This window comes from Onychomys torridus, chromosome 14 (genome assembly GCF_903995425.1).
Source record: "Onychomys torridus chromosome 14, mOncTor1.1, whole genome shotgun sequence".
NCBI classification, from domain to species: Eukaryota; Metazoa; Chordata; class Mammalia; order Rodentia; family Cricetidae; genus Onychomys; species Onychomys torridus.
Genome location: NC_050456.1, coordinates 79316244 through 79603775, shown reverse-complemented (window position 1 = coordinate 79603775; position 287532 = coordinate 79316244). Strand labels below are relative to the sequence as shown.

The 287532-nt window shown below is 48.7% G+C and overlaps 6 protein-coding genes across 11 annotated transcripts; 2 read left to right on the top strand and 4 right to left on the bottom strand.

The window, feature by feature from the left end:
• Positions 1-30271: 30271 nt before the first annotated feature.
• On the bottom strand, positions 30272-68576 carry Kif26a (kinesin family member 26A). Of its 2 annotated transcripts, none has more exons than XM_036206046.1 (16): positions 68406-68576; positions 65734-65976; positions 54673-55098; positions 48590-48780; positions 43137-43326; positions 38806-39018; positions 38255-38348; positions 37711-37973; positions 37428-37611; positions 37114-37276; positions 36693-36855; positions 33223-36136; positions 32333-32538; positions 32208-32228; positions 31755-31905; positions 30272-31532 (listed from the first exon to the last, which is right to left on the bottom strand). In XM_036206046.1, the coding sequence occupies exons 1-16, from the start codon at positions 68541-68543 to the stop codon at positions 31351-31353; spliced, it is 5742 nt and encodes a 1913-aa protein (XP_036061939.1). In that variant the 5' UTR covers positions 68544-68576; the 3' UTR covers positions 30272-31350. The 2 variants fall into 2 exon arrangements, with proteins under 2 accessions (XP_036061939.1, XP_036061940.1); XM_036206047.1 differs by lacking the exon at positions 68406-68576 and adding an exon at positions 66291-66489.
• Positions 68577-74558: 5982 nt separating this feature from the next.
• On the bottom strand, positions 74559-75503 carry LOC118595304 (spidroin-1-like). Its single transcript, XM_036205659.1, has one exon. The coding sequence runs from the start codon at positions 75501-75503 to the stop codon at positions 74559-74561; it is 945 nt and encodes a 314-aa protein (XP_036061552.1).
• Positions 75504-85185: 9682 nt separating this feature from the next.
• On the bottom strand, positions 85186-108432 carry Aspg (asparaginase). Of its 4 annotated transcripts, none has more exons than XM_036206531.1 (15): positions 108164-108432; positions 102089-102197; positions 100964-101075; positions 99411-99536; positions 97843-97926; positions 96989-97115; positions 93157-93269; positions 92192-92374; positions 91952-92065; positions 91261-91383; positions 90093-90188; positions 89697-89860; positions 88118-88204; positions 86299-86398; positions 85186-85719 (listed from the first exon to the last, which is right to left on the bottom strand). In XM_036206531.1, exons 1-15 carry the CDS (start codon positions 108243-108245, stop codon positions 85528-85530), a joined length of 1812 nt encoding a protein of 603 aa, XP_036062424.1. In that variant the 5' UTR covers positions 108246-108432; the 3' UTR covers positions 85186-85527. The 4 variants fall into 4 exon arrangements, with proteins under 4 accessions (XP_036062424.1, XP_036062427.1, XP_036062425.1 ...); XM_036206532.1 differs by having other exon boundaries at positions 85652-85852; XM_036206533.1 differs by lacking the exons at positions 85186-85719; positions 86299-86398 and adding an exon at positions 88741-88810 and having other exon boundaries at positions 88151-88204; positions 108164-108312.
• A 53430-nt stretch (positions 108433-161862) lies between these two features.
• Positions 161863-270949, bottom strand: Tdrd9 (tudor domain containing 9). Its single transcript, XM_036206111.1, has 36 exons — positions 270667-270949; positions 252172-252278; positions 242810-242907; positions 240962-241183; positions 240354-240476; positions 234832-234912; positions 231376-231540; positions 225940-226043; positions 221976-222040; positions 216476-216530; positions 216242-216326; positions 215260-215317; positions 212289-212393; positions 210139-210236; positions 208741-208872; positions 207585-207750; positions 207445-207508; positions 207308-207371; positions 206973-207017; positions 206179-206232; positions 199281-199397; positions 197726-197833; positions 195847-195947; positions 194421-194594; positions 192274-192385; positions 191606-191818; positions 190876-190965; positions 189416-189676; positions 183513-183668; positions 182424-182494; positions 180521-180630; positions 179689-179785; positions 176203-176341; positions 172825-172943; positions 163447-163519; positions 161863-162718 (listed from the first exon to the last, which is right to left on the bottom strand). Exons 1-36 carry the CDS (start codon positions 270891-270893, stop codon positions 162617-162619), a joined length of 4161 nt encoding a protein of 1386 aa, XP_036062004.1. The 5' UTR covers positions 270894-270949; the 3' UTR covers positions 161863-162616.
• Rd3l (retinal degeneration 3 like) lies at positions 259986-262091 on the top strand. Of its 2 annotated transcripts, none has more exons than XM_036206114.1 (4): positions 259986-260165; positions 260313-260456; positions 260831-261139; positions 261447-262091. In XM_036206114.1, the coding sequence occupies exons 3-4, from the start codon at positions 260838-260840 to the stop codon at positions 261739-261741; spliced, it is 597 nt and encodes a 198-aa protein (XP_036062007.1). In that variant the 5' UTR covers positions 259986-260165; positions 260313-260456; positions 260831-260837; the 3' UTR covers positions 261742-262091. The 2 variants fall into 2 exon arrangements, with proteins under 2 accessions (XP_036062007.1, XP_036062005.1); XM_036206112.1 differs by having other exon boundaries at positions 260310-260456.
• A 6082-nt stretch (positions 270950-277031) lies between the features above and the next one.
• On the top strand, positions 277032-281579 carry Atp5mpl (ATP synthase membrane subunit 6.8PL). Its single transcript, XM_036206162.1, has 4 exons — positions 277032-277136; positions 279705-279828; positions 280626-280649; positions 281405-281579. Exons 2-4 carry the CDS (start codon positions 279705-279707, stop codon positions 281437-281439), a joined length of 183 nt encoding a protein of 60 aa, XP_036062055.1. The 5' UTR covers positions 277032-277136; the 3' UTR covers positions 281440-281579.
• Positions 281580-287532: the final 5953 nt, after the last annotated feature.

Sequence of the window (287532 nt, the reverse complement as noted above, 5' to 3'; positions counted from 1 at the left end):
TCACACCTGCTGTACTGCTGTGTGATGCTATATACATGCTGCCCCACTCATGGGGCAGCTGTGTGCTAGCTGGATCAGCTCATATATTGGCCTTAGGAGACGTGGGGAGCCTCCCAATCAGAAGTCTTCAGACCTGGGCCCATCTCCTCCCAGTCCTCCTGATATCCTCACCTCCCAAGGAATGCTGTCCATTTAATAGCTAAGGAGAAAGCTAGGGTGCAAGAAAGAAGAAGCAAAGAAATCTGTCCAGAGAAGAAACAGTGGCAGTTGCTTTATGATATACCTGGGGAGAATCTGTTGACACCTCAGACAGAGATCATACCCTCTTCCCGCTCTGTTCTGGGTTACCCAACAGTGGTGTGCTCACCTCCCCTATATTGCCCAGGACAGACCTGCCCAGCAGAGCTTCGGGCCAACAGGACAAGTGATGAGGGTCCAAGCTGAAAAGCAGCTTCACACTTCTCTCACACTATGTCTGAAATGGTATCACCACGGGGTAAGTGGCATGGTGAGGCCCCATGACCAGAAAGGAACCCTCTCAGCCCACTGTATGGGTTTCTGTCACCGGTGTCCCCATATATTACGAGGGATGAACCTGAGACTGGTCCAGGTGGCTTGTCTTGCCTTTTGAGCCAACATACATCCCCAGTAGCTGCGGGGGGGGGGGGGCACACACATCCCCAAACTCCATCAGGAGAGGCCAGTTCAGTATGTCCAGAGGGAGGTCACTGTCTTGAAGTGCAAGGTCAGGTCCTCAGATGTGCCAATCTGAGTGATTTTATCTGTGACTTCCCAGGCCGTCCCACCGCAGGGACCATAAGCCACCAGGGCCAGGCGCCTGGAGCCTGCCCCTGCATTGCGGCTGTACTGAGATTGTTGAGAATGGGACGCAGATGCAGGCTGGGACACAAGCAGAGAGCTTGGGGGCTCCCCCAGCCCTGCTGCCTCCTTCTACAGGGCTGTAATGAGAGGCCCTGGGGACCCAAAGCACCCACCCGCTGATCCCCCAACAAAGATGAGGCTGAATGTGTCCTTCTAATCCACATCCCTGTCCCTCAGGGGGTGCCCAGGTGCCTGGGCCCGGCCGGGCCTCACTAACGGACTCTAATTGGAAGGTCTGCATGGGGCGGGTCCCCAGAAGCTCTCCCCAAGGTGCTGAGGGCTGGAGCGCAGGTGGAAGAGAGGAGCGTTTGAGGGGGCCTCACTCCTACCCTGGAGTGTGGGATGCTCAGAGTCTGGGATCCTGCATCCACCTCACCCTTAAGGCCCTGCCTTCTATGCCAAAAATGAGGACCACCGTCACCACAGAGCCCGTGACAGGAGGGTCAGGAGCCAATGGACTGAGCTTTGCCTGCCCCACCCCTGCCCCGCCCTGCCCCTGCACCAAGGAGGGTCTGTTGGGGTGTGTACTGTTTTCCTGTCTCATGGCTGTGACAACATACCAGATAAAATCAACATAAGCAGGGATTTGGACTCATGCTTAGATGGGTTAAAAGCTATCACTACCCAGAAAACATGGTGCCCGGAGGGAGCGTGAGGCACCCAGTCAGGGCACACTGTTTGTTTGTTTTTTTTTTTTTTTTTTTTTTTTCATGAGGAAGCAGAGAGATGCACGTCACTGCTCAGCTCGCTGCTGCTTCCTTCCATTCCGTCTGGGACTCCAGCCCATGGTGCTGCCCACTACGTGCTTCTCTCTTCCTTGGCTAACCTTTTCTGGAGATGCCATCAAGGATACCCAGAGGTGTGCCTTATTAATGCCCTAGGTGTTTCTTAATCCAGTCAAGCTGGTGGTCAGAATTAATCATCACAGTGGGGCGGGAGGAGGGTGTGTGTGCAGCAATTCAGTGCCATGGAGAATCCAGCTTTGGTCCCCTTTCTGGCCTGCAGCGTACCTGGCCTACCACCTGGGGAGGGGATACTGCCTATGTTCCCACAAAATCCTGCGCTCCACTTTGGGGAAGCACAGAGGACATGTTGAAGGACACCTGAGAGGAGAGGCCCTCTCTTGACCCTAATACCTCACTTCAGCCCCATTCTGTCAGAAACCTGGAATGCTAGGGCTTTCCTTTCCCATAGGGTCCAGTGTTCTCGCTATAAAGGCCCTGGTCCATCTCTTCTCCTGGACCCATTCCTCTCTGCTGGTATTTGTACCCTGAGTCTCTCCCAGCCCTACACCCCAGAAGCCAGAGCTAACATTCTAAAGTGAGTCTGAGCAAACCACAGAAGACCACCCCAAATCCTTCACTCCCTCCCACACCCCCAGCTGGGATCTCCCGCCTGCCGTACTGCTGGCCACACTGCAGAGTGTACCCCTCCCAGCCCCAAGGGAGCCACCCCTACCAGATCCATGGAGAGCAGAGCTCCTCTAAGCAGGTAGCCGGCACACACATGTACACATGGGTTCAGATACCTGCTCACCAGAGCAAAGAAGGGACAGAGCCCTGGCAGGGTGCTCAGGGCAGCTCCCTCACTGAAGCCCTGGACAATTCCTCCAGGGTCTCTACACGGACCAATGGCTGATCACTTAGTGTCCCAACAGGGGGTTCAATGGACAGTATCCCTGCAATGCTCCAAGAAAGATGTCCACAGAGGTCTTTTATGGTCTCAGGGCTGCCAGGGAAAGGCTGGGCAGAATGGGAGCACTGACCCTTAAGTGTGCCAGTTGCTAACCTGGGCAGCCTTGCACAGTGAGACAAAGGTAACACACTCCCCTTTGCAGGCATAATTTAGCCTCCATTAATGTTCAAGACAACTGACAAATTAAATCTCTTTTAAATTTAATCTGTCTCTAATAGTTAGCAGAAGAAAGGGGGAGTCCTACACGGTCTTTGAATATTTAAACCTCCATGTAAAAAACTCAACCCCCAGGAGCATGGTGCATGGAGGAACTAATATTATCGCAGGGAAGGAGGGCTCAAGGCCACTTGCTTCTTCAATGCAAATGCCCTGTTTTTATCTGTGGCTTACAGGCTTGTCACAAATAGGATTAAAAAACCATTCCATGAAATGGAAGCAAACAGGACTTAATGGAAAAACCAAAAGATGGTCCAAGACCCATTTGCTTTAATGGCTTTTCTGGCCAGGAGGCTCTGCTGAATGACCTCCCAAGATACACCCCCAGGACACTTGCCCCCCTCCCCAGACACAAGCTACAAGAGCAAAGGGACCCCGATAAGAGGGCACACTGAGGTGAGAGAAGAAGGTCTAGCTGCCAATTACACAATTGATCCATCAGTAAAATTCACTTACTGGCTTTGCTGGGAGCTTGATTACCGTCAACAACTTAATCCTTCACTCTGGAAGTCCATCCTGGGTCCAGGGGGACAGCACTCCAGTGTGGGCGCAGGAATGACCCAGCTGGGCACACTTGAGCAACCAGATGGGATGTGGACACTGCTACAGGCCAGCCACACAACCAGGACACAGGGGCCATCGCTGGTGACATCCAATGACCCCGGCTGGTCTACTGGTCCTGGTCTCTGGCCCTAACTGAATCTGCCTCATTCTACCACAGCCATGCTAGCCATGCCCTGGCTCCTAGCTTGCTCTCAGGCCTCAGTTCCCATAGTGTATGTGTGTGTGGAGGGGTACTTTCACCAAGGGGTCACAGCCACCCCATCCCATGCCTTGCAGAACTCCTGCTTGCCCCTGGCCAGCAATGTTCCTAAGGTCCTCTTTTTCTCAAGCCCTGGCCAGCTCAGCAGACCCCCAAAAGCCTCCTCAGCCAGCCTCTTTCTCTTCAGCAATCTCAGGTTCTCAGATGTACTCCTACCCTCCCTACACACTCAGCTAGGCAACCCTCCTCAGTGTGAGGCCAGAACAGACACTTGTCTGAACACCAAATACACCTGGCCCTATAGAACCAAATGTAGCTCCCATCATCCACCTCATCTTCAGCACCCCCATGACTCTACCTCTCCCCATGTACCAGCTCCCACTTGCCTCCTGCCCAGTGGTCCTCCATCGAGGACATCTACACTTCATAAAACCTCACCTTGCCACCAACTCCTCCAGGCAGCCTTCTGGTGCAGCCCTGAGAGAAGTCCCTCACTTGATTCCCTGGTGTCCTAGAACCTACCACACTATGGTCCCTGTGGTGGTCTGAATGTCACTGGCCCCCAGGGGCTCATAGGGAGTGGCACTATTAGGAGGTGTGGCCTGGTTGAAGGAAGTGTGTCACAGGGGGTGGGCTTTAAGGTTTTAGAAGCTCAAGCCAGGCCCAATGTCACTCACCCTGCTGCCTGCAGATCCAGAAGTAGAACTCTTTCTTAACTCCTCTCCAGCACTCTGTCTGCCTGGGTACCACCATGCTTCCTGCCATGAGGATACTGGACTAAACCTCTGAACTGTAAGCCAGCCCCTAGTTAAATGTTTTCTTTTATAAGAGTTGCTGTCACCAGGCACACACCCTTAATCCCAGCACTCAGAAGGCAGAGGCAGGCAGAGCTCTGTGAGTTTGAGGCCAGCCTGGTCTACAGAGCAAGTTCCAGGACAGGCACCAAAAGCTAAAAACCAAAAAAAAAAAAAAAAAAGTCACTGTCATGGTGTCTCTTCACTGTAGCCGGAAGTTTCTCCAGTCCTGCCCATGGACAAATCTCTCCCACTTGCATCCTGCAGCCGTTTGGTCCCAGGTAAACATAGAGAAAACATATTACTTACAAACTATATGGTCTATGGGTCAGGCCTCTTGCTAGCTAGCTCTTATCACTTAATTCAACTCATTTCTATTCATCTATATGTTGCCATGGCATTACTGGTCTGCTGGAATCTTGTTGCTCCTTTGGTGGCGGGCTGGAGTCTCATCTTCAGTTTGAATGTACCACCTAACCTTATCCTGCCCTGCCACAGGCCAATCCAATTGGAGCAACCCATATTCACAGTGTACAGAAAGACATCCCACAGCACTTCACAGCAGTAGAAACCCTAACTAAGACAGTCCATGGCCACAGACCTCGAGGAATAGGGAGGGAGCTGGGAGCAGGATAAGAAGGTGTGCTGGGAGACCCTTCATGCCATGAGGCCCATCCTTGGCTCAGGTCTGCCTCCAAGCACCCTGGTCTCTGGCTTCTGTCTCCTCAGCTGAGGACCGGGAAGGTGAGTCAGGATCTTCCCTGCGAGGCTCTGCACCCACCTCTCACCTACTGGACAGTCAGTCTCCTGCCCAGTGGTCCACCAGGAGCTCAGCCCCGTACTCACATTCCTCACATGTGCCCTTTGGCACTCGAGAAAGCCATGGCCTTCTCCTCTGCCTCTTCCCCTCCCCCCTTCCCAAACCCCGGCAGTGCTGTGTGGACTCCTTCCTGGCTGACAACTGGTGCCTTCTGGGTGCTCTCCAGCGGTGCACATCCCATGAGACAGGTGAGGGGATGGAGAGTGACTTGTGCAGCAATGACAAACTCAGCAGGGACCCAGGGGAGGGGCAGAGCCCTTGGAGGGAGAAAAGGGGGGCAGTGGACACTAACTAGGGACAGGGCTATATAGGAATCTCATTCCTCCAGAGTCAGGATTTCTCAGGCAAGTAGGCACCCTCTGTTTTCCCCCAGGGAGGGCAGGCTACCTCAGAACTCTACCACGGAGAATCTCAGCAGCTCAGAGAGGAGAGGTGGGCAGAGCCATGGTCTCGGGGTGTTTGATTCTGCTGTAATTGATACTAGGGTTTGAGCCTGTCCAGTCATAGGCCCAGATCACTTTGGGAGGGACACGCCCTTAATCTGATCACATGGCAGGCAGAATCTCTGTGTGTTCAAGGACACAGCCAAGCGGTGACCCGAACCTTTAATCTCAGTATGAACCATAGAGACCTGGAGGTCTGTATAGACTGGCAGTGACAAGGAAGTCATGTGGTTGGGTTTACAACCAACGAGAGGGCAGAACAGAAAGGCAATAAAAAGACAGGACACAGGAAGGTCTCTCTCAGGGGAAGAGACGGTAGTGAGTGGTAAGATAAGGTGCTTAGCTCTTGGCTACTGCTCCATCTCTGGGCTTTTAACTCTTTGATAGGCTCTGTGTTTCTTATTTAATAAGACCATTTAGAATTACAATTCTCCTCTATTAACTCAGTGGGAATGTGCTCTATGACCTCGCAAGGAACAGACAACTGTGAGAGTGACCCTCACATCCTAAGGAACTGTCATGGCCGCTGAGGAAAGGATGGGGTCTCTGCAGGTAAATATGAAGCTTGGAAGGAGGGAAATATCATGTGAGTGCAGAGGCAAGGGGTGGGGGAATGGGCCACCACACATAGCCAGGTCCGAGCATTGTTCAATGACCCTCACTCCCCTCACCACCCCCCACCCCAGAACCTCAGCATTGCCTGTATTTGGAGATGGGATATTTAAAGACTAATAAGTTAAAATGGGTCACTAGAGTGGGCCTTAACCCAGTGAGACTGGTAACCAAGGGACAGAGGGACAATGCAGTGAGGCATGGGGAGAAGGTAGCCATCCTTGGACCCGAGAGAGAGGCCTCAAGAGAGACCAGCTCTAGGGACCTTCTTGCCTTGGTTTTCCCTCAATGAAAGATCATGATAAGAACGTGTAAACCAGCCAGGTGGTGGTGGCGCGAACCCTTAATCCCAGCACTTGGGAGGCAGAGCCAGGCGGATCTCTGTGAGTTCGAGGCCAGCCTGGTCTACAGAGTGAGATTCGGGACAGGCACCAAAACTATGCAGAGTAACCCTGTCTCCAAAACCAACCAAACAAACAAACAAAAGAATGTATAAACCAAATAAGCCCTCTCCTCCCCAATTTGGTTTTGGTTGTGGTATTTTATGATATCGACAGAAATCAAACTAGGTCGGACCACAGTGCAGGACAGACTGGACCCTAGGGGAAGGGCCCTATCTGCCCCATACCCACAGCCTTGCTCTCTGGGAACTCTGCTTGACTGTGTGTGCATCCCAAGGCCATTGCCTCAGTGTGTGGCCACACCCCAGACCATATACAGCTACCTAAAGACAGAGAGAACAGGCCTGGATGATTCTGCTAGCTACAAGCCCTCCTGGACATCAGGAAGCGTCTAGCCCAGGTGGTCATCTTACACCTAGAATAAAACTTCCCTGAGCCCCTATCTCCAGCAAGTACCGAGGAGGCAGAGGTGTGTGGCCAGAGCACTACTGTTAGGCAAACCAGCCCCACTACGGGGTAGCCTGAGCCTAGATGTCAAGCCTTTGTAGGGCTGGGCATGTTGGTTCTCTCAGAGATGCCAGGGTGGGCCCAGCGGGCTCCGTATTCATGAGTGACCGTCTATTAATGAGACTGAAGGAGCAACATCTCCAGCACATGCCGCCCAGCCCCCTCTGGCATCCTCACCAGAGCCGCCATCCAAGTGCCAATTTTCCAGTTAGGTACCAGGGCTCAGTTCCAGGGAGGTTTGAGCATTTGGGATTGGAAATAAGGCTTTATAACTATGTCCCACCATGAGCAAATAACATCAACCTGAAGGGTCCTGGGAGTGGAGGGAGAGACACCCATGATCTGCCTGCCCCTTGCTAATGAGCTGATATGTTAGCTCTCTGGCCCCTTCTGGCCACACACTGTCCTCAGTCTCAAAGTCAGGGTTACACTAAGGTTGATGAGCAGTCTAAGCAGGGGTTGGCTCAGCAGCTGTTTGTTACTCAGCACTGAATCAAGTATTCAGGGGAATGTCTCACCCCCAGGTTTTTGCAGATTTTGCTTTGCTGTCCCTGTTTGGAAGCTGCTCACCGTCTTTGTAGAAGATTCAGAGAACGTAGTCTGCTCCAGTTTCAGTGACATGTACAGTTGCGCAGCCCAGAATGCCCTGGGTTCATTCACAAACTGCTAATGCATCCAAGATCCACAGCCGTCCGTCTGCAAATGAGCCCTGAAGGTTCTTCCTGGACGTCTGTTTCCAGCACATCAGGGAGCTGCTGTGTCACGGGCCACACCCACCACAGCATGGGAAACAGAGTGAAGAAAGCCTGCCCTGGGGCAGCAAAGGGCCCAAGTGTGCCTAGGGCCCTGGCCAACTCCCAGGTGTCTGTCACAGGCAAGAGGCAGGCCCACTTTACCTCTGCCCCGACTCATGAGACCACAGACCCTTCTAACCCAACAGTGAGGCTGGAAGGGTCAAGACAATGGAGGGCCACACAGGTTTCAAGGAAGAGTAAGAACAGTAAGGAAGTCTGTGTACCCCACCACACCCCAAAATGGCCACTTGCACATCTCTCCTTGCACTTAGTGTACTGGTACCCAAGTGAGGCAGCCTGCCCTGGTCCAGCCCCCCAAGAACAGCTCCCCAGGCTGTAGCAGGAACTAACAGAGGGGTCATGGCTCTCAGTGAGCATGTCCAGGACTGAGGCAGGATGTCAGTGCTACTTAATGCTGCCTGGTCCCCAGGCAGAGGGCTGTGGCCAGCAGAAACTCCACCCCTTGGGCCCGAGAGGGCATCAGTGGGACAGCAGCTTCCTGCCCAACATGTGGCCCACTGTTTGCTATTCAATAGCCTCAAGGCTGCACCAGCTCAATGCTTATGTAATTAACATTCACAAACATCTCAGCCGGAGTGGCTTACAGCATGCAATGTTTTACACACATGTGCACACAATGTGTGCCCTCCCTGGGACTTCCCACCCCGAGGGCCAGAGTGGAGAGGGCTCTCTGCCACCAAGGCTCTAGAGGAGCCCCTACACCAAACCAGCCCCCTGTGTTATGGGAGTGAAGAAGTGAGCTCAGAGTGCCATCCACAAGCTTGTTGGCCATCTCTGAAAGACCGGAGTTAGTGCCAACAGCCACACCCATGTGGCTTTCCACACTTTAGGACACTGAACCTGTACCCAAGTTCAGAGTTCTTTGTGTCCATGAACTTCTGAGCAAAATGGGGAGGCTAGAGCATGGGTCCCACCTTCTGCCCCCAACTCAGCTTCCCCAACATTCACCTGCAGCTGCATGCAATCATCCGCTCAGCTTCACCCCTCCCTGGCATGCTGTGAGAGCACTCCTTCCTGTGGGGCCTTGCCTCAGCTCCCCTCCGTGCAAGGGCTATCCTCAGCTCTGCTCTACAGGAGGCCAAAGGGCTGAATCCCAGGCAGGGCCTCCGAGACCCTAGCACTACTACCTCTGGGGACTTGTGCAGGGGGTCCGCAGATAAGCTATGGGTGGGTTCTCAGCACCTCACGCATGCCCCCTCAGGGCCCCAGACTACCACAGAGTGGTCCAGGGGAGGTCCCCAGGAAAGGCCACACAGCCCCACCCCAGCCAGTGCCAGCAGAGCTCTGCCAAGACAGACTCATTACGGAAGCAATTAGCACGAACAGCTCGGAGCTGCAGCTTGGTGGCTCCAAGAGAAATGAACCCTAATTACCCACAATCACGGACCCTGCCTGTGCTGCTTAGTCCAACCCTAGGCCTCCAAAGAGAAGCTTCAGAGCGGTCCAGGTACCTTCCAGATTGCCAGAGGCTAGCCCTCTCTGGCCTTGCATTCCTGAGTGTTGACAGTCCTTCTGGGCGCATGAAAGGCTCCTTCAGAGGGGCCAGGAGGACATAGTCCTTAAGAGCTAGGTCAGTTGACCCCTACTTACTCTGTGTGCCTCCCTGACCTCCATCCCCCTCATCCCCATGTTAAAATGCTATCCTCTGCCCATGGCATCCCATCCATCTGTCTCAGTGAGGGTTAATATCTCTGTGATGAAACACCATGAACAAGCAAGTTTATGTGGCTTACACTTTCACATCATCAGTCCATCACTGGAGGAAGTTAGGACAAGAACTCAAGCAGGATAGGAACCTGGGGGCAGGAGCTGATGCAGAGGCCGTGGAGGGAGGCTGTTTACTGGCTCGCTCCTCATGGCTTGCTCAGCCTGCTTGCTTGCTTGCTTTTCTTTTCTTTCTTTCTTTCTTTTTTTTTTCCAAGACAGGGTTTCTCTGTGTAGTTTTGGTGTCTGTCCTGGATCTCGCTCTGTAGACCAGGCTAGCCTCGAACTCACAGAGATCTGCCTGGCTCTGCCTCCCAAGTGCTGGGATTAAAGGTGTGCGCCACCACCACCCAGCTCAGCCTGCTTTCTTATAGAACCTATGACTACCAGCCCAGGAGTGGCACCACCCAGAGTGGGCAGGGCCCTCACCCATCAATCTCTAATCAAGAAAATGCCCTATGGGTGTACCCACACCCTGGTCTCATGGAGGCATTTTCTCAGTTGAGGTTCCTTCTTTGATGACTCTAGCGTGGGTCAAGTTGACATAAGACTAGGCAGCACACCATCCTCATATCCACCTGCGCTTTGCATCTTGGGGATCATCTCTCTGGCCTTAGACATGTATAACTTGAGACACAGAAGCTGCAGTTGCACCCCACTTCTGGGCTTGGGGAAAGTAGCCTTAGACTTGCCTGTGACAACTGGCCTCTTCAGTGGCCAGAGACCTTCCACCCATAGAGCTTTGCTGTCAGGCCCCAGAGACCCAGGAAGTGAAACACTTACAGCCCAGTGCCCTGGACTGTCCCCCTGCCACCAGAGGGAGCAGCATGAGGCACAGGCACAGAGGTCCTCCATTCCCACAGGACAGGACAGAGTCCTGGTTAGGATGCCTTGTGGTTGAAATCACATGTTGAGAACCAGGAACAGGATGAAGGTCCATTGAGTCCCTGGATCAGAACTTTGAGGTGCATGGTTGACGGGATAGCAGTTCCTCACCAGGAAGCTGGATGGTCCTGTGGGTCTAATGTTAATTCTCGGTTCAGCACCTGCTTCTAACAGAGGTCCTGAGAGGGCAGGATGCATAGGCTTGGTTAGCAGGGAAGTGAGGGGTAGCTGGACCTCCTGTGAAGGGGGCATGGTTCCCACAGTTGCGACTGTAGAGGTCACCGAGGAGGCCAGTCAGAGGGCCAGATGATGACTGAGGGTCTCAGGACAACCCCTCCCAAAGGTTCTTGTCCCCAGGACCTCAGCATGGGTGTGTACTGAGAGATGGGGCCTTTAAAGAAGTGACTGAGAGAATGTACAGGCTGGTTTTGTGTGACAACAGAGGAAGGAGTCTCAGCTGAGGAAAGCCTCCATAAAATCCAGCTGTAAGGCATTTTCCCAATTAGTGATCAATGGGGGAGGGCCTAGCCTGTGGTGGGTAGGGCCACCCCTGGGTTGATGGTCCTGGATTCTATAAGAAAACGGGCTGAGTAAGCTATGGGAAGCAAGCCAGTAAGCAGCATCCCTCCAGGGCTGCTGCATCAGCTCCTCGGTCCAGGATCCTGCCCTGTTTGAGTTCCTGTCCTGACTTCCTTCAGTGGTGAACAGCAATGTGGAAATAAACCCTTTCCTCCCCATTACTTTGGGTCATGGTGTTTTATCACAGCAATAGAACCCTAACCAAGACAATGGGCTGGGAAGACAGTCCTTCCTTCCCTAGGCTGGCAGGGTTCAAGGTCCTGTTGGGGTAAGGGAGCTCCAGAGACTCTGCCTTCCTGGGGGAACCCTGGAGCTGTGGGAGCACAGGGAAGCTATGGGTGTGTCTGTGGGCCAGTGAGAGCAAGGGTTGGCTTGATTGGCATCAGGATGACAGAAAGGGAGAGGAGGTTACTCAGGAGGGGCACTGGGTCCTCAGCCAGTGTGAGAAATAAAGTCATTGCCATCATCCTACCTCTCTGCCCGCCACCTGGCTTTGGCCTCAGCCTCACCTTTTAGAACCAAAATCCTACTTAGTCCCTGGGACTGCCCCAGCAAAGTGCTCCCCATGCCTTGCCCGGCCTGCTTTCTTATAACACCCAGGACCACCAGCCCAGGGATGGCACTGCCCACATTGTGCTGGCCCCTCCCCCATCAGTCACTGTTTAAGGAAATGCACCACAGGTTTGCCCACAGGCCAATCTGATGGGGGCAGTCTCTCAGTTGAGGGTCCCTCTTCCCAAATGACTCTAGCTGTGTCAAGGTGGCATAAAACTATCCAGCACGCCACCCAAACCTGGCTTTTGCCAAATAGCCAATAAATTATTCAGTTTGCAAAATGCCATTATGTGTGAGTTTACTTAATTGAATAGAATAATTTATGGTAAAACCCAGGGAAAGGAAGATCGATGAGGAATGGTACAGAGGAATGATTGAGTGTCAGAGAGGCAATTTGATTTTTATCCCTCATTATAATAATGTTAAAGGGAAAACATCAACTTGGGTCCGAATCAATATTTGCAGAGTGTCTGGACCATGAATTTTAACAGGAGGTGGCGAGGAGGTGGCTGGGCGCATCAATAATTAATGCCTCGTCTGCTGCCACAAATAACGCCTAGGTTTGGGTACAGATGCCCACTACCCACAGATTTGCTGGTGATCGTAAAAGGTAATTTAGGAATGAGTCTGTTGGTGATGTGTGTTCAACACGCCCAACATGATTCAGGACGTGGCTTCGCACAGGGTCCCCACAAATCACTGAGACAGATGAAGTGCAACTCGGCTCCTTTCCAAAGTCTGTGTATCTGGGAGTCACACAACCCACCTTCTGTGCAGCCCAGGCTCCAGCGCTCTCACAGCACAGGCGACATTCCACTGCCCACCCCACACCCCTTACCTCAAAGGGCAGTGGACAAGCAGCTCAGGGAACAGCAGGTTCCAGATACTAGACACACACAGCCACCCCCTGAGTGGAACCCTGGGCACATTAATTCTTCTTGTAAAATTCAGTCTCCTCTCTTGTCACAGTGTGTCCTTGGAGGGCCATGCCGAAGGTGCCTTCACTTTCTGCTCTTCTTGAAGACTCCTTGTCTGGTGCATTCTCCTAAGACACGCCCAACCACTGGCAGATGTGCACACACACCTACACAGAAGGCTGCCGACTCTGGTCCTGAAGATCTGAGAAACAGAGTGTCCAGGATCCCTGAGAGTGCCTTGCTGAGCCCAAGTCCCCAGCTTCCTGAACCCTGGCATCAGAGGTATCCTGAAACCTCCGGGAGCTCTTCCCTGCCCACTGTGGTCAGCACTAGAAAACTATCTGAATGTAGACTCCATTCCTGATGGAGCACAGATGGAATCCCATGTACTCAGGAGGCTAGAGCCAGAGGGTTCCATGTTCAAGGCCATCATGGATAATTTAGTGTCAAAATAGTGGGGCTGGTGACATGGTGTAGGATGGGCTCTTCCCATTATATCAGGAACTCAGGCAATAGGCACTTTCCCAGTTTACACATGCAGGGTCTGAATTCTCTCAAGACCCTGTCTTTATTCTAATACCTTTTACATTGTGCTGTTGGGCCACAGGAAGAAATGTCCTACTGAAGGGGATATCTGATATACCATGATTTGGAAGAGGAAAAGGGTCATCTTATGCCCATGAAATAGGTCACCCACCTCATAAATACTCATGAAAATTCCCTTAACCCCACCACACCGAACCCATTGTATTATTACCAGTCATCCTTTGGTCTGTCCATTTCCTGGTGTGCATCAGTCAGTTTTCTTTGCTAAGTAAACTGCACAGACAGCTGTCTCTCTCAGCTTGAATTCTTTCCTTTGAGAAGATACAGGCCAAAGAGAAACCTTTGCCCAATAACAGAAGGCTGAATGGACGATGGATAGGTAAGAGTACAGAAGCCTGGAAGGAGGAAAGATATCTGAACAGATGCACAGACGTCATGTGAGATTGAGCACCAGCCCTCAAAAGACCGAAGACCACCCTTGTTCTATTCCAGGAAGAACGAAGATACCCAATGGATAGTTATCAAATGAATGTGCGGGTGCTGCTCCATTACAGAGCAGAGACTTAGCCTGCACAAGGCCTTGGGTTCAAGCCTCAGCACCAAAGATGGAGGTGGAGAGAGAAAGGAGGGAAGGAAGAATTGGGGAATTGCAGCAACAGTCTCCACCCCCTGGCCCCACCACAGCCTCCTGACTGACAGCAGAGGCCCAGGACTCTGACGCCTGTTTCTCTCAGCCTAGAAGGAAGCTGGAAGTGGCTGTTCTGAAGTGCAGCCGCTGTCCTGTGGATACACGCAGGAAGGTCCCTCACAGGATGTCCCACCCATGCTGGGTTCTCAGCGGGGCCCCTGTCAGCGGGGGTCAGGTGAATGCCTGCTGAGGCGGGCAGGCGCTAATAAAAGCCACTGCCACCTGTCACAAAGGATGGAAACAAATAGAAAGGGCCAGAGGGAGCCAAGAGAGAACAGCCTTCAGGGATGAGCTGGTCTGTTTCAAAAAGGAAATAAAATCTGCTAGAACAGAACCTCTGGCTTGAGGCACCCTTGTGACCTGACCAAGGCCTACCCTGGTCTTGCCTCCTCTGCCTCCCTCTCTAGCCAGCTGCTTACACTGTCCATTCCCTCCTTTCCTTAAATTAGTCTCTCGCCTTGGTAAGCTTGGTCACTAGGGCCTACCCACTCTTCCCATCTTCCCTGCCTATAACCATCCTTTCAGTTTGTCCCACCCACTCCGTGAGGCCTTCCCCAGAGTGCCGGTGAACAGTCCACAACGGGCTCTTTGGGAGGACACATGTGAAGCAGAAAGCTATGTTTAAGCATCCTTGCTGGAGAAGCTGTGTGCACACAGATTGCAAATTGCACCTGGCCTCCATTCATTCAGCCAGCCCTATGGCTACCATTCACATGACCTGACACATGAAGCCATGCGTCTTTTCCCAATGAAATCAGTTATTAAGTATGACATGTAATCTACTGTTCAACTGCCCCCCTCCCCGTGTAGATTTAATTCATTCAACAATAACTGCCAGCCATACAATGCCAACCCCACAGATTTGAGCATCTTCTTTATGGGGCAGGATCAAGACAAACTATTCTACATTATTTAATGTTTGGCAACTGGCTCAACCAACCTCTGAAAGCTGAGCCACTGCATTCTGGCAGCATTAGGAGAAGTAGCCAGTTGGCTACTCTGTAGTACCTGCTTGCCACTGTAAGTGACTGGCTAAATAGATGGGATGGGTAGGTGAGTGGGTAGATGTATGGGTAGAGAAATGGATGCGAATAAATACATATATAGATAGATGTGTGGGTGGGATATGGGTAGATGGATGGATGGGTAGATGGGTAAAAGACAGTAGATGAACAGTTTTGTGGATTGATGGGTGGGTGTGTGGATGGGCTAATGGGCAGGTAGATGGATGGATGGGTAGATGGGTAAAGGGATAGGAGATGGGTGGTTAGATGAATAAATGGAGGGATGGGTAGATAAATGGATGGGTGGAGGGACAGAGGATGAAACAAAGTCTCTCTCAGCACAAGACACTGCCTCCAACTACAGAAGACATCTCAGGCTAACCAGGCCCTCCTACAGACCGTGGCCTCACACCTCAATTGTTAGACCAGAACCACTGTAGCATCACAGGACCCACAGCCCCCTTCAGTCTTGCATTAACTGGCATTCCACTGCTCATCACAATCTACCCCAACACACACGATCATCACCATGGGACAGTACAAGCTCTGCCTGCCCCCAACACACACACACACACACACACACACACACACACACACACACACACAGTCATCACCATGTACTAGCTCTGCCTGCCCCCATCTCTCTCTCTCTCTCTCTCTCTCTCTCTCTCTCTCTCTCTCTCTCTCATCACACCACCACAACACACACACACACACACACACACACACACACCAGTACTAGCTCTGCCCCCATATTCTCTCTCTCTCTCTCTCTCTCTCTCTCTCACACACACACACACACACACACACACACACACACAGTCATCACCATGGGACAGTACTAGCTCTGCCTGCCCCCATCTCTCTCTCTCTCTCTCTCTCTCTCTCTCTCTCTCTCTCTCTCTCACACAACACACCACACACACACACACACACACACACACACACACAGACAGTCATCACCAGGGGACAGTACTAGCTCTGCCCCCATATCTCTCTCTCTCTCTCTCTCTCTCTCTCTCTCTCTCTCTCTCACACACACACACACACACACACACACACACACACACACACACACAGAGTCATCACCATGGGACAGTACTAGCTCTGCCTGCCCCCATCTCTCTCTCTCTCTCTCTCTCTCTCTCTCTCTCTCTCTCTCACACACACACACACACACACACACACACACACACACACACACACACGGTCATCACTGTGGTACAGTACTAGCTCTGGGATCAAAGTCTTCGATGTCTCCCTCAGCACCGCCTGCTACTCCACGGCGCCAAGAGCTTCTGTTTGGAGATTCAAGAAATCCCAGGAAACTGTGGCCTTTGGAGTCCACGATGTGCTAAGCACACAGGATCATTGTACCCAGCTGTCTGTGTCATCCTCCAAGAGGCAGGGATGCCTTTCCCATTTTGTAGAAAAGAATAACTTCCCAGCCAGAACAGGACCGAGGGCCCAGCCCACCCTCCACTCCAGTGCTGTGGGCCTGCTGCCAGACGCCTGCCACCCAGGACCCATGACACACTCCGTCCAGTACAGCAGTAAGACAGTCATCCACTCCAGGGCAGCCTGGCCTTGCCCCGCCTGAGGGCTCTTTGTTGTTTCGTGATGGCCAGAGATATCTCCCCTCCCTCAGATTCAACCATCTACCACCTACCCTGATAAACGTCTGTCCTTGGCCAGAAGCCCCCCCTGGCATAGCTGATTTCTGGGCATATATTTGTTTCCTTAAAAGAAGAAAAAGCTCTTGTAGGGCAAGTGTCTGCCACCAGTCCTGTTGACCTGAGATCGATTCCCGGGACCCACATAGTGAAGGAGAGCAAATTCCCTCAAGTTATCCTTTAACGCTCATGTGTACACATGACCACATACACACTCCAGAACTAAATAAATAAAGCCTTCGTATAGCCACAACAGGCCTAAGGCAGCCCAGCTGTGAACCCCAGGTGGGACTGCCAGGCTGTTGGAGACTGGAAGCATTTGGAGCACACAAGCCAGAGATGACCAGAGGCGAACTGATATGGGTCAACTGTGATTTCAAGATAAATTGACAGCTGTGTCTTTGTGAGTGGAAAACTAGATTTTAAGCCAAGAGGAACCTTTGGACCGGTAGGAAGACACCTTACCACCCCATCCCACCTCCAGCCCACTGTCCCTCTCTCCCTGAGCACTGAATTCTTCCTGGAATTGCCCCTGAGCCTGGGGGTCCTGACTGAGGCAATGGGGCTGGTCATGTCAGCCCTAGGGTAGGGCACATGAGTGAGAAGCAGGTGAGATGTCTAGAGAGTCCAAGGGATGGAGGACCAGGCACCCAGAAGTTTATGGAGTCATAGTCCTGGGGTTTAGGGAGAAGGGAGCCATGGTACCTATAAAGGTAGTGTAGACAGAGGAGGGGCCTGGGAGCCAAACTGAAGACCACCAAATGGACACTCTGGAGACTGAAGAGTCAGGAAAAGGAACCAGGGCAGATGCTTAAGAAGGGTATCACCCTCCCTTGATGGCTGTAGAGGTCTCATCCTCGGAGGTGGGTCCAGAGTACCCTGCTGACACTGTGAGCAGGGGCGGCATCCCACGGATACAGCACTCTCTCCTTCCCGAACTCATTTGCAAGTCTGACTGCCCTGTGTAGCTCTGGCATTCACACCCCATATGTTAGCACCCAAAGCTGTGATGCTGACTGGGTGAACTGCTTCCGGGAATGCTCAGCTAAGGACAGAGCCCTGCTTACAGCACAGGATGAAGGTGGTCTCAGCAGGGTGTCTCAAATGGGGCACAGCTTGGGCACCAACCCCACCCCAAGCACCTCAGGCTAGTGCTGGCCCAGCTCCAAGAGCTGCTATGGGGACACAGAAAGACTTGAGCAGCCAGGCCACTGGGCTGACCTCTCCGTGCTGATGAGTCTCACGGGCAGGCATAGAATCAGGGATTAAACTGACCCAGAATCCTTCTGTCTCCACCTTGCACAACTAGAGACACATGGGCCTCTGACCATCACCTGACCTTGGAGTCACGATGATTACCCCAGTAGAGTGCCACAGGGGACCATGCCCCAGCTTCCTCACCCCAACAGGGGACTTTCCAGGTGAGCCTGGCACTGTCTGTATTCACATGCATGTGTCCACGTGCACAGTAGTGCTCAAACAGCTATCAGAGAGGCAGCTGACCCTGAGGATCCTGGCAGGGCTGGGCTGGCTAGGCCTCATAGCCAAAGGGCCCAGGCCTGCAGACCTGCCTTTCCTTCTGATCTTGGACAGTCCCAGGCCTCTGGATCTCACTTTTCTGGACTATGAAGTAGGATGACTAATAGGAACCATGTCTGAACAGAGAAGGACCCTGACTAAAGCCCAAGGGGATGGCAATGGAGAGCCACACAGGATCACACAGGGCTTCCTGATCCCCACCACTTCCTGCTGTAGGCGGGACACTGGGAAGCAAGTTCAGAAAGGGTACTCTGGCTTTGTTCCTATTGTCATGATAAAATCCTGTCCAAAGCCGGGCCGTAGTGGCACACGCCTTTAATCCCAGTGCTTGGGAGGCAGAGCCAGGCGGATCTCTGTGAGTTCCAGGACAGGCTCCAAAGCTACAGAGAAACCCTGTCTTGGGGGAAAAAAAAATCCTGTCCAAAAGCAACTTAATGGAGAAGAAAGGTTTATTCACCTTACAATTCCAGGCAAATGGCCATCATTGAGGGGAGTCGATACAAGAATGCAAGCAGCTAGCTACATCACATCCATAGTCACGAGCATGAGAAACAAATGTACCTGCTGCCTACTGCCGCTCTTATATAGTTCAGGACCCCTTTCCTACAAAATGGTACTGCCCACATGGGCTGGTCCTTCATATACCAACTAATAATCAAGATAATCCCCCTGTACTGGCTGGTTTTGTGGATCAACTTGACACAAGCTAGAGTCATCAGAGAGGAAGGAGCCTCAGCTGAGGAAATGCCTCCTTGAGATCCAGCTGTAAGGCAGTTTCTCAATTGGAGGGCCTAGCTCATGGTGAGTGATGCCATCCCTGGGCTGTTGGTCCTGGGTTCTGTAAGAAGGTGGACTGAGCAAGCCATGAGGAGCAAGCCAGTAAGCAGCACCCCTCCATGGCCTCTGCCTCTGGGATCCTGCCCTGTCTGACTTCCTTCAGTGATGGACAGCAGTGCTGAAGTGTAAGCCAAATAAACCCTTTCCTCCCCAGCTTGCTTTTTGGTCATGGTGTTTCATCTTAGCAATAGAAACCCTAAGACACCCCATAGGCATGCCCACATGGGGACCAAACCCATAGACAAATTGCTCAGTTGAGACTCTCTTCCCAGATGACAAGTTGACATTTAAAACTAACCATAACTGTGGGTAAGCAGCCAGCCCAGGTCACACAGCCAGGGAGGCTGTGACATCTTGTATGGTACTCGTCCGTGCTGCTCCATCTAGCCCAGCTCACTAACACTCACTGTGTGCCAGGCACCACTGAGCCCCTTCCTAAGCCTGGCACCTTCATGGAATCCCCACTGAGCAAGTGCAACTCTGTGGGTTCATTTCAGATGAGCACATAGAGACACAGCTTGTAGGAATTAGGACACAGACAGGCCAGAAAGTACACCTGTGGGGACATGTGTTTCAAAAGTACACCTGTATGGACATATGTTTCTGCTCCTGTGCCTGCCTGGATGTGCACCTGTACATACCGATATGAACATGGTTGTGCTCTGTGCTCTCCTATATGTGCACCTGTGCATAGCTATGTGAACATGTGTGTGCTCTGTACTTATGCATGTGCACACAGACTGATGAGTCTGCCTCCTTGGGACTCATGCTCTCCCGGAAGCTTCTTAACCAGCACCCAGACCAACACCTGCAGCCCTGAGATCAGCATGTTGGGAAATTACCAAACATTGCTGCAAAAGCTGACAAGTAAGCTCTCTGTTACCTCTCATCCTGGCTGAGCCTAGCCAGCAGGCACCCACAGCCAGTGGCCACACCCCACCTCTAGTGGGGTGAAGCTAGGTCTACTGTCCCCTGAGACTGTCCTCTTGGCTCCTATCACATAGCTTCCAGCTCTGAAAAACTGTCCTCCCCAGGCCCATTCACTGTAGAGCCTCCTTCCTGTGGAGACCTCCTGGGGCCCAGATGGTAACAGACAGGGCCTACTGATGAATCCCCATCCTCCCAGGAATGACCCCACAGCTACCTCCCAATCCAGCTGCCCCAATCCTGACTCCCTCAAACTGGCTCCCTAAGGTAGCCAGATTCATCAGTCTGTGTGCACATGCATAAGTACACACAGGTACACACACAGGAGAGCACGGGGCCACAAACATATTTACACAGGACAGTACAGGTGCACACACAGGACAGCACAGGAGCACACACATGTTCACACAGGACAGCATAGGAGCACACACATGTTCACATAGGTACACACACAGCAGAGCACAGGGGCACAAACATATTCACACAGATATGCACAGGTGCACACACAGGAGCACACACACGTTCACACAGGTATGCACAGGTGCACATCTAGGCAGGCACAGGGGCAGAAGCATATGTCCACACAGGTGCACTTTCTGGCCTATCTGGGGCCCAATTCCTACAAGCTACATCACTGTGTGTGCTCTTCTGAAATGAACCCACATAGTTTCCCTCCAAGGGCAAGGAAACTGCCAGAGAGAGGTGACTGGGTCCCCAGGGCCTTGTCAGGAAGACTGGTGTAGACCGCTGCTTTCCACCATCTGAGGTTGAATGGGCTGCCTTCCTGACTGCAAGCACACAGTAGGTCTCTGCTAGAGAAGCCAGGGTAGGCAGAGGCTAGGTACTAGGGATAGGATAGAGAATCATTTCCTGCTTCTCTCTCCCACAGAAGCTTCCAGACTCCAGGGTACATTCCCTGGCTGAAGTGATATATTGTGCACCCTAATAAACTTACCTGGGGATGGAGGACAGAGCCAGCCACTAGATTAGACATTAATCATTAGACTGGGAAGCACATGTGCCGTTAGTCCCAGGAAGTGACAGCAGGGTGGAGAAAGGTATATAAGGCATGAGGAAACAGGAACTAAGGCAGCTCAGCTGAGATCCTTTTGGGTGAGGTCTCAGAGGCTTTCAGTCTGAGGAAACAGGATCGGCTGAGGAGTTGGCGAGGTGAGATTGGCTGTGGTTTGCTCTGCTTCTCTGATCTTTCAGCTTTCACCCCAATATCTGGCTCTGGGTTTTTTGTTGTTGTTTTTTTAATTAAAAGACCATCTTAGATTCGAACACCTGGCCTCTCATTCACGGTGTTTCTTGGAGAGCACTAGCAGAGGCTAAGCCAGAGCAGTGGACTGTTGCAGTCATGCCTCAAGAGCCACGAGAATACCGAGGTAAATGACCCAGAGAGGGGTCCTATCCTGACCCCCTAATCCCTTGGATCTACTGGGCTACAATGCCAACCCATACCTGGCAGAAGAGATCTGAAGTCCTGGCACATTTGGCTTTTGGAAGCACAGTATCTGGACCCAGACAGGCACCACAGGTGTTGGCTGTCCTTCTCCAACACACATCACCACAGACACCAGAGAAGTTGGCATGAGCATCATTTCTCTCCTGGAGACTTGGAACTGTCTGGCGGTTCCCCTGTGTCTCACAGAAGTGTGAAGGAGCTGGACAGCATACCTCTTCTGTCCCGTGCTCAGGTGACAATATTTTCTTGGCTGCTGAAGGTATGTCTGAGACCCAGGCTTTTGCCATAGGCTCTGCAGGTGTGTTGGCTGATCCTAGATCCAGCCCGAAGAAAGGCTGGCCCAGAAACAGTGAGGAGAGTGAGCAGGGTAGAAAATCAGGTGAGTTATGGGACCGTGAGGCCGCACGGACATTTCCCCCAAAGGTGTCGGCTGAAGCCTCTCGCTAGCAGAAACAAGAATTCCACCACTGTTAATAACTGCTAGCTCCTCTCCCCCCTCCCAGTGGAAACCTACAATTTTCTAGGAATCACACCAGAAACCGCACAGTAAAAGGCACGTCCAAACCCTCTTATGCAGCCCTAACGGCTCCTGGCTTTACCTTAGCAGATAGCAATCACACCCACACCCAAGGCCCCCCAAGAGCCACCCTACAATATCAAAAAGAAAGCCAGGAGACAAAAATGTCCCCTAGCAGTCCTCTGAGGTGTAACTGGAGAGCCACCAAAATGGTAGATATGGTTAATGCTAAGACAGTTATAACTCTCCCTTGAGGAGGCCATACCCACACTTGGTCTGATTTCCCCAAGCATCTCTTTCCTCTTACCCCTATGTTTAATGTCTAAGTTTAAGGATGTCTTTTAATAGCTGTGGGTCTTCCCTGAGAGGCCCACATCCACGCTCCTGGTATTTCATTCTTTGGCTGAGCACCTCTCTATTCTTTAATACAACGCCAAGGCTGCTTCATACTGGCTGGTCCTGAAATTCTTTTTGTCATTAAAACCACAAGTCCGTGTTCAGCCTGAGATGGGGTCCCTAAAAGGAAACTCCTCAGGTTGATGAGGGTGACAGTGTGGAGCTGTGCCTCTGTCCCCTCACCACTGCAAGAGTATAGTCTCCCCACAGACCCAAGTTACCCGGAAGAAGAAGCCGTGACAGGCCCCGGGAACCACAGACCCCTTCTATCTTCCTTGAAGCCGTGTGGGCAGCCAGCCATGCTGATAGTCAATAGAACTAAAATCTTCATCAAGCCCACAAACCTAGTCATGGAGGCTTCTGTGACCACAAATATGCCCTGGCTGGGACAGTCAAGTGTGAGCCCCAGGGATGCCATGCCAGAGCCCTGAAGTATGTGGAGACAGGTGCACCACAAAGACCGCCTCCCACCCAAGGCTTGGTTGCACTCTGCCTCTAGGTTCTCCACAGGAGGTGGCCTCTTGTAGCTCACCAGCTCCAAAATTGCCAGCCCAACACAGCCTACCCACCTTCACCTCCACCAGGCTCAGGTTCAGGAACCAAACCCCAGGCAGTTCCTTCTAGGAGGCTCTCAGTCCAGCCTTCATTACTTCTGCAACCATTTCTGAGGAAACTGAACCCCCGAGAGATGACCACCTGAAACTCAAGCCTTTACCTGGGAAAGATGCCGAAATAAGGGAGCAAAGCGGGGAACTCCCTGGGGAGCCACGTACCGGGGAACTCCCTGGGGAGCCACGTTCTCTGTACGCAGGTGTGGATAGCAGAGGCGGGCACAGGCTGGAGGCAGCCATGCATGCCACAAGAGAAACTGCTCCCGGGATAGCCACTCTGCACCCACCCTTTCTACAGACAGAGGGGGCTAGAACACTGGTTCTCAACCTGTGGGTCACAGCCCCCAAGGACCAATGGAAAACCCAGATATTTACATTGCAATTCATTACAGTAGCAGAATTACAGTTACGAAATAGCAATGAAAATAATCTTATGGTTGGGGGTCAGCACAACATGAGGAGCTGTGTTAGAGGGCCGCAGCATTGGGAAGGTTGAGAACCATTGGGCTAAGTGAAGAAGCCTGGGGCAGGTGACAGAGCTGGTACGGGCTCTCCGGTCTGACCTCTCTGGTATGTTGGCTATCCCCCTACAGGCCACTGTCAGCTCCTGCTGGCTCCCTGAGGCCCTAGGCTCCCTGTGTGGTCCTGAGACTCACTCCTTCATCTCCCCGACTCCATCCCACAGCCAGGCTCGCACAGACTGGATGGTGTGAGAACTCCCTGAAACCAAATTTCAGGCTCCCGGGAAAAGTGTAAAAGTCCAGTATCTTCCTGCCTCAGCCTGGCATTAGATGGAAGTCTGCCCAGGCCTGGTTCTGGGAGACGCTGGGGTGAACGGTGGAGGGAGGGCTAGGCAGTCAAGCTGTAGTTCATCCCAGCTCGTCAGAGCCCTCAGCGGAGCCCCTTCCCCTCATAAAGATGTCCAGAGCTGGCACCGGCGTAGCCAGGACCACAAATCAGTGAAGGCAGGAGCTGAGCGTCTCTGCCAGGCAGACCAGTTCTGAGACAGTCACGAGGCCACAAGAAATACAGCTCATCATCCTCGGTGTAGAGGGAAGGAGAGATTTATTCCAACCACAGCCCCGTGTGTGATGTCGAGGACAACTCGGCTGCAGCCTGGAGCCGTTCCTTCTACAGGAAGGGAAATTAAGGCACTAGGTGGGGAGAGCTGCCAAGGGCCCACAGGCCAGTGTCCGTCTTAGGCCCCACACCTAAAATCCTCAGGATTCCCTCTCTGGTCCCCATCAGCACAATGCCCATGTCACCAGAGGCCTCAGCAACAGGCTACCTCTGTGGACTAAGGCGTTGTTTTTTGTTTTTTTTCTTCCACTAACCAACCTCTTCTCCATAGCTGTGAAGGCATGAATGACCCTCAGTGGGAGGAGCTGCTGTCCTGCTTCGGAAGGCAAGAGCAAGTGGCAGCCTCGAAGGAAGTGGGGACAGCCTGGCCCCTGCCCACCTCAGGCCTCCCGCCAACCCAGCCTTCAGGATGTTCAGAAATGCCCTGGCTAACACCCACTGATGGCAGGTGGCATCAACGAGCCAACCACTGGCAAGAGGCCCGGCTGCCCAGGGCAGCGCATCCAGTGTGAACTTCCTCCCAAGGTGAGGATGACGACAGTGGGCAGGTGGCTACAGGTGACTTCACCTGGAACCGCCCTGTGGATTCTCAGGGACGCCACTCTTCTTTCTCTCAGCCTCAGGGACAGGCTGGGCTGTCCGGGCCACACTAGTCATTAAAGTGGCATCACCTTGCCCCAGAAGCCAGCAGCCACCTCCCACCCCACCCCTCCTCCAACTCTGGGCCACCGAGTTCATCGTGAAGACTAAGCCTGGCCCTGGGCTGCAGCCGAGAATGGCCCGGTCAAGTCTTGGACAATTCCTTGGACTCATCAGCGAGTAAACATCCTAGGGCTGGTCTGAGGCCTGGGGAGGGCCCTGCTTTTTACACATGGTCTCTATCCCTAGAAACTCTCCTTTCCAAGGAACCCAGACAAGAGGGACAAGGAGAGCCTACACCCAATTTCATGCATACCTGGGTCCTCTGAGAACTTGGCTGCCCCTAGAGTCCTCATATGCCCTCAGATCTGTTATTCCTGTGAGTCCAGGGTCTGATATGGAAGCCTGTAAGGATGCTGTGAGGCAGCTGGAGCTGAGGGCGTCCACCCACAAATAAGCATGTTGGAGTCGGGATGGCCAGCAAAGTCTCAGAGCCCAGGCATGGGATGACCTCTGCATGGCCAGCCGTGGCCCCAGTGCAACAGTCTGGGACCAAGAAATAATACCAATTGGTTGAAGGGCTTTCAGCACCACAGCTGGGTTTCAGCTACACATTAAGAGGTTGGACAGAGCCCACAGCAGAAAGCAAACAGCTGCAAGTCCAGACTGGTGTCAACAAAGAGTCGACTAAAGGGGACACACCTTCCCAGAATCCCGAACTATCCATGTGAAGGCTCCACCCTCCCAGAGGTGCAGAATTGTTGCCTTACTGTGCCATTCTTGGTGGAATGTTGGGCTGGAAGAGGAAACTGAGGTGATAAACACAAAGTCCATGCTGCCATCATTCATGGTTCAAAGGCTGCAGCAAGCATTGCCATAATGGGGGACAGAATATCGGGGAAGCAATGTGGGGTGTGGGGGTGCTGTGTCACCCTCCGCATTGTGCCTAAACATAAATTAATGTTAAAGATGGTTCTGTCTAGCTGGGTGTGGAGATACACAACTGGAGGTTCATGAGTTCAAAGTCAGCCTGAGCTCATCTTAAAAAGTAAATAAAATATAAAAAATAAAAACAAGATGTGGTGGTTTTTCATTATACCTGTAATCCCAGTTCTTAGGAGGTGGAGGCAGGAGAATCAGGGATTCAAGGTCATTCTCTGCTACATAGTGAATTTAAGGCAATCCTGGGCTACTTTAAAAAAAAAAATCAATGAAGTAGGGTTTGAAAGATGGCCCCGTGGTTGAAACCCTGGCTTCTCTTCCAGAGGATCCAGAACTGTGTGTAACTCTAGTCCTAGAGGAACTGGATGTCCTTTTCTGTGGGTACTGCAAGCATGTGGTACAGACACAGGCAGGCAGAACACCCATACATACACATAAAAAATAAATTAAAAAAAAAACACAATAAAATAAGTAAGTAAAACATAAAATTACAATTCAGAAACAAATACAATACAGTGCAGGGTTGAGTCACTGTCTCTAAAGCTGGGGATTGAACCTGGGCTTCACATGCACTCAGAAGATCCACTGAGCCCCTGTGGAGCCCCCTTTCACTTCAATTTTAATTTTATTTTATGTGGGTGGGTATTTTGCCTGGGTTTATGTCTGTACACCATGTATGGGCCCGGTGCCAGGCCTTGAGAAGGCATTGGCTCCCTGGAAATCCAGCCTGAGTCATCTGAAGAACAGCCAGGGCTCTTAACCTCTCAGCCGACTAGCTAGCCCCATCTTTTTACTTTTTAAATTTTGGGACAAGGTCTTATTCTGTAGTCTAGGTGGGATTTGAATGTCAGAGCCTCTTACCTCTGTCTCCCCAGTACCTGGGATGGCAGGCCTGCACCTCACCACATCTAATGGTTGTGGGGGACACTTTAAAGGCCTTGGTAAGGAAGGCACCTGAAGAGGACCCTTGGGCTGCCCAGGGAAGAGCACTGTCCTGGAGAGAAGGGCCAGGGAGGCCCTGAACTCTCCTGTCTCTCCTGGAGGCCTCAGCCCTTGAGACAACAGATGTTCTTTGCTCAGCTCCTGTGCATGGCCTCCCTGGACTCTGCAGAAAGGGAAGCCCTCTCTCTGCCCTATCCTTATCTGAAGGACTGACAGACTCTGGGGCTGGGCCTCAGTGTCCTTCATAACTTGAGAATTTCTAAGCCCATCAGTCTGGGATTCTGAGAGGGTCCCAGCACTGGGTAGCTCTTGGCTCCCAACCAAGCCCACCGTACCTCATCCCACCTCCCCTCTACAGGAAAGCTGGCCTCTTGGCAGCTCAGGGAATTCCTTCCCAGCCCCTCCCAGCCTCCAGGGCTTCCTGTGTGGAAACAGCCTGGATCCTGCCTTGTTAAACACAATATCAGGAGGGAGAGATCTCCATGTAAGCTTCCTGTTTGCTGGGAGCAGATCCCAGGGCCTGGTCCCAGTGCTCCTGGGCCAGGAGGGGAGCAGCCAAGCTGGGTGGGGGTGGGGAGTTTGGGAGGGGGTGTCTTAACCCAGTTCAGGGCTGTAGGGTTTCTTCTAGAAAGCTATGGCTATGGCACAGGGCCTTGTGGTTCCCCTAGGACCATGAGGTAGACTCCCTAAAGCTGGGGCCACTTCCAGAGAGCTCAGAGTATTGTGAGCCCAAGGCAGCCAGGACTGGCACTAGGTGAGGCCCCAAAGGGACTGGCAACATGACAGTGTACATGTGACTGTGACATGGTCAAAGGGAGAGGCACGGTGTTGGAGACATGGAAACTGGCAGAGCCTGCCCTCCCCGCCACAAACCCCACTAGCGCACAGGGGAAATCCTTGGCTGTTTAAGCCCTGTCACCCAGGCAGGCTCAGCAACCGTCCCATAGAGCCTGGCCACAGGGCTTCACCGTGCTTCTCAAGGGCAGATAAGTTTAGGAAAGGCCCCTGGCCATCAAGCTGGTCCCTGCTGGGGCTGACTGACCGCAAAGACAGGTGAGAAAGGACCAGACCGGCAGGGAGGGAAGACCCAAAGCACCTGCCATCCAGATCCCTGCCAACCTGGCTGGAGACCTCTGCCGCCATGCTCTGTCACCAACACCTGCACCCTCCTCCCTGATGGCCACCAGTGTCCCCTTCCCTTGACCATGGTTGTGGGTCACTTCTGACCTCTGTGCTTGTGACCACAGGGGCAGCTCACAGGAACCTCTGAGAGCCAAGTACTCATTCTCCAGGATCCTTCGGTCCTAGAAAGCACCATGAAACCTACTCCCTGCCCCTCTACCTCACAGCAGGGTTCTGGGGTAAATATCCCTCGTAGCTTCTTCTCCCTGTCCAACCCAGTTCTTGGAGAAAGGGTCCTCCACACAAACATGGATGGTAGCCTCTGGAGTTAGCAGGCCTGGCCTTACACACAGAGTTACCACCATAGTATCTCTCCAGGGGTGCAGACGCACAGCTCAGCCACTGTCCTGCTTGCTTCTGTCTCTGGCCTCTTCTGAGTCCCCTTCTGCGCCCCAGAAGCCCCTTGCCCCTCCTACCCATTGGGCCTTCTATGCCAGGGTGGAGTGGGTAGGACAAGCAGACAGGCCCCAACTTGTAGCCTGAGTCAGGCGGGCACCTTGACTCAGGGAAACATGTGGCCAGGTGCCAGGCCAGCTTCTGAGCCTATGGGAGCTGATGCCTGAGCTGCCACAAGCCTGTACCCCCACATGGCCCAGGCAGGTGCCCCAACTTCTCTGGCTTCGGGTCCCTGCTGACTACTCTGGTCTGCAGAGCAGCTTCTACTCCAGGCTTCCGTGAGCTGCATGCTCTCAGAAATCTCCTTTCAGGATCTCAATCCACCCTCCTCTGAGAGATGGGACTAGGGGCTTGAGTGGCCCCTTCCCCTGGGCCTCAGTTTTCTGTCCCTAAGGGGGATATACACAGACCCATTACAGGAGGCATGGGGCAGACTGCCATAGGCTCAGGTTCCACTACAGAGCTGGGTTCTGGGTGACTGCTGTGTTCCCATCCATAAAATGGGCGTAGCGGGACTCACATTGCTCCCCACGGGATTCCCAGCCCTTAATAACAGGGCTGAGGGCTTTGATGCCCCAGATGAAAGGCCATGTAGGCTCCCAGGCTGGCCTCAGGACAGTGAGTTCCTTATCCAGAAAAGCAAGTGCCGCGTGCACCAGCCTGGACTGCGGGCAGTGGGCTCTACCTAGGAGACAATCGATGTTTGGGCTTTGCCTACAAAGGTACCTGGCAAGGACAAGCTTGGGGATCAAAGCTGAGGGGATGCTCCCTCTGTGGAGGAGGTTCTGGCCTACTCCTATGACGGACAGATGGAAGTGTAGCTGAGGTGTCCCAGTGGCTACCCACCCTCACACAGCACACACTGCACAATCATGATGGGAGGCAGAGCCCACACCAGGGACCCATGGGAGGCCTTTCCCAGCATCTATGTGGGCCCTGTTTGGATCCTGTCGCCCTGTTCTGGCAGACAGCATCTCCGTGCGGTGCACATGGGCACCAGGTTGCAAGACATAAAGTGAGCTTCTTGCCTCTCCCTCGAGAATCTCCTCTATCCCCAAATTCAACATACCCTATGCAACACAGACCTCCAGATCCAAGGACAAAATGCCTTGGATAACACAGGGCTGGCTGAGAAGAGCTTCCTCCCCAGAGTCTGTGTGCTGCTCACCTCAGAACAGAACAAGAGACATCGTAGGAGAGAAGCAAAACCTCTTCCCAATTGGCCTGTGATCCCCAACCCCACACACCTGCTGCAACAGAGGAAGCAGGAAGTCCCAGGACAGCCCAGAGGCCTGACCCACAGTGGCCAGAGGACAGTGTTAGCACAACCGTTAGGCATTTTGCAAACTGTGGAGTGCTCTCCGCCTAGAGCCTGCTTCTGCCCCAGCCAGTGCCATCTGTAAGGAGACTCACTCGTTCCTTTGTTCATTCATTTACTTTCTTCAGCAAGGGTCCCCTGGGGCTCACTGGGGCCCATCCCTGTGCCATGCAGAAGTGTGATGATGACTCAGACCCTACCCCACCCAAGGGCCCCGCTGAGGCTAGGAGATAGATATACAGAGACCACACAAGGTGTGACTTGCCACCAAGGAGGGGCCCTGGAAGCAGGGCCACCGTGGAGAGGCCCCCACCAACACAGCCAGAGGCCAGAGAAGGGGGCATCCCGGCATGGGGGCTGCTGGGAGGGCAGGAGTAATGAAAAGCAGAGCACCCCAAGGCTCGCAGGGTGGCGGGAGCCTGCAAGAGGCCTGGGCACAGGGGCAAACCAAAGGAGACAGCCAATTAATTCACAGGTAACATGGAGTGTGAGACCACAGAGGGGACCCAGGCAAGACCGCCCTACCACAGGAGGAGCTAGCCCTGCTGGACAAGGGCTCCCATGCTCAGCTCCTGAAAGACAAGCCAAGAACAAAGGAAAGGAACCAGAGCTTTTCCGGAGTTGCAGTTTTGTCGATTTTTTGATTTCTCCAAATAAGACCCTCCCTGGGGAGGAGCTAGAAGCCACCACAAAAGGCTGCTTTCCTCCTGCCTGGTTCCCAAGGCTGGCTCTCAGCTCCGCCCTTAGAGGTCTTGGGGCTTAAAGAAGAAGTACGGGTTTGAACACAGGCTGTGGCTAGCCATCTGTCCGACTTCAGGGCAGCTCATAAAGAACAGTGGGCAACGCGTAAGTCCCCAGCACGGCTCGCTAAAATCCTCAGGTCCCATGGTTGCTTCCCTCCTCAGCCCCCTCACTAGAAAATGTGAGCACACCAGGGGCCAAGGGCTCAGGGGCACCCAGTGAACTCAGAGCCACATGAACAATCAACACATCTTTTATTCACAAATAAAAACTGTCGCAAGATGTTATCTACACATTTGTACAAAGGTCTGGACGCCTATAAAATACACAACGGTCAGGAAGCACGAACCTGCGTGCGGGCCACATCACAGGCTGGCAGGCTCACCCCCCCCATCTGCATCTGAAAAGAATCACCTCCCACAGAACCCCCCAACACTGCCCTCAGTGTACCCCAGAAAAAGCCTGCCCCCACAGCTGCCAAGAGCCCCCGACCTAGGAATAACTGTAGAAAACCATAAAAACGTAGACAACTTGTCTTCAAATTCCCACTGCAAATTCCGTTTTTAGGCAAAATGATACAAAAATATGAAGCTAACAGAACTTTTACAAAAACTCACACCCCGTCTTTGTTGGCGGCGGTTTGCTTCATTGTGTTTTTGTTTTTTTTGCTTGTGGTTTTGGTAAGAATTCCTGCCGTGGAAGAAAGCATTGTGTGCTCATGGTCCAGCCCTTGCTTGCGGCCTCTGGTGTCCTCAGAATAGAATGGGGCCCTCAAGGAAAGAAGGGGACTCGAGGCTCTCAGAGGGCACCACTGCTGTGGACTGGCAGAGACCACTCCCGTGGGCTGTTGAGGGAAAGCTGCTGGAGAAGAAAATGAACCCAATCCTAAAGGAGAGCTGGCCCAAACAAGCCCGCCCTGCTACACAAAACTGCTTAGTTGTAAGAAAGGCAAAAATCAGAAACAAACTGGCTTTAGCTTGGCCTGAGTGGCCGCAGCCACCCAGGCGGAGACTGTCTGCTGGTGTCTGGGTCCTATCTTAAGTCCGTAGCACCAAATTAGAAAAGAAGAAAAGGCCTACTCAAGGTTAAAGGCACTTGTGTGGCTGTCTGGGTGATGACAGTCTTTCCATCCCCGTGCTCTCTCTGTCCAGTGGCTGGCCCTCCCCTCCCCCACTCTCTGTCTCCTCTCTGAGATCCCCACATCCTGCACAGACCCTGTGTCTTCAACCTCCAACCCCCTCCACATCCTCATTCCATCCCACATCCTATCCTTGCATCCCTGCCTGCAGGTCCCCACCTATGACCTGTGCTCAGCATCAAACATCCACCTCCTGTGGCCCAGGCACAGCAGCGGCGGCAGCCACACCAATGTCAAAGCAGGTGACCATCATGACATGGGCCTTGCACAGATTAACGCACTGCTCCAGGGCAGCTGTGGCTTGCTCCAGGGCCGCCAGATACTCAGCTGATTCCGGCTCCAGCTCCGGGTCCACCTCGACTGGAGAGAGACGAGACAGGGTCAGGGCAGAAGCCAGGACAGCAGCCAAGCTCCTCAAATCCCCCAGGGAAAAGTGTCAGCTCGGTGGATCCTCCCCTTCTGCCACCTACTGTATGGGAACAGCTGGGGGCAGAGAAGGGAGAGACTAGGGTGCAGGGTCTGGGCTCCTGCACCTGCTGGGTATCTATCTCAGGGTCCAGCCAGAGGGAGTGGGGCACTCACACTGCTCCAGCCAGCGCCCAGGTTCCACCATCAGCCGGCCCTGGGTCTCAGCCAGCTCCTCACAGAGGTGGTCACGTTTGGCCTGCACTTCCTGCAGCCGCTGCTGCCTGCGCTCTGCTAGCCGCAGCTTGGAGCTGATGCATACTGGGCCCTGTAGGCAAGGGACAGGAAGCATAGGTTTAGATACAGATGGCAGGGACTCTCTCCAGAAGGCTTCTTGGCACCCTGGCTTTGGCCATGGCCTCTCTCCCACTTCAGGCCCTGCATAAACACATGGCTAGCCCTCCAAGGTATGGAGGACAGAATCTGCAAGGGGTCCACACCAGGAGTTCCCAGACTGTGGGTCCAGCTCTGTGGAAACACAGCAGTAGCCTCAAGAGTCCCTCCCGTCACCCACACCGGGCAAAAGCACCAAGGACTACAAGCTCAGGGATGGTCCAGGCTGGTTCCTACCTTCTCCACATCCTGAGAGGGCTGTGGACAAAAAAAAGGTCATGTCAGGGGCTGCCTGGCCGAATCATCCGATGGCCCCCCCTGACACCCCAGGACTCCCAGCCTCTGGCTAGAGCCTCCCTTACCTTGGCTTCCTCCTCCCTCAGAGGCAGCCGGTGCCGCTGCAGGCGCTCCACGTCATCTATCTCATACACCTTGATCTCAAAAGGCTCCTTCAGAGAGCCAGCGAGGGGTGGGGGCAAGTCCACCCACTGCCCAGGAAGGCTGGGCTTGCGGCCTAAGGCGGCAGCATCGGGTAGTGGGGCCGGGATCAGCCTCCGTCGCTGTAGACCTGAAACAGAGCCAGGGACCCTCGGGCTCTAATCATCACCTGCACAGCCACACCAACTGTTCTAACTGACAGCTTCCCTGATGCTCTGGGCAGCCGGGAGGGGGCCAGCCAGCCAGGGCTAGCAGGAGCTCCTGGGCAGCCGGGACAGTGGCCAGGGAGGGCCCAGCCCAGGGAGGGCCCAGCCCAGAGCCCGATGCCTACTGCCTAGATGAACCCAAAGCCTTGCCATACTACTCTTCCAGGGCTAAAAGCCAGTCTGTGGGGTAGAGTGGGGGTCCGGGAAAGGGAGTGCTTACAAACTACAGAGGGTCATGAACCTCTACATGCAACCAAGGCCCAGGAGTATTGAATAAAGTGTCTGCTGCTCTCCTATGCATTCACAATCTGAAGGGCTGTACGGACCCATGGCTTATAAACCACCAAGGGCTATGCACACCTGGCACTTGTAAACCATCCCAGAGACCACACAGGGTGAGGTATCCAGGGTGGAGAGCCCAGGCCCACCGCCAAGAACCAAGAAAAGAGCACTCCACAGAGCTGCAAGGAACCCACAGGGCTGTAAAACCCAGCGTTTTGGGGAGATCAGGGTCCACTAGAGCCCGGGGTGGCCCAGTGCACTGTCAAGGCTCTCTCAGGTCTACAGACCGTAGAGTGCTGTGCCCAGAGACTGTCTCTGCTACCCACCTGTGGCCCTCTTCTTTGGGGACTTGAGGCTGCGGGAGCGGGCACCCGGGGAGGTAGTTCCGCTTTCACTCATGGAGTCAGGGGCTGAGGAGGCGCTGCCAGTGGCCTCGCTGTCGCGGATCATGCTCTCATAGCCGCTGCTACCACCGCTGTGGTAGAAGAGTGCCGTGCGGCCCATAGCAGGGGGGAGCTCCCCACTCAACACACTGCTGTTGTCGCTGCCATGGCCGCTGCTGTAGCGCTGGGGCCTCCTTGGTGCCGTCACTTTGCTGTAGGGGGAGGGCAGGGCGGGGCTCACAGGCTGCCGCTCCTCAGCCAGGTTCACACCACTGTCATTGCCGCTGTCGGAGTCGGTCGAGCCCCAGGAGAGGCCGCCTCGACCAGAAGATCCGCTGGCTGCCAGCTCATGGACGCGGCTATGGGCAGCCCGGAATGCCTGCTTAGTGCCCATGATGGTGCCCCTGCCTGCCTTGGCTCCAATGCCAGGCGCAGCCCGTGGAGCCATTCGGGCTCCTGGCACAGGGCCGCTAGTTGTCTTGCCTGCCACAGGGGCCAGTGGCTTCACTGGAGCACCCAGTGCCCGAGACGTACTAGCCCCTAGATTACGACCCTTGGCCCCACCAGCTGGAGGCTTGGATGCTCCAACACCCTTAGCTGGGCTGTTCCTACAGGCAGGAGCTGCTCCAAGTGGGGGGCTGGTGGGTGGTACACCCAACCTGGGCACAGCCCTTGGTGGCCGTCCTGGGACTTCTCTGACCTTGCCACTTCCATGTGTAGGGCTCTCGTACCGCTCCAGAGACATGTGGCCAGTGGGGCGGTGTGCCGCCTCCACCTTGCCAGCTCGGGCTTTCAGGCTGGATGTGGCCTTGGAAACAGAGTAATCAGACCGGCCACTGGGCCTGGCCTCGTCCTCTCCTCGGAAGGCAGAGGTAGCCCCCGCCCGGGTCAGCCCCAGGGCCTGGGTAGGGGTGAGGGTCGTGCTCTGCTCCAGGCTAGACTTGCGCACAGGTGGAGCTGGGGGGCCGGCCCCACTAGGCCTTGGAGAGAAGGCCCCCTTGGGAGACACACTCTTCTTACTGCTGGAGGTGGTCTTTAGGCTTCCTGAATGGACCATTGCCTCCGCTGGAGTGTCCCCACAGGATGCAGCAGGTGTGGTCACTCCCAGGGTGGTGGCTCCCCTCCGCAAAGGTGGGATCCGAGCCACAGCTTCCGGCCTCCGGGACCCTCTGGTTGTCACCTCACACCCGTCCACCACTCTCTGGGCACAAGTCAGCATTATCTGAGCCTCAGGTAGTCGAGGGGAGCCTGGGGTTGGGCTTGGAACCCCACCTGCGGAGACCATCTGGTGTGTGTCACAGTCCTCTGCCCGGAGTAGCCAAGGGTCCTCAAACAGGCCTCCGGGGCTGTATGGAGCCCGGCTGGGCCGAGCACGGCTGGTGTTGGAGGTAGTCCTGGGTTTCCGGGGGAGACTGGAGTGGATGGTCTGGGCTGAGGCTGCCTCATGCGGAGACCCGGCCCAAGGCTCTCTGCTGGGTCGGGTTTGAGTTACTGTGACTGCCTCCCCAAGGTGGGGACCCCGGGCTGAGCCAGGATTGTCTGGTCTTCCACACTCTGAGGACCTGAACTTGCTGTCCTCTAGGGAGCTGCTGGGGGTAGGGAACTCTGGTGGCCCGGGCCCTGCTGCAGAGTCAGGGCTGAAGGGAGGCTGTGGTGTGGCACCACGGCTTTCGGCCAAGCAGACACCAACGTCGCTCAGCCAGGAGCCAATGGATGAGGCTGGACTGCCCCCAGGCCACGCCACTCCCTCTAGGAGCTCCCCAGGGTCTCCTGGGCCCTCAGACACCTGTGAGGTATAGGCATCAAACTCATCATTGATACTGCTGATGATGCTGACTGGCCTTGAGCCTGAGGCCAAGGCCTGCAGGGAACAGTCACTGCCCAAACTGGCCAGACTGGAGGGTCGGGTGGCCCCTGCGAGTCCCCCCAGAGGTAGTTCCTCTACCACTGTGAACACCAGCTCGTCCTCACCATTCAGCTCCACTGGCTGCTGTAGGGTGACTGTGGTGGTCAGCAGGCCCCGCTCCAGATGGCGTCCACGAGCAGATGGACAAGGATAAGCTGTGTCTGAGAGCAGTGGGGACAAGGCCATCTGCCCACTCATGCCCACAGGGGCTGTCCGCATCACACTGTCAGGGCCCTCTCCCCCAGGTTCTGTGGGGACACCTCGAGCTTCTGGTTGCCGAGGTGGTGGAGGGGCTGGACTGGGCAGTGGCCTCCTGCCGCCACCCCCTGCAGTCTTGTCTGGGGCAGGTGGCTCAGGCTGGGTACCATCTACTCTCTGATCACCCTGTGTACCAGTCTTAGAGGGCTCTGAGGTGTTCCGGTGAGTATCTTGTCCAGGGCTGCCTCGAGGGGAACTGGTAACCATAGGAGGGCCTACAGCCTTCCTGGGGGATGTGGCCTCGGGGAGTGAGGGTTTCCTGCCTCCTTTGGCGGGGCTGGCTTGGGCTCCGTCAGAGCCACCCTGGGGACCAGGGAATCCCTCGCTGCCATCTATGCACTCCAGACGCTCCTGCAGCTCTGCAAATGTACTGCAGCGGAAGTGGTCGGCGTCCCGGGGTCCCTCGGAGGGCCTGCGGCGGCTCAGTGCAGGGATGATGGGCACAAAGTCAGGTGGGCCCTCATTGTCAGTCAGCTCACGGTCTGACAGTGCTGTCCCACCAGGACCGACATAGATGACTGTGTCACATGACTGCTCACTGCTGGATGAGTAGTCAGGGTCGCCAGACAGGCCGGGAGCTGAGCGGTCAGGGTCCAGGACCATGGTGCGTGGGTGGAAGGGCCGCAGGTGTGGGGGACGCCGGGCCCGGCTCTCCTCACAGGAACTCTCCCCTCCTGAGGAGCTGGATGCATACTGGGGGCAGTGCAGCAGACCCTTGTGAGTAGACCCACCCCTGTCTGCACACACCCCTGGTCCCCATCTCATCTCTTCCTTGGACTCTGCCCTCTCAGCCTAGAAGTGTGGACTCTACGAGACAGTAGCAGCTGAGCGAGGCCTGGGAATCACACTATAGGGTACAGACCCTAAGGGAGGCTTCTGAGGAGCTTCGAGAGGTAATCAGCATGGACCATGTCACAGGGTGGGGAGGGAGCTCAGGCAGAAAAGATCATGCTACACCAGGTGCAGCATCCAGACCCAGGGCAGTGACCTCAGAACACCCAGCACTCCCGGGAAGTCTCCTGCTAGGATGGTGTTCATTCCCCTTACAACATAAACCCTATTGTAAGCAGCTGCATCCCTGCCCGGTGCCCTGGGGACCTGGGGCTGGGCTCTTCTCTGGAGACATAAGAGACCCACCCACAGCTGAACATACCTATTGCCTCCTCTCCCTGATGTCCAGAGTGGGGGGCTATAGAGGGTGTGGGAGGCTAGGGGCCCTGGGGGGGGGGCAGCAGGAGCTGGGGCTTACCTTGCCCTTCTTCCTGCGCAGGCGGTGGATGCGGGCAGCCAGCTGCACAGTGCTGAGAGTCTCTGCGTGGTGGGCCGGTGAGTCTGAGATGTGCGCTATCATAGTGGTGCGGCAGTTAGTAGTAGCCAGGGACTCCCGCAGCAGCAGGGTGAGTCTGTGGTCCCTACAGATCAAGGAGGTGCTCAGAGGCTGGGGTGAGGGGCCATCTAGGTGGAAGACCGGGTGAGGTGCAGACCACTAGCAGGGGGATAGGGCTCAGTGTGAAGCTCTCACCATGCCCTTACACCTGCACCTTGCACCTGTCCCTGCACCCAAAGCTCCAGGACCCACTGCTGGCCCTGAACTGAGGCCCCCAGAAATGCCTGCCATCAAAATGGCCAGTTTCCCAGGTCACCCTGCTGGTGCCTACTCCCGTACTCACCTGTAGGGCACATGCTTGGCCCCGTTGACTAGGGCCAGGATGACACTGCCCAGAGCTGACAGAGACAGACACAGGGGTCCTCCAGAAGCCTCTCCGCCTCTGCTGAGTGCTGCCTCACAGCTGCCCAGGTCGATGAGGTGCAGGCGGCTGCGACCTCCAGACACTGAAAACACAGTACAAGTAGGTACTGGGGTCTGGGAACCCAGACCTTGTTCCACAGCCCACCCAAGCAGGCAGAGATGCCCATAAGGCTCCCCTCAGGGGGCTGGCAACCCCATGGACATGCCCTCCCACCTCCCACACCATGGACCTACTTCCTCCTTGGCCACACTTCTCCACACGATACTGGTACACATGTAGCGTGAAGAGCATGTGGGAGCTACGCCGGGTGTCTTCCCCACAGCCAGCGTGACTAGTACTGCGGGCTGCCAAGGCCGCATCCAGGTAGAAGGCTGCCTTCTCTGCTGTGGGTGCCCGCAGCTCATTCTGGTTCTGGAGCTGTGAGAGGACACATGTATTTTGTGGCTTGAGGCCAAGCACAGTGCTCCCTCTTCCCTCCTCCACAGGCTCAGAAAGGCTAAAAGCAAATTGGTGTACCTGTGCCCCACACACGGGGTCCTCCCGCAGGTACACGCCTGGAGACTGGGTGTCCTGAAGGCTGCCTGAAGCCACCTCAGCAAGCAGGTCCCGAAGACTCTGGTCATGGCCACACACTTCCACAGCAGACACACGGATGGAGAAGCGTGTGCCCATCCTTTCCTTGCGCTCATCAATGAGCCTGAAGAGCCAGGAGATAGCACAGGGCACGATGCCCAGGCTCTGGGGTGAGCTGTCCTTCCCAATCATGGTATATGACTTGCCTGGGAGACAGCGGCATGTGAGAACCACCACTAACCCTCCACAAACTGCCCTCAAGAGTCCTTCCAGGCTCAGGAGCATGTCGAGGGTCCTCAGGGCTAACCCAAATGGCCTTGACACCTCATCCAGCCACTCTGAGGCCTCTGCCTTCTGGTTCTGCCTGCCTCAGCTTTGCTGTGAGACCCCCCACTCCCACATCCAGGCCCAGGCTCAGTGATAGCAGTACCCAGATGGGGGACAGCTAGAAGGCATCATGAGTGCACAGGAGTGACAGAGCACTTACCAAGGCTCATGTGGCCGAAGGAGAAAATGCAGCCGTCAGCTCCACCAACCACAGACTGGAGCACGTCAGCCACAGTTCCTGAGCAGACCTCAGCCTGGGGAGGGACCCAGTAGGGATTAGGCAGGTGCCAGAGCTGACAGGCTGTGGCTAGTGCCTCTGCTACATCTGTAAACCTAAGGCCTACTAGTCCTGGTCAGAGGCAGGCAGGCAGGCAGCCCACAGGACACATGAGCTGACAGACACAGGGCCAGGAACACAGGGCACATAAGTTAGCAGACGGGACACATACAATACAGATAGGATGTGCTAGCCAGGCACCCGTGCCTAGGCACCCAATGCAGCATTCAAAGTTGCTGCCCACAACACAGCATCAGGAAGTCATGGTCATTGCTCAGTGTGCTGTGGGTGTACCCAATGTTCCCAGTTTCCAGGGCAGGGCATAGCTCAGACTGCTAGGGGGCAGACCTGGCAGGCCAAACAGGCAGCTAAGTTCCCACTCTGCAGAGGGTCAGATCTGATCCTGTCACAAGCACCCAGGCGGTCCACTGTACCTGCTCCGAGTCCTGGGGGAAGATGGCGTCAAAAGCAAACATCTTGGGGACTGGTGCCGTGGGGGCGTGGCGGAGGCCTGCACAGCCTGGGGGCCCAGCAGCGGGGTCATAAAGAGTCACCTGCTTCTTCCGAGGGTCCACCTTCAGGTAGGATGTGGACTCGGCGGAGCGTTGCATTCCTTGTACCGGCCAAATGCGTAGCATAACCTTTACCTGGGGGTTGGCAGAAGCAGGCATCTGAGCTCCGCCCTCCACCCAGCTGGCCACTAATTACAGAGCAGGGGAAGCCAGCTCCAGTCAGGACAGCAGACCAGGTCTCGGCATGGGTGCTGAGACCACAGGAATGCTGCCTGAGCGGCTCCCACATGAGGTCAGCCCAGTAAGGAGAAAATGAAGCCCAGGGTGAGGTAAGACTGGTGGGGTGCATAGCAGTCAGCAAAGCGGGAGACACGGCAAGGTAGGGAAGGGGAGGCTGTTAGCAGAGACAGGGAACACTCCCTAGGCCCCTAGGTTTCTCCTCCAGGCAACCCTGAAGGTGAGGTGGCACCGTCACCAGCCTCAGGACAAAGTCCTTGATGGGAGGACCTGCATCCCAGGAAGACAGTAGTTCACCTGTAGGATGAACACATGTACAGACCCACAGAAAGGAGAAGGGCCTCAGAAGGCCGAGAGGCTGTGGGGAGAAACTCCAGGCTTGCCGCCGCCTCTGCCCTGAAACAGCTCAGGAAGCCAGGCTCGAGAAGCTCACGAAGGAGAGAAGCTAGGGTGGGCACAGAGTGGAGGAAGTTCCACGGAACGAGAATCCAATCTGAGAAGAGGCAATTCTGAAGTCTTGCCTAACGAGTCCCAATTTGGGGAAACTGAGGCTGGGAGGTGTGTGGAGGAGAGGGCAATGTGGACCTGAGCTCCTGGAGCTCTGCTATTGACTGGTCAGCCTGGGCCATGGCAGAAACAGAGGAGATTCCAATATGCCTAGTGACTGCCAGGGTCCATAAGGCCCAGAACAATGGACCCCAAAGCCTTCCATGAAAATGCAATGGAGAATACGAGGATGCCAAAGACAGCTGCGCTGTGCGGCACCCCAAAACCTGTGCGCAGGACAGATACTCCCCACAGGCGCAGCAATGCGGAGGAGGGAGGCTGGGGCAGATGGGAGGCACCATTTCCTCAGAAGCCACCCGGAGGAGTTAGGGCCCCCCTTGGCTGGAGGTCACACCTTTCACTCTCCAATGAAATCTCTGACTTTGCATTGGTGTAAATCAAATTACCAGAGACTCATTTCAGAACCAATATTTTTCAAGGATTTAATTGTAAGTGACAGATACATAATGCTGCAAAATTGGTTAGGGGGCAGCTTACGCAAGCACCACTGGCTGGCTCCCAGTGGACAAGGGGCACATTGATATGCAGAGCCTCCTGCGGAGCGGAGTGTCCCACCCTCTGGGGAGAGAGGAGAGCAAAGAAATACTCGGCTACTGTACTACCAAGGACCTGGGCTCCATCAGGCAAGAATCGATTCTTTTATTCCCCAGTGACGGGAACAAAACGATTTCATTTCCACACGCTGCTGCAATGCAGACGAAAATGTACACTTCCAGGTAATTTTTGGCAATTTTTTTTTCCAGTGTGAACTCCTCACCACTTCAGGAACCAAATGGGCTTCGGAGATGTGAGAGGCTGCCTAGTGGGGAGGAGAGGCCTGGAGAAGCTGTGTTTGGCTCTGATACCTCTTCAGCAGATGCTAATCCCGAGTCCCCAGGCAGGGAGGGGACTGAGCAGGGCATCCCGTCCAGCCTGCCCCCCACTGCCCCCGTCCATTGTCTGCTGGAAAGAACCTGTCATTACCTCAGGGAAATGACAGGGTCTCTCAGGAGACAAGAGCATCCTCACCCCCCAAATGTGCAGATATCACAAAGCCACTGGAGCTGGGGGGAGGGGAAGCACATTTTACATAAAAGCAGGGCTTCCAGCTCCCCAGAGGTGGACAAGTCTGGGGAGGGGGATGGGCACCACTCAGCACCCAACACCAGAGATGTCTTTTTTAATACCACGGTATGATGAATTATCTTAAGTAGCACATTAATGTCAGACACTGAATGTAATCTAACTTCTTTTCTGTGGCAATATGAAACGCCTTTCAGGAGGTACTTCTAGTGATGTGACATTAGTGTTAATGACATCTAGAGCCAGGGAGGGGTACAGAGGTGTGGGGACAGGGGCTGGTTAACAGGCAGGTGGCCAGGACACTTGGCCTCTGGGGAAAGCCCTGAATGGTCCAGGGTCAGCAGAAAAGAAGACTGAGGGCTTCCCTCAGACGACAGAGACCTGGCAGACCCCCAAAACACAAAGAACAGGTGCCATTCTGAGCTTTAATGTCCAGAAAGGAGTTGGAACTCCTTATCCCATCAGCCCTAAGGCAGACACTGTCCCCACACCCACCACAACCCCTGAGGAAGAGAAGCTAGGCAAAGAGAACAGGCTGGTCCTAGGCCCAGCTATTCTTCCTCAGATCTCATCCCTGCCCTGTACCCACACAGCCAGAACGGTGACAGCCTGGTCCACCTAGAGCTGTGGCAGGCAGAGGAGACTAGGGTGCTCAAGTCATTCAGGCCTGGGTCCAATCTCCCCCGATCCCTTCCTCACTAGACAGTCTGGTGCCACCGGCCTCAACTACTAAACACTGCCAGTGTGAAGGGTGGGGGCAGCCAAGGTCTGGCAGGCAGGGGTAAGTTAGGGTCAGGGACACCCCTCCTCCCAACAGAATAGGGCACAGAGGCAGGTGTCACCTGCCACCAAGAACTGTAACTGTCCTAAGCGAGGCAGGCTACCTTGGCCCCGCTCTCAGCCCAGCCAAGCCGGAGCTGAACAACTGTATATACACAGACCTTCACAGAATGGCCTATCAGGCCCCAGACAGCTGGGCTGCCCAAGGAAACCCACCACTGCAATGCAGTGGCCTGGGGCCAGGAGCAGAAGGTGACTGGTTCAGATCCACACAGCTGGGCCCACAATTGAGAAACTTTCTGAGTCAACTCTACTACACTCCTGGGCCTGGCCACAGCACTACTGGCCACACTGAACACGTATGTGGCTCCCATGCCAACTGTCTGCAACCAACCCCAGGCTAGTCTATTTCCCATACTCCACCCCAGTGGAGGCCACCTCCAGCAGACTGCCTTGAGGAAACCATGGGGTGTGTCCCCCTTCCCAGGGGAAGGGAGGAGCCAGGAGGCCTGGCTTCCAGCCACCAATTAGCATTCTGAGAGGCGGCAGAGGGCAAGAAGAGCAGCCCACAGTGCTAAAAGGGTGCACATTGAAGTCAGCTGGGCCGGAAGGAGCCCCAGGCCCTCCCACTGGACCGCAGCTGCCTGTCTGGGCAGCCCTGTCTAGAAAGCTCTTCCTTCCTTGGGGGGCTCTGCCACAGAAGGAGGCCTCCCTTCTGGAAGGAAGGTCTGCAAACACAGCTTCCTCTCTGGTCCCTATTTTGGAGTCCACTCCCACTAGCCCATGCTGACCATGTGTGCAGGACACGCGCATGCAGGGCTAGTGCCAAGCCAGGGGACGGCTGCACTGGGCATGATCGAGAAAGTCCAGTTCCATAACTCCCAGGAGGCCTGGCAGGGCACACTGCCCTTGGAGTGGCAAAGGTTCCGTGAAAACATGTGCCAGAGGACAGGAACCCCCTCTCCACTGTGGTAGAAAGAGTCTGGCTCTCCACCCTAAGGGCACAGGGCTCACTTCACCCATGCATCTACACGGTCCTGCCACAGGGGTACCCCATTGGGCCTGGGGTACAGGGACTTCTCCCTCAGCAGAGTACCAATCTTAGGAATCAAATTAGAACTCTTGGAAGAAGGTCTAGAGCCAACCATCTTGCCCCATCATCACACAGGGTTCTCACCCTTCCTAGACCTGTTTTCCCAACTGAAACCCATCTGGCTGAGCTGCCTGGATACCCTGACTCAGGAAAGCTGAGGGGTCCCACCCCTTCCTCTTGCCCAGCCTCACCTCAAGGCAACATGCAGCGAGGAAGAAGCAAGATTGAGGCTTTCCAGCTCAGCTCCATCCTAGGCCCAGATGCCCCACATGCTATCCTGGGACATATCCCTGGGACCTGAGGGACAAGCTTCTTCCCATCATTTCCCACCCCAGCTCCACACTCCCTTTGCCCTTTGGAGCATTGCTTCCCAGGGGCTCAGGCTCCCCATATTTAGCTCTGTCAGCTGTCCTAATGTGGCCCTGAGAAGAAAGTGGGGCCCTCTATCTCCTACATCTTATGAGGTAGCCCTGGCTTCCCACACCCAGGCCATCTGACCTCAGGTAGGATCTACCTTTCCGAAGTTGCTGGGGTTTTCCTTGGCCTTGGAGGCAGCCCTGAGCAGGCAGGGGGGCACTGGGGGAGGCCACAGCTGCAGAGTGCCACTGAAGTCCGTGGGGTAGGTAGACGTGCCACGAGTGGTGGGCGCAGGTGGTGGGTGGTGCTTCTTGCGCTTGGAGACCAGGCTGAGCTTCTGGGCAGCCCTGGGGAGGAGAGGCAGGGGGCTCAGAGTATACAGAGTATACCAACAACTACCCGGTCACTGTGTCTGTCCACACCACGCTGCCCCACCCTCAGACTCCATCAGCCGTACAGGAATTGCTCCAAGAAAACAGCTAGAAATTCTTACAGCTTCATGGCCTGAACTCCATTTTCTTACAGGAGGCAGACGGTCCTTGCAGACACAGGACTGCAGTCCACTCTGGGAGACCCCTGAAGTCACTGCCTTCATTCCTACCCTCCACAGCTTTCTTCAGGCTGACTGTATTCCAGGGATACATCTCACAGATCAGGTCTCTGTCCTGGGGTGGGTTTTCCTGAACCCCCAGACCCTTGCAACAGTTGTCCCCACTGCCCTCCAACAGCCTCCCCCTGAAAAAATCCTCCAGCCACGTCTCTGGCTCCTACCATAACTGAGAGTGTGAGAGCCACACGGCCCTAAGCCGCACCACAAGGACCCAAGAATACCACCTCTGTAAATTCAAACCATGGTTACCCTGGCTGAGCCGCCCTCCCTGTGCCTGTCACCATTTTCCAAAGGAGAAGACCCGGGTGGGGGCTAGGTGACCAGGATGAGAAGCTATCCAACCAGGTTCACCCCTCCCCCATATCCCCAAATGCCCCAGCTCCTTCTCCCCATCCCCTTAGGCCTCCCAGGTCCATTTTGTCCTCCTCAGAAGGATCCAACACACAAGAGCCCAGAGCCCGGGGCCCTCCTTGGCACCTCCCACCATGTTGCTGGTGCTCTGGTAACTCCTCTCATCTTTAATAGGAGCTGTCTTTTAAGAGGCCCCAGGGACAGCTTCCTCCTAGTGAGGTGTCATCACAGAAAATAAAAGTAATCTACGACGCATGGCGGAGTCCTTAACAGAGCCGCAGCAGCACCCGTGTGCAGCAGACGGCAGAGCAGGGAGTGGAGGTCTCCTGCCCAGGAAGAGCCCTGGGCCCCAGAACCTGGGTTCTCTGGCAGTGGCGGCACCTGCACCCTGAGGTACAAACTCAAACCTCACACAGCGCCTTAAGCATTTGCCTAGAACCTGCCTGAGCCTGTGTTTGCTCAAATGAGCCATGCAAGGAAGTCTGTCACAGCACCTCAGAGAAGAGGCACTCGGCAAAACAAGGCAAGCGAGGCCAACAACTACCAGACTGTGTACACTGAGAAGTCAAAGGTCAAGGCAAGAAGACTCCCTCAGCTACAACCCAAACTACCCCTATGGGGGTCAGAGGACATTGGCAGTGCCTGGGAAGGGCCACAGCAGAGAGCTATACTGTTCTGTCATCTGCTCAGGGGCTCTCCATGCCTCCTACCTCCCTCTTTGGGGCCTCCCAATCCAGATCCCACCCCAGCGGCCTCCTGAGGAAAAGCCTCTGTCCAGCCTCAGAAAGCACTGTCATCTCCAGGTATGATCAGGGCAGGGCAGCCACAACCCCCTTGCCTGGTACTGCCCAGTGCAGGGAACTAATGGAAGAGCTATGCCCACCCAGCTGGGCAGAAAGGGGCCCAGGGACTCCTGGGCAGGACAAGGAGGCTTCCTTGAGTAGCTTTCTTGCCTGTAAATGGGTGCAGAGACCCAACAACCTCCTGCACACGGCCAGCACCTTGGTCTGACCTGACTTGCAGCACCCCCCAGAAGGGTTAGGAGCCAGCAGCTGCTGGAGCAGACCCAGCCTCCAGCGTTCACAAAGTGTAACTCACAGCAGGTCCCTGCTGACTGATGGATGCCCCAGGACAGGCACCTTCTCTTTGATGGAGATGAGACAAATTCCCACCAACCTCCCAAGACTGCAAGGCTTTTCAGGGGCTTTAGTCCCAGAGGCCAAGCCTGCCCCCTGAGGACCCCAGTTTGGTACTGAGCAGCAAAGACACAGGAAACGCCAGGCAGTGGTGGCGCATGCCTTTAATCCCAGCACTCGGGAGGCAGAGGCAGGCGGATCTGTTCGAGGCTAGCCTGGTCTACAGAGCGAGAGCCAGGAAAGGCACAAAGCTACACAGAGAAACTCTATCTCGGAAAAAAAAAACACAGAAAACATGTGCCTCACTAAGGCATAGGGTATCATACCCAGGACCATCAAGGCCACCACACTGTGTAGAAGTGGCAGCCTTGGGGCAGCAGGACATGCAGAGAGGAGTGGACCAGTCTGAGGTGTCTGCCCCTGACTGGAAAATTAAGAAAGGCACGAGCTTCCCAATAGCCCTCTCAACCCCAGGGACACCACCCCCAGGAAGCCTGCTCTGATGTCCTGAGGTAGACCCCAGCCCTAAGCCTCCTGCGCTATAGCACCACTCTGGCCTGAGATGACTACAGAGACACCAGCCAAGCCAAGCCCGAGCTCACAGGAAGCCCAGCGCAGACCTGAATGAGGGCACGAATGACCCCGTTTGTGAATGCCAGCCTGAACAGCAACCCCAGATCCATCATCTCTCTGGTCACTGATTCATGAGAACAGAAAGAAAAATGCCCGCCCCCTTTCATAAAGAAAATGTACCTCTTCCAAAGAGGAAGGTACTTTAAAGGCAGATGGACCTGACACTGAGGTCTTTGAGCATTTGAAAAGCAGCTTGTGCCCTTGGGGTGATCAGAGGTTACCAACCCAATGCTTTCCCCTCAGCTTAGAGGCTGGTGGGATGGCAAGGCCACACCAAGCCTCCTTCACCACAGCAGACCTGCCATGTGCACGATCCGCCTCATGAGGACTAAAGTACTCATTGGGAGCTCCTTGGTGGGTCCTACAGGACAGTTACAGGGACGTAAGACATGACTAGAGGGAGCTACCACCTAAGGCCTCCCTGGGCCTGTGGTGCCACTGTCCCTTGAGGGCCTTACACCCGGGACTTGGAGCAAGTGAGAGACTGTGCTGACAAGTCTCTCCTGCTGGTAGCCCAGACCCGGCTTTGGAGCCTCGGCACCTCTGCCGGCTAGGCCCAAACATGTGTCCAGAAAGACACTTGGGGCTCCACAGGGGCCAGGAAGCTTTGATACCAGAAAGACATCCTTTCCCCATAGCGACCTGAAAGATGCCTCTTCCAGCAGAGGTTCCCAAGATATCTAGATTCTGGGTACCAGAGGTAACTCATCTTTACTAAGGGCAGAAGGATAGCGAGGCAGGTGGGCAGTGCTAAAGGGAGCATCAGAGAGAGGAGGCTGCAGGTTGCATAGCAATTAGAGGGTTCGGAACACGGGTGTCAAGGTCACGGCAGCCCCCACAGAGAGTGGCCTCAAGTTTCTAACTGGGGGCACACATCCAGTCAGCGCTTAACCACTCAGGTCCAGCTGCGGGGATGTTACTCTGCCCGCCTGGGCACTCAGTTACCCACCCTGGGGACTGCAGTGTACTTCACTGTAGACATAGCACCTGGAAGTGGGTGAGGAAGGCTTGGGCTGGTTGTTCTGCCTGGGGAGAGTACTCAGAGAAGTGGCAGAGCCCAGACTCACCCCAGGACTACGAGATTTGAGAACCTAAACTGCTGAGCCCACCCCACTCCGTGTGCACAGCACAGACGCAGCTGCCAGGATCCTCCTCAGGCCCTGAAGCCCACCCCCAGAGCATCCAAGGGCAGCACTCTGCTCAGGCCTCCATCCCAGGACACCTTCACAGACTCAAGACTCATCCCCTCTCCCATCATGCAACCTCCCAAGGGCAGGGATGAGCAAGGATCATTCTACCCATCCAGGTCCAGAAAGTGAAAGTGGGACCCAGCGTCTACTCCATATGAGCCAAGGGCCATGGGGTGGGGCCCAAGTCCCACTGCCTCGTGGTACACTCGGGGCAAGCCCCTCCCCAACTCCATGCCTCCCCTTCATCCACCATGCCAGGCAGTGGCTACATAGTTTCAAAGTCTCCCACTCAGCCCCTTGGAACACCACCTGCAGAAACACCTACCCTTAGCCTGGCCCTCAACAGGTCTTCAGGAAGCCACAGAGATTCAGAGTGACTCAGGCAGCCAGGAGCACTCCCCACCCCCACTCCCACCCCCTTACATACATCGCCTTGGGAAACCTGCCTCCAGCCCCTAACCCAAGTCCACTTGTTTCTTTGTTTCTATGGTAACTTTCCAAGGTCAGGGTGTTGCTCAGGCAGAGGAGCCTCCATAGAGAGGGTTGAGACAAAAGGCAGCCAGCACCTGCTGCCAGGCAGGGTGGCTAATGAGCCAGTGGGAGAGGGCCTCACACACACCACACTCAGTGTCAAGATTCTCCTCAGGCACCAGGGGCCTCTCAGAATCAGGGTGCTGGGAGCTACCCAGACTCAGGACCAATGGCCAAGTAAACTCCTTTCAAAAGATCTGAGCATTTCCAAACCTCCTACCAAGTACCATGCCAGGAGTGTAGCTGCCCCAGAGGCCACCAAATCCTCAAGGGAAAGGCCCTTGAAACCAGAACTAAGCAGGATAAGGACACACACAGCTACCTGCCCCTCGTGCCCAGCCGCCTGGACACCACCCTATCTGCTGTTGGTACACGGAGGCTCCCAAGCGGGCTGAAAAGAACTCCGACATGTCCCCATCTGGAAGGTCCTAGCCAGGTTCTCTGCACCTAATTGGGGTGGTGGCTGAGGCCACATCAGTCATGGGAGGTAGTGCCACACGGCACGACAGCATTCATCAGCCAGTACCGACAATACCCTAATCACATGCCCCGTCACACCCCCATCAGGTCCTGCAGTCCCCCCGGACCAGGGCTGATAAGACGTCCCCTGCACACTGCCCAGCATGATACAGACAAGCTTATCAGCGCCCATGTGTGCTGTTAATGGGACAGTGACCCCCAGCTGGCTGCCATTACCTCTCATTATGGCGATTACATCCTGTAATCCCTGTTCCTCAGGCAGCTGGATGAGGGTAGGACTCCAGCCTGGGGTCTGCAGAACCAAAGGCTCTACCTTGGAACAGAGGACTGCTCCCCCACCTATCCACTGCCCATGCTGGGGGTGGGGTGGGGGGGCTGTGTTCCCACCTCCCACATTGAAGTGCATCGTTCCCTCTGGTCAGACCATCAAGCGAGAAGAGAAGGAGTCACTTCTATACACCTGAGCTCTAGGTCCCAGACAGGTACTTTTGAAAGGTGCCCTGGGAGGCCAGCCAGGCCATGAGCTGAGCTTCTCAGTCTGTTGTTCTCACAGCCCTCCACTCTTTGACTGACTGAACCACAGTTCTTCCAAGAATAGGCCCACAGGCCACCAGGGACCAAGAACTCAGGGCCTCCATTCCCCAGCATGCTACAGCTTGTGTGACCCCAGAGGACATACCTTATAAAGAAAGAGGCTGCAGCCGATGGGCCTGTGGAACCCCCTGCTGAGGAGCCTGGGGCTGGAGTAACCAGGGCTGTAGTGCATGCTGCCCCTCGGCCCCAAGCCTTAGACATACCATCAGGGCCTGCAGCTGGAGGGCAGTCTCGGACTGTGTCGGCCACGGCAACAGCCGCCACAGCCGCCTCAGCCTGGAGGAAGGAGAAATCCACGTGAGAAACCGGCAGGAGACAGAGGAACACTCACTGTCCCAGGCTGAGTACTCTCATCTACCCCTCAGTCCTACCCACACACACACCTGCAAGATCCTGTGTGACTGGAAAGTCATAGTTCCAGTGTTTCACTGGAGCCCCCCCAAGAAAGGCCTAGCCTCCAAGACAATCTGCAAGAACCCAAGTCCCACGCTCAGGGTACACGACAGGTTTGTCCCAGCCACAGAGGAAAAGGCAGACCCCACCAGGAACAGACTCTACCACCACCCTCATCAAGGCCTGTAGTGACCAGAGGTCAGGCGGACAGATCTTTGCCCCACATCCCGGGCCATCGGGGGTCACCCAGAGGTACAATTATACAAGACACCACAATAAATACTTGGTATGAGTGCTAATTGTCCCCCATGTGATAACGTATGACACTCCACCGCCTGAAATACAACTCTGGCATTTCCAACTAATTAGCTAAAATAAATTCTAGAAAGGGAGAGGCCTCATCATGGAGCACAGATGTAATTAAAAGCTCCCAGGACAGCTTCCACATGATGTTTACCTGCCCCTCAGGCTCCGGAGGTGGAGGGGACCCAAGCCCGAGCAGAGCAGGGCAGGCTGCTGGTCTCTTCCTGGAAAACTCCGTGCCCCTCCCCCTCCAATACATCCTCTCCACTCAGGCTGAGTGGGGAGGTCAACATTCCAGCCAATCCGGCCTGTGTCCCAGCTGGCAGAGCCCGGGATCCCCAGGCTTCTCAGGCCTGGTCTGGGGACCTTGGGCTGAACTCAGTATTTCTAGGGTCTCTCTGCAGCCTTGAGACCAGGTGTGGCACCTGTGTAGAACAAGCCACCTTGCACCCAGAGAGGCACTAACCCAGGGCAGTTACCCTCCTCAGAGGGAAGGAGGCTTCACATTCTCAGTCCCTGAAGAACCCCAGCTTCTAGCCCCATCCCCCACCCCCTGCTTGGGAGAAGGAACAGACTCTCCCTCTGCCTGTAAAAAGCCCAGCCCCAGGCTTCAGCCAGCACAAGAACAACACCTTGTCAGTCCCCAGCAGCATCCACTACCCCCGGACTTCAAGAAGGGAAGGTCAAACCTGGAACAGTTTACCAGACACGGCACCAAACACCGTGTCACATACGTGACCATAGGTGTGTAGGACTACGCTCCTACGCATGCCTCAGAACCCGGCCTGGCCAGCCCCCTTCTTCTCTAAGCCACTCCCTCACATCAAATGAGAGTTCCTTTCATGTCACTTAGTGTGTGTTCCACAAGAGACTGAACTGCTCAGCTGGGAAGTTTCACAGGAAAGCATAAATGTGCAACCTGCAAGGTTGACAACTGTAGTGTGAGCCATCGGAGCAGCGCTGGATTTGGCTGAGCACCTACAGGGAACAGCAGCCAGAGCCCAGGGCCAGGAACCCTTGGACAAGCTAAAAGAGGAGGGGTGTCCAACCCATGGCCCCCAGTACCTAGAGTTAGTGCAGCAGTCTGTAACGGCAGTGCTGAGGGCCCAGGCCCTGGGTCCCATAACACCCTGCCTGACTGCCAGACACTGGGGACTGAAGCTGGAGGAGTCACAGGGGCCAGAATTGCTTCCCCACACCCCACATGGCCCTTCTACCCACAGGCCCAGCCACCCTGGGGCATCTCCAGAAGCACCAGGGCCTTTGGCCGGCTGACCCACCTGCACCGCTGGTCCTCCCCACACTGACCTGTCTCAGGAGTCCAGCATGTGACTTGGCTCCACCATCCCACCAGCTGCCATGACATGGCTTTGTCCATCGGGACGGCCACTGCCAATTCCTGCCAGAAGCAGAGCCCGGAAATGCCAAAAGAAGCCGTCCCAAAGCAAGTACACAGCAGTGGTGGTGTAGGCAGGAGGAGGGGACCACAACACGGGGAGGAGGGAGGTGGATGGACAAACAGAAAGTGTGATGGAGCCACACAGCAGCAACGAAAGGAAAAGCATGGAGAGAGGAGAACGTGAGGCCAGCACTGGCCGAGGGACAGCTAGCAGAGCCCTGACGCCATGAACTCACAGCCAGATCCTGCACCCACACACAGGCAAGACAATGCAGAACCTACCTACGCAGTCACCCAGTGTCAGCCGACCTCTACAGAACATCAGGGTTCTGTGGAACCGAGTTTAAGAAACGCAGGCTAGCCCACCTCAACAGCCCTCTATGCCTGAGCTCTCCGTCTACAAGGTTCTGGCATGAAGGACAGTGCCCTCTAATAAACACCCTACCAGATGCTGAGGGACTGTGAGGGGCTGAGAAGCAACCTGGAGGCTTGGTTGAGGCTACACTTGAGGCAAGTGTATAAAACCAAGGGGGTAGCATCCTACAGAGAATGTTAGACCCTCGGTGGGACCTCTCTGCCTGCCCCCCTCCTCTGGTCTCACCGTCCAGAGGCCTCCAGGGCCTGGCACAAGGTTGGGAAGTCCCATACCTTCAGGGCATTGTCCCCACCCATACCACAGAAGCAGCCTCACTAGGACTTCACATGGAAGAGGAGGACATCCCCAAGCCCCACTATGTGGGTGGTTAACATGAGGCCTGAACAGGGACGTCGGCAACAAGTCAGGAAGAACAGTGGAGGGCCAGACTGCAGCCAGGCTCTTCCACCCTTCAGGACCCACCTAAGGTCTTCATGAATGGCAGACAGCAGGCTCCCTGCACAGCTTGAAGTGGGAGGCAAGCAGGCACCCCCAGGGAGGTGCTACCCAACCACCACGCAGTGGGGAACCCTGGCTCCTGGAGGCTTCCCTTGATGTCAGCTGTGCCATCTCAAACCAGCTATAGGATCAGAAGTCTTATCCTGCAGCTGCTGCTTCAAGATGACAACCAGTTTTTTGACCTCCACGAGGGCTTCTGATTGCAGGGCATGCCACAAGGCTGGCACTGGGGGAAACCTCCTCATCTGTCACAGTCTCTACCTGACAGTCTAGAGCAGGGGTTCTCAACCTTTCTAACACTGTGACCCTTCAACACAGTTCCTCAGGTTGTGGTGACCCCCAACTATAAAGTTATTTTTGTTGTTACCTCATAACTGTAATTTTGCTACTGTTTTGAATTATGATGTAAATATCTGATATGCAAGATTGTCTTAGGAGACCCCTATGAAAGGGTCCTTCGACCTTAAAGAGGTCGTGACCCACAGGTTGAGAACCTGTGGTCTAGAGAGACTAGTAGGGACAGTCCCCTGGGAGCTCCAGAGCAATGGCTGGATGCTCCATAGGCAAAATGGAAAGGGCTCCCCTTTGATCAAGGGTTACGGGGAGCCAGGCCCTCACAGGGCTCCCTGGTGGGAGGGGACCTTTGGAGGTCATCCTTCAACATGTAAATGTCAGTGCCCCACAGTGTACTCCAGGCTCTGTCATCCATCCATGGGACAAGTTTATGTCACCCGAGCTGTGCCCTGAGGACAGCCTGTCATGGCAGACTCCTCAAACCCAAATGAGATGTGGCTGTGGTTTGGGTTAAAACCATGTAGGCCCATAGCTCCTCGCTCCAACAGAACTTGGGGCCATGAGGGAAGCTGTACCACAGTAACACCCAAGTAGAGGGACCAGGGCAGCTCTCAGCCACAGCACCTAGAATGTTCCAGGCCTTGTCTGTGGCTCCAGAGAGTTCATGAAGACAGGTCATACCATGCCCGCTAAGGACCAACTGTCCAGCCAGTGTCAACCACTTTTCCTCAGCCTCTACTGCTGACCTCAGCCAAAATGAAAGTGCCCATGGGACCCAGACCTGGCCCAGACTCCTCATTCCAGTATCATGGAAGCCAGGCTGCCTTTCCCACCTGTGGGAACCAATCCACCTAATCAACCCTCTCAGGCCACTGACCATCTGTGACAGATTCACAATGCATCTCTCTAGAAGTGTTTAATACCAGAGCGCCCAGGCGGCCCTTGTTCATCAGCAATTGATGCCCTGCTTCGGGGGACATTGCCTCATCTGCGGCCTAAAGTCCTGTTTATGGTTCTAATAATCTCCCTATTGATTGCCAGGTCTGTTCTCTAATTATAAATCCATTCCCACCTTCCCAAACACAATCAATGTGCACATGAAATGAGGAGTGGGAGCCTCAACTGTCCACATTTTATGGCACTGCAGGCCCCAGTCAGGCTTCCCTAACTAAAGGCCCTCCCAGCATCCTCCCCAGCCCTCATCACCACACCAAAGCATGAAGACCATCAACGTGAGTCTTGCTCAATGTCTGCTCAGACCTAAGGCCAGTCAATCAGTGCGGCCACCCAGAGCCCTTTGGACCAGTGTCTTAGGTCTGAACACATCACCTGAGCTCTCCTTTAGGGTCCAGCTCAATGCCAAGAATTAATTAATTCACCTGAGAGCCAGTAGCATCTGCACCCTACGCCTGGGTTCTGTTCCCCATTCCTCAGGCAGCCCAGCTGTTGGCTCAAAGTCTCAGGAGGACAGAGCAGCTAACCTCCCTCAGTATGGTAACGGGAAGAGTGCTGGGCCATGATCAACAAGGCTCTCCAACTCTAAGGATAGATGGCCTCAAAAGACCAGCCCCCAAACGAACTCCAGAGACCAGCTCCAGCTTGGGCAGAATTCTCAGCACACACCACATCCAAGAGCAAAGTCCAGCCAGCAAGTTTTACCTACCTCAGAGAGGCCTACAGTCAGAAACGGGAGGTGTCTTCCTTACATAGGAGCTTGTATCAACATTGCCCATTGGCTCTGGGGTCCCTCAGCCTGTCTCCTTGAAATGCTACACAGAGCCTACCAGCCCACACCAGAGACTCAGCAAACTTCCCAGGCATGATTGGTTGGCTGCTGTGTGCCTGGAATGCATACCTGAAACTGTACCACAGAAGCACGATTCCTTGGAAACACCCACAGATCCTCTATCATCAGAACTCCAGGGAGGGGGACGTCTCCATGTAGCCATGCACACATGATCCACAGCAGCATTCCCTTTTCACCTCCTGCCTCTCCCCCCTAATCTACCAGTACCTCATTTCTGGTAGATCTGTTTACACCTTCCCTGCCCAGAGGATCCTCCCACTATGGTCACCAGGGGAACTCAGACCAACAGAGCAAAGTACACTGCCCTCCCTGCTAGCGTCCTCAAGGGGCAGGTGGCTGTGCCCTCAGCATGGTGCCCCTGGAGAAGGGCTAAGTCAAGCAGGGCTCATGTAGAGTGCTGCCTGTGCCCTTGTGGTGTTAGGCCTTCTCCAGGGCCCAGAGATAACCTCGTATACTCCCTAAATCCAAGCCCCACCTTCCAGCACCTGGGAACACCTGTAGGCCAAGGGCACTGCTCTCTTAACTCCTACCCTGGGATTCCTTGAACCAGGTGGAAAGCTGGGGACATGGAGCTTGTACCAACATTGCCCAGTGGCTCTGGGGTTGTTGAGAGACTCCAAGAAAGACAATGAGAAGCACCCACCCAGGCAATGCCCCAGACAACTACTCCTGGTCAGGGGCTTTAGGGCTGGATTAAGGGGAGTCAGGCCCTCCTAGGGCTCTCTGGCAAGAGGGAAGGCTTAGAGGACATCCTTCAACCTATAAACATCAGTGCCAGCAACTGTGGGCCTCACTGTATTCCAGGTTCTGTCAGCTGTCCACGGGGCAGGTCTATGTCACCCAATCTATGCCCCTGAGGACAGCCTGCTATGGAAGCGTCTCAACGGAAGATGTCTCTCTAAACCCAAGCCCAGATGAGGTCATCCCAGGAGACCTTGGGTTCCTCCCTCAGCCCACAGCATCAGATGATCTGAGAGGCAAGCTAGCCAAAAGCATCCCCAACCTTCCTGGGTTTGAATTGCCTAGCACCCAGATGTGGTCAGGAGCCCAAAAGGAAGTCAGTTGGGATCCAGTAGCCCACCTACGCAGAGCACTCACCAGGCAGGTGGGCGGCAAGAAGCTGTTGACCCTGGAGAGGCTCCACACACCCTCAAGGCACTGCTGGGCCTGGATGGTAACCGTGCTCAGTGCTCCCCCAAGGCCTGCTGGTGCCACGGACACCTGGACGCTGGGGCCAGTTGGCCAAGCTGTTGCCTTCCTCCTGTCAGGTCCCACAGGGGGCTGCCTCCCTGTGAGGCCCACTGGTCCAGGTGGGTCCCTAGGGCTGGGAGCCGCAAGGCCTCCTCGGGGAGCATCGGGGTCCTCGTGGCTGGCGGGAGTCTGTAACAGGCGCAGGGCTTCCCGAGTGAGCTGGTGGAGGTGCGTGGTGCATATATCACAGCGTCTCTCGGCGTCAGGGCGGCACGCTGGCTGAACCCCAGAAGCTGGGAGCTTGTCAAGAAGCAGAGTAGAGAGGCAAGGATCCTGGGACAGCAAGGGGCAGCAGTCAGCATCCTGGTCCACAGGGAGCCCACTCCCCTAGCTCATGATGTAGCCAGTGCAACACCATCCATAACATTATTATGGCCCAAACTATTTCAACCACATGAGCCCAGCAGGAAGATAATTATCAGAGTTAATAGGAGGTTCCCTGTGCCCTTGACAGCCAACCCACCGCCTCACCATCATTAACCACGCTGGTTCACGGCTAATAAGATGCATTTGTAGCTCCCTGACAACCAGCTTGTGGGTAAAAGCACTGGTCCAGAGCCTGGCAGGAGGCTAGCAAGAAGTGGCCCCCAGGGCTCCCTTCCTGAGCTTTCTTTGGGGCCAGGGCTCAGACCCTATCTTGTCTTTGCAGCTGCCAGCCAGCCTTGGTAGAGCCTGGGAGCACAATGAAATAGGGTACTACTGTGGATAGGTCACTTGGCAACGTCTCCAGAGTGAAGTGGTCATCCCTGCCCCTGACAGCAGCTGGGACAGCATGGCTCACTGTCTCCAGCTAGGGGTGCCCAGGGATCTCAAGCAGGCTGTAAGTCAAGAGGATAAGATCCCCACCCAAAGGGGGCATTACATCTCAGAAGAGACACACCACCCTCTATGGGGATACCCCTCCCACTGAGAGCCTGGGGATGAGCTGGTCTCAGAGTGACCTCATCAGAGGCAAAACATTCACCCTGAGCTCTCCTGGGCCAGCCAAGCATTATAGGCCCTTCAACAAACATCATCAGCCCAGCCTGCCTATAACTGTCACCTGGGTCAGAGCCCAGGGTCATTTCACAGCAGTCCACCTCATCAGCTCCAGCTCTGGCTCCCTTCTGCCCCAATTCAGGCGGTTCCTTATACTAAACTGGCCACACAGCCCCCAGGTCCCAAGGGTTTCCTCGAAAAAACTGACTCTAACACAGCCATCACCACAGCCTCCCCAGATATACCCATTTCTCAGACTAGGGGGCTGAGGTCAGCCACCCCACAAAAGCGTCTCATTTATCCCAGAAAGGCATGTCCGTCCCGTCCCCCCCCCCACCCCGAGTGTGCCGCAGGGGGCCGGTCACCTGTGCCCACAAGGCCCAGGAGGTTCAAAGTGCTGAAGGCTGTGGCCTAGGCAGCCAACACAGTGAGAGGCAAAGGGACTGTCAGGACTACTTTATCCCTTGGCCCCATTTCCACCCAGAGCCCAAGACAGATCAAAGAGTGACCCCTGCCAGACCCAGCATCATGCCAGCTGCCTGATTTATGGCCGACTCCGTAAATTCTGGATAGTTTCCAGGCTGAGAAGTGCCTGGCAGAGCAGGTCCCCATTAGCTGATGCCCCTGGAATTCACCAGGCTCAAGCCTACAGGGAGCCCTGCAGGGGCAACAGAGGCCCCTAGAGATGAAAAGAGGGTGGGGGTAGGGGTGGGGTGATCCCAGCCAATGACCCAGCCCCAGGCCGAGGGTGGCCAGGCCTGTTTCCAGTCTGCCTCTCAAGCACTAATTTTCCACTCAGCAGGAGGCTGCAAAGGGAAGGAAGTGTGGCCTGTGGCGGCCATTAGCTCAGCTTGAAAGGGGCCGCCCAGCCCTAGCTCCAGCCTAGAGTCCAGGCCCTGCTACCCTTTGTTCTGGGCCCTCTGAACAGGCCTAGAGGCCTCTATCTGCCTCAGGGGCCACAGTCTCTGAGACAATCCCCTTCACCCCCCGAACAGAGGCCAGGGCAGAGGGGAAGGGAGCACACTAACCCCACCAACACAGCTAGGCAGAGAGTGGAGGAGAGGCCTGGCCGCTGTCAGGGCCAGAAGAGGTGCATCCAGGCACTGGGCAGGATCCAGAGGTGGAAATGGGGTGGACCATCATGTTCAGGTCCCCACTGCTCAGCTGTGCAGTCAGCACCTGACACCTTGGACAAGGTACCTTGTCCCCAACAACTGGCCCTAGTGGGCCAGAACCCTAGGCCAAGACCCAGGTTGGGGGACAAGCAGCCAAGTCTGAGTTTTGGTCCCTCACCACCCCAGTCCCCAGGGAAGAAACTGATAGTTGGGCCTAGCTAAAAGCCAGGGCCACCTTTTCAGTCTAAACACACAAGAGAGAGAAGCAGACTCCTTGGTGACAAGTTGCTCAAACACGCTAAGCTGCAGGGGGCGGGGAGAGGTGGGGTGGGAATGACAGGCACAGTACTGAGGTCCACAAAAAGCAAAACCACTGTGTTGTGCAGCTGGGTCATTCGGAACCACACAGGCTACTCCGGAGAGACCCAAGACCTCCTTGTTTTGGGGACCAGCTGGGAGAGCAGAGATCAGCTTCTCACGGCAGTCAGGGCTCTGGAGAAGGTCCCTCCCTACACTCCGCCCCTCCCCACACATGCTTGCAGTCCCCAGCAAGGCCCTCAGACCAGACAAAGGCCCTGCAGCAGGCCACCAGATTCCCCTGCCCCCTCAGCAGCCACCGGCAAACCCCGTTTGCTTGAACTTCCTTTAGCTATGAGAAGCTCAGCACACGGGGGGTGGGTGAGTTCAGGAGGAACTGCCAGGACCCTCTCTGCCATGACCAGACTTCTTTTCTCAGCCACCTCAGCAGCTCACTGTAGTGGGTAGCCTCCCTTCATTTGTAAGTTACCCCACAAAATAAACCTCCCTTTTAACTACGTGGAGTGGCCTTCATAATTTCACCAATAGCTCACAGTGTCCAAGAGCCCAAGCCCCCAGGGACCCTGGGCCCAGGTTCAGCATTTTACCTCACAAGCCCCAGCAACTGAGCCTGTTACCTCCAAAACCCAGTGCTTTCAGACAGACAGTAATTACTCCACTGCAAAATATTACTTTTAATTTCCGCTTTATGGTCTAATTAAACAGATATTTTACTTGTGCTTGGAAAGTATTTTTCTTAATTTGATTCAATTTAGCACTGTGCACAACCCACCCATCACGCGGCGGGTTTTAGGGCACCTCCCTGTTTAAAAATGATGACTTTTCGGCTTTTATTTTGTTTCTGGGATCTGTAAGTTGCTTTAAGTAATCCTTTCATTTCCTCCCGTGAGAATGAACGCGGGTGCCCAGGCTTCAGTACCAGCCAAGCTTCACCCAGGGGTCAGGAGAAATAGACTGGACCTTCTCCAGCCACTGGGAGATTAGAGGAGCCTGCTCCCAGTTCCTGCCACAGAATCAGGTGCCTCAGCTTACCCTGTGAGACCCTCTCTGAGTCCTGCCAATCATTCATCTCTGCAAAGGGGATCCCTGCACCCATGGCAGGGCCAATGAGAAGCCAAATAGGCTTAGGGCATCCGCACGCCTAATGCCCTGGTGTCCCCCCACTGCACTGCCACACAAGTACACGGGAGGGAGGAAGAAAGCATGAGGACCCCATGACTACAGCGCTTGCTACCTCAACATGCCTTCCCTCCCAAACAAAGCATTCTGGGTTATGACCCTGTACAGCAACTGTTTCCGGAGCTGACAACAGGTCCAGGAAGGGACTCCCAGTGGCCCGCTGTCAAGGACATTCCTGTGTCTCGTGCGGCCTGGCAGGGTGGTCCAGGGCTCAATTTTCCAGCCTGGAAACTGGCAGGCACACCCAGGCTGCCCTGGTATCCCCACCCTCCCAGGCACTTCACTACAGGTCGGGGTTCTCCAACTTATCGACCTATATAGTCCAGCCCACCCAGCACTGACCGGCACGCCACCCATAGCCCCGTGCCAGGAACAGCCCAGCTGGATGATCAGGACAGACCCACTCATTGAGAGCCTCCCTCCCCCTCAATAGCTGCCCTGTTCTCCATGAAGAATTCCCATAGGATGTTAGAGACCCGGGGGGCACTAAGCTGTGGGGACACAGTGGCTAATCAGGACCCCACCTGAAAGGGCGGAAAATATATACTGACTCAGAGTCCTGGCCACTAATTCTACACCAGAGGCTGTAGTCACTAGACAAAGCACAAAGCCCCATGCCTCAGTTTCCCCACTGGACCATGAGGCAGCAAAGCATCCCCTGAGGCTAACAGGTTAGGGTATACCACCTCCTGAAGCTGGGCTACAGTAGTGCTTGCTGGTGCCTCTGGAGACAGCTGAGCACCAAAGAACCTGAAACTCATCAATAACCAGCTGGAAAGGGGTGTGTACAGACTCTGAATCAGGCCCCTGCCTCTACCCAGGCCCTGGGCTGACTCCTAAAGGCCACAGCCTGCAGGTGACTACAGATGGGCTCCACCCCTTACCCTCCCCCAACAGGAGCTGCCTGAGAGTCCTGGACTGGATCACAGGCACATTCCTGTAGGCACATACAGCTCTCAACAAAGACTTCTAGGGACAACCCAAACCCCAGCCATGGCCCCAGGGCTTGAGTGCAGCTCTGTCCATCCAGGTCACCCTGAAGAACTGCCATCTTACTGGTGGTTCCCAACCCTGTCTGCCACCTAGCTTAGTCTCTGCATGAGCTCCAGACGGGCCTCTCTCATAGATATGATGTCTAGCCCCTGCTTACCCTTGCACCATCCCTACTGGTTGGAATCTTACCTTCTTTGGATGCAGCCGGCCACACCTGCCCAGAGCTGCCCTCCAGGCCCTCAGCCCTTCCCTCAAGGACAAAGACTGAAGGAGAAGGCAGGGGAGGGGCTCAGCCAGCTTTGCTGCCTTTAACAAGTTATGTGTCCTGCTCCACCTCCTCCCTTACTACACGGGAAAAGTGGCCTAGGTGCCTGCATGCTCAGAGATCTGTAGCCTGCGCGCTGGTCCTGGCCTCTACAACCAGGAGTGTGGCGAGGTGCTCTGGCCTTTCGACCCACTACAAGCTCTTCTCCTCACCAGGTCTTAGGGTACCTATAGAAAAGGAGGGGTCCTGACCCCTAAGAGATGCCCTGCCATAACATCAAGCCCAACCTTCCTGCCAGGCAGGACTAGCCCCCTCTCTGCCCATCCATCACCCCACAGAAGAGAATGATGGGCACGCTAGGTCCCTGGTATCACCCAGAATCCAACACTCACCATGTGACAGAGCCCTCCCATTCCACCTCTACAGGTGACCATCTTGTCTGGCCTCCACCGAGAAAATGCCCTCCTTAGGAAGACCAGGGAAACTGAGGCAATTACCTCGGGGGCCTGAGCAGCAGAGCTGAAGCTGCAGCTCTAGGGTCCCCACTCCCAGGCCTCACCTCTTCCCTTCTCCTGGCTGGCCACCTTTTAAGGGGCCCCACCCCTGCCTCATGCCTGTCAGATTCCTTGGTCTGGGATCAAGAAGCAAGAATTGGACCTCTGGGTGCTTCCTCCTGTGGAAGCAGGCATAGGGAGAAAAGGAGGAGAGGCAGACAAGAGAAAGAGAGGCCTTATGGTTACACTAAAAACAAAAACAGTGAGTTAGTTGGCTTTAGGACAGTCTCTGGGGTTCCACACAGGCTGAGCCTATGAAACCAACAGGAAGGAATCCATGGCTGCCAGGAGGCGGAGCTGGGCTGAGGCCATTAGGTGAGGCGACAGGATGGAGAGAGTCTACCCAGCAGTCCAGGCCCCTGACACAAGATCCAGCGTGGCACGCTCCGCCCGGAAACAGGAGGCAGCTCGGGCTGACCTTGCTGCCGGAGTCAGAGGTCAAAGCAAGCAGCTTGTAGAAGCATCTATCTAAGTCCAGACCCAGCCAGCACCAGGCCTGGCCCTGGGCCACACAGGACTATAAATCCACTAACACAGTGACCTGCAAAGCCCGCCCATCCCCTCTCCCAGCAGGATGCTACCACAGGGCAGGAACAAGACAAGGCTTGGGGGCCTCTCACAGGGCACCAGATGCCCAGCAACCAGCCTTAAGCTTCCTGATCACAGAGGTTCACATCTGAGAAACACAGTCCTGGAGGACACAGTACATTCATCTGCATCAAGACACTGCAAGGGTTTCCAAACAGAAAGTACAAAGGTGACTCCTCTGCGGGCCTTGTGGGAACAGATGGGGAAAGGAAGGCCTCTGGTTCCTGCAGCAGGCTCCTCTTGCCCATTGCTTACTCCAGTAGGAATGGAGAGACTGAACTCAGCCAAGGCAGAGAGACCAGACCAGCCACCTGGCTGCCAGCAGGAACCCACAGGACCAGGCCAGTCTTGCCCACTTGCCCTGCACTGCTCAAGTTCCCCATTCTGTGAACCAAATAAACAGTGAAGCCAGGCCAAGGCATGCTCGGCTTTGAGGTCCTGCTCACTTACTCGGGGGCCTTGAGCACAAAGACTGTGTGGTAGCTTCCAGGAGCTACACAATGTAAACTAAAAACAAAACGATGTGACTAAGATACAGCCCAACGTGAACACACAGGAATGATCACTTCCCTTAAGAGAACAGTCCCATGAAGTTAGTTGTCCGGAGCGGAACAGATCTACTGTGAGCTTCCTGGCAGGCCACAGTGAAGGAGAGCAAGATCTTCACTGCTATTTAAGACAAGAACCAGCTCCCCCGACTTCCACCTACGAGGTCCTTCCAGGACACCAGAGGGAGGTTTTGGGAAACCTTACCTATTCCAAGCTACTGCAAGGCCCTTCAGGTTGACTGAGCCCCCACTCCAATAGCAGGGGAGTCTGCTATTGCCACCGCACAGGAGAGGGCGGCGAGGACATTGGTTACTCAGTTCTTGCTTATTAGCTTCATGTATGAAAGGCATCCTTCCTGGAGCAAGACATGTACAATGCACACAACCTTCAGGACACGAAGCTTGTACTGGGCACCCTGGGCATGCACATTCCAACACTGCCCCAGCAGTTCAGAGGGCAAAGAATCACACCCTGAAACCTAAGTCCTTCCCTGAAACCACAGGCCAGCAAAAGAGGCAAGGCGGACACTGTAATAGATGTATTCATTGCTCCACACTGAGTGAAAGGACACACGTGAGGAACAGGGATGCCAAACCAGGAACTGGAGGGGAAGGCTGGAGCTAACAGGACCCTCCTGGCCCCACTTGGACCCTAGAAGCACAGATCTCTGAGTACCTCCAGTCAGGCCTTGGAGTAGTCACCTCCCTGCTGAGTCACCTCATCCCATGCCAGTCAGCCCCAGGGAGCACCAGCCCCTCTCACACCTCCCTAGCTGACACCTGGGCTCAGCTGGGAAACAGTGCTGACTCCAGGGCCCCACCCTGAAAGGCCCCAGGCACATACCGGCCCTGGCTCCAAAAATCAAGGAAGATGGCAGCCCATAGGAGTGGAGGGAAATGCTAGCTATCCCAGGGAGCAACTTCCGAATCAGAGGAACCAACCTCAGTCCTAGATCACCCAAGGCCACAACCTGTTGTCGGGGAGCACGGTCTTACCTCCCCACAAGCCACAACACAATCAGGGCTAGGAGCTGTGCAGCCAGAGAATGCATGCCCCTGCAGGACCCCCACCCCTCTCTCCAAGTAGAAGATGACGCAGTGAGAAAGGGCCAAGACATGCCCACAAACGGTGTCATGATGAAATTAGCACATACCAAGCCACTGAGGCCAAGCTTCAGGGAGGGCAGGAAGACTCCAGACACTGACCCTCATGGGCTGGTTCCTGTGGGTGTGGAGGCTCCAGAACCAAGACAATGCATCCTGGGCTGCATGGAAATGGGAACTAGAGAGGAACAGGCACCAAGAGACCCAGCCCTTGCTTACTGCTCCACTCAGGCAGGCACAGGCCACAGCAGAGGAACAGGGGTCTCAGGAGACCATAGGAATGAAACTCTGGCTGGATGAGCAGGGGCCCTGCAAGACCTAAATGAGAGGCAATCATTTTCCCATTGGGGAATCATTAATTCAGCTCTAGTATGGACAGTCCGAAAGAATGTCACTAGCCCAGGAAGAGTCACCACCTCTGAAGAACTCTCCAGGCACCATATGGAATGGCCCTAAGCAACAGTAAGAGACATCCTTTGTAGGGAGAAGGACCATCCTCCTCTGGGGTCCGGGGGCATCACCTTAGGGACACACAGACAGAATGCAGCCCAGCAGCTTACAGGGCGACCACCCACGAGGTACGAGAGGAAAATTCCGGTCATTCCATTGTTTAACAAGCATTTCCATGTGACTGAGACCTCTTGAGGGTGGAACCTGGACTGGGACAGAGATGAAGGAAGGGGTCTGCCGGAACTTTGTGACCCCACTTCACTGCAGCAGATGCAGACACAGCGAGATGGGGCTAGAGGACTGAGATAGCAGAAAAAGGAAAGACCTGGGCTTTGGCTCTCAGGTTTCTGGAAGGCACTGTGCTACAGCCCCAAGTGGATCTCACAGACAGGAATGCCTTAAAGGGACCACAGCAGGAAGATGGCTGGGTATCATAAACAGCCAGCTGGGTTCCAACTGTAGCATCCAACAGACATGATGACCCAAAGGCCCAGGATGAGGGTGACCCTCGAGCCCACCTCAGAGCCACAGCTCACCCCAATGCCGCTCTATGCACCTGTGAAGAAGGCCAAAGGTGTCTTGTATAACAGAGGTGAAGACTTAGTTGAGTGTTCTCATCGAACCTGCCAGAGCGTAACTGTCTGCTAGCAGAGAGGTGGCCAGAAGTTAATGGGGACAAGCCAAAAGTCACAGGATGGCTAGGGAGCAACATGCCACCAGGCTGCCCCTTGGCCCCACAGGCCTCTTAAATACTGAGATCAGACAGGGACCCCCAAGGACTCTAAGGGTCCCAGCTTCAACCTCCGACCAGCAGTGAGAGCCTAGCAGGCCTCCTGCTTGCTCTAAGAACCACAGAGATATTTGTGAGATTCAGGCAGACTTCCCTATAAGCTGCAGAACTCTGTCCTCATGGGAGAGTTCCTTGCCCCATGACTAAAATTAAGACGTGGTCCCTGCGGAGGATCCTAGCTTTCCACCCTAAATTCTTAGCATCATGTTGGCCTTGGAGAATAGAGCTAGTGGAGTCCACCCACAGGTGATGATCACAAGTGTCCCCCCATCTGTCCTTCAGTGGGCTTCTTCCCACCTCAAAAACAGACCCTGTGCGAATGTGTGTATGTATGTGTGCGCATGCATGCACATGTGTGTACACATAGTGGTTAATAGAGGGCTACAGTTGCAGCTCCCTGTGGACTCTGAGAAGGGCCTGGCCCACGCTGATAATACACCACGGGCACCTATTGAAATCCTGGGCTGTGGGTACAGCACCTGTGCCCCAGAGCTCTTAATTTTCTCTGGAGAGAAATGGATGGCAAAGCCTTCCTATCCTGGGTACAGCACCCCACAGGTTAGATAGCATTCCCAGAGGAGATCGAGGCCACCCTGTACGACAAGAGGAAACACACAGTTGATGAGGGGCTCAAAGCCACACAAAGCCCTGGCCAGGGCCCGGCTCAGCCCACTGGGCCCAGGCGAGGACAAGTAAACCTTGACAGTGCAGCAGCTTGCATCCAAGGCCCTACTTGGGAGCTTGGAGATGGACAGCAGTGTCTACAAGAGGCCACAGACCTCCATTGATGGCTCTCCACTAGTTCACGGCTGTGGCTGTGGCTTTCTTTATTACGACTCCACCCATCAGTAGCTGGTCAGCCTGGGGCCTGGGGCCTGGGGCCTGGGGCCTGGGGCCTGGGGCCTGGGGCCTGGGGCCTGGGGCCTGGGGCCTGGGGCCTGGGCAGCAGCACACGGCAAAGCCCACTCCTACAGTGGGAAGACATCTCAGCTCCTCTATCAGCTTGCTTCCTGAAGGGCCTCAGGACACATCCCCAGGGCCCTCTCTGGGATCCTGGAGGCTCTCCGGCTTTTTCAAGGCCAAGATCCAGGCTGTTTGGGTGCAGAGTGTATCAAAGGCTGGCTGCCACCGACAAAAGCCACTAACACCTGTGGTCAGTCACACCCCACACAGATCTAGCCCGTCCTGAGAGGCTGTCATATCCCCACCCTAGACAATGCCAGGAGGAAGGGGAGAGGTGCCCAGAACAGACACACCTGAATGGCATTCACCACATCTGCCCTGGCCCAAAGGGAACTCTGGGTCTCAATGCTTGGAGGACTGTATTTGGACTGGATGGGGATTTCAGACGCTTCCCAGGGACTCCTTCACCAAGGCTGAAGGTCAGGAGCAGCTTCCTGTGGAGACCCCCCACACCCCTGCCTTGCACACTTCCAGGGACCATTGTTCCCTGGAACAATGCTCCTGCTCTTTACATGCCTGGCAAGACGAGGCCGGAAAGCCCAGTAGACTCCTCTCCCATCAGCACTTGCCAGCCAGGCTGAAGCCTGGGAAACCCAGAGGCTCAACAGTCACTACCCACACAGAAAGCCTAGGCCCAAGAAGCAGAGATCTAGGGCAGGACACAGGCCCATGACAGACGCTGGGCAAGTGTGGGGCAAGGCCCCCACAGCTGCAGAAGGGGGCCCACTCTCTCACCTTATATGGTCTCTGTATCCAGGCATGCCAATGCCCAGGTGCCCAAAGTGCCACACCATGCCCAGCCCTGTCTTCTCCTTCTCTGCCTCTCAGTATGGCTCCCGCTATGGGACATATGTACCTAGGAAATAAATCTACCCCCCCCCCCACGACATGCAGCAGCAGCCCTCTAGCGTGGAGTGCACCAACAGACACTCTTGCAGAATGGGAAGCTAAATAAGACAAGAGGGCCCACGTTGAATCCGCCACACTCCAAGCCCAAGCCCCAAACTCTCCCAAGTTCCAGCTTTGCCTTGTCTGAGGCATGGCCAGAAGAGGACTCACTTACCCGAAGGGGAGTCCCGGGCCCGCTGACCAGCTTCCAAGCCTGGCGTTTGAGCTCCACGAGCTTCGTGTGGCAGTGGCGGCACCAACCGCCCCCACCAGCCGAGTGGCCCTGCTCTGCGCTGGCCCCGGCGCCCTCCGGAGCAGGGCGGCTGCTGCATGGGTCTTGGTCGAGCCCGGCGGGCAACCTCTTGCGCGGAGATACCTCAAGCGGCTGGGGCTCTCGAGCGGGGCCACACTCGGCTACCTGCGGGGGGTGGGGTGGGGTTAGAAAGAACAGTAAACCCAAGCCTTTGGGCAGCGCCACTGCAGTACTCCACGCGGCCGACTCCAGACCCAGGCGCTCACGCCCCTAAAGCCAAGCTCTTGCAAAAGTTAGGGTGCTGGGCGCAACGTAGAGGTCCCAGGCCAAGAAGCCCTAGCCCGGTCCCCCACCGCGCTCCGCTCCAGGCCCCACCCCTAGAGGGCGCCGCACACCCCCTCGAGCATCCTTGTTGTCTTGAGCTCTGAACCCGGTGCTCGCCGGTCCCTGCTGCCCGTTCCTTGCCCAGTCTTGCGTACCGCGGGCTGCACCGCACACAAGGAGGCTCCGCGGCCGACCATGGCCCGGACGCAAGAAGGAATGCGTTGGTTCTCGGGGTGCAGTGGTTACGTGATCCGTCCCGGGGGCACCCCCATGGCCCGGCCTGCGGCTCTGAAGTTGGTTGAGAAGGCGAGTGGTAGAGAGAGCGTTGTGGCCGCGGCAGGCTTGCTCCGGGACAGGCTGGGCGGGGGCGGGGGGCGGGCCAAGGCCCGTAGAGGGAGGGAAGGGGGCGGGACGCCAGAGCACCGCCCCCACACTGAGCAGAGCCAGGTGGGCGGGGGTCCTGCTCCTCCTTGCGGCCCCGCCCACTGCTAGGACCCCAACCTGTTAGGTGAGTGTTGACGGGGGAGGGGCGGCGGGGGCCGCCGAGACACTAGTTACGCGCACGCATGCGCCTCTGTCCCTCCTGAGCGACGACGGGGTATGCGCGCCTCCTGGGAAGCACCTAACCCACTTTGCGGGCGGGAAAACTGAAGCTTTTGCCCAGGGTCGCATAAGCAAGGAAGGTGGGGGTGGGGGGTGATGGAAGGGGCTGGATCCCAGCCTACAGCTTCCCCAGCATACCCAGTGCACTTCGAGTGTGGCTGACCACCCTTTGGCTACCACTGTCTCGAGTGGGTGAGGGTCTGCTTCTCAAGAAGTGCAGTGTGCGGCTAGGAGCTGTTTGGAAGTATCTTGGCTGCCGCGTGTGTGCCTGAAAGTGGATTGCACGCTGCGCCGCCTGGCATGCGGGAGGAAGCGGTGCGGCTGGCCTTGGGGGTGTGCTGGACCTGTTGTCAGCAGGCCTGGCAGATGGGAAGTTAGCTCCGGAATTAATTGCCTGTTTGTCTCCGACCCGGAGGTCTTCCCCGCTTCCCCAGCGACCAGTTGCTCTCTCCTAAATCAGACCCCAAATGTCACAGCCATCTGAGGTCGCAGGGGGCTAAGACCCCAGCTCGGGATCAGCCCGAAACCCTACATGGGCGCTGCGGCGGGGCTTTTCATGACACAGGCGCCACCTGCCGGCCAATGTGAGCACATGGTTCGAGGCCGCAGAGACACAGGACACCACGCGTTCAGAACGTTGTAGAGCTTTTCGCTTTAGGCTGAGACCTAGGACAGCTGAGCCAGGATGATTCAAGGAAAGACCCTGGCCAGGCACTCCCAGAGCAGTTAGACCCTCGCACAGTATAGGGTCTGTCAAGAGACCCCTCCTTTCCGTTTAACTCCCCTTCCCTCCCCACCCTCACCCTGCTTACTTAGCCCTCCACTCCTACGCACTGATGGTCAAGAGTAGGATGAGTGATCCGGTTTTCCAGGTCATCTGTGACTTAAATGAGTCAGTAAAGGAGTCATAAATAAATGGGAACGGGCTCCCCACTTTCTGCAGCCCCTAAGCCTCCAGGCCTTTTACTTCCTCTTCTCAGCTTTGCAAAGAAGACAGGCAGGCGACGGCCCACCCTGGGATCTGGGCAGCCTCAGGCACCACCCTCCCCAATCCATCCCTGCAAGCTCTGCAAACAGCGTCACCCCGCCCCTCTCCGGCATTGAGACAAACAACCGCGACCCATGAGGTTCACACATCTATATCGACCCCCAACTCTCTCTCTCTCTCTCTCTCTCTCTCTCTCTCTCTCTCTCTCTCTCTCTTTTCACACGCACACCCAGAAGCACCACAAGGAACCCAGGCCCTGCGCTCGTGATGGGCCACACCCGCAACTTCACTTCCATGCACCAGCGCGGCTCTCCGGGAAGCATACTCTACACTCGAGTTCCCAGAGGACACAAAAACACAGCTCCGCAAGACTCCGGGGTGTACCAAGCAACTGGAATCACCTCAGAAACTCAGATCACCTCCCTCCTAGCCTTTTCCTCCCCATCCTTGCAAGGTGAGAACCGGGATCTCTGCGCTACGCTCTCCCCCAGCTGCTCAAGGCTCGGGTCCCAGCGCAGCCTGGACTAGAGAGGAAGAATCAGGCCGCACCAACACCGGAAAGTGCGGTCTCCGTGCGACGTGCGGGACTCCGCCCGGGACCTGCCGCGTTTTCTCGGTGCTGCGCAGCAAAGTCGCGGGACAGCGTCACCGCTGCCAGCTGGGCCCCGCCAGCTCTCACCTTGCCTCGCCGCCGCAGGAGGTGACTGGTGAAACCCAGGATGATGTCCGAGTCCAGGCAGAGCGCCCCCATCTCCAGCAGGCTTGGAACCTTGCGGGGCGCGCCGCGGGGCGGCTCGGGGGACCCCGGCAACGCCATGGAGGAGTGGACCGTGGGCAGCGGCCCCGAGCGTCTCCCGCCGCCGCCGCCGCCACCCCGCCCGCGCGCTCCCTGGCCGCGCGCCCGCCGTCACCGAGCCCCGCACGGCGCAGGCCGCCCACCAAGCCCCCAGTCCTCGGCGGCCGGCGCCCCCCAGCCCTGCGCTTGCTCCGCGCCGCGCGCTCGCGCGCTCCAGCCCCGCCCGCCCGCGCCGACAGCGCCCCCTCAGCTCCGGCGGCGAGCCGGACATGCGGACCCGAGTTGGGGGAGTGATGTGTATCGGAGAACGGGGGACCAAGACCCCGGCAGGTCCGCACCTAACGGCCTTCCGTGCCCTAAGAAGCCAGAACCTTATCAGGTGGCAGGGGCACCACCATCAAGTTGGGCTCCTGGAAACCTCTGCACATAAGGGGCATCTTTCCAGCTTCACTTTGTCCTAGGCATCTTGAGGTCCGAGCCTCAGAAAACACCCAGGCAGATGACCCTGTGCTCCCCATCCTGACCATGCTCCAAAGCACCCATGCCTGGGGCAGTGCTTAGGAACTCTCGCTCCCCAACCCAGCAGCTTTGCTTGGACACAAATTCTGGCACTCCAAAGCCTTGGGCGGGGGTGAGATCACGACGTCTGGGATAGCAGTCAGTAGGGGGAGAGAAAAGGTTGCCTAAATAACCTAGATTCCCCCGGGGATGATCTTTAGAGGCAGATGGTATTGGAAACATGAGGAACATGGAACAGGACCTGGAAGATCACCAGGTAGAAGAAGGAGACATCTTCAGAGGCCCGGTTAAGCTGCTGAGACACCCTGCCCCCTCCACACTTCACTAAGGAGAGCCTTGGAATCTCTCCACCCCCACTTCTCCAGCCGGAGACCATCCAGCTCTGGGGTCCCCGGCTTGACTCCCCCTGTGGCAGCTGGATATCAGAGCCTCAGTTTGACAAGCCAGGGACCCTGGGCTTCTTCCAACACACTAGTCTGAACACCTTGAGCAGGCCCACAATGACAGCTGCCCAGTGTCTTGTAAACAGGAAAAAAACAAGAAGAGCTGTGGGCCCTTCTCCCCCAATAGCAGCCTTATTCTGGGGCAGAGATCAGGGCAAGCCATAAAGGGAATGGAGGCCCTCTTCTCAGCTCCAATTTGGGGGCCCAGGCTCTAACAGGACATTGGGCTTCCTCCTTCCTCTTCCGGGAAACCCCTCCTGTCTTCTCCCCCACCCCGTCTCCTCCAAGCCCCTGAGCCTTGGGAGGAGGCCATCCACCGCCTCTGTGGATTGATTAAAGTCATTGTAAGGATTTTTTAACATTTAATTTACCAGGTCGAGGCCTGGGCAGAGCTGTCCCCAGGGAAATCTAGGCCAAGGGAACTAACAGAGGAAGAAAAAAAGAAAAAAAAACCCTCCTGCAATTGAGTGGAGCCTCCACAGGATTAATTGGCAGAGCCCAGCTTCCAATCAGGCCACACACAAGATATTTCAGGCAGGCTGCAGTGGTCAGGTTCCTGCAGTGAGCATGTGGGGCTCTGGGCCCCCAGCCCACTGGTGGTCCCTCCTTCCCTGGAAGGCACTGACTGACATAGCACAGACCAGTACCCCACCACCACCCATCAGACCTTTAAAAGAAAAGGCACCTGCTTGCCGCTGGCAAAGGTTAAGCTAGGCAGGCATCTAGACCAGCTCCCAGAGTGGGCACTAGAAAATACAGTTCAGGCAGGGCCTGCAACATGGCCAATCCTAGCAGCTCCTCTCCAAGGACAGTAGTTGGATCTCAGGTAGGAACAGGTGGCCCTCGGAACGATGGCTTAGGTGCTGTGCAGGGATAGCACAGCAATGAACAGTGAGCGTCAGCTCTACCCCTAGGGGGCGTCTGTGCTCACCAAGGCCTGGATCTTACCCAGAGAGACAGGAGAAAAGGAGGCATTGCCTCTGGAAGGCCAGAGAGGGGCTTTTGCGTCACTGGATGCCATTGTGTGAAGGTTTGGGATTTTGTTTCATGTGTTTTTGAGACAGGATTACTGTGTAGCCCTGGTTGCCCTGAAGCTCAGTATGTAAATCAGGTTGCCCTTGAACTCACAGAGATCTGCCTGCCTCTGCCTCCCAAGTGCTGGGGTTAAAGGTGTGTGCCTCCATGCCCAGATAATTTTATGGGTTTTGATCCCTAGTTTGAGTAGTTAGTAAAAATACTGGAAAGGAGTCATGGTCCAGACTGGCAGCAATTAAGGGGTCTGAGTCTGAGGCCCATGATGCCAGGACCCCATTGGGCACCAACAGATTCTCAGACTTCCAAGAGTGGTAGGACAAGGGGAAGTCTTCCCCTGGTTTCCAGGATGCTTGATACGTCCCTCACTTCTGCATACCTGGTAGCTCACTGGGCTCCCTGCTTCCCCATCCTAAGACATTAGGGAGTTTGTTCTTACTGGGTGGAGGAAGGGACAGTTCTTCAGGAGGGCAGCCAGTGAAGACAGCCCTGTTCGTAGGGACGTGACCTTAGCTCAGGGGTGTACCTCCTCAGCCCTAAGGGCTGCCACAGTCACAGGGATGATAGGGATCACCTTCAGGAGGCATCTGAAAGCTGGGAGAGTGACGTGCCTATAGATATGTGCCACCACATAACACTCTTCCCTCCTTTATCCTGACCACAGTGGTAGAAAAGGGTGCCTCTATGAGACTAAGCGTTGAAGCCTTTTGCTGGATGGCTGGACCCTCAGCAATGGCTCTCGCTGTCTGCTGACCCCTTTGTCCCCGTAGCCTGGTCTCAGGAGAGCAGCAGTGGGGGAAAGGGCCAAACTCTAACCAGAGAGTGTCCTGCAAAGGGGGCAGTACAGAAACACAAGTAAAGGGTGGTCAGCTCTACAGTGGCCAGGGTCTTTGGGAGGACACTGGGCTAAGGACGTGTCATGAGACCACCATAGTCAGACCACTGCTGTGGTATGCATCCCTCTGCTGGTCACTGGGCCAGCCCCTCCCTCCCACTCAGTTATCCCACCTTTCTGCCAGGGGCTCAGACCCAAGCACACTGGGACTGCGGCAGACACATGACTTCAGCACCCTGGCCAGCGCCCAGCTCTGTGGTGGAGAAGAGGCGAATGCAGCTTCCTCTGACTTTAGAATTTGCTCACCAGCACCTCACCCCAACTCACTTTGACTCCCGGACATTCCACCCATATGGGGTCCCCTGTCTCTAGTGCCCCCATTTCCTGAGGCTGCATAACCACAGACTGCTGTTTCACACTGCATGCCCCAGCTAGACATTACTAGAGGCCCTGCATCCATTGTATCATCTGTATTAACACAGCTGAGAGAGCATGGAGGAGTCAGGCAGGTCTCACACACACCCTTCTCTGCTTTCCACGATCCCCACCACGTCCTGGTACTGCTGGGCCTGGCCATCCCTCTCTGATACTGACCCTGGCTCAGATCCAGCCCCATGGGCCTCCTCACTGCTCCCAAACAGGGGGCCCCCTGCTCTGCTGCTGCAACTGGGGAGCTGGGAGTTCTTCCCACAGATATCACTGAGCTGTTTTTCTCCAGGTTGTCCTGGAATGCTGCCTTGGCAGTGAAACCTTCCTGGCCTAAAATTCCCATCCGTGACAGCTCCTCCTGGCCTCCCCCACCCCTGCTTTTGTTTCCCTCCTTATCACTTACCACAAATTAAACTTCTCTGTTTTTGAATGTCAGTCACCTATCCTAAAGTCAGCTCAAAACAGCAGGAAGTCTTGTGCTGTTTCCCAAGGCCTAGGAGAAGAGAAGAAGCCCTTTCATTTGCTGACAACATTAGGGACTATCTGGACTCTGGGGTGCTGACTCTGTGCCAGTCTATCCTAGGCATGTCTGCAGCACCAAATCCAGGGAAGAAATGCATGTGGACTAGATGCCCTGTGTCCTTCCAACCAGTCCCCTGCACTGCTCTAACGGAGAGCCTAGAACCCAGCCACACCTGCCGGGACTGCTGGCCCTGGTAAATATGCTGAGATTTTCCCTGAAGCTGCATCCAAAATTGCAGTCCTCAGCCAGCCTTTAAGACCCTTCATCTCTCCTGCAGCTTAACTCTCCCTTCATCCCCTTCTCGAGGTGACAAGTCTCCAGCCTCCCAAACCCAGGCAGATGTTGAGCCTCTATCCAGCACTACACCCCTGTGCTAATGGCCAGCAGGTGGCGCCCCTTGGCCATAGTCCTTATGGTAGGAACCAAAGAATCACTTGATTCATTGTCTCTCCTATTTGATAGGGAAACTGAGGACCTAAGGATTACCTGACAGGGTGAGATGCTTCAAGGCGTGGATCCAAGGGCTCCTGCTTCCAGCCCTGATGTCTCCCTGTGACAGGGCATACACCTAACAGGCCTTGAAGGATCCCAAGACTGATTTTCTCCCTTCCTCTCTCCACTCCAAATCTGAGCTCAGTGTCCACCTTTGAATGGGCAGTGTCTAGTGGAAAGGGACACGCAGAGGCCAGAGCCCTCAGCTCTGCAGACACTTTGACTGAGAGTACAATCTGGAAACCTTTTTTTAAAAAACTTTTAATTTAACTTTATTTTATGTGCATTGGTATGAAGGTGTTGGATCCCCTGGAACTGGAGTTACAGACAGTTATGAGCTGCCATGTGGGCACTGGGAATTGAACCAGGGTCCTCTAGAAGAGCAGCCAGTGCTGTAAACCGCTGAGCCATCTCTCCAGCTCCACAATCTGGAAACCTTTAGGAAATCCCAGCACAGATGTATCATCCAAACACCCCAACACTGTGCCTACTGTTTCCTAAATAGCCCTCCTGGTTACTACTCCCTCAGGAAGCTCTCTATGGCTGGGTGTGAAGGCAGCCTTGGAACTGTAGCTTTGAGGATGAGCATGTGGGGGCATTAGTGTTCCAGAGAGTGACTGCAGCTGAGCTGATGGCTGGACCAGTGAAGATATGGTCCTGAGGGGACCAAGCTGCACCACTGACCACTGCAAGAACAGTTGTACCCCCTGGAAGCTGTGGTTCCCTATGGCTCCTCCAGTTAGTCCTGGGTAAAGCCATGGTACTGGGTTCCATGAATTTAAGCACAGATGTTATTCACAAAAGCATCTGGCTAATAAATACACAATAGCAGAAATAAAGTTTAAAAAGAGATTGAAAGGTAAGATCAAAGATAGGGCTGGAGAGGTGGCCCAGTGGTTTAGAGCACTTATTGCTCTTGTAGAGGACCTGGGTTCAATTCCCTGCACCCACATGATGGCTCATAACTGTCTTCTGACCTTTGTGGGTATGTGTGTAGTACACACGTAGACATGGAGGCAAAACGTTCATACACATAAAGTAAATACATCTTTAATTAAAAATATATAGGAGACCAAAAAGATTTCCCAAAAGGTAAAGGAAGAATAATTGGAAAAGAAGGAAGAGGAGTTGGAGAGATGGCCCAGTGGTCAAGGACTGGCTGCCCTTTCAGAGGACCCGAGTTCACTGAACCTAGAGTTCACCCATTGACTAAGCTGGCTGGCCACAGCTCCAAGGATCTCCCTGTCTGTCTCCCAGAACTGGGACTATCAATGCAAATCATCACGTCTAACTTTTTGCAGGTGCTGAGGCCCTGAATCCAGGTGTCCATGTTTACACAGCAGCTTTTTACCATCTGAGCTATCTCCCAGCCCTCAGCCCCATCATTTTGACTTTTAAAATCATGTTTGTTTAAATTCTTTTCTAAAAAAGTATCCATTCAATTTAAATATGTAGATCAAAGAGAAAGTGTACTTCTGAGTCCCTTACAAAGACACCTCTGTGGAATTACAAAGAAAATGAACACAAGACATCACCACATGGAGTTTAAGACCAAAGCGGCTCTCAAAGTAAAGTCCTTATATATACACATTATAGCGGTTGAGAGAATAAAGACCAAATAAGCCAGACTTTGCCAACTACGGTGCCAGTGTGACCTAGGCCTGGTGGAGCACTGGTCTGTGCATTGGGGCATCTGCCCAAGACACCAAACATCAGTGAAGGGGGTGTTGGGTGAATACTTCCCAGAGCTAAGGGAAGAGAGACTAGTAACAGCAAGGGTGGAAGTTGTCTGGGAGCTTTCTCAGTACTGCACCAGCCCGGCCTGCACCAGCCCCGCCCGCACCAGCCCCGCCCGCACCAGCCCCGCCCTCATCAACCCCGCCCTCACCAGCCCCGCCCTCACCAGCCCCGCCCTCACCAGCCCCGCCCTCATCAGCCCCGCCCTCATCAGCCCCGCCCTCATCAGCCCCGCCCACACCAGCCCGGCCCACACCAGCCCGGCCCACACCAGCCCGGCCCACACCAGCCCCGCCCTCACCAGCCCCGCCCACATCAGCCCGGCCCACACCAGCCCGGCCCACACCAGCCCGGCCCACACCAGCCCCGCCCTCACCAGCCCCGCCCTCATCAGCCCCGCCCGCACCAGCCCGGCCCACACCAGCCCGGCCCACACCAGCCCCGCCCTCATCAGCCCGGCCCACACCAGCCCGGCCCTCACCAGCCCCGCCCGCACCAGCCCCGCCCACACCAGCCCAGCCCGCACCAGCCCAGCCCACACCAGCCCCGCCAGCACCAGCCCGGCCCACACCAGCCCCGCCCTCATCAGCCCCGCCCGCACCAGCCCCGCCCACACCAGCCCCGCCCACACCAGCCCCGCCCTCATCAACCCCGCCCTCATCAGCCCCGCCCACACCAGCCCCGCCCGCACCAGCCCCGCCCACACCAGCCCCGCCCTCACCAGCCCCGCCAGCACCAGCCCCGCCCACACCAGCCCAGCCCGCACCAGCCCGGCCCACACCAGCCCCGCCCTCACCAGCCCAGCCAGCACCAGCCCGGCCCACACCAGCCCCGCCAGCACCAGCCCCGCCCACATCAGCCCCGCCCACACCAGCCCAGCCTCTTGGGCATCGTTGGGCAGCCACTGCTAGAGGCTGCTTTCCTGTGTGTGACACTTGTGCTGCCTCAACATCTAGGGAAACTATGTGCATGTCAAATGTACTCCTGAATCCAGGTTCCTAGGAGTAGCGGGGAGTATGGCTTGCCCCCAGTCAGCGGCACATCAGAGCCTCAGGAGAACCCCACACAGCACAGGAGCCCATTAGAGAGTAGCACCAAGTGAGAGCACACTGGGTACATTTGCAACCTTGGTATTCCCTGAGAGAAAACAAAATACCTTTGGAGAGAACAGCCCAAAGGTAGAAGTAGACACTTGTGTTCTTGGGGTGCCAAGGAGGACTCCCACTCTGGACAAAATAGAATAGCAGGAACACGGTTTAGCCTCCCAAGAAAAACAACTTAAAAACTGGCAGAGTCATGCGTGACATTGACTAAGGAGAATATCATGAGTGATCACTGAAGGATGGGGGCTAAGGAGGTAGGTCTCACACCTACTCCAAAGAGAGCTTACAGGCCTCAACTCCCAAAGGGAATACCCTAAAGGGGGTCACATTGTTTGTGCATAGAGGCAACATGCTATCAGAGCACAGCACAAAAGTCTAGCTCCTGCTTCCTGGGGATTGAACCAAGCCTGCCACACATACTTCTGAGTACAGATCTGCAGAGCACAGGACCGGGGCTCAGCACAGAGTCTCTTCAAGAGACTCCAGGAAAGCTGCCCACATGGAGCAGACTCCAACACCCACATTCACAACAGACTGCTTTCAGGAGTCAAACTGTAGAGGGACCCGAATACCACCACCGGGGGAGTGTAGAAACAGAGGGCTGGCGAGGGTACAGCCAGGGATGGCATGAGCAAGCCTTTTGTTCCATCCCCAGTACCACAGGGAAGAAGGGGGTGGGAGAGAAAAGAAAAAAAGAACAGCGGCATATCCTTTCATGGGAGATTAGTGTCCCTTACAAAGGAAAGGAATTAGCAAGGTGGATGTGGTGGCACACATCTGTATTCCCAGGACTCAGGAGGCAGAGGCAGGAGGATCTCTGTGAGTTTGAGCCTTACCTACATAGTGAGTTCCAGGACAGCCAGGGCTACATAGTGAAACCCTGTTTCAAATAAAACAAAACCAAAAAATGGGGCTGGTGAGATGGCTCAGTGGGTAAAGGTGCTTGCTGCCTAGACTAACAATGTGAGTTCAATCCCAGGAACTACTTGGAAGAGAGAAACAACTCCTGCAGATTGTGACCTCCACATCCCCACCTCCACATAAATACACAGACATCACCAATGAAATGTAGTAATTTTAAGCATTAATTACCATAATCAAGATCACAAGCAAATCCACACCTCTAAAGGTACAATCTGCCCTTCTTGTCCATTCCTTTCCAACTCCCTGCATTTTTTTTTCTTTTTCTGAGACAGGGTTTCCTTGTGTAGTTTTGGTGCCTATCCTGGAACTCACTCTGTAACCCAGGCTGGCCTTTAACTCACAGCGATCCACCTGCCCCTGCCTTCCGAGTGCTGGGATTAAAGGTGTGCACCACCACCACCACCACCACCACCACTGCCCAACTCCCCTACAATTTTTGTCGGAAGGTTTTAAACTGCAAATTCAGGCTGGAGAGATGCAGAGCACAGACTTCTCTTCCAGAGGTCCCAGGTTCAATTCCCAGCACCCACATGGCCACTAACAATTGTCTGAAATTCCAGTCCCAAGGAGTTGTCAAGGGATCGAAGGGATCTGACTGTGTCTTCTGGCCTCTTCTGGCCCTGCATGCACATGGTACACAGATTGTACATGCAGACAAAAACCATACACATAAAATAAAAATCAATGAATCTCAAAAAAGTTTTAACTGAAATTTCTAAATTTTTATTAAATATATGACTATCCAGGTTTTTCATTTTTTGTTTTGCTAGTTTGTATGGGTATTATACATCTTACATACGTATATATACATTTTTCAAAACGAAGTCTCAATATGTAGCTTTTACTGGCCTGGAGCTCCCTGGCTATACCCTCCTGCTTTGCCTCCTGAGTGCCAAGATTAAGGATATGCACCCCATACCTGGCCCCATAGTTTATATTATAAAATGGTCACATTTGTATTCTCTCTCTCTCCTTCATCAGTCTGGCTAGAGGGTGATATTTCTTTATTAATTTTTGTTTATGTTTATGTGTCTGTATAAGTGAACACCCTCAGAGTGCCCTGTACAGGCAGGCATTCACCCAGCCCAGGCCTCCTTCAGGTTACCTGTTCAGGAAGCTCTGGCTTGGAATGCTGAGGACGCAGATGTATCCGTAGCTGGAGAGCTTCTCTCCAGGTGCCACCAAGCCCCTGCGGTCCCACAACCCACATATAAAATAATCACACAGAGACTTATATTATTTAAACTGCTTGGCCATTAGCTCAGGCCTACCATTGTCTAGCTCTTACTCTCATATTTATTTAGCCCATTTCTATTAATCTGTACTTTGCCACGTAGCTCGTGATTTACCAGTACCTTACATCTTTCTTGTCATGGCAGTGGCTGGCAGTGTCTCTCCCCCAGCCTTTACTTCCCAGAATTTTCCTCCTCCTTGTCCCGCCTACCCTATCCTTCCTGCCTGGCTACTGGCCAATCAGCACTTTATTTATTTTAACCAATCAGAGCAACACGTTTGACATACAGAACATCCCACAGCATGTATCCTAGGCTCTCTGGGGACAAGAGGCTTGGGCTATCTCCAAAGCCCAGCATTGGACCTCCAGGAGCTGGAGTTACAGTTGTGAGTCACTATGTGGGTGCTGAGAGGTGAATCCTCTGGAAGAGCAGCAAGTACTCTTAACCACTGAGCCTTCTTTCTAGTCTTGAGGCTTACTTATTATTTATTTATTTATTCTGGATTTTTCTCACTATGTAACTCTGGCTGTTCTGGAAGATACTATGTATACCAGGCTGGCCTCAAAACTCACTGAGATCTACCTGCCCCAGCCTCCTGAGGGCTGGGATTAAAGGTATGTGCCACTCTGCCTAGATATATTTTAATTTTGAGATATATTATGTAACCTAGGACTAGGTACCAATGGCTGGGGATAGCCCACAACTTACAGTGGTTCAACTTAAGACTTTGCAGTGTCATGGTGGGTTCATTAGAGTACTAGATGCATTTTTCAACTTAACAATATTTCTAGTTTACAACGGGTTTACTGGGGCAGAGCCGATTCATATGCTGAGTAGGAGTAGGTCAGTTGGGTTGGGTTAGTTGGTGCATTTCCCAAGACGTTTACATCCTTAAGATATCTACCTAGTTGTTCTGAACAGAGGAGGTGTGCTTTTCTGCCACTCTACTGAAGATCCCATCAGGTCTGCTTCCAAGGGTGCCTTCCACCACATTCTTGCCTCTGCCTACAGTTTTCAGAAGCCCAGTTCAGCAGCCCTGAGCCTTCGCTTCTGAGTGGACAGAACCGTTCCCAGCTTCAGCTTCGGCTTCTTGTTCCTTCCCGTCATCCTCCACTGTGAACAGAGAACAGACTTCCCGTCATCCTCCACTGTGAACAGAGAACAGACTTCCAAGGGGCCCCGCAGACACTCACCCAGCCCTGCTCTGGAAGCTCTGACTTGGATGCCAAGGGCAGATGTATCATGAGCTCCTCTGAGGACAAAAGGCTCAGGCCATCTCCAAAGCCTAGAGGCCTGCCCCCTCTTGCAATCCTCTCCCTGCTGAGGCCTGTTGCTCGATACTGGTTCTCAGCCTGGGGCATTCACTACAATCACCTGGGAACCGGCCATCCTGGTTCAGGAGCCTGGACCTCTGCTCTTCATTAGCCCTCCAGGTGAGTCAGCTATCCAAGCCTGAGAACCCAGCTAGCATACTGGCTTAGCAGCTTTAATGGAGACCAGAATAACATTAACTTTATAAACACAGCTGTGTGTCTCCCGTGGGAAAGCCAGCTGGTAGGGGAAGTGGTCTGAGTGGCTAGGGTGGTGTGTTCTGTGAGCTGATCCAGGGTAGAACCGACAATCTTCCCAGTGTGCTCAGGACAGGGAGGATTCCCAGATCATGTGACCTTCAATGCTAAACCAGGAGGTACCAGGCAAACCTTTAAGACTTGGTTATTCTCCAGGGGAGGCTGTGCTGGGCCCCAGGATGTGGTTGGTGCTGTCCTGGTTCCATGCAAGGGCAGAGAACGCAGTAGGCAAGGACACTGGAGCCACCTCAGTTCACACTCCCTGCAATGTAGGAAGGAGTCTGTGTTCACACCTCCATTCACACCCACACAATAGCCAGGGACAGAGCAGGAAAGCCAGCCTGTGAGGGGCCCTGATAACACTAGGCAATGAATCCTGGGCACTCTTGGGAAGCTGCGTTTAAGGGATGTTTAAGGGACAGGAGTGCCAGAAGTATACATATAGTCTCTGCAGGGGAGCTGCTTGGCCTCCTAGTGGCCCCAGCACAGTGCTACCTCCTGGGGCCTTCCATGGATCCTCTAAGGCCCAGCTGAGGGTGCCTCTCCAGTGAGCCCACCAAAGGTCTTTCCACCGTGAAGCAATGCTTGTCCACCAAGCTGTAGCTCCACTAGTGTGTGCCCTCAGGGATCAGTGGCACTGTCTTCAGTGGTCCCTCCAATCATCCCCACTCCTCCTCGGAGAGGATGTGGGAATTCCAGGGCATAAGGGTGCTTGCAGGCGGTAGAGCTGGGTTTGGACACACCCACCCCCATAACCAGCCCTACCCAATCCTGCGTCTAGGGAGTAAGATAGGTGCCCCACTCTGGGCTCTGGGCAGCGCAGCTCAGCAGCTCCTCAGACTCCTGGGAAGGGATCTGGCCCAGCAGCTGGGCTCATGACAGAAGCAGCCACAGAGGAGGCCTGCTTTCACCACTCCCAACCCCCCAGCTAAGAAAAAGCTGGCAGAGAGCAGAGGCAGGGCCTGGAGCAGGATGGTCCCTCCCCCACAAAGTGGCCCCACTCTTTTCTCCTCTGGAGTTAAACGGGAAAGAAAGGGTGGTCAGGATGCCAAAAGAGGCCTCACAAACAGGCCTGGGTGAAAAGCCTCAAGGACACAGGGATGCTTTCGAATATGTTTATTTTTATTTTATTCATCAACCTGCAATATACATATTTAAACCACATTAAAAGATTCAGAACTATACAGACCAGGGACACTCAACATGTCAACCTCTTCCTGAGTGGCCAAGGGTGGTGCAGCTCCCCACGGAGAGAACATGGCATTGAAAGAAACCCTTATGGAGCCAGGCAGCAGAGTACCCGAGAGGCCCTCTGGTTCCTAGGAGAACCCCGGGGTTGCCCCACATACCAGCTCTCAAGCAGCTCGAGGTATCCACCGTGGTACTTCCTGGACAACAGACAAGATGCTGACCCCAACATGAATTCTGGAGGCGGGGGTGGTGGGGTGTGGGGGTGTGGGGGGCGCATGACTCTACTCCCTCCCACCCTGGGCTGTCTCCTGTACAGCCAGCCCTCCAGTTACTTGCCTGGTGTGTGCTTACACCAACTGCAAAGGAAGGATACTCCTCCAATGCGGAGTTGGGGCACAGGGACTCATCCAGCGGGAAATGCTCTAACCAGCCTCATATCCTCAGCTGCCCTGAGACTCTCTTACTAGCCAAGGAGGCTGGAACAGGAGGGGGCTTTCTTTCTGGGTACTGCTAGGCTGTCAGCTCAAGGGTCTCTGGGCCCTCCATTCCTTCCCACACAGTCCCATCTAACAAGCCCTGAGCACCTGAGATGAAAAATGTCAAGCACACTTTGCTCAGGGCCACCTAACGTTTCCCTTAGACCTCTCCCATGGGTGCACCCCCACCTAACAGAGGAGCCTGAGACCCCAAAATGTCACCCTGGCCCGACTCCACATCAGGACACAACTCCACCGCTCTTCACGTTTCCTCTCCAGGCGACATCGGCCCGGGAGGTCGTCCATGCCACCCGCACTCACAGGATCCCTGCCCCACTCTGGAGAAGGGAAAGCCAACAAGCTTGCTGAGAGCTTGGCAGCCTTAGCCCCAGTCACCACTCCCAGGAAGCCCTGGAGCACAGAGTGCTCCTTGACCCCGAGGCCTGAGGCCGGCTCCTGCTGGAGATTTGCTGACTACGGACAAGGGTGGATCTGGAGAGAAGGAAGGAGACATGGGCGCCTCCTCGACTTGGCACGTGTCAGCAGCGAGGGCCAAAGACCAGGCTACCGTGGGCGTGGGTCCAGGGCCGGTCTGCGTCCGGGGTCGTCGCTCCGCACCCCAGCCAGCCTGCGAGCCTGCACCGGTCTCAATGGCCTGGCGCTACCCTTCTCTGTCCCCCAAGCAGACCTTGGCCGTCGTGGGCCGCCTCGTCGTTGTTGTCGTGGCCGCCGTGCGTGCCGGGTCTAGTGGTCCTAAACATTTCACAATTGCGGTACAGAACTGTTGAACTGTTAAGAACCACTGGACCCGGCGCGCGTGCAGACAGAAGCTCCGCGTGGCTGGTAGCTCCGGGGCCACAGGTCCGCGCCCTCCCGCGACCTGGCCCGCGTGGCTCGGCGGCGGCACTCCGTGCGGCGGCGGCCGGCGTGGCTGCGCCTTTTATGCGGCACGGCCGCCCCGCTCGGCGCCGGAACGCGCCAGCCGCGCTGGCCCGACCGGTTTTTCCAGGCCCTCGGGTCGCACGGCGGGTCGGCCCGAGGCCCCAGGACCCGCTCCGCGTGCCCGCGCGGGGGTGGCCCTGACTCACCGGCCGCACCCGGCGCCCAGCTTGGCGCACCTGGCCGGGGTCGGTGCAGGGGCCGCACCCGCTGGAACCCGGAGTGCCGGGTTTGCAAAGCTCGCCAAGGGGGCCACGCCGGCCGGGCACGCACCGAGCCGCGCGGGGGCGGGACCCGACACGCCCGCACCGCGGACTCGCTTCAAAGAGAACTCCGTGGGAGGGGAGGGAGGGAACAAAGAGAAAGTGAAACTGGGTGGGGGGGTTGCGGTGAGTTTCTGCTTCCCAGACCTGGGCCTCTGGGGCAGTCAGAGGCGCGGAGCAAACCTAGTCCGGGTCCTTCCGCCAGCCACCAGGGACCTTGTCCCCAGCCCAAAGGGCCCCGTGTGCTCCGCACCTGCGGGCGCCCTGCCTTCTTAATCGCTGAGCCCACAATTCCATTCCAGTGCAGCGCGCTGTAAGGACAGTGTTATAGTGAGTGGAAAGCGATTGGACGTGATGGTCCGATTCCTTCCCTCAAAACTTAAGCCCCTGAGGACCAGCAGGAGGTTGGCATAATTCATTCATGTCTATCACAGCCAGCCCAGGGGACACTAGTGTCCTCCATGCCGGATGCCACAGACTGGGCCCAGTCAGGAGGCAGCCACTGGGCTGAGGGAGTTCTTAGATTTTTCCGTGCTGCGTTATCGTTTAACTTTTGCATTCAGCCTGTAGCGTGAATAGTGGAGGTTTTTGTGTTTCATTTTGCAATTGGGTAGACAGCCTCAGAGAGGAGCAGTGACTAGGTTCCACGGCCCTCGGCAGTCTAGGGACTGGCACGGAGGACTAGGGAATGACTAAGAAGAGGCATGTAAGAGTCGTGCCTCACCAGGCACACATACTTAGACCGGAAGTCATCTCCTGTTCTTGGTGAGAAACCCTGGGACAGCAAGACAGGAAAAATAAACCAACAAGCAAAACCTTCACAAGCAACCCAGCCTGGGTGGGCTCCCTTCCCTCAGCAAAGGTGGGCACTATGCCTCAGAGGAGTCTTGGGGGAGGCAGGTGACAGCTATAGGCCCCATGGCTCTCCTGCAACAGGAAGCTCTGCAGCTAGAGGGGGAACCTCGCAAGGGATCACGGGATACGATGAGAGGGGTGGGGGTGGCCTGGAGTGCTCTCAACTGGGGAGTCTGATTTTAGAAGAGAAAATGCTGGGAAAACAGAGGGTGTGCTGAAAGGGAGATGTTCCCTCGAGATAACCCTGGCACTCAGAAGAGTTGAAGCCTCCCTAAAGGGAAATTACCAGTGTGAAAAACAGCAGTAAGCCCTGCCTGCCTGCTGGGGGCAGGGCTCTGCCCTCCTCCCTCTCATGAGGAGGGCCATAGAGTTCCACACCTTATCCAAACAGGAGTCTGGTCTTAGGGCAGCCAGAGTCACCTCAGCTCTGCAGCTGCCAACCTGGGACCCCAGTGTCGCTGGAGTGGCTCTGTCCCTTCCTCATCTGGAAGATGCAAGGATGGCCCAGACTCTTCTTTGGGGGCCTGGAAGGATCATGTGAGGACCCCAGTGTGGAATCATACATGGATCATGTCCTCTATCTAAGTAACATATTCATGACCCTCAGAGGAACATACTCATGGAGTGTCTGCCTTCCTCCCATGGCTTCTGAACAGTCTGCCTGTGAAGCCAGCCCAGGGTCTATTGTGACGTTGCATCCCTTCATCATTGAGGAGGGGTCCCTGAGACCCAGGTCAGGCTGCCAGCCCCTATTACCTGCCCAACTGCTGAAGCCCCCTGACCCTTCTTGTTACCACATCTCTGCAGAACGTGTGAGACCAATGTGGGGGGAAGTCTCAGTCAGGCTTCCTCAGCTTGCGTGCGGGTCTGCCTCAGCTGGGGGGTAAGTGATGGAGGGGGGTAGTGTCCAGCAGAATAGGGGAAGGGAGCCATCTAGGTTTGCACAATCTACTGAGTGTGGTGTTTCCTAAGCAATGGCTCTCCCAGTCCCTTGGGAGAAAAGTGCCTGCTATTTGTGGACATCAGGCTGAGCTCACCCTCCTCACCTTCCTCAGGCGTCTGACACCCTGCCTTGGACCCTGGAAGTCTCAGCCTACAGGTGATATCAGGACTTCTGACGCTCATGCCCTGTGGCCCCTCTCCACCCACTCATCAGGGATTCACTGAGGTGTGGGGCAAAGGCTTCTGGGCCCTGCTGTGCTCAGGTGGTGTTACTAGGTTGTGCAAGGGCTGAGCACACCTGTCTGGGTGAGGAGCTGGGAGGATGCCAGGGCAGTGTCTGCTGGGGCCTGGGAACCAGGCTGAGGAGCCTAAGGCATGGGTAGGGGAGTCTCAGCCTGGCTCACCCAAATGCCAGTTCTTGGGGTCCTGCCCACCATCCTCAGGGTACACATTCTCATGGGGGCCCAAAGGACAAATGAGCGCCCTCATGCAGGAACCAGGTAGAGGAGACATGAGGCTCAGGGCAGCTCCTTGCTTCTGTCAAGGAGTGAGGGCTGTATGTGGCAGACTAGTTGGCTAGTGTCTCACCCCTGAGGAATTAGCCTGGGGTGGGTCCTGTCCTTGCTAGATGTTTAAAATTTGTACTCAGGGCTGAGCAGGAACTCACTTTGTAAAGTAAGTCCCATTGTGCCTTAGCCAAGACCTGCAGCTGCCCACCTGTATCAGGATGCCTATTTGCCCACCCAGGATCTTTGCTTTCCGTGTAGGCAGCCCGGGACACAGATGGTAGCAAGTTGGGAACTGGAACTGCCCCATGCTTGGGAGCTATCTGCCAGAATGCCAAGGTTTCCTGTCACTCCCCTTCAGCCCCTGCCTGCCTGCCTGGAAGAGGTGAATTAGCCCTAGATGAGAAGAATCAGGACACGGAGATGGGGCAGAAGCTGCCCCGGGGAAATGGGAGTGGGACAGGTCTTACTCAGGCCCTCCCCATATCACCTGATCCTACCATGCCTGGCCAGCCTCAGGGTGATTGCTTAAGTGAATTACTGTGTGCTGTGGAGACGTCTCTCTGCCCCACAGCCCGGGGCCACCTCCCTGCATGGCTACACAGTCACAGCCCACAGACCCATCCAGGCCAAGCAGCAGCTGTCCTCACAACTTTATTGACATTCTGCTCAACAGAGACCTCCAGATTTTGTCACGCTGACAGGCTGGGAAGCAGTTTAGCAGAAGCGGCTGGTATGTGCCTGAGGGACACCTGGCACTGCAGCAGGATGACAGACAGGCTGAGAGCCAAGGAGGACTTCCGGGAAACAAGGTCTGCTGAGGATGTATAGAGGACCATGTACAGAGGATATGTCCGGAGGCAGAGCTTCCTCTCCCGCCAAGTGCTCTGTGTATAGAGTCCAGCCATTCCCAGGAGACAGGGGTAGTCCAGCCAGTCTCAAAACTCCAGGGCTGCCAAACAGTGTGATGGGAATGGATGTCGACTGGGGGGTCTAGGCCCTCCCACTCACCCAGCCCAAGACTGGGTAGGGTGAAGGTCTGCATGAAGCGCCAGCAGCTTGTATCTCCATCATACTGTGCTCCTCCAGAGCCCCACGGAAGGCTCTGGACAACGCATCTGTCCACCTCCACTTCCTCAGGCTGTCTGCAGAACCGGCTCTGGGATACCAGGGCCCAAGATCCAGCTGCAGATCAATGGGAGCTCACTGAGGGGACCGCAGCCCAGCCCGGGGTTTAGTGGATCTAGGGCTGGGTGTCGACCCTGTCCTTAAAGCTCTGTAGCAGGGCCACCACATCCACATTCCCAGCTGCTTCAGCCTGTGAGGGAAGAGGGATCTGTGGGGACTACCTGGACTCCAGCACCCAGAAGCCCAAGGCCCTACCCATCAGGACTAATGCCCCACCCTGGGGACTGATAGGACACACCCCATAGGTTAGGTTGATTCTGAAGAAAATATGTCCCTAGGAGGGACAGACGGCTCCTTATCCAGGATCTGGGGACCCTTAGGAGGACTCCAGAATGGGGTACAAGAGGTAGGCACTGGTCCAGGATCTGAGGACCTTTAGGGGGCCTCCAGAGTGGGGTACAAGAGGTAGGATCTGAGGACCTTTCGGGGGCTCCAGAATGGGGTACAAGAGGTAGGTGCTGGTCCAGGATCTGAGGACCTTTAGGGCTCCAGAGTGGGGTACAAGAGGTAGGCGCTGGTCCAGGATCTGAGGACCTTTAGGGCCTCGAGAATGGGGTACAAGAGGTAGGCACTTACTACTTCCAGAGCACAATGTCCATCATAGTCCAGCTGTTCTAGGTCAGCCCCAGCCTGCCACCATGCCCTCAGGCCTTCGCTGTCCGCCCTGGATGCCAGCCTGAGGGGGGCAGGGAGGCAGAGGGAAGCTGTCAGAACCTGCTGGGCCCCTCAGCCGCCTACCTTCTGTGTGTACCCCTCCCAGTGCCCCGGGTCCTCTTACAAAGACTGCCCTAAACAGCTGATCCAGCAGCACCCAGCCCTGGGGCAGGAGTCCCAGCCGCAGGCGGCCTGGAGTCTGGTTTCACCTATGGGGTGTGACTGTGACTCAGGTCAAGGGCACAAGCGAGCACACACACACACACACACACACACACACACACACACACACACACACGCATCTGTGAGCAAGCACATACCCACCCCCTGCCAGTTTCACATTTCACAACACAGACTTTGTGACTTGTCTGGCCCGCCTCAAGACAGAAGGAAATACCGACAGCCAGTAGCTATAAAAGGGAACCCAGGAGGTGCAGGGTCCAAAGTAGCCCTGAGCCCCAGGAGGCTGTAGGAGCATTCTGATTGGGGGAAACTGTGGGGGTCTCTTTCCCTGTAGAGGAAGGTTGGGGTGGACAGCCTTGTCCTTAGACAACGTTTCACTCTCCCATGCTCTGTGTTTCCACTCTGAGAGCCAGGGCCCACCCTGGGTGAGCTGGGGACAGAAGAGACCCGTGTCCCTATGACTCCTTTCTGTTCAGGAAGCCACAGTCCCGGGCGGCACTGTATAATTTCTGAGGTGGATCATACTGGAAGCACCCCCCGCCCTCCCCATTCACCTACACTGGTTCCCCACACCACAGCCCAGCCAGCAGCTCAGGTTATCCCAGCCCCAGTAAAGCAGGAGCCCTCCAGGATGGCTGGCTCTAGATCCAGCTGTCTGTGTGCAGCCTCAGTTTCCCCATCTTTCACTGGAGCCAATAGGTCTGCCTGGGTGCAGTCCTGAACCAAGCTACCCCAGAAGACCCTTCAAAGCCAGCCAAGGCCAACTTCCATCCTCCTGGGCCTCCTTCCTCATCCCATTGTCTCTGAACCACCCTTATCCCACCGATGTAGTGGGTAGCCATCCCAGCCTTGGCCTGCAAGTTCCAACCCCCACTGAGGCTTCGGTAATGGTCACGCCCACAAGGCGGGGCTGAGGGAGGAAGCTGAACACCCAGGATCAAGAGGAGAGGTCTCTCTTGGTTCTGGGACCCTGGACACTGGAGGTAGAATGAGCAGAGTTCTCCAGAGAACACCGCCGGACTGCGCCATACCTTTGCCAGACCCTACAACCTATTTCTAAGTTACCCCACAAAATAAACCTCCCTTTTAACTATGTGGAGTGGCCTTAATAATTTCACCAATACACCATCGTTGGGGAAGGGGTGCAGTAAACAGCACTTTCCTCCTGGGATGCTGCAGACCAGTCCAGGGACCTGAGACTGGGGCTGGTACACTGAGGATGTCCCGACAAATCAGTCTGAGGTCTCACGACAATTACCCTGGACAAACAGACACACCACTGAGAGCCCCCAATCCCCACTACCACCCATTGCCACAGCCCAGATCTTCTCCTCTCTTTGCCTCATGACAACCAAGCCCACAACACACACACAGTCCTGCTGATTGTTCTGTGGGGTACTCCTGTGACTGGGTTTGAAGGGGGTACTTCTGTTAGCCAGGCCACTTGGGTGTGGGCTCCCTCCTCAGCCCCGCCTGGCTGACCTGACCCTCCCAGCAACCCCATTGCCTTCCTGGACCCGAGACCATCACCCACAGATAGAGGTGCTCAGGCCATCACCTGCACAGTTCGGTTCCAACGTCCTCCAGCTCCTGGGGAGATAGGCAAGCCCCAGCGGCCCGCAGCAGCCGAATGACGTCCTGATGCCTGCCATGAAAAAGTGCTGATTGTCAGTGTGGCCTAGACCCTGCTGGCTTCATTCAAGCCTGGGGATGGGAGGGCAGGGTCAAAAATGCCCATCCAGATACCCATAGCCTAATTCCAGATAAGGACTATCCCTTGGTTCTTTGCCCATACTATGGTGCCATCTCAAGGTCCATGGCCTCCATTCACCCAAGGCACCTTCACAGGATATCCAGGGCCAGAGGCTGTCCCAAGTCACAAGGTGCTAGTCGACTGGCTGAACAGCTTTGGGCAAACTGCGAACCCCAGGTGGTCTCCCTGCCTAGCTGGAAACAGCACCCCAGAAGACAGTCTCCGACCCTCAGCCCATCAGCCCCCACTGGGTCACACACCTGAAGTGACCTCTCTGGTTAGGCCCAGGATAGGCTCTGGGGCAACCAAGTCAGTGCCCCAACTCTGCCCTTGGATATAGGGTGGGAATGAGTTATGGCACACAAACATGAAGAGTGGGGTCTGGTGGGCCCTGAGCCATTTCCTGAGTCAATCAAGCTGAGCCAAACCTGGAGGGGGTGCTGCCTGCTGGGACAGGGGATTCAGAAGGGCTGAGGTACAGAGCCTGCCAGACCTGTTCTGAAAAAAAAAAAAAGGCTCAGCCTCACACCCCCACCCAGGGGTCTCACCAGGGAAGGACCAGGGCTGCACACTGCCATCTGATATCCCTGACCAGCTCACAGACGCCCCTCCCTCTCCTCGCATCCCAAGGTCTGCAGGCTGTGTGTTTCGAGAAACCCAGGAAAAGCTGATCTGGGGGAGACAACTCTGCCAGGCCAGTCTGTCCCACTGCCACGGCATGCCAAGCTGCCTCCACATGTACTGGCAGTAGAGGAGCCGGGAGGAAGCACCCAGCACTCCATACGTGCCCTCTGCACCTGGTGCCGCTCTCAGCTCTAGGACAGGGACACCAGTCACACAGTGTGGCTTAGCCGTCCTGCATGAGACTGGAGAAGCTAGCAGGCGTGAGGGCACCCACAGGGCCCCATCTCCTTTCCCTCACAGGCTGTTGGGTAATGCGTAAACACCCACTCTCTTAGCATTTCCAGGGCAGGGCTTGTCCTGCCTGAGACTGTCAGGCAGAGCTAACTGGAGAGGATGGGTGAGCGGGCAGCCCTCCCAATCATGCAGGATCATCCTTCCATGTGGCGTGAGAGCCAGTCAGGGACCCCCCCCCCCTCAGGACACCTGTGCCTGTCCCAGCCCCTCTGCCAGATCTTGGTACACATGGATGAGTGGGGGGTCACCAGCAGCTTCTCATGCTTTGTCAGTGGTATTCTTTCCAAGACGCTGCTAGCATCGTGAGGCCATCTCCTCCATGAAGTCCTTCCGGATTGCTCCACAGAAATAGGCCTCCCTCACTGGCCCTCTTCATGCCCCAGCTGATCTTTGCTCACACCAAACAAGTATCTTCTCTCCAACTACCCTGCCCACATACCACCTGCCGTGCCCAGGCCCTCAGTACCTGCCCCTCACGGCCAGCAGGAGTGGGCTATGGCCATCTTCATTGTGGGCATTCACATCCACAGCCTTCTGCAGCAACATAGTGACCACCGAGGCATGGCCTCTCCGTGCAGCCACATGCAGTGGGGTCTGACCACTGCAGTCCTTCAGGCTGAGGTCTCTGCCCTAGGGGGACACAAGGGCACACAACCTCAAAAAAGGGCTAGGCAAGGTCAGGTGGGCCACACAGAGGACTGGGAAGGATGAAAGGGGGTCTAGAGACCCACCCCACCCACTTCCAGCGAGGCCCTCAGGAGAGCATGTAAGCCCACTGCCCAGTATGGCTTAGGAGAGTCAGCATTCTGCCCACGTGAGCAATGTCCCACCTGCTGGTTTTGCCCCTCAGCAGGGGACTCACCTGCTCCACAAAGGCCTGCAGAGTGTCTAGGTCACCAGCGTGAGCTGCAGCCAGGGCCAGGCTGGACATCAGGACATCCTGCATGGCATCAGCCTCCTAATGGGAAGGCAATGGCAACATGGGCCGCTGCCATGCTTCAAGGCCCTGAGTATTGACGGGTAAGAACAGACAGTGCCGGCAGTCCCCTGACTATGTGAGCCCCATTTCTCCACACACCGGGGCAGGTGGTCTCGCTACATGAGGAAAGCGCCAGAAAACTGCCCCACTGGAGGGCTCTGGCAAGAGCCTCATGCCCACCCACACACCCACCTGTGTCCATGCCCTGGTTCCCTCCATCTCCTGTCTATGAGACCTGCTGAAGGCTCCCCAAATCAGTTTGAGGACAGTCAAGTCATTCCTGAGAATGGAGCATGGGAAATGGAGCAGCCCCCCACTCCCATACACCCCCCAAAAGGGATTGAGTGCACAGGTGTAACATTCCTGAAAGTGCTACCACCCTAACACTCAGTTGCCCAGGGGCTCTCCAAGGCCCCAGAAGGACTCCAAGGTGCCACTTTGTCCAGCGTCCATGGCTGGGTTAATCACAGCCTTGTGATCAACTTCTGGTCAGCTGGGCCCTAGAGGGATTAGGAACCTCACAGAGTCACCCTAATGACAGGTCACCGCCCACAGCTGCATGGAGCAATTAACCAGCTGGCTCATAAGGCAGCTTTGCTGGGGCCACGTTGGGCTCCTGGGTCCTCAGCTGCCCCACCCCCTCCAGGGTCTAAACACTCAAGTACTGGGGCAGAGGGAAGGGAGATGAGACCACATTCCAAGGTGCAGGTGTGGGGCCTGGAACCCCCAGCTCAAAGTCCTGAAGAGACCCCAATCACTCCTGACTATTCAACACCCAGGACAGACAGCAACTCCACCTTGCTTAGGCTCACCCCAGTCCAAGGCCCAGGCCAGGACGGACCTGACCCTGCTGGCTGCCCCCAGTTCTTTTATCTCCACGCAACAGACAGGTCCCTTCCCCAACTCCACCTATGATCCCTCCTCACCATCCACCCCACACCTTCCTCCTGGTCCTTCTCTTGTGCCAAAGCGACAGTGGCAGGAGATGGCGGGTCCCGCCATCCCATGAGGGTGTTCAGGCCCTGCCACTTCCACACACTACAGCCAGTACCTGGCTGCCATTCAGACTGAGAAGCCACGATACCCTGCAGCCCAACATGCCATCTTGCAGCAAGGACTGGTGCTCATCTGTTTCAGGCAGCGTCATCTCCCCACGAAGATTCTTGGCCAGCAGCTAGAACAGGACATGACGCTGGTGGGCTTAGCCAGCACTGGACCAGGGAGTTCTGACCAGCTGAGAGAACCTGGATCCCCAGGGCAGGGAGATGGGCCTGACACAGGGCTGACACACACTTCAGTGTCCCACCCATACAAGGGCTTAGTGTGACCCCACCAAACCCCAAAGAAGGCTAATGATGCCCTCCCTCCCTACAAGCTCAGGGTTTTCTAAGGCCTCAACCAGGGTCTGGCAGCCTATGGGCCTGGAGCCCTGTGAGTCTGAGTGCCCCCTGGGATGGAGGAAGCAGGACAGGGTGTCAGGAGCAGTGGTGGGGGTGGGGTAGGGGGGACAGTGCTGAACTGGTACTCAGAACCCAAGGCTCCCCAGAGAAGGATAAGGGTGTAGCCTGGATGAACTGGGTCAGCACTGGCCCTGTCTTCCCACAGGGAATTCCCCTTCCACTTCCAAAACATAGACACAAATACTCCTTCTGGCCTTCCCAGGAGCCCTCGGGAGTCAGCAGGCATGCATGTGCACACAGAAGTGCTCCAAGACCCTGTAATAGTCCCAAGGGTGTACACACCTTCTTCCGGTCATCCAGGCTCAACCCTGGCTGGCCTAGCACATAGGACAGTTTGGCCAGGGCAGCCTCTGATGTCATGTCGAAGCCTGAGACAATGCCAGCTCCTGCCATGGCCTGTAGGAGGGACAAACAGGCCAGAGAAGGAGGCTGGTTCAAGGACTTCCCCTGGCTAAGGAAGGGCAGAAACCAGACACACATACCATCAAACTGCATTTCCCCAGGCCCATTCTCTCCCCCTACCATGCCAGATGCATAGTCCGAAGTCACAGCCCCCTGAAGGCAATGGGTACAGTTGACAATGATCAGGCCTTGTTCAGATGCCACCCGCAGCTCCTGCAGTAGGTCTGGCTTGGTGGGCCCATTCCCAGAGCCGAAGGTTTCCATGACCACCCCTTTCAGTGGGGGCTGCAGGAAGGTCCGGACCTGTGTAGGTAGGACACGGGTTGGGGGAGCTCTAGCTGGCAAGAGCAGCCGTGCTTGTCCTAGCTTCCCAACTGTCCGACTGCCCTCTAAGGGTAGTCTGGCTCTCTTTGCCTATCAGGAAAGCTGAGCCTTGATATTCCCCTACCCCTCCAGTGTTAGCCTGGAGGGGCAGGGCTCCTGACAGATGGAGGCCCACAGACAGGGCCCTGCCCAGACTCCCCCAGGCTGCACAACTCCATTCAAAGGACAGAGGACAGTTTTGTGTCCACCCAGAATCCTGTATAACAGGTAAGGGAGGCACCAGTCACCACAGGAACAGCCGGGACCTAGCAGCTGGTGATAGGAAGCAAGGGAGGGCCAAAAGCATGACAATACGAGGCACAGATCCAGCAGGGGTGAGGCAGGAGGAGCACAACGGGCCAGCCTGGGCTACATGCTAAGACTCCATCCATAAAGAAAACAGGAACAGTGGAAAGCAGGGTCCTGAGGCCACTCCCACAGGTGTTCACAAGCATCCTCGAGGGTCCACACAAACAAGCCCACATTGGGCTCAGGTGCTCACCTTGCACCTTCAAGTCGGCTAGACTTCAGCTCAGGAAGAGCCGAGCGCAGCTGAGACAGAAAGGTGCCCAATGGATAGGCTGTCATGGTTTGCAGACCTTGGCCTGAGAAAGGCCTGGGTCAGAGGGAATGAGTTTATAGCACCAGGGAGCCCCAGGAGGCATGAGAGCATGGGAGCCATGGAGAGCACTGGAGGGCAGTGGATTCTAAGGTTTCCCTACCAGGGAGGCGGGAATCCCAGGATAAAGGCGCAGCAGGCCCACACCACGCTCCATACTGCTGTGCACCACCAGATGGTCCTTCCGGCTGGCCTTCCGTACCAACTCGCGGTTGACTGAGGACAGAGAGCAAGTGTCAAAGCTGCAGGTCACAGGCAGCTGAGGCCCCAGACTGCCTCCAGTCTTTCACGCCCACCCTCTGCCCATTCTTCCTCCAGGAATCAAATCGTTTCATCCCTGGTCTCCCTCAGGCTGATGCCAGGCTCCACAGCAAGCCCACGGCCTGGGAGGAGGTGTCAGGAGAAAGATCAATAGCCAAGCAGTGGTAATGCAGGTGGTGACTGGAGTCATGGGGCTGAGGGTTGGGGATCATGGCTAACAGGTAAGGAAGAAGGAAAACTCACAGGCAAGCCAGACTATGCTGAAGAAGGGTGTATGTGGTAAGAGCAGGCACTCCAAAGGGACCAGTATGTGCTAAGCCTGGAGCAGCAGTCAGCTGGTCCCAGAGGAAGTCCAGGCCACAGCCCCTGACAGACAGCTGTTGTCCTTTTGCTGGATACTGGGGACCTCCTATGTCCACTGACTATCAAATAAATTAATTCATCTTCTCGACATAAACCTTCAAAGGAAGACTCCCTCTAATCACCCCCAAATCCTGAGAGCCTAACAGTGCCCATCATCCCTCTCACACCCTGGCTGGGTAATGGCAGAATCCCAGGGCAGGGGAAGGAAGAGAGAGGTCGGAATTTGGGGGTCATCATCCCTTGAACAGAGCGGGGACCTTCCAGGGGAGTACCTTGTCCACAGGGTCAAAGGCCACTGTGAGGTCAACACCCAGGCACTAGCCATGGACAGGAACAGGCATGGCAAGCTATCCCTTGCACCTCATGAATCCTGGGCACACAGAAGCCTCCAGCCTGACAGAGATGGGATGTTGGTAACTTCCCTGTACTAAATGGCACCAGGGATCCTCTAATTCAGCTCAGGAAATCTAAGTCCTGGAGAGGGGAATGGCCTCCAGGAGCTATGCACTGAAGCCAGGCACAGAGCCAGGACCAGATCATAGATCCAGAAACCCCTCCAAGCCCGCCCACATGCTGTCCTCCTGACTCTAAGTGGGGCTCGGGGGTCATCAACTCAGGAGGTCTGGCTGCTGTGTCTGCCAGCGCAGTCACATGTGATAATCAACTGGACGATATTCCGGACACACACTGAAGGGTGGGGTGTGAGGGAGGGAGGGAAGGAGAAGCAGGAGATGGAGCAGGGTCCTCACGCAGCAAACTGCCCACCCTTCCAGCTTCAGCATCTATCAGCTGACACAATGGTAGTGTGAGATGTCCTGTAATTTAGGGCCGTGCATCTCAGCTGCACCGACAGATAAGGCAGGGTGTAGTGGGTAATTGCCACCACAAGAGTTATGGCTCCAGAAGAGGGTTGCACAGAGACAAAGGACCACCCTATGGACAGCCACCCTCCTTATGAGCCAGGGAGTCTCTTCTTAGAGTCCCTAAGTCCTCCCCATAGGGACTCTGGGGACGTAAAAGCAACAGTGACTCAACCTGGCTGCCATCTCAGCCCTTTAATAGCCCCTGCTCTGTTCCAGGCTGACAGACCTAACCTGGTAGTCAAGTCTGCCCTTAGCCTGGGGGTTCAAAGTGGCCCAGCTGCTTCTAAGGCAGGGGGCTCCCATTTACAGGGAGGGCACTGAGTTTCATGTGCCTGTATGTCAAAGGCATGGCATAAGACCCCAAGCTAGTGGGCAACAAGATCAGCAGGAATGACCCCTCCCGCAGCTCCTCTCTCTGGTGGGCTGGGCGGGTTTCCCAGCAGAGGCAGAGCTGAAGGAAGGAGCTAGGCGTAAGGACGAGGAGCAGGGGGGTGACATAGATACACAGGAATGAGCAAGGCCAGCAAGACCTCGCCGACCGTCCATAGTGCGCCGCCCCCAGTGTGCACCATCCCCAGTGTGCACATCCCCAGTGTGCGCCACCCCCAGTGTGCACCGTCACCAGTGTGCACACCCCCAGTGTGCACATCCCCAGTGTGTACCGTCCCCAGTGTTGTGCGCCATCCCCAGTGTGCGCCGTAGCCAGTGTGCCGTCCCCAGTGTGCGCCATCCCCAGTGTGCGCCGTCCCCAGTGCCAAGTGTCCCTGTGCCAAGTGAAGAGCAGACTGCCCAGCTACAGTCTCCATCTTGTCTGTCACCAGGGATGGTTCCCTGCTCCCCTCATGTCTTAGAGGATAAATGAAGAGTCATCAGCAGCCTGCGGGAGGCCACATCACATAGATCATCAGGGCTCTGTCCTGGGGATAGCTGGCAGGAGCCCCAGTAGCCCTCCTCAGCCACGCCCTGAGCAGAACCCTAGATTTCTCAACATGAGATGTCAGAACCGGCTGGGCAGCCTGACAATAGCAAGAAGGCGAGGTGCAGGTTCCCACACACCCACACACGCAGAAGGGTACATCAGGATATTGGGCTGGCACTGGGGGTGAGCCTCAGCTATGGGCTAGGGAAGCTACTACTGGGCAGGGCTTGTACTCCAGTGTCCCGGCACGGCAGAGGTTTTTAGATTCAGGGTGAAGGCCTCTCTGCCCACAGGAGACACTCTGAGCCCAGGTAAGGAGTGACTCAGGCTTGGAGAGCTTTAGGGCAGGGCCCATATTCACTGCTCCTCCTCCCCGGCCACTAGTGCCACCCCCCAGCATGGGCTAACAGCCAGACCACCACAAGCACCATCTAATGCAGGCTCTTCCAACAAGGCTTCGACAGGTCCAGACGCCAGATGACAAATGGACCTCTGCCACCCCAGAGACCCTGGGACGCAGGCTTGGGTTGTTCACTGCCTAGAAGATTCTGGGTGAATGGCAGGAAAAAGCATGCAGGTGGGAACCCAGATGACCTGAGCCCCTGGAGTTCTGTCCGAGAGGGGAAAGAGGAGGCTTTTAGGAAGTAGCCCTGGCCTCTCCAGGTTCTCCTCCTCCTGAACCTGGACAGCTCCTAATACACAGGAAAAGAACCAAGAACAGACACCTGCAGGTCCCAGCAGCGCTGTGTCCCACCCACAGGATCTGCTATGCCCAGGCAGAAGCATAGTGTGGGTGAGAGCTGCCTCCGCCCTCCTAGAGAGCTGGGGCACTGCCAATCATCCCAACAGACGAGAAGAGCTGCTTTGCCTCTAGACTAGCAGCCCGACCTGACTGTGCTCATGGAGCCCAGCCCTACTAAGTGCAAGACCCCCAGATGGAAGCTTGGCCCTCCCAAAGCCTCCTCAAACAGGTCTTAGGCTAGAACCTCACAGACAGTAGGTCAGGGACCAGAACCTAGGCCTGCATCTCAGTTACTGGGTAGATCTGGGTGCTCAAGAACCAGGCACCAGTGGTCAGTGGTGCACCTGCCCTAGGTTCAAGCCTCCTCTACACCTGGATAGGACAGGCCAGAAGGACCAGGAGGCAGCTTCCCTGATTTCAGAGTGACAGCGGCCCTTAGCATATATATCCAACATGGAAAAGCTGGGGGGCCACTAGAGTCAAGGCCTGACTGGCGTCAGGCCACCCCCACTTAAAGTAAGGAGTTCCTAAGCCCCATGGGAAATCCAGGACTGGGACCTTCTGGGACTGACTCCTAAGAGCTATGTTCCACCACAAAAAGCTAGGTTCTGAGAAGGACCAGTGTGTGCAGCAGAGCCACAGACTGTCACAGAGAGGAGATTCTCAGCTAGGGGTCATGCACCCACAAGAGCCAGACGCCCCAGCTCTGAGCCTGTGTTCACCACAGAGGTTTCTCACCTCCACACAAGACCCTCAGCCAGCAGACCTTGCTTTCAGACCCCCTTACTTGTAACATCTGCACCCACAGTGGCCAGAGGCGGGAGGTTGGGGGAGCAGAAGGCTGCAAACCTCCGAGCGTCCACCTTGGTTGTCCGATTGCCCCGAAAGAGCTGATTCTGGAAGAATAGGCAGACCTGTGGAGGGCGAGACAGCAACTCAGAGCGGGTCCCCTGACATCCTCCAGCTCTCCCCAACCCCACCACGAACACACCAAACCTTGAAGGTAACCAGCAGGCAGGGCCCTTCTAGCCAATACTACCCAGTGAAGGCCCCAGTCCTCTGGGGCCCTCAGAGCCTGGGCACTGAATGGACACATATGGCTTCAGGAGGCTCTGGTTGTCCAGCCAGGGCTTCTCCACGGGTGCTGGTGACCTCAGACCACATGGACAAGGAGCCAGTGTCTCCAGAGACTCCTCTGGGGTGAAGGAGGTTGGGGGCCACCTTTGACCTGCCTGCTGCTCTTTCATAATGCCTAACCCTAACACCACCCATCTCCAGAGACTGCTAAAAGACAGAGCGGCTTCTGGCCTGGCCTGTGAGAGACAGGCCTGCCTTTCTTCCTGTTCTGCCAGGTGAGACAGGAGCTGCTGAGGAGGACACAACAGACTCCATAGTCTAAGGCAGGCACAGCCCATTTTCATGGACTTATACATGTGTATATAACACAAGTGTACAATATCTACAACATAAAACCTGGCTGCTGGCTGGGCAGTTATGGCACATGCCTTTAATCCCAGCACTCAGGAGGCAGAGGCAGGTGGATCTTAGTGAGTTCAAGGACAGCCTGGTCTACAAAGTGGGCTTTCTGGCATTCACCATCCCACCCTCCACCCAGGCCACTCATGTCACCAGGCCAGATACCTCAGGAATGATGTACTGGCCAGCCATGAGCAGGGCCCCCAGCAGGTTCTCACGGCCATCGTTCCACAGTGCGTGGATAGGTACCTGGGGAGAGGGCGGAGAGGTGGCTGAGACCTGAGAAGCCAGGACACACCCAGCTCCCCCACTCTAGGCAAACCCCTCAGGCCCAGGCAGGGAGAGGAGTTGAGGCAGGCATAGGCGGGGTCTGGGGAGAGCTCGCCGACTCCCGGGGCCAGCAACCACTGGTATTCCTCTGACCAGACCGTCCTAGGCACCTTGACCTCTCCATCTGACTTCCACAGAAATGAAGTGACCAGTAGGCACCCAGCTCCAGTTTCAGCCCCCAGTCCAGATGCCCCAAAGTACAGCTCCCTCACTACCCTCAGAGCTGTGAGCCAGGCCGGGGCCCACAGTGGCAGCTGGGTGGACTGTGACAGAAAGTCCCTCCTGAGGCCTGCAGCAGCTGGCTTGCCCCTTCACTGCCTAAGTGTACCACAGAGTGTGCCTGGAGTGGCTGAGCAGTGCCCACGAGGACACAGTGGGCGGGACTGCTGTGGGATATGCAGAGGCCAAGATCTTCAAGAGACTCTGGCCGAAGGATGGCCAGTCAGTTGTCAGGGCAGGGCCTCTGGAGGGAGGTTCCTCCCATGGTGCACAAGTATGGGAGAACCTATGAACACTGGACCTCAGTTTCCCCCCAAAAATAATAAAGGTCAGGGATGCTCTGTCATGGACCTTCTCAGAGTAGGGCGATTGTACTGTGATTTTCTGGGAAATGGGCGAGACTGAGCCAGGGCAACAGAGACACCACCCCCAACAGCATCTGGCACTCTGGTAAGAGTCTCCCAAGGGGGACAGCTGAGCACTCTCCTGCCTGGTAGGACTCCCCCCAGACTGTGCTCAAAGTAACCCCGATGCTGGATTCTTGTACACGGGCCTTGGTCTCTGCCTCACGAGGGATTCCGAAGGGCCTGGGTAGGACTGTTCTGACGGCCACCCGTAAGTAACGGAAGCCCAAGTCAGCCTTAAACAGAGCCATTTTCCATGGCATTCCATGGACCTTGGTTTGGGGGCAGGTGCACCAGGTTAGGGCGAGAGGATGGGACATCATATGTGAGGGTCGCCAGGGACAGCATCAGAGAGAAGAGGAACAAGAGGGGCTGAGGGGGGGTCTCCCCCACATACTGCTCTATGTGCGTCTACCATGCTGACTATTAGGTGGTGGTGGTGGTGGGTGGCAGACATGAAGCCTGATAGAGAGAAGAGGGAGGGAAGAAAGCCCCGTGTGGCAGAGCTGTAAGGGGCGAGATTCTGGGTACTCTTAAGGCCTCAATGGACAAGCCCTCCAGGAGCCTGTGGGTCTCCAGTCACAGGGATGAGTAGGAGATCAGCAGGAGTGAAATGGCCAGGTAGAGCCACCACCTAAAGTGTCTAGACACCCTAGTTGGCAGCACACAGCAGGCATAAGGCTGGAAACAGGTATCCCAAGCAAGAAGCCTGGGGGTGGCCAAGGTCTGGCCCTGTGGCCTCTGGAGTTCTCTAAGGACTGAGAACATGGGACACGTTACCTGGGCACCAGTGAGGACGACTGGTTTCTGCAGGTTTTCCAACATGAAAGAAAGCACCGAGGCGGCGAAGGCCATGGTGTCCGTGCCGTGGATGACCACAAAGCCCTGGTACTGTGTGTAGTGTCTCTGTTGGAAAGGATGAGCTCAGGGCGGACCAGGTCTCTCCACCACAGGCCTTCTCCCAGGAACATGGCTGTAGGCAGGTATCTCCTCACAGGCCATGAGAGAGAGGAAAGGCCTGGGATGCTGGCAGAGGGCTTGGTGTGATACTATTTCACCTCCCCCTGTAGGCTAGACTGCCTGGAGTCCCCTGCAACTTGCTTTAAACAATGAGGGAATGTGGGTCCCAGGGACTCTGGGCACTGCTAGGAACAGCTCTACAGACTTTCAGCTGGTGCCTCCCAGGAGCAAACTGGCATGCTGGACACCTCTACCCATCACTTCCTGGTGGCATGCTAGCCTAAGTTGTGGCTGCTAAGACCTTAGTTCTGAGAGCTAAGAGGCTCTGGCCAGAACCTCGACTCACTGAACGACGAAACTGAGGAACTGAGGAGTCTGGTGGAGCAGTGTGCCCTCTGCTGGCCCCATGAGGTACGGTTGCTTAGCTTCCCGGCTATGAAGAGCTCCAGGCGGTTGAGTTAGTGCTGGGAAGACCTTCATGAGACAGAGATGTGACCTACCCTGCTTCATGACAGAGGAGCACCATCTGGACCTAGCCTGGAGACCCTGTCAGTCACAAGTGAGGAAGAATTCTCCGGGCCACCACAACCTAGTCTGGGAGAGCCCACTAATGGCCTGGTTCCTGAAACGGGCAGCTCACGGTTGTCAGCAGGGGCTGCAGTTGACAAGAATGTAATGTGACTGGGGCTGGTTGGAGAATGTGGGGCCCAGACTGCCCTATTCAGAGTAGCAGGGGCTTCTCCAGGGAGGTAAGTCAGAACAGCTGTGGCTGGGCCTGCACCTGAGAGCTAGGTCTGGGACCATGGGAGAAGAGGAAATCCACAGAGAGCAGCTCCTGGGTAAAGCAGCTGCCCTTGATGCTAAACTACCAGTACCAGACACTGCAATGGAGGTTCTGATGCTAAATCCACCGAGAGGCAACTCTAAGGCTGTAATTTTGGGGGTGGGTCAGGCCCACAAAGCCAGTCAGCCCCCACATGTCCTACCTCAATACTAACTGGAAAAGGTCAATAGTATGAGCAACCAGCCTCCGCCTGCATTACAGAAGGGGCCTCAGACTGTGCAGTGCGTGGCCCTGGTCCCAGCACTTTCCTGAGGCTGCCCTGCAGGTTACTGTCAGGTCTCAGGTGACAGACAGACTCTCCCACAAGCCCATAGTCACTCACTTGCCCAGTGCTTCTGCAGGGAGCTTGCCCTGCCCCCCAGTCCCACCCACAGTCAGCCCCTCCACACCTTACCCTTACCCTTCCCCGTAACCTCCCCCTGCCCACAGGCCACAGTCCCACCTTCCAGTCCAATCCAGCCTTCTGGCCCCACCCACACTCCACAGCCCCACCCATGGCACACAGCCCTGCCACACTCCCACCCTCTACCTCTATGGTTTGGGCAATCTGAACCCACTCAGTGATGGTCATGTCACTGGAATCGAAGAGTGGCTGGCACTCCAGCACCGTGTAGAGGATCCTCTGGTCAGGACTGGCCGGGCTGCAGGAGGCAGAACCTGTCTCCCATTCTGCCTTTCTCCTGATCCAAAGTCCCACCTCCACTGCCCTCTGCAGCTAGGGTGTGAGCGGGGCTGTGGAGTAGGGGGCACTGGGATATGGGCGGGGCTGTGGAGTAGGGGGGCACTGGGATATGGGCGGAGCTATGGAGTAGGGGGGCACTGAGGATATGGGTGGGGCTGTGGAGTAGGGGGGCACTGGGATATGGGCGGGGCTGTGGAGTAGGGGGGCACTGAGGATATGGGCGGGGCTATGGAGTAGGGGGCACTGGGATATGGGCGGGGCTATGGCGTAGGGGGCAAGGCATTGGGGTGTGGTTGGGGCTGTGCCTGGCAAGGACTCCTCCCCGCTGCATATTGAAGGGGCTTTGTGATAAGTGTGGATGGGCTCCACCTCATAGGCAAGTCTCCCGCCATGTGTACAAGCCCACCCTCCCTTCCACCTGGAGTTCCCAGGGACAGAGACTGCCTGCATCTCCAAGAGGCAGACAGGCTGGCTGTGAGTAGTGTCATTTCTTACACCAGTTCAGACCAGCTCATGTAGAACAGAGATCTACCTCAGGCAGCCATGAAGGGCATAAGGTAGTCAGGGGCAGTGAGGATACATGAGACAGCCATGCTGAAGAGGGAGAGGCCCCCCGAGTCAGCCCAGGCTCTTTTGATAGCTTTGGTACCTAGACCGGGGTATCCTCACCATGCTTGTTAGGACTTCCTCTACTCCTGCCCCTGCGGGCTCAGCTTAGTGGGGAGGAGAGGTGGCAAGGTAAACAGTGAGCCCAGGCACACTGCAGTGCACATGTCCTCCTCCACTCCAAGGTGAAGGCCAATTCTAAAGTCCAGGAACTCAAGAAGTGTCAGAAATGTCTCATGGCTCACATGGAAGTCCCAGGACACCAGAGGCCATGCCCTCTGGCTCTGGCAGGACCTGCCCATCCTCTCAACCCCAGGACAGCTGCACACCATCCCTGCCTCAGAACCCAAAAGAATGTGTACTCACGGCAGCACCAGCGTATCCTCGGGCAGGTGGTGGGCCTGGGCGTACTCTTCATCGTGGAACATGGGAAGCGTCCTCAGGACAGCAGCCAGGCCTCTCCCAGGTAGCAGTACTGCAGGCAGAGTCCAAGTGGGGTGTGGGCTCAGACCGGGCCATAGCGAACTCCCACAGTCAAACACCCTTCCCTTCCTCCTGGGTGTCAGGCCCTGGCAGGGGCCAGGCGTCAGCTGAGCTGGACAAGATTCTTAGAGATGTCACAGACTGGGAGGGCTGGGCCTCAGCTGCCACTAAGACCCCTGGGAACTTAGGTAGCAGTTTCATCTGGAAGCTTCGGCATCATCCTCTGGAGCACACACACACACACACACACACACACACACACACACACACACATACCAGCTCTTCAAGGGCCAACTTGAGACAACCCTTCTAGGAAGCCATCTCTGGTGCCCAGGCCATAATACCCTTCCCATAAGCTCCCTGACCAGCTCAAACGCTCCCAGAGGGTATGGACTGTGTACAACTCCTCCACAGTCCAGCTCAGGCCCCCTGTCCCCGTCCCCTAAACAGAAGAGCCAAACACACAAGCGTCCAACCCAGCCTGCAGCATTAGGAGGCTCAGAAACCCGGATGTAAGGGAACACTGTGAACCCTGCTCCTAAGACACCCTAAAGGGCACGGCCCTCTGGCAGAAAACAAGTCCCAGGAAACGAGCGAAGTCCCAGCTCCGGTGCTGACCTCTGCTAGCTCTGTGACCTTGGGCAGGTTGGGTAACCTCCTCAGGCAGTCACTCTACCAGTCCCTATATGAGAGCCTCCCCTCATGCCCGGTCCTTGGGCACAGCAGGGAAGACAAAAAGGTCCCCCAGAGAAGCACACGAGACCTCAGGAGGAAGAGGCAGTGGTGTGTCCGTCCTGGGTATCACCTGGTCACAGCCACAGCCTCTGCTGCCTAGATCCTTTCCTAATGCTGCATCACCATTGCCAAGACCCTGGCCTTCGACGGCCTGCTCATCATTTCCCAGCATCGGGTGTGCCTGCAGCATCGGATGGGCGTGCTGTGCCTGCAGCATCGGATGGGCATGCTGTGCCTGCAGCATCAGATGGGCATGCTGTGCCTGCAGCATCGGGTGGGCATACTGTACCTGCAGCATCGGATGGGCATGCTGTGCCTGCAGCATCGGGTGGGCATACTGTACCTGCAGCATCGGATGGGCATGCTGTGCCTGCAGCATCAGATGGGTATGCTGTGCCCGCTGCCAGAGGTTCTGCAGCCAAGCCCTGACAACGGGAATCAGTCTCACATGCTGCAGGCCTAGGGACCTCTGTCCACCGGGCTCATTCCCAACTATTACCCTACGCCCCATCTTCCAAGCCAGGCCCCCTTCGCCTCTTCTCTGATCACATCTGCAGAGCCCCTTTGCCATGAGGCCCCATACTTACAAGTGCTGTTGTAAGGACATGACACTTCTGAGCACCCTGGGAGGATCCCCTATCTCCGGTCAGGGTCAGCGGGGAGCAGGCTTTCCTTCCCCCACACCACACCACACCTGAATCAAGCTGCCAGTAACTCGCCCCCAAACGTGCAGCCGATGCCGAGGAGCACCAAGACGAGGCCTGGGCCCTGCAGCACCCCTTAAGCAGCCTGCAGACCTACCGGCCTCAGTAGAGTACCAGACTCCAGCCAGGTTTGATGCCTGCACCAGCCAGATGCCACCGGCCATGGTAAGCATCCGGCCTACCACCTAACCAGAGGCCTACCTTCCTCAAGTACTCTTGGCTGCGTCCTTGTTCTTGGGGTAAGTATAAGGATAGTACCACCTCAGCACTCCAGCCAGCCCCTCCTCCCATGGGACCATCACTCCTTTCCCCTGCCCAGCTAGCCTGCAGCTCCAGCTGCTGCCTGCCAGCCCTTCCCTGCTGCCCGCTAGACCTCGTTCTTGAGAACGTGGGCAGAAGTAAAACACAAATCAGACGCGCTTCCATGCCTCCCAGGTGCAGGTCAGGAGCCCTGCAGACTCTGGAGCTGACAAAGCTGTTCCCCACCACTGCATGCCCCCAGGTTCGACAGGCATCCCCTTATCTCCGACACGCCCCCTGGCCTGGCGCAGAGTCCCTAAAACGTATCGGGTGTGGTTTGCTGTTGCTGTTTGCTGCTGGGGCTGTCGCTTGTGGAAATGTTTCATGGACAGAAAACAGATGAAGCCTGCATGTTTAGTCAGCCCCAAGAGCCTCCAAAGCCACCCCAGGCGTGGCCAGGACATCAGCCTGCCTCCACATGCAGGGGCCACCCAAGCCAGCCTGCATCCTAGTCCAGAAACCTGTGCCATTGGTCTGTTGTGACAAGGTTTGGGGAGGTATTATTATATCAAGTATCCTGTGAGGGAGAGACGATGCCAGGCTTTCCAGGTGGCTCTAAAGGCCACCTGTGTGTCCCTGTAAGGACAGGTAGGCAGGGGAGTGGTACACATGGAGGTCACCCAGCAACGTGGCACACAGAATGGCGGTGTTGTCTTATTATAGACAGGAGGAATGTGGTCACAGACCACATTCTGGCAGCTACCAGAAGGTGGAGGGCAGGAAGCCTTCTCTGTCAAGGCCTTGAGACTTTAAACTTTGTCTCCAGAAAGAGGGACGGACCCTGAGCTTTCAATGCTGGTTGGTTGGCAGCCTCAGGATGCCAAGACCTCCACTCTCCATTTGAGTTCCCTGACAGCAGACGGCACTGGAGTATCCATAGAAACCTGGCAGTCCACCGTCAGGGAAGGTGAGGTGGGGGTGCATTTCGGTTAGGGGTTGATGGACAGACACATCTGCAAGGCAAAGTTCTTCTGTCCATGTTGCCTCTGACCATGGGCAATGGCTCCTGGGGACATTTGGCATACTGTACTGAGGTAAGAGTGGACTGGACTGAGGATGTACGGATCTTAAAGCCCCGCCTTGAAGGGTGGCACCTGGGAGGCATCAAAACTAGCCAAGAGAAAGCTATACTCTCCTATGCTTTTTTTTTTTTTTCTGGAGAGAAACCACAAACTTGTTAGCATGTGACAAGGCGTGTGTGTGTGTGTGTGTGTGTGTGTGTGTGTGTGTGTGTGTGACGGAAACAGCCAAGGAGGACAGGAGACAGGAGCTTCCCAATAAGCCCATTCTGGGTTCCATAACATTGTTTTAAATTAGACTTTGTTGTGATCCCCTTCAGTGTTCTAATACTGGCTTTCACTCCCGACTCTGATTTTGTAAGCTGCCTTCTTTTCCCGTGGAGGGCACCCCCAAAGCATACAACCCTGGGATACTGAGTCCCACCCTACCTGGGACCACCTCCTGGCCTGCGCAGCTGCCACACTGGGCATCATCCCAACTGACAAGACTCTACGGCTGGGGCCAACTGTGACCATTAGGCAGGGGTAACTTGGCTACTCCTTGCAGAAGCTCAGCCCCCCTGTGGTGGTTGCAAGAAATGGCTCCCAAGGGCAGCAGGCAAGAGGCACCCTAGCTAACACAGGATGTCCTTGGGTGTCACCGATGCACACCTGGCTCTAGGCTTGGGGTCATTGGACACATGTTGTTTTCTGACTTGTGACATTTCACAGAACCCTGAAAGGGGTGGTGAAGAGGTCAGCCATGCTGTCACCTCTGCCCTCTCCTACCCTGGCAGGTCTCGTCACACAGTGTTGGGCACTGTTTACCAGCAGGCACATGAGCTGTTTCAACAGCGACAATCTAAACAGCTTCTCTGTAGCGGAGGCCACCACTCCCACTTACCAGGGGCCAGGACCCACGTAAGCAGGGCCAAGCTGGTTAATCATTCATGCCAGTGGGGCCATCCAAGGCAGGCAGGGCCTGTAGCCCACGGCTCAGCAACCCCCACAGCAGGGCACAGAGAGGGCTGGGGCATGCCGGAGTCTCAGGTTTCAAGCTTAGGTTATTCCCAGCTTGCCATGCCTTGGGTTCTGCTCCATTCCTGAAAACCTTTTCCCTTTACAGAAAATTGAGGTGCCAATTCACATCTGTGTATCTGGAGAACGGGTGGCTTCAGCCACACCTGAGGCAGACCCAAGGCCCAGCACTGGCTACTCATTCACGTGAGCAGATCCTGTTAGGGGGTCATCAAAGGCCAGACCTCTTTTCCAGTTCTCCCTTGTCCTCGGGGGACTAAGCCCGGGGCTCCCTAAAATTGTTCTGATGAGGGAAAGGTCAGTGGCTGAAGGCTGTGGGGTCCCATGAAAGCCTGGCTTTTCTAGAAGCAGCTGGTCTGGGGAGCAGAGCCCCCACCTTCGAGCCAGAAGATGCCATCCTGGGAGCTGCCTGCACCTCTGCCAGGGGTCTGAAGACTGCTGGCCCGCTCTGAGCTCCTTGGATGGGGTGTCTGCCACCCGGAGGAAGGGTCTTCTAGCACAGGGTAGATGCCTGCCAGTCTCCATCTCTTCCCAGGCCTTGCAGACCCCAGAGCATGGAGCAGGCTCCTGAGGGTCTAGAAGATCTTTACACATCTGAAAACCCACACCCCACTGCTCCTAGGTCTGGGCCATCAGCATCCTTCACTTTCCTGACCCATCATGCCCTGCTGCTTCTTTAGAGAAACAGCACATGATGACCATACAGGGGAACATCCAGGGGGGTGTGGGGCACAATGTCACCACTGGTGGGACTGTGGTAAGAGTTCACTTGTCCCTTAGCTTAGGTCATTCCAGCTGAGTTCAACAGGACTGAGACTGCCTGTATGTCACGCCTAGAGGGGACGCAACCAAAGATGGGACAATGTGGTGGTATTGTGTTCCCCAAAATATTGTGTGTTCCCCGAAATAAACATATCTGGGGTCAGAGAGCAGACAGCCACCAGAACAAAGCCAAAAATGGTGGCTAGAAAATGGGAAGAGTAAGCCATAACAGAAGTTGGGCGGTGGTGGTACACACCTTTAATCCCAGCACTTGGGAGGCAGAGCTAGCCAGATCTCTGAGTTCAAGGACACTTTAGAAGCAGCTAAGCATGGTGACCCACGCCTTTAATCCCAGGGAGTGGGGGCAGAAAGAAAAAGGTATATAAGGCGTGAGGACCAGGAACTAAAGAGGAAAAAGCATGTAGTTAGTTAAGCTTTGGAGCAACACAGTTCAGCTGAGATTCATGTGGAGGAGGACTCAGAAGCTTCCAGCCTGAGGAAACAGGATCACCTGAGGAACTAGCAAGGTGAGATAGCTGTGGCTTGTTCTGCTTCTCTGATCTTCCAGCATTCACCCCAATAACTGGCCTCGGGTTTGAGTTTCATTAATAAGAACTTTTAAGATTCATGCTACAGGACAAGGCCGCAGAGCATGGGTCCCTCATTCCCCTCTCACCCTGCTGCTCTTGGTCTGGCCACACCTTCTCCTGGGTCCAGCAGCCACTTCTTTCAGGAGCCTGTGTTCTCCAAGGAGCCCACTCAGGGCAGCCCCCAACCCAACGCAACAGCATACACTGTACCCTGGGACCCACTGGCAGTAACTGGCCCTCCAGGATTCCGCTCCTTAATGGGTGGTATTAATTTGTCCATCACTCCAGTGAAGGCCAAGCAGACTGGCCATGGTCCCACTTGCTAGTGGGGTGTCCTCAAGGGCATTCACCAGGGTGTCCCTACCAGAGACAGCAGGATGTGTCAGAGGACAGTCTTCAAACAGCCTGGATGACCTTCACCCTAGCCCAAGCTGCTTGAGGACAGTCCAGCTTGGCCCTTGCCTTGGGAAATCTAAGGGTTCTCTGCAGGGAGAGAGCAGGCAAGCACCTCTCTGCCTGTGTCCCTCCCTAAAGGAAGTAAGCATACCCTAAGGGCGTTCTTTTACGGGCTAGAGGTTGTGGAATGTTCCAGCATCCTTCCCAGCGCCCTGGGCACAGAGCAGTCTTCCCAGCTCCCTCTTCTGTCCTTGTGGACACTTCAGGTCAGGAAGAGTTACCATGCCCCTTACCCTTTCCAGGGTCCGGGCTTCAGACTCCCAGCCACCAGAGGAGGAAGCATGTCCCCCTTCCCCCTCGCAGGAGAGAGCCCTGGGGCACCCAGTGGCCAAGCCCTGAGGCCACTCTGGCTAGGGCGTGGGTACGCTGACTCACCGCCGCCCTCGCTCCTCATGCCGATGGTGCCGCCGGTGTAGATGGCCAGCAACCGCCGCTCAGGTCCGGCAGCGCGAGCCATGTCTGGGACAGCAGACTCCTCAGTGAGGACCGGGCCAAGGGCAAAGCAAGACTGGGAAGCGGTGAGGCCTTCAGGGTGGGGCTTACTGGAGGCCTGGGGCTCCTCTGGTTGGTGCTGGCTGAAATCCGAGGTAGGGGCTGGACCTCGGGGTGGAGGAGGAGTCGCCTTCAAAGTAGAGAGCGGGACACTTGTAGAGTGCAGGAAGGATGTCTGCTGGGGATGGGGCTGAACCCATAGTGGGTGGGGCCTCATGAATGGGGCGGGCTTTCTGGGTTTGCCTCACCTAGTTCCGAGGCCAAGGAATTCCAGAATACCCAGTCAGGGCCACTCTTCCGCCCTAGCAGCCCCTACAACTCTAGAGACCCAGCATTGCTGTCTAGACCCTTACACAGACTCCCTGACTTTCTTAGGGCCAGGCTGAGCTAGTCAATCTCACAGGAGATTAGCACTCACTTGTGATCTAGGGGTACCAGGAGGACAGGGAACTACAGGTGCAGGCTCCCAAGAGTTGTTGAAACCCTGGTGCAGAGACAGCCCACCCACTATGCTCCTGGAGCAGATCCAGCCCTTCACAGGGAACTGAGCACTGTCCCCAGGAATGTCCCCTATAGACTGCCTTAGGCAGAGGTGAGGCTACCTCAAGATGAGATGATGGGATATGTTCTCCTGCCTATGAGAGTTCAGATCCCAGAGGCAGTGGCAGGTTCAGATCCTTCTGGAATCCCTTTGGGGGACATGACTTCTTACTGTGCCCTTGGTATTTCTCTGAATTTGAGCACCCAAACCTAACCCATGATAGCACCCCTGGAGACCCGACATACTGATCTGTCACCCAGGATGTGCCCCGCCCTGTTAGCACTCTGGCTTGGAGTAGGCCATCTCTGCCGATATCCCAGCTCTGAAGTTAAACCCACACAGGAACGGGGTGACTCAGCTGTTACAGCGGTCCTCACTCTACAGCCCGGCTCTCAGTCCTCTTCGTCCATTTCCTGCTGCGGCATCCTCTGACTCGGTCAGATGTCTTTAAGTTCCTATTCTGGGGACTTAGCTCTTGTCCTTCTTGAGTTTGCCTTCCAGTGACAGGATAACAATAGATAAAATGCTATAATGGGGACGGTGGCAGCTGTAAACAGGAGGACACAAAGAAGATGGTAATGATTCCACAGGTAGTCAAGCTCTCCATGAAGAGCTGCCATGATGGCGGAGTCAGGGCAGAACCTGCAGAGGACAAACATGCCAGGCAGTGAGAGCAGGTGCCAGGGCTAAGGCTAGAAACAAGCATTGGTGAATTTTTTGTTTTGGTTTTTAATCAACTTGATAACAACTTTTAACAACTAGTGTTATTTGGGAAGAGGGACTCTCAACTGAGAAAATGCTTCCATAAGATTGGCCTGACGGGCGTTTTCTTGATAGATTGACGTGGGAGGGCCCAGCCCAGCCCACTGTGGGTGGTACCACTCTTGGACAGGTGGCCCTGGGTACCTACCATAAGAAAGCAGGCTGAACAAACCATGAGGAGCAAGCCTGTAAGCAGCACCCCTCCATGGCTTCTGCTTTAGTTCCTGCTTCTAGGTCCCTGCCTGGAGTTCCTGCCCTGACTTTCTTTGATGATGGACTGGGTTGTGGAGCCGAATAAACTCTTTTCTCCTAAGTTATTTTTGGCCATGGTGTTTATCACAGTAATAGAAACTGTAACTAAGACACAAGGTAAATCCATATAATGTCCACACCAGTGAGGCAGGGGCACTCAGAGAGTGAGCTCACTGGCTAAAGAGGGATCTAGGGGACACTCTAGATCCTTAGTGTGACTGACAGGCTCTGCTACTGTTTGGGGAGGCAGATGCAAGAGTGAGTAGAGGGTGGGGGGCTCTCAGGAAGTCACTGCAGTAGGTTGAGGACCTTTGTTAGTTGAGAGGAGCATGAGCAGAGCGTGTGCCAGGAATGTGTGCTGAAGCTTGGAGTGTGAGGAGACAGTCAACATTTTCCAAACTGTGACAAAAGACTAAAGAAAATCAACTTATAAGGAAGGAAGGTTAGTCAATACGGTATAACCCCAGCATGCGGGAAGCTGAGGAGAGAGGATTACAAATTCAAGATCAAGCTAGGCTACAAAATGAGACCCTATCTCAGCAAAACCTGACTGGCCGTGGTGTGGCATGTACACACCTTTAATCTCAGCACTGGAAGGTCCTGGGGGCAGAGGCAGGCTGATCTCTGGGAGTTCAAGGTCACTCCGGTCTACAGAGTGAGCTCCAGGACAGCCAGGAGCTACACAGAGAAACCCTGTCTCAGACAAAGAGAAGAAAAGCCGGGCGCGATGGCTTGGGGGGTAAATACGCTTTCCCATGCTGCCACACTGGCCTGAGGACCCGAGACTGGTCCCTGAAAACCGCGTCCAACGCTAAAAGCAGATGTGGTGGTGTGTTTCCACAGGACTAGCAATTCCAACATTGAGGCTGGAGATGGACACAAAAGAAGCATCCAGAAGCTAGAGGGCCAGTTATCCTGGAGTATGCAGCATGGCAGAAAACAACAGTCCCTGCCTCAACAAGATGGAAGCAAGAGCCAAGCCCTGAACGTTGTCCTCTGATCTCCACACTCATGTTGTGGTGCACGTGTGTAAACACCTACCTGTGCTTGCTTACTGGGCCAGGGTCACCTGATACAGCCACTAGAAATGAAATCAGGCTAGGTCGGAGCCCCCCCCCCACCCCACAACTGAGGCTGAGAGCAATCATATTTTTTTATACCTTTATCAGAAAAAGAATACAATGGCAATTGCCAGGATCAACACACTTGTAGTATTGGATACAGTGAAGTTTATGAGTCATACAGGGAACACAAGATTAATGTCCAAGACCAATTGTCCTGCCAAGTTTCCATGCTTTCCTGACTACAGAGAGGCACAAAGTGGCCTGAATGCTTCACTGCCTGAGGGAGTGCATCAGTCTCTCAGGAACTGGAAGACACGTCATGCCCCAGGAGCCATGGACTCTAACCCAAAAAATCTATGACTGCATGCCTCCCAAGGCAGCTAGTTCAAGTCACCTCCATGGTTCCCTGCACATGTGAGCACACACGAGCCTCATAATAATAAGTAAGAGACAAATTAAAAAATTTCATGAGCCGGGCATAGGGGTGCATGCCTTTAATCCCAGCACTCAAGAGGCAGAGGCAGGTGGATCTCTATGAGTTCGAGGCCAGCCTGGTCTACAAAGTGAGTTCCAGGATAGCCAGGACTGTTACACAAAGAGATCCTGCCTCAAAAGGAAAAAGAAAAGAGAAAAGAAAAAGAAAGAACAAAAAATTTTGATGAAAGACAAACACAGAAGGAGAGGGTTATTTTGACCCACGATGTCGTAAGCTGTGGTCTGTGGTTGGCTAGGGTTTGTGTCAAAGCAGAACATCATGACGTGATGTCTAAGACAGGAGTCTGCCTCATGACAGCCTATAAGGAGAGACATACAAGGGTCATGGACCCCATATCCCCCTCAAGGACACAGCCGTCATGAGGAAGCCCCTCCCACTTGGCCCTACCCATTAACTATCCCCCAACCTCCCACTAGCTCCAGGGGCAAGAGCGAATCCATCAACACCTGTGTTTAGGGAGGCGTTGCTGGTCTCACACTGTAGCTCTCAGCTTCTGAGCTGGGCCGTCTCAAGACAAGCTTGTTGTTGAGCTGACAAGACTCGACAGTTAATGACTGTGTTAATTCATTCTCTCTCACTGTAAAAAACACCCAAGGAAGTCACCTTACAGGAGGACATGTTTGTCTGGGCTCACTGTTTCCAAGGTTTCAGTTCGTGGTCAGTGGGATAAGGCCAGACACCACAACAGGGAGCATTGTGGGTACAAAGCTGCTCAAATCCTGTTGGCCCAAAAGGGGAGAGGCACAGGGGCACTGGGGTAGAGCAGACGCATGTGTGTTTTTTTTGTGGTACTGGTATGGAGCATACTAGGTACAGACTGAATAAGCACTCCATCATTGAGCCACACCCCTACAGCCCACCCCAGAGAATGTGTATAATAAACCTCTTCTTCCAAACCCAACCCCTGTGAACCCACAAATGCAGCCATTTATTCTCAAGGTTAGTGCTCTCAGGATCCAGTCACCTCACAAATGCCCCACCTCTGAAAACTTGTGCTGGAAACTAAGCCCTCAGCCCTGCCCACCTCACTCCCTCAGCCCTGCTCCCCTCACTCCCTCAGCCCTGCCCACCCCACTCCCTCAGCCCTGCCCACTTTGGTTTTACACTCACTTCTCCAGAGCAGAGTCCTCAAACTGCAGCCCTTGACCCAGCAGCAATACCTGGAGCTTGTGGAAATGGCAAGCGCTCAGGCCCCTTTGGGCCTCTTGACTCAGGGACTCCTGGTGGAGCCCAGCAACCCACACCGTGGCACACCCTCCCGCGGCCACTGACCCAGGGGCTAGCACATGATGGCTCACAGGGAAAAGCTGTTGCCCCTCTTCAAACAGAAGATAGCTTTCCCAAGATGGCCAGGCCCACTGTGAGGGGCCAGCCAGGACCCAAGGACATTGCAGCTGGCTCTCTGCAGTGAAGCAGTTGCAGAAATCCTGTCCCCAACTGGGTTCTTGTCCCACGCTTCTCCAAGAGTGTAGTAGGCAGAGAGAGGTTACAAATGGAAGATGTTGTATAATCAGTCAGCATAAACTGTAAATAGGATAAAACAAAGTGCTACCCTGGATTAAAATGCAGCAGGTTTGAGCTCCTGGTCGACGCAGGATGCTGGCTGAGAGCTGAATCAACGCTCAGAAGTGTAGCTCAAAGCTCTCTGAGGCCGTGGGATGCCAAGCAGGAGTCATCCACTACAGAGCAGCTCTGCAGCTCTGGGAAGTGTCTCTCCCAAAGCTCTCAGAGGACTTCGGATGCCAACCACTGGCCAGCCCTCCTAGAGCAAGCCTGCGGGGCTGAGAAGCCTTACAGCTCTCCCAGACTTCAGGAGCAGCAGGTCCCTGAAATGATGGGTGGTCTCCATGTCTGGAGACTGGAAACTGCCACAGGAATGAATTTCTGTCCACGGGTGAAGTGTGGTGTCTCAGAGGCCATGGCAGGAAAGAGTCCCTCCCCTCTATCTGCAGTCACTGGTCAAGCCTGGAAGCTAGCTCTAGGCAGCAGCCTTAGGCACCAGGGGCCTCTCTCCAGCGAGTCCGGAAGGCACTTCAGTGGTCGCTCTCTCCTCGTGGAATTCCAACCCACCTTGCACACCAGAGCTGAATTTACTGGGCACGAAGTGGCGGCTGGTGGGCAGAGCTGGGTTCTGGCTACCTAAATGTAGGCACACAAGTAGAGCCCACCAAAAGTTGCTACAAGTTCAGATCCAGGTCTCTGTCAATGCTTAACTTGTAAGAATGTTTCATCTGGGGAGGGCCGCAGGCCTCACCTTCCCCCACTCCCACCCCTTCTCTGCCACACTTTGTCCGGCCAGCAGTTCTTCTTTTTGAGGATGCTTCTGCCCTAACCGCCCTAATCAGTGTGCGATCTCAGAGGTGGGCCTGGAGCTGTCAGAAGACTCCAAGATTGCTTTATATGGGGACACCTACACCAGCGGCCGCAGATGGGCAGGAGAAGCACAGGGGGCCTCCTGCACCACTGCATGGCTGCACAGGGCAGGCCACTGTCCACCGGATGTCGTTCCACCTTAAGGCCAGGGGACCTCACAGCTGTGGTGAGCTGTACCATGCAGATGAAGGAAGGCTCCATTGGGTACATAACGACATATGCTTCTGCTCCTCCACTGCTGTTGGTGAGGAGCAGCCCTCACTAAGTATGGTCCTTCTATTGTGACAGCGTCTGTGGTGACTACCAGGTATTCTGTGAGACCCACGGGAATGCTGCTCCATGGACCCTTGAGACAGTGCTGAAGCAGATGCTCAGTGCCTATTGGGCAGGTGAGGGAACAGGGGCACACAGACCATGGGGAACCATGAACACAGGCAGGGACGCGTGGGTGGCCCAGTTTCCAGTGGCTGACTGGGGAGTGGCCACAAGTACACATGAAGAGGGAGCCACCTGAGGCACAGGTGCAGGGAGGGTGTTGGGGCCCAGGGAGACCTGAGCATCCTCCGCTGAAAGTCTGGTGAGGAGGGGAGTCATGGTGAAGCACCGTTCCCAGCTCTGCAGCACAGACCTCAGCTCATCCTTCCGAGGTGTGATGGGGGCACAGATCTGTAGAGGAAGATGCTCTCACACTGGGACAGCCCTCTCACTAGGAGGAGGGAAAGTGGATGGACTGAGGCCACTGACTCAGGTGGGGCCTGCCCCATGTGACATGGGTACTGGGAGATGTCAAATACAGCCGGATACAGCCACTGATCCAGGTGGGTCAGGCCTGGGTTCCAGCTTCATCTGAAGGTCCGTGTGGTCTTCTGTGAATCACTGTCTCTTCAACAATGACGTCCCAGAGAAAACAGAAACTGCGGCCCAGCCCCGCAGCCCTGCAGTCCTGCAGCCCCACAGCAGCAGAACCCAACAGTTATGGGGGCCCCAGGGGTGTCATAGCACCCACACACCACTCAGCAAGGCAGAGATGTCTCCAGCAGTAGTCTACAAAAGATATTCTCATGGAAAAACAAACCCAGTTCTCAGCCCCCACTCAATGCTAGCACAAGGGCTTACAAACCCAAGAGAAAATGCTGAAGATACACAGTTTCCAAAAGAAAACAAAGAGGGCCTTGTTTGTGGCCTGTTGTCTTAGTGAGTCGACTCTAGGCACCAGCAACAAAAATTCAAACTCAACAAAACAAGCCACCAAAAAAACACCAGGCTTCTACTCACTAAAAACACCGCTAAGCCAGGGCTACATAGTGAGATGTAGGCCAGTTTGGGCTACATAGAGAGACCCCCCAAATCTTAAAAAAAGAAAACACACACACACACACACACACACACACACTAATCAGGCAGAAAGAAAGAAGTGTGGGGGTGTAGGAGGGTGGGGCTGAAGCGGCTGAGATGGCTCAGTGGTTAAGAGCGCTTGCTGCTCCTACAGAGAACCTGGGCTCAGTTCCCAGCAACCACATCAGGTATGTCACAGCCATCTGTAACTCAGCTCCGAAGAATCCGGTGCCCACTTCTGCCCTCCATGAGTACTGAATATATGTGGTGCATATGCAAACACTCAGGCACATACACACAAATCTTTTTTTTATAAAAAAGAATTAGTCTTATACAAAACTGAATTTAAAGTACACTGAAGCTCTAAACACAAGATTTAGGAGAGCATAAAAGAACGGCACGACTTGGAGGTTATGTTCGACCTGAGCCTGACACTAAAAGCATCAGCTAAAAGCAAGCAGAGGAGAAAGGTGCCTTACCGAGTGCAGGGAAGATCTACAGAGGCTCCCTCTGCTAAGGAGTGACCATCCAGGCACATGGAATCTAAACCTCAGATAACTCAACTTAAAAACAGAGTCTCGCCTACAGAATGGGAAAAGATCTTCACCAACCCCACATCTGACAGAGGATTCATCTCCACAGTATATAAAGAACTCAAGAAATTAGACATCAAAATACTGAACAATCCAATTACAAAATAGACTAAAGAACTAAACAGAGAATTCACAAAAGAAGAATCACAAATGGCTGAAAGACATTTAAAGAAATGCTCAACATCCTTAATCATCAGAGAAATGCAAATCAAAACGACTCTGAGATACCACCTTACACCTGTCAGAATGGCTATGATCAAAAACACTAATGACAGTCAATATTGAGAGGATGCGGAGCAATGGGAACACTCCTTCACTGCTGGTGGGAATGCAAACATGTACAACCACTGTGGAAATCAGTATGGCAGTTTCTCAGAAAATTGGGAATCGAACTACCGAAAGACCAAGCCATACTCTTGGCATATACCCAAGGAATGCTCAACCATATCACAAAGATACATGCTCAACTATGTTCGTAGCAGCATTATTCGTAATAGCCAGAACCTGGAAACAACCTAGATGCCCATCAACTGAAAAATGGATTAAGAAAATGTGGCACATATACACAATGGAGTAATACTCAGCAGAGAAAAACAATGACAGCATGAAATTCACAGGCAAATGGATGGAACTAGCAAAAATCATCCTGAGTGAGGTAACCCAAACCCAGAAGGACAAACATGGAAACATGGTATGTACTCACTCATAAATGGATTCTAGATATAAAGCAAAGAACAATCAGACTGCAACCAACAGAACCATAAAGCTATATATATGACATGGAGGACCTTATAATAAGATCTGGTTTTACTCAATTACTGAGCAACCCTCAATGAAACATCACAATATTAAGAGCTGCCAGCTTGGGTCGTGCTGGGATCAAGAACAATGGGCCTTAGCGGTTCGTGTTCCTGGAGTTGCGTCCATGCCAATGGATACCCACATGCTCCAGAAGAGAATTTGATATTGCTGCTGCCATTGTTGCTGGTATAACAGTGGCGACCACTGCTATTACTGTTTCTGGGATTGCCATTTCATAATTGGTTACTACAGCTAGCACAGTGGGGACCCTGGCAGCAAAAGTAGCTACCACAGTTAGTTAATCTTTCATTCTATTGCACATGACAAATTTAAATCAATAGTTATATACATTTCAATTGGCTTTGAAAGTTATAAATTTACAAACTCAAGTTCCATTTGCTCTTGGGATACCATCTTACAAGGACTCCAATTTGCAGTAAGGCTCATTAAGGAAGGGAATGGCTCAGCTGCCTTTAGCCTACTGGCTATGGGTGGGTTAAGACTTCTGTTGGTCTTTTCTGTGTTGAACACACAGATTGCAAGCCCAGCGCCACTTAGAGATCGTTGGCAACAGTCAACTCTGTAGGTCTCACACGATTGAGCCTGTATGATAATGAGTATTCAGAGACGGGTAATGTCTGGGGGGTGCTCACCAACCTAAGACAGAGCACCTGTGTGGCCTGGGCAGGTGTCTCCATGACGGGTAAAGTGACCTGCTGACATCCTACGCAACCTAAGTCAGAAGCACATTTTTTAGTAAAGGGGGGACCTGTAGGTCCCTGGCCCCCGTTTTGGGTAACTGTTGCCTTGCTTGCCTACCTTGACCTTGATATCCTCCCTATGATAATTCCCTGCAAGATTCCACCCTCCTGAATGCTTAAGGGGAGCTCCTTGTCTGTGTATCCAGCATATTGGGCATTAACTGCTTAGATGCAAGATTGTAAAACATCAGGAGCCGGGGTAGGGATTTAGCTCAATGGTAGAGCACTTGCCTAGCAAGCACAAGGCCTGGGGTTCGATCCTCAGCTCAAAAAACAAACAAACAAACAAACAAACAAAAACAACATCAGAAGCTAACTTCTACCAACCAGGGTTTCCCCCATTGTGTTGTAAGTCTATATTTAAGACCTTCTCCCTCCTTCAATAAATGACATTCGACATAAAAAAAAAAAACAAAAAAAAAAAAAAAGAAGAGGGGTCAAGGACATGATGGGGAAAACCACAGAGACAGCTGACTGGTGCTAGTTGGAGATCACTGACTCTGGACTGACAGCTCAGGAACTTACATGGGACCGAACTAGGCCCGCTGAATACAGGTGACAGCTATGTGACTCGATCTGTTTGTGGGGTCCCTGGCAGCAGGACCAGGACTTATCCCAGGTGCATGAACTAGCTTTTTGGAACCCATTCCCTGTGGTGGGATACCTTGCTCAGCCTTGATACAATGGGAGGGGCTAGGCTCTCCTTCAACTTGGTATGCCAGACTTTGCTGACTACCATGGGAGGCCTTACCCACTCTGAGGAGTGGATGGGGGGCAGAGTGGGAGGGAGGTGAGGAGGCGGGAGAAAGGGAGGGAGGGGAATGGGGTTGGTATGTAAAATGGAAAAAAATTAATAAACATATTTAATAAAAAAAAAGATGTCTCCAAAAGTGACCCACAAGTGTCAGCAAGCTCATGAGGAAAGGCTCAACACCATTAATCATTACTGAGATGCTAATTACAAACAGGACATAAATTGCAGCAACAGAACCCACAAAGGATGGAAAAGGAGAACTGGCCTCCGCATGAGCACTGTGGCATGAAACACCTCCAGGAGATAACGCTTCACACCCCACCCCACCCTAGGATAGGAACTATAAAACAATGAAACAGAAAGAACATAAAGAAAAGGAGCAAGAAGTGCCACATATCCAGCCACAGACACATGCTCCTGTGGCCTGGACACAGGAAAGGAAGGAGATCCTGTCCTGTAACACATGGATGAACTCCTAGGAGAAATAAGCTATTCACACAGGAGCCTGTAGGGTGGTTGTCTGTACCCTGAAGCACCTCCCCTAATGAGGCAGCAGGTAACTGCTAGGTGCTGCCTCCCTCCCCCAAGGCGTGGACCCCTTAAGACCTGGGATGAGTTCTTAAGACCTGGGTAGCTCGCTCTCTCTTGGCTGCCTTGTGGTCTTGGATGCTGGTGCTGTGGATCAAGGCAGAGTCCTCCAGAGATCCATGTTGGACTGCACCCCACCCCTCCTAGATTCCGTGACCAACTCCTTTATGCTTGTGAGTTAACCCCGAATAAATTCCTTTGATTATCAGATAGACTCTGTGGAATTTCCTCATTAGGAGCCCATTCCTTGAGACACCCAGATGTGCTGGAGAATGAATCTGCAGTGAACAGTGCAGGCATGTGGCCTTTGGGAGGTGTTGTGAGGGCTCCACACAGAGATGCATGCCACCACACAAGGACTTCAGTGAGGGAGTTTGGTCCTGTTGCTCTTTTGCCACACAGAGATACTATATTCTAGGCACCATCTTGGATGCAGAGAATTGGTCTTCACAAAATACCAGGCCTTGAACCTTCCAGTCTCAGAGAAGTAAGTTTTTCTTCTTTATAAATGATCCAGTCTCAGGTCTTTTGTTACAGCCGCATAGGATGGGCGGACATGCTAGCACAGTCAAATGGCAGAGGCAGGAAATGGAATGTCGGTTGCCAGGCTGGGGGTGGAGGGTGGGGAAGAGGTTGTGAAACAGGTTCAGAGTTTAGATCCCAAAAGCTCTGGGACTAGAGCAAGAGCACAGCAGGCACAATGCTGGATGTACAGGCATGAACACAGATCTCAGCGCTGGGGAAAAAGCCAGGCAGAGTGGCAGGAGCCTATCACTGGACAAAGATGGACCCCAGCGCCTCACTGGATAGCAGATCAAGCCAACTGTGAGCTTCAGGGTCAGTGTCTCAAAAACTGTGGAACACAGCAGAGGAAGTCAACTGAGGCCAACCTCTGACCTCCACACACACATGCACAGACAAATGCACTCTCACACACACAAGAACACATGCAACAGCCCCATGTATGTGTACACCCGCTCAACACGAGTGGAGTTATATTTGATGATTACAGTCAGGCCGAGGATGGCTTGTAAACACAGAGCTTCAGTTCAGTCTTCAGTCAATGCAAAGCAAGAGTTAAGGGTAGTGGTGAGCGTGGGCTTCCAATCCCAATGTGGAGAAGCAGGCAGGCCATCCCTCGAGTTTGCTGGCCAGCCTACCTGGCCAACTAGGCAAGTTCAAGATGGCAAGAAGCCCTGTCTCAAGAAACCAGATGGGCAGCACCTGGGGGATGATACCTGAGAACGTTCTCTGACCTCCACAATCTCACACACACACACACACACACACACACACACACACACACACAAATAGTGACTGTGGCAATTTTTATGTTGTGTAGTTTTTCACACACAATTTTTAAAAAATGAATATATATGATCAGAAAAAGCAAAAATGCCCACAAGTCATGTATCTAATAGGGATTGGACTATGAATAAATAACTCCCACAGCTCAATAAATACCGGGTGTGGTGGTCCACACCTGCAATCCCATCACTCAGGAAGCTGAGGCAGAATGACCAGTTCCAGGACAGCCTGGGCTGCATAGTGAGATCCTATGTCAAACCAACCCCCAAAAGTGGCCTAGGACTTGACACACACTGCAGAAAGGAAGGGACAGGTAGATGTAAATGAAGAACCAGAAGTAGCCGGCCATGGTGGCAAATTTATCCCAAAATTCGGAAGGCTGAGGCGGGAAGACAGTTGAAGGGCAGTGCGGCTCACAAAGCGAATTCCAGGCCAACCTCACCACTCTCTGAGATCCTGTGTCAGGAGAAGACGAGACGAAAAAGAGCTGGAAGAGATGTGGGCGGTGACTGAGGACCATACCACAGACAACCAGAGGCAACTAGCCTCTGCCACGCCACGCTGAGGCTCAGGTGTCTTTGGACAGACTGTAGCTGAGGCCCTAGTGAAGGACTGGCTGGTGGGAACCAGGTACCACTAAGGCACGCAGTCGGCACACCACCCTCCTGCAGGGCCCTCCAGCTCCAGCTCTGCCACACTGTGGGCTGACAGAAGCTTTGCACCGCTTAGGGAGGTGGTGGCTTTTGATGACCTTAAACTACCTCTGCTCCAAGATCCAGTAACCCCGCGACTTCCAGGAACTCATGCAGGAGAAGCGGAAATGTGTCCACAGAGACTTGTTTCAGCAGGCGTGCTCATGATAGACAGAACACAGGGGGAGGACAGGCACACATCTGGAGGAAATGGATGGAGACACTGGTACACTTACGAAATGGGCCGTAGAACAAACACTGGCTTGCACAATAACACAATCAACCTAAAAATCATTGTAGAGGGAAAGCAGCTGGGCCCCAAGGTACACGGGCAGATCTGCCTCATGTGGACTCCCACACTTTCACTCAGACTCATCTCAGGAAAGTGGCCACATAGGTTCTGAGGTCTACAGGCACCTGTGGGAACAGGAGCACCCTGCCACCTTGTGGAGGAGGTACAGCAGGCACCATCCACAGTGTGGACTCCCTGAGTATGAATTACACCTTGGATAGCTGCAGTTGAGGGAAAGAATCTCTGGTGCAGAAACTGTGCAAAGAAAAGAAAAATGGGAGGGAGGGAGGGAGAGAGGGAGGGAGGGAGGGAGGGTAGGAAGGAGGAAGGCAGGCAGGTGAATACTGTCAACTTGACAGGATCTACAATCACTAGTGAGACAAATATTTGGACACATCTGTGAAGGAGTTTCCAGCTAGAGTTGGTCAAGGGAGGAGGCTCTACCCTACATGTGGATGGTACCATATGGGTCGTAGACTGAACAGAACCAGGACAGCAAGCTAAGCGCCAGCATTCCTCTCTCTGCTTCCTGACTGGACATAGTGTGGCCTCAGCTCTTTTACTGGGTGTTTTGTTACAACAATGAGAAAAATGATGCAAGTATCAATGCCGGAATGGTGTTGATTTCAGTTCAGTTGAAACTGAAGCTCTATTGCTCACACTGGCTGTTTCACGTTGTATCAGCCCTGGTGGTTAGCTTGAATTGCCAACTTGGCATGACCTGGGAAGAGAGACTCAGTGAGTGGCTGTCCACATTGGGTAGGTTTGTGGGCATGTCTGGGGATTAATTAATTGATGTGGGAAGACCCAGCCCACTGTGGGCGGCACCATTCTCTAGGCAGATGGGGGTGGAGACACCAGGCTGAGCCTAGCAAGCAAGCTGGTGAGCATGTCTGCACTCACTCCTCTCTGCCCTTCACTGTGACACAATGTGACTTGATGCTTGAAGTTCCTGCCTTGACTTCCCCACAATCACGGACTTGGATCTGGAATTGCAAACTGAAATAATTCCCTTTCTCCCGCAAGTTGCTTTTTGTCAGTATATTTTATCACAGAAACAAAAATGAAGCCACTAAGCAAGCAATAATACCAAACAAAAGTAGCCAGACACCCTGAGTTCTGTATAAACATGCTGCCAAGGCTAGAGATAATGCTCAGCAGTTAAGAGCACTGGCTGCTCTTCCAAAGGACCCAGGTTCAATTCCTGGCACCTCATAGCTATCTGTAAGCCCATTGCCAGGGGATTCAAAGCCCTCTCCTGGTCTTTGAGGGCACCAAATGTACATGCGATGCACAGATATGCATGCAGGCAAAATACACATAAAACAAACAAACAAAAGTCATGCCCCCATGGGGTTGCACGTTTGCCCCTGCTCTCAAGGGATGTCCCTGACAATTGGTGTCTGAGGTGCTGGCTGCCTGCAGTACTGGGAGGCATGCACGAGGTGGCAGTGCTGACCCAGCCAAGTGACAGGGAGTCCTTCCCTGTACTCAGAAGCAGCTCATTGGAAAACATTCTTTCAGGGGAGAACATTGTGTATGCCATAGCACGCCACTTCCTAATTGCAGGTCTTCAAGAGCACAGAGTTGCGCTGAATACGCAGATTGTTTTGGTAACATGGCCATCTTTTGGCATCTGTAAGGTCTCTTCAGTACAGAATCATACCATCCTCACAGAGGCACAATTTGACTTCTCTTCCTTTTGGGCCTCCTGATTTCTTCCTCTTGCTTTATTTCCCTGGTTATGAGAAAAAAGCTTATATTGAGTAAGAGTTGGGAGTGTGGGCACCCTGCCTCATTCCTGACTGTAGGAAACGCTTTCCTTCTCCCCCTGTTTAATACGAAAACTACAGGTTTGCTGTATACAGCTTTTATTGTATTATCATGCTTTTACTTCTAATTTCCTCAGGGTCCTTGTCATGAAGGAGGTTGAGCTTTGTTAAAGGTCCCTTCTGTGTTTTCTGAAACGATCGTGGGTGATGAGTTCTGTCCCCAGCTCATCTGTGTTGAATTACATTTATTGATGTGTGTTGGTGAACCATCATCCTTGCATCCCCAGAATTGTGGGGCGTTTACCCACCAACCCCACAGCTCCCCAGAGTTCTCTTGAGTGTGAGCAGCAGGAAATATTAGATAGAAGGATTTATAGTGCGGAGATTAACAGATAGAAAATACAGGACAGCCTCGAGAGGGCCTGGAACCTTTTCCAACGAGCCTTGACTGTCTCTGCCCCAGAGTATTTATAGAGATGCCAAGGGGTGGAGCAAAAGACCTCCCCTAGCACAGCCAAGTGCAGACCATCTCAGACACCTGCACTCAGGCCCGTGGTCCAGTCATCCTCTCTTTGTAGACCTGCTGGGTAAAGCCACAGGAACCTGAAAATGGGCTCTCACACAGAATGAAGACAAATTGTGGTGTGTGTGTGTTTTTTAATGTGCCATTAAATCTGGATTCAAAGTATTTTGCTGGGTTTTTCATCTATTTTTAACAAAGGTTTATTGATTTTTATGTGTATAGGTGTTTTGCCTGCAGGTACATTTGAGTATCATGTGTGCTTGTGTCCGAAGAGGCCAGAGAGGGCATCAGATTCCCAGAAACTGAAGTCACGATAGTTGTAACTTGTGTGGGTTACATGTGTGTAACTGGTGTGGGTGCTAGGAATTGAACTCGAGGCCTCTGGAAGAGCAGTCAGTGCTCTTAGCCTCTGAGCCCTCTCTCCAGCCCCTATTGAGAATGTCTGTGTTTTATCAAGGACATTGGTCCAGCTTCCCTTTTTTGTGTCTTTCCTTATCTAGGTTGGAGAAGACACTGGCTTTGTGGAGTGGGTTGGTAGTGCTTTTCTATTTAATGGACTGGTTTGTGAGGTTTAGGTGGCAATTCTTTAACCCGCCAGAGGTTAGCAGTGATCTGTCTGGTCCCAGCCTCTCCTATACTAGGGGAGGTTTTCTACTGTGTCAGTACCATTCATTTTAGATCTGCTGAAGCTGTTTATAATCTCTTGATTAAACTGTGGTAAGTCATACATCCTCAAGGCTTTCTCCATTTCTTTTAGATTTCTCAGGTTTTAAATATACACGTTTAAAACATATTCTTTAAAGGGCTTCCGTATTTCATGGATATGCTTTAATGCCCCCTTTTCATATTGTTTGGGTCTTCTCTGCCTTTTGACTAGTTGGGCTAATGGCCTGGCGACCGTGTTTGTATTCTCAAAGAATCCGCTCCGTTTCCTAGACCCTTAGCTCGGTCCCCATAGTCTCTTTCATCCGTCTCTGCCTCCATCTTCAGCACTTCCTCCTCCCTAGAGGCTTAGGAAGCGGCTGGTTCGTGGTTTTCTAAGCCCTTGAGTTGCATAACTGAGTTCTGATCTTTCTTTCTTTCTTTCTTTCTTTCTTTCTTTCTTTCTTTCTTTCTTTCTTTCTTTCTTTCTTTCTTTTTTTTAAGACAAGGTCTCATGTAGCCCTGTCTGCTTTCTAGTAACTGAGGATGACCTTGAACTTCTCTGTTCCTCCTGCCTCTGCCTGCCTAGTGCTCTGAGCACAGCTGTGCCCGCAGTTCATGTGGTGCTAGGGATCAGACTCAGGCCTGATTGGGTTTGGTTTTTCATGCTAGGCAAGCACTCTACCAACTGAGTGACAGCGCCAACCCAAGTTCTGTTTTTTGTTTTGTTTTGTTTTTGTTTTTTGGTTTTTTTTTAGGTAAACACCCATAGCTCCTCTCTCTGAATTAATAGCTTGCTGTATCCCAGAGGCTGGCCTCGAATTTGGGCTCCTCCAGCTGCAGCCTCCTGAGTTCTGAGATTACAGGCCTGTGCCTCCAGGCCCAGCGCTCTTTCTGGATATCAGAGCTGGTCTGAGTCGAGGCTGATTTTGAGTTTGGGCACATCTGAATAAACAGCCTGCAGACAAATGCTGGCCACTGCACTTGTCCAGGTCTGCGTTGTCGGCCTCTGATCCCGACTGCTGCCCATGCGGTCTGTCACTTGTTCGCTAGATATGCATCCTTTTCTTCGTACCTACTATACCAAATAGAGATATGTTTGGCTCCCTGTAACCCAGACCAAAACCAACAAAAGCCTGCAGGGCCATGCCATAGAAAATTACTGGGAAGGCAGGGTCTGAGGGTCTGAAAACTTGACTTTCAGGAGACTTCTACCATTCTCCGACTGCTGAAGGCAGCTCACATCTGTATATACTTCAAGATAATTTAATTCTAAGAAAAACACCAACACATTGGTATTCTAATCAGAACTGCCTTGCATTTGCACACTAACTGGGGACCTGATGGTTCAATTTTCCTGTTCAGATCTGACTGATTGCTTTCGGTAAAATGTACTCTATGGTGATATTTTATTTGTGCTGAAATGTGATTTTATTTGTATGTTAATAAATAAAGTTGCCTGGGGGTCAGAGCTAATAGCAAGCCATTTAGCAGAAGCTGGGCGGTGGTGACACATGCCCTTAATCTGATCACATGGCAGGTAGAGTCTGTGTGTTCCAGGACATAACCAGTTTGGTGACCCACACCTTTAATCCAAGTACCAACCATAGAGACCTGGAGGTCTGTATAGACAGGCAGTGACAAAGAAGTCATGTGGTTGGGTTTAGAACCAATGAGAAGGCAGAACAGAAAGTCAATTAAAAAATACAGACACACAGGAAGTAGGTCTCTTTTCTCAGGGGAAGGACAGCAGCGGCTGGTAAGCTAAAGGCTGTTCGCTAGTGCTCTGACCTCTTGGGCTTTTAACTCTGTGTTTCTTATTTAATAAGACTATTTAGAATTACATCTACAGTGCTCTTTCCACATTCACGTGGATGCTTGTGCTATGGGACGCACACGGTGGATTGTGCAGGATTGGGAGAGTGGGAGTGGGGTTCTAGTGAGGCAGGTGCTGCGGTGTGACCAGCAGAGAACACTCTGAAAGGCGTCCTGGTGGACGACAGTTGCAGTGGGCACAGCTTGTTGATGGGGCTCTCCCGACAGCACTGGCTGGTCTGCAGGCATTGCGACCGTGACACATTAGTGTAGTCTGAGCACCTTGGTTTCCAGTCAGGCCAGTGAGGGCCTTATCAGTTTTCTAGTGGTGGATCTGGCTCCTATGTAAACCTCCCCATCGACTGCTGGATCTCCCCCCTGGCAATTGTTTTTTCTGAGTTTTAAAGTGCATTTGGCAGATATCTTTTAGTCTGGGCATTTCACAGGTGTTAGTATAAGATCTTCTTACCTCTGGCTGGCTGTAATTGTACTCTGCCATCTCCTCTTTGATCAAGACTGCTCTAGAAGCATGTTTTTTGCATTTAACTTCCAAATGGTTGAAAGAGGGAGGCTACATATTTATTATGTATCTGTATCATTTTAATGGATTCTGATGAAAATGTGGCTTCCAGATTCCTCTCATTAAAAATGTGTCTGTTTGTACTCGGGCATCATCACTTTATGTAAATCTCTCACAAATGTGAGGAAAAACTACTGGAGGCCAAGCTGACCTGAGACTTGTGATCTTCCTGCCGCTGCCTCCCAAGTAGCTGAGGTTACAGGCCTGCGCCACCAGGCCTGGCCATCGTCTATTTTTATGACATTCTCCTGGCAATTCAAAGGCCTCCTCCTGTATAGCATACATTCCTCACACAGGAGGAAGGGCAGTATTCAGGATTGGAATGTCCAGGATCAGACACTCCCAGAAGGAAGGTGGGGGTGACGTCATGTGCTCTGTGCCTGACCAACTTGCCCTCCCTTTGGCCCACAGCCCAGACACCATGTTTGGCAGGCTGAGTCTCCACACATATTTCCAGAATTCCTTCAGCCCACTCCATCCCCACTTACTTTTCCCACCTGACCATCAACCTTCCTTCACTGAGTCAGAAACGAGGTCAAGGCCGGGTGGAAAGCTCTGTTGTGCTGTCGACCCAAGCGCACAGACTCGTGGATGTGTTCAGTGTCTTGTCTCCTAGCTGAGCCATAAATCTCCCCAGGCTGAAGGCCCTTGTTTTCAGCAGCCTGGTCCCTTGAGTACTCCACTCCAAACACAAAGCTGTTTGTTGTTGTTTTCCCCTAAAAGTATGTGCATTTCAAGTAATTTATTTCTGTACTTGCTAGTCACTGTAAACTGTCATTCCAACACCACAGTCCATTTTTGCATTAACAGGTCGTTCTCATGTCTGACATCTCCATAGCAACCAGCCCCGGGATGCTGTTGCTGGAGTGGATTTCAGGGTCCAGATCTGAGGAATAGGCCTGTGTTGCCTCCGTGGTAGTTGTACCATTTGCCTACTCCTCACAGGAAGTGCTATATCTCAATCATTCCTAGACACAGGTCTGCTGCCTCCTCTGTCCTGACAGACACCCACACGTGCCAGTGATTCATTCCTCAGCTACACACATTCTATCCAAATCATAGCTGAATCAGGTACTTCATTCTTCCCAGTTCAACATGAGCATCCCTGTCTCTGGGAGCCCAGCACCAGCCAATGACTACGACATTCAACAGAGCTCCTCCCCAGCAATAAAAATGAGTGTTGAGTCAATGAGTTGCTTAATTCAGCATATACACATCCTGGAGCGCAGGAGAGGGTGCTTTTGTCTATCCAGAGACCAAGGACAGTTTGGCAGAAGTAACACTGCTGGAAGCTTGAGGAGAAAGAGGAGGGTTCACTGAGGAGCAAAAGGACCAAGTACAGGGTGAGGGTGTGGGCGTCAGAAGCAGGGATGGGCCAGGCTGTGAGGGAGGCGCCAGGACAGCCACGGTCACCATGCAGATGGCACTGGCCTTGTTCCTGGGTCACCATGCAGACGGCACTGACCTTGTTCCTGTTTCAGCAGAAGCAGTGCTGACCTGATGAGCAGCTACAGACAGGCCTGAGGCCAGAGGGCAGATGATGAGACATCAGCTTCAAGGCACACCCAAACTTCCACCTTGTCATGGTGACATGTGTTAGTAATTCCAGGTGTATCCGCTGGAATTTTATCAAGAGATAGTTTTTACAGAACAAGTATTTTCTGAAACAGAGCCGTGTGATTCTGATACGGTTTGAATCTGAAATGGCTCCCGATGGGTCGTGTGCTAAAGGTGTGAATCCCAAGAGCTCTGACACTGTCAGCTACTAAGCTTCTGATGGATAGAAATTGGACAGTACTAGGAGGTGATGGAAACTTCTGAAGGTGAGGCCCTGCTGGAAGAAGCAGGTCACTAACAGCACATCCTAAGGGGCTCTACCTTGGCCTCAGCCTCCTCCCTGCCCCTCTCTCCCTCCCTTTCTGCTTTCTCAGTGCTGTTGGGTGCCTAGCCTCCTGATGCAGACCCTGCCGCCATGAGGCCCCTCCCTCCTCATCTAGATTCTCTGATTTGTTGGTGTGTAGCTTTTCCTGGCATTCTCTTAGAGTTCTTTCTACACTTGTCTAAGTTTAGTGCTAAAGTCTGCACTTCCATTTCTAACTTTAATTATTTGTGTCTTCTGCTTTTTTTTAGATCAGTCAGTCATAATATCTGCCTTACTCCCTATATAAATATTAGTACAAAGTGGACCAACACCTCAATATAAAAGCTTAGACTATAAAACTATCAGAATAAAAAATGGGGTAGGGCTGGCCACTCAGTCAAATGTTTGCCATGCAAAGTGTAAGGACCTGGATTTGACCCCCAGAACCCACATATAAAGCTGTTTTGTTGTTCTTCCTACTTTTATCTAACTTTGTTAGTCATTTTTATTTTACATATTTTAAAGTTATTTTATTTTTAATTATGTATATGTATGTGGGTATGTATGCATTAGTGCATGCACCTACAAAGGCCAGAAAAAGTGTCAGGTGTCCTGGGGCTGGATCTACAGGTGGTTGTGAGCCACCTGACATGGGTGCTGAGAACCAACTTGTATGAAGTGTGGGCCCTCAACCACTGAGCCATTTCCTCAGCCCCAACCTTTCAGATGTTTTCTCTCGCTCTTTTCTATTCCTTTTTCTCACATTCTTTTCTTTTAATTTACCTTCCTTTCTCTGCACTTTTAATTATTTTAATGTGTGTGTGTGTGTGTGTGTGTGTGTGTGTGTGTGTGTGTGTAAGAGCCCAGAGATGCCAGAGGAAGGTGTCAGTGTGTAATTGGACATTTCTCTCCCATCTGCCTGCTCCCAAATACCTTGCAACCACTTCCCAAATAACTGACTTGGAGGCTTAATATTACTTGTAAATTCTCAGCCAATAGCTCACTAAATCCTAACTTACACTTAAATTAACCCATATTCCTTATTTATGCTTTGCCATGTGGCTCTGCATGACACATTCATCTCCTGCTCCCTCTGCGTCCGGCTGGCGACTCCTGACTCCACCCTTCTCCTTCCCATCATCCTTAGTTTGGTCGCCCCACCTATACTTCCTGCCTGGCTACTGGCCAATCAGTGTTTTATTAAACCAATTCAAGTGACAAATGTTTACAGTGTACAAGAGGATTATTCCACAGCATTCCTCCCTTTTGTGTAATTAAAAAGGAAGGTTTTAACTTTAACATAGTAAGATTATATACCACAAAAACAGTTAACAGGTAAGAATTACAGTATCCCAGTCTATTTGTATTTGACAAAATCAGAGAAAACATTTAATTATTCATCCTATCTTGGTGAGTCCAAAGTTTCATATCTAATTTACTCTTTTATTATAACTAAGAAAATTATAACAATGACTATCTAGTCTTCAATTCTATCAAAGACTCCAGAAGGATGAAATGTTACCTAATGACAGGGACATCAGGCTGCCTGGACAGTCACCCACAGTTTCTCTGCAGCATTGGGGCATCCATCTTTGGCCTACAGGCCTAGTATATCTGACAGACTTTCCTGTGAAGCAGGGAACTTTGAAGGGCTGTCCTATCTTGTCTTGGCAAAGTTCAGCAGTCACCTTGTGTCCTGCTGGTCTAGTTTTGACAGTAACTGTCAACAGTTGAGGCAAGGGCAGTTTCTTTGTCCATACGGGTAGCTTTTCCATAAGAAGTTTCTTCAATGCCCATTTTCTCCTCTGAAGTAGATCAGTGCTGCCAGGAGCATATGTGTCTCACTGTCATGAAAAGCCTTAGCTTATTGACATATTAAATGCCATATTCTATAGGTCTTTGAAGTGTTTGAAGACCATCTATCTATCCATCTATCTATCTATCTACTTAAATATATCTATGACCTTAAAAACATACATAACATAAGTTTGACTATTATAGATGACTATTAATCTGTATTTCTTAATAACATATTACATTTTAAAATGAGCTGAATAAATACAACACCTAAACAAGAGTAGAAATATACATACAGTATAACAAAATGAACTTTAAATTTGTATCAATAAACCAAAATCCATACTAATTTAAAATATTTAAGATCAATACTTGTTTTTTGGATTAAAGTAGATTCAATAATCTACCCTTTTATCTATCATTTCTATATCCCCCTTTCCCTTTTCAGAACAAGATCCCTAAATCTAATCTTCTTTTAAGCCTTTTTCCTGACCACAAAAAAACTTGTAACCAACCCACTAAACAGTGACAAATATTATCCATAATTTATTTCTGGGAATGTGGAAAAGTAGTTCTCTAGACTACTTTCTGCTGACTGGGGGCTCTGGCAATCTTTGGGGGACCCTGAGAAAATTTAGGATTATGGTTAAGACCTGACTAGAGTAGTCTGTGAGGCTGGATCATCTCAGCCAGCAGCCTTGAAGCTGTTCTGGATGCAAAACTCAGAGGAAACTGCAACAGAGGTGCTCTGGAACATTGGATCATCTGGACCATCTGTTCCCACTGGAGATTTTTTTAGGGGGTCTTCCTCAATCAAACCTGACTTTTCTTAACCCAGAATGAATCCACAGCCTCTCATTTCCTGTGGAAATAAAAGTAAAATCTCTTTCCCAAAGTAACATATCTTCTGACTTAAATTTTGAAGTCAAGATAGTTTTAAAATATATACGTAGGTTTAATCTAGCAGCTTTCATAATCAAATGTCTCTCAGCAGTTATAGTCTGTTCATTAGCAGTCAAAAAATGTAAAGACAACACAGTAACATACAGTATCCAGACTCTCTGTATTTAAGTGTAAGAGTTAGCTAGTAATAAGTCTGAGCTATTGGCTGAGCATTTATAAGTAATATTAAGCCCCTGAGTCAATTATTTGGGAGGCAGCTGCCAGGCATTTGGGGGCAGAAGGGTGGGAGAGAAACATCTGATTACACATGGCACTCAAACATGTGGCCAAATTTTCCACATAAAACCTGACAAAGCTTAAAAAAGGATCTAGACACACAAGAACGGAGTCAAGCACAGCTTCTTGGCAGCTGTATTTTATTTTTTATTACTCTATTCCTCTTTTAAAGGCTTTCTCTACCCTTTTTCTTTTCTCTCCCAAACCTATGTATAATTTTTTAAACACACTGTGGTCTGTTTAGAGGCTCTTTTTGTCTGAATCTGTTCTCACTACACACCAGTAACCTTTTCTGTCTGTATGAACAAAAAAATTGCTGTGTATCTTAGATCATATAACACTAGTGCTGGCTCCTCCCTCGGTTCCCTGCCAGTCTAGTCTCACAGAGAAGGCACATTTGCCGCCAGCTCTGGGAGCTATGTTTACTGCTCCAACTCTGGGAACTTTCTAGGTCCGCACTGCCTCCAAGTGGTGTGCCGCCTGCTGCTCATAAACAACATTAAATGTTTGGTAGCAGGACCTCTTAAAGGACTCACCTGTTTCTGCTGCTAGCATTGAGCCCAGAAGCGCTCTCTGTCTCTCTCTCTGTCTCTCTCTCTGTGTCTCTCTCTCTGTCTCTCTTTCTCTGTCTCTCTCTGTCTCTCTCTCTCTGTCTCTCTTTCTCTCTCTTTCTCTCTTTCTCTCTCTTAAAAGATTTATTTATTATGTATACAGTGTTCTGCCTGCATGTATGCAGGCAGGCCAGAAGAGAGCACCAGATCTAACTACAGATGGTTGTGAGCCACCATGTGGTTGCTGGGAATTGAACTCAGGACCTCTGGAAGAGCTGCCACTGCTCTTAACCTCTAAGCCATCTTTCCAGTCCCTAGAAGCCATTTCTTAAGGGAGCCATGTCTCTGCTTGCTAACAGCAAACAGCCCACCTGATAAAATGCAGCTACCAAGAAGCTGTGCTTGATTCCGTTCTTGTGTGTCTAGATCCTTTTTTAAGTTTTGTCAGGTTTTATGTGAAAATTTTGGCCACATGTTTGAGTGCCATATGTTTCTCTCCCACCCTCCTGCCCCAAATTCCTGGCAGCTGCCTCCCAAATAATTGACTCAGAGGCTTAGTATTACTTATAAATGCTCAGCCAATAGCTCAGGCTTGTTACTAGCTAACTCTTACACTTAAATTAACCCATATTCCTTTTTTACACTCTGCCACATGGTGGTACCTTTATTAGCATGGCACATTTATCTCCTGCTCCCTCTGCATCTGGCTGGCGACTCCTGACTCTGCCCTTCTTCTTCCCATCATCCTTTGTTTGGTTGCCTCTCCTATACTTCCTGCCTGGCTACTGGTCAATCATCACTTTATTAAACCAATTTGAATGACAAATCTTTGCAGTGCACAAGAGGATTATTCCACAGCAGTTGTGAGCTACCCAACATGGGTGTTGATATGAATGGAGAGCAGTAAGTACTTCTAACTGCTGAGCCATCTCTCTTGCCTCCCTCTGGATCCTTTGTAAAATCTCATTCTTTCACTATTGTTATGTTTATCTTTATTATTTCTTAACATCATCACTTAACATCTACACTGATTTTGCCATTTTATTTTTTTACAGTCAGTGATAATGTAGCAGTTTTGAGACAGGTTTCTGTAAACCAGGCTGCCCTTTAACTCAGAGATCTGCCTGCTTCTGCCTCCCTAGTGCTGGGATTAAAGGTTCTGCCACCACTGCCTCGATTTAATTGGCTTTTATTGTCTTTTCTTCTGGTCTATTGAGTGGTGCTGCTATAGTGGCAGCTGGTTTTCCTCTTTGAGGGGTAGCCTGAGCCTCCAGATGAGGCTGGCTGCTAAGAGGGTTTTCATATAAAACCGAAGGAGATCCATCCCAACAGACACCAAACTAAGAAAGAAACAAGAAGTGTGACAAGACCAACTTGCCCCAAAGTTCATACTCCTTCAGTAACTGAGTCCAAGTGTGACAATAGTTAAAAGGCCAGACAGAGAAATCAAAAGTCTGCTTTTAAAAATCATCAGTGGTAAAAAAGGATTAAAAAAAACAGATGAATACAGTAAAACAAGTCAGTTCAAGACTTGGCTGAGAAATTCAGCCAGAAACTGAGATTCTGACAAAATGAAAGTCTTAGAAACAGAAACCTCAATAAATCCCATGAAAAGTCCATGGGCAGCACGGTCAGCAGTGTGGGCAGGAGAATCCCAGGTGCTAAAGGTGAGGGAACTGTCACTCAAACAGCAAGGGGAAAAGCAATCATGACCACAACACCCAAGACCTCTGGATCCAAGAGCCTGAACCTATGAATCTGTGGTAGAAACAAAGGAACCGAGATGCAATTTAAAAGCATAGAAAGCTAGTCAACAAAATTATAGAAGAAAGTGGGGGAAGAAATAGACACCCAAGACAGGAGAACCCCAAGTGGACGTGACCAGAAAAGAACTCCCCATGACATGTCACAGCTAAAATGTCAAGAGTGCATATCAGAAGGGGATTATTGAAAGCTGCAAGAGAGAATTACCGAGTTAGTTCTAAAGCAGACCTAGCAGAGTCAGCAGAAACCCTAAAGGCAAAGAAAGTGTGGAAGGATGCATTCGAGCCTGGACATGAAGCTGGCTGCCACAACTTCTCTGTCCAGCAAAGTCGTACTTTAGTAATACCAGAGGAGAAATAAGACTTTCCACGGTTCTCAGAAACTGAAGACGTCATGACCAGTTCTGCAGCCTACACCACAGAAGACATTTAAAGGAATACTTCTCACGGACAGGAAGACAGATGCACAACCACAGCACTCAGGGAAAAGAGCTCACTAGTAGAGTATACAAGCAAGTGAGAATCAGAGGGGGGAAAACGAACATCATTAACTTACCAAACCAGGAAACCCAAGATTAAGAAGGGGGGAATAAAGTAGCATATACATTTCAATAATAACTTTAAACATAATAGTATTTATTCTCCAATTACAAGTCACAAGCTGATTGAATGGACCAAAAATGAGAGCTAACTGTTTCTTGTCTGTAGAAAACTCACCTCACTGACAAATCACACTCAGACTGGAGGAAAAGAATAAAAATATGATATTCTGGCCGGGCAGTAGTGGCACACGCCTGTAATCCCAGCACTTGGGAGGCAAAGGCAGGTGGATCTCTGTGAGTTTGAAGCCAGCCTGGTCTACAGAGCTAGTCCAGGACAGGCTCCAAAGCTACAGAGAAACCCTGTCTCGAAAAACAAACAAACAAACAAACAAACAAAAATGATATTCCAAGCAAATAGAATCTGCAAATAGTTAGAAGTGGCTGTACTAATACCTGAAAGTATACACATGGGGCATCACACAGAAGAATGAAACCATCATTCCCAGGAAGACAGGCAGAGCTGGAGGTCACCATGTTAAGCGAAATGAGTCAGACCTAAAAGGCAGATACCAGGTTTGCTCTCATATACAGTCTAGGTTTCCATGATGGTTAGAAGGGACCATTTCAGAAGAGGAGAGGTCAGTGGAAGGGACAGAGGATGAATATGAGTGGTGCAACACACACACACACACACACACACACACACACACACACACACACACGTGCACACACGCGCGCGCCAAATATAAAGCTCACTATTTTGTACATTTAACTTGTTAATGAAAAGTTTTAAAGGAAATAATAGCTATACAACCTAGACAAAAAGAAGCAAAACTGCCTTCATTCACATATGATTTTTATGTAGAAAATCTCAAAGAATCTTCCTCAGGAAGTGGGGGGTCTAGAACAAACTAGCAAGGTTAAAACAGGCCAGTTGATCTCCTACATTCTGACAAGGAACCATGGGGTTTTCTTTCTTCCTTCTTCCTTTCCTTTCTTCTTCTTTTTTTTTTCAAGACGAAATCTCACTGTGTAGCCCTGGCTGGCCTGGAACCTGCTTGTAGACCAGGCTGGCCTCCAACACAGGGATCCACCTGTCTGTCTTTGCCCTGTGAGTGCTTGGATTAAAGTGTGCACTACTTTGGCTGGCCTGAACAATCAAAATTTAAAATATAATAAAAGAGTACCTCCCCACCAAAACATATTTAAGTATGAATGTAACCAAGTGTGCATATGATCTCTGTAAGGAAGAGCATGTCTAATGAAAGCCGAGGGGCTAAAGGAACAATGAGACACTGTGTGTATATGGTGGGAAGCCTATCAGATTGTAGAGTCTGTACATTCCCAGAAAGTCATTTTGTGGGCATCAGGGAAACAATTCCAAGGCTTTTTGTTTTGTTTTTGTGTGTATTTCTTTGTATTTCTATGTGTTTATGTGTGCAGCTGCTGTGGAGCCCAGAAGAAGGCATCAGACGCTGGACCTGAGTGATAGGTGGTTGTGAGCTGCCATGTAGGTGCTGAGAATTTACTCAGATCTTCTACGTGAGCAGCCAGTGCTCTTAACCACAGAGCCAGCACTGCAGCCCAATTCCAAAGCCTTCACCGAGAACAGCCAGGATAACTGCAGGTGGGCAGAGCTGGAAGGTGTGTGCCACCCGACCTCAAGACTTACTGTAAAGTGTCAACCACAGGGTGTTGCTGGGAAAAGAAGAAGTGGATTAACAGAACAAAAAGAGGGTCCAAAAACGAACCCTGCAGACAATCAGTAGGGAAAATATATTCCTTGGAACAAATGCATGAATATACACAAACAAAGCTTCCCACTTAATATCCCCAAAGGACATACAGAAAAAGAAATTAACTTGAAATGGATTATGGACTTGGAAGGAAGAACTACAGCTGCACATTCTCCAGACTAGATAGGACACTTTGTGGTCTTGGCTCAGCCAAGGACTTCTCATATAGGACGCAAAAGAAATAAGCCATAAAATGACAACGTTTTATTAGCATGTACTAATTACACCTATAAACAGGTTTCATAATGGCCTTTTCATACATGTACATGATGTGTTTGGATCACAGTCACCCCGTTACTCTCTCTCATGCCCCTTTCTCCCATTAGTCCCTCCTTCCCCACCAGGCCCCCTTCTGCTGCCATGGTTTTTTGTTTGTTTTTTGACCCAGTGAGCTGCATTAGAGTTGTTTACAGGAGCATGGGGCCTTACCAGTGGCCACACCACTGAAGAACTGTCTTGTAGCTAGAGTTTTCCTGCCTGGCGCAGTCAGGACAAATCTCTCTTACCCGCCAGTCCCACAGTTGCTCAGACCCAACCAAGAAAGCACACAAAAACTTATATTGCTTACAAACTGTATGGCCATGGCAGGCTGCTTGTTATCTACCTTTTCTATCTTAAATTAACCCATTTCTGTTAGTCTATACTTTGCCACATGGCTTGTGGCTTACCAGTGTCTTTACATGTTGCTTCTCATGGCGGCAGCGGCTGGTGGTGTCTCTCTCCAGCCTTCTACTTCCCAGAATCCTCTTCTCTCTTGTCCCGCCTATACTTCCTGCCTAGCCACTGGCCAAACAGAATTTTATTTGTACAGAGAGATATCCACAGCACTTCCCCTTTTCTTTTTTTTTTAAGGAAGGTTTTAACTTTTACATAGTACAATTACATATAACAAAACAATTATCAAGCAAGAATTACAGTTATAATATTAAAGAAGATATCCTATCTATCTTATATTTGTGAGTCTAAGGTTTTATATCTAACTTATCTTTTATCATAATTGAGGAAATTATAACTATCTAGTCTTCAACCACATCAAAGACCTCAGAAGGATTTAATATTACCTGAGAACTGGGAGAAGGATGCAAGCAACTTTCGGGAGTCTTGCAGAGTAGACAGAGACAGCTGGCAGCCTGAACAGTCACCTAATGTTCCTTTGTAATGTTGGGGCATTTGTCTTCAGCCCACACGGCTAGAGTCTCTTGGTCACTTCTCTCAGTGTCCTTTAGAATGTCTGGCAGTTTCCTCTGTGAAGCAGGAACCTGAAGGACCATTTTGTCAAGCAAAGTTCAGTGGTCACCTTTCTATGGGTCCTGCATGTTCAGTTGATCAAGCAGTCCAGGCAAGAACAGTTTCTTGCCCAAATGGCTATTTTTGTAAAGGTGAAGATAAGATATGAAGTGTCTTCAATGCCCATCCTCCTCTCTGAAGTAAATTGGTGTTGCCAGGAGCAGACATGTCTCACTGTCCAGAAAGTCTAAATTTTAAAAGTATTTTAAATGCCATATTCTGTAGGTCTTTGAAGTATTTGAAGATTACCTATCTATCTGAAATATGTCTATGTATATCTAGAAGACTTAACTAACATGGCTACAAGTATGATTATCATAGATGACTAATTATTAATCTATTTTTAATTATCCATTTCAATTTAAAATGAGCTATAAACATAATACCTTAAACACGATTAGAAATATACACATAGTAAAACAAAATTAACTTTAAGTTTGTATCAATAGACTAAAATCTATACCAATGTAAAACATTTTAAACAAGTTGTTGCTCTTTAGAAGTAAGTTCCTTAATCTACCCTTCATCCTATTATATCTGTATCATATCCCCTTTTCTTCTTTAGAAAGAGATCTCATTTATAATCAACCTGTTTAAAATAAAATATTGGTTTTTCTCTGTCCCACACCAGAGGGCTCTTCTGATTTGGGACACAAGAATCTCTTAACCTTTTCTTTTAGCAATATGTCTGGGTTTAGAGAAGGAGTGAGCCAATTCCATCTCCAAAGCCAGCTGGGAATTTGGGCGTAGTTTCTCTTACTACTTCCTGCTGGAGGGGGGCGCTGTATCTTATGGGGACACAAAGAAAATTTTAGGATTATAGAGTAGTCCATTAGGGTGAACCTCTGAGTCAGTTGCCTTGAAACCATTCTGGATGTCAGATCATCTGGGCCATGGTGTCATCGGAGACCTTTCAGGTGGTCTTGGCTGATCAAACCTGATATATCTTAATCTGGAACAAATCCATAGCCTCTGGCTTTCTGTGGAAACAAAATCAGATACTCTTTTCCAAAGCATCATATCCTTATATCCAAATTTTGAAGTCAAGTTACCTTTAAAATTTACATATTTGTTTAACTCAACAGCTTTTATGATCAAATCTTTTTCTGTGGTTAAAAATCCCAAAGACAAGACAAACCAGATTCTCTGTGTAATATCCATCTTTGTAAGACTGAAACACTGCTGTGGCTGCTGGCCCCGCCCACCTCTGCTTCCCAACATGGCGGTGGTACAGTTTACCACCAGCTCTGGGTCTAGAAGCAGTTCTATCAAAGCAGTGCATAGCCCAGAAACTTTTTTTTTTTTTTAACTAGCAAAGGCTAAATCCACCATGCAGCAGAGTAAAGTGTCACTTGTAGACTCCTCATTCCCGCCACATTGCAGGTCAGACGCACACGCCAGGAACCCGCCATAGTAGCTCAAACCGGCAGGCTGCCGCTAACTCGAGAGAGACAATTAGGAAGCTGTTTTTAGCTCCATTTTAGAATATTTTTTCTCAGGTTTTAGGTTGAAACTCTTGCCAACACGTTGGGCACCATTTGTAGCTAGAGTTTTCCTGCCTGGCGCAGTCAGGACAAATCTCTCTTACCCGCCAGTCCCACAGTTGCTCAGACCCAACCAAGAAAGCACACAAAAACTTATATTGCTTACAAACTGTATGGCCATGGCAGGCTGCTTGTTATCTACCTTTTCTATCTTAAATTAACCCATTTCTGTTAGTCTATACTTTGCCACATGGCTTGTGGCTTACCAGTGTCTTTACATGTTGCTTCTCATGGCGGCAGCGGCTGGTGGTGTCTCTCTCCAGCCTTCTACTTCCCAGAATCCTCTTCTCTCTTGTCCCGCCTATACTTCCTGCCTAGCCACTGGCCAAACAGAATTTTATTTGTACAGAGAGATATCCACAGCACTGTCTCTCCATCCCGCCCTCTCATCAACCGCTAACTCTAAAAACTTCAGCAAGGGATAGGGAAAGATTTTCCCCCAAATACACCATTAAAAATACAAAGGCAAGTCACACATGCAACACACACACACACACACACACACACACCACACACACCACACACACACCACACCACACACACACACACACCACACCACACACACACACACACACACACACACACACACACACACACACCCCTTGCAAAGAACTTGCACCCGGCCTATCTAACAAACTCAAACTCACATAAACCAATACTGTTCTAAAAATAGGGGAAGACTTGAAACTGATACTGACAAGAAAAGAATACACACAAAACACATAAAAAAATGTACGCCACCAGTGCTCACCAGAAAAATGTTACCCAAAATCACAGTGGCACACTGCCACTCAGGATTTTACGAGAGCCCACGGATTACAAGCAGAAATGAACATGGCACGGCCACTCTGGGAAGCACCTAAGATATTTCAGTAAACGGTAAAATGCATACTTACCTCATGAGCCAGCAATCCTATCCTATGGTATTCACCCAAGAGGAGTAAAATATACCTCTACAAAGATTAGTATGTACAAAACTTAGCAATTACTTGTAACTACTAACTAAAACCTGAAAGCCACTGAAGCAGCCATGAGAGTGTGGGCACATGCACTCAGCGGAGTGCTCAGCTGTGCCCAGAGCGCCGAGGCACAGCAAGGATGCATCTTGAAATCTTGCTGGATGCAGACATCCAGACAGAGTCCAGGGCTAGGGGCGTGCAGACAAGACTTGTTTTTGTAGCAGGGGTGCTTGACGAATGTGGCCCTAATAGTTTTGGTTGTTGCAGCTGGAGAAGACTATTGACGAACACTCTGTGGAGCACAGCATGGTCCCATCTCAATCTGTTTTTAACTGCAGATAACACAGTACTTCAAGCTGGCTATGTGATAAAGAAAAGAGCCTTATTTGGGCTCACTGTCCTGGTCCCAGGTCGGAATGGAGGGCCTGTCTGGTGCTGGGCTTGCTGACAGGGTCCTGGGGTGGTTCAGGTTATCACATAGGGAGACCAAGTGTGTGCGCATGGACATACCTGCATCTGGGCTCTTCCTCTTATTATAAAGCCACAAGGATTCAACAATGGAATGACGATCATATCTAATTCTACTCACCTCCCCAAAGTCCCAGCTCTAAACAGCAGGTCCCCCAGGCAGAGGTGGTGGGTGACCACAGAGTCACACAAGAAAACTTCCTGCGTGATGGGAATATTTTCTATCTTAGCCATAGTAGTGGTTTCAAAGAGTTGGTATTTGCCAAAACTCAAGTTGTAATATTTTAAAAGGGTCTCATTTGTCATATGTAAATTTTGTCTAAATAACCTCAATTTACATGGTGCTGGAGAGATAGCTCAGTGGTGAGGAGCACCAGCTGCCCTTCCAGAGGACCAGGGTTCAATCACTCACACCGTGGCTCACAAGAACAAAATGATAATGAAACTGGGAGTGTGGTGGTGTGCCTGCAGTCCCCGAACTCAAGAGGCTGAAGCAGGAGGGTCTTCAGAGTCCACAAGTTGGAGACCAGAAGAGCACTAGAAATAAGCAAAAGAGATTTCTTGTAAACTCAAACCAGGGCACACTCTTTGAGAAGAAATAAAGGCTGCAGAAGTCTGTCTACATGAACAAAATAAAGTTTTTTCTAACTTTCTTAACCATGCAGACAGGTCTTCGGCTGTTGCTAGTGGGAGTTTGTATGAACCACCACGACCTCTGTGGGGCTGGCAGCCTCCGCCAGCTGTTTATATGTTGTGGGGTCCGAGATTCCGAAATAAGCCAGGCAGACACAAGAGTTCACACAAAGCAAGATTTCATTGAGTTGGACAAGCAGAAAGTGACTGGTCAGCGACAGCAGCCCAGACTTGGGAGCTGACTGTGTCCTCGAACCTTCATTTCAGCAAGTATTTAAGCAGAAGCCCCACAAACATCTGTGCCAAGTCACACTTACATTTCTCACCAGTCAGGACTTAGGGAATAGGAGCTGTCCCTATGTGGTTCGTCTTTGTGAACCGATACAGAATGTAAGTTTTACAGTATAACCAATCAGATCTGTTAGTTCTTTGTGGCCAGGAACAGCCATTGTGTTTTAGGGAACTGAAGATACTGTTTAAGGAGGAAGTTGGTCAACTACTGGAAAGTCCCCAGCTGTCCCAAGGCCTGTGGACTTGAACTTTGTTTCACCCTACATTTAAAATGGAGTTTGATAACAAAATGGCAGCACTTAGGACAAGTTTCTTTCTGTTGCTTATTCCTAACGACTCACACTTGTGTTTGGTGAATCTAACTCTATGATAATTATATACACATGGAGTGACAGGTCTGCAAGGCTCTCCGCTGCAGCACTATATGACAGCGAGACACTGCCCAATAATGATGTCCTTAAAAAGAACAAGACAACTACATACAGTTGTATGTAGAGATCCACAAGTATGACATGCTCACATGTTAATGGGAAGAACTAAGCCAGAAACCATTGTATGCAGTCAACCAAACTTGAACATAAGCTCAACCTATGTCCATCTGTTGGTGGGGATACAAAGATGTTGGCTAGATTCTTTTGGGATGAGGGCAATGACCTCTGTGATGAATGCTGTCAGCCCCAGGGAGACTGGAATCCCCCGGAAATGGGCTTCTGCACATGCTGTGGGGGGCTATCCTGATTTGGTGACTGATATGGGAAAATCGCTCTTAATGGTGGGTGTACCATTCCCTGGGCAGGGGACCCTGGACTGTGGAAGTGGAGAAAGAGAACTAAGCCACACACATCCATCCCCTTTTTGCTTCCTGACAGTGGATACACTGTGACCAGCTGCTTCAAGGTCCCACCTCTTTGGTTTTCCAGGCACGATGGACTCTCCATCCCTTGAACTGTGAGCTAAAATAAACCCATTTCCCCCAAGCTGCTTTAGTCAAAGTATTTTACCATAGTATCACAAAAGGAGAAGTAGGACCCTAACACATCACTACAATTGTGGGACTCACACAACCGAAGCCAATTCTTGTGGTTCCAGAGGCCCAAAGTCCCCCCTAAGGTGTCGTAGAGCTAGGCCTATGACAGCCTCCAGTGGCTCACAGTGCTCATGTCCACCTCCATCTTCAAAGGACACTTAGTCATTGGCTAAACCATAAACCCAGGATGACCTAGAGGTCCTTAACTGAATCACATCATCACATGCCCTTTCCTAAAACATCACTTTAACAGAGGGCAATGGGATTGTTGGGCATGGCGATGCATGGGGAACACTGTGTAGCTCACTGCACCAGTGGCACTGAGGACTCTCCTGACTTCTTGAAGCTGCCTACTCCAGGCGTCCTGTTGCCCTGCCTGGTCACCCCTGCTGGGCACCAGCAGCTCCTCTGGGGTGTTGTACAGATACAGCACTCCATATCCCACACAGCGGCTGCATTCTCAATAGGTCTTTCAGACCATCTGCACATGACCCAGATGAGGGCTCTGTCCCCTCAGAAGGGCTTTCCTGTGACTCCCGACACACTGGGCCAGGCTCCAGTCTGGACTTTGTTCATTTGACTGAGTTCTGTGGTTGCAGCCTGGCTCTTCCCTCACTCTATGCTTTTGGCTGTCTCCGAGAAGTCACATGTGCAGGACTGCTCAACGTGGACTAGGTGACCCAAAGCCTGAGTTAGAGTGTGCTGTCCACTCTCCCCGACTTCTGCAATCTGGGTTGATGACCTCAACATTGCCTAGTTCATCTGCCATGGGGCTACACACAGCACGATGAGCTCCCCCAGGACACAGAAACAGGATGCACTCTGCTCACCATTTGTCTCCAGGGTCCCCAACACTGCCTGGAACACAGCAAGTGCCCAATGAGTGCTTGCTGGAGGGATGTGCAGACAGAGGCAGTGGCCACCTCTGCAGAGCTCTGGACTAGAGACAGAGAAAGAAAGCCAAGCTTGCGCCATATGCCACTTTTCAAGGTTCTTTTTATCATGTAAATGTACTACTAAGATCTCAGTTGTTTTAAAATGTGTGAATAGGGAATTTACAAGTGAAACAAAAGCAATTACCTTCTACATTAAAGTCATAAGTTCACTTGCAATTCAATGGTATTATTATTATTATTATTATTATTATTATTATTATTATTTATTTTTTTATTTTTATTTTTACAGAAAATGAATTGGCATTTACAAAATCAATGTCTTGGGTAGGATGAGCCATTTTTAGTCTAAAATGTTGGTGGGTAGGAAGGGTGCAGAGTGTGTAGAGGAGCAGAGCCACATCCACTACTCAGCAATGACCGAAGGAAACCAGGAATGAGAGAATGATCAGGCTACTTGGGATGGTGGCAACTGCAGGAAATTTTCAAGATGAAAGCATGGACACTTGTATGCTTGTTGCCTCTTGGTACAACTAGAGATTGACCCATTTCCTAAGCATGACTAGGAAGCAAGCAGGTATTCATGCCTGCTGTGTCCTGTGCTGCAGACCTGGTAGCCAGTGTGCACACCACTCAACCATCCATCCAGGAAGGCAGCAGTGGTCCTGTGGTCCTTCATAACTAGGTCTCTTCAAGGTTGAACAAAGCTGGTCAGGGCTGCAAAGGATTGTGCATTGCTAGCTCAGGACTGCCACCTGCTGCCAGTGGCTGGGAAGCACAATCCCAGGACCCTGTTGGACAGAGGAATGCGGCAGATACTGTGCTGTTCAGTGTATTCAGCCCTGGGAGATGGTGTGCATCTGGGTGACTCTGATAACAAGTGGCGCCCATCCTGGTGCAGGCCCCCGACTGAGCTACCAGTGTTATGGACACTCCCCTAGATAAAGCATTTCTGGCCAGAGCACACAGGCCTCTTTCTCACCTTTTCTCACAAGCTGCTCCTGTCCACCCAGACAGGTGTCTGCTCCTCCACCTGATGTCCACCTTAGAGTATGAGTCAGCAGAGCACAGGAGCACTAACCCTGTGGCCTGATGCTTAATGATTGGTCTTTGTGTAGACCTGGCTGTCCTGGAACTCACAGAGATCTGCCTGCCTCTGCCTCCTAAGGTCTAGGATTATTGGCATGTGCCACCATCCCCCTCCCCTTGGAAACAATAATCGTAATGTTTAAATCAACATATTAATGGGTTCTAGTGGCATGTCCATTCTTGCTCCCTCACTCTCTCCACTCTACCTGCTTTGAATTTCTTTTCTACTTTCAGGCCTTTGCCCCCAACTCCAAGTCTCTGCTTGTGGGAACATGTAATGCTTGTCTTCTGTACCTGGCTTGTTTTGTTTAACACAATGATCCTGTTCCACTCACTTTCTGCAGATGACATGATTTCAGTCTTACGACTAGAACTCTGCCGTGTACACATACCACGTTTTCTTATCATTCACTCGTGACAAGTTCCCGAGGAATGTTTGTCTGTTTTCATAGTGGTCTTCCTACTTCACGTCCTAACAGTATGTAAGGGTTCCTTTTCCTCAATAACCTCACCATCATTTAAAAAAAAAAAAAAAAAGTTAATCTGGCTAGAGATGGAATCTCAGTGTAGTTGTTTGGTTTTATGATTTTTGTTGGAGATAGTATTTCACTCTGTAGCCCAGGCTAGCCTTGAACTTGCTGCAATCCTCCTGCCTCAGCCTCTCACGCGCTGGGCTTCCTGGAGTGAGCCACCATGCCTGTAAGGGTCTCACTGTGTAGACCTGGGAGGCCTCGGCTTGCATTCCTCCCCCCTTACTGTTCCATGGGCTGGAGTGACACAGTGCCAGGTCCTAAAGTCTGAAACTCCATTTCCATGAATTCTGGTGGTTAGACAAACCCAGCATTCCTTGGGAACTTGTGAGGCCACTTCCTCTCTAACAAAAGGAGCCATTTCCCTTCTCACTGGCCAAGGGGCAAATGGCTACCTGTGGTGCCTGTTAGCAAACCAAAGCACATGCTGTTCTCCAAGCTCCCTCAGTATCCCAAGTATAGGTCACACATGTCTGAGTTCTTGTTAGCTTCCTAGCCCTTGTCCTCAGACTCCTGAATGCTGAGATCAGAGGCCTCGGTTTTTTTGGTCTTTTGCTTTTTGTCTTCAGGATATTATGAATAGGGTTTTCATTCCTCTTTTTCTCCTCAGGCTGATAACTGATCTGAAAAGCTACCATTGTATGTTGTACACTGCTCTTTTGCCGAACTCATTAGTTCTAAGTATCTTGGTGGAGTCTTTCAAGTAGAATCATCTGAACACAGGATAGTTTTTCCTTTCCTGACTCTGTTCTTCCCTTGAATTTTACAGAAAAAAAATCTAAAGAGTACTGGTATTAGCTCTTCAACACTTGGTGTGAGATTCGCCAGTGAACCCCAGATTTTGCTGGAGACTTTAATACTGGTTTGCCATATCCTGCAGAGCATGGCCCCAGGACAGCTCAAGCAGGCTGTGCTAGCTCTGAGAGAGAGTTGTACACAGGGGCAAGGGTCAGCTAGTCTCAGTGGGCAGTCTCTATGGGGGCACATTCTCCAGCTATGAAGAGCTAGAGGAAACTATGGTTAATAGCCACAGTCTCTCACAGTCGGACCTGGGGAAGGCTTTGCCATTGCTCTGAGCTTTACCAATTCCCATGGGTCTTGGCATTGGGGTCCTTGACATGGCTGTGCCCATGGTAACAACACACACAACTTCACTCATTCCCTACACTGCTTCAAACTCACGGCTTGTTAGCGATTTGCTTAGGTTTTGGTAGGTCCTCTTTGTCTAGAAATTTGTATTTCTTCTATATTTTTCAGTTTGCTGAAAAGAATTTTTCAAAATGTTCTGTAATATTCATCTGGATTTCAGTAGTACCTGTTGTAATGTCCTCTCATTTCCAATTTTATCCTTTTAGAAAAGATGGACATGTATGAGTATTTTGCCTACATGTATGTATGAGCACCACTTTCATGCCTGGTGCTCACAGAGGCCAGAAGAGAGCGTCAGATTCTCTGGAACTGGGGTTACAGACAGTTAGTTGTAAGCCATCATGAGGATGCTGAGAACCAAACCAATGTCCTTTACAAGAGCAACCAGTGCTAACTACTTGAGCGATCTCCAGCCCCAGGATTTTTGTTTACGCATGTGTGGGTTCACAACATGCCACGGAACACATATGGAGGCTGAAGGACAACTTGAAGGAGTTCTCCCCTGTGGATCCTGGGAACTGAACTCAGCTCATCAGACTTGGTAGCAAGAGCCTTTCACACACTGAGCTATCTTTCCAGTCCCCCAAGATTTCTTTTTTTAAATTTAGGTATACGAAACTCTAACCTCTCCTCTTAGTGCTAATTTTGCTGTATCCCACAGGTTTCTGGAATATTATGTTTCCACTTTCATTTGATTCTAGTAATTTTTCAACTCCATACCCAATTTCTTCAATGACATACTGTTTTTCAAAAGTATACTGTGGTGATGTTATGTTCCCCAAAATATTATGCACCCTAATAAACTTAGCTGGGATCAGAGAACAGAACAGCCACTAGATATAGAGGCCAAAAAATGGTGGCACACACGCCTTTAATCCTAGCATTCCAGAGGCAGAGATCTGCCTAGATCTCTGTGAGTTCAAGGCCATACTGGAAACAGCCAGGCACAGTGACTCACGTCTTTTTGTTGTTGTCGTTTGGTTTTTTGAGACAGGGTTTCCCTGTGTAGCTTTGCGCCTTTCCTGGAACTCACTCTGTAATCCAGGCTGGCCTTGAACTCACAGAGATCCGCCTGGCTCTGCCTCCCGAGTGCTGGGATTAAAGGCATGCATCACCACCGCCCGGCTGTGACTCACGTCTTTAATCCCAGAAAGTGAGCTTTTAATCCCAGGAAGTGATGGCAAAAAGCAAAAAGATATTGAAGGTGTGAAGACCAGGAACTAGAGCTGGTTAAGCTTTTAGGCTTTTGAGCAGCAGTTCAGCTGAAATTCATTCTGGATGAGGACTCAGAGGCTTCCAGTCTGAGGAAACAGAATCAGCTGAGGAACTGGCGACGTGAGGAGGCTGTGGCTTGTTCTGCTTCTCTGATCTTCCAGCGTTCACCCCAACACCTAGCTCCAGGTTTGTTTTTATTAAGACCTTTTAAGATTCATGCTACATCTGGTGGCCAACTTGTCAGGTATGAATTCTCGAAAAAGCTACTTGCCTGTGGCCTTGCGGGCCCCAGCCCAGGCCCAAGCTACACTCGGCTGGTTGTGGTGGTGCATGCCCATTGGATTTACTGAAGGAGGCAGAGGCAGGAGGATCCTGACTTTGAGGCTGCCCTAGGAGGCTGGCTAAGGAGAAGTTGCAGCCGAGGCCAGGCCACAAACGGTGGCAGTGGGACCATGGAGGCAATGGCTGCTGCTCCATGTTCCCAGCTGCTTCTCAGCATGTTGGTGACTGCGGTGATGCTGCTACCTGGGCTGAAGGGTTTACTGCTACTCCTTTGGAGAAGAATTGCCAGGACCATCGTGTTATAAGAAAGCATCGGCAAAGGTTAGTTTGGAAAAGTTCGGCAAGACAAATGGTGGGAAGAAATTGCTGTGAAGATTTTCTCTTCCAGGGAAGAATGTTCATGGTTCCAAGAGACAGACATTTATCAGACTGTGATTTCTCCAAACCACAGAGGAGGAAAAAAAAAAAATCCTGCAGGAACCATGACTACGCCTAACAGCAACTTTGAAAACTTCAAAAGGATGACGGGACCCCACAAAGATATTCCACATGGACGATGGTAAAGCCATTAAGCTGATTAACACCACAGAAACTTTGGACTACAGACTGCTCAGAACAATCACAAGATGGCTAGCTGAGAGGATCCAGATTCATAGACTACTCGAGCAAGGACTTGAGACAAGCCCTGCACTTTCTCATTATGCAGTGACTGGACAAATGATACAGGACTTGACAATTAACCCCAAAATTTTCTCTTTCAGGATTCCCCTAAAGATGTCTTCACCCCTAGAAAGCAGGAAGTAATTTTAAAAAATGATGCCCACATTCCTAAGAGGTGGGGTGGATGTTTTTTGGGTTGTTTGAGTTATGGATATTGTCATTGTTTACGATGGTTGGTTACAAGTTGTTAATTGTTAATGGTCAGGAAAAAAGCTGAACAAGGAGATTAGATTCAGAGTTTTTGTTTGAAAAAAAGAAAAAGAAAAAAAAGAATATAAATATGAGGTAGACCATTGGATCTACTCTGAGAAAAAAGATAAAGAAATAATAGGATAAGTGGGTAGATCATTGAATCTACTCTAAAAAGAAAAGGGGAAGATATAAAAATGACAAGCTTTTCTTATATTAGTTATAACTTTTTTCCTTTTTATTAAAATAGAAAGGGGAAATATGGTGATATTTTATTTGTGCTAAAATGTGATTTTATTTGTATGTTAATAAATAAAGTTGCCTGGGGGTCAGAGCTAATAGCAAGCCTTTAATCCGATCACATGGCAGGCAAAATCTCTGTGTGTTCTAGGACATAGCCAGCATGGAGACACACGCCTTTAATCTCAATACCAACCATAGAAGACCTGGAGGTCTGTATAGACAGGCAGTGACGAGGAGGTCATGTGGGTTTACAACCGATGAGAAGGCAGAGCAGAAAGTCAATAAAAAGACAGATACACAGGAAGTAGGTCTCTTTCTCAGGGGAAGGATGGCAGCGGGTGGTAAGAAGGTGGTTTTAGTCTCAGCTCTTAGCTACTCCTCTGACCTCTTGGGCTTTTAACTCTGCATTTGGCTCTGTGTTTCTTATTTAATAAGACCATTACATCTACACTATACTTTTCAATCTCCATGTATTTGTATAATTTTGTAAGTTCTCTTTCTGTTGATTTCTAACTTAATCCCATTAGATCTGATAAGATTTAAAAAAAAAACTTGAGATTTTTTTTTTTAAACTAATGTGTGTCTGTAGGGGGAATGTCCACAAGGAGATGTCAGATGCCCTGGAGCTAGAGTTACAGTTAGTTGTGAGCTATCCAATGTGGGTGCTGGAAACCAAACCCTGGCCATCTACAGGAGCAGTACATGCTCTTAACCACTGAGTCATCTTTCCAGCCCCATTACAACAAAAAACTTCTAATTTGTTGTTGTTAAATGCTAGCTTGGAAAAATATCCATGATATGATGAAAAGAATGCATAATCTGTAACTCTTAGATGGAAGAGTCTGTAGACGTCTATAGTCTAGCGCTGACCTCTGAAATTTCATTGTGTGGATAACGTATCTACTAGTGAGCACGGGCTAGTGAAGTCATCTGCTGTTACTGTTTGGGGCCATCTCTTCCTTTATGGCTAGTAGTCTGCCTCATTGAATCTGGTTCTCAAAGGTTCCGTGCAAATGTATTTACACCTCTTGGGCATTCTTGGTGGACGCTCATTATGTGGCTTTTGTCTCTTCTGATTTCCTTTATGTCTACAGGATATGAGTGCTTGCTTTCAAATTCCGTTTGCGTGGTGTCGTTTTATGCCTTCTCACTTTCAGTCTGTCTGTGGTTTCAACAGTGAAACTGCTTTCTTTTAAAAACCTTATTCTGTGTGTGTGACATGTGAGTGAAGTTGCATATATATTGTGGCCTGTGTGGAGGTCAGAGGACAACTTTCAGGAGTCAGTTTTCTCCCTCTATCATAGGTTCCAGGGATTAAACTCAGGTTGTCAGGTTTACAAGGCCAAGTGCTGTTACATACCCCGCCCCAGAGCCATCTCATCCACTTGACAGTGAGCGTCCTCTAAATAGCACATTATTGGTTCTGTTATCTTTGAAGTGGGGAATTAACATTCACATTAGGGTTAAGGTACATCCTGACATTTAACTACCTATGGCTACTTTCAGTCATTTGTTTCTTTCTCCTTTATTCACCAGTAAGTGTGATAGCTTACTGAGTTAATGGTTTCCTAATCCACACTTGCCTACTCTTCTAGGTGGTTTCCTTTCTTATATTCTCATGATTATACTTACCTTGCTCTCTCTTCTAGGTGTAGAATTACTTTAACATCTATTGTAATGCTGGTTTAGTGATTATGAACTCCACTGGTTTATATTTTTTTGGAAGGTCTTTATCCTTTGATCTCGAAGGACAGCCTTACTGGATACAGTAGCCTATATGTTGGCAGTGGTTTTCAGGGCTTAAAATACATTGCTCCAAGCTTTCCTAATCTTTGCAGTCTCTGCTAAGAAACCTGTTGCTATTCCACTGGGTTTGCCTTTATATGCAACTCAGTATTTCTCTTGTATTTCTAAGTATTCTCTTGTATTTTTGAAAGTTTAACTATGATGTATTGTTCTTTTTTTCTTGCTACATCTGTTTGAGGTTCTAAATGCCCCGTTACCTGGATGTCTACATCTTCCCCCACATTTAGGGGACTTGGTATTGTTTTACCAAATGGGTTTTCTAGCTCCTTTAAGCCTATAGCTCCTTGCCCCTCCTATTCTATGCATGCTTAGTCTTTCAGTGATGTCAAGGGCCATGCATGCTGTTCATTCTTATTATAATCTGAATGTTGAGGTTCCATCAGCTTTGTCTTTAAGCCTTGACATCAATTCTTCCGTTTGCTCTGGTCTGTTGGTAAGGCTTTCCACAGGCTTCCCCCTGATTAAGCTTTTTCATGTCCAAGCATTTGCTTGACTCTTTTTCCAGTCTTTTAATTGCTCTCTCACATCCTGTACTTCCTAATTCATTTAGATATTTTCTCTTTTGATTTTTTGAGACAGGATTTGTCTGTGTAACAGACATGGCTATCCTGGAACTAGCTTTGTGTTGCTGGGTCCCAACAGCACCCTTGGGAGAGGGGGTGAGAAGGTATGGTGTCAATGACACAGTCACCAGGAGTCAGGTGAAAGGCAAACAGCAGACTCATTTACTCAGTAACAGGTAACGCCTTATATACCCTCCTCCCAGCACCCAGGCTGTGTCCCAACCTGGTGACATTACATGTGTAGTTAGAGTTTTCCTGCCTGGCCCAGTCAGGACAAATCTCTCTTACCCGCCAGTCCCACAGTCGCTCAGACCCAATCAAGAAAGCACACAGAGACTTACATTGTTTACAAACTGTATGGCCGTGGCAGGCTTCTTGTTATCTGCTTCTTCTATCTTAAATTAACCCATTTCTGTTAGTCTATACTTTGCCACATGGCTTGTGGCTTACCAGTGTCTTTACATGTTGCTTTTCATGGCGGTGGCTGGTGGTGTCTCTCCCCAGTCTTCTACTTCCCAGAATTCTCTTCTCTCTTGTCCCACCTCTACTTCCTGCCTGGCCACTGACCAATCAGAACTTTATTTACACAGAGCGATATCCACAGCACTTCCCCTTTTCTTTTTTTTTTAAGGAAGGTTTTAGCTTTTACATCGTACAATTACATATAACAAAACAATTATCAAGCAAGAATTACAGTTATAATATTAAAGAAGATATCCTATTTATCTTATATTTGTGAGTCTAAGATTTTATATCTAACTTATCTTGTATCATAACTGAGGAAATTATAACTATCTAGTCTTCAACCACATCAAAGACCTCAGAAGGATATATAATATTACCTGAGAACCGGGAGAAGGATGCAAGCATTTTTCGGGAGTCTTGCAAGAGTAGACAGAGACAGCAGGCAGCTTGGACAGTCACCTAATGTTCCTTTGTAAAGTTGGGGCATTTGTCTTCAGCCCACAGGGCTAGAGTCTCTCGATCACTTCTCTCAGTGTCCTGTAGAATGTCTGGCAGTTTCCTCTGTGAAGCAGGAACCTGAAGGACCATTTTGAAAGCAAAGTTCAGTGGTCACCTTTCTATGGGTCCTGCATGTCCAGTTGATCAAGCAGTCCAGGCAAGAACAGTTTCTTGCCCAAATGGCTATTTTTGCCAAGGTGAAGATAAGATATGAAGTGTCTTCAATGCCCATCCTTGTCTCTGAAGTAAATCGGTGTTGCCAGGAGCAGACATGTCTCACTGTCCAGAAAGTCTAAATTTTAAAAATATTTTAAATGCCATATTCTGAAGGTCTTTGAAGTATTTGAAGATTACCTATCTATCTGAAATATCTCTATGTATACCCAGAAGACTTAACTAACATGGCTATGAGTATGATTATCACAGATGATTAATTATTAATCTATTTTTAATTATCCATTATAATTTTAAATGAGCTATACAAACATAATACCTTAAACAGGAGTAGAAATATATACATAGTATAACAAAATTAACTTTAAGTTTGTATCAATAGACTAAAATCTATACCAATGTAAAACATTTTAAACAAGTTGTTGCTCTTTAGAAGTAAGTTCCTTCCTTAATCTACCCTTTCATCCTATTATATCTATATCATATCCCCTTTTCTTCTTTAGAAAGAGATCGCATTTATAATCAACCTGCTTTAAAGAAAAATATTGGTTTTTCTCTGTCCCACACCAGAGGACTCTTCTGATTTGGGACACAAGAATCTCTTAACCTTTTCTTTTAGCAATATGTCTGGGTTTAGAGAAGGAGTGAGCCAATTCCATCTCCAAAGCCAGCTTGATAATTTTGGGAATGTGGGCGTAGTTTCTCTTACTACTTCCTGTTGGAGGGGGGCGCTGTATCTTATGGGGACACAAAGAAAATTTTAGGATTATGGAGTAGTCCATGAGGGTGAACCTCTGAGCCAGTTGCCTTGAAACCATCCTGGATGTCGGATCATCTGGGCCATTGTGTCATCAGAGACCTTTCAGGTGGTCTTGGCTGATGAAACCTGATGTATCTTAATGTGGAACAAATCCATAGCCTCTGGCTTTCTGTGGAAACAAAAGCAGAGACTCCTTTCCAAAGCAACATATCCTTATATCCAAATTTTGAAGTCAAGGTGTCTTTAAAATTTACATACTTGTTTAACTCAACAGCTTTTATGATCAAATCTTTTTCTGCAGTTAAAAATCCCAAAGACAACATAAACCAGATTCTCTGTGTAATATCTATCTTTGTAAGACTGAAACGCTGCTGTGGCTGCTGGCTCCACCCACCTCTGCTTCCCAACATGGCAGCGGTACAGTTTACCGCCAGCTCTGGGTCTGGAGCCATGTGTACCATCAACTATCAGAAGCAGTTCTATCAAAGCAATGCATAGCCCAGAAACTCTTTTTTTTTTTTTTAACTTGCAAAGGCCAAATCCACCATGCAGCAGAGCAAAGTGTTGCTTGTAGATTCCTCATTCCCGCCACACTGCAGGTCAGACGCACAAGCCAGAAACCCGCCATAGTAGCTCAAACCGGCAGGCTGCTGCTAACTTGAGGGAGACAACTAGGAAGCTGTTTTTAGCTCCGTCTTAGAATCTTTTTTCTCAGGTTTTAGGTGGAAATTCTTGCCAACACGTTGGACGCCATTTGTAGTTGGAGTTTTTGATAATTGTTTTGTTATATGTAATTGTACTATGTAAAAGTTAAAACCTTCCTTAAAAAAAAAAAGAAAAGGGGAAGTGCTGTGGATATCGCTCTGTGTAAATAAAGTTCTGATTGGCCAGTGGCCAGGCAGGAAGTAGAGGTGGGACAAGAGAGAAGAGAATTCTGGGAAGTAGAAGGTTGGAGAGAGATACCGCCAGCCGCCGCCGCCGCCATGAAAAGCAACATGTAAAGACACTGGTAGCCACAAGCCATGTGGCAAAGTATAGACTAACAGAAATGGGTTAATTTAAGATAGAAGAAGCAGATAACAAGAAGCCTGCCACGGCCATACAGTTTCTAAACAATGTAAGTTTCTGTGTGCTTTCTTGGTTGGGTCTGAGCAAGTGTGGGACTGGTGGGTAAGAGAGATTTGTCCTGACTGGGCCAGGCAGGAAAACTCCAACTACATACATGGTCGCCCCTCATTGGCTAGACACCATCAGGACCTTTGACAGTGCCTGATCCATTGATGTTGCATGGTTGCCCTTCATTGGTTGGGCACAATCAGGACCTCTGACAGTGCCTGTTGCTAGACCCTCAAGCAGACTCCAGGTTGGTACATAAGGAAGAATGTTATGTGCATGCTTTAACAAATGGTTTGAGCCTTACCTTCCCACAGCTTTGTAGAGTAGGCTGGCCTTGAACTCACAGGGATCCACCTGCCTCTGCTGGGATTTAATCCTGAGTGCTGGGATTAAAGGCATGTGCTACCATCACCTGGCTCATTTAGCTATTTTTATCATCTTCAAAAATAAATAATAAAATCTTTCTTCTGAAATCTTGTCCAGCATTTCATATTGATATCTTTGCAATCACATACTAGAGAATTATGAATGTTCAAAGGATTCATGTTGCCTTTTTCCATACGTGTTTTTATGTTGAGATCTGCGCATGTCTGGGATGACAATCTCCCTCAATGTTACAGAAAGGCCTTCTTGGGGAGTCGTCTTCTCTTGAGGGTGTACTCATCTTACTGTGATTTCTCTATGGCTTCTGTGACTGTGGTTAGGTTGTGGTACAATTATACCATGTCAGAGCCTCTATGGTGTACTTTCTCCATAGGTCTCACAAAGTGGAGAACCTCTGAAAATTCAGAAAGATGGGTTCTAGGTAGATTATTTGGGGTGACCGTCTATGGCTACTCTTCTAGTCTTGGCAGCATGTGTGGTCTGAAAGGGTGTGTAAGCAACTTATGCATGCTAAGGTCCGTCTAGGTGCAGAGACCACAAGTATTATTCCTCTCTAGTGTTACAATGAGGGTGAATGCTAAGAAGCAGGACCTCAGGCCTCCTGACCATGCCTTGTTGGGGCCAGTCTGTAAGATGGCTGCTTTCATCTCATTCTTCTTCAAGTGGAAGTACCAAAGTTTGAATGGGACCAGTTATGGCTCTGCAGTTTCTTTCCACCTGTCAGAAAGGATAGCTCAGTGGCAAAGCGTACATCCAAACACCTGAGCCCAGGCTTGCTCCCAGCATACTCAGGAAGAAAACAGCAGCACCAACGATGATACCTAAGAGAACCAGATCTATAAATACAATAGCCACCAAATACAATCACCACACGTAACAAAAGGGGCAAAAACAACTAACAACCTGGACTGTCAATACGAGCAGAAAATTGCAAAGGGGGAGAATGAGGAAGACTCAGTTACAGAAAAGAAAACCGGAAATGGAAAAGCATCGGGATAAAGGAGAAAGGCTGGAGAGACTGCTCAGTGTGTAAAGTTACTTGCTGTCAAGGCTGACATCCTGAGTTCCAGTCCCAGAGCCCACATGGTGGAAGGAACTGACCTCCACAGCTGCACCGGGGTACACGTACACAAAACAATGTAAAAAGTAGTAAAAGGGAAAAATAAATTATATACACATACAAAACAGGCATTGCCGAAAAGGTCTTAATTTTAAAGTCTCCTTGCCGAGGAGGCTGGCAGGTCACCAGGTCGTCCCCGTGTGACACACGAGCTGGGGAGAACAGGGGTCACAGTTTATTCACTTTTCCCTCTCTGCTTGGTGGCGCTTGTTAGGACCATGAGTGCCTGGAACCAAGGACAGTCCCGACTTCTCAGGGGTCCTGCTCACGGTGTAAGTTAGTGTGCTAGTCATTGCCGGCAGGTTTACTCAGGTGTTAGCACTGCATACCCGAGGCAGGGTTGACACCAGTCCTGCAGCTCAGGACAGTCTCTGGCACACTGTGGGACGCCACAGTTGTAGCCATCTGCACTGAGCTTCCCGAGTTGCTATCTTAACAGGGAAGCAGTTTTCATTTACTGTGTTCCAGGCTGGCTTCCTACTGCATGAAGCTCTCAAGGCTTTGTTTCCGTCTCCTGGAACAACAAACTGTTTCTCAAGGCAGAACTGGCTGGCTCAGATACTTGCTGTAGGTTCCCTGGAGACAAGAAAATACCTTGACTTCCAAGGCAGCAGGCCACCACCACTGCTAGTGTGTGCTGGGAAGTAAGGATGGTCCCGACGAGCACTCTGCAGGCTCCAAATCTGTTCAGACTGACCCTGTGCTGGTTGAGCTCTGGCTCTCTTGCGCCTCCCCAGTTCTCTGCAGTGCAGTTGGCGCCTCCCCAGTTCTCTGCAGTGCAGTTGGCGCCTCCCCAGTTCTCTGCAGTGCAGTTGGCGCCTCCCCAGTTCTCTGCAGTGCAGCTGGCGCCAGACTACACGATCTCACCATCCTGTTACACTACCCAGACCATTTTCTCATTTCCCTGCACAGCTGATCACCAGCACTCCCCCAGTTTCTCATCTCCATGAGTAGTTCTTGGCAGTTTGGTGGATTGATTTTGGCTTTTTGTTCTTAGGCAAGAACTTGCTAAGGCTGTCCTTGAACTCCCTCATGCCTTCTGCCTCAGTTCAAGTGCTATAATTACAGCATGGACCACCACAGCTGGTTCTTTCAACTTGTTTTTCTTCTGTCACAGAAAAATAGCGATATGTTGTGTGATAATTTTGTGTTTTGACAAATAAAGCTTGCTTGGAGTCCGAGGGTGGAACTAGCCACTAGTTAACCATAGAGATTTGGAGGACTGTAGAGAGAGGGACAGGAAGTGGTAAGTAAGGTGGGGCTGAGACAGGATCTCGGCCCTTTTGGTCAGAGGAACAGAAGAGGTAGGAAGTCATTGGTGGCTGCTCCCCTCCTTCTCTTTCAAGCTTTTACCCCAATATCTGACTCCTGGTTTATTATTGATAAGATTAGATTTACATCAAAATCTCTGTCTCATGTCAGAAGACTCACCTGATATGAGACAGAAGAAAAACCAAAATTAAGGGGACTATTCTATTTCCACTAATCTTATAATCCTTTGGTTTTATTTTGACTCTTTAAAACTTTCCTTATATAAATATTATCTCCAAATTTATATATATATATATATATAAACTTTTTGTCATGATATTGCCAGAGACTGCCGTCAGTCAGCTGGGTAGCTGGGTAGAGGTGTGCAGATTGAAGAGACAATGAAGAAGACAGAAAAGAGTCTAGAGGTCTGCTGGTCAATGCCGGACAGCTCCGAGTTTATTTCACAGCCAGCTTATATGCAGTTGTGAAGGACAGAGGTAGACAATGCACAGCACAGGCACTCACCCACTGTCTATCCTGCCTGTGTCAAGGAGCAGGCCGTTTCCTTTTCTGTCTCAATGTACCTTCAGCTGGCATCAGCAGCCTTCGTCTAGCTAGACAGTGTGTTCCTTCCTATGGGCTAATCAGGACTTTCTCACCGCCCCGGAGCAAGCAAGCCTAAACTCTATTGACTCAGAACAGACTTCAAACTGGGAAACTAAGTCAGTTGTGGGCTCCCACATGATATTAGTGGTCATATAGAGTACTAATTTCTAGAAAAAAGCTTCATCTAATTTACTGTACATGATTTTGGGTTTGAGTCTCTATAAGGTAACTAGGAATTAAGTTTTTGTACTCTGGATGTGTATTACAAATTATGGTCCTTTAACCTCTTTGAGATCTGCTGCATGACATTTAAAATGTTTTAAGTTTTCTGCAGTGAACCATGACCATGCCTAACAAAGGCCTCTGAAGTCTCCAAAAGGAGGACAGGGGCCCACAACGACAATTCCACCTGGACTCTGGTCTCACCACTAAGCTGTCACACACCACCTAAAGTTTGGCTTTGGACTACAAACTGCTCAGGACAATTTCAAGGTGGCTAGCTGAGATAGCCCAGTCTCATAGACTATTCTTAATCAGTACATAAGATAAGCCCTGCACTTTCCCATTACAGAGACTGGACAATTATCCCAACTTTTTTCAGGGTCCCTTAGAGATGTCATCACTCCCAGACAGTAGGAAGTAATTTTAAGAACACAACACCCACATTCCCAAGAGGTAGGGTGGGCGGCTTTTGGTCATTCAGTAGGTTATGGATATTTGCCATTGTTTAGGGGGGTGGCTACAAGTTGTGATTGGTAATGGTCATGAAAAAAGCTGAACAAAGAAGATTAGATTCAAGGATCTCATTCTAAAAAGAAAAAGGGGGGATATAGAAATAGGATGAAAGGGTAGATCGTTGAATCTGCTTTTAAACCAAAAAAGCAACTACTAGTCTTAAATATTTTTACATTGATGTGGAGTTTTGTATATTGATACAAATTTAAGGTTATTTTTGTGAGAACATGCTGTATATATGTTTCTACTCTTATTCGAGGTATTATACCTATATAGCTCATTTAACAATGTAATGTAAATTTCTAGTCCTTGAAAGTTATTATTATTACAAACTATTTAGGATAATAATGAAATGCAGGTTAACAGTTAGTTACCTATTACAATCAAACTTATAGTCATGTTACATATGTTTTCAAGGTCAACCAGAGATATATTTTAGATAGGTCATCTTCAAATATTTCAGTGACCTACAGAATATGGCATTTAAGATGTTATAAGGTTCATTTTTTTATGACAATGAGACATGTCTGCTCCTGGCAGCACCAATCTACTCAGAGAAGATGATGGGTATTGAAGAAACTCCATATGGAATTTATTTTCTTTGTGGCAAAAGTTAGCCACTAGACAAGAAACTGCCCTTGCCTTGACTGCTGACAGTATGTTGTCCAAGTTGGACAAGGAGGACACACAAAAAAGTGACTGCAGAACCTTGCCAAGACAAGATGGGCTAGTCCTTCAAAAATCCTGCTTCACAAAAGTCTGTCAGATATTCTAGACCTGCAGGCTAAAGATGGATGCCCCAACATTACAAAGGAACCATGGATGATTGTCCAGGCAGCCTGATGTTTCTGTTATTTCTTAGTTTTGGAAGTTGTTTGCTCTGTACTTCTTGTTTACTCAGGTAATATAATATCCTCCTCAGGACTCTGATAGAATTGAAGACTAGATAGTTAAAGTTTTCTTTGTTAACAACAAAGAAACTCACAAAAGAGGTGTAAAGTGTATAAGGTTGAGAGAGATAAAAAGATAGCTTTGAGTTGGTAATGCAAGTTAGGATAAAAAGTGAATTAAGTACAACACTTTGGACTCACCAAGATAGTATAGATAATGGAGTATTTTCTCTGAATTTGTCAAATGCTATGGACTAGGTGTTGTTAATGTAATTATTGCCTGTATATATCTGTAAATAGTTATTGTACTTATTGTATATAGTTTTTCTATGTTAGTTAAATCCTTTGCTTTTCATTTATACAAAAAGGGGAAAATGTGTGATATTTTGTGTTCTAACAAATAAAGCTTGCCTGGAGATCAGAGGGCAGAGCTAGCCACTAGTTAACCATAGAGGTTTAGAGGACTGTAGAGAGAGGGACAGGAAGTGGTAAGGTGGGACTGAGACAGGATCTTGGCCCTTTTGGTAGGAAGTGACTGTAGCTGCTCCCATTTCTCTGATTTTTCAGGTTTTTACCCCAATATCTGACCCCTGGTTTTTACTGATAAACCAGATTTACATATCAGCAATAGATGCTTCTAATGTACACCTGCATCCTTCAAGAGTTGGGTTTTTAAAAATATCTATGATCTCATCACTAGCTTTATAAACTAAAATCTTTTCAGAATGGAATTATGTGGTGGTTTGAATAAGAATGTCCTCCATAGGCTCATATATTTGAATACTTAGTCACCAGGGAGTGGTACTATTTGAGAAGGATTAGAGGGTTAAGAGGTGTGTCCTTGTAGGAAGTGTATCAATGATAGAATAAAGGGTAGGTTATTGAATCTACTCTGAAAAAAGAGGGTATAGATATGATATAATTTAAAAGGTAGATTATTGAATCTACTTTTAAAAGAAAACTACTAGTTTTAAATACTTTTACATTGGATTGGATTTTTATATATTGTATATAAATTATATATATCGAGATTGATATTGTTAGAAAATGCTGTGCATATATTTCTAATCATGTTCAGGATATTGTACCTATACAGTTTATTTAACAATGTTATGCAATTTGCTAATACTTGAATGTTATTATTACCAACTATTAGGATATAAAGAAATGAAAGTTAGTAGTTAGACATTACAATCAAACTTGTAGTCATATTAGGTATGTTTTCAAGGTCAAGTAGAGATATATTTTAGATAGGTCATCTTCAAACCCTTCAGAGATCTACAGAATATGGCATTTAAAATGTTTTAATGACTTAGAATTTTTTATGACTATGAGACATGTTGGCTCCTGGCAACACCAATCTACTTCAGAGAAAATATGGGCATTGAAGAAACTGCATATGGAGTTAACTTTCATTGTGGCAAAAGTTATCCCCTTAGGCAACAAAGTGCCCTTGTATCGAATGTTGATCATATGCTATCCAAAATGGACAAACAGGACACAAAACAAAGGACTACTGATCTTTGCCAAGACAAGTGTGGTTGCGGCTTTGGCAACAGGTGTCCTCTGAGGCCAGGACAATATGGCACCATTACTGAAGTGGCTTTGCAATCTGGAAAAGGTACAGTGCCCCTTTCGTTGAAGGCAGCTGAACAGGCAGTGGACTGATAGCTTCTGGTATGCAGTGGATCAGTAGCTAAAACAGTTATTCTTAAAAAAATAACTAGGCTAATGGAGTCTAACCTCTCAATGGTTAGACTAGCATTTAACAAAGGAGATGAAGCTACCCACAAGCTGAGAAGAATAGGCAGCTGAATTCCAAAAACACCAGCAATTTCCAGAATTTAAAATCCTAAATCATGACAGGACACTGGTGGAATTCAGATTTATCTGGTACATGGAATACTCGAACCAAATGTGAGGTTGAGCTGTAGGCCTTGTGTACATCCTACTTCACAAATGAGTCTGTCAAATACACTAAGCCTGTAAGGCTGAAGATGATGCCCCAACATGCAGAGAAACCTCAGGTGACTGTCTAGGAGGTTGGCTCTTTCTGTCAAATCACATTTTTTTGAAAGTCGCTTGTTTGCACTTCCTGTTTTACTAGGTAATATTATTTCCTTCTTGGGTCTCTGAGGGAGTTGAAAATTAGATAGTTGTAGTTACAGTTTTCCTTAAGAAATTTCAGAAAAGACTCACTAAGGAAGTGTAAAGTGTATAGATTTGGAAGACATAATAAGATTGCAAATGCACTAGACACTGCTGATGTATTTATTGCATATATTGTATAGTTATTGTACTTATTGTATTATAGTTTTTCTTATATTTGTTGTATCTTTTTTATTATTTTTATCAGACAAAAAAGGGAAAACATGGTGATATTTTATTTGTGCTGAAATGTGGTGGTATTTTATTTGTATGTTAATAAATAAAGTTTTCCTGAAGATCAGGGGAAGTAGCAAGACATTAACCAAAAGTCAGGCAGTGGTAGCACATGCCCTTAATCTGATCACTTGGCAGGCAGGATCTCTGTGTGTTCAAGGACATACTAAGTAACTGTCACGACCGCCTCAACCAGCAAGGAAGACGCAACACCGAGCTCTTCTTTCAGCAGTTTACTCAGGAACTTTGAACAATCTTCTGACCCTGGGGAAAGCCCGCCCACAACCTAAATAGCCCCTGGGTGGCCAATCCCAGCCTGCCACGTGGGCACTGCAGATAGGTCCAGGTTCACAGAAGCAAGCCAGATCCTAGGACTAAGCCAAATATGGAGTTGTTTACTCCCGAGAGCACTCACCATCGGGAAGGTGGGGGCGGAAGCCGGCACCATCTTATGGGTGTGGCTGTGCGCAGCTCTCTACAAGTAACAGCAAAGCATGGTGACACACCCCTTTAATCCCAGTACCAACCATAGGGACCTGGAGGTCTGTACAGACAGGTAGTGGCAAGGAAGTGAGATAGCTGGACTAAGAGCCAATGAGAGGGCAGAACAGCAAAGCAATAAAAGGCACAGGTAGACAGGAAGGAACTCACTGTTGGGAGTTGCAGAGCTGGAGAGGTAAGGTTAGCTGGTGGCTATTCCTAGTTCCCTGATCTCTAAGGCTTTCACCCTTATATTTGGCTCCATGTTTTTTATTTAATAAGACCATTTAGAAATTCGTCTACATGTCACTGGGGGTGGGCTTTGAGGTTTCAAAAGCCCATGTCAGACCCTGTTTCTCTCTTCTGCCTGTGGATCAGGATGTAGCTCTTTCTCAACTCCTTCTCCAGCACCATGCCTGCCATGCCTGCTGCCATGTTCGCCACCGTGATAATGGATAGACTCAGCCTCTGAAACTTTAAGCCAGCCCCCATTAAATGCTTTTTATTATTAGAGTTGTCACGGTTATAGTGTCTCTTCACAGCAACAGGACATTGACTAAGACTGTCCTCTGACCCAAAACTATTAGAAACAGAAACAGTGTCTAATGCTTTTATTGTTTCACCAGACATGCCAGTTGCCAGGTCACACCTCTAAGAGGCTTAACTACAAGTCCTAAATATACAAAACTGAAGTTATACCCAAACCACATATTTTCATGAGAAAAAAAATCAGAAAATGCCACATGGTTTTTAAACACAAACACATACACATATTTGGGGTGGGCAGGTCCATGTGTGCCCCACAGTAAGCCATCAGTCTGGCTCTCTCCTGCACCCAGGCTAAGCCTGTGACAGGACAGGCATACAAGCACATTCTAGAACCTTGTCTCCTGGACTGGCTGCTTGCATTTACCCTCATACATTTAAAGCAGAATACAGATTTTTCCAAAACAAATCTTCTTTCAGAACTTTTTCTAAAGTATTTAATACCATGACTCCATTTCTTGAAAAGACTTAGACTTTCCATTTCCACTCTGAGCAAAGGAGGTGAGGTGGAGAAGCCCCTGGGGTGTGGCAGGAGTAGGAGACAGCTGCAGGGGGGCCTCTAGCAGACCCCTGCAGCTGTCCACAGGGCGCCTGGCACCAGCCAGTCAGGGACTGAGCACGAGAGGCCTGTGAAGCTGGTACAGGAAAGTGTTCTTCCCTCGGCTGCCTTCCCGGTCAGCCTGCTCCATGACCAGCTTTGGATCCACCTGGGTGGGCAGAAAAGAGGACCAAGTCAGACTCTGGATGAGACCTGTCTAGACACCAAATTCATAAAATGATGTACACCTAGATGTGGACATGGAAGAGAGAAAAGTGTTTTTTCCATTTTACAAAACTATTTGCAGACGTTCCTCCACTTTCATAATTCACACTACATATCTGATCACTCATTTTAATAGGCATCATGAGGGTTTTCAATTTCATTTACCTGTGTGTGCATGTGCATGCAAATGTGCAGGTATGCATGCATGTGCCACAGCACATGGGTGAGGTCAGAGGACAACCTGGGACAGTTGGTTCTCTCCTTCCACCATGGTTCCAAGATCATCAAGCTAAACCATTTTTCTGGCTCTGATCAAACATTTTTAAACTGATGTTTAATAATAGGGTAATAGGTAACCTTCACTGAGAAATCTCCCACACGCTCTGTATATGCAGGAGCAGTTACTTATTTAAAACAACGTGTTCTAAAGCACACTAACTTTCAAATACAACTCTGCTTTCAATTGTTGCCCATTATTGTGCCAACTTAGTGGACCCTGCTAGACAAGGTTGGGCCTGCCTCCTCCAAAGGATACGTAGAGGATGGCACTGAGAAGTGGCTGTCTACTCTGCCTGGAGATTCCTGCTGTCCTGCTCTGCGCCCATGCCCACCCAGTTATCTTTTCCTTACTCCAGCAGCAGGCTGCTCCTCCAGGCGTCCAGCTCCACATACCTGGTTCCACTCGTAGGGTTTTTCATGCCATTTAGGAATAATCTTCTCTCGAGGCTTCAACCGACAGAACAAGCTACAATTTGAAAAAAGAAAATCAAAGGTTTTGCCATTGGCTGGTTTTGCTTTGTAGCTGAGGTTGGTCTCAGCTTTACTACACAGTCCAGGCTGGTCTCCACTTCTGACACCTGCCTCAGTCTCCTGAGCTGGGATTAGAGACACACACCACATCCAGAAAATCATTTTAACTATTCATTAGCATTATAAACAGCAGGGTGATCTTTTTAAAAACATGTATGTGTGTTTAAAGTCTACAAATATCCCAGAATTACAATAAGCTTTCAAAGTGTCAAAATGTATATAGTTATGACAATATTTTAATATATTGTTCATTTAAAAGTGGAAAAATAGGACACAACAGACTTTAGGAAGATTATTATATTTATTACTTACAATTTCCAAATTTTCAACAAAAAGAATTAGAAGACATGCCAATCAGGAGACAAGAGCATACGACTCTATTCAGGAAAAAGGAGCAGGGGCAGACGAAGGATCAGTACACAAGACCTCAAAGCAGCCATGACAGATTCACAGCCAGAACTACATACAGCAAACTGCACTGAGAGACTTCAAATATGATGGCAATAAAACAGAAAACTGGAATATTGGAGAAAAACCTTAAAATGGAAAACTATATAAAAATAGAAATTCTATAAGCAAGAAGTAATTGAAATGGAAATTCTCCAGATGTTATTTTTAAAAGATCAAATGTGATCTGATTTTAAAAGATCAAATGTGATCTGAAAAGATATTGAAGGGCAGAGAGGAAAAGACTGAAGAAAAGTGATTAGTTGTAAGAATGGACCACTGCTCAAAGACTGTGTGCAATGCATGTTTACAAAATAGATGTGTAATGTGATGTCTTTATGAGCAGAAACAGGGTAGAGCTGAGGGCTCATCACTAAACAGGACATCTATACCACTACCTTCTCAGCTCAGAAAACATTTTAGAAGATGGAAGAGAAAGAATTTGTCAGCGGGAAACAGGGAGGAGGCTGTGAAATGTTGCTATCGGTGGCAGTTGACTGTACTGGGCCTGCATGAGACTAGGCCTGTCAACAGTCAAGCCTGACCGTGGAGGGGTCACTAGGCCCTACCTCTCTGGGGCAGCCACTGTTCTCAGTGGTGGACTCAAAGGTGAGCCCACCAGGCTCCAATGGACAGTTTCAAATGTGCAGTCACACAAACAGCCCTGGTTAAAATCACTGGGTCACAAAACAAAGAGGCATAAATATGGACTAAGGGCAGCAGTGGGTGAGGTGGGGGACACGATTGTAGTGGTACACAAGAGGGAATAGTGAGAGTAAACAGAATATACCTTTGTGTGAAACTGTCAATGAAGAAACAAGTTTTTAAAAAGCAATTAGGTTACAAGTAGAATAGAAAGATACACCATGGAAATACCCACCCAGGGGAGCTGTAAAGTATTTCTTGCATAAGCAGCATCTGAGCCTAACCTCGGGAGCCCGAGTCTGAGCTCCCCTCCCATCCCATACACTGCATCTTGGAGTAACTAAGGAAACTACAAGAATTAACTGGAACAAAGATTCCCTCACACCGACGGAAAGAGGAAAAACCAGCTTCAGGTGTTGGCCCCCATGGCCAGGGGGTCCCTCCAGCAGCTAATGTAACTGGGCCTACAAATGCCCCTGTAGAGCTGGCACAGGAAGAACCCATACTCCTTGAAGTATGGGGTTTGCTAGGTACCGTCCAGGCACATAGCTTAGGCTGTGAGCATTCTGGACCCTTCAGTGTACAAGTGTGCCAGACTCTATGCTATTCTTGCACAGGCAATTGGCTAGAAGACTGTGGCCAGCACTGGCTTCCCTAGCAAGGTTAAAGGACGACGGACGGACACTGGGAGTAACAGACATAGACTGTGAGACTGTGCTGATGGTTTATGTGTGTGTGCCGGGTGGTTTTCTGTCAACTTGACACAAGCTAGAGTTCTCTGAAAGGAGGGGGCCTCAAGTCAGAAAATGTCACCGTTAGGTCTGGCTGTTGGGCATTTTCTTAGTGATTGATGGGGGCACTACGGGTGGTGCCACCCTGGGCTGCTGGTCTGTGTCTAATAAGAAAGAAGCCTGAGGCACAAGCCACTCCAGTTAGGGAAGTAAGCAGGCAAATTGCAATTCTTAACATCTGTGCCATAAACGCAAGGGTTCCCAGGTTTGTAAGCACTTCCACAGCTTACATCACATATAGACCCTCACACACTGATAATGGGAGACTTCAATACCCACTCTCACCAACAGACTGGTCATCTACACAAAGCTAAACAGAGAATACTGGAGCTAATTGAAATTATAAACCAAAAGGATGTAACAGATATCTACAGAAAAGTTCAACCAAACACCAAAGAATACACCTTCTTCTTAGCACCTCATGGAACTTAATCCAAAACTGACCACATACTCAGACATAAAGCAAGTTTCAACAGAAACAGGATTCTATCTGATTCACCATGGGTTAAAATATCTTTGCATGCAGCATAACTCACTGTGTCACACTGCAGCATCCATGATGAGATTTTTAGGGTTTTTTTCCTTTTTAAATTTTTCCTTTTTTCTCTCAAATTTTTGTTTTATTGGGGGGAAAGATGCAGGGGTGAAGGGTGGATGCAAAGGATGGGGAAATGAATGAGATCAAGATGCATGATGTAAAAGACACATAGAATAAATTTTTAAAATATGCCAGAGACATTCAATAATCTTAAAAAAAAAAAACCCTGGGTATCAACAACAACAGAAAACTTACAAATTCATGGAAACTGAACAACTCTCTACTGAATGAAAAATGAGTCAGGACAGAAACTAAGAAAAACAAGACTTTCTAGAATTGAATGAAAATGAACGCACAACATACTCAAACTTGTGGAACACAATGAAAGCAGGGCTAAGAGACGAGTTTGCAGCTCTAAGTGTCTACATAAAACAACTGGAGTGGTCCCATACTAGCAACTCAACTGCACACCTGAAAGCTCTAGAACAAAAAGAAAAATTCACAACCAAAAGGAGTAGATGGCAAGAAATGATCAAACCCAGGACTAAAATCAATCAAATAGAAACAAATAACAACGAAAAAAAAAATACAAAGAATCAATAAAACAGAGTCAGTTCTCAGAAAAACTCATTAAGATTGACCAACCCTTTTCCAAACTAAAAGTCAGAGAAAGAATATTCAAATTAAAAGAGATATAACACCAGACACTGAGAAAATTCAGAGAAGCATTAGGACATGCTTTAAAAACCTGTACTCCACTAAATTGGAAAATCTAAAAGAAATGGATAATTTTCTCGATAGATACCATTTACCAAAATTAAACCAAGACCAGATAAACAAACAGACGTATTTTACCCCTAGTGAAATAAAAGCAGTCTTTAAAAGTCTCTAATCAAAAAAGCCCAGGGCCACATGGTTTTAGAGCAGAATTCTATCAGACTCTCAAAGAGTTAATGCCAATACTCCTCAGATTATTCCACAAAATACAAGCAGAAGGGACACTGCCCATTTCATTTTATAGGCCACACTTACCCTGAACCCTAACCACCTAAAGACCCAATAAAGAAAAGGAATTACAGACCAATTTTCCCTATGAACATAGATGTAAAAATATTCAATAAAATACTTGCAAACCGAATCCAAGAACACATCTAAAAGATCATTCATCATGATTAAGTTTCATCCCAAAGAGGCAGGGATAGATCAACACAGTTATATTGATAAATGTAATCCACCATATAAAACTAAAAGCAAAACCACATGATCATCTCATTAGATGCAGAAAAGGCCTTTGACAAAATCCAACAGACCTTTATGATAAAAGCCTTGGAAAGATCAGGGATACAAGGGACATATTTCAACGTAATAAAAGCAGTTTAGAGCAAGCCAACAGCCAACATCAAATTAAATGGAGAGAAACTCAAAGCAACTCCACTGAAATCAGGAACAAGACAAGGCTGTCCACTCTCCCCATATCTATTCAATATAGTACTGGAATTCTATATAGTACTGAAATTCTAGCTAGAGCAATAAGACCACTGAAGGATTCAAAAGGATACAAACTGGAAAGAAAGAAGTCAAAGTATCATTATTTGCAGATGTTATATAATAGTATACATAAGCAACCCTAAAAATTCCACTGGGAAACTCCTACATCTAATAAACACTTTCAGCAAAGTAGCTGTATACAAAATAAACTCACAAAAATCAGTAGCCCTCCTACAGACAAATGACAAAGGGACTGAGAAAGAGATCAGGGAAACAAGACCTGTCACAATAGCCTCAAATAATAGAAACTATCTGGGTAATTCTAACCAAGCATGTGGAAGGCCTGTATGATAAGAACTTCAAGTCACTGACGAAAGAAATTGAAGAAGATATCAGAAGACGGAAAGAGTCCTCATGCTCGTAGGTCAGTAGGAGTAACTAAAAATGGCCATCCTGGGGTTGAGGATTTAGCTCAGTGGTAGAGCACTTGCCTAGCAAGTGTAAGACCCTGGGTTCGGTCCTCAGCTCCAGAAAAAGAAAAAGAAAAAAAGAAAAGAAAACATGGCCATACTACCAAAAGTAATCTACAGATTGAATGCAATCCCCATCAAAATAATAACGTAATTCTTCACAGGTCTTGAAAGGACAATTTTCAGCTTCATGTGGGAACAAAATATACCAGGATAGCTAAAACAATCCTGAATAATCAAAGAACTGGATGGAAATATCACTCCCTAATTTCAAGTTTTGCTACAAAACTGCAATAATAAAAGCTGCATGGTATTGGCACAAAAACAGACAAATTGATCAAAGGAATCAAATTGAAGAACCAGATATATATCCACATACCTATGGACACCTGACCTTTGATAAGAAGCCAGAAATACACACTAGAGAAAAGACATCATCCTCAACACATGTTGCTGGTCAAACTGGATGGCTACATGTAGAAGAATCCAAATGAATCCACACTTATCACACCGAACAAAACCCAAATGCATCAAAGCCTCAACAAAAACCAGACAGATATACTGAAGTATACAGAAAAGGAAGTGGGCAGTAGCCTTGAACTCACTGGCATAGGAAAACTTTCTGAACAGAACACAATTAGCACAATCAATGAATGGGACCTCATGGAGCTGAGATGCCTGCACAGCAAAGGACACCGTCATTCAGACAAAGAAAAAGCCTACAGGTTAGGAGAAGATGTTCACCAACTACACAGTCAATAGAAGACTGATATCCAAAATATATAAAGAGCTCAAGAAACTAGATAACAAGACAACAACCCATTTTTAAAATGGGGTACAGATCTAAACAGAGCATTCTCCATATAAGGAACTCAAGTGACTGAGAAACACTAAAAGAAATGTTCAACATCCTTGGTCATCAGAGAAATGCAAATCAAAACTACTTTAAGATTCCTTCTTACACCTGTCAGAATGGCCAAGATCAATAAAGGAAATGACAGCTTGAGCTGGCAAGGATGTGGAGTAAGAGGAACACTCATCCATTGTTGGTGGGAGTGCAAACTTGTACAACCACTATGGGAATCAGTGTGGCAATTCCTCAGGAAGATGAAAATCAATCTATCTCAAGATTCAGCTATACCACTCTTAGGTATAGGATGTTATATCATACTACAGAGACACTTGCTCAACAATGTTCATTGCTGCTCTATTCATAATAGCCAGAAACTAGAAACAGTCTAGATGTCCCTCAACCGGAAAAATGTATAAAGAAAATATATGGTACATTTACACAATGGAGTATTATTCAGTTATTGAAAAAAATGACATCATGAAATTTATAGGCAAATGGATGGAAGTAGAAAAAAAGTCATCCTGAGTGAAGTATCCCAAACCAAGAAAGATAAACATGGTATGTAGTTGTTTATATGTGGATATTAGCTGTTAAGTCAATAATAATCAAGCTATAATCCAAAGAACCACAGAGGATAGGTATAGAGTAAGAGACTGGAGGGAACAGATACATCTTGTTAGAAAAGGGAAATACAAACAGACAGATATGGATGGACGAGGGAGATGGATAGGAGGATCAAGTAGGGAGGGGAAGGGAAAAGGATTGTGGGAGGGAATATGAAGAGAAACAACTAAAATTAAGGAGCATTTGAGGGGTAGTATGGAAACCTAATATAGTAGAAACTTCTTAAAATACATACATATATGAAGGCAATATAAATGGAGGAATAATGGGGGAGACAGAATCCCAACTGGCAATCTTTTTTCATGCAAAGAAGTTTCCAGGACCAGGACTGGGTGACATCAAATTGGAGTTGTTGGCCAAAGGGGCCCCATGGGAATCTCCAAACAACCCAGGCTGTTGCCAAAACTATAGGTTGGTCTCCACAAACTGATAATTCCCCATTGCTGAACACAACCCCTATACTAACTATGGAGAAGCCAACCTGATGCCTACAGAGAACCTTCACCCCTATGCTCCAGCATCTTTGGTACAGGAAGGTACTCTGCACACTATCAAAAGAGCAACAAACACAAAGCCGGTCACAAATCCTTTATCTACAATGATGTCTGCCTGCAAGATATGCTAGGGCAATGGGGAATCAACTCAGTCCCACTCCATGAGATGTAATCCATACCAAACTGCTTGGGTGACCAAACACTAAGACTAGATAACCCAGGGACCTAGGGGAAAACCAAATCAAACTGGCCTAAAAAGGGGGGAAATGAAACAATAAAGTGATTCCTAACAACATTCTGCTACACTCATAGATCACAGCCTTGCTCTGCCATCATCAGAGAAGCTTCCTCCTGCAGCAGATGAACAAATACAGAGACCCACAGCTAGGCATTACACAGAGAGTGACAGACCTGGGAACACTCAGCCCTAAATGGGACTCTCCATCAAGTCCCTCCCCTGAGAGCTCAGGGACCCTCTGGAGAGGAGGCAGAAAGAGTGTAGGAGCCAGAGGGGAAGGAGACATTAAGAAAGACCTATCAACATGACCAAAGCTCAGATGAACTACAGAGACTGAGGCTGCATGTTGGGGGTGGGTGACAGTGCCATAACGAGGTTGGGGAGATCACTGATATTCATTGTTCATGACCAGGATGCTGGCCCCACGAGCATGTGTGTGTGTGTGTGTGTGTGTGTGTGTGTGTGTGTGTACATATACATATATATAATTTATGTATGATTTATATGTATGAGCCCTTTTCCAAGACTGCAGGCAGACCCTGCAGTCTCCACACCCTGCCCCCACACCCATTTGCCTGAGACCCCAGCCACTTCCTGAGACTCAGAGACCAGCCCCCAGCTCCCATCTGCCCCGGAACTCCCATCTGGACCAGAGAAACCCTCTGGTGGACACTACAACCTCAACGCCTTGCCCCCACACCCATCTGCTGGAGACCCCAGCCACTTCTGGAGACTTAGAGACCAGCATCCAGCATTCCATCCTGCCCCAGAACTCCCATCTGGACAAGATAAGGAGACCCCAGGGACTTCCTGAGACTCAGAGTCCAGCCCCCCAGCTCCTATCCGGCCAGCACTCTCATCTACCAGAGCTTCTATCTGGACCAGAGAGAGGCTCCCTAAATCTGTCAGCTCTGTATGGACCAAGTACACTGATAAGACCAAGAACGAATCCACAAGGAGATGAGCAGACGTCAAGGCAGAAGTACATATAACAAAATAAAGAGCAATACAGCATCACCAGAACCTAGCCTTCTCCAACAGCTAGACCTGAACATCACAGAATGGAAGAAGCAGAAGAAAACAACCTTATAAGTAACATCATGAAGAGGCTAGAGCCTTATATAGAAGAAATCAAAAATGAAGTGGAGGTACAGACAAACAAAAAATGGGAAGGACGCTATAAAAAACTAGAGGAAAGGACAAATAAAGCAGAAGAAAACAATAACTCCCTGAAAGAAAATCATGAAAAATCAATGAAACAGATGAGGGAAACAGTTCAAGACCTGAAAAGGAAAATAGAAAAAATGAAGAAGACACTAGCAGAGGGAATGCTGGAAATAGAAAATCTGAGTAAATAAACAGGAACTTCAGATGCAAGTATAACCAACAGAATGCAAGAGATGGAAGAGAGGATCTCTGATGTTGAAGATACGTTAGAAGAAATAGATTCATCAGTCAAAGAAAACACTAAAGCCAACAAAGTCATGACCCAAAATGTCCAAGAAATTTGGGACACCATGAAAAGACCAAACCTATGAATAATAGGGATAGAGGAAGGAGAAGAATACCAACTCAAAGGCACAGAAAATATATTTAACAAGATCATAGAAGAAAACTTTCCCAACTTAAAGAAGGAAATGCCTATGAAGATACAAGAAGCCTATAGAACACCAAACAGACTAGACCCCCCCCCCAAAAAAAGTCCCCTCACCACATAATAATTAAACAACTAAACGTACGGAATAAAGAAAGAATATTAAGGGCAGCAAAGGAAAAAGGCCAAGTGACTTATAAAGGCAAACCTGTCAGAATAACACCCGATTTCTCGATGGAAACTTTGAAAGCCAGAAGGATCTGGACAGATATAATGCAGACACTAAGAGACCATGGATGCCAGCCTAGACTAATATACCCAGCAAAACTTTCAATCATCATAGATGGAGTGAACAAGACCTTCCAAGACAAATCCAGATTTAAACAATACTTATCCACAAACCCAGCCCTATAGAAAGCACTAGAAGGAAAATTCCAACCTAAGGAAGTCAGATACACCCATGAAAACACAGGCAATAGATAACACCACAGCAGTAAACCCCAAAGAAGAGAAGTACACACACATTACCACCAAAAAATAAAAATAATAACAGGAATGATTTATATGTATGAAACCTCAATTCAAGCTTGGGGGGGATATGAAAACTAGATGCTATGGTGGCACATTTATATAATCCCAGCACTTGGGAGGTAGAGGCAGCCCACTGAGGACACCAATGGATACCCTATGTCCTCTGAACTCTGGTTCAGAATGGAGCTGCCAGTGAGAGATGAAAGGCACAAGAGAGGGATGGTCAAAGGACCCCCCAGTCTCCAAGGCACAGACTTCACTCTCTCCCCTGTGCCCCATGTGTAACTAGTGATACATGGGATACATACAGCACTACTCTGCAGTCCATGTGCCCTGCCCTGCAGAGGTGTCTCAGCAGTAAAATCCCACATGAGTAATTTATCTGTCACATCTCCTAAGTGATTTAGAACATCCACACATCAAAATGACTAAATACACACACACACACACACACACACACACACACACACACACACACGTTGTATATTGTCTTGTATACCTTAACAGTATGTCACCATATAACTTACCCTAGAAGTTTCTGACGTGCATTTTCCTGTAACTGCGCAATTCTTTCAGGCCCAAGATACTTGGATCCATTTGGCCCATCACATACTAGCTTGTTGATAGCAGCCCTGAGAATATTAATCTGTAAAGGAACAGTGACAGACTATGTGGCTGTTTCCACAGTAAATAGGTCACAGCATTCAAAGCTGTGTTCCGTGACTAGCATCAGCCAGCAGTTTACAGAATTAGTAAATCAACAGAAATAACATTGAAGAATGAGCAGGTCCCACAAGCCTGTATGCAATTTCTCTTACATTTGTTACAGCTGAGAAACCAGCTCTGGAACATTGCTACCAACTCTGTGTTTAGATTAGACCAATTTTCTATTAGCATCCCATTTCTTCTCCAGGCCCCAGGCCCCAGAACCACATTGAACTTACCATGTCTTCTCTGGTATAGGATGGCTTCCCAGTCTTTTCTTGCTTTACAAGACTCTAGCAATTTGGAGGTGTTCTGGTTGGGAATTTTGTAGCATGCTCCCTGATCTGAGGTTGTCATTGTCTAGAAGGGAGACACTGTCTTCTCCTCACATTCTGTAGGTCTGCCTGCACCACAGAATGTAGCCATGACAGCTCGGCTAAGGACTGACTCTGCAGGGCTTCTTGGTTGTAAAATACCTCCTTCCCTACCTGGTTCATTAAGTCTCACTTGTCCTCAGAGATCACATAACCCACCTCAACTCCCGGTAGCTAACTGGTTTTCTCCCACTGAGTTATTCAATCATTTATTTCTCTACCTAGACACATGGGTATTTTATATTCTGGGTTATAATCCAATGTATTTACTTTACTTTGTTGCTCAACACTGTTTCAGCAGCCAACTGGCAGCTTTCCCTCTAGTTGGCTTATATATCCTTGGATGTATCCTATCCCTGTGTGCTTTATATGTATCCTTCCATTATGGTGCTATAAGATGCTCTCGGTACCTACATTTCCTACGCCCTTCCTAGAGGAACAAGTTTCTTCAAGGAGACCTGGCTCCCAACCTGGGCAATCCCATTAGAAACACATGCTGAGATCAACTACACTCTGCCCCAGAGGAGCTCCTTCCCAGCAGCCCTCCCAGAGATGGACACTGCGTATGGACAGGGCCATTTTCACACAGACCTGTACCTGCTTCTGCACCTAGCTGCCCTTCAAGTGTGAACTAATCACACTCCGCACCGGCATCTCTGGCTCTATCCCAGCACTACAGGAGTCATATACTAACACTAGCCTTTCTTGCTCACGTTTAACTCCCCCCTTTAGTAACAACCATGGTTCCCAAATCCATTCCCTTATACAGTCACCCCAATGATATGGAAAATGGCTTCAGACCCACTAACTCATGCCTCCCTAACTCCCCAAACTACAACTACAGGACAGTGTTCATGTGGAGCTGCCTTTTCCTCTCTTTCCCCCCAGCTCTTTTTCTCTTTACTATTTCAACACAGTACATGTGACATTTCCAACAGTTCTGCCCACTGTCCTTTCCACTTGTATCCCATTCTGGGCGCCCTCACACTGCGTGGTGTGCAAGTCATATATTACACCCACTATTTAGGGACATGGGGGTGGGGCAAATGCACAGCTGTGCCCTCTACCTTCACCTCTTTAACTTCAAGCTCCCATTTATTCACTTCCCTGTCTCCTGGCAACCACTTACCCACTTCCTATACAGAATGTCTTCCTAGCAGGTTCACACAGACACACCCCAATTCCTGTAGTAAATGCTTCTAAGATTTATTCACACTCTTGTATGAATCATTCATTCCTTTTTACTGCCAAGTACCATTCTGTTGTATTACCACAGCTAACGTATACATTCCCTTGTCAAAAGATATCATTAACAGCAGCAGTTATGAATGAGCTGCTGACGCTCACGCATGGGCTCTCTGGGGACACACATTCTCACATCTTTCAGCTGTCTTTTGAGTCTGATAAAAATAATTTTTTTTGGTTTTGTTTTCATATTTCCTTATTCTAGTCACTCATGTCTGTGTACAGTTTATGAAATTTCGAAACTGATCCTTCTCTAAAATACCCTGAGAAACGGCACTCAGAAGCCCTCTGGCAGCTGCTGACCAGCTACTTGAGGGAGGGCAGGGGAGGAAGGAGCCGCCGACTCACGTCCTAACTCCTGGAGCAGAGCAGAGCAGAGCAGCTGCTCAGTGTCCTGGGGCGGACTTACTGGGTCATATGGTATAGGTTTAATCTGGAAAGAGGCCTGTCCTCCAAGGGCAACCCCTCTGCAGCGCACACAGAGAACTAAGGCTTCTCGCGGGCCCTTGCCTCTCCACAATCACCGTCAGCACTGAGGACTGGGGTGTGCAGTCTGGTTGTGAGGATCCGTCTGCATTTTCCTCATGACATGTGAGCTGCATGGCTTCTCATGGCTTCATTTCCATCATATTTTACTTGGCTGTGTGTTTTACTAGCAAACATAGGAGTTGCTAATATATTGTGGATACAATCAGGCATGTAATAAATATCTTCACCCAGTATGCAACTTTTCTTCATGGTCTTACCAGGATCTGCAAAACCAATTTTTCCTTCATAGACAGAACCTCTGGTACACATGCCGACTTGTACCAAACCCAAGTTCACATATGGAGCCCATTTGTTTCTAGAATGAAGTCTGTGATCAAAGGAATACTTTCAAGAGCAGCAAGGGCTCTTGACTACCGAGTCATCCCTCCAGTTCTCAGAAGTCTCTTCATGTGAAGGCACAGTGACATTTAACAGCAGGTGTCCTGCTGCTGCTCTAGGGGTTAGGACAGTGTGACTCTGGCTCCTTCCTTCCCTGCCCTCATGCAGCTGGTCAGCTACCAGAGAGTGTCCAAGAAGGAAAGGGACTCTGGAGTGGCATTTCTCAAGGTAGTTTTAGAGAAGAGTCATTTTCCAAGGTTTTTGTAAAATGCAAAAAGACAAATTACTAGAATAAGGAAATATAAAAACAAGAAAATAGAAAAACAAACGTTTTCATTAGCACTGCCACTTGCCTGAGACACTCGAGAAGCTGAGCCTGGCTGCACAGGCACACTGCTGGTGGCTGCTCCCCAGAGAAAAGGCGCCCAGCCCGCTACAGCAAGGCCAAGTCGGGTAAGTTCATTTCTTTACCCCCCTATGTGTACTAGTAAGGAAGGGATGGGACTGAGGGCTATGCCCCTGGAGACAGCAAATGAGAGCGCGGAGGCCATCAAGAAGCACAGGGAACTGCAGGGCCAGATAAGGAGGAGTCCGCTGGCAGACCGCCCTGGGAAGCAGGCAAGCAGGTCTCCACCTAAAGCACTATGGTAGACGCGAAGTCCATGGTATAAAAGCAAGGAGGTGGGATGGCTACCATGAGTATGCCGCACTTACCTCAACAATGTCCTCCACATTGAAGCACACGTCAAAGGCCAGCTCAATGTCGTGCTCTGGCAGTATAGGGGCCTCCGTACTTGAATTCCATCCCAAACCACAAAGGACGCCAGTATAGCATTTTCCATCACGGTCAACTCTGAAGGCATTTAGAGGAGTTAAGCGAAGCCATTATTTCAGGGTTAGATATGTGACTAATAAAGCTACCTGGTGTTTTTCTAGCACCAGTATTGTAACTAAATTATGTGATTCCTCAATTTTTACACAGAAATACAGACTAAATATCACTATAAGGATATAAGTTAAATATTCATATTAACACAATGTTAGGTTTCTTGCACACATTTTTAAAATTTTATGTTGTGTATGAGTGTTTTGTCCACATGTATGTATGTATACCACGTGCGTGTCTGGTGCCCTCAGAAGCCAGAAGAGGGTGTTGGAGTTACAAATGGTTGTGAGCTGCCACGTGGGTGCTGGGAACCTCTGGAAGAGCAGCTAGTGTTCTTAACCATGGAGCCATCTCTCCAGTCCTTAATGCTGGGTTTTCAATTCTCTCTGGAGCGGATGCAGTAGTAAGAAACCTCCTTCATCAGACTAATAAGAGAGAGGGAATCCTGTGTGTAAGTAAACGTAAGGCTGAAAACTAGAATCCAGACTTAGAGATTAGGGGCCGTTTGCTTTGTAAAACAGTCAGAGAAATGTTTTTGGTCCAGCAGGTGACTCTGAATAAGGGCTCCTGCTGCCAAGCCTCACAACCTGAGTTCAATCTCAGGGACCCACTCTCGGGGCAGAAGGAGAGAAAAAACTTATAAATTCTCCCTGACCTCCATGTGCACACTGCAGCACACATATGCAAAGTATATATAAATGCAATAAAACGGGCTGGAGAAGTGGTTCAGCAGTTAGGAGTATCACTGCCCTTACCAAGGACCTGAGTCCAGTTCCGGTCTCTCACATGGTGGCTCAAAACAACCTGTAACTCCAGATCTTACTCACTCTTCTTCTGACCTCATCTGGCACTGGGCATGCACACGGTGTATGTACATGTGTATACACATTAACATGCACACAGGCAAAAACACTCATACACATAAATAAATCTAAACTATTTTTCTTAAATGTGATAAAAATTAAAAATAATGTTTCCTTAAATTCTAATTTCTTCTACATTATTAATGTAATTTATTATTATTTCAATTTATACAAGCCATTTTTATAAGAAACCAGTTTTATTAGATCATCACAGCATCTCACTCTGGTTGTTCTCATGTAGTAATACATACATCTCAGCTTTTTTTTTTTTTTTTTTTTTTTTTTTTTTGAGATAGGGTCTTACCCAACAGCTCAGATCAGCATTGAACTTGCTATGCAGCCTAAGGCTGGCCCTGAACTTATACTCCTCCTGAAGCAGCCTCTCACTGCTCATGCTTTACAGGTGTGTCATCATACATGGATTCGGCTTCATTTATGTCTCAATAGGTAAAAGTAATGCAAGCAGGATAGTGTGATTTGAATCTTAAGTCCTCCTCCGAAGAGAACTACTGAAGTTTTAGTCTGCTGGCTGTAGTCCCACAGGGAGGAGGTGGGGTCTAGGAGAAATCCAGGTCTCTGAAAGCATGTTCTTGCAGAGTACTAGGATCCTGGCCCCTCCTTTCTCTCTAATGACTGCCTTGGGTAGCTCTGCTGTGCCACACATCCCATCCTAACTTTCCGCCTTACCACAGGCCCACAGTCACATGCATGTGGGCTGAAGCCTACGACACTGAGCTTAGACAAGTCTTTCATCCTCTAAGTTGTTTTTCTCAGGCATATGTCATAGTGAATGTCCTGGGTTGTGTTTTGTGTTTTCCTTTTTTTTTTTTTTTTTTGGTTTTTCAAGACAGGGTTTCTCTGTGTAGTTTTGGTGCCTGTCTTGGATCTCACTCTATAGACCAGACCAGGCTGGCCTCGAACTCAGTGAGATCTGCCTGACTCTGCCTCCCAAGTGCTGGGATTAAAGGCGTGCACCACCACTGCCCAGCGTCCTGGGTAGTTTTATGTCAACTTGACAGAAGCTAGAGTCACCAGGAAGGAGAGAACCTCGATTGAGAAAATGCCTAAGGTGCAGCTGTAGGGCATTTTCTTAATTAGTAATCAATGGGGAGGGCCCAGCCCATTGTGTGTGGTGCCATCCCTGGGCTGGTGGTCCTGGCTTCTATAAGAAAGCAGGCTGAGCAAGCCATGGGGAGCAAGCAGGTAAGCAGCACCCTCCATGGCCTCTGCATCAGCTCCCGCCTCCAGGTTCCTGCCCTGACTTCCTTTCATGATGAACTGTGATGTGGAGCATAAGCAGAATAAGCCCTTTCCTCCCTAGGTTGCCTTACTCATGGTGTTTCAGCACATCAAGTGTAACCCTAAGACAGTGCCCGAAGTTAACACAGCCCTCACTCCACACAGAGGATGCCATGAAGCCCATAATGCTGAAACCTAACAGAGTGACTTTCTCATCACACAGGTCTCTGGACTCAAGTCTGTGTGGAATTCCATGTTGGATATTTGCATAAGAACTAAAGAGTAGTTCACATCTTTACTTCCTAGTTCCCATGGGCAGAGAGGCTGACAGGATTCCTCACTGGCAATCGGCCACCAAAAAGCCCACAGACAACAGGATGCCCTCTTATTTACTATTCCGTGTTTCTACCTTCATGTCCTTTTTTTGGCCTAGTTTTAATTTAATTCCCTGTAACACTGCCTGCACCTTTACAAACATTTGAGCTGCTCTTTGAATAAGTCAAAACAATAGATGTCCCTCTCCTTCAGCAGACCCACACCCCAACAAGCCTGTCTATGTTAATCACTTTTCTTGTCACTGTGACAAACACTAACAGAGGCGCCCTCAGTGATGGAATTTATTCTGGTTCAGTGTCGGGGGGTTCTAGTCCACCATGGCGGGAAGACAGGGTAGAGCCACAGCTGCTGGTTCACACTGTGGCAGGCAGGAAGTACAGAAAGCAGGCAAGAACTAGGAGTTTGTATGTCTTCCCAGACCTGTGATCTACCATGTAGGCCTCAAGTCCCAAAGGCTCCACAGCCTCCCAGGACAGTGCCTTCCAAGCATGTGGGACACACCCCAGACTCAAACGACAACAGCATCCAAGTCAAAAATACCCAAAGTGGAAAATGCATTGTTTACACTCAGCTTTCTGAGCACCACAGCACACTGACATGCTGGCCATGACACGCAGGACCATCATGCTACTACTACAGTAAATAGCCTGGAGCTTGTTGGCATCACTAACCACAGAAACCTGAACAAGTGTTACTTTGGTATCACCACAAAACTCTCTGGGGCCATGAAAGACCACACAGAAGCACAGAGAAAACCGGAAACCACAGGATGGATCACAGACCAGCTCCTCTGTGGATGTCCCCTTTTCCTTTGCTCCACCTAGATTCTGACTGTGCAGAAGCCTGCACACAGACAGAATGGAGAACCACACCCACCTTAACTCCATCACTGGTGCAAACAGCATGCTGAGGAGAGCTGGGAGGCCTGGGATGTGAGGCATCAGGGAGGTCTCTCTCAGGAGCATGGTAGACCCTGCCACACAGTAGACAGCCAGCATCAGACCTACATCACACACTGCTTAGGTGTGACAGGGTAGAGCCCCTGCTAACCCCTCCTAATCCACCGGCTCATCTTCTGCTGAGTCTGGCCACTTGGGTCCCCTCCAAGGAACATATGTCCTGTCTTTGGCTCCCACACATCCTACAGATAGATTCGTGGATGTGCTTAGGCATTTATCCCTCAAGAGAGTTACTCATTTAGTTACTGTTTTCTTTATTCTCTTGTTAGGCTATCTTATCAGGATTTCTTACAGCCAAGAACGTTGTAGACAAACATGGAAGAATAAGAATCATTTAATTCCCACATCCTTGTATAAAACAAAAAGTAGTAATATTTCATTTCTTAAATTTGCATTGACCATTGCACCCAGGAAATAGCTTCATGAAGTTTGGAGGTATGGTTCAGTGGTTAGTGCTTACTGTTCTGGCAGAGGACCCAGATTCACTTCCCAGCACCTACAAGGTGGCTCACAACCATCTATAACCCCACTTCCAGGGTATCTGATGCCTCTTCTGACTTCCATGGGCTCCTGTGCACACGTGGTTCATGTACACACTCAGACACATGCAAACAAAATTAAATATTTTTCTTAAAAACAGCTGAACAGTGTAATACATGAGCATAAATTCCCCACTAATCACAAGCTGAACTGCTCCAAGTCACGAAGTCAAGGAGAGGGAGTGCAGACAGCAGACGGCATCTCATTACCAGTCTCGTTCACGGAGAGCGATGCTGCAACCAGCATCCTCTGGTGCAGGTCGGCGGGGCTGTCACTGATGACGACAGAGTTGATGCTCTCTTTCTCAATCCACACACATCTGGGAAGAAGCAGCAGGGCACAAGCTGTTGCCCCACTGTCAGGTGATGGAGCATGCCAGCCTGCAAGTGAACCTCAGAAAGATGGTTGCACAGCCAAATGCCTTGATCCCCACACAGGCCCCGGGCCCCTCCCTGTGCCATTTCTCACCCTCCCCACCTTTCCCCACTGTGGTGATATTTTATTTGTGCTCTAATAAATAAAGCTTGCCTAGAGATCAGAGGGAAAAGCCAGCCATTATAAGTAAAAACGAAAGTCATGCAATGTTAGCACATGCCTTTAATCCTATCACTTGGAGGCAGGGATCTGTCTGGATCTATGTGAGTTCAAGGCCACACTGGGAACAGAGCCAGGCATGGTGGCATATGCCTTAATTCCAACACTAGTTAACCATGGAGGTCTGGAGGTCCGCACAGACAGACAGGAAGTAACAGAGCTGGGCAGGAAGAGGAAGTGATGTAGCTGGACAGAGAGCGCAAATCAGATGGCAGAAGAGCAAAGCATATAGACGGAAATTATTTCGCCTTTGGAAGTTGCAGAGTTGGTGAGGTGAGGTTAGCTGTGGCTGTTCCTATTCCTCTGATCTCTCAGGCTTTAACCCCATTTCTGGCCTGTATGTCTACCTAGCAGCTCTTCTGTTCTCTGACCTCAGATAAGTTTATTAGGGTGCACAATATATTGGAGGACACAATACGACCACAGCCTGCCTTTAGGTACCATCCATCCCAGAGCTCCCAAACCTGTTTTTGTACCCTTGCTCTATCAGGCCCCACAGCCCCTGAAGCTACTGCCTGCCTTCCAGCTGAGCAGGCACCGTGTGGCCCCATCCATCTGCCCCACCCTCCTCTGGGCAGATGTGGGCAGTGGCTCCAAGATATCATTAAGCTTCTTATCTGTCATCGCTGCATCTAACTGTGTCCCGTTTCTGAAAGAGCTCACAAGGCTGCTGGTGTCCACACTTCTCCAGCTTCAGGTTATACTGGGAACCAGCCTCATAGGCCTGCTCTTACCAAGAATTCAGCGTATCCTCCGCTATCACTGTGTGTGCAGGCGTCCTGGAGACAGGGCCTGAGTACCTGCCCTGCTAAGAGGACGCCTGCTGCTCGTCCTCAGGAGAGCTCAGAGAAGCCAGCGTTCACCCAGAGTGGTCCTTATAAAATGCAATACGTTTAGATACTTCTGAAATGAGACTTAGGAAACCTGCCTAGCTGCCCCCTGCCTGCAGCCCCTTCTCTCTCCACCCAATCCTCCAGTTGTACTTAACTTACTCAAAGTCCTCACAAATACAAACTCTCAAATTTAGGCCTATGCACTGTCATTAGAACTGCCCCTCTGTCCCCACACCGTACATGGAAAATGCTTCATGGCCTTTGGGATCCAGGACCCCAGATGCTTCCAGGTATCCCAGGTCCCCGACAAGACCCGTCATCCTATATACTACTGTGTCACTAGTTTTCTGTCACCTTCAGCCTACAGTATTACTGAAGACGACAGCTGCATTCTGTTTACCACTGTTTCCCAGATCAAAACTACTTCCAGACAGCAGGTCACTCAGCAGTCCCAGCACGGAGGGATTTCCCCCGCTGAGTGACAGCTTTAATCGGAAGAGAAGATACTCGAAACTGTAGAACTGTTTTCATTGCAAAGGGAAACAACGCCTCAGCTCTGACAGAGGAGGGTGTCAGGAGCGGGCTAAAACACTCTTGTAGCTTACATACAAAGTCAAGTTAGCTTCTAATGAGGTCTACAGATAAAGAAATAAAATACTTCATAGGAAAATTAATTCAATCATACCTGAACTTGGATATTCTGGTCAGACTATGACACTTCAGCTCATAGGGGTTAAAAGGCCCATGGAGAACAACCTGCATATACAAACTGTATGTCACTAACACACAACAGCCACTTAATATACACAGTGTCATCCCAACGCTGGTTCACACTTAGCAGTATGAGGGTCTGGTGGCACAAACCTATCATCTCAGTACTCAGAAACCCGAGGCAGGAGGATTATGAGTTCAAAGCCTCTTGAGCTGCCTGACAAGACAGTCTCAGAGGAATGACGAGAAAAGAAAAAAGTAATTTTGCAACGGGGAAACAGGTTCAGAGGAGAAGCACTTGTCCAGCATGAAGAAAGTTCTGGACGTGATCCCCAGCACCACAAAGAATTAAAAAGAAAAGGGAGGAGGAGGAGGAGGAGGAGAAGGGGAGGAAGATAGAAAGGAAAGAGGAAGAAAAGGAAGAAGAGGAACAGGAAGAAGAAAATAAGAGGAAGAGGAGGAGGAGGAGGAGGAGGAGGGGCTGGGGAAGACCAGGGAAAGAGCAGCGTGACGCCTCAGCAGGTGCAGGAAGACCTGAGCTCGAGTCCAGGACCCACATGGAAGAGAGGACTGAGTCACACAAACAGAAACAATAATAGCAAGGTAGAAAACCAAACAAGGAAGCTCAGGCACAGCGTCAGATGCCTATGACCCAGCACGCAGACCCTGAGGCCAGATGGTCATCAGTGCAAAGTAGCCTGGGACACATTAATGAAGCCCTGTCTCAAAGAGTAAAAAAGCAAGGCTGGGAGATGTCCAGTGGGTAAACATGCCTGTTGCCAAGCCCAAGGACCTAAGTTCAATCTCCATATCCCACATGGTGGAAAGAACCAACTCCCATAAGCTGTCTTTTGAATTCCACAGGTACACCACAGCACATGCATGCCCCAACATGTACATAACACAGAGACCAAAAAAAAAAAATGTAATTAAAAATGAAAATAAAATAAAATACACAGGAAGAAGGAAAACCCATCATGCCTACAGCTGCAATCCTTGGCAAATAATACAGAATGAATAAGCTTTAAGAACGTATTTTAAATAGGTCCTATAAATTAATTACCTTGCAGTTTGGAGTGCCCAGCCGATTGGAAGCAAAGCTCTCCAACAGAATCCGGATGAGATATTTCTCATCATCCTTCATAGGAGAAGACATAGAAGCATCTGGCATAGTTTCCACCGACTTAGCAAAGAAACCCTTGAGGACTTCAGAGCTTTGCTGAATGGAACAAGAAATGTTTATTAAAAGCAAAAATTGGAAGCCGGGTGGTGGTGGTGCACACCTTTTAGCCCAGCACTCGGGAGGCAGAGCCAGGCGGATCTCTCGAGGCCAGCCTGGTCTACAGAGTGAGTTCCAGGAAAGGCACAAAACTGTACAGAGAAACTCTGTCTCAAAAAGCAAAAATTGAAGCAAAAGCATGCATTTCATATAGCTATAATATTATTCTGATTAGAATGCCATGAATATGCAGGTAGATTATTTTTATTTGATTTTTAAAATGAACTTGATAAAAAAAAGACTTTAACTACATTTCTAACATACTAGGACTTTAGAGGAACAACCATTTTTTCAGAAAAGAACTCATACACATTAAAAGCAACTACCTTAATAAAAATGATTTATTTGTGGGCTAGAGAGATGGCTCAGTGGTTAAGAGTACCAGCTATTCTTCCAGAGGACCTTAGTTCAAGTCCCAGCACCCTCATAGCAGCTCACAGCTGTCTGTCACTCCTAGGGGCTCTGTGGACACTAGGTATGTATGAGGTGCAGACACACATGCAGGTGAAACAGTCAGACACATGGAATAATTTTTAATCTTAAAGAATAATTTATTTGTTGAGTACACTGGCTTACAAACAACAGAGGGTCTACTTATGTTTATAGATAAATATCAGAATGTGAGAGAAGGGAAGACTCTTTGTCAAAGATAATTTAGGACACGATTATTACTTTTTTTTTTTTTTTAAAGACATCTCCTATAGCCCAAGATGGCCTCAAACTTAATTATGTAGCTGAAGATGACCTTGAACTTCTGATCCTTCTGTCTCCATCTCTTGAGAGGTGGGATTCAGGGCCTGCTTCATGTGCCCAGTTTAAAGATTCTTACTGTGTGCTCTATTTACAGACCACCCACTTTCCCCTGCTGATTTTCAGAGGCAGTGAAACTCTGTCTCTTATACACACATAACAGTACCCGGCACTAAGTAAGCACACACACACTCTTCTGAATAAACAAATGAATATAAACTAAAGACACTTCCAATCTCAAAAAGTTGAGACAAGGCCTGGAGAGAGGGCTCACAGTTAAACGAGGGTACTTCTCTTGTGCAAGTTCTGAGTTCAGTTCCCAGCACCCTCACAGTTCCACAGCTGCCTGTAACTCCAGCTTCAAGGGGATAGGGAACCCCCTTCTGAACTCTATGAACACCTATAATCACACGCTCAGGCACACACAAATATACATAATTAAAAAATAATAACTGGGCATGCCTGTAACCCAGAACTGAGGCAGCAGAGGCAGGCACTTTTTTTTTTTTTTTTTTTTTGAGGTTCAGGTCAGCCTAACCCTGATCTACATAGTGAGTGCCAGGCCAGCTAGGGCTGTATAATAAGACTCAGTTAGAAATAAATAGATAACCCTATTGGCAGATCATATGATACTATATGTTAGAGATCCTAAAAATTTTACCACAAATTTCTAAAAATGATAAACAAATTCAACAATGTGGCAGAATACAGAAGCAACTTGCACAAATCAACAGTTTCTTTATATACCAATAACAAACACACAGAGACATTGAAATACTTGTATTCACAGCAGCCTCAAAGAAAATAAAACATGTAGGAATAAGCCTAACCAAGGAAGGGAAGAACCTCTGCAATGAAAACTTTCAACCTCTGAAGAAAGAGATAGCGGAAGACACTAGAAAATGGAAAGACGTCCCATGCTCATGGACTAGGAGAATTAACATTGTTAAATCACCATTCTTCCAAAAGCTATTTATAGATTCAGTGCAACTCTAATCAAAATCCCTACAACGTTCTTCACAGAAACAGAAAAGGCTATCCTAAAATTCATACCGAACCACAAAAAAAAAAAAAAAATCCCAAATAGCTAAAGCAACCCTGACTCAAAAGGGCCACTTTGGAGGGATTACCATTCCAGAGTTCCAGACCCACCACAGAGCGACGGTGACAACCGTATGGCGCCGGCAGAGACACAGAGGTCAGACCAATGGGGAAGACATGGTGACCATGAGTGCCTGTGGCTGCAGCACTGATATCTGACGAGGAGGTGAACACACACTGAGAAAAGACAGAACCTTCACCAGACGGTCCAGGGAAACCGAGGCACACATAGAGAAGAATGAGTAGACCTGTGTCTGTCACACTCACAGAAATGTTCAAAGACCCCAATGTGAGGCAACGCTGGAACTCCTGGGAGGAAACAGGCAGAATCCTAAAGACTTTCAAACAGGACTCCACTCACTCAGGAATTAAGGCCAATGACAGACAAGTGAGACTTCCTCAAACCAAAAAGCTTCTTGCACAGCTAAACAATCAACCCATGAGGAGGAAAGCCATGGAGAGGGAGAGAATCTTTTCCAGCTATACAATATACAAAGAACTAAAAAACCAGAGAGTCAGTCTTTAAAAATGGGCTATGGATCCGAAGAGACAGTTCCCAAAAGAAATAAAAACAACTAAGAAATGTCTCAAAATGTTCACTGGCTTCAGTAATCAGGGAAACGCCAATCAAAATGGCTTCGAGCTTCCACCCCAGTCGGAATGGCCAAGATCAATGAAGCACCAGGCAGCAGAGAGCAGAGGGGGTCTGAGGGACCGCATTCATGGCTGTGATGGCAACCTGGTGCAGCCACTTTGGAAACCAGTATGGAGACCGCTCAGAAATCTAAAAATAAATCTACCACAACCTAGCTCTGCCATTCCTTGGCATATGCCAAAGCCCAAGGCACCCTACTCTACCCTCAACTGATAATGGATAATGAAAATGAGACATGTGAGTAATGAGTATTTCCTCAGCTGTAAATAAAAATGAAATCAGGAAAAGTTCATGTAAATGAATACTATATTGAGTGAGGTAACTGACCCAGAGAGACAAATGTCACGTGTTTGCTCTCATCTGTGGTTCCTAGCTCAAAACTTTTGGACTTGGGTATTTCACTTGGAATAACCACAGAAAGCAGGAGAGTTCAAACAGAGGACAGAGATGACATGAAGGGGAGGTGGGGAAAGCAAGGGGCGGCGGCTTTAAACAGGAGGAGGACAGGGAGGTCAACAGAGAAAGAAGGGGGATGGGGAGAAATGACACTAAGGCCAGTGCAGAGGCGTCCACCTTTAACCCCAGGATGCGGGAGAACAGAGGCAGGCAGGTCTGCATAGTTTGAGATCATCAGCCTGATCTACACAGTGAGTTCCAGGACAGATGCATAGTGAGACCCTGTTTGGAGGAAATCAAACAAACACAACATTAAAGATATTTGAAAAAGTCACACAGAACCATATTTTATATTTGCCTAAATTTACATATAATACATGTACACACATGTATATAGTTTAAATGAAGTTATGCTACTTGGAGTGGAAATGCTCCCCTCAAGAGCCACTGGCTAGCTAAGAAAAACCTCAGTACCAGTCATAAGAAACCTCCTTTTGAGTTTTTGGTCAGTGGAATCCAAGAGACTCCCAAAACAATATAGGCTGTTGCTGGTGCCTTTGCTTGCCTCCCAGAAGTTGAAGGTAAGTCCCTACTGCTGAAGACACCATGCACTGCAGACACAGGACTCGGACGAGTTGAGCTGGATCTGACCTAAAGTCTCCTCTCTGAGGACGAGCTTACCCAGGACCAGAAGGTGCTACACCAGCTGCCAAGGGAGCAAAACAACCAACAGTCCTTCCCAGCTGTGACACCTATGAAGCAGGACAGTGACCAGCATGGCAGGAGATCCCTGACAGTGCAGTAGTGGCACTGGCATCTTGGTGGTAACCGGTAATCAGTAGTCAGTGGGACTTAAGGCCTGCTCAACAGGAAGGAACTTAGGCCTGGTACTGGAAACCTATCCAAGTACTTGTGGCTAGTGAGGTCATAGGTCTTAGAGAAGAAACTACTCTTGCCACTGTTGGGAGTGGAGGAAGCCTTGGGTGAATGTATAAAGTGCAGAGGAAGTCCGGAGTGAATGTGTGTTGTTGACATGGGCATGGCCTGAGACCACCGAAAATTGGCAATGCCTTCTTCTGGTCTGAGTCCAAATATTGTAAGAATTAGTGTATACAAATGATTGACCAGTGTATGTAAAACCTGACAACTGCAGCTTCCTCCTCCTGGCACATTTGCAGCCTGAGATCTCTCACCTACAGACCTCCTACCAAGACTCTCGTGTCTTAGCTGCTCCCCAAGGTGCTGTACTTACAAACGGGCTGTGGTAGGTGGTACCACGCCACCACCCAGCACACGGCCCACTGACTGCAACTTTTCTGTACCTATGTCTGTGTGTCTGTCCTTTGCCATCCCCTCATCAGCCCAGTCAGGTTTCCAGACCCAATTTGCAAGGAACATGGTATGCCACTTTATTAAATCAATGTATACCCTAAATTCATTCTAAATACTTATGCCTACAGGTAATTACAGCTCTCACACCTCATTAACAAAGCACCTTTGCAGTGGACAGAGATCATTCTAGAAAGCCACAACTGGTTAACGCAGAGGAGAACTCATCAGCCCCAGCTAATATGTCTACAACACAGAGCCCACACCTACAGCTCAGGGAGCACTGTGGGGTTGGGGCAGAAAGATCCTAAGAGGCAGAGGACCAAGGAATCTGCGTCACGCTCCCTACTACTAGAAAAGAGAGGGAAGTAACAACCACAAACCCTCAACAACATGGCTGCCTGGGCAGCCGCAGGAGCTGGGCCATGGCCACATCAACAGCCAGGGGAACCTCACAGGGCCCCACCTCTAGACCAAGAGCTACAGGAAATCAATGACTTTTGAGAGGAAAAATTAGTTTTCCCTGAGATTAAGCCCCTAATTGGTTATCTAATACAAAGTGGTCGCCCTAAAACCATGCACATACAAGCAATACTAAATGGACTCAGCAGGCGGTATTGATATGTTTACATGTTCATGTCCATATGCAATAACAACAGAGGAACCGAGGAGGGAGCGAGGGGGAAGAGAGGAATCGTAAGAAGGAGGGAAATGATGTAATTATATTTTAACTTTTGAAAATTTGCAAATAAAAAGCTTTTAAAAAGTTAAAAGAAAATTTGAAATGCTTAATATACACAAGATGTTTATTGGTTACTTGCATTATGGAAATAACTTTTAGAATTAACTTAAAAGATAAAACTCAAATGTAGAATGTTTTCAAATTAATTTTCACTTCTAAAAGAAAATAATTGATTAGGAAGCTGCCCAAAATAGCATGCATCCACCATGATGAAATGAAGATGACCATTGTTTAGATCAGTGGTTCTCATCCTGTGGGTCTCGACCCCTTTGGGGTCACATATCAGATATTTATAGTATGATACATAACAGTAGCAAAATTATAGTTATGAAGTAACAATGAAAGTAATTTTATGGTTGGGGTCACCACATGACAAACTATATTAAGGTTGGGGATTTAGCTCAGTGGTGGAGCACTTGTCTGGCAAGCGCAAGGCCCTGGGTTCAATCCTCAGCTCCAAAAAAACAAAAAGGACAAACTATATTAAAGGGTCACAGAATTAGGAAGGCTGAGAACCACTGGTTTAGATGGTTCCAAAGCCAAAGAGTGAACAACTCCATCCACCACCTACCCTGTTCCTCCACACTAGCAGAGAGGAGGAAAAGCCGCCCCCCCCCCCGCCCCGCCCCGCCCCTGCCCCCCCCCCGCCCCCCCGCCCCGCCCCTGCCCAGCCTCCCCAGCACACACTGGTGCTTCCACAGAGAAGGTTCATACTTTGGACTCATAGGACTCCTCAGCGAGCTCGGCGTGGCCCTCACTGATGAGAACGTCTCTGATGTTGACGGCATCCTGGGCACCCGAGTACCGGTACACGTCCACGTGCAGGACGCTGTGTACAACTGAGAACACCTTCACCAGGAGCGGACAGCCACTGACCAGGGAGGCGAAGCGCCCGTTGGCCCCGCCGCTCCAGTGCTCTCCACAGATAAGAGACTTTGCTGATGGTCGCATTTTGCAGATTTTGAATTCCAAAGCCTATGGGACAGAGAGAAAAGCACACTCAAACAGTTTCATAAATGGACAAAACACTAATACTAAATTCTACTGAAATGTGACTTTGTTAATCAGCATTCCAAGAAAAGTAAGTCCTGAAAACCATGAGTAGTGAGGGTTTCCAGCTAAATAAACATGGCTTCACTTTATTTTTTTTAAAGATTTTATTTATTAATTATGTATATAGTGTTCTGCCTGCATGTGTCCTTGCAGGCCAGAAGAGGGCACCAGATCTCATTACAAGTGGTTTGAGACACCATGTGGGTGCTGGGAATTGAACTCAGGACCTCTGGAAGAGCAGTCAGTGCTCTTAACCACTGAGCCATCTCTCCAGCCCCCACTTTTTTACTTTTTAATTAATCAGTTTAATTATTTATTTTGGAGAGAGTCTCACTATGGCTGACTTGGAACTCACTCTGTAGACCAGGCTGTCCTGAACTGGAAGAGACCCACTTGCCTCTGCCACTCCCGTGTTGGGACTAGAGGCACGTGTCCGCACACAGGCTGGCTTCCTTTTTACCCATGGCATTGGTTTAACATACACGTGAGTGTGTTCTTGCTGGGGAAAGAGCACGCAGGACTAGTCCCCAACCACTGCGGGAGACACCGGGTGTGTGTGTGTGTGTGTGTGTGTGTGTGTGTGTGTGTGTGTGTGGTCTGAGTAAGAATGGCCCCACAGGCTCGCACACCTGAGTGCTTAGTCACCGGGGTGTGGGGCTTTTTGAAAGGATTAGAAAGATTTCTAATCATGTGTGGCCTTGCTGGAGGAAGCGTGGTTTCAAAAGCCCACATCAGGTCTCTCTCTTAGCTACTACTCCAGCACCACGGCCTGCTTGCCACCAGGCTCTCTTCCATGATGATAATGGACTGAGCCTCCGAAACTGTGAGCAAGGCCCCCAATTAAGTGCTGTCCTTTATGAGTGGCCTTGGCCTTGGTCTCACAGCAACAGAACCGTAACTAAGATGACACCACTGAATTAAAGGTTTCCCTTGATCCAAGTCAGAGCCTCCATACATTCTAACTTCCTCCAGGACTAATAATGGCAGCAATACTATGACGATGTAATTTTAACAGTAGACACACACTTGGCTGGTGTAGCCCAGTCCTACTCTGTTATGGACTTCCAGCCAGTTTCCTTCTGGTACCCAACACTCATTCCACAGAATCTTCTCTGCCTTACCTGAAATGGAAGCTCCAGAAACTGACAGGGGATCTCCCTCAGCAGACCTAGGTCTACATGAGACCTATTCCCATAGTCTACAAAGAACACCTACAAGATAGAGAGAACAAATACTGACTCTAAAGAGGATCTCAGCAGCTTCTCCTTCGACAGTGGGAGTGCAGTGGCCTTCTCTGAGTCTGCAACTATACAGACAGAGGAGATGCTTTACATGCCTCTTCTAACAGTAATCACTCTGCATTTCTTCATTTGACTGATTGATTGATTGATTGATGGTTTTTTGAGAGAGGGTATCCCTATGTATGTAACCTTGGCTGTTATAGAACATACTATATAGATCAGGCTGGCCTTGAATTTGCAGAGCCTGCTTCCACCTCCCCAGTGCTGGGATTAAAGGTGTGAGCCACCACATCCAGCTGTTAGTCACTTCATGCTTCTTCATTCCTACCTTTAACAACGCAAGATTTTCTACTTTGTATATGTATGTGTGCCACACACATGCAATGCCCAGGAAGGTTAGAAGAGGGTCCCCAGGATCCCCAGGATCCCCAGGTCTGGAGTTACAGATGTTTGTTAGCCTCCATGTGGGTGCTGGAAATCAAACCTACGTCCCCTGGAAGAACAATCAGTGCTCTTAACCACTGAGCCATCACTCCAGGCCCAAGATTTTCTATAAATTTCTAGGCTTATTTCCTTTCTTTCTCAGTGATCTGTTAATAGAAAAACATACCTCAGCAGAATTTCCAGAAACATAAAGGATTTGAGCTCTAAAGTAGCTCTCCTTGTTGTAGTCAGTAAAAGGGGCCAGGCAAACCAAGTCTGGATGTGGGTGGACAGGCAGAGGGACCAGTTCTAGCCGGTTTATCTCAGCAGTCAGTTTCTTCAGAAGCTCTGCATTCCTTTCGTCAATCCTGTACCCCCAGAAGTGCCCGACTTCCACCACCTGGAAGGGAAGAGCAGGCACAGAATAAAGACTACAAATGGGTCCACAGAGCCCTTTGAACAGGCTTCTTTCTGTGCCCATGTGTGCTTTCTTCCACTGATTTTAAGATAGGGTCTCAGTGTGTAGCTCTGGCTTGCTTAGCATTCTTTATGAAGACCAAGCTAGCCTCACATTCACCGCAACCTCCTCTGCCTACTAAGTACTGGGATTAATGGTGTGTGCCACCACAGCCGGCTATTTTAGCAATTCAAATACCTTGACATTCTAAAAATTAATTTTGATTCAAGAATAAATTCTTGCTTTCCATTTTGTCCACATTATAATTTCACAAGCACAGTCATTCACACTTAGCCACAGTCACCAGATGAGTTAGTCAGCGCACAGGGGCACACATATGAACCTGCTTCAAGACCAGTTTCTACTGGAGGCAGGAAGGGACTCGGTGGCACTCTCACCTCAGTGACATCAACTGTCAGGAGGAGATCTGCAACTGTCCGGGGCCTGGCCAAGGTGTTGAATGAGACTTGCATGGGATCTACAGTCTGCTTCTGGAAGTCCACATTCACCCTAAGTAACGTTAAGTTTGAAAAAAGAAAATAAAAATTAAGTCTGAAAAAACACTTACATATGTGAATTTCCTCTTGACCTACTCTAACACTTCCAGAGCTATAGTCTGGTTCTTCAGCCCCCTAAGAACCTACGCCTATGGTGTACTGACCTATGGTAATAAGAGTCTTTGAGAGGTAGGGTCCAGGCCCCAGTTAATGAGACCAGCCAAGCATGGACTAAAACCTCTGAAGCAATGAGCCAAAATGACTTTTCCTCTTGCAAGCTGATCATCTCAGGTATTTGTCACAGAATGGAAAACTGATATAACCAGAAATATTAGTTTGATCTCACTTCAAAGGGGAATTTTTGGTGGCTTCCTGGGCTGTCCTGGAAGCAGTGCATACCCTAATATTACCCACTCCCCTCCAAGGATACGTTCTCAAAGACAAAATATCTACTTTCAAGAATATAAACTCTGGGGCTGGAGAGATGGCTCAGAGGTTAAGAGAACTGGCTGCTCTTCCAAAGGTCCTGAGTTCAGTTCCCAGCAACCACATGGTGGCTCACAACCACATGGTGGCTCACAACCATTTAGAATGAGATCTGGTGCCCTCTTCTGGCAGGCAGGCATACATACAGGCAGAACATTATATACATAATAAATAAATAAATAAATCTTTTTTTAAAAAAAAGGAATATAAACTCTGAATCTAGAGCCTGCAATCATTTCTACTTTTTCATTTCAGAAAACTAACTAGAAAATGAAGAAGCCAGGATATAACTCAGTTAGTAGAGTGCTTGCCTGGGTGTGATCCCCAATACAGCATAAAACTGAGTGTGCATGCTGTGATCCCAGAATGCACAAGATGGAAGAAGAGGCTGGAGGGATGGCTCAGTGGTTAAGAGCAGCACTGTTCTTCCAAGGGATTGCAGCTCACTTGCCAGCACCCATGTCCGGCCGCTCACCACTGCCTAGAGCTCCAGCTCCAGGAGGAAACAGGCCTCCAGACTTCACAGGCACCCACACATAGACACAAATATTCATAATGAAAAATAATAGGGGGCCAGGCAGGGGTGGTGTATGCATTTAATCTGAGCACTTAGGAGGCAGAGGCAGTCAGATTCCTAAGTTCAAGACCAGCCTGGTCTACAGAGTGAGTTCCAGGACAGCCAGGGATATACTGAGAAACCTTGCCTTGAAAACAAAACAGACAAAAGGCATATGTTTTTTTTTTTTAAGTTGGAAGCAGGAAGAGCAGTAGTTCAGGGTCATCCTAACTACAGAAGTTTGAGGCCAGCCTAGGCTCCATGAGACCTTGACTTCAAAAGAGCCCACACTCAGCTCAATATTATGCTAATATAAAATACATGATTATCTAACAAGCTCTAGAAATATCATTCACCTCTTAAAGCAGGAAGACAGTAAATGCTATAGGATAAGAGAAACCAATTTAATAAATATAAAACTTTCCTCTTGATACTTTTATCCTAAAGTAAAGGGAAAGAATGGTAGGAGAGAACTGATCCTTATTTTGATAAGGAGGTTGGCAATCATCTAGCCTCAGGTACAAGTGTCTGCAGTCTGATTTTGACAAGGATAGACAGGTATCTTTGAAGACTAAACCTACCCTTCTCCCCAGTGATCAGAAACAAACCCCCTGAAGCCCTGGTTGGCCGGCCCCGCCAATGGGTGGGCTTCTACTTCACTGAGTGATCTTGTCTCCAACAGTCAGAAAGACAGCAGCCTGCCACCCTGTCCTACACACACACACTAACATAACCACACACTGGGTGGGCCTAGAGCAGATAGATGAAGACACCAACTCTCCTTTACCAACTGCTCATATGCATTCACACTCCTTCCTTCTGGAATTACAAAGATGACACACACAAAGAGATAAATTAGACTTTGAAAAAGCAATAAACAGATCTGGGCATGGGGTCTCTGTGAGTTTGAGGCCAGCCTGGACTACATAAAAAGTTCCAGGCCAGCCAAGGCTACATTGCAGGAACACACTTGGGAAACGGGTACCGTGGAATCTTCTGGAAATACCTTGTGTTCCTGAGCTTTGACACCGACCCGCCTTGCACTTTCCCTTCGACCTCCTCTGCGGCGTGGACGCTGAGCTCAAGGGGCACTTTTAACTGGGACATCTTGACAGCCAAGTTCACCGCAGGCAGGGTTTTAAATCTCTCTGTCGGATTCCGTGAAAACTCCACAAAGGCTCTGCTCCAGAAATATGAATTAAAACACAAATTTATCAGACATCTAGTAAATAAGAATCATATACTAATTTCTCCCGAGGTTAGGCAGAAATTCTCACTGAATACTGCCTAATAACTCTTCATTTTAATTAGTCAATAAAAATATTAGTTGGTTAAAAGATATGTGCTGAGGGAAATAAGTCATGGTGACAAGTCACCAAAGCCAGGCCTATCCTTGTACCACACAACGCAGAAAAAACATACACGCAAGTTCTAGCCATAGATCTTAGTTTCCACAACTCCAGCACAAGGCCAGTCTCCTTTTCTAAGGCTGAGACATGGATGCAGAATACCATACAAGTGTACAGCCCAATAAGTTTGGCAGGCCCATGTTAAATAAGTACTAGGTTAGTTAGTAAGCAGTGTCGACACAACATCCCACCCCTTCCCACTCACTCCCCAGGTGCCACCTGTGCCTGCACATCACAGCTTCTGCAAAGAGCAGGCTGCGCCATGAGGGGGGGAAGCACAGCCATCATTCTTTGATTACTGTTTTATGTCTCTAACTGGTCCTGGCATAACCGAACAAAACAGTTGCTTTCCCCTGAAATGCTGGTATAACATTTCTATTGTGACTGAAAAGCCAAAAATATGAGGAACGCACAAGACTCTGGGGTCAGTCATCAGCTCTCAGAAAAGAAAAAAACAAACAACTTTTTTTTTCTGTCAATTTAAAACTGTAATCTTATGCACATAAGCATTCCTTTTGGAAACAGAAGCTCTGGGTGATTCTTTGAAGGAACCATTTGTCCCTGGCCTGCTAATAAAACAGGGCCAAGTTCACCGTGTTTCTGCTCTCTACGCCTCCCAAAGCCATTCCTGACAGGCAAGTATGAGTTGAAGAAGCACACAGACAAACTCTGCCCTCTCAGGCTTCCCCCATGGCCACAAAGAACTAGATTAGCGATTGCCACGAAAATCTGGGGATGGGCACTAAAGAGAAGACCCCTGTAGAGAAGCAGGACACAAGTGCTCCGTGCCACACAGTGTTAAAGTAGCCTCCCTACTACAGCACGGTTCCTTTAAGACATACAGCTGGAAAGAACGGCAACACCCCTGACAACATGATAAACTCAAGTTTCATTGGAGAGCTAGGCCAGCAACCTCCTAGAAAGACCCACTCAACACACATCCCGCCCTAAGAGACCTCACACACATGTACAATGAAGTGATTCTGTGGTGATTGCAGCTGACGACGAAAGTCCACTACTTACTTAGCACCATCAAATACAATGGATTTGACTTGACCACACTGTCTAAAGAGAGACTGCAGTTGTTTGTAGTAAAGAAATCCATAGGGAGGAATGTGTTTTAGCTGTAAGACAGAACACAGTACACGTCAGAGCCATTAATGAGGGCTTACTGAACAGTCCTAACACCCAAGGGCAGAAGCATTACTGGTTGTTCTCATTTGCAAGCTCGGCCTGTATAAATGCACGACAGACTTGGTCCCTAACAACTGCATGACTTTAAATCATAACTAAGTTTTAACCAAAAATACATAAAGGCTAGTATTCCTCTTGTTGAAACAGTTCAAAAGTCATGTGCAGTCAAAGGTTTTGTTTGTTTGTTTGTTTGCTTTCATGTTGCTACTTTAAAATAATCACACTAACTACAGCTTCCTCAAACATCACACTCCTGACAGAGGGTGACAGGAAAGTAATGAAGGAAGACGGGCTGCTCATCACCAGGGGTTGTTCCCTCCTCGGGACAGTAGAGCCAGGCTCCTCTTAACCAGTAGTCTCAACTCCATCTGCCTCAAAGCACTGCCAGTACTCTTTGCCCACTACAAGCATCATGATCACCCATGTTCTAAGCTCTGGTTCCAATGAGGTGTACACTGACAGTCCCTGATGAGCCAAAGTCTCTACCAGCTGCAGGCAGAACAGGAAGTAAGAGCCTGGGACTAAGTCCAAATTCAAGTCCCAAGGAATTGCTACATTACAATGTTGGGATGATGGCAAAGCCTTCATTTTAAAGGGTTAATGTGAAGCTCAGAGAAGAATAAATTGTAAAAGCACTTGGCTTCTCATAGAAATGCTAAAGCAAAACTAGCTATGATTTAGTTTATATGACACATGGCCAGTCATGTGTCAGGGGACTAGACTGGCTGGCACTGGCAGTGTGTCTGAAGTAGGGTCCTGTGGGGCCTTTCCACTGCACACAGCTAAGGGCAGACCCAGCAGAATGACTTCCAAAGAGCTAATCAAAGAGCTTTCTCCAGAGAGAAGCTACAAAAAGCATGCTGTCCAAGCTGACAGTCCTCAGAGCTACGAAAGCTAATGGCAGCCTTTTAAGTGGAAGTCCTTCCCCAGGCATAAACTGCCTTTGTATCCTTCTCACTTGTGCTCTTCCAAGATCTGAACTTGGAATGTTCCAGAATCTGTGGCTCTGTCCTTGTCAATCTTTAGCATCTCCACAGTTTCAAAAGTAGTATAACAGTACCCAGAACTAAAGTGAGCAACGACCGAACACTTACTATAAGCTGGGAGCTAACTTTACCAAGTGCCTATCATTGCCCTAAATCAACCAAGGGGTCTAATGAAAGCCCAGTTCTAAAGAATGTAGTTCTGGTGGTCACATGCTACTGCTGTGTCAACAAATGATCCTTAATAAACCCAGCGGTCAGTGCCCATGGCTCATCATCAGATCCCCCCAGCTCTGTCTCCCAGCACTTCATGCTGCTTACATGCTATCCCTGGGTCATACCCACTAGTACAGACTTCAAGGGGCCTCAGAGCTGAACTTAACATTCTCTAAGTAGTTCTGTTGGGCATCAGGGCAGGGGTCACTGCTATTATAAAGTCACAACAGTAAGCTGACAACCAATAACATTTTACTTTGTGTACAGCTGTTGTTAACTAATGAAGTGCTCTTAAGGGCCTCAAATCATTGAAACAGCACATGATCAAATCAGTATCCACCCTAAATATATAATTTATCAAGGCCTCTGTAAAACGGAGTCTATGAAATAAGAAGAGCTGGTAAGGAAGTAGAGGTCTCTGAGGGGCTGGCTAAGGCCAGCACTCACACAGCATTTAAACAGACCACTTGAAAGCCTACATTCTTGGGACGGCTTCCCATGTCACCTACCACAACTGTCGTCTTTGGGTCTTTGCCGGCCAATTCCCTCACTGCCATCTCCTCGTCTGGCTGTCCAAAAGTAAAGTAATTTGGATAAAAAGCACCTGCCAGTACAACCTGGAAAAGAAGCATGTGTTCAAGTCTTCTTCCCACCATGTTCTCATCCCACCCTGAACACCGGCACAACCTGTATCACACAGTACACAAAGATGTATCTCTCATACATCCTGTTATTTCTCCATGACAGACGTGCCACCTGGATCATTTCTTCAGAATGGCTGGATTGCTTTTGACAATAAAGCAAATGAGAACTCAACAACAGTACACTAAGCCTTTCTCCACCCTCACTCAACAACAGTTCCAACAAGCCAGACATTCTCCCAGGTGTATAGAATAACTTCAGTTGGAACTCTCCAGCTGGGCGGCAAGCTGGCACCTAATGTCCACATCTAAAAGGCACCCTTGCAGAATCCTTTCTTCAGTAAGAATCTGCCTACGTGAAACACAGCCACAGAGAGTTCTCCCCGGCCATATGGCAATTTCACATCCACAAAGAACTAGTATTCCCATTGTACCTGGTTGCAGGTATCTACCTCAAACCCTTTTTGGATGCCTGTGGTGGTCGGAGTGAGAATGGCCTCCCTAGGCTCATGTGTTTGACTGCTTGGTCCCCAGTTGGTGGAACTGTTTGGGAAGGACTAGGAGATGTGGCCTCTTGGAGGAGGTGTGTCACTGGGGGTGGGCTTTGAGGTTCACAAGGCTCACACCATTCGCGCTGTCTCATACCTTTGGATCAGATGGAAGCTCCCAGCTACTGCTCAGGCACCACACCTGCAGAGGCCTTCCAGCTTCCATGCTCCCATCCATGATGGTCATGGACTCGCCCTCTGAACTGTAAGCCCTCAATAAACTCTGTCTATAAGCTGCCTTAGTCTTGGTGTCTCTTCACAGCAATAGGACAGTAACTAAGGCAATGCAATGCCAACCCTACTCTGAAGGCCTATGGCAGAGCATTGTTCTTGTGCAAGACATGCATCTCTACAAAGTTCATGGAAGGTTCTGCCCCACAGCTAGTTATCTGCTTCATGATCCAGAGTTAAAGGTTATCTTCTCAACATATGAGAGCTCTTCCACACACAGCAGCAGATGTATTCTCTGGGCCTTAGAGCAAAAGGCCCTATCACTGATGCACCGTGATAGGTGCACAAGCTCACTGGAGGAAAGCAGCAGGCTGAGGTCATAACTCCACCAGGAAGAGTGTAAACAAGGAAGCTAAGAATGGCTCCTGGTTCCCAACACGTAGGATTACCATGGCACAAAATCTCAGAGGCACAGCAGGGAGAACACGTACATTCTCAACCACAACCTGAGTAAGATCAACAACAGTGGGGTGGCCATGCCTTTCATCCCAGCACTCGGAAGGCAGAGGCAGGAAGAACTTTATTAAGTCAAGGCCAGCCTGGTCTACATGGTGAGTTCCTGGCCATCCAAGGTTACATAGGAAGACCCTATCTCAGAAAGAAAGAGAGGAGTGGGGAGCCACTAAAAGGAAGCCCCAGCACACCTGCAGGATGAAGCGCTGCTTGTATGGATACTCTTGGTCCAAGACAGGATGGCAAGGCTCCACAAACATGTTGAACTGTGAGATTCTATTCTTCAGCTCTTCATATAGTTCAGCCACCTGAAGTGCACATTGAAATGCGGTGTCTCAAAGCACAGCTGACACTCAGAGTGGTGAAAACAAGTGCACACAACGGGGGTCACATCAGCACGTCCACTGGGTACAGTCACAATGACTGGAATCAAAGCCACAAGGTACCAACAGAGCAGCCAGACAGCAAGACTGTACCCAGAGCCCCAGCTTATATATGTGACTCAATCTACAATCACAAGAACAACCTGTAGCAGGCCTTCTTGGGTCACAAGACCCCAAATCACAACATGGAGATTTGTTATTAATTATGAATGCTTAGCCTTAGCTTGGGCTTGTTTCTAGCTAGCTTTTTTAAAATTTAACTTAAAGTAACCCATTCATCTATTGCTGCCCCAAGGTTTTGTTTACCTCATCTTATGTACTGTCCATCCTGCTTTACTGCCTCCTCGTCTGGCTGTCTGGCCCTCAGCTGGCTGGCTCCCCTTTTCTCTCTGCCTGACAGCCCCACCTATCCCTCCTCTGCCTAGCTATTGTCTATTCAGATTTATATTAGACAAATCAGGCAAGCAAGGTAAAAAGCAACACATCTTTACATAGTTAAATGCAGCATAAATAAATGCAACACATCTTTACATAGTTAAACAAATGTTCTATTCCAAAACAACAACCTTCTATCTTTCAAACTCTTCTTCACCGTCCACCCTGAACATGTTCTGCTTTTGTATTTGGAAATACAGTATGTGCAGACAAGGTGACCCATACCTGTAATCCCAATTTAGGAAGATGAGGCAGGAGGATCTCAAGTGGAAGACCAGCCTTGACTACATAAAGGCCAGTGTGGTTCATACTGTAAGACCTTGTCTCAAAAACTTTTCAAAGAAAGAGAAAAAAGGTATATTACAGAGTTCCCCCTAAATAAAACAAAAATAAATAAGTTAAAATAAAACCTTTCAATCCAGGAATAGTGGTCCATTCCTATAATCTGAGCATCTGGGAGGGAGAGGCAGGATCATCAGGAGCTCAAGGCCATCCTCAACTACATAGTGAGTTTAAGGCCAGCCTGAGCTACATGAGGTTCTCTGTTGTAGGATAATCTTTTTGTACACTGTGAAGATGTGTCTCTGTTTTACCTCATCTACCTAAGGCACCTCCTGATTGGTTTACTAAAGAACTGAATGGCCAGTAGTTAACCAGGAGAGGATAGGCAGGACTTCCAGGAAGAGAGAGGAACTTGGGAGAAGAATCTGAGAGGCAGGGTCTCACCAGTCAGATGCAGAAGCTGGATGTAAAGTACTGAGAAGAGGTAATGAGCCATTTAGATTAATATTAATGGGTTAATTTAAGTTTTAAGAACTAAGTGGGAGCATGCCTAAGCTAGGGCCAAGCTTTTATAATGAATAAAAAGTCTCTGTCATTATTCAGGAGCTGGCAGTACAAAGAAAGTCCAACTACAGTTGTCTCTCGATAGTTTTTCATACAAAATGTCTGTTTCTTTTTTTAAAGATTTATTTATTTATTATGTATACAGAAGAGGGTGCCAGATCTCTTTACAGATGGTTGTGAGCCACCATGTGGGTGCTGGGAATTGAACTCAGGACCTCTGGAAGAACAGCCAGTGCTCTTAACCACTGAGCCATCTCTCCAGCCCCCCAAAATGTCTGTTTTTAAATATATGCATATATATGAAAATATACAACTTTAAATTAAGTCACCACAAAATTATCTCAGTAAAATTTTAAAAGCAAAAATCATTTAATAACGAAGGGAAAATACCACGATAAACTGAAAGGGGACAGTAGGACATATTAACATATTCAGTGTGCGCTGAGTATGTTCAAAACCCTAAGCTGAATCTCCAGCCAGTGTGTGAGTGTGTTTGCACATGTTGGTTCCCAGCACACACATGACAACTTATAACTACATGTTACTCCAGTTCCAGAGGATCCAACTGATGGGTAATGAAAATGTGGTAAATTTACACAGTGGAATATTATTCAATGGAATATTATTCAGCTGCTAAGAAAAATGAAATTTTCAGGTGAATGGACAGAGCTAGAAACAACCACCAGAATGAGGTAACCTTGACTCACAAAGACAAACATTGCATGCTTTCTCCTAAATGTGGACCTTAGCTTTTAAGCTTTAGATGTGTATACTTCATCTACAACATCCAGATGCTGGATAGCTCATTTAGACCACGGAAGGAAGAGATCTTCCAAGGAAAGGGAGATAGAATACAGAGTTATAAACGGATGAAGGGAAACGAGACTAGGAGGTTAAATAAGGAGGGAGAGGAGGGCAGGGTGAAGGAGGGACTGTGGGGAGGAGTGACTAACACAAAAGGCCCTATGGAGACCTCCTATTCTAGAAGCTTTCTAAAACATATAAAAAATTTAAATGGAGTTACCATATAATAAGGGAAATAATGCCCCAACTAAAATATGCTACCAAGTAAAATCCACAGGACAGGAGTAGATTACATTTTGCTGAGCCATTGGCCAAAGTGGTCCCACAGACCGCCCCACAAAACCATCATGTGCTATTTTTTATAATTTATTTAACTTTATTTTATGTGCACTAGTGTGAAGGTTTTAGATCCACTGGAACTGGAGTTACACACAGTTGTGAGCTGCCATGTGGTTGCTGGGAATTGAACCCAGGTCCTCTGGAAGAACAGCCAGTGCTCGTAAGCACTGAGCCATTTCTCTGGCCCCATCACCCCAGGCTATTTCTAAGGCTACTGGTTACCTTTCTCAACATGATGGTATGGCCCCATTACTGAAGACACTTAGGTCATCAAACATGGAGCAATAGAGATCATGAGTAACTAGAAGTTTCACCCTTACTGACTAGTTCATAGTGCTGAAAGGAACTGTACATGCTACCAGAGGAGAAAACTTACCATCAATCTCACTCAGCTACAAACCCTGTGGCCTGCAACAGCAACGCCTGTAAGATACACTGGTGCAATAGTAGCACAAAGGTTATGGGAGTAGTCAACTACTTTTCAATAGGCTTTAGGGCCTACTCTATGGACAGAATCCACAGCTGACACTATCAATGAGATCAAGAGCCTGAAACTAGATAGGTCACAGGCCTAGTGGAAAACCTTCTCCTATTATTCTGCTAAATCAGTGGTTCTCAACCCGAAACTCAGGTTGAAAATCAGATATCCTGCATATCACATATTCATTAACAGTAGCAAAATTACAGTAACAAAGTAGCAATGAAATAATTTTAGAGTTGGGGGTTACTACAATATGAAGAACTATATTAAAAGGTTGAAGCATTAGAAGGTTGAGAACCGCTGTACTAAATGAACCTATAATAAAATGACTCCTAATGACATATGGATATATCAATAAATCAGTGCCTTGCTCAACCTTCATCAGAGAAGCTTCTTTTTTTTTTTATTTGAAATTGGAAAATATTTTCTCTGGAGAAAACAGTAAAAATTATAACATTTCCCAATGAGCCCTTTTAAGCCAAATAATAGCTGAATTATACATATAAATATTGATTAGGTTCTGGGATACCAAAGAAACCTATCTTCATCTGTTCAGAGAGCTATGTTTTACTTAAGTTGTGTAAGTGAGATTCCTATTCATCTTCCCCTTCACTGTTTGATTTATGGCAGACATTCTTCTTCTATAGGCTAATCCATAATCTAAAAAGCTTTTAGCCTCCCCTCCTGAAAGTACAGCCAGCATATCTTTTCATCAGCTTGATACGGTACAAATTCTTATCCTAATGGTGAAATGTGAGAAGCTTCTTCCTGCAGTAGATGGGAATTAACACAGAGACCCACCACTGGGCAGTGAGCAGACAGTGAGGGACCTTGGCACACTTAGTCCTAAACAGGTCATCTTCATCAGGCCCTGTTTTCATGGGATGTGTGTGGAAGAGAGGAAGAAAGACTTTTAAGAGCTGAAGGTGGTACATGACCCTAAGGAACAGCATCTTCCAGACACAACAAGGCTAAAGTACATGCCAAGTCATGTGACCTGCACAAATTCAAGGCACACAAAATCCCAGCATGGAGAAAGGGAAGTGGGCACAAAGTCCCACCCCTAACCAAGAAACTATTTGCAACTGATACCTGCTGGGAGAGGGAAAAAAAATCTGTTTTCTCCAATGGGGTGACACTGGGTATATCAATCATACTCCGGGACAGGCCTCATGCACAAGGGTAGTTGACCAACACAAAACAGACTCCAAAGCCTGGTGTGGTGACACACCTTTAACCCCAGCTCTTGGGAGGCAGAGGCAGGCAGATCTCTGTGAGTTCAAGGGCAGCCTGGTCTACAGAGCGAGTTCTTGGCCATTCAGGGATACACAGAGAGTTCCTGTCTAGAAACAAACAAAAAACAGACTCCCTGTTTTTCTGTGTGCTTTTTGTTATTATTATGATTTAGTGGATTTTGTCTTTTGTGGGTTTGTTTTTTGTTGTTCTCTCTTTTTTCTTTTAAGAGAAAGAAAGAACATGAAGTTGGGTGGGTGGGGAGGATCTTGGAAGAGTTGAGGGAAGGGAAAAAATATAATTAATCAAAATATATTGCATGAAATTTTAAAAATCTAAATCAATAAATACATCATTATGGGTCCATTGCTGATTTTGTCATTAGGACTCTGCTTTTGCATATCATATGCTAACCCACTGAGATTCCCCAAGATGTCCAGTCACACTCCTTTCCTGCCTTTAACGCTTTCACTCAGGGAGAAAATGAACCATCCCTGCACCCCAGCTGGCATCAGTGGTGCCTGGAGCTCTAGTGTGGGGCAGATCCCTGACGCTCAGTGATCAGCCACTCTAGCCAGATCAAAGAGCTTCAGGTTCTGCCTCAGAAAGTAAGTAAAGGTAGAACGTGACTGAGGAAAGACACTGCCCGTCAGCCTCTGCATACACACAACCAAGCACATACACCACATCACACCACACCATACCATGCACACACACACATACATGCACACACGTCCCTTAACTGGTTATGATGGCACACACCTATGAACCCAGAACATAGGAGGCTGATGTTCAGGGACTGTGAGTTCTAGGCTAGCTAAGGGTAATAGGAAAAACCTGCAATACAGGAAAAATCCCCCAAAAGGCACTGGTGATAAATGTTTTTTTGCTGTTTGTGTTTTATTTTGTTTTTGTTTTTTGAGACAGGACTTCTCTGTGTAGCCTTGGCTGTTAAGGAACTTGCTCTGTAGACTAGCTGGCCTCAAACCTCAGAAATCTGCCCACTTGGAATTAGAGGTGTGTGCCGCCACCACTGGCTGTGACAAATGGCTTTATTCATGATGTCTATCAAGATAAAATAAACAAACTTTCAAGTATTTAACTGTTACCAAAGCTATTCTTGGACCTGGAAAGATGATCCTTCTACAACTGTAGTCTAATTTAGTGCCAAGCTCTGATGTATGATTGCTATTCTTGGGTGTCAACTTGACTACATCTGGAATTAATTAAAACCCAAATGACTAGACACACCTGTCAGGGATTTGTTTTCTTAATTAAATAATTTGAAGTGGGAAGACCCACTTCTAATCCAGATCTTTGAGTTAGTAAGAGAAACCTTTAATCAGATTTTTTTTTTTGAGGTAGGAAGATCCACCTTTAACCTGGGCCACACTGTCTGCTGGCAGCCTATATAAAGGACATGGAAGAAAGAAGCTTTTCTCTTGCTCTTGCTAGCAAGTCCACTCCTTCCCTGACATTAGTGCCTACTTCTTCAGGATTCCAGTGTATACTGAAGACCAGCTGAGACATCCTTGTACATTCAATAACTACTGGATTGTTGGACCTTCTATTTGTAGGCAGCCATTGTTGGATTAGCTGGACCACACTCTAATAAATCCCATAGGTAGGTAGGTAGATAGATACATACATACATTCATATATAAATACAGAGATAGGTAGGTAGGTAGATAGATACATACCTACATTCATATATAAATACATACAGATAAATAGGTAGGTAGGTAGATACATACATACATTCATATATAAATACATAGAGATAAATAGGTAGATAGATACATACATACATTCATATATAAATACAGAGATAAATAGGTAGGTAGATAGATAGCTACAGACAGGTATGTAGGTAGATATATAGAGATATATATATAAACCTCTAGAGAATCAGACTAATACAAACTATGTATGTGCATGCACTCCCACAAATACCCACAAGCCTCAGGCCAATTTCACTATAAATCTACTGCAAATTTTCTGGAGAAAACACTGGCAATTAGGACTCAGCAATGTTAAGATATCATCAAGGAGGTTTACTCTATGAACAAGTTGGAATCAATAGCACAAAGCCCATAATGTGTTTACTTATGTTAATCAGTTAATAATGAAAAGACCACATGCTTATCTTGATAAATACTAAAAACATGGCTGCCAAGATTACACATGTTCATCATAAAGTAACATTCAGGGACCGAGCAGCGGTCACTGCAGGCATTCCCCCACCCCCCACGGCCTCCTGCTGATGGTGGGAACGGACAGGGATTTGCCCCCATCCCCTGGCACTGCTGGTGCTTCATGACCAGATTTTTTTTTTTTTTTTTTTTGGTTTTTCGAGGTAGGGTTTCTCTGTGTAGCTTGGCGCCTTTCCTGGAACTCACTTTGGAGACCAAACTCATAGACCAAACTATGGCCTCGAACTCATAGAGATCCACCTGCCTCTGCCTCCCAAGTGCTGGGATTAAAGGTGTGCACCACCACTGCCTGGCTCATGACCAGATTTTAAGTCAGTTTATTTGCATTAACCAAGTCAAAGGAATTATAGCTTACCTCTCTGATTCTCTTTATCTGAATGTAATTTAGCCGTCCCCAGTCAAGTTCATCCTTTAAACACATAAAAGTACAGTATCCAACGTGAGGCCTTAAGTCAGAGGTTAATTTGCCACTATATATCCCATCTAGAGCCTCAACAAGGACCAAGCTTCTGCCATGTTCAATTGTGTGACCACATATAGGATGTCTTCCATAAGAACTTCCAACATCATACTGAAGCCCAAAAACACAAGACCCAAACCACAAACACTATACGGGGTGACTCTTCATACGAGTTCACCTGTCCCCAAAATCAAAGGCAGAATGACCCAGCTGGAAAAAGACTTGTCACACTGTACGAACAGGGAAGATTAAAGACCCATTGTACCATAGCAAAGCTGCACACAGGCATGCCTACCAATGGTTTTTGAGCCTAATTACTTTAGAAGAAAAAGCCTTATCCAAAAAGAGATGAAATATAGGTTCCTGTTAAACCAGGGTCATTAATTCTGAGCCAACTTGTTGAGTAGCGTGAGCAGAGAGAGCTATGGAGCAGAGTCCCACTCTGGAGGCTGGACAGCTTCCTCTTCCTTTCCACAAGCCACTGAAGAGCAGCAGCCCGCAATAGAACCTGGTCACTAATGTCCTGGTTTGCCCCTCCCAGAAGACAGCATGTAGCAGCTACCATAGTGACCTCAGGTCTTAGTGCCCCCACAGTGCACAGGCAGTGAGTAACCAGGCTGAGACAGAGTTGCAGGGAATCTGATCATCACCAGCCATCAGTGAGGCAACAAGGAGGAAATGTAACCAACCTTGGGATGTCGCAGCTCTCCTCGCTGTCTGCAAGCCTGCCAGGCCTAAAACAACACAGTCACAATTTCAAAATAGCTCACTAGCTAGCTGAGTTCAATTCCAACGTCAACACATGGCTGAACACAGAATACCCATAAATTTACTATTTTAATCAACTTGGGGAAATTGGCTGGCACCTACCCACTGGTCCCTCCTGCACTTGTTACTTTGTGCTGGCCATCAGAAGCCCTTACCAACACCACGAGAAGAAAGCACTTTCCATTCTCATAGCCAAGGTGTGAAAACACACTGCTGGTTTTAGCTACTCTCCCTCCAAAGGATACCACAGACTAACCTTGAATGCCTCCACAAGTGCCAGGCAGTCACTCTTACTGCTACCTGAGAAGTGCACTTTGTTCCTGCAAACAGATTAATGAAGTGTCATCTGGTGCCATTAGGAAGGTGGCCCATCACGGTAAGAATGTTAAATACCTATATCCATCCAGATGCTGCCGAAAAGGCATCGTGAAAAAATTCTTCAGAGAAAGAGCTGCCGCTAGAGACAAAAAACCGAAGATGTAGACTGACTGCAAACACCAACACACACTTCCCCAACGCCCAACCCCACTTACCTATAATAAGACACTCATCCAGGCACCCAAATACATGTCCCAGCACAATGAGTTTACCCAGCTGCTGACTGACAGGAAGTTGTGCCAGCACTCTTCCTAAGAAGGTCAACTCGCCATCATGGGGGTTCTCATCTTCTCTCTGCCCACTAACTGCCAGTGCTCCAACCTTAGGAAAGAAGTTAATGCCATTAATGAGCGCTGACATACCCACACTCCCTTTAGCCTTAAGGCAGAAGTGCAAGACAGGCAAGCTGTTCTGAAGACAGCTAAGCTAACTGTAAAGGGCTCATGGCTCCAATGTGCTCCCAAAATTCACTCCTTCAGTGCTTTTAGGAAGCATGTCACATCACTGGAAGACAGCATACAAGGAGACTTCCCCAAGTCCACCCAGGCCCAAGATTAACAAATGTGGCACAGAGAAAAACAGTGTTCGGTGACAGAGACACCACAAGCACTCAAAACTCTAATAAACCATTTGAGGGGAAAACATGATTGGCATCGCAGCTTTTGAGGGTCAGAAGCAGAATATCCCTGACCTCCAGTAAACAGTGTGCAGACTAGGATACAGCTGATTTCAGGGCCAGTCGGGGCAAGTCACAAGAGCTGAGCTTGAGTCAAAAGTGGTCCAAGGACAGCGAAATGGGAAGAGAATTTCAAGCAGTGGGTGGGCAGGAGGGCTAGGACGTGGTGAAGGAACAAACCTCAAGAGCAAACACAGACTAGCAGTGACCAATAAGAGTGCTGGATGTGGGCTGGAGAGGTGGCTCAGAGGTTAAGAGCACTGGCTGTTCCTCCAGAGGACCCAAGTTCAATTCCCAGCAACCACATGGTGGCTCACAACCATCTATAATGAGATCTGGTGCCCTCTTCTGGCATGTAGAGAGAACACTGTATGTGTAATAAATAAATAAATCTTTTCAAAAAAAAAAAAAACAAAAAAAAACAAAAAGAGTGCCAGATGCTTCTCAGGGTGGGCCATGGGATGGAGAGGTGATAGGCTTCGGGAACACCAACAAGGCAAGTCTGAAGAGCAGACCTGGTACTGGAGTCACACGCTGAGTGTTTATAACAACGAGTGACTAAGAATTATGAAACTTAGGCTCCCCACAAAGCAAAAGTCTTAGCTTTCCATCACTAAGTACTTCACAAGTCCCACCTCCTTTAACAGAAGAATGGTTCGCTCAATGTCACTCAGACTAGGTGGAGACAGGGCAGTCGCCAGCAGAGCTCTTGGTTCACCCATGTCAAGTAACTTCACTTTCAATATTGTGCTTCCCAGTGGGCAACGCTGAAAACAACAGAATTTCAACTGAGAGATGATAAGGTAACCAAACCAATTAACCTGTTCGTATGACTCAGGCTCCAGAGAGGATATGCAGAGGAGAGGAGAGGAGGGGAACAATAGAGAAGGGTCAGAAAGAAAAGGCACCTGGGAGAACGGCGGGAGGATGGCTTGTTAACAGTGGTACAAGACTCTGCCTCCACACAAAGTAGACGGTGGGGGGGGGGGGTCAGGCAGGGCAGAATGGTACACGCTTGTGATCCCATCACTTAGGAAAACAGGCAAAAGGATGTTGAGTTTGAAATCAATCTGGGCTATACAGCAAGACTCTTTCAAAAAAGGAAAAGGAGAAAAGGCCAAAAGTAGAAGCAAACAGACATAAGAGGAAAAAGGGGTATGAACAGAGTAGAGAGAAAAAGGAGAGGTAAAGAGGAGAGGCTAATCCATAATTACTCATTATAAAAGGCACAGAATACACTGATACTTAACAGGAAATGGTATTATAGGGCCAGCAGACACCAGGCAACATTCGTCTCATTAAGAATTAAGGGGCTGGAGCAATGGCTCAGCAGTTAAGAGCACTGTCTGCTTTTCCAGTGGAACCGGGTTCAATTCCCAGCACCCACATGGAAGCTCACAACTGTCTGTAATTCCAGTTCTGGGGCACCCAACACCCATGACAAAATACCAATGTACATAAAATAAAAATAATTTTTTTTTTAAAAAAAGAATTAAGAAGGGGGAGGGGCTGCAGAGGTAGCTTGGTGGTTAAGAGCACTGGCTGTTCCCCAGGACCAGGATTTGGTTCCCAGCACTGATTTGATGGATTAGAACCACCTGAATACTGGCTCCAGAGGACCCAACACCCTCTTATGACCTCTAGAGGCATTGCATGTCCCAGTACACAGATAGACATTCCACAAAGAACCCATACACATAAAAAAAGTTTTAATTTAAAAATAATCACAATCAAGCTGGGACAGTGAGATGGTTTAACAGGTGAATGGTCCCTGTCACCTAATAACCATATTCCAATCCCATCCTGCACAGTGAAAGCCCAACCCCCCACAGTTGCTAACTTTTACGTATGTGCTGTACCACATTCTCACCATGCACACAAAGACAGGTAAATCCCTGGGGCTCCCTAGCCAGGAGCCCTAGCCTACTAAGAACATCAGTAGTCTAAGGGCCAGGATAGCATGCACAACGCTGGGTAAACAATAGAACTACATACACACAAAATTAACAATAACAATGAATGAAATTCATTACCAACATCTCAGGAACAACATGATCTGGAATAGAGCTGTCCCAGAAGTCCCTATGGATCAGTCTGTAACAATATCCTTTAGACACCCGTCCTGCACGGCCTGCAAAAGAGAGGCTCAAACCCATTTGGCATTGATCACTTTAACATCAGTGTGGAAAGAAATGTAAAACAGCCAATAAAACCTGATCAGGAAAAACCTTATCTTCTACCACACTAGGCCAGTAAAAACAAATTATCTTTATTCTAATGCTGTCCCAAGTTAGATTATCCTAAAAAGTTAGAATAAGTTACAGTTAAGTGCTCTCTGGCTGGAGAGGTGGCTCAGCGGTTAAGAGCACTGACCTCTTCCAGAGGTCCTGAGTTCAATTCCCAACAACCACATGGTGGCTCACATGATGAGATCTAATGCCCTCTTCTGGAATAAAGGTGCACATGCAGCTAGAGCACTCATACATAAAATAAATAAATAAATGTTTAAAAAAATTAAGTGCTCCTTTACTGTATTAAAATCTAGTACAAGTTTCAAAAGAAAACAACTTGGCCAAAATGCAACAAAAAACAGAATACTTTGAATAACACATTTCCTGGAAGATTTAGTTCAAACTAGTAAAATCAGAGCTCGTCATGGAAAAGCCATGTAGCTGGTGATAGAACTATGACTTACCTAGCATGGACGGTATTTAGATCTATCAGAGATTTGACGAGCAGCCTCACCTGCCCATGCTGTCCCTGCTTCTGTGTGTCTGCCTGTCCTACTATTTCTACAAGACATCTTTCAGCTTCATCATATTAAATAAGCAATAACTGTGCATGCTAAGAGCTCGGAGCTGTGCTCATTCCAAGGAGAGGATGACACAAACCGCTACTTCTCTGAGTGACAATGACTATTTGTGGATGAAAGCAAATCTTACAAGGAAAAATAAATAAGCCAGGTATGGTGGCACACGCCTTTAATCCTAGCTCTCAGAAGCCAGGAAGATCTCTGTGAGTTGAAGGCCAGCCTGTTCTACACATTAAGTTCCATGCCAGCCAGTGCTACATGGTAAGACCCAGGCTCAAAGGCAAATTAAGCAAATAAATAAATCAATCTTTAAAAGGTGAGAGATGGAGACAAGCATTCATTGAGGAGCAGACAATAGCAAGCAAACACGAGGAAGGCTCCTGAACCTTATGAATGATTACAGAATGGCAAGTCAAAACACAAACGAGATGGCACAGGCATCCACTGACGGCTAACATGAAAACTTGGTGACATCATCTGTTAGCAAGGCTGTGGGGGGTGGGGGGCTCATACATTGTGGAGGTGCATGAAAGCCTTTCACACTGATGAAACTCCTGACAGCCGGGCTACAATGGTCCTCATCATCTCTTGGTTCTCTCTGGGAAAGGTACCTCAGGAGTGTGGACAGAGCTCAGCAGTCAAGAAAGAGGCCTGGAGCCAGATTCTGGGTCAAATCTCATCCCTACCTGAGGAGAACCTTATGCAGTTGCTACTTCCCTGAGTCTCAGAATATGATATTCTCACCTCACATTCCTTACAAAAGCTAAGGAAGAAAGAAAATACCAAAAACCAGTGTCTGCACTGGGGTAAGAATGTCTAAGATACTTCATTTATGCATATAACATGTTCAATTCTGAGGCAGTAATTTCCCAGAAGGAATTCTTTGGCCTTCTGCCTACCTCCCTCAGGGGGGTCTCTATAGAACAGAGCTATTTCTCAGGACACACCACAGATGCTGTCTCCCTAAAGCCAGATCCTACTACAGAAGGCAACATCTAGGCTAGGCACATTACAGATCTCTCTGTGGGATCCCTAGGAACAAGACCCTAGAAACAGCAGGATTTAGAGGTGGTTCAAGGGAAGCTTGAAATCACCAAAGTGATCCACTTGGCTTCCATATCTACTATATATATATTTTAAATTTCACTCTGAAAATGGTAAGTGTTGAGATAATAATAGGTAGGTCATCTGCTCCTTAGGAGCTGACCCTAAAACACTGGAAGAGAACATGGAGGTGAAGGTGACTAAGACTGAGATATTAATAAAGGCTTCCCGATAGTGAAAATGCTAAAACCATGCTCTTGGGAAGGCACCACCCAGTGCCCCATGTGACCACAGAGGCCTCGGTATGCTCTGCCACAAACGCCTTACCTTTTCTCTGGTCACAGCTAGTCTTCGAGGCCCAACTCAGTCGTAGACTCTGATAATTTGTATCTTCATCACAAACTAGAGTCCTGGTCAGACAAAAATCTATAACTGCCATTAGAAAAAAAGTGTAAACACCATGCTAAATATGGAATTATGACAACTCACAGTGCCTGGTAATAAACATTGGGAATATGCAGCTGTTGGAGTTGGCATGCTTGCAGAAACTTCTGGAAATGTGCTTACTGCTTACTGTCTCCTACAATGGGAAACCAAGGTCTCTCTCTAGGTCAGAATGGGGAGTCTTTGGGTCTTTGTGAGGCCCAGATTATATTATAAAGACCTGCTTGGGTGCACCCGAAAGATTAGAATTACTCCAAAATATCATTATACAAGGGGTAGGGAGGTGGGCTGATGTTCTGGATTGCCTGGATTCAAATCCTGTCTGTCTCTCTACAAGTGAGTGGGACAAACCAACTGTATTCTCTGTGCTTTGAGATGTTCATCCGTCAGGCCCAGGTGAAGGACCCTTCAGCTCTGGCCCTGGACAGCACTTCCTGTCCTATGTATGAGTGAAGCTGTCCTTTGGAGAAATAGAAGGCAGACTGCTGTCCGCCTCCATGCAGAGTGTGCCACCACGTCTGACCCCGGTCATCTCACACTGCATCTGACCCCGTCGTCTGACCCCGAGTCTGACAGCAGAACACATACCTTCTTCCTCCCCAGCATCCTTATCCTCACTGGAACTCTGAATTGCAGACTCCTACCACCTCTGGTTGTCTCAGCATCCGACCCAGCCTGCTCCTGCCAATCTACACTACCCCTGAGCTGCCACCTCTGTGCAGACTATGTATCACAATCCCTCGCAAGGTCCCTCAGCAAATCTCTCTTTTCCTGCCTTCATAATCAAATCAGACATGGACCTCTCCACCCCTCTGGTACTCACCCCTCCTCAGCTCATCACCCTTTCCTCTCATTTGCCTCATCTTGGTCTATACCCAGAGTGATGCAGGCAGATGCCTTCACATTTGACCTCTCTGCTCCATCTCAATCAGCACAGTAGTCTATAGGACCTGTACTTGTGACCCAGAGCTCCCCTGCTTTCCATGAGGCCCTGCATCTGTGACCCAGAGCTCCCCTGCTTTCTATGAAGTTCCTGTATCTGTGACCCCAGGACTCCCTGCTTTCCATGAGGCCCTGCACCTGTGACCCAGGGCTCCCTGCTTTCCTTCTCCTCACCCTGGTCTGGAAACCCTGACCTCTGTGGTTTCATGATCACAATTAGACTTGACTTGTATGTCCCTTTCTGGCCACTCGCCAAAGTTCTCTCCTGTCCTTTCTTGACCTTTTCTTCTTATGCTCACCAACTGTTGACTCGTGTGTTATCTCTTTAATACTAACCCCTGATTGCATCATGAAAACAGAGACTTGTGTCTATTTGTCTACAACTTCTGCTGGCACAGAACAAACACCTATTAGCCTCCCTCCCCCCTCGGCTTATGCAGGCTTTCCTTCCTGGTGCTCGTACACTCCGTTCCATGTCTGAATCACATTTTTGCACAGTTCACTTCTCATTTAGTTGAGGCCTTTGCTCAAACACCACTTCCTCAAAGGGGTCCCATGTCATCCTATGGTCCGAATGAGACACCCCCATAAGTCCTGCACACATGCATACCTGGTGCCCAGGCAGTGGCTGTTTGGGAAGGATTAGGAGGAGGTGTGTCACTGGGGGCAAGCTTGAAGTTTCAAAAGACTCCCACTCTCCGTAGCCTGCTCTCTCAAACTGTTTCCTGCTTATGGTTCCAGATGTGAGTTCTTGGCTGCTGCTGCTACAGCTACCTGCTGTCTGCTCTCTCAGGTCTACCATAGTGGACTATTACTCTTCAAAACCATGAGCCCCAAATAAACCCTTTCTTTGATCATGGTGCTTTATCACAGCAATATAAACTAATATCACCCTGTGCTGGACAGTTTTATGTCAACTTGACACAAGGTGAAGTCATCTGAGAGGAGGGACCTCAATTAAGAAAATGCCTCCATAAGATCAGGGTATTTTCTTAATTAGTGATTGATGGAGGGAGGGCCCATCCCATTGTGGGTGGAGCCATCCCTGGGCTAGTAGTACTGGGTTCTTTAAGAAAGCAGGCTTAGCAAGCCATGGGGAGCAAGCCAGTAAGCAGGACCCCTCCATGGCCTCTGCCTCAGCTCCTGCCTCCAGGTTCCTGCCGTGTTTGAGTTCCTGTCCTGACTTTCTTCAATGATAGGCTACAATGTGTCAGTGTAAGACAGAAAACAAACAAACAAAAAAACCCTTTCCTCCCTAAGCTGTTTTTGATCAGTGTTTCATCATAGCAACAGTCACCCTAACTAAGACATACTCTATCTGAAAGATCTTTTTCCCCCAGGCTGGAACCCTTTCCCATGTTGTTTTTCCTATAGATCTGTCTCTACATGAAACTCTAATTCATCTGTTAACTATCTGTCTCCCAGCAGACTGTAGTCACATAGTGAAAATACAATTTTATTCGGCATGGTACTATACCCCTGGCGACATGCACTGGTCCCTCAAACGTGACTGACGAACACAAGAAACTCATGAGTGAGCAAGCATACAAACACATATATACCAGAGAATGGAGTTACCCATCACGGCTTCCTTCTAAGCTACCTTCAGCAGACAGCTCTTCTCTAACATTTGCCTACCTTTCTATCACAGGATTCCACCAAGGAAGCCCCAAAACTCTGCTTCCTGCAAGATCCCTTAAATCCCCCAGAGGCAACCCTACCTGAAGGAAAAGGTATGCTCAGAGGAAACAGTGATGAGCCAAGAATATGAGGGACTGGGCCTTTACAAGCTTCTCTCTGAGTCTCTCCCAATCATGGGGAGAGAGGAAGGCAGAGGACAGCTCCTGTGGGACAGCAGAGCCTAGTGACACCAATTTTTACATAGGAAGTGAGCAGACAAAGGCTAACTTACCATATTTGACATCTGGAACTGTGACAGAACTCTCTGCAATATTGGTGGACAGAATAATCTGTGGGACATCAAACAAAACAGGTGACGTTTTCCCTCTGTTCAGGACATGTTCAATAGTTAGAAAAAGGTCTTCATCTTGAATATTAGTGCAAATGCTGAGCTCAAAATTAGAAGTTAGCTGTCTTCCTATTTTCTGCAGGTCACAACTATCAACAAGCCCTTGATGTGTGGGAAAGCAGACACATACAACACAGAGGGCTTTAAAAAAGTAGGCATGGCATGGCCAAGGATCTGCTCATGAGCCTTTATAAAAGCTTTAGCAGGGGGGCTGTGCAATTACCAGGAGCTCAAAAGCACAAGCAGATCAAATCCAGAGCAAGCATTGTCACCCGGAGCACCCTAGAGTAACATCCAGGATCTAGTCTGCCGAAAGATTCCAAACATCCTCAAGAATATCAGAGATTTGAGCCAAAAAATCAAGATCACAGACCCCAGTCCTCCCAGGCAGCTGTGAGTAGTAGTATTTAAAAAACAAAAACAAAAACAAACAAACAAACAAAAAAAAAACCCACAACCGCCAGAGGGCTTAGACCACAGCCAGACAAAGATACCACTCCCAAGGCAGCAAATTCCCCAACAGCAGTGCCCTGAATTCAGGAAATTAAATAAATAAAAATTTTAGTTTTACCAGTATACACCCTATAACCTCAGAACTCAGAAGGACAGTACAAGGTGATCTCAAATTCAAGGCTGGCCTAGACTACATAACAATACCCTGTTCTCAAAAACAAACAAAAAGATCTTAGCTTTTCATGAAACTGATTTACAAACTAACCCACAACATGAAAGGGCACAGATTCTCCTCAGCATAGTTTGCCGAGTGACTCAACAGCAGCCTGGGGCACACTTGCAGGGGGTTAAAGCTCTAGCAGTTCTCCCGTACGAATGATCACGTCTCACACTCATCTTCCCAGCTTCCTACCTTTCTGTACCCAGGGACTGGACTTAAAAATACATTATTCTGTTCTTCTAAAGTCACACTGGAATGGAGAGGATAGACCTGTAACCTAAGAAACAAAGCACTAAAATAAAATATCACATGATACACAGCAGACACAAGTAACTATTCAGTGAGGTAATTAAAATTATATAAGGCATAAGCTACACAATGCTCTAAAAGCCAAAAGCCAAAGCAAAGCACATAATTTAGACACACCTTTTGTGAATCATGTTTGTGAGAAGTTCATGCATATAATTTATCTCACCCAGACCTAGGGGGAAAGAGGGGGAGGCAAATGTGAATTTATTACTAAGACATAACCTTCAAGTTAAAATGACAACTTATTTTTAAGGCTCTCTCCATCTTTATCCATCGCACTGAGTGCCTGATACATGTACTATGCCAGGCCTTGCAAACGTACAGTCATCAGAACAAAGACCCCTGCTCCCCAAGAGCTCATGTTCTAGAGCAAAAGCACAGATAAGAAATTCACCAATGCTACAGAGGCCTCTGCTGTGTGCAGCATGAACATCAGCCAAGCAGGGCAGGTGGACGGAGTCAGGAGAGGTCTGAGACTTTCAGTGCTCTGGTCAGTACAGTCCTCATTAAGACGATTTTTTAATTGTTTGAGAATTTCATGCATGCATGTATTCTGATTAAATCTACCCCACACCCTGCTACTCCGATTCCTCCCTCTAATACCTCTACTCTCCCTACCTCCATGTGTCCTTTGAGGAAAAAAACAAACCAAAAACCCAGAGACCACTTAGTGCTGCCTGCACGTGCACAGGTGGGAGACTATCGACTGTCTGCAGGTGGGAGACTATTGACTGTCTACAGGTGGGAGACTATCTACTGTCTACAGGTGGGAGACTATCTACTGTCTACAGGTGGGAGACTATCTACTGTCTACAGGTGGGAGACTATCTACTGTCTACAGGTGGGAGACTATCTACGGGAGCATGGGGAGCCACCTGTGAAGAAAATTGATTTGTCTCGCTTCCCAGTAGCAACCAGTTGCCAATAACTTCATAGACAGGGGTGGGACTTCATCAGTCTCCCCCAACCATCCTGGGACTTTGTCAGGCTCTTTCCTGTACAGGTCACAGTGTATGCAGTCATAGCCACTGAGAGTTAAAGTCTGTAACAGCACTGTCATGTTTCAGCAAATACTGTTTCTCTGCACACATCTACTCCCTCTGGCTCTTACGATCTTTCTGCCCTCTCTTCCATAATGATCACTGAGCCCTAGGGAAGGAGTGGGATACAGGTGTCCCATGTAGAACTGAGCACTCCATACTGTTATTCTCTGCACAAGGACCATTTGTGGGTGTCTGTATTAAATTGCCACCTACTGCAAAAAGAGGCTCTTCTCATGAGTGTTGAGAGATGCACTAATCTATAGGCATAAAGACATGTCCATTTAGCAGAATACTAGTATTAAGGGCCTATGATCTCATCAGCCTCCAGTTTTGGGCCCAGTAAATTGTACCAGGCATGAGTTCCATCTTATGAAGTGGGCTTTAAATCCCATTGGGAAATAGTTGGTTGCTCTCATAACATTTATGCCACTACTGTACCAGTAGGCTTATCCTGCTGGCTAGATCGTTATTGTAGCTCACAGAATTCACAGCTGGGTAAAACTGTTTATCATTTTCTCCTCAAGAAGCATGTGTAGAACATTCCAGCACTACTAAAGCTAAGCAGTAAGAGATAAACCTTCTAGGTCTGTATCAGTTTGATTTCTCCAGGTCCTGTATGTCAAGTATGTGGTGTCTTCAGCAATAAAATCTCACCACCAAGTTCTGGAGGGAAACCCAGAGCAATGCCAATAGCTTAACATTTGGGCATCTATAGAATATAGAACTTCCACTGACCAACAACACAAAAACAAGAAGTCTATGCTTGGCACTGAGCTTTTAATTTGGTAGCCTATGGTATATTGGAGGAGGCACTGACCTCCTGCTATAGGGTAACTCCATTTAAACCCCTTTATAGATATAGAGGGATCTTCTATGGTAGTAGGTTTCTATATGGCATTTCCAAAGGTTTCTAGTGTGTTAGGCCACACCCACTTCTCTATGCTGCCCTCTTACCCCCTACACTATTTAGCTCTTCCTGTTCCCTTATTCCCCTTTGCCCCCTACAACCTTCTTGAAATCTGACCCCCTACACTATTTAGCTCTTCCTGTTCCCTTATTCCCCTTTGCCCCCTACAACCTTCTTGAAATCTGACCCCTATCATGGTTCTTGGTTTCTATGAGTACTCCAACTTAAACATGTGTATCTAGACATGTGGTGGTGCACATCTTTAATCCCAGCACTCAGAAGGCAGAGGCAGAAGAAGCACTACAAGTTCAAGGTCAGCCTTATCTACACAGTAATACTCTGTCTCAAAAATAAACAAACACACATATCTAAAGAGTTAAAGATCACATCCACATAAGAGAACATGGAGTGTTTGTCTTTCTGGAGGCAGTCACCTCGCAAAGAATGATGGTCTCCAGCTCAATCCATTTAACCTGAAAATGTACTCATTTCATTTTTCTTTTCAGTTAAATAATATCATGCTGTGTATATGTGACACATTTTCACTGTCCAATGGTTGCTGGATGTTTAGGCTGCCATTTCTCAGCTACTGTGATAGAGCAGCAATGAACAGAGATGAGCGAGTGTCTATGTAATAGAAGAGTCCCGTGGGAATATGCTCAGGAATAGTACAGCTCGATCATGTAATGGATCCACCTCTAGTGTTGGAAGAACCTCCACACTGACTTCTGCAGTGGACGAAACAGTTGGCATGCCTACTAACAGTAAACAAATCCAAACCACTTTGGCCTCCTCTGTTGTTTCCTTTAGCCATTCTGGCTTCAATGATATGAAATCTCAAATAGTTTTAATGTGAATCTCCCTAATAATTTTTTAAAAGATTGAATGTTCTTAGTTATCAGTCGGGGCTGGAGAGATGAACTTCATGTGCCCAAAACCATGTGTAACTCCAACTCCAGGGCATTTAACACCCACTCAGACTGTAAGTCGAGTGTATTCTCTGCCTTGTCTATCAGATTCAGGGTATCAGATATTATGCTGAGGTCCTTGATCCATTGGAAGTGAGTTCTGTACAGGATGTGAGATAAGATCTAGTTTCATTCTTTACATTTGTTTAAGATGCTGTCTTCTCTCCAATGTGTACTTTTGGCTTCTTATCAAAATCCAGGTGGCAGAAGGAGTATGGGCTCCAAAGTGGCCCTCAATGTATCGTTTTTTTATTAGTAGAACTGAACTATATAACTGAACATCAGGAATGATGCTTCCTGTAACAATGGGTTTTTTGTTTGCTTGGTTTTTGGTTTTTCGAGAAAAGGTTTCTCTGTGTAACAGCATAGGCTGTCCTGGAACTCACTGTGTAAACCAAGCTGGCATCAAACTCAGAGAGATCTGCCTGCCTTTGCCTCCTGAGTGCTGGGACTAAAGGCGTGTGCCACCATGCCTGGCTCCGTAGCAATGCTTTTATTGTTCGGGATTGTTTTTGCTGTCCAGGGTCTTTGTATTTCCACATGAATTTTGAAATTATTTAATTTCTGTGAATAACTACATTGGAGTTTTGATGAGGCTTGCACTAGATTGCTTTGGGCAGGATGGCCATTTTCACAATATTAATCCTACCAATCCTTGAGCAGGGGAGATCTTTACATCTTCTATTATCTTCTTCTATTTCTTTCTTCAGTGTCTTAAAGTTTTCATTGAGCAAGTCTTCCTTTATTAGATTTATCTCAAGATAGAATGATAACTTTTTCAAAGATGTTACCAGTTCAATTAGACTCTTTAACCTTTTATACCAGAATTACAAACAAATGCATCATGACATTAATCAGTAATAACTTATTTTAAAATATATACATTCTTTCAGTGTTTTCCTTGCCAAAGCAGTGACTAATGATGAGTGTTGGCTATATAAGTAATTTCTTTTCTCCTCTCATGTTTTCCAAATTTCTTCCAATGAACATACAAAACGTTTCCAATCAAAAATAATTTTTTAAGCAAGATATGGTAACTGCTGTCTAGAATCCCAGCAACTGAGAGGTAGAAGATAATCTCCAGTTCAAAGCTAGACTGGGCTCCACAGCAAGTTCCAGACCAGCCAGGGCTATATTAAAAGTCTATCTTTAAAAAAAATAATGGACCGGAGTGTAACTCAGTGGCAGAGTTCTAACATGAGCAGGCAATTGGGTTTGATCATCCCAAGCAATACAAAACCAGTAATAATACTTCAAAAGATTTGGTCCTTTTGAGTAGTTCACAAATGTCTCCTGACACACCTGCACATGCATTCTGCCTCCTCTGAATTATCAATATTTGGGACTTTTACAGGTTCAACTGTGTCTCTCAAAAATTATTTTAGATTCCAACTCTAGTAACTCAAACTGTGAGTGACCTTATTTAGAAACAGCCATTGTGCATATAACTAGCTACCATGAGGTCTGTGGAGTAGTCCAAGACCTTCATCCAGCAGCACTGTTAGCCTCCTAAGAAGGAAAGAGCTGAGAGTGGAACTACCTCAAGACAAAGAGCTCAAAGCCTGATGACCACACATGGAGCTAGAAGAGCCTGAGCCTGGAAGGGAGTGTGTCTACTGACAGCCAGCCTGTTCTAGAATGCCTAACTCCCGGAACAGTGGGGAAATGCATCACTCTTGTTTTAAACCATCCAATATGCAGTATCTTGTTAGAGCAGCCCTGAAAAAGCTAATGCAGATCTGCTCAAAAATAAGTCAATTAATGAAACATATAAACATATACTATGCCAGACTTGGATTCACATTAGCATATAACAGAAAGTCACACACTTGAACATCTTTCTGGGGCAGTTTTTACCTCATGTGAGGTATTACTGAGTAGTGACATAGCTCTGCTCTTGCTTTTTCCTTACATAATATGGACACACAGAAGTCATTTGATAAATAGGTACTGATGCAAACTCTATACACCTGCTGGCTAGTGGTTCTTTCTGTATATAAAGTGAGTCTAGTTAGTAAACAAAATGTGACAAAGGTTTGAAACTCACATGTTACATTCCAAAATTAAATTTCTCTTGTTGCATGATTTTGTTTTCATCACTATATACACAAATACTCATATGTTCTGCATATGACCTTTCAACAACAAATATGTGAATTACTGTTACAATCTGATTAAACTATACTCCTTGATAAGTCATTTTGACAAAGTACCATTAAACACAATGCCTCTTTTCAGAAAGGTGCAGTAGTAGCCCATTTTCTTAAGCACTGAGAAGGGACTGAGATTGCTGAGGACTGTGATGTTCCATGCTTTGCTCTTATTAAGAATGCTGCACTGTGAACTGATGTCAATCACCTCACATTCATGAGCATACAGAAGATGCTCTTAAAGCAAGACATCTTACCAGAAATTGTGAAGCTGGCAAGACAGTCGTTAAAACGTTAAAGTCTTCGTTATCACTATGAACTCTTTGCAGAAATGCAAAAGTTAAGGTAACAAGCCAAACTGAGTCACTAAGAACAGGGAGGCATGATCTCAGTGTCTAAGAGAACAGGGAGGCATGATCTCAGTGTCTAAGAGAACAGGGAGGCATGATCTCAGTGTCTAAGAGAACAGGTAGGCAATGAACACTATTTTGCACAATATGTGCTGTCCAGAATATTAAAATTCCAGTCCCCAAATTATGACATTCATACCTGGCAAAAACACCAGCACGCTGCTCCGCTCCGACACAAACTGGGCCCCCGACCAGGTCTTGTTCCTGTCAAAGTGTGAGGTGAACAAGTTTGAATCAAGGCTAAAGAGACCCTGCTGTGTGAGAACCTGATGCTACTGGCTTCGTTCATAAAAGCTCTTGCAGACCACGTCCATTGGGTAATGTTCTTCAGTTCTGACAGACAAGATGGAGGCATGCAAGGAGGCCAGCAGGCAATAAGCTGGGGCTCTTCCACTGCAGTGCCTGTAAGACACACATCTGCAAAAGTTTTCCTGGAAATTTAGATGCTACAATCCAGAACCCCAAGATATAACCCTTAGAATAACTATAAGCAGGCTTTACTAAAGCCCAGATTATTACTACACATGCCTATAGATGCAGATCTCAGATAACCACCTCCTCACTTTCTATATGAAATACAATTTTCCTGTGGGCCCTCCCTGCATTTTATACCTTCCTCTATGCAGTCTAGGGACAGAAGTAACAGAAGGGCCCTGCACTGCTCTGGAGCCTACTCCCAGTAGAGAGACAAGAGGAGAAATAAGTAACTTAGCAATAAGCCTGAAAGAAACAAACAAATACAGGATAAAGGGTTATAAGCTAGGGCTAGAGAGATAGCTCAACTGTTAAAAGCACCCATTGCTCTTCAGAGAATCCAGGTTCAATTTCCAGTACCAACATGGTTACTCCTAACAATCTGTAACTCTAGTTCCAGTGGATCTGGTGTCCCATTCTGGCTTCCACAGGCACCAGGATACGTACATGGTACACAGACAGATGTGAGGCAAAACACTCACGCACAGCTGCAAAGCTGCACATGAAAGGACTGCTCAGAGACAAAATGGGCAGGAGGAAGCAGCCACATTTAAAAGCCCAAGAGGGGCAGGCCAGGCTGTCACCTGGAATAGTACCACAAGTGAGAAGGGGACATGCTACCCACATAGTAGGGCTGGGCACAGTGGCACATCCGGGCTACAGAGCGAGTTCCAGGACAGCCAGAGCTACACAGACAAACCCTGTCTCAAAAAAACAAACAAAAAAGAGGAGGAAGAGGAGGAGGAAGAGGAGGAGGAGGAATGTGAGACAGCACTCATACCCATTTTGACAGCCAAAGCCCCACACCACACGCACAGAGCTGGCAAAGTACGCACAGAACTCGGCAGCTTGCTGGGGGTTAAGCAACAAGGTGCAGCTACGTTGAAAGATGGGTTAACGGTGCCTTACAAAATGAATCGTGCTCTTGCCATAAAGGCCAGTAAGTGTCTCTCGTAATTTATCCAGATGAGCTGGCGGCTGTGTCTGCGTAAGCCTGCATGCAGGTTTATATAGCAGTTGTAGTCATAGTTTGAGACTTAGAGACAATTAAGATGTAATTTAGTAAATAAATAGCTGTATTCAGTATAAACAATGGAATACTACTTAGCAATTAAAAAGTCTGGACTGAGGAGAAGGCTTGGTGGATAAAGTTCTTAAGGAGTAAGAGGGGACCCTGAGTCCAGATCCCCGTAAAAGCCTGGCATGGCAGCTTGCCTATAATCCCAGTGCAGTGGGAAAGGTGAGAGGGAAGCTGGGGAAGCAGGCAAGTGGATCCTGAAGACACACTGGCCACACAATCTAGCCAAAATGGAGAGCTTTAAATTCAGTGAGACACACAATCTCAAAAAACAAATAAATAAATAAAAAACATGGTAGAGAGCAGCCAAGGAGGACATTCAACAACAGATTTGGTCTCCATTGTGCACACATGGTGAGTATACACACATGCATTCACTACACACCCAAAAATAATTATAATTACATAAAATAAAAATTTGCTTACTGCTAGACATGGTAGCATACACCTTTAATCCCAGACTTGAGAGCCAAAGGTAGGTGGATCTCTGTGAGTTCAAGGCCAACCTGGTCAACAGAGCAAGTTCCAGGACAGCCATTACTACACAGAGAGATGCTGCCTCAAAACACCAACAATTAGTCACCAAGTCATGAAGAGATAGGCAAAAACCTTAATGCTTTTAAAATTATTTTTTAATTTTATTTCAATATTTATTCAATGTATGTGTATATGCCTGAGTATATGTATTGCACCATGTGTGTTCAATAGTTATAGGTAATTGTAAGCCACCATATGTGTGCTGGGAACTGAACCTGGGGTCTTATACAAGGGCAGTAAGCACTCTTGATTATTGAGACCCTTCTCCAATCCCTTAACTATGTGTTTCTAAGTAAAAAGTCAATGAGAAAAGGCTACAAACCACACATCAACAATCTGACATTCTGGAAAAGGCAGAACTGAAGGCGACATCTGAGATCAGTGGCCCAGGAATGGGGAGAATGACGGACAGGGGTCGAACCATCCTGTGTGACACTGCAATGGGAGACACACGGTGTCGCACAGCTATCGGAACCCGAGCACGGCAGCACTAGGGCTCTGAGTGGCAATGTGTTCAATATGACAACCACAACTCTCCGGTGCAGGGTTCCGACAGCAGAATAAGCTGCATCAGTGTGGGGTGAAGCCGTCTGTGGGAGCTCCCTGCTGCAGACATTTTGGACCAATTCAGTCTAGTCAGCGCACGCCCTGGCTCTCATCCTTATGTACAGTAGTTTGGGTGTAGGTTGTCTGCATACTTCCAGTCATGCTAGTCCAGTGAAGACATGAGAGCTTTTTAATTTATGCATTTGTGTATGTGTACGTGTGTTTGTGTGTGCGTGTGCGTGCATGTGTGTGCACACGTGTGCAGCTGTATGTGCGTGCAGAAGTAGAGGAGAGAGAGGAGGGAGGGGAGAGAGAGAAGGGGGGTGGAAAGAAAGGAATGAGAATGAGGGGAGGGGAAGGGGGAAAAGTATCAGTGTCAACTCTGAGTGTCGTCCAGGGAATCCTGTCCACCTTCCTCGAGATAGGGTCTCTCACTGGCCTGAACCTCACCCATTAGGCTAGACGGGCTGGCCACCAAGATCCAGTCCTGTTTCTGCCTCCCCAGCTGGAATTACAAGCACACACTGCTCCTGGTCCCTCTGGAGGCTCTGGGAATCGAACCCAGGTCCTCACGCTGCAAACCAAGCAGTTTAACAACTGAGCCAGCTCCCCAGCTTCAGTTTTTATCTGTTGATTTAGATTTTTTTTCAAAGAATGAAACAGAAATAAAATAATGTTTTGCCCAAACAAAAGCTAAGGAGAACATTACCAACAGTCTTTGAAGGCGGTAATCTGGGAAGAATGAAAATGAGCCAAGAAAAGAAGTTCAAATTTGACAAACAAGGGTTAATTCAGGGGAATCCTAAAGTCTATAGGAAAAAAGTCACTCCAGCAATCTAGCTTTGGTTACTAAGGGAGGGAGAATATCCATTATCATTATTTGTTTCTAAAATAACAAGTGCTATTTATTTGATGCAATAAAATTAGGACCATAGAGCTTCGATAACATAGTATTTTTTAAATTATAGACTCAAACCTGCACTTAGAACCTAAATTGTCCTCAAAGGGAAAAAAAGTCTCAAGTTTTGTTTTTTTTAAACAAAAAGCTAAAAGAATGCAGCTCTGGATTGCCTGCTGGGTATCAGGAAACATCTCAGAAACAAAACAAAGGCAGAGGAAGCCATGTGATTCCTGTTTCTGGAAAAGCCATCATCCCACTTTCTGGTTCCAATGCTAGCTTAAAAAAACAAAAAAATCCTAAAGCTGCCCTCAGCACGGCTTTGACTTTTTAAGTAGAAATTTGCAGAGTGACCAGTGACTGCTGACTGCTGAGAAGGTGCCTACGGCCAGGCATGGCAGCACATTCCCCAAATCCCAGCCCAGGAGAGCAAGAAGGCCACAACACTGTCAGGTAGCTAGACTCTGTCTCAAAACAAGCCCAAGTGTCACAGCTGCTATCATCTTACCACTGTAAAAACACCAAGACGTGTACGGTACACATACAGAAGTATAGCTGGAGGGCTCTTACCCACTCTCTTTCATGTCCAGGTCATCAAACATCTGAATGAGAGAGACAGCAACTTCATAGACATCCTTTGTTATCACAGGCTCCTCCAAACGGTATGGGGGGAGCTGAAAAAAAAAAAGAAAAGAAATAGAATATCTAAATAGAGCTGCGGGAAAATGCTGGGTTAGATGTGTGCCCACCCCTTTAGCCATCACTCTAAAAACACCCAAGTATAATAATAAATAATAATGCCCTTTACAGTCATTCTTGAGAACTTGTGATCACAAGTGATGCCTGGGATACGGCAGGAATCAGAAAGGCCAAGCAGAGGGTCCAGGCAGAGACTACTTTTAAGGCACAGGATAAATTGCATCAAAGGCCTAGAAAACTTGGGAGCTGTTTCCTATCTACAAATCAGTGCCCTTCCAGCGTATCAAATCCCCACTTCTAAGAGCTCCAACATCCCAACAACTATGCACAGGAACTACCGGCAAAAGGTAGTATCACATCTGTCACCAATGTGCCCTAAGAAAAACATGTGACATGGCAGCTGTCAGCTAAGGCTTAGAGACTGCTAGACTACTTTTAACTGAACATTAAAACAAACTCAAATCGAACCTAATGGTTTAGAACTGCCCCTGGGGCCCTCTAGAGAACACGTCTGTGCACAGAGCCATGCAGGAGTTGTCCCAGTACTTCTCCAAGTTCCTACACAATTGCTACAGCGCAGTTTTCAGAGTCTGTTTTATGTCCGTTCTGTTTTCCACCAAGAGTAGGAAGCATTTTGTTTAATAATTGGAGCAACTACTATCTACAAGACCTCACGAATGACATTGTGATGGATACGCAGAAAGGAGTCTTCAGGAAGTCAAAAGTTAGTCATATATGGAAATGTTACAGCAAATGTCCAAATAACCATTTCCCAATATTACTATAATTCTAATAACTTGATTGTGACAAGTTTACTTTCATTTCATAACAAAGCACATCAAATGCATTCATTGCTGATATGCCTTAATTTCATAGCCTAACAGTGGCCAATGTTTCATAATGCAACAGAAACAGAAACAGGGGAAAGGCTCATGTTCCACAAACCCCAACAGTGACACCAAACTCATCTGCAAGTCTGCTACTGACAAGCCATGTAGAAAAAGCACGTGATTGAGTCACAAGTAACTGCACTGAGCTCTAGAGCCCAAGCCCTCTAAACTGTCCTTCTTGTTGCTGGTGTTTAGACAGGGTCTCAAGTAGCCCAGACCGACCTTCAACTTGCTATGTATTCTAGGCCAGCTCTGACCTCATGATACTTCTACCACCACCTCCAGAGGAATGAGATTGTAGGTGTGTGCCACTATACCTGGCCTCTCAGATATTTTGTTTTTGTTTTTGTTTTTGTAGCTGAGGATCAAACCCAGGGCCTTGTGCTTGCTAGGCAAGCACTCTACCACTGAGCTAAATCCCCAACCCGATATTTTTTAATTAAAGTTTTCATTTATTTTACATCCCAACCACAGTTTCCCCTTCCTCCTCTCCTCCCGTTCTCTCCCCCCCCCCCTGTTTCCTAACCCCTCCCCCACTCCTCCTCTGTGTTGGTTCAGAAAGGGACAGGCCTCCCCTGGGTATCAACAAAGCATGACACACCAAGTTGAGGCAGGACCAAGCTCCTCCCCTTGCACCAAGGCTGGGCAAAGCAACCCAGAAACCCAACCAAAAGGCATCTCAAACATCAAGGACTCAAATATAGCTAGCTTGCAAGGTGCATGCATGTACATGTTCATGTGTGCTCAGTCATATGAAGTCCAGAGGCCAACTGCAAATGTCATTCCTCAGTCACTGTCCACCTGTTTTTTTGTTTTTTAAAAAAGATTTATTATGTATTATTATGTTCTGCCTGCATGTATGCCTGCAGGCCAGAAGAGGGCACCATATCTCTTGCGAGCCACCATGTGGGTGCTGGGAATTGAACTAAGGACCTCTGGAAGAGCAGCCGGTGCTCTTAAACACTGAGCAGTCTCTACAGCCCCCCCCCTCCACCCTTTTTTTTTTTTTTTTGAGATGGTTTTTTTTCATCGGCCTGGAGCTCACTAGACTGACAAGAATTCCTAGGGACCCACCTGTTTCTACCTCCCCAGGGTTGAGAATTACAAAAGTAAACTACCATGCCCAGCTTTAAAATATGGGTTCTGAAGCATAAATGCAAAGCCCAGGTTATGCTTTCCAACAACTGACAGATGACAAAGGGCAGAAGTGGTGGTGCACCTGCTCTATCTTGGAACCATAGAAAAGGTAAAGCCGGCTCTTCTTCCTAAATGAGTGACTGAGCCAAGTGTACTTCAGCACAGGACGGACTGTGAGGGAAGCACACATTCACCTGGGAAGAGCCTGCCACCTTCTGACACCGTAACTCTGGTCACACAACAAGGCAGAAGCCACAGTGCTTCTGTCCTAAAGGGAGGTTATGATCCCTACACGCGTCATCAAAAGATGTCCAGGCTATCTAGGGAGTCCCAGAAAACAAGGAATGAGTTCTTTGGAAAAATATACACATCTAGAAAATAGGAATATGTTCAGTGGGGAAATAAATGGTGCCAGGTCAAATGGGAATTAATCTAAGTGTTTAAAGACCTAAAAAGAAGAAGAAAACCCTAAAGAGGGATGCACAAAAACTAGGCTGTTAGCCTAGGGACACACATCTGTATCCTAGCCCTTGAGAAAGTAGAGGCAGAAGGAGCAGGTGTTCAAGGTCATCCACTCCTACACAGCAATTGGGAGGCTGGCTACACGAGATTCTGCCACAAACAAAATGTAACAGCACAGTGTACTGGGGCAAGGTGCTGCACTGAGGGCTGGGTGCTGCACAAGCCCATCAGAGTGTACATTTACACTCTATAGACCTTTCCTAAGGTATTCTGTTTGTTTGTTTGTTTGTTTGTTTGTTTTTCGAGACAGGGTTTCTCTGTGTGGCTTTGCGCCTTTCCTGGAACTCGATTTGTAGATCAGGCTGGCCTTGAACTCAGAGATCTGCCTGCCTCTGCCTCCAGAGTGCTGGGATTAAAGGCATGCTGCACCACCACCACCACCACGACCACCACCACCACCACCACCACCACCACCACCACCCCGGCCTAAGGGTATTCTTGCTAAAGAAAACAAGTTGAAAATAAGAGATAAAGATTCTTCTAAGGGCTTTGAAAGGCAACACTTAAAGTTGGCATCACAAAAAACAGGGGACCAGCCGGGCGTGGTGGCTCACTCCTTTAATCCCAGCACTCGAGGCAGAGCCAAGCGGATCTCTGTGAGTTCTAGGCCAGCCTGGTTTATAGAGTGAGTTCCAGGACAGGCACCAAAACTACACAGAGAAACCATCTCGAAAAAACAAAACAAAACAAAAATCAGGGGACAGGGGACCAAAGACAATGAGTTTCAAAGAAAGTCCAGAGTGGCTGGCTAACGGTGTCATTATTCTCTAAAAGCCAAGTAGGAGCCTGGCAGATACAGCTTGGGTAAGTGGGGTCAGCAGAGTCACAATGGAGAGAGACAAGAGAACTGGGAACTAGAGGAGCAGAGATCATAGTCCCAACCCAGACAGAGGCTGGGAAGAGCTACGGCAAACCTGGGGCTGAGGAGGATGTTTCTGAAGAGAAAAAATACGCAATTATGTCTTAACTGAGCAAGAAAAGATGAGCTGCGGGCGTTCCGAAGAGGAAGACAGCAGACAGTGGGTCAAGCCCTCACGAGAGACAAGCACAGGCAGAGGGCTGAGCTCCAGAGGCGTCACTAGACAGCAGGAGAGGGACCAGGAGGGATAACAATGAAACTGAACTTGAACAGACGTTCTCCAGTGTGGAAAGTCATATAACAGAGTAAGCACGAAACCCCGCCTTCCCAGTTGACAGCAGTAACTCCTCAGGGAGTTAGAGCACAGCTTAGCTAGACAACGACCTGAGTTCCAACATCAGCAGCCTCCCATAAAATGCCCAACTGAAAATCATGTTTGATCATGCACTGAAACAGTAACTATGTGCCTTCTAGACACCAAAGGCAGGCTATGTGGCAAGCAAGGGTAAAGCTAGGTGCCTTCTAAACAGCTGAACACAACCCAGTCAGCCAAAGGGCCCCAGCTTCTAGAAGCTGGCCTGGTCCAACCACAGGGCCTCACAGAACAGATACCCACAGCTGACCTTGCTCCTTTTTCAGTTTCCACAAAGAATTGTCTTAAGTTTATATCAGATGAAACCGAGCCAGCACCTCATTCTCGTGGGGACCACTCACTGTGCCACACTACCATCTCCTTCTCCATCCCACTGCAAGCACACGTGATCTTCGTCCCAGCAATCTCCTCCTGGGCTCATAGGCTGCAGGAGCAATGGTCCACACAGATCTTGACCTGACAGTTTTGATTGTGGTAATGGAGAGGGATGCTGTTTGCATCTAGTGGATCAAGGACAAGAATAAACACCCTGCCGTGCTGAGGCTATCTGAACACAGATGCTGCCTGTGCTGCAGAGGCTGAGAAACCGTGCCCTATAAGCCATGCTATCCTGTGTGCACAATAGCACGTGGCCGTTAGTCACTGCAGCACGGCCGCAGAAAGAGCAGGAGTAGAGACTAGTTAGCCATCAGCCCTGTGTGGAGGAGTGGCCTGCCGCTCTAAGAGAGACAGGAAAGATATTTACAGATACAAAAGGATGTGGAGAGCAAAGCAAACCTGTGCAGGGAGCACAGCACCTCTGCACAAGAAGAAACCATGCTGTCTTTGCTTGGCAGGCAGGCCTACGAGTGTGGGGATCCTGAGTGCTCTGCAGGGGCAGGTGACCCAGGAAGACAGGCTGAAGAGGGAGGCAAGCTTGCGCTCCCTTTGGGTTTTTGCTCCTGAGCTAGGAATGGAAGCCAGCCTCACACAGCCCCCCAAGCACTTTCTCACTGAGCACTCTCAGAAGGATGAGAAAAGTGTGTCATGCCCGCTTCAGCTTTAGACTTCTGGGATCTCTAAATGTACCACACATGTGAAAGCAACTCTACATCAGCCTCTTATGAAAATGTGTCCCCAGTCTTCATGGTCACAGTACAATTCCAGGTTCACCTTAAATCAGAAATGCATATTTAACTAGAATTCTATCTCAAGAAAATTTACCCACCTTCAAGTGAATTTACAATTTTATAATGACTAAAATCTGATTTCTTAATTTTTCACATCAGTAAGGCACGAAGCTAGTCTCAATAACTTGCCTGAGGACATGTGACATGAATATTTACTATGCTCACAGCGTATACCCAGAGCTAGTAGATCCCCCCTTTATCTTTCTCCACCCCTTCCTCCCATGTGTTGGCTCTGACAAGTTCTAAATGGGCCTCGAAACCCTTTCAGAATTAGCAAGGGAATTCAGTTAGTCAGAAACAAAGTCCATCCACTATAAAAAAAAAAAAAAAAAAAAAAAGCAATGCATCCTGACATACCCCACTATGATTAATGTGCCCCAAATCATTAAGGTAATACTCTTCAATAGCATGGGGCTTGCCTTCCACTTCAAAAACATATGCAGGATTCATCTTGTTCTGAACAGGAACAGCAAAGTAGTCTGCAAATTCCTTGCAGTTGATGGTAGCGGACATGAGGATCACCTGTAGTGAAGAGAGCCCCATCCATGAGCAATGCAAGCCACCTCAGGACCCGGACCCATCTCTCATCCTCCCACCATTTAGAAACTACTGAGTTTGAAATAGAATATCTTGACTTTTTCTTGTGTATTGTACAAATTAAAACAGTATAAAGACTACTCAAGACTTTACTATTACTTTAAAGCTATTTTTTTTCCGAATGAGAAATTGTTCCATCCCTGAAATCCACAGTGGAAGGAGAGAACCCCTGGAAGTTGTCCTCTGGCCTCCACATTCACATGATCACACGCATGTCTCACACATAATACACAAAAAAGAATAATACTTTAAAAATATTAAAGTGAGAAATTATATACTCCCAAAAAACTGTGACCACTTACCCAGAATGAAACTCTTCATCATAAAGCCAATTTTAAGAAATTAATTTCAGGACAGTGTGATACAGGAAAGTAAGAGCAACTGAAAAGAGATCTGGAAAACTCTGGCTGTAGCTGAGAGAGCAGTAAATCCAAGACAAAAGCTGTGCCCCAGACCCAGGAGCCAGCCTGGCCCAGAGCCCGATGTCAGAAGCTTCAGACCAGATGCAGGTACAGGTTTGCTGAGAACACACACGAGCTGGGTATGTCTAAAAAAAATCAGCCACACAAGCCCAGAACAGCATCCACAGCACACCAGATGTGCCCTGGAAAAAGCGGCAGCAGTCCCAAGAACCTGCTACTCCTTGGTCCGGAGTCTCTGGCTGGTGGATACTACCTGCTATATCTAGTAATGAGCAGTTCCTAAGTGTGAATCTTATCAGAAAAGTAAAGGTATCACATGGTCAGCACCCTTTTTCCTTTGACATTAGACACAAACAAGAAACCATAGTAACCAGAATTCATTTTGGAAAAAAAAAAAATATCTAAGCCAGAGGAGTGGCTTAGGAAGCCACTGAGGTACAAGATTGATCCCCTAGGAATACACCCAGGCACAGTGGTGATGCCTAGACACTGATCAAACATCAATCAGGCCAGCCAACTTCAGAGCTCTTTTGATGGGTGCAACATGTAAATGAGAGACTAATGCTCCCAGACAGCCCAGTGTCTCCTGCAGAGGACAACAGCCGGGTCCAGGGCATGCCAGGGCTAGAGGACAGCAGATGTGTACAGAGAGGTAGCCAGGACACAGGGACCAAGGGATTTCTACCATGTACTGCTGCCCTTGCATCTCTATATTTTGACAGCAGAACCCCACCCACCCACCCACCCAGGACCGAACCCAGGGCCTTGCACTTGCTGGGCAAGCGTTCTACCACTGAGCTAAATCCCCAACCCCTGACAGCAGAACTCTTATAAAAAGAAATAAGTAAGGATTTCCTGAGGATTTAAAAAAAAAAAAAAAATCACAAAGCCATCTAACACTTGACTTCAAATTACCTGACCCAAATATACCTAAGGTTCTCTGAAAGCATGTGCTTCGTGTATAGTTCTTGTTTTGTTGCTGGCTTTGTGGTGTTAGGTATTAAACCCAGATCTCCTGCAGACTAGGCAAGTGCTCCACTACTGAGCCAAATCCCCAGGCCTCTGCAACTATTTTTTAAATAAATTATGAAACTAACAACCCATTTCTTACTCCTTATTGGAAAGATGCCATGTTCCTTCCACCATTTCTGAAACGTGGTAGAATTTTTTTAATCCACTGATACCCTTAACTATCACTGAACACTAAAAACATTTAATAAAGTCATTATTCTGGTTTGAGTAAAATCAAGTCTTAAAACGACAATCTAGGGCCGGGCGGTGGTGGCGCACGCCTTTAGTCCCAGCACTCGGAAGGCAAAGGCAGGCGGCCCTCTGTGAGTTCAAGGCCAGCCTGGACTACCAAGTGAGTTCCAGGAAAGGCACAAAGCTACACAGGGAAACCCTGTCTTGGAAAACCAAAAACAAAAAAGACAATCAAAACTTCATTAGCAACTCATTTGCTGAGCCACCGTCAACACTCCTAATGGGAAATAAAAAGGATCCTGTCACTCGCTCTGCAGTCACCAGAGCAACCAGACAGCCTATCACGGCCAGGCTGCAGTCACTGAATGCAGCCACCTTGCAGATGGGAAGAAACATCTCCTTAAATATATGAATGCGTTGAATGCCACATTTCAGTACTTCAAAACCAATCATCTTTCCAATAACAGCAAATCCTTCAGCAAAATAGTCATCCAAGTTGTTGCCTAAAGAACTCTATTTAGCATGGCTGGATTATGAGTGATCTGTGATTAGATTTACTCAGATTACATGATTATTCTAAATCTTTACTGTTTGGTCAAATTGACATGCTACATTTTATTCTTCTTGTTCAAAAAAACCATGACATTTACCATTCCTCCCCAGCTCTACCTCTGAAGAGCCGTGCATCTCCTGCCCTCAAACTGCAGCACCTTCCTTGTAAGACAGGGGCCACTGGCTCCCTCCCTCAGGGAAGGTGCTGCTTTAAACTGCAGTGCTTACTCAGCCAAAAGCAGCTTCCAATGCCCAGCCTTGCAGGACACAGCCTTTCACTGCTACTACATCATTTTCTGAAAGCCCGGAAAAGTGTTAAAATTCACTGCAACATAATCACCAAAAAGCTTCTACACTGTGACCCCAGGAGCCGCCCGGGCCTGCTTCGTGGCAGGATCTGTAGTATGGCATCTGACAGTCTAGGAGCCTGTATCTGTCTTAGTCAGGGTTTCTGCTGCTGTGACAACCACCAGGACCAAAAGCAACCTGGGAGCAAAACCTTGATTTCTGCTTACAGCTCCGAGTCATAGTCTCTCCCTGAGGGAGTCAGGGCAGGAACTCGAGGCAGAAGCTGGGGGTAGAAACCGAAGCAGAGACCATGGGGGAGTGTTGATTCCTGGCTTTCTCCTCATGGTTTACTCAGCCGCCGCCGCCGCTGCCGCCTCCTCCTCCTCCTCCTCCTCCTCTTTCGTTTTTGTTTTCCAAGACAGGATTTCTCTATGTAACCCTGGCTGTCCTCACAGAGATCTGCCTGCTTCTGCCTCCCTGAGTGCTGGGATTGCCGCCGCCCAGCCTTAGCCTGCTTCTTATATCATTCGAAACCACAGTGGGTGGAGTACTTCCACATTACTTCCACATAAATCATTAAGCCAAAAATGTCCTACAGACTTGCCTACAGGCCAATCTTATAAAGGTATTTTCTCAGTTAAGAGTCGTCACTTTGTCAGATATATCTAAGTTTATATCATATTGACAAAAACCAATCAGCATAGTACCAAATTATTAAAATAAGAGAAACAGAATGGAATTTACAATTTACCTTCACAAAACGTGAATTTGTCCTCAAGAGCTTACGGACTACCAACAGCAGGAAATCCATTTCCTCGGTTCGTTCATGCACCTATGAAATGAAGAGAGAGTGCGCCCTCCCATGGCATCAAGAATGCACGTGTCAGGGCTGCGGAGACTGCTCAGTGCTTAAATAATTTGTTGCACAAGCATGAAAATCAGAGTTCAGATTCCCAGACTCCATGTAAATACTAGGTGAACACACTGAGTCTATAACCCCAGAATCAGATGGTGGAGACAGGAGAATCTTCAGAGGAAGCTGGCTGTTCAAATAGGCGAGCTCTGGGTTTGACTGAAAAGACCCTGTCTAAATGAATACAGTGGAGAGTGATGATTCCAGATATCAACCTTGAGCTTCCATTATGAATGAGCATGCATATGCACATGCACCCACACGTACCTGTGCCAACAAACAAGCAAACATGCATATACACTTGCATACCACACACATGAAAATGGAATTTTACAAAAGGATGCACATGTTACTTGATGAGAGAGGGTAAAGAGGGCTTTCATGCCCATGGTAGACTTTCAGCTAAACTAGGTTTCTCAGACAGGTCAGTACAGCTTTTCAGGGGACTCACTCCTGTCCTGACTAAGAGTAAGCAAATAATATCTGCCCACAAGCCAAAGGCTATCACATGGGTCACTGTCACCCTCAATATTTCTCTTTAGGACCCACTGGCATTATGGCAGAGCACTGTTGAGCCCCCTCAGCCTTGCCCACTTATCAGGAACACTACCTAACCAGTCCCTGCTGAACCCTCTGCCATGGTTTCTTATTCTAACAAGTGTGGGGTTGAATAGGTACCAGTCTAATGCTCACTAAGGAGCAGCAAGTCATGTTCTATGATAAAAGAACTGAAGCTCACAAGATAGATAAGAGGTTGGTCTTGGGAAAGATGGGCCAGTCAGAAGCTGGTAAGTCATATTAAGCAAGGTCAGAGTCTAGAGCAAGCAAGTAGAACTTCAACATGACCACAGAGCAGCACACATGGGAAGCAGCCACTTCCCAGTCCTCCTCAGATGGAGACCCAGGCTTAGCCACCATAACCGCTCCATCCACACCACCCTGCCTCACCTAAAGCGGTAGTGTCAAGGGGCCTTTTTCCAAAAGAAGTCCAATTAGGTCAGGATATATGAGAGCTGCTGTAGAATATTATTTTAAGGTGCGTCACATTTGTTTATGCTGTGGAACATTTGTTTAATGATGCAAAGGTGTGTTGCATTCTTTTATGTTGCATCTGTTTAACTCTGTGAAGCTGTGTTAATTTGCCTGTCTAAAACACCTGATTGGTCTAATAAAGAGCTGAACAGCCTGCATCGAGGCAGGAGAAAGGATAGGTGGGGCTGGTGGGCAGAGAGAAGAAATAGGAGAAGAAAAGGGGGATACCAAGGGGCCAGCCACGAAGTGCTGTGGAACAATCTTTTTGTACACTATGACTATGTATTACTCGCATTAGTTAAAAAAAGCCGATTGGCTGATAGCTGGGCAGGAAGAGATTGAGTATGAGAGCCAGACTAGGAGAATCCTGGGAAGAGGAAAGGTGGAGTCAGAAAGTGGCCAGAAAATGTAGAAAAGCAAGATGAGAAGGCTCTACTAAGAAAAAGTACCAAGCCACATGACTAAACATAGATAAGAATTATGGGTTAATTCAAGTGTGAGAGTTAGCTAGTAACAAACCTGAGCTATTGGCCAAGCATTTGTAAATAACACAAGCCTCTGTGTTGGTATTTGGGAACTGGCGGGCAGGAGAGAAACATCCAATTACAATGGAGTATGAATGAAAGAAAGGTATACAGAAACAGAGAAAGATAAAAGCTGAGAGGCAAAAGGTAGACAGGATAGTTTAAGTTAAGAAAAGCTGGCTAGAAACAAGCCAAGCTAAGGCCTGGCATTCATAAGAAAGAATAAGCCTCCGTGTGTATTTATTTGGGAGCTGGGTGGCGGGCCTCCAATAGTCAGAGTGAAAAACAACCAACCACAGAGAGCACATAAGGACAGTAAGATTATATCCAGATAATTCCCTGCAAATGGAGAGAAACAGCCACTAAATCTGAAGGACGGACAAGGCTTCATTCTATAGCTCATTTTCCTCGTGGCCCTGTTATCTTGTGCCTCAGTTCCTACTGAGCAGAAATCCAGAATGCAAATGGCAGAAGGCAAAATCTGGAAGCTATTTGCTGATCATGGACAATAGCTAGAAATCTTCACAGAACACCATAAAATGTCATGAATAAGATAGTTTGCTCTATCACCAACTCTAGAACATCTCAACACAAGCCTCACCTCCCTTGCTTAGAAAAATCAAAGCTATTGCCGATGAAGGGTCCCTGAGGACCCAACTATTAGGTCCTATCCCTAAATTTAAGAGTAACAACTTCAGCCAACACATTTGTGACCCCAGCATTTGAGAGGCAAGAGGATCAGGAATTCGAGGACCTTGTCTCAACAACAGTAACAACATTGCAGCCTTTCCTCTGTACTTGAACCCATCTTCTCTGGTCCTCCAGGGTAGCTCTCCTATCCTTCTGCCTCTACAGGACTCAGTCCGCTGCCCCAATACACACACTTATGCATCACCTCTGGCCCCACAGGCCTTTCCTTAACACAGATACAGAGCTCAGCAGACACCAGCCTCCTGGGACCTGTGAGGGGCTAAGAAGAAAAACTAGGACTTGCTTGTCTTCTACAACAGATATAAAAAATGCTTATTGGATGATGTGCTCAGAGCTAGCTTATTCTTTTTCAAGAGCCAAGAAGCCAGAAGCATTATCATCCCATTTTAAACTGCCTAGCTATTTTGAATATTGCAAACTTACATTTCTTCTGAAACTCAAATTATCACCGAGAACATGCTTAGCACTGTGTGTACACTAAAGCTTTGGGCATCTCCATCACTCATTCCTAGGTCGGGAAGCAGGCAGTCCTGTGGTGAGAGCAGGGACTCCATTGCTCCCCACTGCTCCCCTGTGCCTATTCTTACAGAGTAACCTACTTCTGTTAACCTTCAGGAGTGAATGTTGGTAACAACACGGTATGGATAATTTGTCTATGTCATTTACATATGTGCAGAGCAGACAAGTCATCAAACAGAAGATGTAGGGATTAGCACTACAGGTTCAGGGAGTAGTCCCAGGCACATGCAGCAGCAAGCCCATCCATGGTAGGTGGCCTGACCATAGAGTTTCATGAAACTTCAGCTTCCTTCATGTAAAGTGGTTCAACTATAGTGAGAGGCTCAGGCTCGGTGACAGCCACCGTGACCGCCAGCACCTTTCGGTACATGGCCTACTGTCTGACTTTGATTTCTACGGAAAGGCTTGCTAAACGGCCAAGTGATAAGGAAACTGAACCACACTGTCCAGGACGTTGGAAGAAATTACATTTCCTCTCCTCTCCTCAAACACCTGCAGTGCTACACAACCAAGGAAATGTGTTCAAGGGCACAGTGCATCCACAAAGCTCTACCGGGATGTATTTGCTATTGTTAACGACCATACACAGCCCAGGAACATAGCAAGACCTCCCCCTCAAAAACAGGTTAGCAATGGTCAGCTTTCAGAATCTGCTAAGCACCCCAGCCTCACTCACATCTTTCCAATTCTTGTAAAAAATGAGTTAAATTCTTAGGACAGCATGATTTTACAGAAATCTGGGGGCGTGAGGACAGCATGATTTTACAAAAATCTGGGCGCATGAGGACAGTATGATTTTACAGAAATCTGGGGGCATGAGGACAGCATGATTTTACAGAAATCTGGGGGGGCATGAGGACAGCATGATTTTACAGAAATCTGGGGGGTGTGAGGACAGCATGATTTTACAGAAATCTGGGGGGCATGAGGACAGTATGGGCCATTTCTAAATCTTCTGAGAAAGCTGTGACACAGAACATCCTATATCTTGAAGTATTTGTTGAAAATATGAACAAATATGAAATGTGCACCCATTATAGACAGACAGGCAGATCTCCATGATTTGAGGGCCAGCCTGGTTTACATAGCAAGTTCCAGACCAGCCAGGGATACACAGTGGGGCAATGTCTCAAAAAAGAAAAGAAGGAAGGGGGGAAAGAAGGGAAAAGAAAGAAAAGATGAACACCAGTTAAATATTCTGTCCTAATGAGGCAAGTCCAAAAAAGTGCAGATGAAGGAGATAATCAGGAAATAATTAGGAAAGCTAAGACAAGCTTTTGTCACGGCACATGCCAGTAATCCCAAGCCTTGGGAAGATGAGGCAGGAGGATCATGAATTCCAGGCTAGCCTGGGCTACAAAGCAAGACCCTGTCTCAAAAACTAAATAATAATAATAATAATAATAATAATAATAATAATAATAATAAATGATTTGTGGGTAAAAGTGCCAGCCTGATGAACTGAGTTCAGACCTCAGAACCCATAGTTGGAGAACCAACTTCCAAAATTGTGTGCATGGTACAGCAGAACACACACATACAAATACAAATTTTAAAGTTAGGTGGGCAGTGGAGGTGCACACCTTTAATCCCAGCACTCAGCCAGGCGGATCTCTTTGAGTTCGAAGCCAGCCTGGTCTATAGAGTGAGATCCAGGACAGGCACCAAAACTACACAGAGAAACTGTCTCAACAAAAAAGAAAAAATTGGAGTTGGGGATTTAGCTTAGTGGTAGAGCGCTTGCCTAGCAAATGCAAGGCCCTGGGTTCAGTCCTCAGCTCGGGGGGGGGGGGGGGGGGGGGAGGAGGGGGAATTAAAGTTAGAAAAAAAGAAAGCAGGCTGGAGAGATGGTGCAGAGGTTAAGAACACCAACTGCTCTTCTACAGGTCCTGAGTTCAATTCCCAGCAACCACATGGTGGCTCACAGCCGTCTGTAATGAGATCTGGTGCCCTCTTCTGTATACATAATAAATAAATCTTTAAAAAAAAAGAAAAAAGAAAGCTAAAACAGGCACAGAAACAGAATTCATGATACTGTATCACGACTAAGCTTTCCTCCGAGTAGATTAGTTCATCTTCCCTTTATTAAAGTGTTTCCTGCAGGGCTGGGGTTTGACTCAGGGCCTCTCATATGCTAGGTAAGCACACTACCACTGAACTACACCCTCAGCTCAACTTTCGTAAACTACTGTCATCCTTGATTGATTAGACAGAAGTCTGCCTCCACATGTGGGCTGAGGACAGCACTCTGCAGCAGTGTGGGGACCAGCACAACTGCTGCACTCTGCTGAGACACAGACCCAGGCAACTCAGACTGCACAAAAACAAGTGAGAGAAACTGCTCGGTACAACCCCCTTCACAGAAAGCAGGTGCCAGACCTGATCTGGGCGATAACCTATCTACGGAGCGCTGCTCTAAAAGGCAATCTTTTCCACCTATATTTTGAAAGGCAAAGAACAAAGATAAAACAGATCATTCACATTCACAAGTACAGAGGTAAGATCAGACCCTTGTTGATGGCAGCCCACCCTGTGCTCTGGGAACAAGGACCTACCCAACAGCAGAGTACTCACTTCATCAATGAAGACATGCGTGAACTCCATCAAACTCTTGGCACTTACAATTTTCTGAAGCAGGACTCCAGTGGTCATGTAAATTAGCCTAGTATCTTCTGTTGCTATTTTCTCTAGCCCTACCTGAAGTTGAGGAAGGACAAGAGAGGGGAAGAAAAACACAGGTTTCAGTGGCTCCCATTTACCTACCCAAACAAGTTATATCCATTTCACCTAAGGAAGGGAATGAAAGTCACTGTATTTCAGAAGATATTTAGGGTCCAAATGTAAGTCGGGTTCTCAAATGACTTTTTTCTTCTGTTTTGGGCAGGAATTAGCTCATCCAGTGATGCTGCCTACAGTATTTTCATGTGACAAGAACTTACAGACTGTAAAGGTATAATTAAAAAGATTAAATATTGAAAAACACCATTCTAAGAATTCTCCCTTCTCTCCTTTTCAACTAGAGAAGAGATTCAAAATTATTTTCAAGAATCTCACTTTCACTGTTTTTAATTATACCGCAATTCTGCTCTTTAATTTCCAGTAGAAATGGTTACACACTGACATCAACTTACAGAGTGAAAAAATGAACAGAAGAGAAAGTTCACTTTGTCTCTGCGTCTCACCTGATAGCCCACCACGCCACCTAGAGTCCAGGAGCGCTCCTTACTGATCCACCTGGCGATGCTGCTGGCCCCTATTTTCCGAGGCTGCGTAACCACTATGTTGCAGAAGGCAGAGCGCTGAGTATAGTGGTCCAGGATGTACTGTGGGAGCTGAGTGCTCTTACCACTCCCGGTGGTACCGTGTATGATCACCACAGAGTTGCTTTCTATCAAAGAAATAACCTGTAATTTAAAACAATCACTCTCACAATTGGCACAGGTCAGACAGCAGTGTGGAGCACTGTCACCTTAAGAAGGCTTCAGTTAGCACAGGTTAGACAGCAGTGTGGAGCACTGTCACCTTAAGAAGGCTTCAGTTAGCACAGGTTAGACAGCATTGTGGAGCACTGTCACCTTAAGAAGGCTTCAGTTAGCACAGGTTAGACAGCAGCAGTGTGGAGCACTGTCACCTTAAGAAGGCTTCAGTTAGCACAGGTTAGACAGCATTGTGGAGCACTGTCACCTTAAGAAGGCTTCAGTTAGCACAGGTTAGACAGCAGCAGTGTGGAGCACTGTCACCTTAAGAAGGCTTCAGTTAGCACAGGTTAGACAGCATTGTGGAGCACTGTCACCTTAAGAAGGCTTCAGTTAGCACAGGTTAGACAGCAGCAGTGTGGAGCACTGTCACCTTAAGAAGGCTTCAGTTAGCACAGGTTAGACAGCAGCAGTGTGGAGCACTGTCATCTTAAGAAGGCTTCAGTTAGCACAGGTTAGACAGCAGTGTGGAGCACTGTCACCTTAAGAAGGCTTCAGTCAGCCACCTCAACATCACAAAACAAGAGGACTAAGAAAGGTTACCACTTTTAAAATCAATTCCACTACCAATAACTAGGTGATTGGCAGGCTGGCTGGTTATGAAACAAGGCCACACTCTGCAGCCCTGTGGTCCTCTGCCTCCCGAGTACTGGGATTACAGGTGGGCACCACTGCACCCAGTGCATATCTGTTGACAGCTATCGAGACCAGGCCAAAGTAACTATGCTCTAGTTCTCAATGTGTTCTTCGTGTGTAGACCAGGCTGGCCTCAAACTCAAAGATCCACCTACCTCTGCCTCCGGAGTGCTAGGATTAAAGGCGTGCACCACTACAGCCAGGCTTCTTCAGATGAATTTTAAACAACTAACTACACTTTCCCTTACAATGTATAAGCAGTATCATAAAATCCTAATCACCCTTTCTAACAGTCAGCGATGGTTAGCAAGTACAAATCAATTTGAATTTCAGAATCTAAAACTAATGAAGTATATCTACTCCATAAACCATTATTTAATCTTCAGCAAAATAAAAATAAAGTTTGGAATATTTCCTATTTTATCTAAAACTTTTTCACTAAAATAACTAATAATGGTTTAAATATTCTTACTTTTAACCATGTTTAATAACATATAACTACTCAAAAACCTAAGCATCCTACTGCGAGAGGTAGCTTGCACTGGTAACAAAACAATGTGTACATGTCTGATTAAATCAACCAGTAAGCAAAGGAGCAGCAGACCACAGGAAACCCCAGTGCAAATGCTGGGGTGCATTCCTTCTCCATCAAGACTTGCTATGTGGTCCTTAAACAAAAAGCTCCACCAGGAAGGGAGGGCATACTACTGCTGGCTTTCAGTGTGACAGATCACAGGTGAGTCTGAGCAGAGCACAGACAAGCTTAACCGGGGCTTTGTGGAGGGGTTATGTGTGGTAGATGCTGCTGACTTTTCTTCTGGCCTGTGCAGAGTAAGCCCCACCCACAGTGCCAACAGTGTTATTATGCTTCGGGCATTTATTCAAGCAGCAAAATCACATTAGGAAAATTAACTTTACCTCTTCTTTGCACCGATTTATAGGCAAATCAGGATATTTGTAAGTTGTCTCTGAGATACATGTCACATTGCTTAATTTAGCCAATGGTGACCTTAGACCTGTATTCAGACAAAACAAAGTTATTTCTTATCTGATAAGATAAAAATTAAACAAGTCAATGACCTATCTAATCTGTATATATGGCTTGTAGACACATACACACACACATAGGCATGTGCAAGTGCAAGTGTACACATGCATACAAACCAACAGTTCCTCCCCTTGGTGAGTCCACTATTGATGCACACTTCCATCCCAGTCACCAACACGGTTGGCCTACATTGCCTCCTAAGTTAACAAATCTGACACACACAGAGAATTCTGCACCTGATTCAATAGTGGCTCACTATTGTGAGATTCTGGTAGTGTGTACAAGTGGTGAAATGTACATTCCTTGCTACAAAATGATAAATCAAACACAATTTACAAGCTATTGGTGTGGTTAAATGGGCTTGTTTGCTCTGCTAAAAAATGTTTGCTATGGTGTCTGTCTGGTCCCAACTATTGAACGTTCTCTTGAGAATCCGTGGACCTGTGCTGGTTGTCCCATAATCTAAGCTGCCTCTAGTTACCACTTGGCAAAGAACTCGACATTGGAGTCCAAGCATCGAGCTTTCACAGATAAACATTCACAACGAACTCCTAAGCCTTCCTGTCCCTCTCCCAGATCACCTGTCTGGGAGCACCTCTTCCTCCATGGATCAACTTCTCACCCCTCTCTCACCCCTTCCTGCACCTCCCTGCTCTCACCTTAAAAACATGTGGTCACTCTTGTCTTTCACAACTAGTCTAACAATGTATGATTAAATTGTCATTTTTTTTTATTTTTTTTTATTTAAATTTTTAAATTTTTAACCCCATTTTTAAATTTCAAACCCCAGCCCCTATTCTATATATAGACATATTCAAATGTTTTGGGTGACATTAAAGATTAAGCCCAGGTCCTCCCCCACATTTCTCTGGCCCCATCTGTTCCTGGATCTGGATCAGAGTGTATCTGTTACAATCTCTGGAGGAAAACGTTTCCTTCCTGGGAAAGACTCTCTTTCTAAGCTATCCCTAGTCCTGCTGTGAGGCCTCTGACTACCTTCCCACGCTGATGAGCTCACTGAAACGGAAGCTCTCCACTACTGTGTCTTACTTTTACTCACTGTGGCTCCCAACTTCTCTGGGTTGGTTGATTTTGTTTTATTTTTGCACATTAGTGAGAGAGAGTGAGTGAGTGAGTGAGTGAGTGAGTGAGTGAGTGTGTGTGTGAGGGAGAGAGAGAGAGAGAGAGAGAGAGAGAGAGAGAGAGAGAGAGAGAGAGAGAATGTTTGCTTTATTTTTTGTTTTGTTTTGTGAGACTGGATCTCATGTAGCCCAAACTGGCCTTGAACTCTCTATGTAGCCAAGGATGACCTTGAACCCCATTCTCCTGTCTCTATCCCATGAATACTGGAATTACAAGCATTAGCTACCACACAATGCTTTTTTCCCCTGAAGCTTTTTTTTTTTTTTTTTTTTTTTTTAATCTTAAACCATTTTATTTGAGAAATAAGGATAACCGAACCCTGCCATCCTCACAGCCCAGGCCTCTGGTTCTGGCAAAATCTAAACTGGAAAGCCCAACCCTGCTCTCAGGGACATCAACATGTCCTGAAGCCCTTAAGACTTGAGTTGTCCTTGCTCTCCTGTGTTCAGGAAAGGAAGAAGCCACGACTCTGTGAGGACAGACACAGCGGGGCAGAGGACCAGGCAAGCACCAGGACTGAGTGGGAATGGCCGGAAAGGACAACTATTCAAGGACAGAGTGAGGGTGACGATTCTTTTAGGACGACATAAAAGGCTGAAGGTCTGTATTTCTGCTAAGAAAGCTTGAGCTTGGTTCATGGTGCTACTAAAGGAGCCTTGTTGCTCTAGCAACATCAGTGTGAATTACAGGACTTGACTACATCTATTTTGAAGGTTGCTACCTTCAAAGACAGAACATCTATAAGAAAAACAAAACAAAACCAAAAGCCCTTGCCACACCATCTAAACTACAGCCCTTCTCCACGTAGCACAAGATGTCACCTGACATTTTTAGGTCACTGCCTGAAGCAGATCCAGCACAGGCCCAGCCTTGCCTTCACTCACATGCCCCAGGGTGGACAGGAAACCAGGGAGCAGAAATGTTCACAGCCATGTGGCTGTTGGTTTTTTATAAACAAAATAAAAGGACAGACATCAATGATAATTTAAGGAAAACCAACAAATTACATGTGACAAACTGAAGCCTAGAAGTAGACAGAAAATACAACCTCAAAATATACTGTTCTCATTTTCTCCTTATTCTAAGTTATTAAAATATTTTATATAAGCCAGGCAGTGGTGGCACACGCCTTTAATCTCAGCACTTGGGAGGCAGAGCCAGGCGGATCTCTGTGAGTTCGAGGCCAGCCTGGACTACCGAGTGAGTTCCAGGAAAGGTGCAAAGCAACACAGAGAAACCCTGTCTCAAAAACAATGTGTGTGTGTGTGTGTGTGTGTGTGTGTGCGTGCGTGTGCGTGTGTGTGTGTGTGTGTGTGTGTAGGAGTGTGTGTGTGTGTGTGTGTAGGAGTGTGTGTGTGTGTGTGTGTGTAGGAGTGTGTGTGTGTGTGTGTGTAGGAGTGTGTGTGTGTGTGTAGGAGTGTGTGTGTGTGTGTGTAGGAGTGTGTGTGTGTGTGTGTGTAGGAGTGTGTGTGTGTGTGTGTGTAGGAGTGTGTGTGTGTGTGTGTGTGTGTGTGTGTGTGTGTGTGTGTGAGTGTATGTGTGTGTGTGTATGTGTGTGTGTGTGTGTGTGTGTGAGTGTGTGTGTGTGTGTGTGTGTGTGTGTGTGTAGAAGAATACAAAAATCATTACAACTGTTGTTCTTTTCACCTGTCTAATCATATCATCAAACAAGTCTAAGATCTAACAGAAACCCAGGGGTCTCACAAGGTATAATGAATGACTTTCAAGCTAAAGTCAGTGTCAACTGGCTGACATGGAGAACATAACATTTCTAAATGTGAAATCCAGACACTATCCAACCAGATGTGGTGGTACACACCTTTAATCTCAGCACTTGGAGGCAGAGACAAGTGAGTCTCTATGAGTTTGAGGCCGGCTTAATCTATATAGTGAGTTCAAGCTAGCCAGTTACATGGAAGATGGTCTTGACCTGTGTTGCTTCAGCCAGTGACCTAAAAATGTCATGTGACAACTTGTGCTACATGGGAAAGGGCTGTAGTTTAGATGGTGTGACAAGGGCTTTTGTTTTTTTGTTTTTGTTTTGGCTTTTTTTTTCCCTTGAAGGTAGCAACGTTCAAAATAGATGTAGTTAAGTCCTGTGAGTCACACTGATGTTGCCAGAGCAACAAGGCCTCTTCAGTAGCACCATGACAACAAAAACCACCCCTCCCAAATCTAAATAACTATCCATACCAAAAAACTAAGCTTAATTATTGGATTTATACCTTAACCAAAAAATTAAATCTTTAAAATAATTAATAATACATTGCTTTCTTCAAAGGTGGGGTAATGTTTTTTACATTCAAACTGAGCTCAGATTGAAAAAGGAGGCCCATTTCCCTTCTCAGGCATCTCCTCCTCAGCATTCCACAAAGGTTATTCTCTTACAAGGTCAGAAGAAAAGCTTATAGGGTATGAATCCACTATTAAAAGTATCCCCACAGCCGGTGGAGGTGGCACAGGCCTTTAATCCCAGCACTCGGGAGGCAGAGGCAGGTGGATCTCTGTGAGTTCGAGGCCAGCCTGGGCTACCGAGTGAGTTCCAGGAAAGGCACCAAAACTACACAGAGAAACCCTGTCTCGGAAACCACTACAACAGCCACTGCCATACATTGAGCTCCATAGAGACAGTGCTGGGACAAGTGAGCGCAGGACGGACACTGGGCGACTGTGCCTCATGGAGGAAAATCAATAAAGCACAGGCAAAGGATCCTAAGAATCCGAGAGGCAGAATGTTCTTATACGCATTCTCTGTGCAAACCTGCTGGGAGGAACCCAAGCAGCAGCCCCGGATGCTTCTGTCGACTTCTCAGAGTTCTCCAAGAAGTGCTCAGAAAGGTGGAAGACCATGTCTGCTAAAGAAAAGGGGAAATCTGAAGACATGGCAAAGGCTGACAAGGCTTGTTATGAAAGAGAAATGAAAACCTACATCCCCCCAAAAAAGGGGGAGACCAAAAGGAAGTTCAAGGACCCCAGTGCACCCAAGAGGCTCCTTTGGCCTTCTTCTTGTTCTCTTCTGAGTATCGGCCAAAAATCAGAGAACGCCCTGGCTTGTCCATTGTAGACACTGCAAAGAAGCTGGGAGAGGTGTGCAGCAACACCACTGCCGTCACAGGCCGCCCTGGGAAGAGAACGCTGCCGAACTGAAGGAAAGTACGAAAAGGGTGTCGCTGCCTGCAGAGCTAAAGGAAAACCTGACACCGTGAAAAAGGGGTTGGTCAAGGCTGAAAAGAGCAAGGAAAAGAAGGAAGAGGAAGAGGAAGATGAAGAGGGTGAAGAAAAGGAAGAAGATGAAGATGAAGATGATGATGATGATGAATAAGTTGGTTTTAGCGAAGTTTTTTTCTTGTCTATAAAGCATTTAAGCTCCCTGTACACAACTCACTCCTTTTAAAGAAAAAAAGGCTGTGTAAGATTTGTTTTTAAAGTGTAGTGTCTTTTTTGCATAGTTAACATACTACCGAATGTGTCTTCAGATAGCCCTGGCCTGGCTGTATTTTCAATAGCCACCAGCCTTGCCTGGTCCAGTCTGGGGTTGTAAACTGGCCTGGAAATCTAAAGCAGGGTCTTGTTGGTGCCAGCACAAATTAGTTATATATGGGGACAGGAGGTTTTCTGTTGGGTTTTCCATCTTCAGTTGTCTCTGCTGCAGTTTATATGAAGATAACTGTTGTTCTCCTAACTGAATACCAATCTGTAATTACAAAAAATAAAAACTGCAGCTCTTTTGTTAACATTCTGAATGCTTCTAAGTAAATACAATTTTTTTATTTAAAAAAATTCCCCACACTAGGAGCTAGAAAGACAGCTCAGTGGTTAAGAGGACACACCACTCTTGCAGAGGACCCCAATTCAGTTTCCAGTATCCATATTGGGTGTCTCCCAACCACCTGTAACTCTAGCTCCAGGAGGATCTGACACTGCTGGTCTCCATGGACACTGGTACTCATGTGTATATACTCACACAACAGACACACACACTATCAAATAATAAAATGTTTTTTAAATACTTGCACATTAATAACAAGAGATCATTGTGGCTTTTGTTGACTGCCCAAAGATATCATCCAGAACAACTGAACACTGCCATGTAAAAGCAAAGACCATGAAGCCAGGCCCACCTTGTTATGAAAGACCCACCTACCTATACAATTTCTATCTTTAAGAGGTTATTTACTTTTAAATAGGAAGATAATGTAATATATGGAACTCAATGTGTATCCTTGAATTTCTACATAGGAACAAGGTTTTGAATACTTACAAGTGAAATAAGATTAATCCCACACAAAACCCAATGGTATTTTATGAAAGTATTATATTATGACATAGCTGGACATAACACAGCATTTGTGTTTAAAACCTGTGGTCATGAACTAGAAACACAAGTATCAGTGAGATTTCGTGATTTCATTGTAAACAGACATGAACTACAATGGCTGTGTTATCATGTAGACATTCGCACACAGGGTCCCTCCCGCCTGGGCCAAAGGAGTTCCTCCTAGATAGTCTCTGCAGATCCACACGGCTCCCTCCCTTTCATTCTTGAAATACCACCCTAAAATATTTTCTAAACACTAACAGAGACTCCCATTTCTCTTCACCTTCATCCCAGAAGCCGTAAGTTTTGCCACTCCATTAGATGAATACCGAGGTTGACTCCTTCCTATTTTATCCAATTCACTTGCCAAATCAGAGGCCATTATGAAAGATACTTCCCGAGTGTCACATTCCCATTGGAATTCCTCCCTTAAGTAAGCAAGTCCCTCTAAATAAGGGACCTCAGCCTTGAGTGCACGCCTTACCCTCCATAGCCAGGGCCACCCAATGGTCACTGTGACAGGAGGCATGCCATCCCATACCACTCAGAAGACAGTCACACCATGATTTCCCTGGCAGACATCCCACCCTGACTTCGCAGCTCACGCCTCAGCTGCGAGCTGTATCACTCATGGCAGAGGCCATGCATCCACCACAGCAAGAAGGCACACATCGAATGCCAGGAAGCAAACAGCCACATTAGGAGTCCCTCCTATGGATTCTCCACCCCCTCAATGTTTGCTTCTTTACACTCTGTTCAGAAGCCAAGTGTCAGGTGACTTCATGTGGAGCCACAAAGAAGCATCTGCTTTCCCAAGGTAGGAAGGGCACTGCCAAGCTACAGTGCTGTGAGGACTTCATGAAGGTTGTGAGCCCCACCATCCTCTCCTCTCAAGCAAGAGAAAGTGTTAACAGACCTGACTTGTGAGGTTTCCATGGCATCACAACCCCTCTAATGAACACAGGAATGATCACATTTGTGACAGGAAGTTCTAAATTTCAACCGGCTACAACCCAGAATCGCCTGAGGAGGGAGACTCAACCAGCGGACTATTAGATGAGGCTGGCTATGGGCATGTCTGTGAAGGGTTGTCTTGATTGTTGACTGAGGTGGGAAGACCCATGTGGGCAGCCCTGAACTGCCCAAGTGAAGCAAGCTAGCTGAGCAGAAGCAGGACAGGCAGGCAGCTGGGTGCATTCCCTGTCACTGCTCTCCACACCGGATGTGGTAGAACTGGCTCTGGGTTCCTGCCTTGGCCTCCCTTGAAGAATAAAAGGAAATAATGAACTTTAACACTAGGATTATAGGTAAGTGTTACTACAGATAAGTATATAGATAAGATTACCAGTAAGCTTGCTTAGAAAACACTTGCTTAGAAGAAAGTGCTGAAGGGCACTGCCTCACAGCTAACTTTCAAACCGGTGGCATACTAACCAGCACTCCTCAGAACTGTACGAGTTCTAGGAAGCGGAGGTGTACTCTAACCTAATTAGAACGAACGTTTACTAAGATGTATTCTCTGGGATTTGTTCATCGGAATGTCTGCTCATGAAGCCCCTACCCTATCACTTGAAGTGAGCACTGCTCAGAGGGGCAGCTCCAGTCGCTTTCAAAGAGAACGGAAACTAGTTCTCTGCGTGGAAGAAGCCACTTAATTGCTTGAGAGCGAACCAAAACCTGAGTTTCTGTTTATCTACCACCTGCCTAGCTGCTCAATGGACCATGTGTGGGAACTCCAGGACCCCTGTAAATGAAATCGATGTAAAACTGCAATGTAGTGGACCTAAAATACACGGAAGCCGTACAAGATTTTTAGTTATGCCTTAAACTCCTTGAACAAGAGCTAGAGGCTAGAGCTGGGGGCTCAGCAGAGTTCCTCCTCAGTCTGAGTGCATGGAGCCAGTTCTTTCTGGGAGAGTTAATCTACCATTACAGCCTCAAGCAAGGACTGGAGCCCTTTCCTACCCTGCTGCTTCTTCTCAGGGTCATCGGCACAGAAACAGAAATGCAACCAGAGCCGCAGCCAGCCAGCGGCAGAGCGAGGCGGTGCGTCTGGAAGGCTCTCCAGGGCACTGAAGCAGCGGCCAGGCCACTGAAGGAGGAACAGGAGGAAAAGCAAAGCGCTAAAGGCTGTTTCTGCCTCAGGTGAATAAGAAATACAGTACATATCACAGTGGCCAAAACGAAAGTTAAAACACAAAACCAACTGAAAGAATGAGTCTAAGTAATGTCTCCAAATTTTCCAGAAGTAACAGAACATACCAATCTGTATTAGGGGTTAATACAGTACTGCTGGGCATGGATGTCCTAATTATTACAAAGGCTAAAACTGAAGAGGGAACTGTTCCCATAACTCAGTTATATCCTTCAGTAGGAGCACGAGGACAGGAGCAGGAGACGGAGCTTCTTGGCTAGGTGGGCACAAGGCAAAGCTTTCAGGAGGCTCTCACATGAGCAGGGCACAGCACTATATTATAATAATTAGAGCAGCAAAAGTGAGCAGCTGGAGCAACTGAGCCCAGGCTCTCACCAGTGCACCTGCACAGAGTTTAAGAACAATCTTTTAGCAGGCATGCACCAGCACAACTTTAGTGCACACTCACAGAGGAGGCAGTGGCAGGTGGACCTGCAAATCTGAGGCCAGTCTGACTTACACAGTGAATTTCAGGCCAGCCAGGGCAACATACTTAGACCTTGTCTCCAAAACAAAACAAAAATAGCCTTTTTATTTCATATTTCCTACTCTTTAGAATTTTGTTTTAATGTCTACTATTAAAAACTCCAGTCTTCGTGTGTGTGTGTGTGTGTGTGTGTGTGTGTGTGTGTGTGTGTTATATTTACAACCACCTGCTCTTGCGAGTGCTCACATGTGACCACAAGTGCACATGTTCAGATGTTCACATGCATATGGAGGCCAGAGAGCCTTGCCAGGTGTCTCCATCGTCACCCCCACCTTAGCTTTTGAGACAGAGCCTCTCACGCAGAGCAGAGCTCACCCACCTGCTGGGCAGCGGGCTGCAGGGCCCTGCCCATCCCTGCTCTCCCAGCAGTGGGGTCACAAGTGCACACCACCACTTGACACTTTTACATGGGTGCTTGAGATCCAAACTCAGGCCTTCACACTTATGCAGCAGACACTTTACCAACTGAACCATCTCCCAAGTCCTTCCTAAGTTGTTTTGGTTTACTTTTAGAGATGGGAGTCTCACTGTGTAACCCTGGATGACCTGGAACTTGAGTTGTAGACCAGGCTGCCTTCAAAGTCAAAAGAGATCCTCCTGCCTCAGTCTTGCAAGTGCTGAGATTAAAGGTGAGCACCACCACACCCAACTAAAGAAATATTTTAAATATTCTTAATTAATAGTCAGGTAAGGGACATTTATTTAATCTTCCAAAGAACAGGTTATTTAGGTTCTATATCTAAAATAGAAAAGAATTAACACTTTATAACCTACCATGTATTCATCCCCCGCAAAACTTAGAAGCCATATAAGGTTTTTTTTTGTTTGTTTGTTTGTTTTGTTGTTGCTGTTTTTTGAGACAGGATTTCTCCATGTAGCTTTGGAGCCTGTCCTGGAACTCGCTTTGTAGACCAGGCTGGCCTCGAACTCTCAGAGATCCGCCTGCCTCTGCCTCCCGAGTGCGGGGATTAAAGGCATGCACCACCACCACCCAGCCAAAATACTGTATTTCTTAAACTTGAGGAAGATGATCTTTTAATGCTAAACAATGCATGCACCATATATAAGATATTTAAGGATACTTGCGGACCTGGCCCACTGGTTGGTTGATCCTGGCCATACATATCAAGTTCTTGTGCTTCAAGCTGTCTGTATTTGTTAATATATTCCATTTCTGAGCTCCTCTGGCTGAGTGACCTGCAAAGAACAGTTTTAAAAAAAAAAGTCACCAAGGGGTTGGGGGTTTAGCTCAGTGGTAGAGCACTTGCCTAGCAAGCACAGGCCCTGGGTTCAATCCTCAGCTCTAAAAAATAAAAATAAAAAAAAGTCACCAAAACTTCTATGCCAGAGGAGTTCCTAAACAGTTACTTTATGGAAGTCAAGGGGAAAATGCAAGTTGTCACAAACAATTCTAATATTCAAACTCAGTTACAAATACAGGCATGAAATCAGGAGAAGTGTGGTGCTGGAGAGATGGCACAGTGGATAAGAGACCTGGCTGCTCTTCCAAAGGAGCTGGGTTCAGTTCCCAGCATCCACCCACATGGTGGCTCACAACCATCTGTAACTCCAGGTCCAGAGGATCTGATGGTCCTATGGCGTCCACAGGCAAAGGCATGAAAGTGGTGCACAGACATACATACCAGCAGAACACACATACACATACAAATTTAAATTAAAAGGCAACACGAATAGATTGTTTTTCATCAACTGAGCTGACAAAATGCAAGTCATCGGAGAATGCTGAGGAGGAGGTGTGTGATCGGACCGCCCATGCTGACACAGGACAGTCTGTAGCTGCACCCAGACCTAAAGCACATTCCCACAGCCTCACCATCTTCCCCAGAACCATGCATCTGCACATCTAAACAAAGTCACATGTGCAAGCATGCATGGAAGAACCCACTCAATGCATAAACATTTATGAAGCGCCTGCCGCATGGAATGCATTGTCTTAGATGGTGGAGCCAGCACAGCAAGCCAAGCTAAGTCCTTGCTCTTGTGAAAATGCCATCCAGTAAACAAACATACACTGTATCTAGGGATACAAAGCAAAGAATTCTGGGGAATTCTATAAACTCAGCACTCAGGAAGCTAAGGCAGGAGAACTGCTGCCAGTCCAAGCCAGGCCGAGCCACGTGTGAGCTCCATACCCACCTGAACAACAGTAAGACACTGTCTCAAAAGAAGATCCCAAGGCTGAAGAGATGGTCAGTGGTTAAGAGTACACACAGTTCTCACAGACAAGGAACCCAGTACAGTGGCCAGCATCCACACTGGGCAGCTCACAATGGCCTCTAACTCCAACTCAGGTGTATCTGAAGTCTCTGTCCTCCTCAGGCATGAGCATTCATGTGCACATACCCACACACATGTATATAATAATAAAAGTGATTTTTGAAATCCAAAAATAAAGTAAAATAAGAATTCCAGGATAAGAGGGTAACTTCATAATATTCATAATTAAAACCTGTAAAATATCTCCATCTGGGCAAATTCAAGGCCAGCCTGGTCTACACAGGCTAGCCAGGGATACATAGTTAAACCCTGCCTCAAAAGAAAGATCAAAATCAGAGTAGGGTATAGAGTAATAGCAAGGATTTTTTTTTTTTTTCCTGAAAGAGAGAAGTCATTGAAAGATTTTGAGCAGAGGAACTGGCATGCATTTTCTGGGGAACCTAGGAAGGGAGTGTAAGCCTATGCACAGCTGGGGCTCAAGGTGGCTCTGGGACCAGGACCATTCTGAAGAACAAACACTTTGCACTGAGAACAATGGCCAGACTTGCGACTGGACAATGCCCTAGTGCTCAGAACCTTGGTACTAAGGTGGCCTGAATGATACCACATCCTAGGAAGAGGCCTTACAGGGGCCTTTGGAACTTTTGTGGCAAGACAAGGAAGTGTGTCAGGGAAAGCCAGTAACACATGTCACCAAGCACCTGGAGAATGCTCAGCAGCTGAGTAGAGGCAAGGACTTCAACAGGATGGGTAAGCTGGAGGAGTATTTCTGGTCCTCTGGTACTCCCATGAACCTCATCTATTGGTGGCTTACTTTGAAAACATTCTCATCTCATGGAAGCCAGTAAAAGCTCTGATGGTCACTGCCCTCAGCACTGCCTGTGGGGAAGGACCAAGGGATGGCTCTCTGTTGCTGACACTGAGCAGATGTCGCTGGCATTTTCACTTCTCCAGAGAAGTCTGTGGGCTTCGGTGCAGAGGCCCTAACAGTACAAGAGAACCCTGGGAAGGACACCCAGGATGCACACATCACCCCAGAAGCTTATTATGCGAAGCTGGGATTCCCTGGAACAGAGAAATTGGCCAATATGTGTCGTTACTACCCAATGAAGCCGTACTGTGACATCATACTTACCCATCACCCAAACCCCAAAGTCAAATGCTTCAGTCAGTTTATCTCAGAGAACCGGGGATACGTTGAGGTATGTAAAAAGCCTCAGCTGTTCAGGCAGCGGGCCTCCTGTTCCTCAGATCAAGCTGTCCTTGCAACACAACGCTGCCCTTTGCAGAGCAGCTAGGTTGGGAGACCATCATCTCTACAGGCAGGTTCTGTATTCCTTCTCTTTGGGGGAACACTGCACTGGAGACTGGACAGAGCAGCTGGATTCTCTTAGAACTTCCTTTCTAGCAGTTAACAGTGGAGAGGCTGTTGGTGAATTGAGAAATCCCAGACTACACTGCCTTATCCAGATCTTTCCCTCTCATATCTAAGTTTCTCAAAAGGCTGCCATGAGGAATTTAGAGCATATCCTTTCATAGAAATGGTAGGTCACACAGCTTTCTTCTGAGTGAGCAATCCTCTGGTTCTGAAATTCCTCCTAGATGCTCCATTTTCATGTCACAACTCTCAGCAAATTAAAGTAACCCGTGACGATCGAAAGGTGAGTGAACAATGTCTTACAAATAGTGTAACATGATTTAGCCCTAAAAAGAAATGAAGTACTGATATATACCACAACATGAAGTTTGAAGACATTATCCTAACGGAAATAGCCAAACACAACAGAGTCAATCTTCCATGACTCCATTCATGTGAAATATCTAGACAGGCAATTTCACTGAAACAGAAAGGGTAGACGTTCCCCGAGACTGGGGCAAGAATGAGTCACTGCTTAATGGTTACAGACTTTCTATTAAAGATGACCAAAAAAAATTGAGCAACAGAGTCAATGGGGACACAATACTGTAACTAACTCGTACTAATGAAGTGTACGACTAAAACAGCAAATTCTGAGTTGTATATACTTATGCCACGGTAAAATTTTTCCAAGCCATCATAATATAAGATGGCCAAAGAGAACACATATCTCCAGCTGTCTTGCACAAGGGTATTTGTGCAAGGGTACAGAAGATAGCATTTGAGCTAACAGACTGAGTAAAGAAGTCCCACACTTCCGGGTATGGGCAGAAAGGCATGTCCCATGGAAAGTCTACCCAAATGAAGAGTGACAAGGGAGATCAAGGTCTCTCTCATTTGCTGACCTGGGACATCATTTTTTCCTGACCTCGGATATTTGAGGCACCAGGTTCTATATTATTTGGGCTCAAGTATTCACACCATCAACGCTACCACCTCAGGCTCTCAAGCTTTCATACTGTGAATTATATCACACCTGTTTCCCTAATGTGAAGCAGTATGTCATGGGATTCCTGGCCCCATCATCACAGAGAAGACAGCTTCATAGACATCATCTCAATGCTCACCTCTCAGAAACACTAATGGAAGGGGGCTGCATTTGTCCACTTTTGCTTGAAAGCTACCAGCATTCTTCTGTTACTGATGCTCTGCTCACCAATTCACTCACAAATAACAGAGGTCCAGCACCACACCTGGCATCTTCTGGACAACCAGGATGGAGCAGTCTCCACCACAGACTGCCCTCATGGAATCTGCAGTGTAGGTAAGGGAAGAGTTAAAATGAGTGAAACAGATGATGGAAGATGGGTCAGTGGTTAAGAGTTCTTGCTACTCTTGAGAGGACCTGGGTTCAGTTCCCAGCCCCCATGTGGTGGGTCACAACTGACTGTAACTCCAGTTCAAGGAGATCTAGACTCACAGGCACAAAGCATGGTCCACATACCATGCACTCAAATACACACATATAAGATTTTTAACCTTTCTTGTTTAATGAGTGAAGTAGACACTAGATAAGAGCATGGGGGAAACAGTGTCAGAAGAGAGGGGCAAAGAGAATTACGCTGTTAGCCAAGGTCATGGGTGACATTTGGGGGAAGGTCTGAAGAAGGTGGAATAACCATGTTAGGCATTTGAGGGAAGCAGTCCAAAAATGGTCCTGAGGTCCCCAAGTGTACCTGGGCTTCGGGTAGGAGGAGCTGGGACTGAGGAGAGACAGGAAGAAACTGCTGACCTGAGCAAGATGGGTTTTGGTCAGAGAGAGAAAAACGACACCATCTGACACCTATTTGACAAAGTTAAGGGGAGGAAGTACAGGAAGAGCCCGCAGACCACTTCCCAGGTCACCGTCCCCAAGGCCAGAGCAGCTGAGTTACAGGCATGGGTACCACAGTCAACTGCAGTGTGAGCACTGTGGTCACACTGAGCAGCGTGCATTGTGGGAGATGGAGGCACCCTGTGACGTGGCCAGAGCACATGAGGATGGCGCTGAGACAAAAGCACCAGCAAGCAGACTGGTGATAATGCCAAGACACAGCCCCACTGAGCCAAGGCTTCCACGTGACTTCTACCATCTCCAACCAGACTCATTCCAGTACAAGGGCTAAAGTAAAAATGAAAAACACCAAGCCAACACGACAGCCATAAACAGAAAATGACCCAATTGTTTCATGTCTTCCATACAAAACAGCTTAATAAGGTTCTGATGTACAAGAAGTGACCCATTTATGAACTTACAACATAGCTGATAAACTCTCATGCTAATCTGTTTTTACCCCGATAAACAGAAAAAAATCATTTTTAAAAGGGAATTGTCTTATCTTGCCTACAAATATGTTCTCTAACTACATGGTAGTAGGAAAGATATTACAGAGAGTGGTATTTGGTCTCTGCTCAATCTTAACAATTTCACGAGAAAGGAGAAAATTAAAGTAATATAAGTATAGCACAAACTAAATACTAGAAAATACGTTTTGTACAAGTAAGTTCAAAGGAAAGAGTACTCAATGTGAACTGAGGAGGTAAGTAAAGTTCCGTGAGGGTCAGACATGAGCAATGTCTGAAGGAGAGAAGAGAGCTGGCCCCAGGAGTCCGTCCTCTGGGATCATTTCAGTCTCTGCTCAAAGAGCACTGGTGCTGTGCTTATGCCAGCGATCCACTTAACAGGCAGAAGGAGGGGGAGTCTGAGGCTAGCCTAGGCTTTCCTATGAGACCCTGTTTCAAGAATCAACAAATAAATCCCTATTCAAAAGAATTATCCCCCCGGGTAGAGAGACGGCTTGGTGGTTAAGAGCACTGGCTGCTCTTCCAGAGGACCCAGGTTCAATTCCCAGCACCCACATGGCAGTTTATAACTGTCTGTAGCTCTAGTTCCACGGGATCTGACCCCCTCACACAGGCAGAAGAGACACTAACGCACACAAAGTAAAAATAAATGTTAATAAATAAAATAAAATTTAAAAAATTATCCCGCCAGGCGGTGGTAGTGCACGCCTTTAGTCCCAGCACTCAGGAGGCAGAGGCAGGTGGATCTCTGTAGTTCCAGGCCAGCCTGGGCTACAGAGCAAGATCCAGGACAGGCACCAAAGCTACACAGAGAAACCCTGTCTTGAAAAAAAAATTATCGCCAGGCGGTGGTGGTGCATGCCTGTAATCCCAGCACTGGGGAGGCAGAGGCAGGTGGATGGATCTCTGTGAGTTCAAGACCAGCCTGGGCTACAGAGCTAGTCCAGGACAGGCTCCAAAGCTACAAAGAAACCCTGTCTCGAAAAACAAACAAACAAACAAAAAATTATCCCAACCAGAAAGTCCTTCCCATCTATGCTGAAGGGATCACTGCAAGAATGTTAAGTAACACAGACAACCTATCTTACTCACACACATTCATCTCTTCCTTAGAAGGGCAGCCCCAGGAAAGCAGGAACTAGAACCATCTAATGAACTGAGTCATCCCCAGGCTCTAACCCTCCAGACCACAAGAGACATCAGTAAATATCTACTGAGCAACTGAACACCAGCAAATATGGGAGACAGGGTGGAATTTCATCAGAAAGCATTAAAACCCGAGAAGGGGAATCTAGAACAAGTTCAAAGAAGAGTAGACCAAAAAAAAAAAAAAAAAGGTTGGAAAAAAAAGGAGTGGAGCTAAAACACTCCATATGGACAGCAGTTAAAAATTAAAATAAGGGGTTGAGGATTTAGCTCAGTGGTAGAACGCTTGCCTAGCAAGCGCAAGGCCCTGGGTTTGATCCTCAGCTCCAAAAAAAAATAAATAAATAAAATAAGTACAAATACAAATAAGAGAGAAAGAATAAGCATTTGAGAAGTCAGTGTATCTAAATCTGGAGGGAGGATGGGGCAGTGTGGTGGCATGCGCCTTTAATCCCAGCACTCAGGAAGCAGAGGCAGGTGGATCTCTGTGAGTTTGACACCAGCCTGGTCTACACAGTGAGTTCCAGGACAGCCAGGGCTGCATAGTGAGACCCTGTCTCAAAAAAACAAAACTGAGGGGCAGATGGAGACTGCAGTGTAGGACAGGTGTGCTGGACACTGAGTGGGTCAGCGGGGAAAGCTGGGCAGTGTCGTAGACTGAAGAGGCCCCAAGTGGGACTCAGGTTGTTCTCCTTTTCCAATATATGATGTAGTTTTGCTACCACTTCAGAGGAAGGAAATTTTTAAATAATGACGAAGTTTCAAAGGCAAAAGTGGCGTGGTTTGGGACAGTTAGTTTTTCATTTGGAAGGACATCTGTCACGTAAACTTCACCCCTTTCCCTCACCTGCTAGTGCAGCTAGAGAATGTGAAAGCCTCTCACTGAAGATAATGAATCCTGACATCTGGCCTTTTCCAGACCAACAGGAACTGCAGCATGACCACACATGTCACTCTTGATCACACATGGCACACAGGTCTGATGTGAACAATGTCTATATTCTTGGTTCATTGGGAAGAAAAGCAACAGAAGAAATAAAGATTACAGAAGGAAAAGCTACAATGTCATCACTTAACAGAAAGCTAAGAATTAAAGATCTTTCATACTCAGCCACTGTTTCACAAGACAAGTACCTAAACAGAAAAATGTGCAACAGAGCCCACAGCCCACCAATGTTCACCTAAGCAGTGGCTGCCAATGTTTCATCTGCAGCTGAGACTTCAACTCTATACAGCCATGGGTAGCTTCAAGTTCTTATCCTTCCTCCTCCATATCCCCAGCTGAGATTACTGGCATGTACTACTACTACCTGATTTTATGTGGTGCTAGGGATGGCACTCAGGGCTCACACATGCCAGCCAAGCACTCTACCCACTAAGCCACATCCTACCCTGTATAATTCTACTCTGAACTTTGTGTCTTCATATCCCTACTTTCGCTGATAACACATCACTGTCTTACTACCATGAACACAGAGATTATCAATTATACACTACATTTATCTACCCAGGAGCTTTAGTGTCCTCTAGCATCTCAACTTCATTACACAGATTTGCTATTTTATAAGCAATAAATGAATGTAGAATGTAACATTTGCTAAGCATCCCACATGACTGGTCTGTCCACTTCACTCAGTTACAATAAGCTTCACACAGTATGTACCTTGCATATAGTCAAGTCGGATCTATTTTTCCTGCTTTCATTGGAAGGGACAGTGACCTGGCTTCCAAATGGCCTGAAAGTTAAGCTGAAGAATGAAAGCAGTGTGGTTATTTTTAGACCTCTACAGGCATAAAAATACAGCATGGAACTGTGACCCACAGCTATGCACAGCAAAGCAGCACATCATGCGACAATCTTCGCCTCAGCTGGGGGAGCATCTGTAGTGCTTCACACGCCTGCTCTTCATTCCGTTTTCAGAGACACTGCAGCATGCATTTGGGACCAGCATCCATAGCTGCCGGCATCTTTTGCAAAGAAAAAAGGCTACACTCAAAAGGTAGACAATTATCTAATTTGTGAAGATGAAATATATATATATATATATTTCTTTTAGCTTAGTTACAAGGGGAATTAGTAAACATTCTCTCTAAATGAAGACAACAGAACTTCATTCCTAACATAGAAAGTTCTTTGTTTCAAGCAGTTCCAGTGGGTAAATGAGGAGACATGTTCCTTCACCGGAGGACACCTCCAAGAGAATGAGACCCGCCTGAGTGAAGCACAGTTTCAACTCCAATTCAAGCAAATTCTCTGGCAACATTCCCACAATACACCTACTACTCATCAGGTAAGCTTTATGCTTTCTGTACAAAGAGTAAGTCAAAAGTGTGTTTGTAGACAGCACTTTCCAAGACACTGATATTCAAAAGCCTCCTAAGAGCTTCTAACAGCAAGTGTTATTTTCAGAAACTGTTCAGTTTGTACTATCATCTTTGGTTTTATTTAATTTCTGCTTAGTTAAAATCTAAGTATTTTCAAAGCTTGGGTTTTAGCACTGACCTAGTTAGAAATTGAACGACTTTAATCCTGTTCTAATCTTATTTTGACCTGCATGTCTAGCAGTGAAAGATTCATAAATTTTTCTGGAAATATTAAATAAAAAACATTCACTCAAAAAAACCATTAAAATTTTATGCAAGTAAACATTTACTATCTCCACAGCCTAAGAATGCCACTCTTCAGCTGGATGAAATGGCCCCAAACGGATTCCCCCAAGCAGACACAGCGTGCCGGCTCCGACGACAGGGTGACGAGAACTCTGCTTCGGGAGTTAAAATGGCATCTGCAGGAGCGTGAGAGGTTAACACAAGAGATCGAGAATGAACAGAGAGTGAAAAGAACAGGCGTGGATTACAACTGGCTGAGGAACTGCCAGCCCCCGCATGCGACCATCCCAGCCACTGAACAGAGACAACTGGAAGTACTGTGCTCTCAAGTGCAGCCTTGTCAAACGGCAACTGTCCTCAGCAGGTAACACATTATGTCCTTGTCTTCTCCTGTGAGCTGCTCCCCCTCCTTCAGACTAGAAACCGCCCCGTTTCACAAGCTCTTTAATCGTATGTACCAACTACCTATCTGCAAAAACCTATATACCTCTGGACAGCTTCCTGGTAAAAATTTAATTACAATCAAAATTTCTTTACTGGAAGCTTTAATTATAAAGCTTTTCTGATTACTCAAAGTAAGTGCCTAGTACACAGTTATATTATGTAAGCTGCATTTCGGAGGTAGAATACAAGATAAATTTTCTAAATATTCATCCCTGCATTCCCCTTAGATTTCGAGAACTTTTGGCAGAAAATGATGTACTTCCCTGGGAAATAGTCTACATCTTCAAGCAAGTTCTGAAAGACTCCCTCAGCAGTCCTGACAGAGGGGGTCAGCACGCTGGCCTGTGGGACTCTGACATCACCTGTTCCCCGGCCCCTGCGCTCCCAGGTGAAAGCTCTGAGAGACCAGACAAAGATGAAATACCCACCATTTCAAGTTATGTAGACAGAAATGCCAAGAACAGGTTTCCATCATGCTCACACAGAGTATGGAACCTGCCATACTATTACCCATCAAGTTAAGGAGCACCATGGTCACCTTAGAGCCAGAGCTGTGAGCACCAACCAGAACAAATAGTCATGTGACCCTAGGTTTCTTTGTTAAAGTTAAAGATCAGAAGTTAAAATTCCTGTGTTGCCAACCTATTTTAGCAGCATTGCTTTTTAGTAATTCTAAATAGTCAATATTTTCGTTGGTTAGTATGCTTTTAACTAAAATGTCACCTAAATGTTTAAATATTTTCTTATACCTCAAACATGTCACAAAACTAAAGAAATTTAATATGAAGCCTGACATATTTTTTTGTGAAACTTAACAAACCTTGACTTTTATTCTAAGAGACTCCATGTGTAGAATAAATGATTAATTTGAACTTCTCTTTATAATGCGATACTGAAATGAAGTCAACATCCATTACATCAAGTCACCCTCCACAGAAACAAGAGAAAGGGGCCATGAGCGTGGAAACAATCTTCCATTTAAAAGCATAGCAGTGCTTTCCCTGTTTCTGAGAAAAGTTCACTACAGTCACAGGTAGGACTTTGGAGCGAGGACGGAGGTCAGGCATGAGGCAGGTCAGCAGCCACTTGACAAAGGAGCACCAAGAAGCCTGGAGGACCAGGAGAGGTGCTTAGGTTCTGGAGAGATCCAAAAGGAAGGAGACAAAGAAAATGTCATGCCCTCTTTGAGTCCTGACTCAAATCCAACAGAACCTCACAGTAGCCCCTAGGGACTGCTGACAATCTGATTTCTAATCATGGTTAACAGATAAGGGGTTTTAGACCTCACGCTGTTTACAATGCCTAAATTTGGTGACAGAATTAAGGTTAAATCTGTGCACACATATGTGCGTGCATGTGTGCGTGTATTAAGTATTTAGGACTCCTGGGGTGCTTCAGGTACATTTTATTGAAAATTATATGGGCACAATAGCTAAAAATTTTAGCTTGGGAATAGAGAAAGTAAGTTCATCCACAGAAAAACAGCTGTGCAGTACAATACACACAGACTTTAAAAGTTGTCATTACTAGCCAGACCAATCTGTTTAGCAATGCTAAAATAATTCTACATGTTGAGTACTGTGCATAACATCCCATTTCATCCAAACCTTGAATATCTGAGATGTAATTCCCACTTGACAAAGGAGTGAACAGCTCAAGTTCAATGCCTTGCCAAGCTCAAGGTAACTAGCAGAGCTGGAATCACACCCAGCCTGTTCTACCCCAACCCCACGCTACTTTCTACAGTCCAAATGCAATTAACAGCTGCCTATCTGACTCATCCTATTGGACGCTTAAAGGAGGCATAAAATCAGCACGCTCAAACCCAGGCTCTCAGCAGGTTTTCTTCCTTTCCTAAAGGGATAAAATTCAAGGAGCTGGGGGAGGGGTTCAGAAAATATAGTTCCGTTGGTAAAGCACTACCATATAAGCATGAGGTCCTGAATCTGATACCCAGAATCCACATAAAACAGCTGAGCATGGTAGCATACGCTCTAAAAGCAAATATAAAAAGACAGTCAGGTGGATCCCTGAGCCAGTAAGAAACTGTCTTAAAAAATAAATATAAAAACAGGGCCAGTGAGAAGGCTCAGCTGGTAAAGGCACTTGCTGCCAAGCCTGACAACCTGAGTTTGATCCCTGGAACCTACAAGGTAGAACAAGAGAACTAACTCCCCCTGCGAGTTGTACTCTGATCTCCACACGTGTACCATAGCATGCACATGAACACACACACACACACACACACACACACACACACACACACACACACAAATAAAGTAGCAAAGGTCCCTGAGGAACTGACTAGCCTCTGACCTACCCAGGTGCACACCAATTCAAAAGAGGAACAAGCCAAATACCCACCATCACTAACACGGCATCTGACACACACAGCACAGCCCTTCGACCTCTTCAATCAGCCTTCTCCACGTCAGCAGATGACAGGACTACCTACCCACCCAGTCATACAGCCAGGCCCTCACAATCACCTGGGCTCCCCTGGGATGGGGAAAGCATAAAGCCAGCAACACACACGAGTACAGAGACGCCGGACAAGGCCGCTCGTTGTTCACACAAGTAAGAGCTTGGGAGTCCAAGAAGTGCTTGGAAAAGGGAAATACTGAAACTGAGAGGAACTGGGAAAGGAGGCAGGCAGAGGAAGAGTTCTTTAGCTATGGGGAACATGGAACTTCTCTAAGGAGCAGACATCTGAACAGGAGCGCACTGGGGGGTGGGGGGAAGAGCAAAGAGAGAGCCATGAGCAAATGCAGAAGCTGCAGGTAACAGTGGGTCTGGAGCCGTCAGCACAGAAAACCAGACAGTAGATCAGGTAGACAGAGTCAGGCAAGCACTGGGTGGAGTGATGCTCTGTAGGCCACAATTAAGAATTCAAATTGTATCCAACAGCAATAGTCCCACAGAAAGTCACTCGTGCACTCAGCCTGAGGTGCAAGCGTTGATGTGAGAACCTGTTCACTCTATAAATAGTAACTGAGCGTTGGCCTCATGCCAGACATTCTTCTAGCTGCTCTAACAGAAATCATGAGAAGTCAGATCAAGCAAGAGACATGCTTTCTTCCAGGACGGTAGTGTGTGAACAATGAGCCGCTCTCGCGCTCTGGAAATACACGCGGTGCAGTTGCCGGACAAGCCTCACTGTCACTCTCAGTGGACTGCACACTTCCATGTCCTCAAAACACCCTCTGGGCAAATCAGCCATTGATTGGTATATATTAAGAGTCAGTCAAAGCAGGAGTGAATCAGAAAGCTGTTAGGGACAGATGAAACTCTACTTCCAGTTCTGGCACCCATTCCCCTCTGCCACAGGAGCCATTGCTCATCACTGTCAGAGGGGACAAAGTGCTATTTGTAGTGCCTATTAGCACAGCACAGTACATGCTAGACTCCGGCAGAGTACCAGTGACCCTTTTCAGCTCTTCTCACCCAACCCCTACCTACCTAAACTTCTCCAGGTCAGGGGCTTCCCCTGCCCTAGCTTCTCATTTCCAGAGCCCTGCCACTTCAGCTCTCTCTCTTTTGTCTTCCTCTCTCACTCCCCCCATCTCCTCTCCTGGCCTGGTCTAATCTGCTGGCCATGTTTAGTCTACTACTTTCTCTCCCAGATGCCTCTAGCTGTACTCTCCCTCATATCTATAATAAAAACCTTCCCTTCCACCAGACCTTGGAGGGGTCGTGTCCGCTCTTCACACAGGAGCAACTCTCCTGTCCAGAACAAAGAGCTGACATAGTGTAGCCACTTGATAACCAGGATCCAATAGGCATTTCATTCATTCAAATACCCGAGTGTCTACTGTATATCAGCGGCTGCAGTAAACAGTAGGAATTCAGTGATAATTTCCACAATCAGTAAGTTGTTCTGTGGGAAACAACACATGAAACAATTCCAGGGGGCTGGAGAGATGGCTCAGAGGTTAACAGCACTGGCTGCTCTTCCAGAGGTCCTAGGTTCAATTCCCAGCAACCACATGGTGGCTCCCAACCATCTGTAATGAGATCTTGCACCTTCTCCTGGCCTGCAGGAATACATGTAGACAGGAAATTGTATATCTAAGGAATAAATAAATAAATAAACTTTTTAAAAAAATTCCAAAATGTTCAAAGAGAGGCAGCATGAGCAGGGCACTGAGTGAGCTCCTTCTGCTCAGGCAGCTTCATGCCATGGCTTCCCTTGACCCTTCCACCACCCCCAATCTCTCTTTGCTGAACCCACCTTACCAACCTCTCAACTCCACACACTGAGCTCAAGCCGTAGTTGTCTACATCCCTACCTGCCGTCCCACAGTCTGAGCATTCTTGACACCCTGGCTTTAGAATCTTACCCCCGAAATGTGTAGCTCCATCCTGACTTCTTTCAACCACATGCACTACATTTATCGCCTGAGGCAAGTCTAAGTTTACCTGCTCTAATCAAATCTGTGTGGTATCCCCCGACATACCAGGTCTTTCAAAAGCTTCCTTTGAATGGCAACAGCTTCCAGCTGCTCGGACAGAAACCTGTGTGTCACCTGTGTCACATCCTGTTTCTGACTGACTCTGCTATAAAGTTGGTGTCTCTATCACGAAAACATATCCAAAGACTGAGATGGAGCTCAACTGTGTGCTTAACTAGCATGCACAGCACACTAGGTTCATGCCCAGACTTAACTACCATGCACAGCACACTAGGTTCATGCCCAGACTTAAAAGAAAGAGAGCACACGCTCAGCCTTGAGGACACAGGCCTTTAATCCCAGCACTTGGGAGACTGGGAAGGACTGTCATACATTTGAGGCCAATGTAGTTAGAGCAAGAATTTGCCTCAAAAAATTATATATATATATTCCATCCCAGGATTGGAGAGATGGCTTAGCAGTTAAGAGCACTGACTTCTTTTCCAGAGGACCTGGGGTCAATTCCCAGCACCCACATGTAGCTCACAAAAGCCTGTAAATCCAGATTCAGGGGTCTGATACTCTCACACAGGCAAAACATTAAAGCACATAAAATTAATTAAATAAATAAAATCATTTTTAAAAATCTCAAATGCACCGATCGATGGCATACACCTTTAATCCCAGCACTTGGGAGGCAGAGGCAGGTGGATCTCTGTGAGTTCGAGGCCAGCCTGGTCTACAGAGTGAGATCCAGGACAGCCAGGGGTACACAGAGAAACCCCGTCTCAAAAACAAACAAACAAACAACCCAAACGCAGCTGTCATCCTCAGCTGTCCTCCACTCACTGGTCTAAACACTTCTTACTCGATATCGCAGGAATTCTTAGACGAACACCTGTAGTCATGTATTCGAGAGATTTATTTTAAGGAATCAGCTCACACAGTCCTGAGAAAAAGTTCAATGACTACAGGTAGGCAAGCAGGCTGAGATCCAGGGAAGAGCCAAAGGCCTTCTGCCAATGGCACTGACATCATTAAGGATAACTTGTTTTATTCAAGTACACCAATTTTTTTTAAAGGTCCTGAAGCGCGGGGGGGGGGGGGGTGGGGGGGGGTGGGGGGGGGGTGTGGGGCCAACAAAATGGCTCAGAGGGTTAAAGGTGCTTGCTGTCAACCCTTGACAGTCTGAATTTAATTCCCAGAATCCACACAGTGCAAGGAGAGAATTGATTCCTGTAAGTTATCCCCTGGCCTCCACACACGTTATGGCACACACACCCATACATATACACATTCATGTGTGTGCATGCATACATACCACACAGTAAGTAGATAAATGTAAAATATCTCATCTTAATTATACCAGCAAAATCCCTTCTTCCGGGACTGGAGAGATGGCTCAGAGGCTAAGAGCACTGGCTACTCTTCCAGAGGACCCAGGTTTGATTCCCATCACATACACAGTGGCTTATAACCATTTATAACTCCAGTTCCAGGAAATCCAACACCCTATTCTGGCCTCCTAAGATACCAGGCACTCACATGGTGCAAACATATACATGCAGGCAAAACACTCACACACATAAAATATATCTTTAAAAAAAATCGTTCCATGCTGGAGAAGTGGCTCAGAGGTTAAGAGCACTGACTGTTCTTCCAGAGGTCCTGAGTTCAATTCCCAGCAACCACATGGTGACTCACAACCATCTGTAATGAGATCTGGTGCCCTCTTCTGGCCTGTATGCTGTATATATAATAAATAAATGATAGATAAATAAATAAATAATAAATCTTTTGGCCAGGGCAGTGGTGGCGCACGCCTTTAATCCCAGCACTCGGGAGGCAGAGGCAGGTGGATCTTTGTGAGTTCAAGGCCAGCCTGGTCTACCAAGTGAGATCCAGGAAAGGCGCAAAGCTACACAGAGAAACCCTGTCTCAAAAAACAAACAAACAAAAAAAAAAAAAAAAATCATTCCATGTAACACTGCATGTTCATAGGTGCAGCACACACCTGTGGGGAGTAACTCTGCCTATCAGGACTACTTGCCACAGGAATTAGGCATGTCACTTTCCCAACCAAACCTATTGTTTTTCCTTTACAAAATCATCACAGATTAACTGATAAAAGTCCAATAATGTCAAAGTGTTGACGTAAGGATTAAATAGCATTACTCGGAAAAGCATGGCCAGTCGCTCACCAGGCAGGCGAGGTAAAATGATTCTGGCCATCGACAGAGTAGCATGGTGAAAGCCAATCTCAGTCCTTTAATGGCACACTTACCTACTGTCATGTCAGCTCACTGCTCTGCAAATCCACTTTTGATTTAACAAGTCTCAGTCCATCAAGACCTGGAGAGTCTAAAAACTGCTCCTTAGACATTAAATGACAAATGAATCTATACTTTTAGTTTCTGACAAGGTCAATATTTAGTTCCAGTATCAAAACAAATGAATTCACACATTACATTCTCCAGGGAAGCTTGAGGCAAGTGCAGAACCTCAAGTAGGGCTATGACACAAGAATGCCAGCAAGATGGCTCAGCAGGTAAGAGCACTTTGCCCCACAAGCCTGACGACCTGAGTTCCGGCCTAGAACCAACACGAAACGTCCACAACCACAGCACTCACTGTAGCCCCGCACTCCTAGGGGAGGGGAGAGGCAGTCCAGCCAGCTAACATGGAATAAACAGAATCAAGAGGGGGTGGGATGCATGCCTTTGATCCCAGCACTCAGGAGGCAGAGGCAGGTGGATCTCTGTGAGCGAGTTCCAGGACAGCCAAGGCTACACATACAGAGAAACTCTGTCTCAGAAAACTAAAAAGAGAGAGAGAGAAACTCTGACCTAGCAAGGTAGAAGGCAAGAAGTGGTTCCTAGAAATTGTCCTTCGACCTCCACATGCAGATCATAACTTGCCCACATGCTCACACACACCCTGTATCTCTTGTGTGTTGTTCCAATTTTAGTACATATGCTGCCGAAGCCAGCACACACATCTATATACCAGATATACAAAATAATAAATTAATTTTTAAAAATTAAAGAGCTATTCGAGGTGGTGGTGCATGACTGTAATCTCAATGCCTAGGAGGGTAAGGCAGGAGGATCACTTATGTTCAGTTCAAGATCAAATTGGACAAAATAGTGAAACACTGTCTCAAAATATTTTTTCACTAAAAACAAAAGACTCCCCAACAACTGCAAAGAGTGCTGGGTTTAGGGTGGAGTCACGGAGAGGTACCAGGCCAGAGCACTACCATGCTGGTTTCTGCTCACCACATCCAGGTCTCTTCTAAACAGAGGGTGTCCTTCTGCCACATCCACATGGAACTGAAGGCAGATGCTTAACCCAAAGATAGTGAGAAGTGAAAGGTTAATAAAACTGAACAAAGGGGCTGGGGAGATGACCCAGTGGTTAAGAGCACTTGCTGCTCTTCCAAAGAACTAGAGTTCAGTTCCCAGCACCCACTGCTTGCCACTCCCAGCCCTGGGGATCCGACGCCTCCTCGGGCCTCTACAGATAGCTGCACACATATTCCATATAACCAAAAAGACAAGGACACATAAGCTTAAATTAATAATAAAATAAAACTGAACAAGGAGCCAGCATTCAAACTCCTTGCTATTTACCTCCTGAAATGCACAAATGCGCTGCAAACGTGTGTTTCTGAGAGACCTGCACACAGATGCCTACACTAGCTTTATTCCTAACCTCCAGAACTGGGGAGAACCAAGACCCGTGTCAGTGGATACATATGTTACCTCCAGCCAGTGGATCTCAATCTACGCTAAACCCCACAGAGCTACAGAAGGTCAGCTGCATATCACTGGATTAAAGCAGCTAGTCTCAGGGGGCTAAGATTGTGGGGTTTCAGCCACAAGGCACTCTGGAGAAGGAAAACATGGAAACAAAAAGAACGATTAGCGTCAAAGGTTAAGGAGCGGTCAAACAGGTGGATTTTCACTGCTAATGATACCAAGATGGCGACAGATGTGCACTATCACGTATCCAAATCCACACCGTGTGAGCAACACCACCAAAGACCCAAGTGTCAATTGAGGAGTCTGAATAAGAATCCTTTACCACACTGAAGTATGCACATAAATATCAATGGGAAACGCAGAAGGGAAGGGGACATTTTGGTAACTCTGCACAAGTTTCTGGAAACCTACAACTAACTTCCAAAACCAGTGTCTGGGGAGTCTAGAGAGAGGGACCAGGGATTAAAAGTGTGTAATGGTTTTACAGAGACCCTGAGCTTCATTCCCAGCACCCAGGCCAGGTGGCTCACAACAGCCTCTAACTCCAGCACTAGGGTTCCCCCTACACACCTCAAAAATAAACCTTTAGAGAAGAGGGTAGGCAGCATCTGGGTCAGTTAGATGCCTCAGCTGGGTAAAGGCACTTGCCAGCAATCCCAATGACCCAAATTCAATCCTCAGGAGCCAACACAGTGGAAGGACCTACTCTAACAAGGTATCCAGGCACAAGTGTATACACACACACACACACACACACACACACACACACACACAATGAACCCTTGCAATGAAAAATTTTAAAGCACTCTATGAACTTGCGGCTGGGGGCATACACCTGTAATCTCAGGACTTGGGGAGGTAGAGGCCAGAGAATGACTAATACAAAGCTATCCACGGAGGCATAGTAAGTTGAGGCCAGGCTGGTCTGCTTCATAAGACCCTGTTTCAAAACAAAAGGCCAAAATAGGGAAGAAATTAAAAAAACAAACAGGGCTGGAGAGGTGGCTCAGAGGTTAAGAGCACTAGCTGCTTTTCCAGAGGTCCTGAGTTCAATTCCCAGCAACCACATGGTGGCTCACAACCATCTATAATGAGAGCTGGTGCCCTCTTCTGGCCTGCAGGCATTCATGCAGGCAGAACACTGTATACATAATAAATAAATGAAAACCCTTTAAAATAAACAAATTCTTGGGAGGCTCAGCTTCTTGCTGGAAAACCTGGGAAGGCATCTGTTTGTTAAGGGCTCTTCACCTGCTTGCAGGCCTTCCCGAGCCCCTCCCAGGCTCCCTTACCTCCCGAAGGCTGAAGCTGGCCCGGCCGGTGCTGTGCCCACAACTGGACCTGGATCCTGGGCCTGGACCGCAGGGGCCTCTCCGGGGGCTGCATCGGGGCGCTGCACCTCCTCCCGGGCTGCCTCGGCAGGGAAGGCAGGCGGCAAGCCCAGCAGCTCCACATTGGTCACGGTCTTGCCTATGGTGAACCAGTCGTTGATCTGGTCGACCGTGAGCTTCCGCAACATCCTCGGTGCCCAGGAGCTGCCTCAACTGCCCAGCTCCAAAGGTGGCAAAAGCCTCAATAGAAGCTCCCCGCCAGCGCCACAACGACCGTTCCAGAAGCCCTGCCCCTCCCCCCTGCTGAGGCCAGCCAATCAGACTGTGTCACGCAAGAGGGTGGGGCCAGGCCCTGCACGTGAACACCTGGAGCCTCGTGCCCACTCCAACACTGCACATGGGTCTGTGCGCAGCCACTGCCTCCCCGCAAGGTCTGCTGGGAGAGCTGGAGTCAGGTGACCTGGGCAGGCAACTGTTTGTTTGAGGCCGGCTTCAAGTGGTTTTGATGTTGGAATCTGCACAGTTCAGATGGCTGCTGATAATATTGACAGCATTGCTGCTGCCAGCCTGACCTAGAACCCTACAAGAGCTGGGCCACGTGCCTCAGAGGTTGTAGCTCAATGCTACAGGGGCACCTGAGTGGTCACTGAACGAGGGTCTCATTGGCACTAACAAGGTGGTGTTCCCGTCTCACATGACCTAAAGATCAAAGCTAACAGGGACCACTTGAAAACAGGCAATTCTTAAAGGGCTTGCAGGCTCTAGATCATTAGATCTCATTCCAAGACTGAGTAGGTCTTGGGCTTTGGCCTTTGGGGCAGATTTGGCTTATTCACAGAGCAGCCTGAGGTTCTGGGAAAACAGGGATGCAAACAGCTGACAGCGTTTAGCAATGAAGGATCTGTTAAACCGCACTCTCCATAAAGCAGGAGAAACTGCTTAAAGTTGGCTCCCCTTTTAGCCTCAGAACGCAGCATTAGGCGCTTTGAATCTGCTGGGATAGCCAGTAAACATGTTCAAACGTTTGAAGACGTGTTACAGTGTTTTGGACTTGAAATTACATTAAAAGCCTGTTGTCTGGTTTGAAGCTTCGTCTTCAAATAGCTATGATGCTTTTCCTGTTAGCTCACAACTGTAATCCTAGAACTTGGGAGATCGAGACAGAAGAATTGCTGGGCATTTACCAATCTGAAGTAAGTTTGTCTCAAAAAAAATTGAAATAAAATATTCTTTTTGGCTGGGCAGTGGTAGTGCATGCCTTTAATTCCAGCACTCAGGGAGGCAGGGGCAGGTGAATCTCTGTGAGTTCGAGGCCAGCCTGATCTACAGAGCGAGCGAGTTCCAGGACAGCCAGGACTTAGTTACACAGAGAAACCCTGTCTCAAAAAATAAAAAATAAAAATAAATTTTGAACTACATCTTAAACCTGATTCAGCTTCCAAGACCCTCTTTACACTCCTAATAGTGACTTGAGACCCAAAGAGCTTTTGTTGATGGCTTATATCTATCTGTGGGGGATTACAACCAAGAAAGTTGTTTGTTGTTTTGTTTTTATTTTTATGCATGCATCCAAATGGTCTTCCGCTGTCAGTTTGGCACAGCCTGGAGTTCTCTGAGGGAGTCTTAATTGAGAGCCTGCCCAGCTCAGATTGGCCTGTGGCCACGTCTGTCAGAGATTGTCTTGATGCATGTGTGAGGGCCTGGCCCACTGTGGATGGCACCATTCCTAGGCAAGTGGAATGGCACATAAGCCACTAAGCAGCCTTTTACCATGGTTCCTGCCTCTGCTTTGAAGTCCCTGCCTGCGTCTTCCCTTAGTGATGGATTGTGACTTTTAAGTGTAATCTGAAATAAACCCTTTCCTCCCCACGTTTTATTACAGAAACAAATCAAAGTAAAACATTAATTTAAAATGGCAATTAAAAGCCCATTTGAGGGGCTAGTGAGATGGCTCAGCAGTTAAGAGCACTCGCTGTTTTTCCAAAGGTCCTGAGTTCAATTCCCAGCAACCACATGGTGGCTCACAACCATCTGTAATGAGATCTGGTACCCTCTTCTGGCCTGCAAGCATGCATGTAGGCAGAACACTGTATACATAATAAATAAATAAATTTTTTAAAAAGCCCATTTGATATCAAGCAATATTACTTATGAAAATCACTAAATTTTCCAAAAGCTCATATGTAAGAGTGACTCTTCTTTAAATTTTATTTTATTTTTATTTACATGTATGTGTAGATGTAACTGTCTTGTTAAATAAGAAACACAGAGCCAAATACAGAGTTAATAAATAGCCAAGAGGTCAGAGCGGAGAGAAAGACAGCAGCAGCGGTGAAGGGTAAGGTTTTCAGCTCTCAGCTATTGCTCTGACCTCTTGGCTTTTAACTCTGTATTTGGCTCTGTGTTTCTTATTTAACAAGACGGTTATATCTACATGTATGTGCACATGTATGCTATGTGCCAGTGGTCAGAAGAGGGCATTCGGTTAGCTGGAGATAGAGGCGGCTTGTGAGCTGCCCAGCATGGGTGCTGGGAAGCATTTTCTGGTGCTCTTCCAGAACAGCCGACCCTCTAACCAGTGAGTCATCTCTCCAGCCCCAGTGACACTTGACATTTTCACCAGTCCAGCAGTGTCTAGCTGAATGAAACACAGCGGCTTTTCTGTCTCTGTGATGCTATATGATATCACAAGTCTCCCAGCCTCTGGAAAATTCCATTGTGCACATAAGAATTCCAGCAAAAAGAGACAAACCTTAACTATTGTGATGAAAAGGGGGCCTTAGAAACCTCTGAACCTGGAGGACCAGCGCCCTAACACAGCAAGCTTGCCAAGTTTTCATGCAGCTATATTTGATCCAAAGACCCCTTTCCCTTCAAAACAGGACTATGGTCGTGTCTCTCCCCTCTTCCCTGCATCCCCACCCTCCCTCTGAGCTGCTATTTCTGCTGCCAGAATGGATCCACTGTAGATCTGTTAGTAATCATTCCCTCACTTTTAACTTCTTCAAAACTGTACTTCACCTTTACTAAATGTTAATTTTCTGATAAATAGAATGCTAGACGGGCAGTTATTTAACATCATTATTAGGTATTAGGATCTTTTTGTTTGGTGGTGCTGGAAATGTGGGTCCCCACACATGCTAAACAGATACCCTTCTGCTGAGCGACAACCCTAACCCTACTCTTTAGTTTTATTATGCAGCTTCTAGACTTCATTTCTCTGCTTGGTTTCAGTAAGACTTTCTGAGCCTTTGGGTTTTTTGTTTGTTTGTTTGTTTGTTTAATCCCTTTTGGGAAATTCTCAATCAGCTATTAGCTCTTCAAATATTTCTCCCCTACTCCCCATTGGTTTCTATCTAAGACCCAGTTAGTTGTATGGCTGAGGGTAAAGCTCAATTGTAGAGTTCATATGTTGTTCGATGCCCCAGGTTCATCCCCAGCACCATGAGTGAAAGAAGCTGGGCATTGGGGCTCACTCTCCTGTAATTCCAGCACTTGAAAGACTGAAGCAGGAGAATTGCCATGAGTTTGAGGTCATACACATAATGCAGGCTATATACATAAAATAATAGAGTTTTTAAATTAAAAAAACAACAACGAAGGAGGGCTACCCAGATAGTTCAGTGGGTCAAGGTGCCTGACCATTTGAGTGTGTCGCCTGGGACTCCCACGTGGACACCACCGCACTCCACATGGATACGGTGGAACTTTGATTCCCCCCCCCCAATCCACATAATTAAATTTTAAAGGAAAAAAAGAGAACAGGAGGGAAAGAAACAATATCAGCTATACTGAGCTGAATGCTGTGGGCTTTCTTTCTGTGAAGTATCTTTGTCTTCTATTGTTTGCCTGTTTTTCTAATTTATTTCTCCTGTCTTCTGCTTCAGTAATTGCTAAACAAACCCAATTTGTTTTTTTAGTTTTGTTTGTTTTTTCAGGACGAGTTTCTCTGTGTAATAGCCCTGGCTATCCTGGGACTCTCTTTGTAGACCAGGCTGGCCTCAAACTCACAGAGATCCATCTGCCTCTGCCTCCTGAGTCCTGGGATTAAAGGCGAGCACCACCACTGCCTAGCCTCTTCTTTTTTCTTCTTCTTTGTTATTTTTATTTTATTCCCCACCTACCCCCAACTGAGGACGAAACCCAGGGCCTTGTGCTTGAGCAAGCTCTCTACCACTGAGCTAAGTCCCCATCCCCCAGTTTGTTTTAATTCAATAGATAGATTTGCTTTTCTAGTTTCTGCTGAGGTTTTAGTAGTTTCTTAAACAGAAGTATGGAGCTGGAGATATTACGCCTGAGTGGTTCAGAGCACTTGTTACTCTTCCAAAGGACCAAGGTTCAGTTCCCAGCACTAATGTGGTAGATCACAACCATCCATAATTACAATTGCAGGGTACACATGCCCTCTTCTGACCTCTGAGGGCACCAGGCACACACTTGGTGCACAGACATAGATGTGAACAAAGCACTCATACACATAAAAATAAGCCTGTAAGGATTTTGTCCTTAATTACGTCATCAGCCTGTGACAGCGGCCCAGCCTAAAAAGCGGGCGGGCCCTCTGTGCCCTCCTTCTCTCCTTTTCTGCCCTCTCTCCTTCCGTACCTCCCTGCATGCGGTCCTCTCTCCCTCCCTCTCCCTCTCTCTCTGTCTCTCTCTCTCTCCCTCTCTCTCTCTGTCTTTCTCTCCCTCTCTCTCTCTCTCTGTTTCTCTCTCTCTCTCTCTCTCTCTCCCCCCCCTCTCCCCCCCTCTCTTTCTCTCTCTCCCAATAAAGCTCTAGAAAGGTAACTATGGCTCGTGATTCTTCCGTGACTCCTCCAACACTCTCCTCCTTTGGCATGGCTGCCACGCCACCAGCGCCGCCACTTAAACAGCAAAGCCCTTTTTAAAAACTAAAATAAAGCAAGAACAATTTTTGTTGGTTGGTTTTGTTTTTGTTTTTTAGAAACAGGGTCTCACATAGCCCAGGATGATCTTAAAACCCTGATCATTCTCTACCTTTCAAGTGCTAGAAGTATAAATATGCACACCACACCCTGCTAGCATGTTTATTTAAAAAAAAAAAAAAAAAACTATCAGGTCCAGTCCCTGGAGTTCCTGCAGAAGTCTCTACATCACTTTAAGATGTCTTTTAAGATGTCTTTTAAGGGCAATTACTATGCTTAGAATGGCTACTTAATCAAATATGTAGCGCAAAAATTAGCAAAACCAGAGGAAATGCCAAGGAAAAAAGCCTGATGTAATGGTGCAGGCCTTTAATCCCAGTATTCAGGAGGCAGAAGCAAGCAAATTTCTGAATTTAAGGCCAGCCTGGTTTACATAGGAAGTTCCAGACTACACAGAAAACCTCTATCTAAAAAAAAAAAAAAAAAAAAAAAAAAAAAAAAAAAAAAAAAAAAAAAAAAAAAATTTAGTAAAGAGGGTTTCTTTTTTTCTTATTGCTTTGTTTCCTTTGGTGTTTGGGGAGTGTGATAGTCTCACTAAGAAGCCCCAACCACAAAACTTGCTATATAGAGCACTCCAGTGTCAAACTCAAGAGAAACACCCTCCAGCCCTGTACTCTCCCATCCTTCGTCCCTACCCCACCGCTGTGCCTCTGCCTCTTGAGTGCTAGGATTAAAGACCTGTGCCACTATGACCAGCCTTTGCTTTGGTGTTTTTGGTTTTTCAAGACAGGGTTTCTCTGTGTAGCTCTGGCTGTCCTGGAACTCACTATGTAGACCAGGTTGGCCTCGAACTCACAGAGATCTGTCTGCTTCCCGAGTGCTGGGAACAAAGGTGTGCACTACCACGTACTTTTGTTTTGTTTTGTTTTGTTTTTCGAGACAGGGTTTCTCTGTGTAGCTTTGCGCCTTTCCTGGAACTCGCTTTGGCCTGCCTCTGCCTCCCGAGTGCTGGGATTAAAGGCGTGCACCACCACTGCCCAGCTCCCAGCTTTTGGTTTGGTTTTTAAAGCAGTCTCTCTGTAGCCCAGGCTGCCCTCCCTGAAAGTCCATTTCTGACAACCCTGATGCCTCAGCTTCCTTCTGAGGGTTAAAGGCGTAAGCCCTGCAAAGAGGGCTTTTTGTTTGTTTTCTTTGCGGTCAACTTGTCTGGATTGTCTACTGTGCTGGTTTCAGCAGTGAAAGCCCAGTGTTCCCAGAAACCCAGCAACCCTGGGGAATCTGGGCAGTCCGTCTTATGACACCTAGAGACACAGTAGACTCCACCTCCCAGCAACTCCTGGTCTTGACCAAGCCCCACGCAAGCCTGCAGCCCCCAGGTGACCACCGGGGGCGCTGTGGTGCGCAGGCGCGGAAGAGCCGGCAGCCGGCTTCAGGGGCCTCTGCTCCTTCCGTCTTCCCGGCGTGCCCTGCGCGGCGCCTGCGTGCTCAGTGACCTTTCCCGGTCTAGCGGATTCTGTTGTGGCCTGCGGCCGTGGTCTTGCTGAGGTAAGAGGGGGGCCTGGGCTTTTTCCCGTGTTCCCGATCGCGGGGACCGGAATGGGGCCGGGACGGAGTGCCGTGGAGCCAAGGTAGGTCGGGAGCGCAGGTGAGGCACTGCGATCCTGGCTGACCTTGGGCCAGCCCGGGCGCCCCGACTGTAACCGCGGGATTCCTCTCCACTGCGGCCGGGGAGTGCCGGAGGGAGCCGTCCTTACTGCAGGATCGTGCCTGGGGGTCAGTCCTCCAGTCCGCCGGGACAGTGTCCGGGGCTCAGTCACGCCGACTGCGAGAATGCACGGCGGTCGGTTCTCCGACTGCAAGGCTGTTTTCTGGAGTTAGTCTCCCTGGTTGTGCGGGGCGAGTTGTTGATAGTCCTTGGTTAACGAGGGTCTGTGAGCGTGTGCGCTGAGATTATGTCTCTATACTGGTAGAGCGATTATTCCTCAAGACTAAGAGGGGAGGCGCCTAGGATCGCCCTGGGGCTAGGTGGAGGCCCACGTCCGTCAGCATTACACCCTCTCTGTGGCATTGATACACCGATGGACCTGCCTGACTGTAGGCTTTGGTAAAGGTGCGTGCCACCATCAGCTGTGAGCATCCTGTTCCCTACCCAAGTTGCTCCACTCGTTAGTGATGCGGCTAGAATCCAAGCCAGGAAACATCACTCCGAAGTTGGTGACTTCTTTATGCCACAGGTTTCTTCCAAGTTAGGCTTTGGTAAAGGGATGTTCGAAATTGTATGAAACCACATTATAAACCCCAGACTGTCACATGTCCCCTCTTTCCAGTGTACTGCCAGGTAATAGCTTGCTGTAACTTTAATTTTCAAAAACTTTGCAGGTACAGGCAGTCTCAGTAGACAGCCGTTTGACCTTCGGGGATGGGGAAAGACAGGGTTTCTCTGGGTAACAGCCCTGACTGTCGTGGAACTCACTCTGTAGCCCAGGCTGGCCTCGAACTCACAGAGATCTGCCTGGCTCTGCCTCCCAAGTGCTGGGATTAAAGGCGTGCGCCACCACCTGGTCTTGATATCACTTCTTGACACTTCTAACCAGCATACGGGAGGAAAAGAGGAAATCTCTTTCAGTCCTCCCTTAGAACCCCAGTGGCCTAGGAATTGTTGCTTTCTGTTGAGTTTTTTGTTGTTGTTGTTCTTGTTTGTTTGTTTGTTTTTTATTTTCTGGAGCTGAGCACCGAACCCAGGGCCTTGTGCTTGCTAGGCAATCGCTCTACCACTGAGCTAAATCCCCAACCCCAACCCCTCTATTAAGTTTGTATAGCAATTCCTTGTTGATTGATCATTTACTGAGTGCTTACTTTGCACCAGGTATCAGACTGGATCCTTTTTGTTTCAAGAGTCCTGTGGATGACGTAGAAGGTCCTTGTTTGATAGGGAGACCTGACAGGAGATTTGGGGAATTTCTGAAGTTAAGAACAGAGCTGGGATCCCCAGGTTTCTAACCCACTGGTCCTCTACAATACTTTCTTAGTTATTGCCTATCTGGCAGAGATGCCTCTCCACTCAGTCGGTGGCTTGGGATTCTTCAGCTTTCCAGAGGCCACCTCTGAAGGATATCCAAGGCAGGACTGTCATGTTAGAGCATCTGGACACAAATATTAAGAGGAATTTAGGGACAGTTCTGGAAAAGATAATCGCCCCACCTTATGAGTTAACTCTCTGGGCTAGCCAACCTTCAAGCCATTCCTCGGTTTAAGTTCATTCCCATAGGAGAAAGCAGGACGCAAGGCCACATGTGTGTGCCCTTGGAGGTCAAAAGGCAATGTCAGCCCCCCTGGAACTGGAGTTACATTGCAGATGGTTGTGAGCCACTGTGTAGATTCTAGGACCAGAACCTGCTGAGCCATTTCCACCCCCTGGGGGGAATCGGTGAATATGGTCCAGGTTTCAATAATTCAAGGGCAGCCACTGGCCTTTGACTAGATTGAGCTTTTGATGGATCTGTACCATAAGATTGAAAAAACGGGTGTGGAAAGACAGAGAACACTGAAGGGTAGAATTCTGTGTGCAGTAGTGGTGTAGAGTGGGGCCTTCAAAGTAAGATACTTCAAGGCAGCCCAGAGGTTTCCAAGTCAAATGAGAAGGGCTGGAGCTGGATATTCCTGGCAGCTGTTGGAGTCATCAGATATTTTGCAAGTTGAGAATGAGAGTATCTGGTTTGGAACCTGTAGTAAATTGTAAAAGAAACAGGAAACATTGCCTTGAGAGCTGTCATATTTGGTTATCCTGTACTGTTTGTCTTCTATCCGTCCATCAGTCTCAGGACTGAGCAGCTGGAGGTTCAAGTGTGCTGGTGTGCCAGGCCTGGGAGTTCATTTCCTATAGAAATGACCACGCCTGAAACTTGAGATGCTAATAATGCTGAGAGGAGTCTGTCCACCCAGAGGCCAAAAAAGAGAGACGTGGCTTGTGAGGGGCCGGCTGGCCAGGAGCTGGAGGGCTCTCGGGGTGCCTGTGGGGAATAGAATGGTGCTCTGTCAAGTAGAAATAGTGAAAGAATCCTGCCAGTTAGGTATACACCAGCAGCGACCTTAATGTTATCTCTTCTTTTTCAGATGCTTCAAAGCCTTATTAAGAATGTCTGGGTTCCCATGAAACCCTACTATACCCAGGTTTACCAGGAAATTTGGATGGGAATGGGGTTGATGAGCTACATCGTTTATAAAATCAGGAGTGCTGGTAGGTTTATGTTTTTATTTCTTTGAAGTTGGGGGGGTTCAAATTTAAACAATTTATTAAGGAACTATGACTTTTTAGAAATATTATTATCCTGTGTGTATACATGCACATGACTAGTGTGTGTGTAGGTACAGTGCCATAGCATGTGTGCAGAGGTATGCAGTTGGTTCTCCTTCACCTGTATGTGGGTCCCAGGGATTGAGCACAGGTTACCGGGCTGGTGCAGCAAGCACCTTTACCCACTGAGCCATCTGGCTGGCCCAGAACAATGATCTTAGATATCTATCAACAAATGAGTGGATTTAAAAAAAAAAAAAAAAAAAAAAGAATAAAGTAGCTGAAATAGCCCTTGTTGGGAGAGCCTGGACTGAAAAACACTGTAATAGATACTCACAGTGGGACTTTATTCAGCCATAAAAGAAAAAAATGTTATTTGCAAGAAAATGAATACAAGTAGATTGTCCTGCTAAATGAGATGCCAGACTCAGAAAGACAAATATTAGATGTTTTCTCTCATATGCACAGTCGACTCTCGCATAAACACCAGCCATGAAAGTGAAAAGAGGTTGTTGCATGCAGGAAGAGACCGGCTGGGAGGGCAGAGGGAAGCAAGCGAGGGCATGCGACAGGTGTATGTGCACGCTGAAATGAAACCTCCTGCTTTGTTTGCTAATTTGGAAAAAGAAACGGCTGTGAGGCTTTACCCAGCCTGTGAAGCCTGCAGTCGCATGTGGATTTTGAGTTAGTTGGACACATTTGTAGGGCACTGGTGTAACTGCTTTTCCCCTCTGTTTTAGATAAAAGAAGTAAAGCTTTGAAAGGTAAGATTTCTACTTCTTGGAATGGTTGGGGTTGAATAAGGCCAATAGCTGTTCAAAACAAGTTCTCTGAGTCCTGAATTGAAACTGATGCCTGATTCAGTGATTCTATAGATACAGTAGAAATACTAAAGACCAAGACATTTGCAGTTAAATGTTAAGAAGCAAAACAGTGTCCACCCTTTGGGCCAAGTAACACTTGTGGTAGTGACAGAAAGTGGGTAACGGATGCCCCCAGTAGGAAGGCACAGGCTAGCTGGGTGAGCATGCTTCTGAAATGACTGTTGTGGTGTAATTTGGGAGGAAAGTGCTAAATCTGTGCCCTGCGCTGGGTGTCTCTACTGTTTCACTGGTGGCATTGAAGCTGTGGTCATTGGAGACTTAGACCCAGGACTGGCTTCCTGGGCTTTGAGGGGAGACCTTTCTCTGCTCCTGCAGTGAACTGTTGCATCAGTAGAACCAGGCTGAGTGTTTCACATAGAAGTGGCTCCCCTACCCCCATTTAGGGTGGGGTTGTTGGTTGGTTGAACTGGAGCAGGGGCAAGGTCTCACTGTGTCAACTTAGCTGACCTGGGAACTCACTCTGTAAACCAGGCTGGCCTTGAACTCAGAGATCTTCTTGCCTCTGCCTCCTGAGTCCCCAGCCCCCATTCTGTTTTGTAGCATTGAAAATGAATTTTCTGACTTGTTACTTTAAATAGTAAACTATATTCTGCTCCTGCTTCTAAATTATATCACTTTGTTCCTCTCCTCGGAAGCTTCCAGTGCTGCACCTGCCCATGGCCATCATTAACTGCTCCCTGAGTCCACTCACGATGAATCCTGTCGGCTAAACTTAAGCAAGCTGTGTTAGATGGGAACATGGAACATCGCTGTGCACTTACCTAAGTACCATTACAATGTGGCATTAATAAATGTATGTGAACAGCACAACTCTCTGTGGATACTCCTCTCTGCTTCCCCTGAATAAGTCCTCTGTACTGCAGCAGGCTCCATCAGAACCTCTGAGCCACCTTCCGTAGGAGACCTGAGGAATGAGCAGCAACGTGTACTGCATAAAGATTGGTCATTGGTGTCTAGATACAAACTGATTCCAATCGTCTATAATTGTTTGTTAAACAGTTTTGTCTCTGCCTAGCATCTTGCTTCTCTGATCTTGTTTTCGTATTTTGGGAAAGGGGATGTTAATTATTTTAAGGGCTAAAGTAATTTTTTTTTTTTTTTTTTTTTTTTGAGGATCGAACCCCAGGCCTAGCGCTTACCACTGAGCTAAGTCCCCCATAACATTTTTTTAAAGATTTATTGATTGATTATATATGCAGTGTTCTGTCTGCATGTACACCTGCAGGCCAGAAGAGGGCACCAGATCTCATTACAGATGGTTGTGAGCCACCAAGTGGTTGCTGGGAATTGTACTCAGGACCTCTGGAAGAACAAGCAGTGCTCTTAACCTCTGATCCATCTCTCCAGCCCACAAGAAACATTTTTTTGTTTGTTTGTTTTTTTGAGACGGGGTTTCTCTGTGTTTTTGGTGCCTGTCCTGGATCTCACTCTGTAGACCAGGCTAGCCTCGAACTCACAGAGATCTGCCTGCCTCTGCCTCCCGAGTGCTGGGATGCAAGGCATGCGCCACCACCGCCCAGCCCATAAATTTTTTATGAGGGTTAATAAGATAAGGGGGAAATAAAACATTAAATTGTGAAATGCTGAAATAAGAGCATGGTGGCACACCACTAATCCCAACCAGAGCAGGGAGGAGCACAAGTTCTGGAGTTCAAGGCCAGCGTGAGCTACTGAAACCTTGTCTCAAAAAAAGTATTTACAAAGTAATGGAAAGGAGCTGGAAGGAGAGGCCACATGGAACAGCTTACAAATACTTGTGACTCTGGCTCCAGTGGATCCAACACCTCTTTCTCTTTGGGCGTCCATATACATACAACATGCACACATACCCATTAATAAACATTATAATGGAAGGAGGGCTGGTATGATGGCTCAGCATGTGAGGGTGCTTGTCCCTAAGCCTGATGACCTGAGTTTGAGCCACAGGACCTTTGTAGTGAAAGGAGAAAGCCAACTCTTAGAAGTTTGCTGACCTCCACCTGTGCATGAGCACCTGCTCACACACACAGCAAGGGACGATATCCTTAGAGCGCGTGGTAGGCATAAGCTCAGAGACAAAGTTGTATCTGACTAATCGGTCACAGAGTAAAGTAAGCAATATGGAAAAGCTGATGGGGAACTGTGTGGATGCACACCTCTAACCCAGCTGAGACAGGAGGGGGTCACAAGTTCTAAAGCAGCCTAGCCTGTGGAGTGCAACCTTGGCTCACAAGGAAGCCAGGTGTGCCAGGCTTGCTGTCTGGGCCACCAACCAGCTCCCAAATCATGACACAAAGTCGTCTTATTCGTTATAAATGCTCAGCTTAGTTTAGGCTCGTTTCTGGCTAGTTCTTTTAAATTAGCCTGTTTATCTACCTTTAGCCTCAGCTTTTTACTTTTCTTTCCTTCTGTATGTCTGACTTACACTACTCCCCATGTCTAGCTGGTGGGGGCTTCCTGGCTTCTTGCCCTGAGCATCTCCCTCATTCTCTCCTCCCCCTCCGATTCCTCCTCTCTTGAACCTAGGTTTCTCTTCCTCTTGGCCTGCCGACCAGCATTGCCTATCCCTCTTCTGCCCAGCTATTGGCCATTCGGTGCTATTAGACCAATCAGGTGCCTTAGGCAGGCAAAGTGGAACAAATGCAACACACCTGTACATCATTAAACAGATGCAGCATAAACAAATGTAACACATCTTTGCCTAGTAGAAATAATATTCCACAACAACCGGCTGTGGTGCCTTATACCTGTGATCTCAGCTCTTGAGAAGTGGAGGCAAGAGAATAGAGTTCTTGAGTGTTCACTAATGCATAATAAATTTAAGGCTAAATTGGGCTATTGGATGGATGGATGATGGATTAGATGGAAGGTAGATAGGATAGACAGATAGTGGTGCATACCTCTAATTTCATAGCTCCTGTCTTAGGGTTAGTTACTGTTGCTGTGATGAAACACCGTGACCAAAAGCAGCTTGGGGAGGAAAGAGTTTATTTTGGCTTACATATTCTGAATCAGTCCATTGAGGAAAGCCAAGGCAGGAACTGATGCAGAGGCCATGAAGGGATGCTGCTTAATGGCTTGCTTCCCCTGGCTCGCTTAACCTGCCTTCTTAAGGCACCTAGGACCACCAGCCAAGGGTGACACCACCCACTATGGATTGAGCCCTCCCACTTCAATCACTAATTAAGAAAATGCCCTACAGGCTGCCTACAGAAGGAGGCATTTTCTCACTTGAGGTTCATTCTCAGATGACTAGCCTCTGTCAAGTTGCCAAAACTAGCCAGCACAGCTCCAGAGGTAGATCTCTTTGACTTCAGTCTCTACATACTGAATTTCAAGCAAGCCAGAATTTCATGGTAAGACCTTGCCTGACTCAACAGGAAAAAAAGGCAGTCTGCCTTGGCATGGACTTGGGCCACCATGTATCTCATTCCACTAGTCTGGGGAAGAGCTTGATAAGTTAATATTTCTAGGTTCCCCAGATACGCTTGATGCCCAAGAGCAGGTCTTAGAAATGGCAAGTGTAGGAAGAAGAGAGGTTAGCAGTTGCTTCATGCACACTGACCACATGTCACACAGTGAAGTGCAGGTCAGGCCAGGAAGGATTCAGGAAAGCTGAGCTCATCTCTGGGGGAAGGTGGTTGCGTCTGCCTCGGAGTTGCTCCCCACCCGGGCTGGGCGGTTGCTCTTGCCCTGTTACTACTGCCCTCCATGGGGCTGTCTGTCGCGCACCGAGTAGTGCCAAGGCCTTATCTCAGAGCATTAGACTCCAGTGTGCTGAGCTTGCGGTGTCACGTGCTTCTCATCTCAGCACTCTTGAGGCAGAGGCAGGAAGATCACACATTGGAAACTAGCCTCGTTCACAGTGAGAGCAGGCTTTTAAAAAAATGAGTAGCATTAACCAAAAAAAGAAAAAATGAAGATGTATTCAGAACCCACCAGCGATTTGGAAACGGCAAGTCTTATACCGAAAGTGGCCTGTAGGTGGAGCCAGAAGGTGGCCAAACTATGGTCACCGTAGTGGCCTTGTGGGCTGAGAGCACAGGTGACAGTTGCCTTTGGCACTGTGCTGGGCACTAGGGAACAGTAAGAGAGGATCATGGTCTTGCTGTTTTTGAGGGGGGTTCACTGTAAACCAAGATAGTCTGGCACTCACTGTATCCTAGGCTGGCTTCAAATTTAATGACAGTCCTGCCTCAGCTCCTGAGTGCTGGGGTTACAGATGTGAGCCATGACAGTTACCTTTCTTTGTTTACAGTAGGATTCTGAGGGTTTGTTGGTTGGTTTGGGTGTTGGTCTTTTGTTTGGTTTGGTTGGTGTCATTATTTAGTTGGTTTGGGTTTTTTGAGACAGGGTCTCCCTATGTAGACCATGCTGGCCTCAAACTCATTATTCTCCTGCCCCAGCTTCCAAGTTCTAGGATTATAGGGGTGCATTTGGCATTTTAAAGGATAGTTGTTTTTATGTGTATTTGTGTGTATATATTTGAGTTATATGCTATGTGTGTTCAGGGGCCCTCAGGCCAGAAGAGGGCATAGAACTGGAGTGGGAACATGGAAGTGGCAGCTGTGAGCTATACAGTGTGGGTACAGAAACCTCTAAAAAAGCACTAAGCACTCCTCTGAGCATTTCTCCACCCCGAATTCTGGTTTTCTGATGAGTTTAATACAACAGGAATGGCAATTGAGTGTGATGTGCATCTTGTAGCCCCAACCCCTTGAGAAACTTAGCAAGGAGAGCCTTCGCAGGTCTGAAGCCAGCTTGAGCACTGCAGCCAGACCCTATCTTTATTTATTTACATTTCCATTTTCTAGCTCCTGGTAAGAGAGAACAAGGAGCATCACTGAGCATATGAAAACTCCCCTGCAGTGACAAGGGAATGAGACTGGGTCTTCACGGCTCACAGGCCATGCGCAGGAACTGGCTCAGAAGAGCAGTGCATGTCCAGGGTACATCCTTTTGCTGCCAGGGCAGAAACAATTGAACTCGTACTTCAGGCCCAAGCAGTCTAGAGGCAGCAGGTCTCACAGAATTGAACTCCAGCACTGCTGATCAACCCAGACTCCACCGGACGTGGGAAAATAAAATAAGCCGGGCAGTGGTGGCACACGCCTTTAATCCCAGCACTCGGGAGGCAGAGTCAGGCAGATCTCTGTGAGTCTGAGGCCAGCCTGGACTACAGAGTCAGTTCCAGGAAAGGCACAAAGCTACACAGAGAAACCCTATCTCGAAAAAAACAAATAATAATAATAATAACAACAACAAATAAAATAACTGCTAGGTGGACTAGAGATTGAAAACATAGAAACTATGAGCTTTGTATAAAAACTATATAAGCAAATTTAAAAAAAAATACTATAGAGCCAGGCATAGTGGTGCACACCTTTAATCTCAGCACTGGAGAGCCAGAGGCAAGCAAATCTGAGTTTGAAGACAGCCTCATGTATCAGGAATCTTAAAAGTTCTTATTAATAAAATCAAACCTGGAGCCAGTTATTGGGGTGAATGCTGGAAGATCAGAGAGACAGAACAAGCCACAGCTTCCTCACCTCGCCAGTTCCTCAGCTGATCCTGTTTTCCTCAGACTGGAAGCTTCTGAGTCCTCATCCAGATGAGTCTCAGCTGAACTGCTGCTCCAAAGCCTGAAAGCTTAACCAGCCAAATGTTTCTAGTTTCTGGTCTTCACGACTTATATACCTTTCTGTTTTCTGCCATCACCCCCTGGGATTAAAGGCTCTCTTTCTGGGATTAAAGGTGTGAGTCAACATGCCTGGCTGTTTACAATGTGGCCTTGAACTCACAGAGATCCACCTGGCTCTGCCTCCCCAGTGCTGGGATTAAAGGCGTGTGCTACCACTGCCTATCCTCATGTTTAATATTGTGGCCGTCCTGTTCTCTGACCCCAGATAAGTTTATTAGCGTGCACAATATTTTGGGGAACACAATACCACCACAGCCTCATCTACATATTAAGTTCTAGGCTAGTCAGGGCTACATAGTGAGACCCTGTCTCAAAAAGGGAAAAATGAAAATAAATTAGAAAATGAGTTCACAGGACTATACACCTGTCTATGTGAGGTCCTAGATTCAGTTCCTAGCACTGGGGGTGGGGAGTGGGGGGCACTGGAAAAAGAAAAAGTATGGCCAGGTGTTGGTGACACAAGCCTTTAACCCCAGCACTCAGAAGCAGAGGCAGATGGAGCTCTGAGTTAAGAGGCCAAACTGGTCTACAGAGTGAGTTCCAGGACAGCCAGCAACCAGTGATAATACAGAGAAACCCTATTTCAAAACAAAACAAAAAGTATAACCAAGAAAGCAAAAGATAAATAATATATTTCAGTGAGATTGAAGACAGAAAAACAATGAAGCCAAATTTATGAACAAAAATGCTGGTTCATTGAGATGATCAATAAATGAGTAAATCCCTAGCCAAATTGATAAATTAATAGAGAAGACACAGTATCAGAAATGGAAAGATGTCAATACAGTTCCTACAGACATTAAAGGGATAATAAGGACTAGGGTGTAGCTTGGCAATAAGACTGTTTGCCTGGCAAGCTCAAGGCCTGGGTTCAATCCCTAGTAACTCAACACATACAGATTAAAAGGACAATAAGAGTATCATGAACAGCTTTGTGCCAATACTATAGGACGTAGGAAATAGTCAAATTCCTCCTAAGAAAGTTCCAACATTCCAGAATTCACACAAAGAAAAATTGCCTGGCAAAATGGCTCAGCTGGCAAAGGTACTTAGCACTAAACCTGATGGGCCAAGTTGAGTCCC

Bases quoted from the DNA above. Each gene is read 5' to 3' on its own strand.
- Atp5mpl (XM_036206162.1), top strand. From the start codon at position 279,705: ATGCTTCAAAGCCTTATTAAGAATGTCTGGGTTCCCATGAAACCCTAC. The intron at 279,829-280,625 runs GTAGGTTTATGT...CCTCTGTTTTAG, and splicing joins TTATAAAATCAGGAGTGCTG to ATAAAAGAAGTAAAGCTTTG. The intron at 280,650-281,404 runs GTAAGATTTCTA...TCTCCTCGGAAG, and splicing joins AAGAAGTAAAGCTTTGAAAG to CTTCCAGTGCTGCACCTGCC.
- Kif26a (XM_036206046.1), bottom strand. From the start codon at position 68,543: ATGGCGTTGCCGGGGTCCCCCGAGCCGCCCCGCGGCGCGCCCCGCAAG. The intron at 37,612-37,710 runs GTACACCAATTT...GTCCTCTCACAG, and splicing joins ACCCCGTGTGTGGGGCACAG to CTCCAGAACCAGAATGAGCT. The intron at 36,856-37,113 runs GTGAGTACGGGA...CTTGATCTGTAG, and splicing joins GCCAAGCATGTGCCCTACAG to GGACCACAGACTCACCCTGC.
- Aspg (XM_036206531.1), bottom strand. From the start codon at position 108,245: ATGGCTCGCGCTGCCGGACCTGAGCGGCGGTTGCTGGCCATCTACACC. The intron at 102,198-108,163 runs GTGAGTCAGCGT...CTCTGCCTGCAG, and splicing joins CATGAGGAGCGAGGGCGGCG to TACTGCTACCTGGGAGAGGC. The intron at 92,066-92,191 runs GTAGGGGGAGAG...TCCCTCCTACAG, and splicing joins CGGACTATGCATCTGGCATG to GCCATGGCAGGAGCTGGCAT.
- LOC118595304 (XM_036205659.1), bottom strand. From the start codon at position 75,503: ATGCACATAGTTTCCCTAGATGTTGAGGCAGCACAAGTGTCACACACA.
- Rd3l (XM_036206114.1), top strand. From the start codon at position 260,838: ATGCCACTCTTCAGCTGGATGAAATGGCCCCAAACGGATTCCCCCAAG. The intron at 261,140-261,446 runs GTAACACATTAT...CATTCCCCTTAG, and splicing joins ACGGCAACTGTCCTCAGCAG to ATTTCGAGAACTTTTGGCAG.
- Tdrd9 (XM_036206111.1), bottom strand. From the start codon at position 270,893: ATGTTGCGGAAGCTCACGGTCGACCAGATCAACGACTGGTTCACCATA. The intron at 242,908-252,171 runs GTCCGCAAGTAT...GTCTGAATACAG, and splicing joins TCAACCAACCAGTGGGCCAG to GTCTAAGGTCACCATTGGCT. The intron at 207,509-207,584 runs GTAAGTGGGGTT...TTTTGTCTCTAG, and splicing joins GGATGAGTGTCTTATTATAG to CGGCAGCTCTTTCTCTGAAG.